At 42.0% G+C, this 234,179-nt stretch overlaps 6 protein-coding genes across 20 annotated transcripts in view; 3 read left to right on the top strand and 3 right to left on the bottom strand.

The window, feature by feature from the left end:
- The window catches only part of GPR139 (G protein-coupled receptor 139), an 18,281-nt gene extending 5,067 nt beyond the window's left edge, over window positions 1-13,214 (top strand). Inside the window, exon 2 of the mRNA XM_075436485.1 lies at window positions 8,834-13,214. Coding sequence (XP_075292600.1) covers window positions 8,834-9,768 — 935 coding nt within the window. The 3' untranslated portion in view covers window positions 9,769-13,214. The remainder of the gene's footprint in view (window positions 1-8,833) is intronic.
- A 66,857-nt stretch (window positions 13,215-80,071) lies between these two features.
- GPRC5B (G protein-coupled receptor class C group 5 member B) lies at window positions 80,072-96,882 on the top strand. Of its 3 annotated transcripts, none has more exons than XM_075436221.1 (4): window positions 80,072-80,225; window positions 86,095-87,108; window positions 91,770-91,882; window positions 93,289-96,882. In XM_075436221.1, the coding sequence occupies exons 2-4, from the start codon at window positions 86,103-86,105 to the stop codon at window positions 93,331-93,333; spliced, it is 1,164 nt and encodes a 387-aa protein (XP_075292336.1). In that variant the 5' UTR covers window positions 80,072-80,225; window positions 86,095-86,102; the 3' UTR covers window positions 93,334-96,882. The 3 variants fall into 3 exon arrangements, with proteins under 3 accessions (XP_075292336.1, XP_075292333.1, XP_075292335.1); XM_075436218.1 differs by having other exon boundaries at window positions 80,098-80,185; XM_075436220.1 differs by lacking the exon at window positions 80,072-80,225 and adding an exon at window positions 85,262-85,362.
- IQCK (IQ motif containing K) lies at window positions 96,806-143,782 on the bottom strand. 5 transcript variants are annotated; one of them, XM_075436222.1, is made up of 10 exons: window positions 143,699-143,782; window positions 142,438-142,493; window positions 140,080-140,224; window positions 138,606-138,703; window positions 130,719-130,771; window positions 130,524-130,601; window positions 119,763-119,847; window positions 113,705-113,816; window positions 106,728-106,851; window positions 96,806-98,273 (listed from the first exon to the last, which is right to left on the bottom strand). In XM_075436222.1, the coding sequence occupies exons 1-9, from the start codon at window positions 143,745-143,747 to the stop codon at window positions 106,736-106,738; spliced, it is 792 nt and encodes a 263-aa protein (XP_075292337.1). In that variant the 5' UTR covers window positions 143,748-143,782; the 3' UTR covers window positions 96,806-98,273; window positions 106,728-106,735. The 5 variants fall into 5 exon arrangements, with proteins under 5 accessions (XP_075292337.1, XP_075292339.1, XP_075292340.1 ...); XM_075436224.1 differs by having other exon boundaries at window positions 140,080-140,134; XM_075436225.1 differs by lacking the exon at window positions 143,699-143,782 and adding an exon at window positions 143,188-143,269.
- KNOP1 (lysine rich nucleolar protein 1) lies at window positions 143,746-154,064 on the top strand. Of its 2 annotated transcripts, none has more exons than XM_075436216.1 (5): window positions 143,746-143,852; window positions 144,841-146,248; window positions 149,950-150,018; window positions 150,488-150,565; window positions 153,658-154,064. In XM_075436216.1, exons 1-5 carry the CDS (start codon window positions 143,746-143,748, stop codon window positions 153,967-153,969), a joined length of 1,974 nt encoding a protein of 657 aa, XP_075292331.1. In that variant the 3' UTR covers window positions 153,970-154,064. The 2 variants fall into 2 exon arrangements, with proteins under 2 accessions (XP_075292331.1, XP_075292332.1); XM_075436217.1 differs by lacking the exon at window positions 143,746-143,852 and adding an exon at window positions 144,018-144,135.
- A 3,071-nt stretch (window positions 154,065-157,135) lies between these two features.
- Window positions 157,136-213,649, bottom strand: VPS35L (VPS35 endosomal protein sorting factor like). 3 transcript variants are annotated; one of them, XM_075436213.1, is made up of 31 exons: window positions 213,573-213,649; window positions 208,783-208,882; window positions 207,665-207,832; window positions 207,212-207,334; window positions 206,830-206,854; window positions 205,697-205,773; window positions 204,149-204,277; window positions 200,900-200,984; window positions 199,867-199,926; window positions 197,875-197,971; window positions 197,414-197,461; window positions 196,273-196,366; window positions 195,281-195,358; window positions 194,779-194,901; window positions 194,011-194,057; window positions 191,720-191,831; window positions 191,393-191,509; window positions 191,016-191,069; window positions 190,550-190,630; window positions 189,526-189,588; window positions 188,385-188,470; window positions 186,779-186,859; window positions 184,020-184,083; window positions 181,910-182,008; window positions 181,018-181,095; window positions 179,721-179,835; window positions 169,530-169,669; window positions 167,430-167,595; window positions 165,540-165,658; window positions 158,448-158,594; window positions 157,136-157,901 (listed from the first exon to the last, which is right to left on the bottom strand). In XM_075436213.1, exons 1-31 carry the CDS (start codon window positions 213,587-213,589, stop codon window positions 157,803-157,805), a joined length of 2,892 nt encoding a protein of 963 aa, XP_075292328.1. In that variant the 5' UTR covers window positions 213,590-213,649; the 3' UTR covers window positions 157,136-157,802. The 3 variants fall into 3 exon arrangements, with proteins under 3 accessions (XP_075292328.1, XP_075292329.1, XP_075292330.1); XM_075436214.1 differs by lacking the exon at window positions 181,018-181,095; XM_075436215.1 differs by lacking the exon at window positions 186,779-186,859.
- A 159-nt stretch (window positions 213,650-213,808) lies between these two features.
- Window positions 213,809-233,316, bottom strand: CCP110 (centriolar coiled-coil protein 110). 6 transcript variants are annotated; one of them, XM_075436206.1, is made up of 15 exons: window positions 233,216-233,316; window positions 232,067-232,311; window positions 230,575-230,703; window positions 227,509-229,153; window positions 226,482-226,606; window positions 226,154-226,337; window positions 224,862-225,001; window positions 224,377-224,493; window positions 224,023-224,124; window positions 223,626-223,742; window positions 223,023-223,102; window positions 222,354-222,416; window positions 221,334-221,393; window positions 220,676-220,758; window positions 213,809-216,085 (listed from the first exon to the last, which is right to left on the bottom strand). In XM_075436206.1, the coding sequence occupies exons 2-15, from the start codon at window positions 232,211-232,213 to the stop codon at window positions 216,033-216,035; spliced, it is 3,045 nt and encodes a 1,014-aa protein (XP_075292321.1). In that variant the 5' UTR covers window positions 232,214-232,311; window positions 233,216-233,316; the 3' UTR covers window positions 213,809-216,032. The 6 variants fall into 6 exon arrangements, with proteins under 6 accessions (XP_075292321.1, XP_075292326.1, XP_075292323.1 ...); XM_075436211.1 differs by having other exon boundaries at window positions 226,482-226,603; XM_075436208.1 differs by having other exon boundaries at window positions 232,067-232,223.
- Window positions 233,317-234,179: the final 863 nt, after the last annotated feature.

Below are 234,179 nucleotides of genomic sequence, written 5' to 3'. Positions count from 1 at the left end.
TCCGCTCCCCGGCGGGGCAGGGGGAACGAGATCTGAAGAGCGTTGCCATCTCTGTGCTTACAGCCACAACCTGGTTAGCACCACGAGTAGGAGGGGGGCCAGGTCAACGGTATTTGCTGATGACTCACATGGCAAGTAATAGCCAGTAAATACTAAAGCAGGCAGAAGGTAGGTGTACATACAGCACACAGCAGTACACACGTATCTGACCTGTTTTGGATTCCTGCCATCTACTGCCTAGTATATTCTTCTGCAATCACGGTACAGGCTTCTGATTAAAGAGAGCATTTCTAACACCTGAATAAATAGCCTCTCTCATAACAGCATACCTGAACAATAGAAGTGCTAAAGGAAGAGCTGAAAATACGAGTGGGAGAATTGTTACATGCAGAGTTATGACCTTGAAAAAACAGCCCTCTTCAGCTGTCACTCATTAGATAGAGTCCATACAATGAATAAGAACTGAACCCTCCTGAGGGCTGATTCAACTCCCCTTTTATTGAAAGACCATACTTTCTCTGACTTAAAATCTGAATTGGACAGCAAGCCAGTGCATTGCATCCTGCTTAAAGAAGGACAAATAAATTGGCAGAACTTTAGCTCAGCTATCAGAGCAACGGAAGGGCAATGCAGCATATTACAGTAGCACTAGTGGACAGAGGGGAACAAAACTGCTGCTAACATGCTTAAAATGAGTCACTTCCTATTGTAAAATGAATGCTTTTTCTTTAAGGAAAGAAGAACCAGTATGAAAAAGAATAGATTTATTACAGTGTTCCTGCACAGAAACGGTGACAGCAAGGCGTGCAGATGGGAGTGATTTTGTTTGGTCAGTATGTCTGGAGACTGTGGCCACAAAAGCCTTGCAGCCTCAAAGGCAGCATGTGGCTGAATCCATGCTAATGCAGAAAAGGACTTGATTGCACATCTCTGAATGCCTGAGTACAACTGCTAGCTTTGGTTTTCTTCTGCCACATCAGTAGGAAACAACACTGTCAGGGCTGTAATGATAACGAGGTGCAATATTTGGGAGGCTCAGCAGACTATGAAGTGCACAACCTTGCATAGTAGCTGCTGAAATGGGAAGGAAAAACTCCAAAGGAGATTTTTTCCTTGAAATGACAACGACACAAAAGAGAGAGCACAGCCAGTTTTCACGGTAGGTGGGTAATGCAGAGCCCCCAGTTGTTAAGAACTCAAGCCATTCAGAAGCACTAGGCAGTCTAGTATCCTGCTGTTCTTCATTCACCCCCTTACTTAGTTCTCTCCTCCTGCTCTTCTTTCTGCTCCCCTCCGTAAAATGAGGGTGAATCAGCAGACACGAGCCAGCAGGAGAAGGCCTTCATCCGCATATGTCAAAACAATTTGCTGTAGGCAGGCAGACAACATGGAGATGTCTTGACGTGGTGTGCTCTCTGCTTTCACACGCCAAGTGCAAAACAATCCTTGGCCACAAATGCTTTCTCCTTCTGTTTCAGGTGGTCTTTCGAGTCTTTAATCTCTTTTCCCATTAACTTTGAGACACCAGAAATAGAAACAAAGCCAAAATTAACCCCTTGAGCACAGGAGACTTTGCACACAATTCCGTTTTCATTCTGCAGAATAAAGATACATATGTATGTAAGGATCCTAAACCTCAATGTCTGGAGTGCTGTTGGTGCCATTTGGGGGGTGACCTGATGGGAGAAGATGGTGTTGGATTGTCCCCCAGAACACCAGTATAGTTGTGGAGAGGGAGCGAAGTAGAGGCAACCAAGTAGGACCAGAATTAGTGGTACAGAAGATGACCAAAAGGAGTTTTATCCCTTTATCCACGGGAGAGAAGCCTGCCTATTGAAACACTGAACACATTTTTTCCACCAAAATTGGCCTCTTCTACCACCTGAAATAGACAGTCACTGAAATGTACAGTCATTGAATTTCTCCATCTTTTCAATCATATGGTGCATTGACTGCACGGATAGGTGCACTAGAGGTTGCTTTTGGCTGCAAGACAAATTGCCTGTCAGTCAGTTACATCAGACTAGGATATTTCACAAACATTTGTTCGGTCCAGGTGTGTTTTATTCAATGTCCAGACTAGCATAGCAAAGAGTGATACATCTAGAGTGGATGCAGCATATTCTCTGTGGGGGAAATAAAGCCAAACTGTGATGGTTTTACATAGTCTGTAATTTCCTGCATATTGTGTAAAACTAGCGTAGTCTCTGAGAAAGCTTAGCCATGGGGTTTGCAAGCATGAGCTCCTATTGCATTAGCTAATGCTTTAGGAAGACATAAAGACTTGGGTTTTTGAGTGAAACCACAATCAAAGGTAAAATCTTCTTAATTATTTATGTTCAGTAAAGAATTCATGCCAGTACCCTTTTGAAATCACGTCCTCCCTCCATCCTAGTCAACCCATCAAATACCTTTGGCACCTGCCTCAGTGCTTTGGCATTTGATATCAACAGGGTAGAATAGTTTTGTCATCTCTGAGCCCAAGTTACTCAGCTTGAGACCACTTAAACTTCGCTGACAACCCACATTTAGAAGCCACAGACACCTGCCAAATGAGACACCCGAATTGCCTTGAAAATCTTTCTCTGTCCAGATACGTTGCATGAATAACCAAATTCCTTTTATGATTTCTGCATTATTTTGCAGATTGCTTTTTCTCCTCCCAGCACCGATTTCCATTAGAAAGCTTTACTGCTTTGGTAGCAGGATGCAAGGCTAGGTTTCGAGATGCGAGTTTTAGGCATTTTTATCCTTGTGTGGGTGCCTCGAAGAAGGGCTTCAGGGGGAATGCCTGAGACTCATTAGAGGCTTTCTTCACTGTAGGCACAGCTCAGGAAAGGTGGACAACGAGGGTGAAGATGGCAAGAGGAGAACCAGATCCCTGTTGCATTTACACACCTGTGTCACCAGTAAGCGTGTACTGGGCCTTCCCGCATCTCAGCCTAGAGTTCCTTCTGGGCCGTTCTCATGTTGCAGAAATAGCCCTGTTTTATAAAGAATAGGGAAAAAAGCCTACTCCAACATTCTAGGAAAGCCAAAAGCAATGCAATGAAATTACACGTCTGCCAGATAAGTTACTGCACTTAAGCTTGAGTGGTTGGCAGGGCTCAAAGCGAGTACCAGCCATTGGTGTCTCCATGCCATTTCCGTGTCTGTGCCCTTCAATGGTGAGGAAGTGCTTTTGGCTGGATAAAAATCCTTCTCTGGCCTCCATGCCCCACTGATGGCTAGTGCCAGCTGCAGAGCAGAGTACCCCATTCACAGTGTCCTTCTCCAGAGCTGCCTCAGATAGTAAATGCTGTCAGTGAGAAAAATGGCCCCAGAGGCCAGATTTCACCATCAGAATCTGGCCTCTGACACCAACTCATTATTTCACCTGTGACTTGTAAGCACGAGGCCATGGCGTGTTTTCTCTGGCAGTCACTAACCCAGTCTTCCATGTATGGAGGGGAGTTTGCGTTGCATTGGGCAGGAGTTTGATCATCCTCTACCTCCAGGTTCACTTTTGCCTTCAGAGTTGCCATGGTCTGTCCCTGCACATGGGATTTCTAAGCACAAACCACACGAGAGCCTTCCTACAAGGTGTGAAACCTCCTCCAGTGGCAGTCCTGCATCCATGCCTGCTGTAGCTTTTGTGATGCTCATTTTTTTGCTTAGATCTCTCTCCGGCCCCTGGGAGATGACGCACGCACTGGCAGAAGGGGCTGACGGCTCTCCCCCCCCGAGGGTGAGTGGGTGCATGCTGTTTGGCGCTGCTCAGACAACTGAACAACAAATAAATCAATTTACTTTAAAAATCAATCCTCACAGGAACTCTCAGTGAAGAAGAAACCTGTATTGCACTAATTATATTCTGTAAAGTATCTATGCTTCACAACAGTTTAAGGAAGGATCTCAGAATATGATAATACAAGAGAAGAACAAATTAGCCATGAGCAGGCACCATTCTTGGAGGCTGTCCCCATCTGCTGTAGTGTTGAGTTTGACCCATACTGGCTGTAAGAGGAAAACATGGAACTGCCCTATCTTCTTTAAGGGCAAACAGCATCCAGGGGTCATTTTAAAAGACCACATTACCAGCTATAGCCAACATCAGTAATGAACATGTTTACTTTGCCACAGGACTTTTTTTTCTTTTTTTAATAATTCCTGTTACGTAGCCTCCCTCAGAAATCACTCATTGTCATCATCTTCTCCAGTGAGCTCCCACATGAAGGGCTGAACGCCATCCGCATCGCTAATCTGGTAACTATTGGCAAATGACTGTTAGTAGTCGCAGTCAGGTGCGGCTGCTGGACACAGTACCTGTTTACACTTTCAAACCATCTATTCCCAGTAAGCCAAAACACCACTTTTTTCACCATGTCTTTTTAGCATATTGTACTGACAGCCTCGGAGTTTCTAAATCTAAGAAGGAGGTGTTACTAACATTTTTTAAAGCAATCTAAAATTTCCCATTCGTAAACCGTCTCTCTCTGTGCCAGTCAGGTGATTAATGCAAGGCCTGCAGAGTAGTTTCATACATTGCACAATAATTTGTAGGGATCCTAGCAACAACTGTATTCGGTAAAAAGTGTCCATTATATTAAGTGACCTAATGTTTATCACACTCGGTAAGCGACACTCATGGCTACTTCATTTAGGTAGTTTATGATGCTGAACTACTGAACCGCACAGCGGGCCTTATTCCCAGCGCAGCAGTGCTACCACTTGTGTTGTAAAGGCTATTTCGCTGCACAGGCTGCTGTGTACATGCAAAATGCTCTCAATAAAAAAAAAAAAAACCAAAGCCCCAAAACATGCCTGTTTCTTCTTTAGACAGATACAATTGCTCCTGCTTAAGCTCACACGCGGTGGTAATAGTCAGTGGAAGGAGCTCCGCGAATGCCCCGCAAAGGCCGTAGTTAGACACTATTGAGCTACGACTGTAATCCATGAAACAAGGAGCTGGGGAAAAGACTGTGCTCTGTGAAACAGGAAGCTGGGGAAAAAACTGTGCCTTTAGGTCACAGGCACTGTTCTGAGGAGGCACAGAAGACTGCCCAGGCTCTGCGGGCAAGGCAGCATGGCTTTGGTACAGAGAGCAAACCTAACTCCACGTGAGAACCAAGGTTACTCCTAAAGGATGATCCCTCTCAGATACAGAGGACCTCCAGTGGCATGAATTTCAGTGCTACAATTTGTACTCAGAAGCTGATAAAGTCCGAGGAGATGTCAAAGGAGAGAGGTAAGTGTCCCACGATGAAGCCTGGCTGAGTTAGAAGGTTGCCATATTTTGAGCAGCGTGGACCTATGGTGTTTGGGTGTCAGAGAACTTCAGATGCTATGTCTCAAAGGCACCCTCATGACTGAAGGAAAAGAGTTGAGACTGCCATTTCTTACAGTTGCTTCTCACCATCTGCTAGTGGCATCTCAAGGCTTCAGCCAGCTAGTCCCTAATCAAGCCCTTGTTCTCAACATTTATCAATTCAGAATACTGCAGTGCAGCAGGCGACGCCGGCATAAATTCCCATCTGTCATCCCCTAATCAAGTCCCAGCACAGCGATCAACCTCTTTCAAATTCAGATGATCTTAACTACTTAGTATCTAGAAAAATCACTGCAAGAAATGGGCAGTATACCATCCAGGACAATTTAGGGGCACTGACCTATCCAGCAGCTGTACCTCCACGTACATTAGACACAGATATTTTTGTATCTCCATCATTATCTCTGCCATAGGCCTCATCACTGACTACAATATTAGCACAAGAATTAGGGTAAACAAGGTCAAAATGCGGTCACAAATGCTCTTCCATCACCTTTCATCCACAGTAGGTAATTTTTGCCCACAGGAGAGCTTGCGGGGCACTGAGCAGGCACCCAGGAGTCACTGAAATGCTGGCACGAGGACATAGTTGTTCACCCATTTCCTATTTTACTGAGCTTAAATAGTGCTGGAGAACATGTCAAGAGCCAGCTTGACACTGGCTAGAAAATGGGTGAAGGACTGAGACTTATCCGTACCTCATCTTTGCATTCCCTGTGCAGCAGGAAAAGTACTCCCAAGCCCTGTGCTAAGACACTGTCATATACTGGCAACTTTCTGCTGCACCTAGTACATATCTGTTTTCACAAAGTAAATGATATTACTATATTTTATATCATCCAGACAGAAAAAGCCCTAATGTGATCCTAGGGAAAGCATTTCCAGTACAAGATACTGTAACCCTTGCAGAAAAATTGGATAGAGCGCTTGCATGTACTTTGTCAGATCAATTTTCTAATCCAGCTCACCAAGCAAAGCTTGCTGGTGTTAAGACGAATAACTTGCATTTCAGTACGTGTTGTTACTGCTATTGCTGGGAACCCTGAGAAAGGTGGGGGGAGAAGGTACAGAGGAAAGGACTGCTTATAAATCTGCTCCTGTAGGAACGTGGGAGCGGGATTAGAACCAAACAGCAGGACCCCCACAAGGGGCAGAAGGGGTAGGGAGCAGGGCTGCTGTGCCTGGACATGGCCTGGCTTCAGCATCCATTCAGGAGCTCCTCTGAAAGTCCGGCCAGAGTTACCAGCAGGGATCAGTGTCCTGAAGCATCCCCCTTGCTGCACGCTGGCTCCAGCTGCTGCCGCTGGAGTGAGGCAAATCCAGAGGATTTAAAGAGAAGATGAACCCCATGGATCACATCCGGTATCTATGAAGCCAAGCCACTCAACCTGACTGGCCAACAGTGGCTGCAGAATCATGACAAATACTCCAGCTCAAGGGTTTCCTTGACAGAACATCACTCACGGTACCTCTAGGGCTCATCAGCGGGCACAACAGAGGCATTTCATAAGGAAGCAAGTGAAAAATGACACAGCAGTTCTGACTATATCACCCCTCATCCTGCACACCTGCTCTGAGCTGAAATCAATGCAGTTGCATTTGGGTTAATGAAGGGCCGAAATGGGAAAATTCCCCTAAAGGTGATTTGAGACTGTACTGTTGGAAAGATTTTGATTTTTTTTTTATTATTATTATTTAGGGAAGGAGTCATTTGATTGTCATATTTGGTTTAGTTTTGCTCTAAGATACAAAATTAATATATTACATTAATACAAAAATAGGTGACAGTTATGAGGGCTATTACTCAAGATCGTTCACTCTGCTGCAGTTCATTTCCCTGGTGGCAGGAGTCTGCTCCCAGACAGCAGGCTTTGAAGGCATTTATGAAGGGGGAAGCTTTTTCCAGCGCCAAATGAAACAGTTAAAAAAAGATGAGCATTGTCAGTTGTAGGACATAGCTCCTAGGTCATCATTACCTTAATGTCAGCAACTTCCTTTCTCTCCGATTTAAAGGAATCCTTGCAATTACTGTTGATTTGTTTTGGAAAATCCATCAAAGCTGGCAGAAACATTTGAAGCACTGAGCGCACAGAAAAGGTGATTTATAGAACACTTACAAAAATGTCAAATACAAACATTTGGCAGTCTCTTGTAACAGTAAACCAGATCTCTGATTTTTAAGCACTACTTCAGGTATTCTCGCCAAGCAATATAAACTTCTGATAGAAGAACCTTGCCTGTCTCCTTCTAGCCACCCTGCTAGCAGGAACAATAGGATTATATTTTTTTTCCTAATTCAAGACTACACAGTAAGTTCTAGTAAACACAAGCAAGTAGTTAAAAGTTTGGCTACACCTCAGTGCTCCAGGAAAGCTCTCAAGGACTGTAAGGGCTGTTCATACCTACAGTGGAGAGCTCTGCCTGGCCAGTACACTAAAGTGTGTCTTTGAATCACAGCTTCAGCAGGCTGAAGCAAACCAGACAGTGAAACAGCAGACACAAGACAATTCAGCGCTTCACCACAATGTATTTAAGTGTCATGCGGTACATCTAGGCGTGGCTTAGGTGATGGGTCTGTATTGTGGCCAAGGAGCTGCAAGCAGATGCTTTTTCAGGAAACTCAGGGATATTGACACTTGGGCTCAGTCAGAACATCTGTAGCGTCTGATGTGACCAGCAGGGTTTCCTTAAAGGCTCAACTGTATCACTCCAGGGGAAAAATACCTTCCAGCTGAAGGACTTCTAAAGAGCAGCTCTGGATAAGCAAGCAAGTCCTTGTGGAGCAGATCATTCCAGCAGTGGGAAGGGACACTTCCCCAGAGCCCATCTGTAGGAGAGTGGGTCAGACAGGCAGGACTGCGTTGCAGGAGACTCATCCTGGGCAGTGTTGCAAAGCACCTCCAGCTCTTGGGAGGAGCTGAGTACACAAGTTTCCCTGAAGTCCTTCTCTCAGTTGGGACCCCACTCAGTCAAGAGAAAATTACCAGGTGCCTTTGATTTCAGTTCTTTTTAGACAGAGTTCAGAACTAAAATGGGCAGGCACTGTGAGCTGCGATGAGAAACAAAATGTCTCTCTCCAAAGCCCAGCCCACCCTAATTTTTCCTCCTGCTACGCCTGCCTCCCTGTGCGCAGGCACCCCCGGCTCAGGATGCTGCTGTGGTGCACACAGCAGCAGAGCCAGGGCCATAACTCTACGTCTGCTCCGATGAGATTGCAAAGGGCTGCTGGACACCACCTCACTCTGTGTCTGGAGTAAAGGTCCCAACTTGCTCTCTGTCCCTCATCGTGGTCTGCCAGGATGCTCAGTGTCAGGGTATCCCATAGCTGGGAGCAGGGCCACATGCTTCTCTCATTCCAACAGCTGCTCTGAGGGACTCAGCTGTAGCGTTTTCCTTTTGGTTTCTGGACTTTATTAAAGGTGGTCATATTGCCAAGTGCTTGAACAGAGCTAGTGCTCCAAGCAAGTGCTCAGAAAAGCTAGTATTACATCTTAATAGCCTAACTCTGTGTTTCTGTCTCCACAGCAAACATCTTGACAGTCATCATCCTTTCGCAGCTCGTGGCTCGCAGGCAGAAGTCCTCCTATAACTATCTTCTAGCACTAGCTGCTGCCGACATCCTGGTTCTCTTCTTCATCGTCTTTGTTGACTTCCTCATGGAAGACTTCATCTTAAATAAGCAGATGCCTCAGGTACTGGACAAAGTAATTGAAGTCTTGGAATTTTCTTCCATCCACACCTCCATTTGGATTACGGTTCCACTAACAATCGATAGGTATATAGCTGTGTGTCATCCGCTGAAGTATCACACAGTCTCCTACCCTGCTCGTACTCGAAAAGTCATTGTAAGTGTCTATATCACCTGCTTTTTGACCAGCATCCCCTACTACTGGTGGCCCAACATTTGGATCGAAGACTACATAAGCACATCAATGCATCACGTCCTCATCTGGATCCACTGCTTTACCGTTTACTTAGTGCCCTGCTCCATCTTCTTCATCCTGAATTCCATCATTGTGTACAAGCTGCGACGAAAGAGCAATTTCCGACTGCGAGGATACTCCACAGGGAAAACAACAGCCATTTTGTTTACTATAACTTCTATTTTTGCCATTCTTTGGGCACCAAGAATAATCATGATACTGTATCACCTCTACGTGTCGCCTATAAACAACAGCTGGGTGGTACATATTGTGTCGGACATCGCCAATATGCTAGCACTGCTGAACACTGCCATTAATTTCTTCCTCTACTGTTTTATTAGCAAAAGATTTCGTACAATGGCAGCTGCCATGCTGAAAGCCTTCTTTAAGTGTCAGAAGCAACCTGTGCAATTCTATACAAACCATAACTTTTCCATAACAAGCAGCCCTTGGATTTCCCCGGCCAACTCTCACTGCATCAAAATGCTGGTTTACCAGTATGATAAGAATGGAAAGCCTATAAAGATATCACCATGAAAAGGGCAATAGTTGGTGTTTCTGGGTGCAAGTTCTTTTCAAGTGGTTACATCTTCAGGATGTAATTTGCTGAAATGGCTGTTTTGAAGAGTGGTCGTTTGATTTCATTTCCCTGGGAGACCGAGGGCAGATCGGACTTAGGGGGGAACAGGAGCACTCGATTTTAGGAGCAAAAGTGAGAAGGCAAACACCTCCGTCTCTTACATAGCATTTTGAATATGCTTCAGAGTTCAAGTCTTAGTGTTCAGTCACACTCAAACATTTTGCATCCTAGCAGCAGTGCTTTCCAAAGTCATTGGAGGGGGAAAGCCATGACAGTGTTTCATTACAACCTTTTAAAAAAACAACAAAACCTTACTGATAGTTCGCTATCGACAGAGCAAACGGATGCTTTTACGTACTGTGGACAGTGCCATTTCTGGTGTGTGCACTTGCCAAAAATAACGTGTTGTTTCGGACATGAGATACTGCCACACAGGTTTCTGCTGTCAAGGCCTCACTGCCGGAGGCAGCCTGTGAGACACGAACGGTGACAAGCCCTTTTTGGCTCTTCTGAACAAGGCTCAAGGACCGCTATAGTACCTGTTGCAGCCTTGGCATGGAAAGCAATCCTGCAAGCTGCCAATATTTGTATGTTTTAAGTTGTTATTTAAGAATGTGACCGAGACAGGGGAGCTGGAGGGAGGGAGGTTTCTAGAGCCAAGAACAAAAGCAGCATCTTTTCCCAGCTATTTCAGCTTTGGTGTCTAAAGACTGTCGTGCGAGGCCAAGCTCTGCCTGATGCAGAGCTCCCACTGAAGCTGCTCCCATGAGGTGTGGAGTGATTACAGCCTTCAGATTCCTCCTTAATCAATAAAGATTCTCAGTTATCCCCCATGTTCAGGCCTTTAGGGATGAACATCTAAAACCTCAACCTAAGACGTTCTCCTGACAGATTATGCCATCCTATTGCAGATTTGCCATTTAATTGTTAAAAAAACCCCCTATTTGTGAAAGAAATCCATTAAATCCATTAAATTCCCAACAGCAGTCAAAAACGTACATCAGCTTGGACTGAGGCTTTTAAATATTTACCTTATTTAAAGTAGCTTAACTTCTCTTCCTTCACACTCAAAACCAGCATCCCAGCAATGCTAAGTGTAGAAAATGAGAAGAGATTTACAGGAAGGCTGCAAATGCATGTCTTTTAATTTGTCTCCTTCTCAGATTTTGGCACGTGGTCTCTTGGAGCCACGTACCACAATGTTTTTACTTCTATATTGGGCACTTAATGCAGCCTTACGGAATGTGAGAGCAGACTTCCTTGCATGGTGAAGACAAGCACAATGAGGTCAGTGGACACAGCAGCTTCTCAGTAACTGCAAATAAAAAGCAGCCCGGTGCTAGCACTGCGTTTGTGCCTGTGCCCATCTCCATTGCCAGCGGGGAGCTCGTGGTGACCTAAGATATCAAGGTCCTCAACAAGGGATCTCGGCAATCCCGCTTTGGTGGGATCCGAGGGCTGAAAGTATCTCTCAGACCCACGGATGGCTCAGTTTTGGTGCATTTCCCCTCAGAAACGCCAAGCCTGCGAAAGTCCTGCTGAGGACAACAGCCTGGTTTCCTTCTGCCACAAAGGCTGCATTTGCACACCGACATGTACTGGCACCCTGCAAGAGCAAAGCCCACGCCAAACCTGAGCATGCCTTTCCCAGGAGGGAGCAGCAGCAGAAACCATGAAGACCGAGACCCCAGGCGAAGACTGGCTCGTGCATGGAGGGGCTTTCTCAGGAAAGCGCGCGGCTACTCAGGTCGGTCCGGAGCATGGAGTCTGGATACCCAGCACCTTGGGGAGCATGCACCACCCGGTCCTCCCACTGGCAGAGCAGCGGGGAGAGCTGCTCAGCACTCCTCTGCGAGGTGCTGGAGCACCCCAGAGACCATGCTGGTTAGGGCAAGGAGAGGACACGTCTGGGGAAAGGGGGAGCTGAGCACAAAATCTGGACCCTTCCCAGCTTCACCCACCGAAGGGATGCTACCTGCCTGAGTCTCCCCAGAGTCAAAGGGCAGCGAGGAGACCCCTCATCCTGCAGGCTCTTTGTCCCTGTGATATCGACAAAAATTCACACTTACTTGCAATAATAAAGAGTAAAAGGGATGCTCAGCCTTGCTGTCTGTCATGGCGAGGTTAAAATTATTGCTCCCTTTACCAGTGTTTTACAGAAATTCATTTTTGTGGCCATGCTTTCTACCCTCCTCTCAGAAACCTCTCTCTGGTCTTTGTCAGTTGATAGTAACCAAAGTTACCTTATGAAAAAGGTACTGTATGTTTCATTTTGGGAAAATACTGTATTTATAACTTATTTTTATTCTAAATTTGTTATGAGGAATGCTTGTCTGAGTTACATGTGAATGAGTCTGAAGTGCAATATCTATATACATAAGTGGTTCATTTTTGAGAATGTATCTATTGAAAAAATTATTTATACAAGAAATTCACTATTTATTTAATATAATAGTAACCTTACAGAAAATAGTGAATGTTTAGGGCTTTTATTTATTAAAAAATTTCAATTAAGTGCATGGCGTATGCTGCCATTCACATGGTGTGTTTTATTAGATTTTGTAACATGTTTATCCCACAAACTAGCAGTGTCATATGATTTTTCCTGTCCTGATGATGTATTTTTGTAAATTACCATATTTAAAAACAAAATCTTTGTGTGAATTTTTTATTTCCCACTAAAAATAGCCCACTAATTTGTTGTAACTTCATCTGAAAAAACCTCACAACCCTTTTCCATATCATTTTAGAAATGACAAGGTGCAATTTTCATGTACAGTGAATGGATCATTTCATTTCTGATAATTTAGGGCTTTACGAGCTTACTTCCAAAGCTCCTTGAAGTCACAGGGAAGGTTGCTTGTGGGATTTCTTGTTGGTTTTTCCAATCCCCATTGATTTAGGAGGGCTTTGGATCAAGCCGTATCTTGTTAACAGACATGTGAAGCCTTCTTAGAGTCCAGTTTGGATAATAAAGCCTTGACTTATTAGTCTGCCGTATGGAAGCTGCTGTTGATAATACTTGCCTTATTTTTGGTTGTGTGAAGCATCTTGCAATGACTGTTGCTAACTAGCCAATGTCTTGCTGTATTATTTGTACCTCCTAATTTTCCAATAGTAAAAACTTAACCAAGCACATATAGTGTCATTATTTAGGGAAAAAGTATCCTGGAGACAAAACCATCTTTGTTGTGGAGATGGTCTTTTGTACTCTATTTAATTTATATTTCAAATATCTACAGTTAGAAACAATAAGCTGTGAATGGACAGTTTTACAATTACTTATAGGTGTATGTCCTTGAAGACCACAGCTAGGAACAAAATACTTTTTAGATGAGTTGCTAGTATATAAAATTATGGGACCTATCACATATTTAAATTGTGAATATTGATATTTTCATAAGTAGACAATATATTGTGTTTGACAAACTTGTTTGTACTGTAATAAATTACGAGATGGTGCATAACTTAGTACTGTGTTTGGAGCTATTGTTTGATTTATAGATTCTGATGATATACTTTTGATTTATAGGTACTTACCATGTACTACAAATAAGATTAGTCCTTGACAACCATTACTCAGTAAAACATGGCCTTGGATTATGGGTGTTCATTCATTTGTTGAAAAAAATCTGAAATATAAGATGTATCAATTATTACTGGCCCAATTCTTAATTTTGAACGAAAGTCTCAGCTGTTGTAAGTTAAGTTTAGCTGTTAAAGTCAGTGGATCCCTGTGCCTAATACCAGTAGAAAGTTGTACCTGTGATAATTTACACCTGTGCAAAGCGGGTGCAGTGCCAGGAAATGGGGCTGCTGCCCCTGGCCATTGCCAGTGATGAGACACCCAGACAGTCCGGTCCAGGAGAGCAAAACACGTAACCCTAATTCCCACCATTGATCAATGACACGACTAATGGCATAAGCTTCCCTGCAAATAGGCTCTACTCAGTCACAGGAGCCAGGGAAAATGGCAGTTTCATTAATATTTGAGAACAAAATGGGAAATCCTCCCAATCCACTCTCCCTGTGGATGCACAGGGTCTGCATATTTTACAGGCTGGTCTCCTTCTATCTTTGCAAGATCTCTGATTTTGCAAAGACAAAAGGGGATCAGAATTCTGACAGAATGCTTGCCTGGAGGTTAGCATCCAGAGCCCCTGCTCCATCAGGTGGTCCCAAACATTTTGGATTTCACATGTTACTCTAGGGTATTTCAGCCTTTTGCAGAGACGAGGATCCCTCATGAAACACCGCACTTACAGATCTATGTGCTATTAAATATCTGAACATGATAAATATATTATACCTATTGCCAGAAAGTGTAAAAAAAAAAAAATAACTACGATGAGAATACACAAAATACTAGAGATAGAAAGTGAATTCAGGACCTCAAGGGACTGCACGTGGAAGAAGCCAAACTTTTTTTTCAAATGAAAAATACTAATGCTATGACAAATTCATACCCCAGTCAAATGTAAAACTTTGTGGGATCAAGGTCGTAGCTTCTCTGGAGAACTATTAGGACATTAAAAGAATATTAAAGAATGCACCAGTACAGGCTTAGGGCTGACTTGCTGGAGAGCAGCTCTGTGGAGAGGGACTTCCGTGTCCTGGTAGATGACAAGTTGACCATGAGCCAGCAGTGTGCCCTGGTTGCCAAGAAGGCCAATGGGATCCTGGGGTGCATTAAGAGGAGTGTGGCCAGCAGGTCGAGGGAGGTTCTCCTCCTCCTCTGCTGTGCCCTAGAGAGGCCCCATCTGCAGTACTGTGTCCAATTCTGGGCTCCCCAGCTCAAGAAAGATGAAGAGCTACCGGAGAGAGTCTAACTGAGGGTTGCAAAGATGATGAGGGGACTGGAGCATCTCTCCTACGAGGAGAGGCTGAGGGAGCTGGGCTTGTTTAGCCTGGAGAAGAGAAGGCTGAGAGGGGACCTTAGAAATGCCTGTAAATATCTTAAGGGTGGGTGTCAGGAGGATGGGGCCAGACTCTTTTCAGTGGTGCCCAGTGACAGGACAAGGGGCAATGGGCACAAACTGAAGCAGAGGAAGTTCCAGCTGAACACGAGGAAGAACTTCTTCCCTCTGAGGGTGACGGAGCCCTGGAACAGCCTGCCCAGAGGGGTCGTGGAGTCTCCTTCTCTGCCTGTGCAGCCTGCTCTGGGTGACCCTGCTTTGGCAGAGGAGTTGGACTGGATGATCCCCAGAGGTCCCTTCCAAGCCCTACCATTCTGTGATTCTGTCTGTGGGTGTGAGAAGCAAGCAGAGTGTGGAGTAAAGAAGGAACTGATCACAAAAAGTCCAGTGTCTTAGAGATCAAGAAATGTAGGGTTAAATGCACAAGAGGAGAGTGCGATCCAGGTATTGCCAGACCTGCTCCTCGGATCTCCCTGGTTTGAAAGGCTTGGGAACACGTTTTAAAGGACAGCATCAGAAAGACACAAACGATGGGGAAAGGGGCACTGCTGAAAGAGCCAGTGTCAGATTTGATGGAGCTTATCAGAGTTTTCCTTATAGAGGGAGCCTCGGATCTGCCTGTCTTGGTACTTTCATTAATAGCTGCAGCATAAGAAGTACTGATGAAGTGTGCAGATTATTAAAAAAGGCATTGTACTGCCAGCAGAAGACTGAAGGAAAGGTATTTCATATAAGAATCAGATGACCTTGAAGATTCAAGTGATAAAAATGGGATGAATTCAATAGCAATAAACACAAGGCGCTCCACTTGTCTGCCTGTAACAATACATTTGCTATGAAACCTCAGCAGTCAGAAGCAACTGAGATCCCAGTTGTGCCAGCTGGGCTTGAATGATGAGTCATCAACAGAAGGCAGCTAAGAAAAATCCCAGAATTTAATCACAGACATTTCTAAAGATACAGCATAGTATTAATTGCGTTTTGCAAGATTTCATATGCCACATGCATATATATATATATATATATATATATAAAACTTAAGGGATAAATAGTGGTAGTTAGAGAAGAACTTGATAAAGAAACAGAGTTGGAACAAGAATAAGTGGTTACGAACCTTCCTCAGGTAAATTTGCCCTGGAAGTTAGAAGACGGTCTCTAATTACCAAAGCAGGGAGGCTCTGCAAAAGCCTTTCCAGCAGCCTAGATATCCCCACCGGTTTTAAACAGAGCTCAGGGGATTCATAAACAGGATTATGAGACGAGGCAGGCAGCAGGATGGACTGGGATGGCGCATCCTCAGAGCTGCCAGTCCCACAACCCTGACCTGCACCTCCCAGGCAGCTCGCCAGGTCCCCAGCTCACCTTGAAGGACAGCAGAGGTGACCCCCGAGTCTATTCACCCCACGGGGGCTGCTTCGAGGGCGATGGCCAGCATGAGAGCCATGAGAGCCACTAGCTGCTCATCAAAGCGATCCCTGCATGCAGCCACAATTAACTCACACCACTCGCTGAGCAGGCTACAGACAGAGGACCACAGCTAATGCATTCCCCATTGAACTCGCGCTGACTTCTGCCTCCGCTGCTCAGTTCTTTAAAAACCTCTTTAAACCCACCAAGCAGAGCAGAATAAAAAGCAGCCTCACAGTCTTGAACTGTTAAATAATAATCCCACTATTAGCAGGCTGGGGCTGGGTTTGTGAGATCTGCCGTTCTGACAGCATGCAATTAATCCCCAGGAGCTGCCAGACACAACAAGGGGTTTGAAAAGCTCCAGCCTTTTGTAATAAATAGGCATCACAAATAAATTTACTATTAGCTTGCTACAGTGGGCCAAAGACACATAAATATTTATTACAATTACACAATTGTGTCCAAAAAAATTAAAGGCTCACGTAAGGCAGGAGCCTTACGAACAGGCTAGAAACCCTGCTCCACCTATTTCTCACTCAGCACCTTCTTTTAGCAGACTAAACAGGCAAGACAAACCGCTGGCAAAAGTACAACACTGAATATTGTAGTCAGAAGATTAACACAGCAGTACCAAAGGCCTTTAGCTGAGCATGGCACCTCACGTTGGCTGGTGCCATACAGCAGCATAACGAAACAGCTCCTGACCCAAGGACTTTGCAGGGACACACGGTGACCTGGCAGACCACCTGCTGCTCCAGGAGCTCCATCAGGTGTAGGTTAGGCTTGGAAACGGGTCGTGGGAAAGGCAATAAAATGACATGGAAGGGACAGAGAAGCACCCTATAATGCTGTCCTCGCTGTGGCAAGGAGAGAGACCCCAGGACAGGTCCTGCCACTGGAGCCCAACTCACAGAATCACAGAATGGTAGGGGTTGGAAGGGACCTCTGGGGATCACCCAGTCCAACCCCCATGCCGAAGCAGGGTCACTTACAGCAGGCTGCACAGGACCTTGTCCAGACAGGTCTTGAATATCTCCAGAGGAGACTCCACAATCTCCCTGGGCAGCCTGTTCCAGTGCTCCGTCACCCTCAGAGGGAAGAAGTTCTTTCTCATGTTCTGCTGGAACTTCCTATGCTTCAGTTTGTGCCCATTGCCCCTTGTCCTGTCGATGGGCACCACTGAAAAGAGTCTGGCCCCATCCTCCTGACACCCACCCTTAAGATATTTACAGGCATTTCTAAGGTCCCCTCGCAGCCTTCTCTTCTCCAGGCTAAACAAGCTCAGCTCCCTCAGCCTTTCCTTGTAGGAGAGATGCTCCAGTCCCCTCAGAGTCCCCCTGCAGACTCCTAATGGGGAGGGTAGGGGCATGGCACTGCAGAGGAATGATGGCCTTCACTTCGCCATATAAAAAGAAAGAAAGGGTTAGAGGTTAGTGTCAGAATGGATCAGGTTTTGGTGCTTAAAACACCAATGACTTCCACCCTCGCAGTGTCACAGTACAGCAAGGTAGCCCAGTCACAGGTGAAGTGCCCAGTCCCCTCACCATCCCCACAGATCCGCCTCACAGCAGGGTTCACCTCGTCGGATGGAGATGCCTGTCACGGAGGCAGCTCCCCCACCAGCCACTCATCCCAACCAGCAGAGAGGAATTAATCTCAGCTGCTGGAGGTGCCCAAAGCACAGCAGAGGAGTGCCAAGTCGCTGCCTTAACTGCACAAGCAAGAGTGAACAAGCCCTGCCTCCACCAGCCATGCTGCCCAATTAGAAAACGGCTTAGAGAAAGGGCACAGAACTTAAATGAGTTCAGACTTTTCCTTGATGGATTTTATAACAGAGTTTTCAGCCCAGCCTGAGGACAGCCAGGCTTTCCAACAACAGGATTAGAAACATTCAACCTTGTGAATTAAATATCACTGCAAGCCTGGTGATGGGCGGTGGCTTCCAGCAGTACCTTCCTAGTCATCTCTCACAGTCATGTCTGTAAATGTAACTGACTGCTGGGCTGATCTCTCACATGGTTCTGTCCTGCAGGTACAGACCTTCAGGACTACTATGTTTCTGGGATAAAAAAAGTAAAATAAAAGTCCAGATCTGAGATGTTGTGTTCACGAGGAAATCCATCAAAGCCTCTGGCTGACTACCACACATCTCAGGTATTGGGGTAACTTGGGATCACACATGACAGTAAAATCACACAGGGATGCAGTCAAGCCAAATCATTCATTTTAGCAAACATTGCTTAAAATGGCCTTTAGCAGAGATCCCTGTCCCTGATTTTTTTCTATATGTTTTTAAGGGACCTTTTCTCCCCCAAATCCTTCCATGAAGGAAAAGAGCATATACTGTGGAGTTTTTCCTTTTTGCTTTCTTTTATCTACTTAGGAGTTCCACAAAAAGCTACCTAGTTGAACTGCAGGCAGTCTCAAGGAAGGGATAATTACGCCCAACGACACAGGAGCACTACCAGAGGGATTGTTCGTATTACCTCATCTTTTAGCTTCATCACTGGGGGGCTCAATTTACACAGAAACAACCCAACCCCCCGTGCGTCATGCTATGAATACTAAACAGGTCCTACAAAATGAGGGTGGAACAATGTTAGATAAATGTTTTGCTTGTGCTTAAGACAAGAAGTCCATATCGGTGGTGTTGAACCGTTACAGGCAAAATGCCCCGACTCCCCCAGCCCCTCCTGCTCTCTCTGAGCTACCAGCCCTGCTCCTGCCCCAGGCTGGCCCTTGGGCTCATCTACGGCCACCCACTCTCCACTACTCCTCCTCCTCCCTTTGCCTGCACAGCCCCAGCACCCTGCACTCACAGCCCTTTTCCCTTCTCACCCCGTCGCCCAACTCAGAGCCAGGCAAGGCTGCTCCATCAGTGCTGGGCTGCTGAGCTTGTATCCACCACATCCTCCCGTCCGGCCACTGCCCAGCGGGGACCCTGCGCGAGTTCCCTACAGCACACGATTTCATGTTGGGGGGAAATGGGGAAGCTTGAGGAGGTGTGCTATGAGCAATCCCTTGTCTCTAAACTGGAAAGCGCAGAGCACTATACAGAGCTCTGGTGTGCAGAAGCCAGGACCAGAAAATGTTACTATTTTTATTTTAAATTCTAGATGCTAGACGAGTCACATCTACATCTTTCTGATCAAACAGTCTCTTTAAAATAGCATTTCTTGTTATTTATCACAATAATAGAGGTTATGTGATCAAAAATTAGCTGAAAGCTGCTTTACAGATTATACCTGACTCAATTTAGAAAAATACAGACTAAGTAAAGAGAACCAAGGTCCATAGTTTTTGCTGCTGATATATCCAGACAGATAAAAATATTTGAAATGGGAGTTCTGTTCAGTGTCCAGCACAGTCCATGCACTCCAGCACTCAGACAAGTGAACCGGAGGTGGTTCCTCTCCTTCTGATGCTCCGCACACTGGCATGAATGACAAGCAGCCCTGCATGCACTGGTGAGAAGCACCGTGCCCGACTGCGATTAAAAGTACCACAAGTCCAACCGAGCCAACAAACAAGCTCAGCTACAAGTCATACAAACAGTGTTTAAAGCTGTGTGCATCCCAGAGGATCTCCAGCAGGCATCTGGCCACAGCTGGCTGCTTAATCAGCTGCCTGCAGGAAGAGCCACATGCATAATAAACCAATTTTCATTTAAACCAATATTGCACTGGTGTGACCTTTTGCAGGAGTGCGTGTGTGTAAACTCCAGCAATCAACAGCACTAAAGCTCAGCAGCTGCATGCGGGAAGGCTCATGCCTGACAATTCACCGCTCACAGCCAAACCCAACGTACAGCAAAGAGAACGGCGCTTTGTGTTTGCATCTGTGAGCACTGGGAGGGTAGCAGCACTCGTGGGGTGAAGATAAGGATACACATCTGCAGATTAGCTGAAGAAGAGACCTGCTTAACATGCAAACCCATCACACTCTGTGTGAACAACGGCACCACTGATTCAGAGAGAGGAATGAATAGGGAAGGGATGAAATTTGCAGTTTAATTCAACTACTAGGAATTATCAAAGTGGGGAAAACTGAGAAACTGCACAGAGGAATCTATGGGCAGAAGGCAGTGGCTATTTTGCTAAGCCATCGCCTAATACAGGAATACATTAGTATAAATAAAAGAAATCTAAATCTCAAAAGCATCAGAGAAATCTGGAAGACACAAAGGCAAGAATTAGGCCACCATGGTCCAAAGCAGCAGAAAGGCCAGCGTTCCTCCAGATCACCAACTCAGAGAGGTCCTACCAGACCCCCACGGAGACCGAGGGCGATGCAGACCGCACAGCAGGAGCTCTCCTTTGGGGCTGCCTCAACCCACCTCAGCCAGAGTGGGGCTTGGAAAGTCTTCTCTTAACCAGGGCCAGAGTAGGGAGAAAAGCATCACGAAGTGTCCACGCAGCACCCGGAGCCATCCAGCAGCTCCCCTCCCTCTGCAAGTCACTGGGATGTTCCAGTGCTCAGTGGGCCCTGCTTCTGCACCGAGGCAGCTACCTCAGGTCGGTAGCTATAGCAATGAATGAGTTGAAGAATCAATAGGTGTAATTATAATTATAAAACTGCTGAAGTTAACCAGACAGTCCTATGATTGGAGTCTGGTATTTGCTGCTGCTGTTACTTTTGCTGCTTAGCAAAGCAGGTTTCCTGTTCAATTCTTTATTTATTCATCTTTATTATGACTTTAGCATCATCTACTTCCCTTCTGTCTGAACCAGCCCACGCTCCCCAGACTCCAGGAATACACAGGCATAGCCAGTCTCTGGTTTGGACAACACTGGAAATGGACACATCACCAGTTATCAGATAAATATCCTTGCACAACAGAAGATTTCAGCCTCTTGCTTTACAGGACCTCCCAGGGCTCCTATGGGATTTATGCTCCATGTTCACCACTATGCTCTTTCCACTTTGCCAGTTCACCTCTGCCAGCTCTGCCCCTGTGAAGGGGCACCAAGGCTTGCTCAGCTCCCTGCATCCCACCTGGGACAAAGTCCTCTGGTCCATCCTGGGCTGGCAGGGGCTCAGCCCATTGAATGCTCTAGACCCAAAGGCCCAAGACAAACGTGGCAGAAAACAGACATCCTGGAGAAGAGCAGGTATGTTAAAACACCTCACCTGGAGCTCTGGAAAGTGGGCGCTATAGTCTGTACTCAACTCGCTTCAGTGCCTGACCAGCCCCTTCTCAGCACCCTCTACGGAGGAGCCTTGTCCAGACTGAAAGTCATTTGCAGCTTTTTCCTGGGAACAGCCCCACAACCACGAACAGTGTACGGCAGCTTCTAGCAACTGCCATGCGACTGGTCCTGTCCAGGAAAGGCTGTTCAACAGGCACTGGACAAGGCTATCAGTCAGGCATGCGTTTGGGTGCAGTCCCTGCTTGCACCATCGCTGCACAGCCCCAGCACCCAGCCAAAAAGGGAGAAAACAATTTATAACTCTCCTCAGCTCTGTTGTCCTGGCCTGGGACCTCCACGGCAATGCCAGGTGCTGCAGCCACTCCGCCAGCACAGGCAGCAGGAGCTTCGGGAAGGCATTGCAAGGCGTATCTCCCTCTGTCCAGCAAAACCTGACCCATTGCAGAGTAACCTGCAGCCAACAGCTCAAAGAAGCCCCTTCTTCCCTTGTATTATCAGTGTTTTGCTGTTCTATTTTATTAACCATAAAAAGAAAAATAATCTGAACTGAAACGTGTCAAAAGGAAAACGTTGGGGGTTACACCCGTAAGTCTCCCTGCAGTGACAGCCAGTGGGAGATGTGCCAGAAGAGACTTTGCTCTTCTCCAGGCCAGAAGAAACCTCGGGAAGGGACAGCAGTTTTGGAGACAAACAGAGCAATAAGGCGCACATGAGCATGCCTTGATTCCCAGACTCTGCACATTGCTGCTAGAGTACTCCATGCCCACAAACCTGGCCCTGAGCAAAGGCAGCCCCAGCCTGCACACCAGCAGCGCTACCCACATCTGCGGGGAGCGAGAGAGGAGGCACGAGCACGTCTCCTCCCTCCGCACCCACCGAGGCCCAGGGCCACCCGGCAGCACAGCCTCCCACCACCATGGCCGCTCCCCCTGCTCCTCTCCCAAAGCAGAGGGAGCTGCCCGCGTAGCTCACCACCTCCCGAGAGAAAAGCGCACCATCACATTAATGTAAGGCCCTGTGTATAATCACTGACATTAACTGCATCACTTAATAAAGAGAGAGAAACTAGCGCTCATCTGGTGACCACCCCATGTCTGCCCAACAGCACAATTACTGCATCGCGCCAAGCTGACACGCCACAAGGTATCTCCCCAGCACAGATTCAGCCACAATCTAGCATGTAAAGGCAACAGCAGAGGTGACAACTAATCAGTGCTGCTAACATACAGCAAACAAATAGAAACCATTCTCCACTCTGGCCTCTCTGCACTAGTTGTCCTCTTGAACTCCATAAAGCAGCAAAGAAGAAGTATCAAACAGAATCCTCCTTCCTCTTTTTTTTTTTTTTTTTTTACAGCTAAGTTTGCCATGAGTTTCACCTGTCTGTTAAAGTCTTGGGGAGATATATGAGGACAAGTTACTTTGCTCTGCAGCGAGTCACCCCTAGTCATGTCCACTTAGAGACTTCTTCAATGTATACCTGGGAGGGAAAGCCCCAGATGGTGGAAGATGCTGCCCACCAACACCCCCAGTGTGCCCCCCCTCAGCAATGCAGGACCTGCCTGCAGAGACCCAGGATCAGGCCTCTGAACACCAGAAACCACGGAGCTCTGCTCCCGTTGGAGCCTGTGGGTAAACCCCAGCGGAGCCGCTGGTGCTGTGCTCATAGCAGCAGCTTGTCACCCTGTGCAGGTGAGCACCACCGGGCACCAAAGCGCTGCACTTAACGCTCACCACAAAGGCAAGCCCAGCACAAGATGTGTTTGCTTTCCAACCCAACAGCAAATTGAAAACGCTTGGCATTTTCCCCCCAAGCAAGTCCTAGACTCAGGAACATCAGGGGAAGGTTTGATCTGCACCACGTGTCCAGGGCTTGTCAAGAAAAACCCCAAGACTGGACGAGATTGCCTCCTCTCGGATTCAGACAGGGTGGAAAAGCTGCTGACTCAGCAAAGATTTGCCACTGAGTCTGGGTATGATGGTGCTCCACTCTACCAAAAACATTCATAAACCTAATTGGGAAGGGAAATTGCTTCTCCAGCCCCATTCATGGTCGGGTGCCTCTAAGAGATCAGTCACATATAACGGCTAGACTGAGGGGCAGCTGGAGAATTTTAATGTTTCCTTCATGCCAAAAAGTATATAAAAACTTCACATAATGAATCGTCTCCCTTATTTGCCCTTTATAGGTTGCTCACCTCAGGTTTACAAGCTTGTGAAATCCATGCCCCTGTCCTAACAAACCAGCAATTTTTGTTTGTACAGCAGACTGCTAAGACCCCTCTTCTTTTCAAAATCAGCACATGCACCCACATAACCTACAAACTGGTGCGGGTCCAGAGCTGCTCTGAGCCTCTGACGTCCCCTTTGACAGGACCCTCAAGCACGAAGGTGCAGGGCCCACCCAGGGCATCGGCACTGTGAGGAGGTGATCACAGCCTTGATTTTGTAGCTGCCGCTGAACAATAGACAACAACACAAGACCTCACAGAAAAAAAATGTTTAGACAAACCATTCTTTTCTGTATACATCCCCTGTGACAGAGCTCAGTGTTTACACCAATTATTATTTTAATGTCTGCTATCATCTGGGCTTCCATGCCTACAAGGGAGCCAGGGCTGTACTGAATTATCACTAGCAAAAGATCTTTCTCTCTATGTTGAATACATTCAGGTGAATAACTCCTTTCCAAAGATGAAATTGGAAGTTGGGCTTGAAAATAAAGCAGTTTTCCTGCTTCTGGCCTAGCATTTACAGTGTCTGATACCAGGTTTTAGAGCTCTAAGCGTTCCAGGAGATTCAACTATTTAACTACTAAATGGATTCAGCAAAACTCATCTTCACATGCTCACAAGAGACCAAGTGTTTAAAACTTACATTGCACGCATTTTCTAGTAAATTTCTGGAAAACAAACTAATAAATTCTGAGTTAAAAGACTTTGCTATGCCTGCTTTTGTCTAACAGGCAAAGCTCAGTGTGTGGCTAGTTTCCACCACGTTTACCTCCCATGTCTGCGGCCATCGCTCGTCCTCCCCAGGCCATCAGCCATGCTTCTCGGTTGATGAGCCATGCACCTACCCAGAGCCGGGCTGGGACTGCAGCACGTTCCTTCCACGTCCATTTCTCTAAGGCATCACTGATTCACAAAGAGAAACACAAACCGCTTTCTTGTTAATCAATTGCTTATGGCAGTAGGGATTAGGTAAGGAAAATCCAGCCTCTCTATTCTTACAGAAGATATTCTGACCTTGTCCTTAAGAGCAGACTTGTACATCCAGCACTTCCATGAGCAGTTACCACCCCTAGCTGGAGCCACCCCAGCCTTTTGTAGCAAACTGCTCAACTGACTCAACACAAATCTCACAGGCCATGAGATTTGGCAGTCTGAAACACAGCCCTCTCATTAAGGGGAAAGCAGGTGGAGAAATGAACATTGCTGTGGGCTCTCAAACTAGCGTACCAGCCTCTTGCCGGTTATAAGTGCCACCACCCCGACCTTGCCTCCCAGCAAAGCCATTTCCTGCACCTGCAAAGCCCCATCTCCACAGTCAGCACTGGCGCATTCCCACCGGCCACACAATGTTCATTGATGAAGTCTGTGACGCAGCTCAAACACGCAGGAGCTCAGAAATGGGAGTTGCTAATGTCTGATGTGCTCCCAGCTAAGCAATGGATGATCAGAATATCTATCCATCAAAATGCAGAAGCAGCTCATCTGGATCAGCCTTTTAAATCACATTGTCGTCACCAAGACATCCCGAATTTACAACTCCTAAAACTAACCTTTCCTTCACGTAAATAAACAAGCAGGAGCTGAAGGCTGAGTTAGTACAGAGGCAGACAAAGGACACACCGATATCCGCAGGCACACTAACACTTTGTGAATAGAGCTTATAATGAGCTGTGCACACTATTCAGGCTGTGCTGGCCAGGCTGGCCTCTCAGCAGGTATGGAGATTTGCTTCAAGACCTGGGGTTAGGATAGACAGCTGCTTTCCAGGACTGTGGGGACACTCCCCACGAGCATTGCCTTGATTTTTTTTTTTTTTTAATAAATACTTTGCTTTGAGAATTTCAATGATGCAGAAACCTGCTGTAAGGATTACTGCAAATAGATGATCTGACATTGAACAACCACTTTGAAGCCAATGGATGATTTCCAGAAGCTCCCTGCCCTCCATCAGGAATCCATGATGTATGCCTCGTATGCAGGGACAGCTGTGCTAAAGCCAGTGTTATCTGACAAAGCTGTACCAAGTAGAACATGGCTCTGTCAATACCAAATGCTGCTAGCACCATGTCTGGTCACATGCAACAAGTTTCTGTGGCAAACACACTTGACTTCATAGCTTAACTGTAGAGGAAAAGCTGTTTTTTCTCAGTGGTTTAAAGATTCAGGAACAAGAAACCTGCATATTTCTAGGGAATGCGTACCAACATCCAGGTCAGCAATTTAGGTCACTGTTACACTACTGCCTTCTGCTCTGAAACAAGCATCCAGCTCCAGAGGACAGGGCCTTAATACGCACCAAACCAGGTCATTAACAGGGAGAGGCCAAGAACAGCACGCTAGGCTTTTTGCACTGAACACGTGTGAAACTTGACCATGACATGCTAAGAGAAGTTACAAATGGACAGAAGGCTACCAACTGTGAAAATGGAGCCAGGGCTGTAAAATCCAGGAGACCAGGACACGGTGTACTTCTCCACGATGGCTAGTAACACATTTTTAGCAGTTTCTACCATCCTGAAATCCTTGGGGGGGCTAGTGGGGGCAACAACCTTGGAGGTCCTGAACAAACATAACATTCAAGCACAAAAATAAGGTCTACAATTGCTTGCCATCTTAAAGCATCACTATGCTTGTAAAGAAAGCCAATGTCCTGGGTTCAGCTGGGATAGAGGTTTTGCCCGTTAGCTCTCCATTACTATCCTTATCTCGAATTCCTCAAGTCTCCTGGCTGGCTCACCAGAAGTTGTTTTGGTTTGGCCTGGATAAATGCCAGGTGCCCACCAAAATCGCTCTATCGCTCCCCCTGCTCAACTGGACAGGGGCGAGAAAACATGATGAAAGGCTCGAGGGTCAAGACAAGGAGAGACATCGCTCACCAATTACCATCACGGACAAAACAGACTGAACTCAGGGAGAAAAGGGAGTTTAATTCATCACCAATCAAATTAGAGTAGGATAGTGAGAAAATAAATCCAGATCTTAAAACACCTTCCCCCCACCCCTCCCTTCCTCCTGGGCTCAGCTTCACTCCCATTTCTCTCCCTCCACCCCCCCCCCCCCCCCCCCCGAACGGCGCAGGGGGGCGGGGAATGGGGGTTACGTTCATTGACGTTGTCTCTGCCACTCCTTGTCCCTCAGGAGGAAGACTTTTCACACTCTTCACCTGCTCCAGCATGAAGGTTCCTCTCACAGGAGACAGTTTTCCACAAACTTCTCCAACGTGAGTACTTCCCACAGGCTGCAGCTCTTCAGGAAGTGCCCCAGCGTGGGTCCTTCCCACGGGGTGCAGTCCTTCAGGAATAGGCTGCTCCAGCGTAGTTCCCCACAGGGTCATGAGCCATGCCACCAAACCTGCTCTGGCATGGGCTCCTCTCTCCATGGGTCCACGGGTCCCGGCAGAAGCCTGCTCCAGCACAGGCTCCCCACGGGGTCACAGCATCCTTCAGGCATCCACCTGCTCCGGCATGGGGTCCCTTCCATGGGTTACAGGTGGAGATCTGCTCCACCGTGGACCTGCACGGACTGCAGGGGAACAACCTGCCTCACCACGATCTTCATCACGAGCTGCAAGGGAAGGCTCTCTGCTCCGGCATTTGGGCACCTCCTCTCCCCCTCTTTCTTCACTGACCTTGGTGTCTGCAGAGTTGTTTCTTTCACATCGTCTCACTCCTCTCTCTTCACTGCCATTTCACCACAGAGTTTTTTTCTTCCCCTTCTTAAATATGTTATCACAGAGGCGCTACCACCATTGCTGATTGGCTTGGCCTTGGCCAGCGGCAGGTCCATCTTAGAGCCAGCTGGCACCGGCTTTATCAGACATGGCAGAAGCTTCTCGCATCTTCTCACAAGAGCCACCCCTATAGCCCCTCCGCTACCAAAACCTTGCCATGCAAACCCATGACAGCCAAGGAAATCAACTGTAGCTTTAAATGTTAATAGGGTAATTATAAATTCTCACCCATTAAAAAGGAGTGCTTGAGCTTTATTTCACATCAAGTAAGAGCTGTAGTTCCCCTCTGCTGCTGCACCCTGCCAGAAGCAATAGTAGTAAAAATGGCAGGTGAACAAGGAAGACTGATTGCCCTTAGCAGACCATCTACCATCAATAAACAGGCGACCAAGTATGCAATTCCCAGTTTTACTCTTGAAAAGTCCCCTGTTTCTGGGCTCAACATAAGTTTGTTCAAGAACCAATGCTTCACCTTAGTGTAGTTACACCATGTGAACAACTCACAAGCAAAAAAGCTGCTTTCTGCACTGAGTTTGGCAGGTGTCGGTAACTGTGGCAAATTCCATGTAGCATTGCTACATGTAAAATGATAAAGGAATACCAGCTTAAAGGTGCCAATGAGGATTTAAGTCTCCAGCCACAGTACCCAGCTCTGCCACTGACTTCTCGGATAACTTTGAACATGTTCCTCGAGCTCTTTCCCTCCACAGAAGCCTTTTAGGACACTACAGTTTTCTTCATACACTCAAGTATTTCACTTCTGAGAGATAAGTACCCTAGACATGAAAGAGAGGCAGGAAATTATGCTGAATTAAATCTCTCAGTCATCAGTGACTTCGCTTCCTGGCTTCTCAGGACCTTTAAGGCACTCCAGTATTGTTACTTATCACTGACATCCCTGACTGTTTTCTCAGCAGATTTCCCTATAAATTACACAGTTTTGATGACCTACCTATGAAGCAGGCTCTGCTTCCCAATATGGGAACCTCACTGATGGACTGCTCATGAGATACATTACAGATATTCAAAAATTGCTTCTACAGGGTTTCAACAAACACATGCTAGAAATTCTTCTTCTGGACAAATACAGTCTTATTTTTCATTACATTTCTGTTGCCTGTCTGAAACCATTATCAGGCTGTTATTTGGAAATACTTCCACATCTGCTGAAATGAACCTGATCATTCCCCCTACAAAAGCAGCCTAAAACCAAAGTGATGGACTTGCAGTTTAAGCACTCAGGAGTTATAGCAATAGGAGGAGCAGAAACATGGCAATGTCAGACCAGCTCAGAAACAGAGGACAGCACAGTGGTTCCCATCAGCACCTGGGACCAAGCACTCTGGGATCACTACTGGATGGCTCTTGTCCTCTTGATGACCCTTAGGGTGTCAGCTGGGATTTCTAAGCCTCCACCAAAACTTCTGCATGTCTCTCCACCACATTTCACATACAATTTTATCAAAAATCAATTTTCAGTCCCAAGAAGAGGCTCTGCTGGTGTGTGTTGCAGCCCAGCACAAGGTAGGAGATCCACAAGCAAGCATGGGACATCTCAGCCACCCAGCAGCAGAGCGGTGACACCGATGGCAGCTCCCAGCCTGGACTGTGTGCCAGACCCAGCACCTCACCCAGCTCTTGGGACACAGGCAGACGGATAATCTTGTAAGCACACATGACCAGGAGTTAGGATAACTCCACTGTCCTGGGAATAGCCACAGCTAGAGCAGATATTCCCCAATATCTGCATTTGCTAGCTCCCTGCCTGCAGCATGCTGCATGTGCAGAAGCTTACGGCTATGCTTTCCGTAAGTATATCTGCCTATATATGTATATGCTTGCATGTGTACATATACATTTGGAAAAGCTGTGTTGCCAAGTGGACTGTCCGTGACTGCTACAGTAATGAAGTCCAATAAGAGACAGTCACATTGTGGATCTGATCCTCCACACGGCTGCTGGAGCCAAGTGCTCCAGAGAGCCTCCAGATGGTACTTCTGGCACGGCTTTTTATTTACCAGGGCCACCCCAGAAAACTGTATGCAAGCATTGAGTTAATAAAACTAGCTGCTCGGCACAAAGGGTTAACAGTTCATCTAGAAAGATTAATTTATGCTCAAAACCCATTCTGTTGTCACTTACCAAGAGAAAAAAGTTAAGCACTGTAAAATGTGCAGCAATAATTGCATTTCCTTAAGGACGTGTCTGGCAGGAGGTCGCTATCTGTTCCATGAAGTACGTGACCATGATACTGTCATTTTGACAGCATAAATGTATGTAGCCATTAATCTTACAAGTTTAAAACCCATAAATCTCTGTTAAACCCACTGTCATTGATTAGGAATTACATTACCACAATACACAGAAGCCTTTTAATTTTGTTTTTCTTCCAAAATGAATAAACAGGTCTGTTCAGTTTATCTTCTCCCATGCTGGAGTGATAACGGGCAAAGCCATTTCATGGCTATGCATCATTGTTTTGAAACAAAATCATACCTAAGAAGCTTGGGAGAAGGGGGAATGAAGAAGAACAGGTTTCCAGGGATGTAATTCAGCTTAACTACTTACTATCACTTTTCAACAGGATCAAACACCAAGGCAGAATTTGTCAAACCTTGAATCTTGTAAATTTTGTTGATACAAACCCAGTGAACAATCCAGTAGTTCTCCTCATGAGAAGGATAAGCACATTTGTTGTGTTGGATCTTTATCTGGTTGCCTTTTTTATAATGCTCCTAGCTATTGGAAATAATCCAGATTGATCAGTTATCCAGTGAATCAACCTTCCAAGGCAACGTAGATAATTACCCTCATTAGAGTAATGACTCAGTAATTCACGCAAATGACTAGGAAATCCACTGCTTTCTACTGAATTTTGACATCTGGGTGCTGCTCTGAAATGTAAAAGCAGATGTGGACTTCAGCACACAGATAATTTCATGAGGGTCAGGAATTGACGGGCAGATAGTCTGGCACACAAACGCTCTACTAGACCAGCCTGACTCCATCTTCACTACAAAACCCCTGCAGCTTTGGTGTGATCAGGTCACCACTTCATCTTGAGCAAGTATTTGATGAGTGTGGGGGAAGAGAGGGAAGCAAAGCAAGGTCTTTTTGATAATTAACTATAAAATTGGGAACTACTGCTCAGATTTAACCATCTGCCAGTTTTATTGTTGGGAGGGTACACATAAAAGAAAACTGAGAATAAGGACTCATTGATAAGAGCTTTCTGGATTATGTTTTTGTGAAGAGCCAGTGGGTGCAAGAATGGGAGAGCAAACACCCATGAGTACACTACGAAAGCAAAACCAATGTCCCAGCTGCATTCTACTAGTTTCAGCAGAAAATAAAAAGGGCTAAAGGACTGAAACTTCATCAACTCTTCTGCCTTCTTCACTCACCTTTTCTCACAATGCCCATCTCCTTTAACTATGCATTGCTTCAAACAAGTGGAAAAGAAACTCAACCAGCTTGTCAGAGTTTGGATATGAGCACCTCAATGGAAGGTAATTAAATACAGCATATGTTCTCTTTTAGTAGTTGTTTACAGCTGGAAGATCAAATGGTTTTCTCAGACTTTGATCTTGATGCTTCTCCTTGAAAAAACACACAGACAAGATCAACGGACCCTAGTTGCAGCTTCTTAAGGATGATGTTGATTGGATGCGGTTTCCCTTAACAGAGCTGCACATCTTCAGGATGGAGAAACAAAGTCAGTTTTTCCAGCCTGTAAGGGGAACATACTACCAGTTAAACGAAATGGGAGTGGAAGTTTAGGGTATAAACCCCCAAAAGGCAGCTTAGGAGCGTAAGTCGAAGCAAGAGCCATTCAGTGTCTCATCCAAACCTCAGGGCTGTTCTCACTGGTGTGCCGAGAACTGCTTTGTCCCCTTCGTGCTCTGAAGTGCTGGCTGACCTCGAAAGGGACCAACCACACCATCATCACTACAACTGCCACTAAGTGCAGTAGCACTTATTTTTTTAATAGAAAACGACAGGTATTTTGCATAGGAAATCTTTTATTGGCACAAATGGGCCTTATGTAAGAATTTCTTAATGGATTTATATAGATACCATTAGGAAGTTTTCCTTGATTTTCTGGCTAAGCTCTTGCTCTAAGGACACAAGGCAGGTTGTGTAACTTAAATAGTCCCCAGGACCTGGTCTAGCCAAAGGAAACTACGGGAGACTGACAACAGTCAACAATTTAATTTGCCTGAGGGCTTGAAAGTCAGAGAGTAGTACAAGATCCTCTGAACACCAAGTGGCCTTAATAAATAGCCCCCTTCAGAATCATTACAGCTGAATCTTACTTTTCACTGTATTACGCAGACACCAGGAGTCACTTAGGAGCTTGTCAGCTCTCAAATTGGCCAGCAAACCAAAGTCAATCCAATTGGAATTGGAATAGAAGCATTTGCCAGAGTGAAGCGGACCACGCGAGATCAATAATATAGATCCTAGGACAAGGGAAAATTACTGTGTCTGAAGAAGGAAACAAATGAGAAAAAAAAAGTCCCAAATCAATTATTGCCAGGATCTGGAGAAAAATTAAATAGAACATGGAATAACAAAATAGTAGCTCTGTGTGTATGTGTGAAATGAGTAGACATGGGGGAAAAAACATAGTATTCTGCATGTAAACAGTAAATATAACTCCCACTCCACATTCACACAGCTCCTTCTATGGCTCTGTGTATGTGCAGAGAGGACATATGCATTGGATTCAAAGGGAAAATAGTAAAAACCATGATAAAAGATGGGACAGTTCATTCCTGCAAATCCACCCTTCCAAGCAGCACAGAATGAGTAACGCCTGAGCAATCACCACGGGACTTCGTAGAAACACTATCTCCATCTGCTGAGTCTACGTCAAATGCTAACTACAGGATCTGAAAACCTATTTCTTGCAAAAATATACAGATAACAGCTAACAAAAATGGCAGCTGATGACTCTTAACCACTTTCTAGCCAGTGACAGAAACAGGTTGCCAAAAGATGGACCTTTGCTATAGTTCAATACAATAACTCCTACAAAAATAGGATATGAGGAAAAATTGCAAGTCCATGAGGCCAGACAGATTTTCAGGGATATACACACACACATTCAAGATAACCCCTTAATCACGCAGCTATGATTTATAGTGCTTAAGGCGGTATCTACTGGATTTGAGTCTACAGAATCAAATGTCAATAGCTTGCATTTCAAACCACCTAATGATGATGTCTCAGATGCCAGAGGAGAAAAGGGGAGAGAAATCCCATTTTGAACACTGTCCAGTTTAGACCATAAAAGAACTGTGCATTTTATGGCTTATTGCAATGGGTTCAGCAATTTTTTTTATGTATCACCTCAGAAAGACTTGCCCTTCCAGTCATAACAAAAAACAAAAGTTTTCATTTGCTCTCTCTGTGTGCTGGAGTTAAGCCTGCTGAAGCAATGGGGTGTCTTATCAAAGATTGCAATGCAGCTTGGAAGGCGCCCTGGCAAACTAATATTTTGCCAGTGTCTAAAAGCAGAGTTTCTTTCTGTGTTTGGATTAGTCAGCTGTTATGAAGGTTAGATTGTCAAGAACCCCATCATTTGTAAGTCACCAGAGTAATCTTGCTGTCTTTCTATAGCCAGATTTCTAATGATTGCAACTTCGAGAAATCCTGTGAACAATCTCCTCCCTATTCAGACAATTCCCAGATCACCCCCGTGCCTAAGTCGAGTCTTTGCAGTCTTGTTCACATCGGAGTACAGATTACAAGCCAACAGCTATCAGCTGGCACAGCCTGCACTGCATGCGGTGCCCTCGTATTTACTTGTACATGTGCACTGAGGCAACAGGATTGATGGATCCTTTCCCCACACCAAATACGATTTCCATGCACAAGGCGCGTGTTTAGCAAGCATTCTGGTAATGCCTGTTCATCATCGGTAGTGTTAGTGCAGAGACAAGCATCCTTCTTCAAACATGCTCACTGAAACCATGCTGACACCAGCAAAACTGCATGGTTTTGTCCATAGACATTTGGTGAGTTCCTAATTTCATTTACATAAAGTTCAAATATTTCAACACGTTTTATATAACAGGATTTATTAGAGTATAAAGTAGCTGCTAAAAAAACCCCAAGGCAGAAGAAATCGGAACTAATGGCTGCCTTTGAAATAAGGGCACCAACTCATAAGTTAGCCTGTCTACACTGTCAATTAGCAACAGAGATGGGTCTGTGACATGACATATCAGACCATTTGCTGACACAAATCACAGCAACTCTATGGAAGAAACTCTAAGGCAGCGGACTAAAGCCAGCTGAGCATTTGAACAAAACTTGTGTCTAGAGACAGCTTTCAAAAAAGTGGAGAAAGACTCCTGGTGGGATTAAGAGCTTATGGTATTTTAGAATGACAGAAGAAAAATTTTTCTAGAGCAGTGGCCCATGTAAAAAGCTGTACTGCGTTGCTATGTGTCTATTAGTTCTGAGGTGATGTTAATCTAGTTATCTGGACAAATAAGGACTAATTCAGGTCCCTGAAAACAGAATGGAATAAGGCTGAAGCCTTAGACAACAGGCATGAAACTAGTACAAGCTACCTGGACTGGAGACCCTGCCCTGGAGAAGGTGCAGTGCACCTGAGAGGTGATTTAGTACCTGAGAGGTGATTTAGCAGTGTCACTAGCTGCCTCCCATGCTCTCAGCAGAGCAAACAAGCTGCCTCCAGAGCTGAGCCCTTCCAGGCAGGGCAGCCTCAGCCTCTCTCCTGTCCTGGGAGAGGATTTCTCTGCCAGGCCAGTGCAAGGAAACAAAAAAAGACATCTCCTCTAACTTGCACCACTGCTCCCCAGCATTGTCTGGGGTCACATCCACCTCGCCAACCTTGCAACCACCCCATGCTCTCCCCAGCGGTGCAGGCAGCCAGGCACGGTTCTGCCCCAGGGCTCCTCTGACAGCAGGAACACCCCGGGGACACACTGAGGATTTCAGCACTCGCCCCGTTCCGTCTCAGAAATAACATGGAAAGGAGATGGGGAGCCAGACAGCCTGGCTAGTGGAGGGAGAGGTGGTACAGGGCAGCTTCAGGGAAGGTAGGAGGCCAGTGTCCAAACCAAGACTCCTGAACCAGAGTCAGAGCTCTGCCTTCAACCCACCCCATATCAAAGGGGTAGAGGGATGCAGGGACAAGCTTGCAAGTTTACTGCATCATCTTTGGTGACATGAATTTAATTTTAAGGAAAACCTTCCTGTGCGTCTTAAACCTCCCTCTCCAAATACCGAACCTGAAAACCCTCAGTCCCTCTCTCTCCCTCAGGGCTCCTCTCGCCCTGCAGATCCACACCCCATCTTGGGAGTCCCTTGGCCAGCACAGTCTGCAGCGCATATTTTACCATGACATGCTCCTGCTCTAATGCTAACTTATGTTAATGATGTTCTGGGATTGATTATTAGGACAAAATACTTATTGGTGTCTCTCCAAATCAATATTTCACTGCCTTCAAACCACTCAGTTGTCCTTCCCCAGAGCAAAAGCCCATGTGGAGTGCCCAGTAACTTTAGCCAGATTTCAGTAAAGGCCAGCAGTGCAGATCCTGCAACACAGTCAGTCAATCAGTCTTTATGGATTTCAGTGAAGTTGCATTGATTTGCACTAGCTGAAGATTTGGACCAGCATCTTTCCCCAGCAGGAGCCTAAAGAAGCTTTTATATTATTTTCACGCCACCTATAAAGTGAGAGCTGGTGACATCTGCAGTGGTTCATTTTGAGTAGTTAACAGCCCACACAGCAGCAAATCACCACTAATGTCTGGTTCTCACACCACACAGGACTGTAAAATGAAACCGCCTCTTGATTAAGAGAGTTGCATTTAGAAGTGCTGCAGCTGGCACTTCAGCCAAGTCCACAGATTTCCACTTCATATTGCCTCCAAATCCTTCCCGGCCTCCCCTTCAAGGGTCTCCTTTGGAGCAGCAGTAGGTGCCCCTTCTTAGCACAGGGGCTGTGCTGGTGGTGGTAGGCATGCAGGCAGGACAGGAGAGTATTTCCCACCTCCGTGTGCGGGGTAGAAAGCCGGTGGCTTTATAGGTATTTCCACTCATATCTGTGCCTGGGACGGGCAGGAGGGACTGAGCAGTTCTGGGTCTTCTGCATCCCTGTGCCATCACGTGGAGCTGGAAAAATAACTCAGCCTTTACTACTCTTGTTTAAAATGTGTGTAAAAGAGAATCTCTTGTCTACTCAAAACAGACATTTGTGGCATTGAAAAAAGTTTAAACGATGACCTAAAAATAATTTTGGCAGAAAAATTTTTTTGCTTTTTTTTCTTTGCTCTGGCAAGTCTTGTCGTCCAGTGGTTACCCTGGCAGACAGCACATAAGACCTCCGTCATGGCCAGATAATTTCCAGCAGATTGGACCTTGGCATTTCGGGCTTTAAGCTGGGAATATGTATTTCATTTCTCCACTGCAGTTCTCCATGGATTTTATAGCCCTGTGGAGGCTGGTTGAGACAGCCTAAGGATTTGTGAGCTTCTGCTAGCAGGTTTCAGGAATTCCATTCCTTTTTCTCAGGCTGTCAAACTGAACTAAGTGAGCATTTTGGGAAACGGGCAGTTATCACTTCCTATCCAAAAGAAAACAGGTACACGAAAGCCAAGCATCCCTGCCAGAGCTGGTAATGGGTGGCCAGGAGAGCCGGCCTGTGCAAGTCCCAGGCTGCAGCCACTGGTGTCACCCCCTCCATGCACCACCAGCTTCCACCTACGACTACACCATGTGGTCAGACCATGGGACACCTTCCCTGCACACCACGTCACCTCCCTGCTGATCTCCAGCAGCTCTGCCAGGTCTATCGTCAAAGGAGACCATCCATCCCATTGCCCACCAAGGGGTTTAAAGACAGACTAAGGCACCTCACAGAAGGGGACAGCTATCAAAGGCAGGGAGACCTTCTACAATTAAACAGCCATTACACTCTTCTGCATCACCTGAAGGTTTTTGCAGCCACTCTGACCCTCTGCAAAAGGGCTGTCTTGCCCTGAGATACAAACATTTCACAGGCTTTTTCATCGACAAAGCAATAGCATACCTACAGGCGGCCCCTTCTGGCCAACATCTCCACCCCAAGGAGTGGGGACAGCCAGCCCTGCTAGGCCAGTTTAATGTATAGAAGTACTGTAAGTCAAAACTTCCATAGGCCATCATGCCCCTGTCTGACTGAAGCATTATTCTAGTCTGAGCGTTCGTCATGGCAAAAAACAAATCTCTCCCTAACAGAACTGCAGAAGGAGCTGTCTTCTCCAGTGGACGTTTGCAACCAGGCAGATTTTTAATTAAGTGGAAAGGGCAGAATCCACAAAATGATTAAACATCTGCCAGGTGCTCACCCACTTGCCTGCGACTCCCTGCAGATGGCCAGCTTTTAACCACGACTCACTCTGAAGGTGGGGGACCAGCTTTGTCTCTTCCGCTGACACCTAAAAGACACCACTGAAACACATCCAAGCTTGTTTTCTCTTCTACTATGCATCATTAGATGTCCTTGTGAGTATTCACACGTTTTAAAAAGTTAATTGCAAAACAGACAAGCACAGTGGAAGATGACAGCGGTACCAAGCTGCAGCACCAGCCCTGACTGGCTTTGCTGGGGATGCCCATGGATGGAGGTCCTGGATCACACCCTCAGATCTGTAGCGTCATCCAGCTGCACCCAAATACCAAAGTTGTCCCTAGCCTCATTAAAAAAAACACCAACTCATTTTAGGCCAACAAACCTCGCCATGTGCTGAACACCAGTGTATGAACACCAGTGTATGCTGAACACCAGTGTGCTGAACGCTCAGCGCCAGGGCCCCAACTCAGCTCACTGGCAGCCATGGATGAAGCAGCAGGAGATCCCGAGTGGCAGGTCTGGCCATGGTACAGCCAGAAACACAACCAGGACAAACCTTTCTCCCTGACATGAGCATCAGCGAAGCAAGTAAAGGGTTCAAGCTGCATCCCCTTTGTGCTTGCCTGGTGTCCCAGCCAAATCCACACAGCACTGGGCAGCAGTGATTCATTACATCAGGGATCTCCGAGGATTACCCAATGCTTTTGAACATAATAAATACTCAGGACATATCCACCTCAGGGCAGCATGCCAATAGGTTTGTTCTTCTCTGTTTGTCCAAGTCACTTGTCTGCCCTCTCTCCAGAATACCAGGAGGCATTGCAGAACTCTGCAGTCACTGACCGTACCAGAGCACACCCCACACTGCATTAGTGCTCTTCGCAGTGTTTGCCTTTAGCACCCTCGCCTGTCTTAAAGCACGCTGGCTGCGCCTCCGTCTGTCTAGCCGTCTCGTTACACATTATTCTGTTTACACACAAGCTGTTGTGGATAGTTAGGGCTTGGCGGTCAGAAGATGTTGCGCTGTACAGAAAGGTAGGCCCCCCCTCCTCGCCTGATAGCCAGTAGCGTCTAGCCCATGATGTAAGCAGACGGAAGTGACACTGTAAACCTAAGCTATATAATACTGTGCTACTCATCAATAAACGCCATTTGTTGTCCACCACGTTGGTGTCTGCGAGCTGATGGCCCGAGCGGCCAGGGGGTAGGTCGCCATGCCGTTCCTGAACCAGGTCGCCACGCCAACAAAGGCAACAGCTGTTAGTTCTTTTTGCTGCTCAGTGCTGCCTTTGTAGAGCCTCCTCCCTGGGGACGGAGGCATACCACACAAACTGCTTGTGGTTTGTATCACCTCTCCTTTCTGTATTCGGTATCCTGCACTGCCCTATCATCTGCCAAGAAAGGACTTACTCAGACCAAGATGCTCTCCTTGCACCAACTGTACACCAACATAGCAGCATTTACCACTCCTCACTTGCACCAGATCCAAGGTTTTAATTTCAAAGCCACCACAGCAGGAACTCAGAAAAACGGTCCGGAACAATAATCCTGGAGTGACCCAACTGCATCGACAGATGAGGGCTGACCGCTGGAGATTTGGGAATAGCCTGGTTCTCCCATCTTTGTCAAGGCTGGCACAAGCTTCACAGCTAGTTAAGTTTGCTATTTAGATGACTGCCACACCTCGCCCCAGAAATGGGCATCACCAGTGACTATAAACCAAAACCCTGTTTCCTCCCAATACCGTGTTCCTCATATCAGAGCTTTTCAAGGAGTTGAGAATTTAGTTACAAATACTTGTTTAAACATAAAGCCTTTTAAATGTACAAGAGCTCCTCTGTACTTCACTTTTTAATCCTAATTTCTCACATTCTGCAGCTGACAAAAGCAATGTGATTTGCTGCCCAAGCACACTGACACATCACCATTTACCCAAAGGGTCTGAACAAAGGATGGTGAAGGAGGAAAGCAGCATTTCTGGGTGTAGCTGTGGTTAGTTTTTTCCCCTCCCTCCATTCCCAAAACACAAAAAAGCCCTGACTTCTGTCCCTCTGCATGGCGGCCAGCCTGGGCAAAGGACAGCAACTTCTCCCTAGTTTTTGTGCTCCAAGCCTGAACGTTTACTGTCCGTAAACAAGACTGATTCTTTCGTTCTTCCCCTTCACCAAGCAGTGAGAGTGCACTGGCCAGTGTCAAGTGCTCCTGAATAACAAATGAAGTTGGCATTGGGATTGCTAAGGCTGGTAAAGAAGGGTTTGTTCACTCGGCAAATGTATTATCAACCAGCAAAAGTCAAGCATCGGAAAACATATTTCTAAAGGGGGATGCTTTCACTGTTCAAGCCTTATTATTTCTTCACACAGAGATAGCCAGAGGATCCCATCAAAAGTCTTCAAAAAGCATACAAGAGGCTCTTAAGCAGTGTTTTTTGCTATTTGCTTTAGAAGGGAAAGCGATAATTAAAGCTTCTCCCAGACCCTCCGAGCCTCAGAAGGTGAGCTGTAACACATACCCTGTCAGAGACAGCGGGTCTGCCGAGCACCCTATTGCCCTCATCAGCAGCCCTGTGAGGGGCTGTGCAGCAGGAGCTCACCCCACCCACTGCTGGGCTCACACCGGGGACCAGCAACCACCGCACGGTCACACACCGAACAGCTGTGTCCCACCGAAGACCTGGGTGCTCTCGCATCGCTGTCAGCCTGACATGAAGGTTTGGAGAGATGGGAAGTGAGAAAGAGCCAGGTTCTGAGCAGTTCCAGGAATCCCTTTGCCAGGCCACGCTGGCTCAAGTCCACACACACAGCTAAAGCATTTGAAGGAAGTCTGCTGGGCAGCTGAACAGCTCTGGAAACAACCACATTTTACATATTCTTCTCAGACAGGAAAATATTCTAGGGAAAGTAAATATTGTTGTGAGTCCCATGTGACGTCCACAGTGCCCACAGATTTAAGGGATACGTGTATTTCCCCACTCAGCATAAGACACGACCCTTCTCCTTCGTGAGGGACTTTGGTTGGAAGTTGCATCCTAAAACTGCTGCTGGAGAAAGAGGACAGAGCTTATGCATTGCAGAGAAGGGCTTCTGCTGCTGCTTTTATTGGCTTTAATTCAGTTAAGTCAGCTCTATTCAGTAAAGTAATACACCTAAATGCTTTTCCATTTTAGGTCATTATGAAGAATGTGATTCACAGACCTGAATGTGAGTGCATTGTGTTCGAGGATCTGTCCTAACCAACCTATGTAGAAGGTGCTAAGGTGTGGGTCCTACATCAAGCTTGTTTCTCCCCCACACAGTGTCTGGTCCTGAAGCCAACTACTTTAGTGTATTTATCATGCTAATATTTAGGTAGAAGAAATCAAATTAAACAAATTAAAACTCCATTCGAATTTTTAGTCTTTGTTGTGGTTGTATATTTGCCTTAAAAGAAGTTCTTAGTAAGTCCCAGACACCTAGTCAATAAATTGGGGCACTTATAGTCTCAAGCCAGGTACCCAAAAAAAATGAGAAGGAAGCCATGAGCACTGCTGCTGAGCGGAGTTCTGGTAAAAGAACAAACGCATCCCAGCTCCCAAACTGTAGAGAATTTGGGTACAGTTCCTTATTTTGTAAAAGTTAATTTATTTTAATTAAAATAATTTTGCATTATCTGAGCTATGCAAAGCATTCATGATATACGCCCTGCTTAATTTATTTTGGCCAAACTAGTAAATCTGATATTTCAGGACTGGATATAACCAATTGGATTTACTGTATGATATACCAAAAAACTGATCAAGCAGTCTCAACGGATTTGACTGGTTAGCATTTCAAAAGCATAGGAGGTTTTTGAATAACTTATTACATTTCTTTCAAGTTCATATTTGTTAATTCATTATGTAAAGATAAGGCAGATGTTTTGCAGAGACTTGTGCCGTATTTATTTTAACTTGTATTCTTCTGTTTCCAAAGACCCCCGCCTTTGACAGACAGCTCAGCTGAAAGTAACAGGTACTGAAAAAGCTTTCAAAATTCAGATCCAGAGATATGGGAATTTCCCCCCCGACCCTCCACTTTCTGGGAAAGTTCTTCTCATTTCCTTCTCCGGTTTCCCGTCTCTAGCCTCTCTGTCTCGCCGAAGTTTAGATTTAACACATCCACTCATGCTTCTGCTAGAAGCTACAACATTTCTTGCATCAAAATCTCTGGAAACAGAAACATCAGCTGGGTTAAACAAATCCACACAACTGCAGTTCAGGCTGATAGAGGCATTTTTCACCCTGCCCACTAACACGATTTGTGAGCCGGCATTTGCTCGCCCTCTGAAATACCAGGCCACACAACCTCCATCGCTACAACAGCAGTTGTTTCCAGGGAGGTGGCTTGCTCCCTCGCCTGTGTCCCAGGAGGACATCTTCCACAGGTTATTTTTGCTTTGTTCCTGTTCCACCCAGGAATGAGTTATTCACCAGAGGTTTGAATTCCTGTGAACAAACTTTACTGAATTCATTTGGAAAATGGCACACATCCGTTACTTGACCTCTTTTCTGGGAGCTCAAGGCAGAAGGATTACCCCCGAGGGATGCAAAACCACATCTCACAGCACAGCTCCCTCTTCTTCCACTCGGAACTGAGAGATGGCAAGAGTTGCCCTGTGCCCAAAGGCACCATCTTACAGGCATGGGAAATTGAAGCATAACCTTCTCTTCTTCACCCAGCAAGGATGCTAACTTTCACAACCCACACAAATCTGACCACTCACTGTATAACATTTTTACCTGGATTCCTTTTGCAGCTTAAGCCAGACTCAAAGTGTATTTTTGACTCCCTGAACTGTTTTTAAGCAGTCTTAACCCAAATGTAACTGCATGTTCAGTAATAGGTTATTTCTTTTGACAATGACACTTCTTCAGAAGAATGTGCCCATAGTATCAACCTTCACATACATCTGCATTATAACTCCCCATATATTATTATTTATATATGCTGCTATGGCAGTTTTACTCCAGAGAACCAGCTACCTTTAGTAGTAGTACAGCTGGGTGCTGCACACACTGACTGTAAAGTAGGTCTTGGCACAGAAGAGGAGGTCAGCATCAGGAACCACCCCAACGCAACTCACAGCACACGCCTCAGTGAGAGGCACTGTGCCCCATGTGGCCAAGTGAAATTACCTGGTGCATGAAAGGAGGATTTAGAGTCAAACATATTCATATCAGGAAATACATGTAAGCATCCTTCTGAAACACCTGTTCGACCTGAAGAAAAGCTACTCTTCAAATAGCAAATTCAGAAGCATTTCTCATGCCAGGAGCCCACTTCAGCCTTAGGGATTTCCTGATGAGCTAAGCTGACAATTGCCGAAATAAATGTGAGGAGTCACTCTCAAAATACAGAGCTCTGATTGTCAAGACCAACTCAAGAACAACCAGTCTCCTTTCAAGGACAATGTTTGAAGAGTCCTATCTAGAGTGCTTCTCGGTGTTTTCTTACTGCCAGTGTTAGAAGAGACATGATATTCCTCAGCTGCACCAAGAGAGGATTTGTCTCCCAGTAACAAGCACTTCACGACAAACACTCAAATCTCCTAACAGCAGGTTTCCTCACCTTTGTTGGCTGGCACAGAGTAACAGTGAACAAACAGCCCATAACACAGGATTTCTGTTCCCATCCCTGTACCCCCGCAAAGAAACGCATCATTTGGTTCCGATATAAACCCAAAGCTCACCACTGTGGTATATCAACCAAAACAGAGTGAAGTTAATATCTATGTTTAGATACCAACTAGTCACCAATCGGGGTCACCTGGAAATCTAGGGTGAGATTCATCTCACCTAACTACAAGTAGCAAATAATTATCACAGCCTAAGCAAGCAGCTGCAATTCAGACACTTCTCTTTGGATATGATGGATCTGGAATTGTTTCTCTCTGCCGACTACAGAAGGAGTGTAGACAACTATACTTAGCTTATCAGATGTCTAAACTACTGGTCATACAAAACCCACTGTTCTTCAGTCAGAACGGTGACTAAATTCTGCACATCTAGACTGCAAATAGCACTATGATGTATGCAAGACAAGATTGCAGTCTTGCCCACAGGGCCAAAAAGGGAAAGAAGAAATTACTTGGAGATTTCCTAGAAGACAGAGCACTTCTGCTGCAAAAGACATCCAAGTATGCCAGGTCAAGAGATTTAGACACAACTTGAAGAGATGTTTGCTGGAACTGAAGGCTACTTGAAGGCAAAATTGTAATAGCAAAAGCTACGGACAAGTAAATGAGAACACTGTGACCCAGCACGCATACTTCATGAATAAGCATTACTTCTTTAAGTGAGGGTTGGGCCCATCTGAGGAAGTTCCTGCTGTTTCCAGTTCAATACTGTGCTATCCAACAACCCTTCATGGGAAAACAGCTATTTAAGCATCCTTTGAACCAAGGCTGATGGCACTTTCTATTACAGGTCGCGTCAAATATCTTCTCCATTATAAGTCATTGGTAACTTTTGAGGGTCAGCAGTTAAAGCTTTGCAAGACTACATGATGAGCATCAGCACCAAGGAGAAAAATTTTTGTATGCAGGCACATAGTAAGATGGCATTATAATGCATACCCATGGCAGTACTCATGTACAATATTGATCTAAAGAAATCCAGTGACTAAACTGGAATGATCCCAACATTTAATACTATTCCTTAGTAATCTAGAATAATTTTTTTGAAACAAGAATAAGCTTTGAATTAACTCATTAAGTAGAAAGCAAATTCTGATCCAGGAAGTTGTATTTTATCTTGATTCCGTTTTCAAAACCATCTGGACATAAATCACACAGATAAACTAGTGTCAAAAATATGTGGCTATTACTGATTATGGTATGCTGTGCCATTTCTCCCACCACCTGCTAGTGATGACAAAACATTACTCAGGAAAAAAGCTTGATAAGCTTGATGAATAATTTTTAGACTATTTTCTTCAGCTTGCAACTGATCTCTGAGCAGATTGTTCTTCCCCTCATACCTAACTTGTTATTTAATATTAGTCACAATGGTTTTGGTGACTAATTCCTGATCTGTAACTTGTTTATGAACAGTGTGTTGCAAGTGTTTAAGATTTGAAATTCAAATCTTTGGTGCACAGTTTAGATTTGACACGTAACTCCATAGCGGTTTACTCCCTGACTAGATAACAATACAATCACTGCATCAGGATTAGTATTTGTAGACTCAAAGGTCGCTTTCTACCAACTTGTAATGCTTACTTACAGTTTGCTGTACCTTCACAGACCAGTCAAAGAACACAAAAACAGTGTAAACATTAAGGAAGCTTGTGGTTGCAGTTCAGAGGAATCACAGAATGGTAGGGGTTGGAAGGGACATATGGGGATCATCCAGTCCAACCCCCATGCCGAAGCAGGGTCACCTACAGCAAGCTGCACAGGACTGCATCCAGGCGGGTCTTGAACATCTCCAGAGAAGGAGACTCCACAATCTCCCTGGGCAGCCTGTTCCAGTGCTCCATCACCCTCAGAGGGAAGAAGTTCTTCCTCATGTTCAGACGGAACTTCCTCTGCTTCAGTTTGTGCCCATTGCCCCTTGTCCTGTCGCTGGGCACCACTGAAAAGAGTCTGGCCCCATCTTCCTGACACCCACCCTTAAGATATTTATAGGCATTTATAAGGTCCCCTCTCAGCCTTCTCTTCTTCAGGCTGAACAAGCCCAGCTCCCTCAGCCTTTCCTCGTAGGAGAGATGTGCCAATCCCCTCATCATCCTCGCAACCCTCTGCTGGACTGTCTCCAGTAGCTCCTCATCTTTCTTGAAGTGGGAAGTCCAGAACTGGACACAGCACTCCAGACAGGGCCTCACTAGGGCAGTGTAGAGGGGAAGGAGAACCTCCCTTGACCTGCTGGCCACACTCCTCTTAATGCACCCCAGGATCCCATTGGCCTTCTTGGAAACCAGGGCACACTGCTGGCTCATGGTTAACCTGTCATCTACCAGGACACCCAGGTCCCTCTCCGCAGAGCTGCTCTCCAGCAGGTCCACCCCAAGCCTGTATTGATGCATGGGGTTGTTCCTCCCCAGGTGCAGGACCCTGCACTTGCCCTTGTTGAACTTCATCAGGTTCCTTCCTGCCCAACTCTCCAGCCTGTCCAGGTCTCATTGAATGGCAGCACAGCCTTCTGGTGTATCCACCACTCCTCCCAGTTTTGTGTCATCAGCAAACTTGCTGAGGGTACCCTCTGTCCCTTCATCCAGGTCACTGATGAAGAAGTTGAACAAGACTGGGCCCAGTACTGACCCCTGAGGGACACCACTAGTTACAGGCCTCCAACGACACTCAGCACCGCTGCTGACAACCCTCTGAGTTCTGCCATTCAGCCAGTTCTCAATCCACCTCACTGACCACTCATCCAGCCCACACTTCCTGAGCTTCCCTAGGAGAATGTTATGGGAGACAGTGTCAAAAGCCTTGCTGAAGTCAAGGTAGACAACATCCACTGCTCTCAGCTTATCTACCCAGCCAGTCATGCCATTGTAGAAAGCTATCAGATTGGTCAAGCATGACTTCCCCTTGGTGAATCCATGTTGATTACTCCTGAAAGCCTTCTTTTCCTCCACTTGCTTAATGATGACATCCAGAATGAGCTCCTCCATCATCTTTCCCAGGATGGAGGTGAGGCTGACCAGCCTGTAGTTTCCTGGGTCCTCCTTCTTGCCCTTTTTGACAGGGTGGAAGAGGTAAGGAATTGCCTGAGGTTACTGCTAGTTTTGAAGACACTCCTGTAAAGCCAGAACCAGTCAGCTATTCCTAGCAATCCTTCCAAACAATATGTTCCCCTCTAGATCAACATAGGTGCTTGTGAAGGCTTATATTAAGTCAGACGCCTTCAAAAACAACTGTTGTCAGTGCTATTCATCTCTGCCATCTTCTTGCATAGATAAGAATGGCCTTGTTAAGAGCACTAACGCTGTAAGTAATCACACACTTGCGGAAGTTTTGTCATGTTCACTGGATGAGGGCTTCAGCTTCCCCACAGCTCCCATCTTTTAATCTCCATGACATGCACCAGTTTCATTTTGAAGGTGGACATATTTGAAAGCACAACATACATATGCGAGGAATGTTCTAGATCGGAGACAGCCTGCTGATGGCAGAGTATTTATGCAATCTCCACAGCTGTTTAGACCCAGGCTTCCATTCTTGGAGAGGGGTTATCACACTGTGGGTCAAAAGAGACAAACACATCCCCCCTCCTCTGTAAGCCCCTTCCAGTGCAGCATTGGGTGTCTCCTAGTTTCCATCCCCCTCTCAGTTCCTTCCAGTGCTGTGCAACCAGAACTACAGCCCTCACCTCCTGAGTTTCTAGACATCCTAAGATTGGCCTTTTTCCCCTTGGATTATCTTTTTTTTAAGACGACATTCGCTTCCTCTCGGTCAGGCTCCCATGGAAGAATTTCGAATCAGCGTTGCCAGGAGAGCAAAGAAAGACCACTACAGCTTCTGCAGTTTCAGAAACATCACTTTCTAGCTGGCCAACTGCCTAACCTATATTTTCAGGATAGTGTGGTCCTTGCCAAGGAGCAGTCAGCACAGGGCTGCTCCCCAAGGGAAGGATGAGCTGCGAGACAGGGGTGCCCTGAGGGCAGCAGTGCCCTCACCCACCATTGTGCAGTCCCATGGGCTCCAAACACAGTGGATGGAACCAGGTGCTGGTGTCAGCATCCATCAGCAGTTCCAGACAGTTAGTGGCTATCAAACACACTTCACTGTCTGATATCAGTCAGTCCAACTATGCATCATCAAAGCTTTGGAGTAGAGGCCTTAGAAATAAAAGTTGCCATCTTCCAAATGCTTTTCCCTGCCAGGCCATCAGCTTTGCCCATGGGCTTCCCAACCATCCTCAGACTGTTTTGTGTAACTTGGTCATTACAAGACCCAGTGCTACAGACCTGCTTGTAACTTCTGGGCACCCGTCAGCTTTGGGTACATCTTCACATACTCCTCCTGTTTCCCAAGTACATTATGAAGGAAGCTTAAACACAAGACAGGCACTCCCAGGAGAAGGACTTTCAACCTATCCACATGGAGAAGAAAGCTGGGAGAAATAAGCACTCCGCCTGGGATTGGTGAGCTGAGCCTTGAGAAGAAACATAGCTATCGCAAACCATGCAGGATCCCACCTGCTCCCAGCCGGCCTCCGCAGGCAGTGACACCATCTCCACAGCAGTGAGACTATCTCCACGTGCAATCAAGTATTTCTGGAAACTAGCCTGTAGCTCAAGGTGGATTAAAATAAAAATCACCAAAGAGCATTCTCTGGCCTACGTTTTGCAGGAGGTCTGCAGTGCTCTAAAGGGATGATACGTGATACCTCTGAGACAGAGCTTGCACTGAACAGTAGAAGAAATAGGCTGTGAAGCAGCTGTAGCATCTGCCTCATAAGACTGCTAACTACACCTTGTGTAACCACACACTGTACCCAAATGCTCCAGGCACATCTCTGTCCACTGTTCTTATAGCACTGGTTATTTATACAGGATGGCACAAGCTGATCATAACAGTCCCTCCAGCCTAAAGTTTATGAATGTGTCCTTGTAGAAGTTTCTACTGACTACTTCTACTGTTCTCCTGACTGCCCTGTCAGTTACTCCAGAGCGTGCAAAGATGTGCCATAACCAATATTAAACTTAATTATTAATTAAAACACCAGAGAAGAGTTAAAGTTCAGTTTTAATTTTGTCCCATTAATTATAATTAAAGTACTTTTCACAATTTGCTAGTAGCATTTTCTTCATTAATGCAGTAATTTCACTCATTAGTTTTCATGTGAAAGTCAGCCTCACTTACACCAGCGCTTTGGCTTGCCTTGTAAAAATAAATGAATAAAAAAGAGCAACCAAAGCTGCCCTTTCTGATGAAAAGTTATCCCGTGATTCTACTCAAGAGGTTAATTCAGCCATATCCTCCCAATATGCAGTTCTGTTCTAGGGAGATGAAATGCATGGTCAAATTTCTTGCAAGCTTAATTGAATAAGACTGGACTACTTTGATGAAAGCATTGACTGATAAAGAGCGGGGAAAATCCTAAAATATAGCTTAACTCTCCAGTGGTTGCTTCAGACTCACTGATGTGTTCTGCCTGTTTCTCAACTACGGTGAATAGTTGCATGCTCACAAGTTGCTTGGGAAAAAAAAAAAATCCAGAAAGTCTTTTGTCCTGGGGTGAAGCACCCAGGTTTCCCACTTCATGGTGATGTTTCCCAGCAGTGCATTAGATCTTTAGCTGTCTGGCTGAGTGACTGACATATCTGGAGTTCTGGAGCCCATCTCATTGCCCAGGGAAGCTTTCAGAATGGCAAGTCCAGGGCAACATTGAGCAGGTTAACAGATGGGATGGACAAAGGACCTGGCAGAGACAGCTGAGCGCAGCAGGGAGAATACAGCTCTCCCTAAAACAGTACAGGCTAGGAGTCCTCCAGGCGCACCTCACTGAACCCAGAGGTTACAGTGGGGGAAACACCCGAGATAAACGAAAACTAGCTCAAGAGAAGACATGTTGATCTAACGTCTAGGCAAGAGAACAGGGTAACATGGGACTGACTGAGACTGACTGCTAGTCCCGCAATGGCACAGCAGGAGTACAGAGAGCACTGGGCTAGCTGCTGTTTGATGTTACTCACCAGGAAACTCCAAGCTTCTGCCTTCCTTTGTAAGACCTCTTTATTCCCAGATCACAATTAATTGAGTCCTCCTTACCAAGGAAAATTTTCATTAATGGAGAATAAAACAAACTATGTTTTAAAATCACTTTGGAAATAAAATGCTACATCTGGCATAATTAGACACTGACAGCACACATTTTACTGGCAGCAGCAAATGGCTAAAGCAAGGACAAATGGGAAATGATAAAACCCAAAAGGTGGAAGAAGGACCTCAGGACTAGGACCATGGGCTGTAAATTTGTTTTCTTTTGCTGTGTTTAACCCCAAGAGTTAAAGTGAAAATGAAGAACTGGGGCTTGGGTGATCCTGTGGGACTGAGAACAGGGCACAAACTGTTGCCTCCAGATAAAGGCTTGCCCTGCAACACCAGGGCAGCGATCACAGGTTTTACTCCATGCAGTGCTGAGGGAACAGAAGTCAGGGGGCATTTCTGGTCCCAGCTCAGTTTCTTGCTTACATACCTGTCACTAAGACTGCTGCTGTTAGGGGATACTGGGACCTGCTCTGTACCTTCCCAGACAGCCCTCACCCCCCACTGCCTGTCCCAGGGCAATGAGGACTCAGACCATTAATTGCTTTAAATAAACACTGCAATGTTTTAAATCATTCGGGAGGGGCTGGATTGCAATTGCTTTTTGATTTCCTGTCCTAGTTGTCCCTGCCATCTTTTTTTTTTTCTTCTCCATTTCGCTCTCTCTATGCTGGTATGAAACATGCTTTATCGTCTCATTTGCTAGTTTCCACTTCTCTGGGAAAACCGAATGCTGTGCTGGAATATCTCCTCATTCTCATGGTGTGTTTCATACCATAAAACCAGCCAGATGACAAAGCGCACAGGGTACCATACATCTTGGGCAAAGACGTCCTCACGACGCACAAGGTAGAAGGCTCTGTTCTTCACTATAAATTGCAAACTACTGTAAAAGGGCTTGAGGGGGGAAGGAAAGAGGAGATATTCTTCTAATTTGTTAGACCTCTGCCACAGCTGCCTAACTATTATTGGCTTGGGAAATTACTGTCAATGCACCCAGCTCTCCAGCCAACCCATTCAGTGATGCTACTCCTACTCACAGTGTTTCTCACAGAGCTCAGGAAGAAAGTCTGTGCTCAGACCACTGAGCCACATATCTACCACCAGCATCTGGCCTGCAAGAAAGACTGGTTACTTCAGCGAGCTAAAGGCAAAGCAGAGTATCACTAACTATCAGCACAGAAAAATTAACAGGAGACTGGCTGAAGAAGAAATCCTTCATGACCATCCAGAGCCAGTAGCTCAACAGTAACAACAACCTAAAGTAGATGCTGCAGTTCCAGCACGGGCTAGGCAAGAGCAGCACAGGGCACGTTAGTGCAGGTGGTCAGACAAGGTGCCCCTTCTGTTCTCAGCAGAGCAAGGATGCACCAAGAGACAGAACTGGACCCAATCTTTGTGTGATACCATCTTCAGCTCCATAAATCCCTCCTTTTGTGCTGGCCATGTGAAGCACACAAGTCCCCTGCAGCTCATCCTCTGCCCTCAGACCCTACCACCAGTTAGTCTTAACCTGCAGAGCCACTGAAACTGATGGGAAGACAGTCCCACACAGGAGCTGTGGCAAGCCTGGGACAAAAAAAAAAAAACAAAACACCCAGTTCTTAAAGTACTTTGTCTCCAGTTGCCAGCACAAGTAAAGCCCACCTCTTCACAAAGTAGCTTAGGGAATTCAAAGCCAGGAGAAAAGGGAAAGTAAAAAGCTGCAGAGAAGGGGCAGTTGAGTTTAGAAGAGTCAGATGAGAAAGCACGTGTTTGGCAAAAGAACTCTCAGCTTATCTCTGCATGAGCCAGTTGCTGCTGCTGGCCTAAAAAACATATACTGGGGAGAGGAGGCCGCAGATCAGGCAAGAGAGAGCCTTAGCGAGGCCAGAAGTCTTGATGATGACCCCAGCTTCAAGGGCAACTAACCCACAGGACAGGAAACATTGCAAAGAGATACCTGCAGATCCACCCACCAACATCCACCCTCTGCTTATCCCCTCCTATTCCTTGTCTGTCTCCAAGCTGAAAATGGCCATTTCAAACAAGGTGACGCACATCAACAAGATTGAATATATACGATGTTTTACATATGATGGTGAACTAGTAATCGCGTACAAGATGCATGGTCTTAGGTTGCACAGGGAGCATACACAATAGACCACAAATAAAATTACATTTTACCTGCACATCACATATTTTAAAGTGTATGAAAACTGTCCTGTGCCAGAGACACCAACTGTGATCATTTGCATGTCAAGGCTATGGAAACAGGGTCTCTCCCTCAAAAGCGCACATGCTCAGAAACAACCTAAGTGTCTCATTTTCAAAGTAGTTGTGTTCACAAACACACCTTTAAATATGAACCTGGACTTCTCTGGGTCTTTATACATAGAGGGCTTCTGAAGAGCCAGAAAGTCATCAGAAGGATTTGTTCTTGGGGAGAACAGTCCTGATGCTGTAAAAGCACCCAGATTTCATTAGCACAGCTCCCACTCGGTTAAGAGCACCGCTGACCACCAATCTATAGACCACACATTCATGCTCTAAAGACAGTAACAAAGCTTGTGGTGCTTACAAGTCACAAACATTAAATTGCATGTATTGTTTATTTAAAAGCATCAAAAAGGTTCTCATTAGTGTGATTAACTACCTGCTCAGTGCTATAATCAAATGAAAAGCCCGGATCTCTGCTGACCCCAAAACACTTAAAAGAATCAGTACCAGCTAAATAAGAACTGTCCTCCATTTTACTTTCCCGTTTTACCTTTCCATATAGCTTTCTCCCCTACACAGCCCCCAGTGCCCCAGTAAGATGACATAAGTCATTCCAGGTCCTTAAAAGCATTTTCACAGACCTATTTTTAAGTCTACCAAAGTCACCTTGTTAATTGTGTCTTCTTGGCTTCCTCATATGACCACTGCCGAGAATGACTTCCCTTCGGAGAGGGACTTGACTGTTTTTGTGGGTATTCATACAGCACAAAAAAGATCAGCAGAACAAACATCCCGAACTGCGTCCTGATGCTTTATTACACAGGATGTTAACACCAGCAAGGATGTATTCTGGGGTTCAGGACTCAGTGAGCACCTGTGGTGACAAGGAAGGCTAAATAAACAGCACATGCTCAAGGTGATACTGCAAACATGGTATCTTAACCTCTTTACCTCTTCCCTAACAGCCAGGGAAATGCTATGGATGGTTCAGCTATAAGAGTCAAGCATTGTACCTGAGCTAATTTTAACCCACCTAGATCTAGAATTAATACAAGCAAGCCAGAGCAGGAGGGAGCCTGGCTGGCAAAGCCCACCTGGGGAGCAGGGTCTGTACCTGACAAGTTACCTTATGCTGGTCTCTGCTGCTGCAGCCATGCTGCTGGCAATCAATTAGATGGCCCCGACAGAGCCCACTCGGGAAGGACAGCAGAAGCCGCACTTGCTCCTCAGCAGGTCCCGCGATGCCCCATTTCTTATTTGCCCTCAGACCTACCATCCTGATTCATTGTGTCAGCACTCCATTCATCAAGACAGCAGTACAGGAGGCTGTTAGCTCTGTTCGCTTTCTCTCATCTTACCTACTCCTCTGGGAAAGTTTTGAGCCTCCTAACTCTTGCCATCAGCTGTGAAGATAATCAGAGTTATAGTTTATTGCAGCAAAGCACTTTGACATCCCTGTAAGAGTGCAGAGCAAGTGTTCTGTGGCAGAACCGGAGAAAAGTAGAGTGCTATTAGTTTTGAGGCAGGTAGAGAAGAGCAGGGATGTTATTCCTCCTTTGGCTTCTCCTTTACAGTTCTTATTTAACAGATGCCAATGCGTTTTCTTGAGTTTAGCTTTATCTTAAGTGGGTCAGGCAGTCACCGACAGCTGTTTCCAATACAATGTTACATCCAGCGAGTGAAGAACAGCGCCAGGCAAAGCTTGGTAGGAAGATGCATTTAGCACACCTTTACAAAGGGCCCCAGCACCAGTTTTGGGAAATGTCACCAGAGCTTTTCTGACTCCAGCCTCAGGAGTTTTGCTAGGTCATTGCTTCTCAGTCATACATATTACAAAGCAAGAACAGACAAGAATGGTTTAAAAATACCTTTCCATAGGTCAACATTACTCCTTCCCCTGGGTTATATCTGAGCTTTCCTGTTCTTTATCTGCATGAATCTACTCCCAAACTAGTGTTTTGCTATGACACAAAACCCCCAAGAATCAAATAAGAACAAGTCTGCAGTAATGAGGACAAACCTGCTTACCTAAGAAAATGCAAGAGAACAAAACTTGCCTTTTCAGCTAAGAAAATAACATTCTGAAAGACTACATTTGGAACCAAAATTGTAGTATCTGCTACAGTTTAAAGAATGCTTAAGGTGATGTGAGATACCATCAGGCAGTTGTGTTCATCCAGGACAGGCAGAGTTTTACTTTAATCTCAGTTCTTTCTCCTCCATGCAGAAAATTAATACCTTTCCCAAAATGCAGAGGTGACATGGAAGGTTTCACCTGAAATGGCTCAGCTCTTATAAAATTGCAATGAGCCCAAACCCTACCCAATAAAGCAGCAAGCGTTTGGTAACCCCCCAGGAGTCCTGTTTTTCAATAGATGTCATGGCATGCAACGTGACACCCCTGAGCCGAGGATCAGGTTCTGACAAAGATACCCATCCTGAAAAAGGCACAGCCCTGCTCTGCTCTATATTTCCAGTATACATTAACAGAAAAACAATGCACAGCCTTTGACCTCTCCAGATAAATTATTCTAATTTGAATGCACTATAAATCTCCAGCTTGGATGCATTCAGCCTAAAGGCTTGTCTCAGCTGCTCTTCCACCACCTTTTCTCCCACTCACTTAGTATAAGGCTGATGGAAGTGCATCTCCTAAGTATTAGCAAGATATGGAGGAAAAAAGATGGATCTCATTTTAAGAGGTATCCTCATCAGCAACAAAAAGATCTATGTTCAATAGATATTTACTGTTTACAAAGAAAAAAAATAATTGGCTGGTCTGCGCTGTGCAGATTAGGTATTTTTCAAAGGTTTAAAACTGAAGCTGGCACAAGTCCAAAGACACTATAGTTAGTTAAAAGGCAAGATGTAGAAGAATTATAATAATGGAGGCACTCTAGTCTGTTCCTAATTAACAACATGACGGGGTTCACACTACAGCAGGGTGACTTTGGGTAGGGAAAACACAGTAGTAAATAAGAATTTATATTTCATTTGTATGTACACTTGGGCTTAGCATAGTAAAGCACTCCCAGAAAATACAGAGGAGACAGAGACCATTAATGCTCCAGCAATTTTCGCACTCCCCATATTCTCCTGTTCCTCTGCACAGTAACCCAAACCTCTAATGTGGCACCATCAGCCATAAGCTCGACACCTCCCCAGGGTTTCAGAAGGACCATCAGGACGTGGAGCTGAACTTCTGCCCGGTAGCTCTGTGAGTGTCCTGCTTCCCCATCGCAGCGCCAGGAGCATCCAAGCCTTTCTCTACATTTGCACTGAACTCTTCCTATAACAAAAATAAAGTAAGCCACATTACAACTGGCAACAGCCAAAGCTCCTCCAGCACTTTTTGCTAAGCAAGGAGAATAGGGATGCAGAAACCTTCTGCTTAATCGCATCTCCGTGCTGTAGTGACCTGCCATGCCTTGCCCATGTTGAAGGCAGTGGGGTGGCTTGATCCCTTGAAAGATATTGGCTCTCAGTGCCAGATGAGCATCTGCAATTAGCAGCACACATCGGTTTCATCTGTCTCCAGTGCCCAGGGGAGCCGACTGTCAGAATAGCTCCAGCTGCTTTAATAAAGCTCAAACCTGCTGTCTAAAGGTTAGTCCCTCTCTAAACCACACTTCAACACTCCAGGTGGCCTGGCTTTGTGGGCCACTTGCACAAAGGACTCAGCTTCCCTTGTCCCTTTGTGATTTGATGGCACAAAGTGAATAGCGAAAGAGGCAGAGCTAGTGGAGGCAGTCCCACAGCCCTTGGAGGGGAGAGCAAGGGGACCACTGCCGAAAGCCCTCCAGCAGCCTGGGAACATACGTGGTAAGGGCTCAGACCCAGGATACAGGGAGCAGGACTGATATCACACTAAAGAGAAGCTTACAGACTGCAGAGCGAGGTGGAGACATGAAGGAGGTGACCTGCACGTGACAGCAAGAGCTGCTGAACACCTCCACGCACCTCCAGCAGCACGGAGATCGGCTCTGCAGGCCACCTCCCCTCTGCCTTCCTCCTGCACCAGCCAACCCCAGCTCCCACATCCTGCTTGGTCCTCCGGCTCCGTGGTGCAATGCCCATGGACCTGGGCAGAGCGATTTGCCTCAGGACCAGCAGTTGCATTACCCCATGTCTGTCCACCCACTCAGCACCAGCTCTCCATTTGGCTCTTCCATTTGTGACCGAGCAGAGAAGCAGACATCAGTAGGGTTACACAGCTGCATAGCTATGCTAAACCTGGCCTGGAGAGCCCCGAGCGAGAGACTCAGACTCCATCCCTAGAGCTGTCACCCACTGTCCTTGACAAATCTGTCTGCAGCAGGTCAGTGCAGGGCAGCGCAGGCAGGAGTAGTCCTGCCCTTTCCAGCAGGCAGCAGTTTTTTGTTCTATCACAGAATGTTAGGTGTTGGAAGGGACCTCTGTGGGTCACCCAGTCCAACCCCCCTGCCAAAGCAGGGTCACCCAGAGCAGGCTGCACAGGACCACATCCAGGCAGGTCTTGCATATCTCCAGAGAAGGAGAGTCTATCAAGAAACTTCGTTAGCATAACATTGTGTCACTTTACCACTGTATGATTCAATGCCATCAAAACAAGCCTCTAATGAATTCTGCCAGCAACTGCCCTCTAGCACACAATCTCTTCAACAGGATCCTTTGCCATCCTCCCTCCAGACATTTCCTCACCACTCTTCTAGTCATTGTCATCTTTAAACCATGTAAGTTTATGGTTTGTTGCTAGCCCTGAATAAAATACCCACCTGAACGAAGCTTGAAGAAAACACCCTTGCTAGGTACTGTAAGGGAAGGCCCATCAGTCTGCCATGACCCCACCGTTCATTCTCTGGAAGCATTTCCTGGCAGCGCAGGGTAACCCCTGAAGCACCACGCTTGGCCCCAGATTTGTAGAACCAGGGCAGGTTAACACAGCTACAGGGAAGGTTGAGCTGGGAAGCTCGTTTGCACTTGGTAATTATTGACCCAGCATCACAGCAGGAAGAGTACAGACACCTGAAGCTGACACTCTCTGTACTGGGACCAAACCCAGCAGTATCGAAAACTGCTCTCATTCAGACTTTTTCTTGCATATATACAATGGCTTGGGGCAACAAAGCTTCCACTGACTTCTGAATAGAGGGTCAGGGCTGAATTTTAAAAAGCACAATCAAATCACTTGCACTGTACCATCCTGTAAAGAAATCTCAGTGGATTAAAAAAAAAATAATAATCAGAAAACAATACTGCAGGCAATACTAATCTAATGATGGATTGTACAACACAGAACAATACTCCGCAAATTGTTGCACACCATAACAACGGAAAGTCTAATCAAGTCAGATTAGAATGGGGGGATACCAATAAGACAACAACTGAACTAGGTGCAGCTGCTCAGTGAAGTACCATCCCCCCAAAACGGGCAGTCCATCTCACATGTAAGCACGGAGCATTCGTCCTAGTTCAGACAAACCAACAGGCCCTTAGTGCAGCTTTTACACTTCTCAAGGTCTTTTCATCCATTTCCCATCTTTCTCATCTGAAAACCAGCACTATTCAAAAGGAAAAGAGGTAAAAGTAGGACAGCATCTTAATGCAGAGAATGGGGAACATTTGCATAAAATGAGACTGGAGAAGCTCTCAGCAGCACAGGCTGTTTCTGGGCAGATCAGGGTCGCTGCCGAACTATCAATTCCAGTCCACCAGAGCCTAATAGGAGCAAGACTGGCTGTTTCTGAGAGAGGGGCCTTGACAAGACCATTATTTCTTTTTCCTTTACCCTGAAACACACATGCTGTGCAGCACCCTGCTGAGGCTAATGCAGCTGCCAGACACCAACACCAGCACTCCATGGGGAAGCCGAGCCATTTGTGCTCTCCTTGGAGCCCTCTTGCCACCCTGGGACAAGCGCCTGGTGCTTTGCATGGTTTCAGTAAAGTACCACCTGCTGTCAAACCTGCCACCTTCAAGCAAGCCCCCAGGGACCTCAGGATCATCTCATTTAACTCCAGCCTCTTTTGTACAGATCGCTGCAGTGCCCCTCTCCAGCAACATAAACCACAGTGTCCACCGCCATACGCTGGCTTCCTAAGCGCAACATTCAAGAAAGGTATCTTTCACACGCTCCATGCCTCACCACGCTAAAAGATCACCTTCCACTCCTTGATGAAGGCTGAGATGGGGAGATGCGTTTCCTTGGTCTATAGAACTGGCAGAAGGCATTCCATCCAAGGGGATCCAAGGAGTCAGGGTTTTCCCTGGCTTTGCCTCTGCTAATAAAGGATTATACATTACAAACTAACAGCAGCTTACCATTGCAAGATACTCACTGCCCATGCTTATCCCGAGGAGCAGATAAAGGGAAACTGGCCCACGACTGATTGTGATCCTGGAAGGCTCAGGAACTAAAGACCTGCATGCACACAGCATGGGTGCCTGTGTGGAAGAGGACGGGTTACAGGACCATCTTCCGGTAAGCTCACCCTGCTTCTCAGAAAACACAGCAACACAGAAGTATTCCCAAGTTTTTCCCCTGGGGTCTCATTTGAACACTACTTTCCCTAAAGCTAAGGTTCATACCCAGCAATGCATTTGTAAAGAGAGGAACGGGACAGCAGACAGGAGAGCTCAGGCGAGCTTGGACAAGTAGGCAACACCCAGCAAGCCACAATTCCCTTGGAAAGCAGCAGCTACAGAAAGCAGCGTTGTGATCACAGACTCTCCAGCCAGTCTCAGCGACAGCAGGCAGCACTAGGTACTGTCACTGGCACACACAGTTGAACAGAGTCTCTTCAGCACTTTTCAGATGAAATAACCCTTTGGTATATGGATGGGTGAGTCTATCTAATCAATTAGGGGTTAGGCAAAGATCAAAATGGGAAGAAAGGATGAACAAACAGCGCCAATTATTTTTACAGCTCATTTCAGACTCTCTCCATCCCCACCCGAGTCTCTAGCTCTAGCCCTTGCAGCTTCTAGCTTTTTCCCCCACCACCATGCATCACGTTTTATCACTCCTGCCACTCGTTTTCTCAAGTCCTCCTTGTCTAATCAGTGAAAACTTTATCTGTCTCTCCCTGAAACAGTCTCAGTGAACTATTTCGGAAGAGATGCCAGGAGCATATCTTCCTGCTGACGGGTGAAGTCTGAGAAACTGCCAAATCATGGTCCCAATACCCTATATGACAGTCTATTCACTGCATTAACTGATACTTTATGGCATTAAAGAGGTAACAAAGTTTTTAAAAAAGCTCCTGATGCCAAATCTCAGGCGACATCTTTAACTCCAACTGCCAAACATTGTGCTTACTCATCCATTGTTACTCCCTGTTGCATATTTTCTGAATGGCAAGTCAAAAAGCTGAACACATTTTAACCCAAATAATCATGCACTGATATCAACAGCAGCAACTGCTCTAAATCACTGACATGTTTCATATTTTAGGGGGAATGAGGGGGTTTTTTGCACCATATTTCAACTGGTGCCCTTCCCAGGGAGAGGAACCAGGATGGAGTCAGGCAAGGCTGGGGCTGGTGCTGGGCAGGCAGGAGCAGACAGTAGGCAGACCAGGAGGGAAGAGCTCAGAGAGATTTTCCAGAGAGGGACGAACTTGAATCAGAGGTAGAAAAACTTACCTAAGTATATAATGACATATTATTAGTATGTACTCACAATATTATAATGGGTAATAGGATAATGTATTTATATAATAAATATAATAACCACCTAAGCTTTGAGTAATACACTAGCAGTAAGTATAGGGCTTTCACATTGCATTCTCCAAGTCAGCCCAAGGCCCTCCCTGGGCAGCTCTGGGGCTGGTCCAGCTCAGGCTGCAGCCACCAGCACAGGAGGGGAAGACGTATGGAGTCTCCCTTCAGGTCACCTTGAAGACTGCTCAGCCTGCTGCAGAGAGTATCTATGGGCACAGCTAGGCACAAACACAGCTTTCCAGATCCATCAGGGAATTACGCCATCCTGCCATCACTGCGTTCCTGTCTGCCACATGGTCCCAGTGGATCCTCTTTGCCAGAGCCCCTCCTGCCACCAGGACGCTGAGAGCAGCTGGCACACTCCCCAGGGTTTAGAAACCCCGAATATCCACCACCAGGAAACTATTCCCAGCTGAGACAGCCTACCGGGTCCTGAGACACCAGCGCTTCATATCGGACACCACGCTCTGCCAGGTGGAGCACACCATACAGATCAACAGCAACACTTGCTGAAGCATAGCTGCGTGCGTGAAGATTTGGTTCTCACTGAAACCAGAACAACAACATTGACAAACCCAGACACTGGAAAAAGCTCAGCCCTGAACTTTGCAGCTCACTTCCACCTGGGCTGTCAGTGTAGGGCCCCTCTGCGCCCCAGGGGCACTCATGTACTCGTTAGCTCAGAGGCCACCGCTTACCTTCGAGTCAGTCCACGAGCATGCCCAAGCTTGAGTGCAAACAGCACTGGAGCGAGACAGGCTCACCGGCTGTTAGCCCCTGCACAAGCTGCCTGCTCTCCCACCCTTCTCAGGCTGGGATTACATCCAGGCCTAGAAAGTTATTCTTAACTTCCACCAGTACAAATCAGAGGACACTGAGCCCCACCACCTGACAGGACCTCATCAGCGCAAGCTTTGATGAGCCAGCACTGAAGAGCAGGATTTTTAAGATGCATACAGCAACAAAAGCCGCAGCTGACTCCCAGGTAAGGATGTTCATCAACGTGCAGAGCTGCAAGGCCACACAGCCCCACACGCTGCCCCAGGACTCACCGCAGGCTGTGTGCACTTGCCGAAGGAGCCGCAACTAACCCTACCCCTTGCACTAGCATCCTCCAGAAACACGAGCCTGTTCCCCTCCAGCAGCACACCAGCACAGCCCCACACCACTGGGTTTGCTCCTGACCATCACAGCGTTAGCAAGAGGGAACAAGTGGGCAACAATAATTTTTCCTGCAACAAAAGAACATTTTACGTATGTTTGTTCTTGAAATACAAGAGCAAATTTTAATTAATCACTATTCAGTTATAGCAACTTCTTATTTTAATTAGTTTTGATAATTAGTCTCAAATTTCCTGTAGTCTGTTAGCCTTCCCACTCCCAGCATTATTTTTCCATTACTTTACACTTGGGTTCTACAGCACAAATGTGACCTTAAATATTTACAACCAAAATACACCCAGAAAATATTGGTTTTCAATTTCAAAAACTCGATGTTCCAGTGAATGCTTTGATTAAAATTATATTTTAATAAAAGTCTTGTAGGAAAAATTCTTTTTGGAGTAACTCTTGCTGCAGTTAGTGCTTGTATCACCGTCAGTATGCCCACAGCACCTTCTCAGCACAGGTTGGCTTTGAGCAAAGCACTAGTTTATAGCCAAGACCCCGTAATGCTGGACAAGAACAAGATAAGAGGCCAGAAATGGAAAGACAATGAAGTAAAACAGGTAAAAGGAAAAACCTCTCCTTCTCACCGCCACAAGCTGCTGACAGAAGAGCTAAGCACCCAGCAAGACCGTAGGGGTGCTGGTGAGGGATAAAGCAGCAGCAGCGATACTCAGCAGTCGTGTTGTACTCCTGCTCAGATGAACCTACAGCTCCTCCAGCCATGCTGGGACCTGTCCCCACATAGCTTGACAGGAAAGAGGGGAGAAGACCCAAGGGCCAGCAGCACAGGGAGGCCGGGGTGAAAGGCAGCTCTGGTGGTCAATTGTTCTGAGGATGAGGGGTGCGCATACCCTCAGTGCTAGGAAAAGACACACAGGCTAACGCTGTGGCAGACCATGACACCCCTGAGCAGCTCCCTGGCTCCCGAGTCCTGTGTATCCCACCTCCTCGCTCCTAATTCAATGGTGCCACCTAGTGCCATCAGCCCTGACAGGGGACAGCCTAGGTCACACCGCAAAGTGACACTTCATGGCATCCTCTTGGACAAGTGGCTTCTCCCTGGGGTCCAGCCTAGGCCAGTTGTGAGCCTGATTCCACAGACAGCCCGCGGTGGGATGGGGTGTATCACCCATTGTCGCGCTGGCGAAGGTGGTGCTCAAGGGAGCCATCCGGAGCAAATCTCCTGAGCTTTGGGGCCCAGGATCTCAGGGAAATGCTCTAGAGAGGGCAGCTGTGGAGGTGCTCCTGCTCACTGCAACCTGCCTTCACAGTGCTTTTCCCCGGGAGCAAAAAGGGATCACGTCCCATCACTACAACCCAGCCAAGCTTCCTCCCCGCAGACCCCTGTGCTCCCAGGAGGGCCAGCCACCACTCACAGCCCTCCAGGAGGATCGCAACTCGGGAGGAGCCAGAAATCGGATCAAACACAAGCAACAGGCTAAAATCCTACCTTACAGGCCTGAAAACCTGCAGAATGCAATTTAGCTGTCAGACCTCCCCGAATCAGAGGTTTAACATCTCTAACAGGGGCTCCAGGGCTGGAATTTCAGGGCCAGTACAGACATGCTGGGCCAAAAGGAGAGGAGTTCATGGTGACACCAGCAGAGCTGAGACGCTCCAAGGGGCCCATACATGTGAGGTCCATGTGTGACAGAGTCATCTGCTCAGATGACTGCGGTGGTGGAACCACATGAGTAATGACACAGTTGCTCCAGGATTGCAAACAACATCACTCCTGGATGCGTTAGCCAAGATCCCAACCACCGAAGCCTGCACAGAGCACCGGGTGTGCGAGCGAGCCCCAGAGCTTTGGTGCTTTGCATGAGCAAGACCTTGTGCACAGAGCTGCCAGATTTCAGCATTTCCCTGTGCAGACAGGGGCCAAATCCTGAAAACCAGGAGGCAGAGTGAAACCTTGGCCCCAGCGAAACCAGAGCCATGGCCCACCAATGCTGCTGTAAAGGCAGGATGCAAGAAGCTAGTTAAGATGAGGCAGCTTTCTTCTCCTGAAAGCTGTGGTATGTGACACAGGCTGGCTGAGGCATAAGTTCCTGCTCTACACCCCGCAGAGCAGATATTTTCCTCTGGTCTCGTGCTGCAAGCTGGAGCCCAAAGGCCAAAGGCAGAAGAACAGAGGAAAGGAGACTGGCTGCCTCGCTGAGCTTTTGACCTGCCACACAAAAGTACCATAAAACCATCATCACTACCAGGGCTCTCCCTCCAGGACGGTACTTCAGCCGAGGAAGTTAAGGATAATTTTAACAGACATTTGTTTAAAGGGATACAGTATCCAAAAGTCTTTTCTTCTGAATGCAATGAAACTGCATCCGCTGGGAAAACACTGACATGAGAACACAGCCAAAATGAGATCATGCATACATCCAGGTAATTTCACCCAAATTAGGGTGAATTGATCTCGGTATAATTTCCTCTACACAGAGGTGGGGATCAAGTTTTGCTGTCGGCATTAATTAGGGGAACCAGTCACTTGATCGTGCGTTTATTCAAGGGTTCCCCATTGGTTTCTGGAAAATCCACCCAGTCTCTGCTTTTCAGGGATGCACACGACCTGAAACGGAGCCCCCTCGTTTCCCAGCGCTGAGGTACAAAGGGGCAATTCCCGTTTCTGCCGCCGGAATGAAGCCGAGTCTGAACGATGGGGAATCTGCCAGATTACAGTCCTGGCCAGCCCGCACCGGGCTGTCAGCTCACAGACCCGTGCCCAGGCTGCTTTTTGGATCTCGTCACAACCGGGTTTGACCGCAACCCGCAGGATTTGCCGCCGTCACCCGGCACCGCACCGGGCGGGACCCCGCGGCGCTCCCGACGCGTGGCTGGGGGTACAGAGCGAGGCCAGAGCTGCCAGCCGCACCCGCGCACGGACCGGCAGCGCTTCGAGGGACGCGTGCGTACCACGGCCCTAGCCCTGTCCCGCATCACAGCAGCGAGGCTGCGGCGGGCCCCCCGCGCAGACACCGGCGCCTGCCGCGCCGCGCAGGGCCGCACCGAGCCGGTGCGCGGGAAGAAGCGGCCCCTTCGCCCCGGGCCCGCACCCCGCTGCCGCCAGCCGGGACGGGGGCTCCGCGCCGCGCCCCGCACCGCCAACCCGGCCGCACGGTGACCGTGCACCGCCCGGGGGGACGCGGGGCCGCCCGCCGGCACCCGCCGCTCTCTCGGCCCCGGCCCCGCAGCGGAACCGCCCTTGGTGCTCAAAGTTCTCCGGCTCCCGGCGGTACATCCCAGCCTGCCAGCTCCCGCCCGAGGGCCGCTGGCTGCCCCCCGCGCGAGGGCCGGGCGGGGTCCCGGCGGGTGCGGGGTCCCGGCTGGGTCCCGCCCGCCGGCGCTGGAGCCGCAGCGCAGCCGCAGGGCCGGCCCCCGCCCGCCGGAGCCGCGGGAGTGCGAGCTGGCAGCGGTACGGCGCTGCGGGCGGGACCCGTGCAGCCGCCGAGAGCGGGACAAGAGGCAGGGTCTCCGGCCCTTGCCAGAAACAGCTCAGTTTCAGTTCAGTTTCCCAGGACCGTTCTTTGGCAGTCCCTAGAGATCACCCGGTTCGTTTGCGAAGTGCTGTGAAAGCATCAAATCTTCCAGAGGCACGGGAATGGAAGAACAACCCCAGCTTTACAAGAAGCCAACTTACACACGCTGACCCCAAGTCTTTCACAATTGTGAACAGCTGCTGTTGCACCAAAGCGCTCACACGGGGCCCCAGCAACCGCCTGGTGCACCGCTGGGTGCTTGCACCCCCAAGCAACCCTCCCGCTTCAAGGGGGAAGCTCTCCACCACTTACAAATCCTTTCTGAGCTTTGCTCCCTGGCACAAGTTTGTCAGATCCCATCAGAGGGAAGCTGAGTTTCTGAAGTCATGCAGCAACAGGAGCAATCAGAGAGGGGCAGCAGACGGGCACCCTGCGCCCCCAGCAAGGCCAACAGCCAGGAGACACTAAGCCGCAGTTCCAACAGCACGTGCGTGGATGTAGTTTTTTCCCCTTCCCCAAGTACTGATAGAATCAAACCACCTCCTCCCCACATAAAGAGCTCCTTCTCTTGCCTGAAGCGTTTGCAGCACCTCTTGGGTTCAGAGGAGAGCACCAGCAGGGCACGCGAGGGCCAGCTGCACCCCCCAGCCCAGGCGCAGTAAGAGCCGGCAGGGCAGGTCCACCAACCCATCGTACCTGAGCACGGTGAGCAGGGCAGGCGCAGAGACCACAGCCAGGCTCTGGAACAGCTGAGATCACCAGGCAAGTTCATAATGGTGAAGCAGCTCCTTGGCCAGGCAGGGCAGGGCACGACTGTGGCTGAGCTGGAGACTACCACCCTTACAACATAGCTCAGGAAGGGGCAAAACCCCCTGGGCTGAGCTCAAATAGAGCTCCTAGCCTGCAGCTGGGAGAAGGGGAGGCCCCAGGTGAGGCCAGTCAGGGCCACTTCAGACCCACTTCAGACCCATTAGTGTGCTCAGGCCCGGACAAGCAGCTGGCAGGAAAGGCAGCCTTGCCCCAGGCTGCAGGTGGTACATGACCCTCATCGTTCCCCAGCTGCTGCAGAGCTAGAGCAATGTCTCCTGCAGAAGGTCCGTGTATCAGGATCTTACCACCCCTCCAGTATGAGCAGGTGGGCAGAAGATGGAGAGGAGTCAGGAAAGAGAAGCTAGGACACAAGAAACACGCCTCCATGAGCCAAACCATCCACGAAGGATGGCTCCCTTGCCAACATAACTGCTCATCACAGCTTGACACGAAGACCCCACTGCTTCCAATCCTAAAACCCATGAGTGTTCAAAGCCCCTGGACATCAAAAGCCCTGCCACTATCTCGAGAAAGAAAAGACTCAACAACATAAATAATATATAGACAGAAGAAGGGGTGGCAATGCCAAAACACAGCCATGCAGTGTGGCAAGGGGCTGGCTGAAGCCCCCATGCTGACGCATATGGCATAGCTGCTCCCACATCACTGGCTGTGGACTGCTGGGTGATGTCCACATCAAGCTCACCGTAAGTCTGTGGTGGGTCCCAGCTCATCTGCAAATGGAGGTGGATTAAACGGAGTGACCACAAAGGTGGAGGATCTGCAGGCTGGCTCCTGCTCGGCAGCATCCTTCTAGGCTGCTAGGGATAAACACTGAAGCCAGGGAAAGTCTGTGCAGATTGTTGTGGGGGAAGCAAAACCACTGCAATTCAACTGGGAAACCATGGGGGAAAGCATGGGGTGTCAGGACCTGTCTCTAAAACCTCTCCTCCATGCGTGCGTTCAGCTTTGGGTGGCATTGCAGCACCATCTGTTGGAAATGCATTAAAATTGGCGAGCCCACGCTTCACGTTCTCAGCTGATGCCGAGACAGACACCGACCGCACCATGCTTACACACAAAAGCAGGCAGCTTGGGGACAGAAGCCCCTATCCCCAGTTCACCCCAGTATTTACCAACCAAAAGCTGGTAAACGTGCGTTTTCCCGGGGAAGGCAGCCTCCTGAAGCCCCCCCAAACCTAACGTCGACCCCACACCTGGGTGCTTCTTCCTACTGCTGAACCTGCATCAGTGTGAAGACATAAATCTGGTCATCTGCAGTGAACTGTGAAACCAAGGAGTCTCATGACGAAGACCTGTGTCGCAGAGAGGCCGCTACACCCTGAGCCCATGCAGCAAGCTGCACAGACAGCATGGCTCGGTGGAAACTGCACAGCAGCCAATGATATGTTTGCTGTAGGGACAAAATTTAGCCCTTTGTGGCCCTTTGGTCGGTCATAGTGCTGGACTTTACACCTGGAAAGGGTGTCATAGCTTAAAACACATGCAGTGTATATGCATTATGGGTGTCTTGTGGGAGATGTCTGATTTCTTGCCTGCAATGCAGTAGGACAGGCCGAGTGGCACAAACTCCCATCCTCTAACCCTTCCTGCCAGCAGGCACAGTGCCATTACACCAGTGAGGCAGCAGCGATGCCAGAGCAAGAGTGTTGCCTACAGACAAAAGTGAGCATGCTTTGGTGGTGAAGCCCTCCTTGTATGCTGAGAAGAGTCGAAGTCTGGATTTTGGATTTGGGCTGATCGCCTACTGCCTGCCCAGACAAGTCTGCACTTTATTTTCACTGAGAAAAACCTTTTTCCAACCCATGTGCCAGCTTCAGGGATTTCAGAGCTGCGGATCCCACCCTGGGGGCTCAGCTCCCGCAGCCGGAGCATATGCTTCACTGGGCATTCCTGCATATGTCCTCTCCAGGCTCTGCACATGCTACATCATTAAACATGCACTTGCACTTCTCCCCGCTCCTGCCACCACCGTGGCAGAACTGGCCATGCCATGTGTCCTGCAGCTTGATGAGGACCCTTCTGTTAAAAATGTAACAAAAGAAACAGATTTCCAAAGATTGCATCTTATCAACTGGGATACTTCATGGCCTCATTCCTCCCTAGTGCTTGCAGAGGCGTTACCATATGGTTGCCGATGGCCATCTAACACAGGGGCTGCAGCAGGAGGATTCCCGCTTCGCTTGCTGAAAGTCAGCAGCACCTGGGGATTACTGGACAGGCCTAACCACACTGAACCTGGTGACCCTTCTTCTGCTTCATTGCCATCACCTGTGGTGACACAGGCTCCATTGCTAAGAACAGATTCCCTCCCTGCACTCACTTACCGCCTTCCTTTCCAGTATTATCATTTTACGTAATTGGCCGTGTCAAAAGAGCCCTTATATAACCATAGCCACCCCAGGCACATGTCTTGAAACACATGCATGCCTCCCCTCTCTGTCAATTGCAATATTTTGCACATGGATGGATTCAACCCTTCTTCAGGAAATACTAAAAATAAAGAAAACACACTTGCAAGCATCACGGACTCACTAAGCTGGGCATAACAGTTTTTCGTGTCTCTCTCAGACAGTGTTTGTACATTACAGCTCAAAGAAACATGGAAACAACACATGCCAGTGGGAAAATAATAACTTGCTTTTCTCATAGTCACCTTCTCTGCATTCAAGCAGAGCAAGGTCTCTTAATGAAAAAGTATTTTTCTAATTTTCACCAAGTGCACAGATCTGTGTACAAGCCATCCATACAGATCAAGGACCTGTACAAAGGCTAGAAACACCTTGGACAAAGTAATTTTAATCATCTAAGTGATTCCATTTATTTTCCTGGGCTAGTTGCTTATCTAAATGAATCAAAACATTTGCATGCATTGGCACAACAACTTCCCATGAGATCAGCTTTACCATTGGCACAGGGAACCATGTTGACTTGCTCACCATTCTGCTCACACAGATCATTTACAAGAGCCAGAGTATCACTCACGGACAAAACAGGCTGGAGCCTGTTGCACGATGGTGAAGTCAAGGGGCACTTTGGCACTGACTTCAGGGAAAGCAAGATCAGGGCCTAGATAGCTAAGGCTTGTTTGCAAAGCAAAGAGACATTTATTCCACCTGATTAGTCATTGTAATCTTACTTCACTCTGACAGAAAGACTTTGTAGTTTCTTTTTCTCTTCACCTCCTTACTCTGCTACCACTTCCCACGTATCCTAGGCAGGTGTCTCTTCTTGCCCTACCATCGGTAACTGCAAAGCTACTAACTCCAGGTACGTGCTAAAAAAGTTGGGATCTGGTCGCATCTGTTAAGCTGATTTTGGCCTCATACTTTTTCCCATATGCTGAAGGCAACGAGTTGTTTCCTCCTTTTTATAGTCAGCATTTTATTTTACAAGGCTCATTGTGACAGCACTTCAATGCCCACATAGACTGCTAAAGTGTTGCCCGGCCTGAAAATCTTCCTAATTTATGAGATGGTGTCAAAGCCTTGGAGCTGTGAGGCTGTGCTGACATCAGTCCAGCTAATGATGGTCTTTTTGGAAGGAAATTGCTTCACTTTTCTTGTGGGCTATGATCACAGATTGTGTTAGAGTTATTGATGGTGACCATGGAGTCTCCAGGTAGAGGCCAATCGTTTACTAATCATTGACTTACAGGAATGACTTTTCCAGCCCAGCAAATTCAGCTGGCACAAAAATGACAGCGGCTTTCTCCTGCCTGGATGTGGGTAGAGCTGGACTTTGGCCAGGCCTGGACATCAGCTCAGCGTCAGCCCCTGGGCACGGCTCCCTCCCGGCCAGCAGCGAGGCTGCAGAGCCCAGCAGGTCATTCCGTCCAGGCCAGGCGAGCTCCCCAGCACCAACACCAGCAGAAAGGCCAGGAGAGCAGGGAATTTGGAGACAGGAGATGCACTGTTCTGCGCAGAGATGTTTTGTTTTGTTATTTTTACTTTTTAAACGAAAAGGATGTGATTTGAGCAGAACTAAGTAAAAATATTTAATTTAGATAATCCACGCTAGAAAAGTCACCATATTTGGGCGAAACTGTTCTGTTCCTGGTAGAAACATTCAGTCAACCATGTGTTGAACACCCTACCTCAGACACACGGACACCCGCCTTGTCACCTGTGGCTGATCCCTGGCTCCTGACCACGCGGACACAACAATAATCCACTTCTTTGGGCTACTAAATGACCGAGAGGAGGAATGCCTAACCCCAGCCCTGGCTCTGAAAGAAACTGCACCAGTCAGCATTTTGACAGAAAGTTTTCAGTCATAAATCCCCATGAGCTGCCCTTGGCTGTCATCTCCCCAACTCTCACAGCTTTTTTTCTCAGGAGAGCTCACTGTCTTACAAGCATTAGCTAATTAAGCTTCTCACACACTTCAGGTGCTTGCTGTGAGGTAAGAAAGAGATTTCTGGATCACCCACTGATGGCTGAAGCGCAGCCGTCCGTCTGGAGAGGAGTGCGTGGCCACAAACCAGCCGCAGAGCTGCTCTGGGCAGGAGATGGCTGCCGGGCACTGTCTGCTCCGGCTGCAGCCACCCAAAACACCTCACTGACACCACGACAAGCCACACCTGCAGGAATGACGGGAAAATGCAGGTATGTGCTGGGGAACTGGGAGACAGGTGATGCAGCCACTAGGGTTTGCACAAGTCCAGTACCTTCCTCCCGTTGAGAAAATTGGATAGGATTTTTCTAAACTAGCTGAGATTCCCAGCACGTATTTCATCTGGACATCTCTGCAACATGTAAGGTGGTTTGAGATGAGACAACTGCTGGAAGCTTTAGAAGCTCATTGCTCAGGCCCAGCAGTAAGTTTGTCTGACAATGTAATTCTGACAAAGTTATTTTACTTTAAAAGTTAAACTCTCTGGAGTAAGAGAACCGCATTCTGAAGGACCAGCAGGCTAAGCACTCATCTAAGCACTCTCTTCTACTGTTAACATTGAGAGAAGACGCGCCATACAATTTTCTTCTGCATTTTTGCAAAGATATAATTTGCTCATGCTAGGTCTCAGTTAGAGCAAAGCAAATGTTGCGCAGGGGTAGGGAAGAACAGCACGGTGCATACAAAGCAAAATTCAACACAAACTAAACCCCACTTCTCTCCTGAAAGTCTCCTGACTTCCCACAGGTCTTCTACATCTCTGCTCCGGGATGCACAGGACTGTCATAGGAGTAAATGTCTGAAGAGTGCATGTGGTGGTCAGTCGGACCATACAAGCAGAGCAAATGCCTTGCCATATTTATGGAAAAAAGTGCAGAGAATTGCTCATATGAGAGAAACCTGGGCTCTTTTATTTTCAAATAGCATGAAAGTGAGCTGATCTCCCACTTCTCCCTGAGGCACAACGACCTTGCCTACCGAGCATGAGCTTACCTCTGAGGCACGCCCCTACATCCCCAGATGTCAAAGCCAGGAGTCAGGATCAGGCAGCTGTGGTCCGACACGGTGTCTGTTACGCTCTGCAGTATCTCTCTGTGCAAACGTGCAGAGAGGGCAGTGCATCAGACATTAATATAAATGTGCCCCCAATGTCGGGGTGACGCTGGGTGAACCCAGCAGAACCAGGGAGAAGCGCTGAAGGTGGGCTGGGTGGGAGACAGCCCACTGATTTCGGTACTGGTGCTTAGCTCCTCAGTGTACGCACACCACCTGCTCCTCGTGCTCTCGGCTGTATTACCAAGCGATCTCCAAACAAGTAACTTAGAAAGCAAACTGCGTGGTTTGCAGAAGGCCCAAAGTATCAAATTTTGCCAAAATTTAAGAAATTGTGACCAAGAAAAAGATTATTTTAATATTTTGCTTTCATGGGTCCAGAAAGACAATTTCTCTGTCGAGTTTCAATGTCCCACTTTTGAATTGAGGAACATGTAACTTCTTAGGCAGTTAAAAAGTCTAAAAAGGAACTGAGCTTTTTGGTTAGGTTGTTTAATTCACACCAATTTTGTGTGTGTGTTTCAGTATAAAAAAGTCTTTTCAGGTGGAACAAAAAAAAACGTTTTAGCAAACTAATCATCTTCCACGGTCAGTCACCAGCCTCCCTGTTTACCCCACATCGCACCTGCTTATTCAGTCCTGCTCTTAAATTTTGCTGTGGGATCTTTAAATCTGCACTTGGGCATTTTATCTTAACATCGTTATTTCCCACCTTCCTTTCCTTTCTCTGTAATCGATACCATTAGATCAAAGCACTACGCTGCTTTGTGGAGCTGTTGTGAAGTCAAAAGCTGGCTGGTTTAGGAGTCTTCCCCAGCAAGCTTTGTCAGCTTCCCCAGTTCTGGGAAAGTAAAGCTGCAGCGAGTGAACAGCACAGCTTGTTACTGCACAAAGCGTCCGCCTCTGAGGATAAACAAGTTATTTGCATGCTTTTTCACTCTTGCAGCATCATGCTCTGCAAATAGTAAAACAAAGCAACGCTTCATCCTGCTGGCTACAGACCTTTATCTTCTGAGGTTACAATGACAAACACCAGGCAAATGAAAATACTCTCCCAAACATAAACAAAATAATGGTTAAACCCAGATGTTGTTTTTTTCCATATGGGTATACAAATCCACCTGCCAGATTAGAAGAGTATAAATATTATGCCTGTGCATAGCTGCGCGCAGCACCTGGAGCTGTGTTTGTAGCACGGGTCCAGCTGGAGACCCCTTGCTCAAAACCAGGAGCGGGGCTCTTCAGTTTGCTGGAATGTAAAGTCAGAGTTGATGACACCTAAGGGGCTCGCTAACTAAACACAATGCTACTTGTACAAATATTTGCCAAATCAAGATATCTTAAGCTCACTTAAAGATTCTGATCTACCGGATTGTGGCTGCCCAACCCCTGCCTGCCAGCTAGAAGCAGCCTGAGTCTGGGGTACGTGGGCCACCAAATGCCTCCTCTCCAGGGATGCTACAGAGACAGTCTGCGTGCACACATCCGATTCAAACCAGAGACTTTCTGCATGTGCAGCACCTACTTGGATATCATTCTTAAGGCCAAGAATTTATGACACTCAAACATTAATATTTCTAAAACTAAGTTTACCATTTTCTTCCTGTTCAGTTCCTTCATTTCAGATCCTAAGGATGGAAAGGGCCTATTATTCCTCCCTACTGCAATATAAAACCCATGGGAGACCAGAAACAAAAAGGAGCCTGGAGGAATGTGGCTCTCAATGGCCAGGACTCTCAGCAGCATCAGATGTTCTCCAAAGCCCCTCTGAATATCAGCCAGATTTGCAGCCTGAGCCTGAACCTTAATAAAATAGAATTCCTCTGTACCATGTAGGAGGAACACCAGCTGGCCAAATGGAGGGGAAGGAGAAGAAAAAGGCTGCATTTCCACAGCTGTACTTGATAGGTAACTTTAAACAGGTAATCATTTAATATACAGCCTCACCAGTCTGGCTGTGTCTGGCAGTACTGAGTGACCCTTCAGAAGCTGCTGTCTCCTTGCAGGCCTCAGACTCTTCGCTTTCCGCCCTGGCTGCAGCAGAGGACAACCTGGCCTGCCTTAGCTCCAGGGAGGCAGAGGAAGGACAGCGAGGTCCTGCGCAGGCGGCAGGAGGGAGCACTCGTGGGCCATCTCTTGTCAGCGGGGTGGCTCCTGTAAAGACATCCTGCCAAACGAATGTCTCCGGTCTGTCACTGCCTCGAGAGCGTGGCAGCAGCAGCATACTGCACCAAAAGAAGTGGGTGGAAGGTCCACAGCTTTGAATTAGGTAAGCCTAAACCTTTCCCTCCTGGTGCACTTCCCAAAGAAGATCAAAAAGCTTCTGATCTTGAACAGCCAGGCCTTACCTGAAAAGAAAAAAAAAGTAACTTTTTAAACAAATTCAAAGTCAAACTGTCAGTGACTGAACATGCAGCTCTCTGCCTACCCTATTTCAAGACTTGGCTGCAAGTCAGTGACTTTTTGAGCTGCAGCCAGCTGTGCCTGTCCAAGTGATCCCTGGGGAGCCCCGAGCCCGGCTGCCTTCTGCCCGCTCCGCTGCAGTTTCTTGATCTCTGTGTCCGAGCTGTTCCTGCTCCTGGGCTGTGCTCCCTGTCTTCAGTCCCCTGCCCAGGTCTCAGATCTTCCCTCTGAATGTGGTCAGCAGCAGCCCAGAAAAAGGGCAGCCTACCCCTGCTTCCAAGAGGTGACACCAGATCCACACCCTTCCTTCAGGAACACAAACGTAACCAGGGTAAAAAACAGGAAAAAAAGATACTGTTTGTGACAAAGGGCATGAAGGGTCCTCCTTTGAAGCTCCTGACTTCTGCACTGCACTGCAGTCCAGTCCCGCTCATGAGGTGAGACAGAGGTGGCTCCTAACGACAGGGTGGATGCTCTGCTGCATGTTCCTAGGCACGGCTGACTTCGCCCAGCAGAGAGCACCTTCTTCCAAGCTGCACAGCTCAGCTTGCATGGTTCCCCCTCTTCCTCTGCAGCCCAAGGCCACACTCCTAAGGGCATCTGCAAAGGCACCATCCTGCCTCCCACAGAGGTGCTGCCACAACACAAGAGCTTCTCTCTCCTTCCTCCACAACCTCAGTCAAAAATGCTTTCCCTTGACCAAGTCCCAACAACAACTGTGTCAGCCCCAAGCAGTGAGTAAATGTTCATCATCATAACACCAAAATATGACACTCAAGAGGGAGCCCTGTTAACTCCAGGACTGTTTTTTGAAGGGAGGCACAAGAGCAGGATCTGCTTTTCTCCCTGTAATGGCCCTGTCACTAGAAATATCACTGAGTCCAGACGAGCTTCAGGTGATGAAAAATCTAACACAGCACAGAGAATTTCTTCTTGACCTTCGATTCTCCCTTTTGCTGAGATACATCATTGCGTTTTCACAGCTTGAGCACTCTCTTTTTGCTGGATCCACTTGAGACACACAATGTTTTTGCCCAAACTCCATTTCCTTCCTTCCAAAGCAGTAAGATCTGCTTATGACTCACCCTTCAATAAAACACACAGCAAGGCCCATTAAAATGAATGCACAGTGCAGGGATAATATTCATAGGCTGCATATTCTTAGGCTAGAATCTTCATTGCCCTTTATTTACCCTCAAAAACATTATTAACTCATGTTATATCTCAGTGCAAAGTAAACCTACCAGCAAAAGAGCAGTTTTAAAGAGAATCTTTCTCCAGTGTTGACAGAACATCTCCATGCGATAAATAAAGTGATAGACAAGACTGAAGAGGCTGTGTGATGGTCCCGGAGAGCCCACGCTCCCAAGCCTCCACAGTACTTACAGAGACAACACCCTGCAACCATCTTCTGCCTGAAGAAGGATCCCGCCAGCTCCAAGGAAATGACTTGCTGACAAGTGTGGGCAGATAGCAGAGAAGGAAGCCAAGGGGATTTCTTCTAGTTTTGCATTCACAAATTTGAAAAGAGAACATTTCAGGCAAAGACTCGTATTCTCAATGAAGTTGGAAAGGCTTTGGGTTTTCCCCATTGATGTTTGTGAGAGCTGGCCTCAAGGTCTACCTGGCTGTGAGCCAGAGGTTTCCAAGTCTTCTTGACACCAAATGGTTTTGAAGTGTTCTTCTCGTTTAAAACAGTGCACAAGAGGTGAGTAGTGAGGTAGCCTATAGGGAAGGTAAATAGCGTTATCCTTCCTCTACAGTGGGGGGGACTGAGATTCGGCATCCGATATTAATCTACCAGTCCGAAGCCTCTCATGAAATGCATTTGAAATCTGATCCTAAATTCTTTGAAATGACCCTTTTCACTGAATTTAGTGGGATTTCACGCAGACTCTCATCTCCAGTCTTCTTTTTAACCAGCCACTTGCTTTCATAAGAGAGACATCCAGGCACCCAGTGTTCTCTGACAACAATTAAAGCTTGTAAGTGTCCAAGCACAGGAATGAAGGGAAATAAAGGGAAATAACATACTCATTTCACAAAAAAAATCTAATAAGAAATAAAAATATAGCCAATTTCCATAAATTCAGTGCTAGGGATTGACTCCAGACAAGGTCAAAAAGTATTGCTAAAGTACACAAAATCTATTTTTCGCAGATGTGAACTAAGAGGCATATGAAAAACATCCATTGAAAAAAAATCTGTTTAAAATTTCAGTATAACATACAGCAGTGAGCTTGAGGGTTGCTTTAGAAGTGCTTTCAGGCAGCAATACCCTTGTGTAACACCAAGCAAGCTGAGGATACTTGTCATGAAACAGCCTCTATGGCACTAGCTCTCCTTTCCTGCCAGCAGTCCCGCAGAACACCAGTAATACAGCTCAATGACATATACGAAAAACCCACAGATTTTAGGAAGAGCTACAGAGAATGATGCTCCATTGGAACAACCAGTAAAGATGCGGTTTTGCAGTTCGGCGCCTGTTGTCCAGCTCAGCAACTCCTTTCTGTGTCTTACACAGAAAAAATCCTAGCTGACCAGTGCATTCCAGGCCACACATTAAGCTGCTCTCAAGTCTGGGGAGGAACACTCCTCGAAAAGGAGACAATAAACCAGCCTGCAGTCCCGTATCCTAGCTGTGAATTCAGACTCTCTTGTTTACACCAGTTGAAGTTCTGGCACAAAAACTGGCAGAAAATGAGCTAGCAGAGGCAACAGGACAAGGACAAGGCTAAACGAGCTTTTTAGAGCATTTCTTCTCCTGTGCTGTAAAAGCTGATCTTCAGTAAAGATCCTTTGATTCATGTCCAGCTCTGCTGGTCAGTGCTAAGGTGTGGCCCTTTCTTAAGGTTGTCTTGTATCCATGGTTTAACACAATGAAAATCCACCAGAGGCAGAACAGCTGGTCTTTTCTTTTTTGTTTTTTCTTTCCGCTTTCTCTCGAGCATGGAACTAGCATTTTACCCCACATCTCCACTGTGATGAGATCCTGGTTCCCTTTGCATTAAAACTCTGGGCATTTTATAAATGAAGAAGCTTTCTAGATTCTTGATCTAGCTCCATTTACAGAATTACCACCCTGTTTGCAGTTAAATAAAACAGGAACATCTCAGTGGTTCAATTTCTAAAGACAACGCTGAATGTTTAGTTTCTCAGCCCCTGACTTTGTTCCTGAGACCCTGATGAGCAGCTCCGTGGCCAGCAGGTGACAGTCTCAGCAGCAGAAAAACCTGGGCAGCTCACGAAGAGGGGATTTGTTCAATATTCTGCCAGGATGTAAATGTTATTTATTTGTTTGTAGACATGTAGACAGTCCACACTACAGGGGGCAATATTTTTCACCAAACATGGCAATAAAGAGGAAGGCCAGAGAAGCTCCTGAGCATGGTTCCTACCTCCCCAGGGAGATATTACAGATGAGGGCATTTATGATACTGCGCTCAAGAGGTACCAGCAGGATTCCTAGTAGCATTCAGAAAAAAACCTTTACATCTCTGCGTAGGTGCGAAACTAGCAGATACAAACAAAAGCAGGCACAGATCAAGCCCATTTGAAACGTAAGCACGTTCAAGTGCGGCACAGTGACACTGGCTGACACCTTCAACATTTCGGGGGTGGAGTGGGGGGAGCAGGATGCAGAAAATCTCTGTGTGCATTTGAGGTGATTGCAACGTTGCCTTGCAGCAGCCCTAGACAGGGCTGTACACAGCTTGGAGCACAGTCGCGGCCTCTGAACGCATGCGTGTGCGTACAGCACGCCTGCTTGTGATGACCAAGCCAACCTCTGCAGCGAAAGCTAAACCATTTCCCCTGTTCATTTAGACACATGCATGTTACTTACTGAAGTGGCTGCAGCTCGTTTAAAATCTAAAGGAATACAAGAACTGCTGGAGTGGATCGGTCAGAAGCAGGATGTGTGATTTAAGCAAAAAATGAGAACCCGTAGTGGGTAGAGGGAGGTTTTCTACTCCACGACTGTTTCGTGCGATTCCCTACTGTGGAACTGTCGCTCTGGGGAACCTCACTGCATCCACCGTCATCCACAGCGACTCGCTAGAAAGCAGCTCTGGGTTCCCAGGCAGAAGCTGCCAGTCTTGGCCAGGGCCGCTAGCTCCCCAACACAGGTCGTTCTAAGGAAATGTTCTCATGCCAGGAACAGAAAGCCACAAATCATTTGCCTGATCAAATTTATTGTAACCCAACTGGGACTTTGCCTGAGCACAGGTCAAGTATGAACTTCTTAAATCAAAATGGTTTGGCCAGTTTGCGAGGTACCTAGCTAGAGCCTCAGACAGTGCGTAACAATAACTCAGTAAACCAGAGATATGCTGACTGAAATATCTGTCTCTGGTGGTCTTCCTTGTGAAATGAGAATTTGAGGTGTGCAAATTCCCAGTCAGAAGAATTTTAATCACATGTGGCTGGTGTTAGAGACTATCTTGATCCAAATTTTGTTTTAATTGAATCCTACCAGCTGCATTAGATCTTAAAACTTGTTCATGTTTCTCTGCAGTTTAAAGTAAGCATGTACGCATTACTAGTGTGATAAAGAAATGTGTTGGGAAAACAAATGAATATCACATTGACTGCATTGTAAATTTTACTTGCATTGCTTCTCTCTTGTCCTGGTGTTGAGAGCTGGGACAGATAAGTGGAGGAGACTCACTGCTTTTCCATACGGCGTATGTCAAAACAAGTGATGGGGTGAACCACAGGACAGGTTGTATTTATTACTAACCAGTCAAAGAGTTATTAGTAGGTGCAATGCTATAAAAGGTGTGTTCTTACCTTGGTTTGTCTAACCCAAGTTGAAAAACAGGCATAATTTGGATCTGAACACAGATGTGACATCCAACACTATGGCTGTTTACCCACACTATCCATCCTGATTCAATAATGTTTCAATAATTCTTTCTTTCTTTCTCTCTCCTCCATGTGCCCGTCTCCTTCTTGCCATCCATCTTTTGCTTCATAATGATTTCAAGACTCTTTCCTCCTTTCATTTCCCCTTCTCCCCACTAACCACATCTGGCCACTCAGACCCATTTAACAGAGTGCTCTGGAGAGCGGACTCTGCCTTTGGCAGTGCAAGGAGCAACGTGTGAAACCCTCTGCAGTGACAGCGAAATCGTCTTGCAGTGGTCACACAAATCTCGATGCCTCCTTCATGCTGCCAACCAATGGCAGCACCGGGATTTGTATCCTGCCCTGAGAAAAAGCAGGGCAAGTATTAGGCAAACTAATCACGCTGCAGGGATTTGTGTAATGAAAAGTACCTCTGCTCGGGGGTCAGAAATGGTGTAAATCAACCGCACACCGTTGGTTCGGGCAAGTTCATCCAGTATCTCCTTATTCTCTTCTCTCATGTTTGTTATCGGGGCATCTGAACATCTCGGAAGCGATACCACAGCCTGGTCACCCTGTGATGAAGGCACTCAGTTTGTCTCGGGGTGTTCATTCAGAGGCCGCTGGAAAGCTGGCTCACAGACTGCCCTGCACGCAGGAGGGCTGGCTGCGTCTCGCACCGCGCAGCCCTGCCGCTGCCCGGGGCCTCTATGCGCTCCCTAATGCAAACAATAGTAATGCAGACTTAACGATCGCTGTCATTTCCATGTGCCTACCGCTGATCTCTTAATGAAATATTCTATTTAAATGGCACTGGCACAAGCACAGTTCCGTGCTGGCAGGAGCTGCAGAATCAGTCTACCAAGTGAAAAGGTTCCGCAGGAATGGGAAAGCTGTCGGTGAAACACTGTTTGACAGCTTTTCTGCCTACTGCGGCGGTAAGCGTGACACCTTCCTGGCTTCCTGAAGAGAAAGAAGAGAACAGAGAAGGGAAACTGTCTTTATCTCAGGTTAGGACACAGAAAAAATTCTGAAATGAGGATGGCAGTCCGTGGCAATATGGGTTTGGCACTCACCGACGGGTGAGTGCTGTCCACTTAGCGCTGCTGTAACACGCTCGCTCTCTGCTGTCAAATCCTGCTAGGAGCGCTGCTGCAGAAGAGAAAAAATTTGGGCCGTGCAGCATCACACAGACTCTTTATTTGCCTACTGCCTTAAGCAGAAATCCAAATACTCAAAAAAAGCGCTAAAAATCTGTTCAATGATCGAATGTGTGCTGTAAGAAATAGGAAAAGTAAAATTACTGAAAAGTGGAGGGTTTTTTAAGTTGAGCATGCTATATGCCCAGTCTAAACCAAAGACAACTAGGTAACGTGTATCCATCACCACTTCAGAGACGAACAAGAGCATTGATCTTACATTGTTTCAAGTCATTGGCTAACGGGAAGTATTGCACGGCATAAGCAGAGTTCTCTGAATTTCGCCTTTACTCTGGCCTCGCACAGCTCGCCCCTTCCCCAGAGCCCTCCGAGCAGTGCTCATGTGCAGGCAGCCGCTGGCTGCAGCCACTGCGGCGTCGCAGGAAAGGTTGGAGGAGCTGGAAGCACCGTGTAAAATCAGGGAATCCACACAGTCCACCTGGGTCACAGCACCTACTCCATCCTTCTATCAGCTCTCTTGAGGCAAGCAAATGCTGAAATTGCTGGTGAGTTAGCAGCTGATTGGTGGAAATATTTTTTCCCTTAATAAAAGCATATTTTCAGATAATATTTTCAAAGTTAACTGCTAAGAAAATTAATGCAATGGGAAGTGTAATTTAGTCCAGCTACTCTACAAAGCCCTCCTATAATTTTCTTGATCTGTGCTCGGTCCTACACGTTTTCATGGTAGCTAACACTAAAAACTGCTTCAGCAGGACAGAAATCAGCCTTATTTGGTAATGATCCACTAGTAATGGTTGAGAGGGGTATTATCTTCCCTGTTTTATCAGGAATAGGCCAACGGGGGAGGCCATTTCCTTTACTCCAACCACAGGCTGTGTTGGAGACAGGCAGAAAGACAGGAACAATGGCCAAGATTTGCATTTGCTGAAGGGCTCGGCACATTGCTCCGCTGTAAGCGGGCCAAGACCTTCAGCACATGAATTCTTGTGATTCATCCTTCCCGCTGGTCTACCTCTCTCCATCCAGCACAGTACAGAGAACTCTGTGTGTTTATTCACACACAAAAAGGTCTTTGCTCATTACTGTAGTATCTGGGGGCTTGGCTCAGGCTCCTGAGCCAGAGGGGGGGGGTACAGACTGATCTGGTGAATCAGTATTTTTGAGTCTCCTGCCAGACTGCTGAGTGACCTTGGGCAGTTTACAGCTGCTTCACCTCTCGCCACCTCAGTTTCTGTAAAATTGTCCTGTTTTACTTTGAATAGCACGTAGATATCGACTGATGCAAGGGCAGGGCATTATTGCTTACGTGTGACTCAAATAAAGCCAATGCCTGAAATCGAGAATCAGCAAGGCAGAGAGACTGAGAAAAGAGCAGAAATGTGAAACGGTTCCTCTGCCTCAGCTGTTCTCCCCCCACTGCCCTGCCCCAACACAGGCACCTGCAGCCCAGCCACACCACCCGACCCACTCCGTGCCAGCCACGCCAAGAAGCTCGGGTAACCCCCAAGGCGCAGCACGGGACATCCAAAGGAGCCCACACAGGTTAGGATGGCTCTGTCCAGAGGTTGCGGTTCCCCTGCGCTGAGGAACGTGCGTTCCAGAGCGGATGGTTGGTTCCCTTTGGAAGGCTCTGGACACAGGAACCAGGCAAGAAGGGCGGCGAGCTGCCCGCGCTCAGGAGGGACGGGCGTCAGGCGCTGCCCGTCGACAAGGGCACGTCAGCCGTGGTGCCCAGCTGCTCATTCGCGGTGAAGTGAAAGCACAAACCCACGGACGCCAGGTCCGGCGTGGCTGCCGCCGCAGGCCCGGGTGAGGAGGCAGAGAGGTCTCTGCCGCTCACGCACGCCACGCGCTGCAGCGCAGCGTCCCCCCCGTCCCGTGAAGGGGAGGCGGAGCGGCCGGGCAGCGGGGGCCGGCGGGGCCGGCACCCCGCGGGTCCCGGCGTGGTCTTGCAGGGCCCGAGGAGCTCGCGGGGCTGCGGGGCGTCCCCTGTGCCACAGCGAGGCCCGCGGCTCTTCCCCCGCGTGCCAGCCGCCGGCCCAGGCGGCAGCGGGGCGGGCGCGCGCGCCCAGCCCGTTGCGACACCCCCACCCCCGAGACCCCCACCCCGGCCGCGGGCGCGCGGGAGCCCCCTCCCGCCCCCCCGGCCCCCCGCACTCCTCGGAGCACGCGGGTGGGTCCCCGCGGGGCGGCTCGCGCCCCCTCACCGCGTGCCGCCGCGGCCAAGCGCGGGTCGGGCGGCGGGAGGCTCGCTCAGGGAGGCGAGTACGTGCCACGCCGCACACGCAGCTCTGCGGGGAGGGGGGGGTGCGTGCGTGTGTGTGTGCGCCCGCCCGGCGCACCCCGCGCTACCGGGACGCCCCGGTGCCGCGCCGAGCCCGGCCCCGCCGCGCCCGTGCCGGGGCGGGGCGGTGGGAGGGGGCCGGCCGCCGGGCTGTCGCGCAGCGGGGCGGCGGGCGCAGAGCGCGACGGGCAGGGCAGGGAGCGCACAGCACCGCGCCGCGCCGGCCGCTCCATGACCCGCCACGGGGGGGCCGGGCGCTGCGCTCCCTCCCCGCCACGGAGCCGCCGCGCCGCCGGTGCCGGGATGTGAGTTGCGGCGGGCGGGCAGGCGGACGGCAGCCGGCGGGTGAGCGGGGCGGGGCGGCGCGGCGCGGGGCCGGGGCCGCTGTGCTCGGGGCGCTGCCCGCGGGAGGAGCCCGGCTGCGGGCCGGGGGTGGCAGCCCGGGAGGGGGATTAGGCGGGATGTAGGGCGGGACGGGGGGGCCGGGGGCCGCGGGCAGGGCGGAGGAGTTCGGAGACGGGATGGGGACGGAGAGCGGGGGCAGGCGGGGGTGGGAGAGACTGGAGAGAGAAACCGGAGAGAGAAACGAGCGAGGGGACAAAAGAGAGGAGGCTGGAGCGGGACAGACTTCTTGCGGGAGGAGGAGAGGGAGGCTGCAGGCGGGTTAAGGGGAGAGCGGAGCGGGGTCGGCTGCGTACCGGGCTGCGGGGAGGGGGCCGCCCGGCTTCCCCCCGGCTCCGGTGCCTGCAGCAGCACCCGCTGCCCGGCGGGGGGGCTGGGGGCAGCGGGGGGGTCCGGCCGGGGGGCACAGCCGCTCCTTGGTCCCCCCTGCTGTGGGGGGGGCGCCGGGCGCAGTGCAGCGCCGCGGCAGCGTTCTCTCTGGCGAGTGAGAAGCCCCGTCCGTCGCTGCGGTACCCCTCCCCGAAGCCCGGCAGCGAGAGGGTTTAGCACTCCGGTGAAGCCTTTGTTTGCACCTGAGCCGAGGTTTATCCCCGCGCTAACAGGATTGCCCGCGGGCTGGGCCGAAACCCCGCGGCTGGTCATCACGGCGGCGGTGCGGGGTGCCGGTGCCGCGCCTGCCGCTAGACCGGCAGTGAGTGACGGTGCCGAGGTGTTCTCTCGCTGCATCGGAAGAAATCGGGTGAAGGAAGCCCGTCTGTCGCGAGGCTGTGACATGAGTAGAAACAGTCTGAGAATTAGCAAAGAACAGAAAAACATTGATTGCTACCATTGATTGCTGTCAGTAGTGTAATGGACGTCAGGCGTTACAGCCAGAAGTACCCAGGCACAGGCGATACACAGAATCTGAATTCTGAAGGGAATTGCGAGCGCCTAGAACACCAGGAAGGTCCTACCATGCTATGTTCAGCATTGCAAAGTATTTCTAAATGAAAGCAGTACTTTTTCTATGTGTCATTTGTGGAGTGGTGTCTTGATTTCTGTGGCCATCAGGCGTCAGGTAGCACAATGTGTATTCTGACGCAGGGGATGTCTAAATCACTGCTGTATTTTTGCATACAAAGCACAATTGCACTATTAATTATTATTCTGGAACCACATCTTTTCAGTGGTCTGATCTCGGCTTGGCTGCTGTGCTCTGTTATCAGTCCTGAAGCTCATTCTTCAGGTCTGATCAGAAGGAGCTGGCAGAGATCCCGTGTTGTGATTAATTCCTCGCTCACTAGCATCTCTCCACAACACTTCGTGGTGGGGACAGCTTTCTTTCAGAAATTGTACAGTGAGCCCATCTTCTGCCTGTGTATGGCAGAGCAGGTTACTATTTGTGCCACTATTTCTTTTATTTACTAGATTGCATCCAATCACAGAGAAGAAAAACATCTTCCTGTACCAGCTGGTGAACATTAGGGCTCTGAAAAGGGGAACAGATAATACATCTAACCATGAATAGCCTAACCTTAAGTCTTTGCACGGTTACAGATTTGTTCTTTATGTATATTCTCTAGCAGCATACAGCAGTATCTTTTTGACCAGATAAGAGATATTTGCAGTCTTGTGTAGGAAGAGTGTAGCTATTGAAAGCCTCAATGTTTTTTAACCATGACAACTTTTTGATGACAATTGAAATTTTTCTGTTTCTGCTTAGTTGCTTGTAATTGTACTTCATACCGGCTGGGGCAGCTTTGTGCCTGCCATTTCTGTAGCGATTCTACACCAGATAACGTAGGGGACTTAACTCTGTTGAAAGTGGAATTATGACTGTTATCATTTAGAGCAGATTTTGGACAAAAAATTGAGGACTGGACTTGCAAACAGTCCTGCCAATTATTTGCTGCTTTTGCCTGAAATGTCTAAGGCTTACTGATTCATTTTAAATGCTTGTGATTGCTCTGGGCTCAGGTATGTTGGCTTAAGTACTTGTAATGAAATATGATTTTGGAGGGGAATCTGAGGACAAAAAAACTAAGTCTCAAGTTGATTTCCTTCTGTATGAATGGTTCCATTCAGCTGTGCAGGGGATATATCGGCGCCACTTAGTGTATCTGTGCTGGAATGTTTCTGTGACGTTTCTGTATTACTGTTGTTGTAGCTCTCTGGTAATAGCAGAAATGAAGTGCCAGTCAAGCAGCGTTATTGTTACTACTGTGAGGTTGCATAACTTTGCTAAGAGCTAATCTAGGCATAAAGAGGTAAAAATATTATTCCTCTGCAGTTACTGATTTAGGTAACTACTGGGGATAATGTGCAGACAGAAGATTTTACTACAGAATCTCGAGAGACACAGGACTCTGTCATTCCACCCACAGCACAGGCTTGAGGAAGACACTATTCTGATAAAAAAATCCCATATTGATATACTTCTCTTTGCCAAAACAACTTTTCTGAGAAAAAGACTTTCTAGTTTTCCCTTAAATTTATTGAATCTATGGTTTCGTCTAAAGCTGTGGTATTCCCTCGCCAACCCTGTATGTTGTAATGCAGTATTTTCTCGTGTCTGTACAGTTGTCTGAGTTCAGTGCTGAGTACCGGTGCTGGAAAGATGATTTGGGCTGGTATCGTCATGGGGGCTGATTATTAACGTTGCCGGTTTTTACCTAGTCAGGCAGAAATACATAGTAAATAGGTTGTAAACATGGCTATATTGATAGCAGTAGTGAGGAAACGATTCCTCGTTTGGAGGTTTCGAGCCCTGCTTGCAAGCTTTGACGTGGACAGGGTCTGCTGTTTAGCGAGACTTACTGACATTTGTCAGGAATATGATTTTGCACCAAGAATATCTGTCAGCAGTCCTAGAGATTTCTTGGTCAATCCTATAGCTCTCTAGGAGCTAAGAGAACCACAGTTTATCTCCATCAGCTCTTCCAAAGGTCGTTTCACAAATGGAAGTAAGTTGGGAAAACTCTTGAGTTGAACATCTCTGAATTTTTGAACATATATTTCGGCTGAATTCTCAAAATATATTTTGTCACAGCTTAATTCCCCCTGCCAGAAGAAGTTTCCAAAAGAAACCACTTCTTTGTGGAGGGGGAAATGCTCAAAATTCATTAACCCTCCCTTCCCCCCTCCAAAACACTTCCAAATAGGAAGAGGAAACAAATGATGGGCTGACAATATGACTGCTTACCCATGCAGCACAATCTCCATGGTAACAGACTGTCCTAGAATAGCTCAATCACATGAGGGTTACATGACATGAATAAAGTAACCAGAAAACTGGAAAAAAATCTTAGAACTGGAGATACTTGCACTTAATTCATTACCCCCCAGGTCTTTGGAGAGTAGCTAATAAACAAAGCTAGTATTGAAACCAGCTTAGTACATGCCTATCATAATTTGTAAGTGATAGGATAGTGGAAAATTAACATGATCCTCACTTCAGGGCTCTTTATTGTCTCCAGTTTCGGAGACATTTAGAATGAATTTTGAATAATTTTCCACATGACCTCCTGCTTCTTGAAATTGGTACCAGTGGTTTGCAGTATTGCCTTAGTAGATCCTAGTGGGTTTCCTCCCTTTGTATCAGCAGGCACTGGCCATTTCACACTTTTTAGGACATTTCGGATATTCTAAAGAGTAAATGCCCTAGTTGAAGTAGGGACTGCCTATGCACAGAAGGAATTGCAAAATTACCTTCAGAATGTTTCCTTCTAGTTAATTATGTACTCATAGGGCAAGGAGATTTATTGAGCGTAACCATATTCAATACAAATATGAATATATTTCACTGATGATTAGTTTTCCGTCTGTGAAGTCAGTGTTTTTAGCAGAAGTGTTGTGACAGTCATTGAGAAACCTGTTCTACAATCAGATATAAACAAGTAAATATTCTACCAATTCGCCATAAAGTAAATTACAGCTAGGTAGAAAAAAATCGTTAGTCATTAGCTGCAGGTCATTGCATCATTAGAACAGTGTAGCCCTTTCAATAGTGCAAGGATACTGTAATTTCTATGGGCAGGCAACGATCATCGATTACCCTTTTCCTGTTTGTCCAGTTCCAGATCCCATTATTTGTCACAGTTTCCACCTCTGAGATGACGTTTTGTAATAAGCCTTTGTGTCTGTTGTGTGAATGAAGACCATAAAGTCATTACGCATTTATATTAGCACATTTGTTGTCCTGGTGCCTCTAATAGGAAACACCATAATTTCCATCATCTGTCTCCTGGCAGAGGCTGAAAATGGGCATTGGTCATTACTCAGTGAAAAGGGAATGAACATTAGTTTGAAGAGCAAGATCCTCGAGATTTAACTTTGGTCGTTATGTGACTGTCATGCAGAGGAAGAAACCCTGTAGTTCTCAGCTGTAAGAGACGCTGTGCAGTTCCGGACAGTCTGTGTAAAAAGTTTTTGTATTGGTTATGGCTGATCATGTTCAATACAACAACATTGCACCGTTACTTTAAACCATTTTCAACTCTTATTAAGCTTTTTGATGTTTTCATTACATGTATTTCTGATTTATGAAATGTCTTTAGATGGGTAGTCATTCAGGGCTGTTTGTCTACCTTGCAAAAACTACCGGTAGTTTGTCTGCTTCTCGCTTTATGCCTGAAACGTCACGTGAGCGAGATGGCTAACCTTATTGCCTCTTTAGATGGTGCTTTTCTATGGTCGCACCACACCAAGGGGAGCCTTACTCTGAACGTTTTCATGCAAGTGAAGGTTAAGAGCGTCAGGTTTCATAGCTGGTGCCTGGGTGTTTGCTGCAGACTGCCCTTACAGGGCAGCTGTCGCTGGGGCAGACTGTTCGTTTAAAGGTTACATTTTTAACAATCTCCTTTGTCCTGCTTTGCTTAATAAAAGCAAATGCCATAACATGTATCTTTTTAAAGCCTGTAACCCTGTTCTTCCTAAAGCTGAAGCTGGGATTCGTCCAGGCTTTTTTTTGGTCCCGCAGGTGGAGCGGGACGTGTTGTGTTCCTGGCGCATTTACCCTTGTTCACTCCGGAGCGGGGAAAGTGATGCTCTGTTTTTTTTTGTTTGTTTCCTCTGAATGGCTTTGGACTCGCTAAGAAGCACAGTGAGTCATTCATTTTTGATTAGTTGATTGATGACACTGCATGTGTGCACCATTGTTACAGAATATGGGCTTGCTCTGGCCAACTATTCCGATTTGCAAATGCAGTCTGATACCTGGGTTTTGGAAGAGGGTGGAAGGAGTGAATGTTATAACTGCCTATTGATCGACTATGAAAACAAGATTTTCCTTTTAAAAAAAAGTACAATGTTTATTTTCCTGGGACTGCTCTATCATAAAAAAAAAAAAAAAAAAAAGTGGTTTTGACTCTGCCTTTATTCCAGTAAAAGGAGCAAGACTGTGAAACAGTCAAGTCCTGATACAACTTACACTTGCATCAGGCCCAGTGCAATTTACAGATACTTTAAGCACCTGAATTTGAATAATAAGGTATTGTAGATAACGTATTATTTTGCAACAGGATACGTAATTTCTTCTGGTTGTTTAGGATAAACAACCAGATCCTAAAATTCTTTAGGATATTTGCTGGTTCAGTGTTTGGAAATGTTTTCAATCTGTGCAAACACAGAAATGAGTCAGTTTGCATGCGGAGTACAACAGGCAAAAGCAGCTTTCTGGGAGGGCTGCAGAGGGGACTGGGGTGGGCTATGCCAGCTGCAAATCCAGCGCAAAAACCCAGTAAACATAGGCTGCTGAAACAAGCTGCGCTTCCAATTGCTGTGAAATCCTCCAAAGTGAACTGTAGCTAAACAATTCAATATTTTGTTGTTTCAGACAGAAAAATGAAAACCTACCCAGCCATTGGTTTCTTCCTCCTCTTCGTGATCAGCTATGGCTCTTCTGAAAACTCAAGTACGTCTAGAGGGTGCGGACTGGATCTCCTCCCTCAGTACGTGTACCTGTGTGACCTGGATGCCATTTGGGGAATAGTCGTGGAGGCAGTGGCAGGGGCAGGTGTGCTGACCACGTTGCTGCTGATGCTGATCTTGCTGGTGAGGCTGCCCTTCATCAAGGACAAGGAGAAGAAGAGTCCCCTGGGAATGCATTTCCTCTTTCTTTTTGGGACTCTCGGACTGTTTGGGCTGACGTTTGCTTTCATCATACAAGAAGATGAAACGGTGTGCTCCACCCGAAGATTTCTGTGGGGAGTTATCTTTGCTTTGTGCTTCTCATGCTTGCTAGCTCAAGCCTGGAGACTTCGCAGACTAGTTCAGCATGGGAAGAGTCCACCTGGCTGGCATCTAGCTGGTGTGGCAATCTGCCTCATGCTCGTTCAGGTCATCATTGCAACCGAGTGGTTAATACTGACAATTGTCAGAGATAACAAGTTGGCCTGCAGCTACGAACCAATGGATTTTGCTATGGCTTTGATTTATGTTATGTTCCTGATGGTATTTACCATGGGATTTTCTCTTTTCACTCTCTGTGGGAAGTTTAAGAAATGGAAGAAAAATGGAGTATGCCTCATCATAACACTTTTTTTTTCCGTTCTGATTTGGGTAGCCTGGATGACTATGTACCTCTTTGGTAATGCTGAGCTAAAGAGAAGAGACAAATGGAGTGATCCCACTCTTGCTATTGCACTGGTGTCCAGTGGTTGGGTGTTTGTTATTTTTCATGCCATCCCAGAGGTCCACTGTACCATCCTTCCATCGCAGCAGGAAAACACTCCCAATTATTTTGATACTTCGCAGCCCAGGATGCGTGAAACTGCTTTTGAGGAAGATATACAGCTTCCTCGGAGCTACATGGAAAATAAAGCCTTTTCAATGGATGAGCATAATGCAGGTAAGAATTTACTGTAGAGGACTATATTTTTCTGTAGTTGCCAAGAAAATAATCTGTATGAGACATTTTTCAGGTGTTCAAAATGAGTTATTACAAATGCCGTATTTTTGACACTACATATTTTTCCCTTTTACAGTTTTTATTAAGATATCACCTATTGGGTGGAAAAATGGAAAAAATGCAATACAGAAAAAACATCTTTGGTTAAAATGATTCTTCTGCATGTTGTCTTTTCACTGAAAAATGGAACAATTTCAAATGCAAAGCCAACACTGAAAGCCAAAAAAAATTCACTGTGGCAAAATAGCCTTTACTCTAAAATAGTTTAAATGATATTTTTTGTCATTATTAGTTAACAACATTTAATATGAAGTATTTTCAAAAAACCCAAGAAAATAATCAAGTGCTCTGTGTTACAAAATGCTCAGCCTCTTGAGCAGCAAAATAATTAATATTAATTATATTCCTATTAAAATGGGCTTCATGTCACTTTGTGACACTGGGGGGGGGAAGAATGCAAAGTGGCACGTAGCCAAGTTCAAAGATGGTCTTTGTTCTGACAGCTTTATCGTCTGAACAGAGTGTGCGTAGATCGAGGTTGCCAGGTAATGGTTGCTTTCCTTGTCATAGCAGCTTGGTGCCATAGCACAATGTGTGAGGACTCGTCATTAAAATCTGCAGTGAAAATGTTCTTGAGCGATTACTGAAAGGGCCAGCCACAGCTGTTCGCTGGAGAGATCCAGACCATTGCCGAGCGTCTAACCCGTACCGGGAAACGCACAGGGATCCTGTGCGGCCAGCGACCGCGAGCACCAGCCCGCTGGTGCTCTGTAGGGCCGGTCGCGGTCTGGTGCTGTCCCACAGCTGGAGTGAGGGTTTCAGCACTGGGCCAACTGCGGTTTAGTCGCTGTAATTGAGAAGAGGGCTTTGGTATCCCAGCCAATTGCTGCCACATTGCTTTGGCAGCCCCCAAAAGAAGGCTTGGGGCGTGTTGTCCAGGCACTTCGCCTTCCCGCTCATCTTCATGTAACTTTGATTTCCTCTGGGTTTGATGTTTCCTCTGGACACAGCCCAGATGTGAGGAAGATACCACTCTTGTTTGTCACAGTGTTGGGTCAGGAAGGCCTTTTCCTCCGTAAGTGTTTTAGCAGGAACTTGAAAGGTCTCCTAGTATGAAAGCTTTGAACAGAAAGGAGTTAAGATCCTGTGAGTGTATACCAAACGCAGAGGTAAAAAACTCAAAAAATCACAGGGATAGAAGAATGGTTGTTTATTACTAACATTACAGAGCAGCAGAGGCAACTTCACGATGGACTGTAAAAGCGCTCATCTTTTTTTTTTTTTTAAATTATTTTTTACTGTCCTCCATCTCCAAAAAATTAGTTTCATAGTAAGATAACTGCAGTGACTTTGGTGGAGCTATTTCTGTCTGAGGCAGATCTAAGAACAAAATTGGATCTTTCACTCTGTATTGTTCCCGTTCATGCATACATTTTAAAAAAGAACTGTAAGCTCCCTTTTGATCTAATCATTCAGTGATAAAGTTTTTTAGTGAAATGGATAGATATATGATAGCTATAAAATCATTATAGTGTCTGTTACAGTGCAGTTTATGTTCTTCTGTTTTAATCTGAATCTTACGCAGTACAATACAAAATAGATTTCCTTATCTGATGCTCTTATTAATATTTATCATAATAAATGCATGTCATTCCTATTCCTACGGCATGTGGGAGAAGGACACATACATTTTTAATAAATCAAAACAGATTCATTATTCCTTTGCAGTGGTTCTTTAAGTAAGGGCTTAGGACAACAGGCTTTGGAGACAAAACTGACTAGTATGGTGGAGATTAAAGCAAGTACAGGCAATAATATTCAAGTCACATACTATGGCTGCTGAAGCGTTAATTGAAGTCAGATCACTGTACTGACGGTTGGCAGTGGCTAAGCACCTGGAGTCTATTAGCAATTGGCTCTCTGCAGGTATGCAGAGAATGTTCTCTTTTATTCATCTAATTAACCTCAATTCAAGAATTCATCATTAAGAGTTCAGAAATTAAAGGAAGGGTACTTTCTTCAATTATAAGTAAGAATGATGTTTAAGAATTTAAGATCTACTAGTTGAAAAATTTTGGAAGACATGATAGCCAGAAAAAATCTCATAGTTCCCTGACTGTATTATTTGTTTCAGTTAGTTAGCTTTAAACAGAAAACATGCTTGGATAAACATATTTTTCCATTAATTCTTGTTATTTCCATTACTTGTATAAAGGAATTTAGTAATTTTGCCTTTCTTTATTTTTTTTTAAGATTTTAAGCAGGATTTGAAGAATCTGAACAACTCTTAAGCTACAGGTTCAAACAAACATGTGTTCTCCTAGTTTCTCTCCTTAGCAAAACGTCACCCCAAGTTATACATACCAACAAGAGCTGCTCTGTTCCAGGAATACCATTAAGCATTAGTAAAGCAAAACTATTTTAAAGGCAGTTATTTAAATATCATTTAAGCACCTTACTAATCTGGGATTTTAATATTCATATAAGTTGAAATAGCTACTTAAAAGAGTTATTTTCAATATTTAGTTATTTAGAAACCCTGGAAAGAGGCAACTTGAATGAGTCCTCAGTGTTCTCTGGAAGTGCAATGGGCGCTAGTAGGGCAGCTCCTGTGAGGCAAAGAGAATTTGCCTTATACATGAAAAATCTGGATATGAAATGTAGAGTGCTACATCTGTCAAGAAGCGCAAGCCTCAGCAGCGTTGGTACTCACTGAGTTTCATTTGATAACTTTTGGTGCTACAGGTCGCCCTCAGAGCCAATGCCTAAAAACAGTTAACAAAATGTAAATTTTGTGTGAAAAGGAGACTTTGACACGATGTTTGCTCAAGCCTTCTTGGCACTGTTTTATTTTTTTACCTATACATCCTCTACACAAGTAGATGTACTTAATAGTAATAGAAAAAGTACAAGGAAAAATGCTAAGACTGGTATGAGAAAAAATTCCAAAGTGAGTATTTTGTCCACAAGCTTTGTCTCTGATTCTCACATTAAAAGATTTTTAGACTTCTTGCAATAATAGGGAAGGAAAATTTAGCCACATGAAATTGAATTTACTGGCTCTTTAAGATAACTCTAAAATCACCATGGAAATCTTGTGTAAATATTTTGTGTAAATGTGTAAATATTTTAATGATAGTATGCATTAGAAAGAGATTTGTTTTTTTCTTTATGTGTACTAGCAAATACCAGTGCAATCATTTGTGTTTAACACACAATAAGAAGCCAGTCTACAAAGAAAGAATACTACTGACCCTGAGGTAGTTAAATATAAAATAAAAATTACATAATTCTAGTATAGGCATTTTCATCTTTTGTTCTTCCAGTGTTCTGCAAAAATACCTAATTTTTAAATATAGAACAAGTGAGCGTCTCTGTATCTGAAATCAGCAGCTGAGCATTTGCAGGGCTGGATTTCTAAGTATCTGTGCTAAATCAATACTGTTCTTCATGGGTGTGCACAACTCCCAAAGAGAGGAGTAGCAGTGGACAGAGGACAGCATATGGCAGGAGGATCCATTTAACTCTTGTTCCACACAGTGCAACTGTATTAAATCCTGGCTTCGTTAAAGTCCCTGCTGAAATTCGTGTGAACTTTAGCTCATTCACAATTTCAGCCAGAGGGTGTAGAATTGTAATTTGAATTAAACATAAGAGAAATTCTTGCCCCAGGTGCCCGAACTAGGCATGTTTCTGTTTACCAGCTCGCAGATGAGCATTGCCTGTTGTAACCACCCAAGTCGTGTGGATAAAAGAGCTCTGTTCCCTGGCCGCATCTGAAGTCAGGGAAGCTGTTATTTACCCCCGAAGTAAAAAGAGAGTTTGTGTGTGCCAGTCCCCTGGACTGGTTTGGAGAGAAAGAAGTGTATCCCTAACTGTGCATATCTCTCATTCAGAACATACATCTTGAATCCAAACTTGTGCTAAAATTAGTGGAGAGACTGATGTATTTCTGGTGTAAACATTGAGAAGGACAATCAGTGTCTTCTCTTTTGCTTCAGTTAATTGCCATGTTTAAGCTATTCAAAAGCAATATTTACTTCATATTTCTAGTTTCTCAGAGTAAATGTAATCTGAAACATCTGGAAAATCCTTATACGCTAGTCACGCTGAAGTAATGCTCAGGGGGGTTGTGAGCATGCTTACTGGCTCGAGCAATGTTTTGGATCCCTGTCCTCTGAATTTGATAGAAAGCAAAACATAATATCATTTGACTTAACCCCACAGTATCCAGACCAATACAGTAAGCACTTTGCAAAATACATTGTGCAAGATAAATCAAAAATTCAGTGACTGAAGACATTTAACTCCTACTGAAATGAGACTAAGCAAACTTAAAAAATTTTGTTCCAATAAATTTTTTCCCATTCCACAGCAAACTGTTAATTTTATGTAAAACTGATTCTTCTGAGATCCATCCCCAACTAGGTAAGAAAAACTGCTTCAAATGCAATGTGAAAACTGGTATGGCAGCAGAAAAGTTAAAAATCAATGGCACAGTTACCAATAGCTAAACTGGAAGTAAGGTATTGTTATGATTTCAAAGGAGGTGCACAGCATTACTTGTGTCCCTAAGAACGATCTCTCTGTTCTAAACACAGCACTAAGAACGGCAGGATTTCGAAACGGCAGTTTGGGAAGCCGACCTAGCGCTCCTTTTAGAAGCAATGTTTATCAGCCAACTGAGATGGCAGTTGTGCTAAATGGTGGGACTGTAAGTATCAAAATGTGATGTTTTAAGAAATCTTTGATATGCACTGATATATACAACCACTACTAACTGAAAAGCCTGCTTTTAGCTTACTCACAGCAGGGGGGGGAAGCTATAAATGAAAATTCGGGCAGCAAGTATGCATGTAATGCTTCCCTTCCCTCTAGAAAAGATGTTGTTACAAAGTATTTTGCATTTCTTTACTTGGCCATTCACATTTTGCAGGCAGCTTCTGTGAACCAAGTTATTTGGTGACACCACATATTCAATGGCCCTTTCAAATTAAATTTGTATTAAGGTATTTAACATAAGTATTAAGAGACACAATTTCTAACCCGATTTTTTTTCAAGATGCTGTGAGTCACGCAAATGTTTACAGGCCAGTACATTACTTCAATGAATCATTGTTGCAGATAGCGGTGGTCTCTCACCTGTCTTCCATTTTCTTGTAAAATGTATGCAATTCTTTGTAAGTTGCAGATGTGTACGTCTCTGGGAAGGGGAATCATAAAGAGGAATATAGAATATTTTAATGTTAATAGCATTGATTTTTCTTTGTGAGACAATAGTTTGGCATGCCATTCTTTGATAGACCTGTTTTTCTGCAGCCTGTATTTTATAAGAGTGGCGTAGTGATGCCAAACAGACTTTCTAAATGTTTTTCACATAATGTGTAATTTGCACTTGAAGACATTTCATATAGCAGGCATACTGTTGAAAAAGGATTTCCATCCCCATATTTTTCATGCATACTTACATGCTTCTTAAAAATCTACCCATGAGCCAGTTTATACCCATGTGAGTTGGGTTTTCTTTATTTTGAATCATGAGCTGATTCCATAACTCAACCTTGACATTTGAAACCAAATAATGCTATGTGATTGCTGGTCTCTTTTTGGTTTTAAAGAAGGAACGTTTTGGTCGATTTTAGTGAACGAGAGGGGCTAGATACACAGGAGAATCCTTGTGGGTAAAACAGCGGGAAACACATCAACGGGAATAAAATGGCAAGGCTTGTGCCTCACTGTAGTAATGAATAGCATCCTTTTGATGCTTGGATTCATCTATGCCTACGTCTTCTGATACCAGATGATGCTGCTCGGGCAAAAGGCAGTTAAGGATGAGAAGCTGGAGAATTTGTTTGGAGGGGTTTTTTTTGTTTGCTTTGTTTTGAGGTGGATACAAGCTTACTGGAGAACATCAGATAGTGAAATGAGAGATTAATGTGTATATATTGTCATGGTTTTTACAGAGAGTGCAATGTGCTGTATGGGTGGAAGATGAGTTTCCTTGTATCACTTTGCTCCGGAAATACTGTCTGGAAAGCTGTCGTGTACAAGTAGCATGATAACACTGATTTTTGAACAGACTAGTTCTCTCAGTTATGGGTTTACTATCCTTATTTCCAGATACCAACTGCTCCGCCAAGTTACACTGGACGACACCTCTGGTGAAAGGCTGTAGGCTGTAGAGAATAAGAATCCTTGTTGCAGATGTTGTTCCCTGGCAGTGTGTCTTTGAGGGAGGAATCCAGAACAGCACCAGAACAAAGCACCAAAACATCCAGGAGCTTTCGAAATCCTGCAGAGGATTTTGTCTAAGTGTGAACACCATTGAACTGATAATTGCAAAAACAAAATTGTAAAACTGAAGCTGAATCTAATTTAAAATAGAAGTAGGCACACCTTAAATTGGTAGAGGGGAATATTGTATCCTGAAATGTAAGATATTCTCGTCTGTAACTAGTGTGTGAGGCAAGCCTTTTTTTGTCGGTTGCCAGCTGCTTGCAAAACACCCTCCTCTCACCTAAACTTCATTCATGTTGCCACAAGAGATTGCCACTAGCGTGAAAACATGCAGGGCTTCTTTCTGTTTTTCTGCTTTCCCCTTCATTTCAAACGTCATGAAAAGCACCTTGTTTGCTCCATTATCTAGCTGTACTGTGCAGTCATGCCAGCATCGTGTGTAGTTAAGCACTGTCACTCTGTGGCAACGACATTACCATTACACTGTGGGCTGGTACTCTTCTCTTTAAAAAGCTGGTGTAGGAGATGCGGTTCTGGAGGGGTGAAAGGTCTATGCGTGTTTCATGTGAGTTACAGAGCTTCTTGAGGCAGAGGGGAAAAGCGTAGGTCCGGCACAGCGGCAGATCTCCTGGGCTGCATGGGATCGATTCCCCGGTGCTCCAGGCACGAGCCGAGAGCTGCCTGCTCTCACGTCTCCTGCAGACGAAGCCATTGAGCGACGCTTTGGAGGGATACACTTTTGCCTAGACTTAGCTGGGGAGAGAACGTGACTCGAGTTTGTCAGGAGTTGGTTCATTGTGACGGTGGATTGAAGGCAAGCCCCGGTACTGCCCAGCCAGCCGGTTCTGCTGGGCTGAGGCGGGCAAGCCGGGGAGCGGTGGCAGCGGGGAGGGCCGAGCACCTTGCAGGAGGAACGCAGCAGCAGATGGTGTCCATGCCTCCCCTGCTAAGCCCTCGTCGTAGGAGTAGTTCCCTTGACGGCAGTTGTTTGTGCATTTAAATGTGGTTGTGCATTTTGGTGTCTAGCTAGTAGAATCTCCGTGCTGGAGGTGGTTTGTTGTTGTTTTAGGTTTTTCGAGGTGGTTTCTTCCCTACTCGTTCCCCTCCCCTCTGCTTTTTTGGGTTGATATAAGGCAGACTTTCTCAAAGCTTCGTGTCTTTGTTTTCTCCAGGTTATTTAAAAGGTTCCCATTGCCCATCGTTTGTGCCATGGTTTTTCATTAACTTTAAGCAATCATTCCTTGATTTAACATTTAATACATATCGGACATTGAAAACATCATTGTATCCTCACTGTTTGGCCAATGTTAATCTTAGCTTTCCTTGATACTAAAAGCTAATTGTTTTTACTTGAGGGCATAGGAAATGTATAACAATTAAACTTTGCATATGCTGTAATAAAAAAATATATTTTCAAACTAAAAAAATATAATGTACAAATAACAGAATAGCTTAGTAGCTTCACAGAAAGAAGTTACTTGCTGTATACTGCAGAAGAAAGACAAGCTTTTTATTTTTCAAGAGTCTTCCTGATTCTTCATGTACCTCCATTTCTACTGAATTAGGAACCTAGTCCTGCAGACCTGTACTCCCACGAGTAGTCCCATCAACATCAGTAGGTCTACATACAGGTACAGAGGCTGCAAGACCAGTCCCTAAGTATTGCACACAGATATATACGTATATATATATGGAATAAAATATATATTGCCGTTCTTGCCATGATCATCTTATAGGGTTTTATTTCAAAGCCCTTCTCTTTTCTGTTATGCATGAGTAAAGGAGCATGTTCGGTCCCCCCTGCCCTTCCCTCCTCAAGGCAAAGGAAGCATGTGCTTGTTTTACGGATTGCTTGTTTTATTTTGTAAGTAACTAGATGGCCTTAGTAACCAAGTAGGGTAGGGGTGGATATTGCATGCTATCCAGTGACTTAGGTATACATTTTGCTTGTTTTAAGAAAAGCTTTGATCAAGTAAGATAGTATTTAAGGTAATGATAGTTACCCAGAAGATGCATCATTTGGAATAATAAGCAACCTATTACCATCACTTGCCTGCAGAATTTTGCTTTTAAAAACAAATTAAAAAACCACAAATTCATAAAACTCTATTGTAAAAACATATAAGATGACCATGGCATAAATGGTAGGACAGCTTTCTTTTATAAATTTTATCATGCTACAACCAAGATTTATGAATTATAATACACATTTTACAGACCTTGGACAAAATCTGTACAAGATATAGTTATCTTAAGAAACATTTTTTCTTTTTCTAGATGTGATTGAATTGATAAATAGTTCCCAATCCTGCTCCTGATTAAGTTGTTTGGAATTTGAGGCCTTATGCAAAGATATGGCCAGATCCTACAAGTTCATGTGACTAATCTCACTGGGTTAGTTATGTGGGATATTCACGAAACTAAAAATCAGCAGGATTGGGTTTAATTTGTGGTGGTGAAGGTGTGGCAATAGATTAGGAGGGTCTTTATTTTCCAACTTTATACAATTAGTAATAAGCAACTTTTTTTTCTTTTTGTAAGTCACTAGTCTGTGATGAAAAATGCCCCAAATAAAACTGTAATCAAAGAAAGGCACCTTTATGTTAACTTATACTTTTGTTACAGGAAACAAGTTGTTTACTTTTGCATTTTATGAAAGTTATCTAGAATGTAGAGCATCTGTGAACAACGTAATAAGTAAGTAAGCACAAGCCTTTCGCAGCTGATTTAATTATAATTCGCTTTTATGCTATAAAAGCTACTGTGCTGTCCCTTGATGGTTATGTGCTCATGGCATTTCGATGCAGAAAAATCAAATCGTAAAGTATCTGAAAAAAACTGTTACTGAAACAAGATTTATAATAACTGGCTTTTGATCAATGGCTAGAAAAAACTTCAGAGCCATAGAGAGCCTGTCCTGCTTTCAGATGAGTAGAGAGCGTTTGACACTTGCCAGAAAATATGTAGCATCTCCAGAAGAACACTCTGAATACATACAGTTGTTTCTATAAAGGGCACATGAAATACTATAGAACTAGATGTTTCTCTTTTTAGTCTAAACATGGGCATCTTGGTTGGCTTTGTTTGAGCTTGATGCCTTGGGTCTAACCAAAGGCCATGCAAAAGGGAGCATTGTTAGCTTTTATAATGAAACAATTGGACTATTCTACTAACTTACAGGATTTTAAAGCAGGTGCTTTTTATTAACTGATGAGAGCTAAAGCTCACTTTTGATAGATAATATATATTTATTAAATGTATTAATGTGTGTTTTATAACGTACCCTTTTTTCCCGCTGATTGTTGCATACTGGTATCTTATTAAGTACATCTTTAAAGGATTTTCAAGACAATCAATGTGTACCATGATAACTGTACATAAATATACAAAACTACAAAGGTTGTAAAGCATGGGCAAATGTTTTATTTTCAAAATGCTGTTCTTAACGAGAATAAAGGCTTTACTATTTACTTACAATGTTTGTGTTAACTTGCTGTTAAAATCCACCTAAAATTTTTCCATTACAGTAAGCTAATGGTGCTACGGACCGCCTTGTCCTGTGGTGATACCATGGGTGCAATTCTGCAATGTAAGCTAAGTTAAACTAAGGGAAACTGGCTGCTAGAGGCTAGGGCCACATTCCCACATCTACCCTTAGCTCTGGCACCTATCAGACCTGTGATGAGCCTGTCAAGAAGCTGAGCAGCCAAACTCTTAACACTACAAGTGATATTTTTTTTGCCAGTTGGCTCAGCAGTTTCCTGTACTGGCTCAGTTGGTAGTGCTTGTGAAAAGGAGGGGATAGGGTCAGACAGCTGGGGTTGCAGGATGCAGGTTGAGAGTTTTTTCTTCAAAGGGTTTGATTTTCTGGATCTGGTGCAACAACCAGCACCACCAACCAGGAAAAAAACAAGCGTGGGTACTGGTATAACAGGGGAGGCAGTCTGTATAAGTGATGGAAGAAATCCACATTGAACCACAGCAAGAGCTACAGGGTGGCCGTGTTTTATCACGCTTTCATTCAAAACGACTAGACCTTTGTTTGATGTGTATGGAATTAGTAGCAGAACTGTGAATGTCTTCTAACTGTGAAATTATAAAGGCCTAAATAGGACTATGCTTGACAAGACTGAGGTTAAAAAAATAACGAGGGCTGCTCAGCAGGGGGCCCAGTCTGATTTTTATTCTGCTCACACCCTATGTAAGTACACATGCACAAGATCGCTGAAATGCTATCACAGTGATCTTAATTTTACACTTTCTCAGCACATGTGCTAAGTAGTGACAAAAGGGCCTTTGACTTTCTCCCAGTGCAGAAATGCAGAGCAACCCTAGCTCTCACTGCCTTCAGTTGGAATTGCAGAGACACAGAGTTTCTGAAAATTAGACCATTTATGAACAGAGGACTCTGTGTATCACAGCTCTGCAGAAGCCAGTGAAGTTACTCCAGTTTAGACTAAATAAAGATTTTTGCCTTAGTTTTGACACTTGCTTACGTGTGAGTGTAACCCTATTTATTTCATCCAGTCTTGGCCCTGTCAGAAAAGCTTGCAAGTGAGCATTCAGGAACACAAGATAAACATGGACTCAAAATTTTTGGCTAAATGTGCACAATTTCATCTGTTCTAACAGAATTGTGCTCACTTACACTAGGACTGAATTTTGACTTGGCATGCTGGGTCTGGAGAAAATCTCCCTTTGATTCACAACACCTCACATGTAAAACTGTAATGCTAAGAGTGTTTCTAAATCAATGCCACGAAGTTTAGGCCATGAGCTCTGTGTTTTGTGATATCGGTGAGAAAACTAAAATTGAGATGTTGAACGATTTGGTGTATGTTCTTCTGAGTCTTCCAATTTGCTTCCCACTGGAACGATACAAAATAAAACATTAAATACTTGTGAAAACATCCACAGAAACAAAAAAACATCCATACTTCCACAGCAAATACTCTGTTGTTCAATAAATAAAAATTCCCCCACCCAACCCAAAAGACCTGTTTTTTCTATACATGGCATTTTCTTGTTTTGACACAGCTTCAGCACTCAGCTACTTGCACACAGTTCTCAGTGCCATCTGTGGGAGCTGTGCTGTGTAGCTGAGGGCAGAGTTGTTAGCTAGTAAGAACTTACTGCATTGTTCAAAAACAATGAAAGCAGCTCTTTGAGGTTTTTTGCTTTGAAGAATTCTCAATTAAAAAGTCAGTGATGAAATCATACTGTTCACCTAGTATATAAATATATTTTTGTTATTTAGGACAACAAGCAAGGTCAATAAAGAATAGTTTTTCTATGTCTCAGTGGAAAGAAGAATGTTATCCATGTGATTGCAAAGGGTCTGCCAAATGGGAAAAATTAGTCAAACAAAGAGCACAGGGTTGCTTGCTGGAGTAAACAATTCTAAATGAACAAAAGCGCTACATAAAAGTAAAATGTCCCACCCCCTAGTGAAAGCTGTTTTCAAAGCTCTGTATTCTTTCAGAGCGCTGTAATACAGATTAACCTAATGTTTTTCTTCTGCTGATACAACAGTCCAGTTCCTCAGTCTACTTCTCTGATTTCAGCGGTCATATTCTGTTCTTAGTATTTTCATATTTTACAAACTGTCTTTTAACTTATAAAGCTAAAAATCTGTTTTTCTACTCCCTGCACTTCAGACAATGCACCTGTACTGTACACCTCTCACATCAAGCAAGTTTGTTGGGAGATTTATGTATAAAAGTTATGCTAGAGGCAAAGAAGGCCAAATAAGACCAAAAAATCTCTTTTTACATGAACAATTTCGGGAGAGCTTAGTTACCCTTCCGAGGCATGCAACTGAAAACCAGCAACCAAAATCCTCTTGGTACACACCCGGAATACTGGGGTGCAACAGGCCCATGTGCTAATTTAAGGTGCTCAATGTGCTACCAACCTGGAAGATCTCGGCTCACAGAAAACATACACGAAAAGTGATGTATGAGGAGGAGGAGCACAGACAACACCTTAGAAACCCAACACATGACTGCAGTGGCAGGATACGCCCTGTGTTCTACACTGGTCAAGGCAATATGTGCCCAGTGCCTTGCTGGCACAAGACCCTTCTGCATTTTATGGTCTGTTTGTACAGCTGGTAAGGAGAAAAATCAGACTGGATTAAATATCCCAAGTGACTATGAATGTCCCACATAGAAAACACTAAATATTGTGTTGAATTTTATCTGTTACTCTGTCATGTGATAAGGCTGGCTCTTACAAATACTTCATATAAATTGCAACAAGTTCAAAACCCCCAGGGCTCACACACACTGTTTGACATTAAAATGACCAGGTGTTTTAGGTAGCTGCTAGCAGTACTTTTAGTCAGGAGCGACCATGTCTTATCATAACCTGTGTTACTTAAGCATAACAATTTCAAATCACATCACGCTAACCAGGAAGCACAGGCTGTCAGCATGAATCTTGATTTCAGGCAGTAATTTAAATAGTTTTCGACATATACTTGCTTCCTATGCAGACAGAAAAGTAAGATGTCCTCAAGATTCAGATAAGCTGGAAAGAAGGGGAAAGAAGCTGCCTGGCTAAGTCTCTTCACTAGAAATTTCCATTGGAAAAATGTATTTTTCAGGCTGTGACACCTCAAACTGAACTAACTTGCTTAAAATATTTTGAAATGCCGAAAGTAGATGTTCACTTTGTATATTAGCATAGCTCCCATGAAGTGTTGAACAGCTTCTACCAGCTGATAATCCAGCCCATTTCTTTCAGATAACACATATCTAAAAGCAGTGAATAGTTTAAATGTCAATATGAACAACTAACTTACAATCATGCTGTTCATATGCTGAATTTTAATCACTTTAGTCTTAGGAGTCCTATCATTCATTCAACAGAGCAAGAGAAAGTTGCATTTAAAAAAAAAAATAATAGAAGTTGAACCTTTAACAGCACAGTTCCCATTTTATCCCTTTATGTCCCTAGTCACTGTGTGCAGTTATGCTGGCAGGTTCCTACTGTTGCAGAACTGCGATTCTACTGCAGTGGAGACCGTCTCTTTTTCTTTACAGAGATTTCCTGCATGCTAGGGAAAGGTGTATGAACATAACTGGGCAGAACAAAATGCCCGAGGATGCCCGTTATGCAGCGGCGATGGCGACTGCAGCTGTGCACTGCTGCCAGTCCCGTGGCAGCACCAAGAAAACCATTCTCACAGGAGGCTGGATTCAGCTCCCGTGAATATTACAAACACCTTAACTCCCAAGATGTTTGTGTAACAGAATGTGTGAAAATTGTCTACAGAGAATGCATAATCACTAATTTAAGGAGGTGCAACATAAGATTTAAATAGAAGTAACACAATCATAATCACCGGTAGCAGCATCACAGTATTTCACATAGTTTTAAAACATCAGCTCTGTTTTATGTCCTACAACATAGAGCAACTGAGGCCCTTCAATGCTATGACAGTGGACAGTGCTAAGTTTAAAAAAGAAAATTACATCTCATTTATTTCCAGTATTACAGCTTCTATCTATACAGGTCATATGCTTTCTACTGTCAGGACAGTTGAATTTGTTAGCAGCATGTTTCAGTCTCATTACTTTTATTTTTTAATACACAGTGAACCTGATTAAACTCTGCTTTAGTCACCTGCATGCTCTAAATCATAGGACACTGTAACCATCACTGCGATAATAAGCACTAGTGGAGACTGTGATTCATTTCCTTGGAAGTGAGGTGAGGGTTGCTCTGAAGAGGTTAGCACAACTGTTAATGGTTATTTTTGACTTGCTACTCCTACTGTAATAAAGTTAGCTATTAGTTTGTCTGCCACATTCCTTGCAAATGCAGCTCGTTTCACATAGTTAATCATGTAGGTGTTGCAGTGTTGAGGCACAGATGATGGCTAAAGGAAGCACTGGCTTTGAATGTATTTGGATTTACTGTTTTTGGTCAGCTCCTGGGAGTGGAATATTCAAAAATCTGCAAAACTCCTATTAGACATGTGAGCACTGGGCTTTGTCCTATTTATATATACATTAAGTTCAAATATCTTTACCATCTATTTTGTATAACAGAGGCAATTTTCCCTCATCTGAATGCACTAAAACAGAATCAGGACTGACATTCTGGTTTGAGACTTGGTTGTTTCAGCATAACAGTGAACAACCTATGACCTACTTTATACACTACTGTATAATACAACTGGTTTGTGACAGTAGGTTATGAAAGGTTTATACACCCATGCTTTTTATGTTGTTTAAATCATAAGAACTATGAGAATTACATTTAGTAATTTAAACAGTTGAAAACAGTAATGAAAAATACCATAGACTCTGACTATAAGATGAAAATCCATTAAAGAAAATCTATTTGCAGGGGCTTAGAGTAAAATATATATATAGAAAGGAGCTTCACCCTAGCCTCCCAATGAAATGCCAAAGAAGCCTGAATGTGAAATTGGAGCCCTAGCCTCCCAATGAAATGCCAAAGAAGCCTGAATGTGAAATTGGAGCCACCAGCAATCTGTCTGAAATAAGACCTGACTTTTAAAGAGACAGGTCTTTATAAAGTGTGTATAAGTTTAGCCTCTTACTATTGGAAGTCAACATGTACACAGTTATCAGTGAAACCTTTCACTTCAGGAAATCTTCAGTCACTAGTGACAGGAAAATGATGCATTGAAAAAAGACACATTAAAAAAACTAACAAACAAAAAAGAAACCTGAAATTATGCCCACAGACATGCCTGCTACTCAGGAATCTGAAATGGAACTGTCAGAGGATCACTCATGAGAAGAGGCTTCTGCAAAATGGACACATAAAAGTGACGGGACAAACCTAATTCTCCAAATCAGCAAGAGAGTTTGTAAAATGCTAAGTCTTGCCTCCATGGCTTTAGAGAACAAATAATTTCAGGGCATTTTTCAGTTCATTTAGGATCAGATTAGGGAAGCAAGAGCTGACATACAGGAGACTCCCAAACACCAATATCCAGTAACGAAGATGGGAGAAAAGGGCTGAAAGATCTTTAGCAGAATTTGTTTGTGCAATGCATCATACTTTCCTAATATTTTGACAGAAAGATTAAGAATTCATTTGGATATATCTGGTTGGCGTTTTCACAATTCAAGGTGGACACAGAGAAGAGAAATACTGGAAGATACAAGCATTAGATTAGATGAACAACTGCCACGAACACCTGAGTTTAGGAGGGAACAAACTACACAGAATTAGATACACTGCAAACTGTATTGCTACTGATTATCCAAGTGTCCTCCCAATCATTCAGTGACCTGAGATTCACGAAGACAGAATCACAGAAACACAACAGTTTAGGGAAGAAGACCCTGAACTGAGAGAAAAATCCAGAATGAAGGCAACCCGTGCATCTTCAGTGCATCTGATTAAGACAGTTTTTTCCATGTAAATAGTCAAGATAGCCAAAGACAATGGTGAAAATAGAAATAAGTGACCAGAAACTGAGAGAAACCATTCCAGAGTGACAGGTCCCCAAAACAAAAAGGGATTTGGGATTTATAGGCAGAAGCCAGCATGGGCAGAAAACCGGAATGCCAGATTTGCTGGGCAGCTTCACGAAAACTGCATTGACACCCATTAGCCCCTCTTATTTCTGAAATGTTTCCAACTTGCAAAATATGATAGGTTTTGTAAAGTCACCAAATTTAAACTCTTACACAGACTAAAACAAATGATCAGGTAAAAAAAAAAAAAAGACAGTTACATCAAAAAAGACGTCCAAGTGACTAATATGGCAGCCTGGGTTTAAAGGCAAGAAGCTTGTACGTTCTGCAATCTGTCACCCACTTCTTTGCTAATCTCTGAATCGTATTTTCAGACTCCACTAACAGTTCATGGTCTTTCTCTCCGTGCCTTCCCCACCCCCCACCCCCTTTTTTTTTTTAACTGAAAGAGTCTGAAGTCTACTTTTGCTGCAGGACTGTTTGGAGGTTTTACTTTTTAACTGGTGACAGCCTTTGCTCCAGGCTTTTAACACATCTCATAGTTATAAATAGAAATTTTGGGTTTGTGTATCTAAATGACTAACAAAAAACAGCAACAGAATTTTCAATAAAAATCCTCCCATTTTTTCACTATTATCTTGAAAAAGGTTAAAAGAAGAAGAAAAAAGAAGACTGCAAAACCCATGAAGAATTTTTCCTCTCCTTTAAAACAGAAAAAACAAAAGAAAAATGTTCATATAACCACAGAAAAATCACCAAACTGCAATTGTTTTTTTTCCATTACAAATCAATATTAACAACTGCAGAGCGATGGGTAAAAATACAGCTTTGGTACTGGAGGATTAGTTCAGACTTGTGCTAGCAGCTACTGCTGTGCCTGTGTAAGCACAGTGCAGAAGATCACGTATTTTGTAGCTTATCTAAATGATCATATTTCCTTTTTTTTTTCTTCAAACATCCCCAATGTAGTTTCAGAAATTAAATGTTACTGTAATCTTTATAACTTTTCAAAGACGTCTGAGGCTGGGGCGTGGACCAATAAAGCAGAATCTGCATCATGAGTCTTATGACTTTTATCACTACATTCTCAGCTGTTAGTGCCAAGATTAAACTTTCAGAAACATCTCAAGCATCTTGAATTAGGCTTGATGAAAACCACCACATACTCAGCTATCGGCACTGCTTTGTTCTTGGATTTTCTTTTTTTTTAAAAAAAATGAAATTTTAAAGTCTTTTGTGCAAATGAAACCTTATACGTGCGCTTTTAAATGAAAAGGAATCACATATATGAACCCATTTTAAACCATGTTGACTGCAGCACTTCTGTTTTCAGATAGCAGCAACCGAATACCTGTAAATACAGTAATGTTTAAAAACAAAAGCAGAGTCAAAATCTTTTAATTGCAGCGTCCTACTGACAGCAAGTAGCCTTCCACTTTAAACCTGTTTATATGGCTCAGTTTGAAACAAAGTAATTGAAGCAAATACCTTGAACAGGTCAGATCTTAACATATATGTGTGTATATATATATATGTTATAGAACAGATACATTAAAAGTGTAAAACCATGTAATATGGGGAGGTTACCACTTACAAGAGCTCCATAATGAGATTAATTAAAGAACTACAGCTACAGTAGAAGGAGGGCAGATGAAATTAGAAACATTTTGTTTAAGATCTTCCTAAAACATGACTACATTTCAACCACCCTTGGTGAAAGCTGAGGGAAAAAAAAAAAAAAGAAATAAACTCTCACATAAAACTGATGAATTCCTTACATTTTACTGAGCTGAAGTTTCCTAAATAAACCACAGAGGTGCAGCCTTTAAGAAATCCATTAGCTATTCAGACTACATCTTTTCCTAATCCAGCATTATTACTTACAGTACATTTTAAATATTTTTATTAGGCCTCGTGTAAGATGTCCCATTTATATATATACCCTTTTCAGTATTTTCCTTGGGAAACTACACAGTCCTGCAAACATGCATGTGATTGTAACTTCATTTATGGCCCAGTAATAAGGATCCATTAGAGCACATGACTATACTCATATGTTTATTTTTTTATGGAATGAATTCCAAGAAGTTTCACAGTGAAGCCATTTTTTTCTAGGTACTGAATTTAACATTTTTCCCTTCCTCAATTCATTCTGCTTTGATGTGACATGATTATTTACTTTGCAGACTACACTGCCCTGGTTCAACTGAACCTGGTAAGCATATTTAGCTTTGGAGTCCTTCCTCATAACACAGGTGGAGACGCATCACAGCTGCGTTAGGAGTGACTGACCGCACTTCCCTGCTTCGTGACAGTATGCATCTGTTCCTGCTCCAGCGCTCCTAAAATATGCAACCTGGTCTCCCCTTTATCTGCAACCTCATTCATATTTTCAAGGATTTTCCAGTGACAGAACACCTACATTTTGAGTTCTTCAGCACGTTGCTGGTTGCATCTTCCCAAGGGAAAAGATTCTTTCTATGAAAGAAGTACTTTTTAAATTTCTCAATATAGGTGAGTACTAACTTCTACTGCCAAAGGAGAAATACAGCTTGAAAATCGAACAGAATGTAAAGGAATATTCCCTCCTGTATCTAAAAATCAACCTCCCACCTGCTGTGAAGATTACTTTCTGTCTCAGTTTGCTTTAACTGGATTTTCCACACACTGTGTACATTCACCACCACAGGCGTACCTTGCAAAGCCGAGGCTACGGCTGATCTGTAAGAACTGCTAGCTAATAGGGCCACAATTGTTTTTGCCATAAAACTAGGAATAGTTATTTCTTTTATTATTTTCCCTAAGAACAATGCTTTTTAAAAATAAAATTTTACAAATTTTACGCAGGTAAGAAGAAGAAAAGAAAGCCCTTAGGAAATAAAATAGCTGAAAGCACTAGCCACCAACAGAGAAATTATCATTGTAACAGACAGTGTTAGTGGAGTATTTTTTTCATGTAAGTGATGAACGCAGATTCAGTATTTTCATTAAAAAGGTCAAATATTTTCAAGTTCCGTTCATTGTAGGACAGATAAGTTTTCATTTCCAGTGATGTCTTATCAGTACTGCATCTGCATAACGCACTGCTCAGAATCAAAACTAGACAGAGTTTGTCCACTGCGTGGAGGCAAAAATCAAATTAACCAGGTCATTAACCAAAAAGCAAAGGCCTATTTCTTCTTGGAAACATTAAAGCAAAAATACGACTGGAGCCATGTGGGATACCAGCTAGAAAACAAGAAGATCCAGCAAATTATGTCCAGTCTCAAATGGATGGTTTAGGCTGCAGATATTAGCAAAAATTATATGGACAGCCCTAGATGAGTGCACGCCAGGAAAAGTAGTTCTCCTAAACAGACAATCTCATGGTAAAACATCAGCCTTGTGAAACCGAAAGTTTTGCTATGTGTGTGCCGCTGTGTCACATCCTGTCAAACATGATCTCAAATAACGTGCAGGAGAATAAATCATCTATTTAAACACATTTACATTAACTTCAGAAAATTCTGGAATAATAAAATCAGAAAGGACATCATCTTCCAAAAAAAAAAAAAAAAGCCCCCATTTATCTGCCCTGAATAAATAAATACAAAGAAAGAAAAAAAAAAAAAAAAAGAGAGATGCTTTAAACATGCTGTGAAGCAGGGGGAGAATCAGTGGTTTATATGAGACTACGTTACACCCGGGCCTACCAACCCAAGCAGACACACCATGCAGGGTATAGTTTCACATGACACAGCAGGCACAAGAGCGATTAGCTGGTCTAAAGCCAGTGGCCATCACAAACGGGCACTTTTCCTTCCCTCTGTTACTGTTGCACCATTTCCCGTATATTGGATGTAAGGATTGTGTCGTTACCGGGCAAGTCAGTGTATCTGGCTGATCCAGCAGAAAACTAAGCCGAGGGGCAGCAGAATGGAGCTGAAGAGCAGTTCTTTGTCAGATCTGCCAGCTGAACCAACTCCCCATGAAGCCATGATTGCTAAAGCCAAGGAAACAAAAGGATTGCAGAAACCACAGCTGAGGAAGGACAGGACTGCCTTTTTAATGGGGAGGTTGTTGGATCACCGTAGCTGCCCCACAAAAATCATACCTTTGGTCCCTACTTGAAAAAAAACCCACAAGTGTTTCATTCTCTCTATGTTCTAATGAAAATGAAAAGCTCACTATTTGTTTCAATAATAATGAGCATGGTTTAATATATTCTCTGAAACCAGAAAAATAAATTAAGAATGTCTCTGGATTTGTTAATTACCATCAGTTTACATTTCTAGCTTCCTCTTAATATCCTTTTTAAATACCACACTGATGAAGATTATACAAACATACTTTCATAAAATGACATATCTTTGCCTAAAACATACCCATGGAAATAATATATAGCATTGCGCTGAAAGCCACAACAAAGCAGAATCTGACTGTTAGCTCACATTAACGGAGTCTTTGGCTGATATTTTCAGGGAAGGTATGCTGATCTTTCTAGTAGTGTCAATAGAATCACATTACTGCTCGAGTCAGCGTTTTCTAAAAGCTATCTGGCAGCTCACCATTCATCCCCTACAGTTAGATTTAACACTGTTTACAGCATCTAATAAACAGGGTTAGAGTCATGTACAAATTTAAGCGATACCTCATTGTTATTCTTAATGTAGTTAACTTTGTAATAAATTGCTATAATTATTTAAAAATGTTTTTCTTCTTTTTCTTTTGATCATGAATCTTAATGCTTTAGTTGTGACATCTGAGTTTTTAGTAACAATAAATGCTTTGTCCTGCTTGACGTGAAGAGCTCAGTGTTTTCATGAAAGGGAATTAATTAACTGAATTAATTAATTCCATTAAACGAAATGCACAGAAAGACAAAATTAAGAAGTAGTTGCATTATGCTATTCGTTATCGTGTGAGTGCTCACAATCCACTTCAGGACAAAGTCAGCTGGGTTAGATTGAATCACTGGTAAAAGCAGTTAAACTAACCTTGCTGACTTTACAGTGAAACAGGGTTTAATGACATTAATAAACAGCAGAAATAAGAGCAGCTGGAGCACTAACAAAATTAATTATGGCCTCACAGCTGAGATTGATAATGAAAAAAAAAAAGAAAAAACAGTAACTTCTCAAACTAGTACAGCTGTTTCCAAACAGCCATCTGTCTGGGCCCCAAGGCTATTTTATGTATGGATACTCTCAAATTAACTTCACAGAGCTCAGTTCAGGAATTACAAAAACAATGTGATAATACTGAAAGCTAATGTGACATAAGCAATACGAACTTGCACTGGTTTAAGAAAAAAATTGAAAAGGGGCAATTTTACAACTTTCTTTGAAGTGGTGAAACAGCTGTGTGTCCTATAGTCCTAAAATAATTGATTTGATGACAGGAAAGCTCTATGAGACTGATTAAAAGGAAATTTGGTTTTCCTTTTGAAACAATTGGCAAAGAAGGCAAAGGATATCTTATCACCACATTACTCTCCAAAACCACATAAATATAGTTTATGGAAAGATTAAGGTTCATCAGAGACAGGAGTTTTTTTAATCAATTCAACTGCCAAATGACACAGTCCACCCTTAGCCCCTACTTTTCTTAGTTGCAACATTTTGAAAATGGTTTCATCTTGTCTTCTGAAAATGCATTTGTAATTTTCACTTTTAAATTTTACATGCATGAAGACTGTAAACTATGGTTGTTTAATGATCTAGTATCATATACATCCTTTTTCACAGTGGTATGTTGTAAATATATAGGCTTTTTTCTTAGAAATAAGTGGGAAACGTACGCATTTGTAATTCTTACTGGTATCATGGGCAGTGAAACGTGAAAAAATATGCCTTGATGAGATGATGTAAATGCTAACAAATTGAAAACAGAGAGTCCAAACACAAACATTTAAACTGCAATCATTTAAAATAAATTAGCAAGCCTGCTACGTCAACTTCTATCATGACCTTCAGGAATGCAATTTTTCAGAATTAAACATATATTATATAGAGAAGAATTTGGCTTTTATTTTTTAAATTTATAATGAGATGAATTTTATCATAGTAAATTTGAATCCACTGTTTTTAGATCCTCAAAACCAGATCTATTTATATCTTCTTTAAAAAAAAACAAACCTACTTTGTGGGTTTTTTTCAAAGTAAACTCTTAATAAACCATAGTAAATAAATAGTAAATAAGCTATGAAATCCCACAAAGACTTGAAGAAAACCTTGGTTGCATTGCCAAAGGTTTCTTTACCTATCAGTCAGGTCTGCTGGCAGACAACTTATGTCCCATGGATTTTATTTTTCATCAGTTTTGTACACTGGTATTAGTTACTACTTTGTTTAATCTTCCAGCTCTAAACTACTAAATCCAAGAATTCTACTTCACTTATTGCATAAGAACACCCCATATATATACACACATATAAATGCAGGTTTTCCCTGTTGTGATGTATGATTTTGCTCCTCAGAATGAATTCTTTTCAGCTATAAAATATCCCTTAGGCAACTGCATGGGTTGGTAAATGAAATCTGACTTTCTGTGGATTAAAACTGCAATGAAAATATGAATAAATGTTTGGAAAATCTATGCAGCCCTTGTAACAAACTGCTATCCCCCCAAAAAACTGACAGTCTTTTAGTTTTGGTATTTGTACTACAATGTATACTGCTCTGAAGAACATTCTTTTTGTTCTGAACATTTCATAATTAAGTGAAGCAGTGATCAAAAGGTCCTGCACATAGCACAGTACTGACACAGGAAAGCATGTCAGCTCGTAACACCTTGCAATACGTAATACTGTAACAGCATGGTAACGGAGGAGACCATGCTACATAAAGGAAGGTCTTGAAAACAATGTCTTTTGAAAAATTACTCTTTTAGACAGCTTTGATATCAGCTGATACTTAATTGTCTTCATGTTTTAAAAAATTCTACCCTGAGAATTCTGCAGACTGAATTCACAGTTAAGCCTTCACAGCTGAAATACAATGTGCAGAGACAGCTTTCATTGTGGTCCTGCTCTTGATGTAGACATGCAGAACCGCTTCTGAGGTTGGCATTCCTTACTGTCTGTCTTAACTATAACCCTGCCTCTCAATGTATCTAAATATCTACTCAAAGAAATCTATTGCTATTTGTACTGGTGTCAGTACTGGTATCAATGCAGCCTCCTTCTTATGACAAGAACTCCTAACGCTGGGAAGGAATGTTGGAAGAATGCCAAGCATTTTAAAGCATATGCAGAACGCCAACTAATTCTGCAATCAGAACTGGAAAAGTAGATTTCTCCACTCGGTATTTTCTAATGAAATCAGGGTGCGATACATATAGTATAAATCTTGGAATACCACAATGGAAGCAGATTTTATTGGACACATTCTGTTAAATAGCATGATGCAGCTGAAGCTAGCCAGCAGAAGCTTCAATCCAGCTCACATGTTTTCCCTGGAGATCGTGAAGAATGGGGCTGTTTGGGCAGGAAAAGTACCTCCAACAGGAAAAGGCTTTTCCTTGCACTTGCAAACCACAGAACTATCCAGTAGCTGCTGCTGCAGTCACCATCCCTCATCACAGGGAAAGCAGCAAAACTGGAAATAGACCTCCCTCAGAGCAAGAGTTTTGTCTGGCATAGGTAAGCCAGGAGGAGTTGTTGACATCCAGGCCCTGGGAAACATGGTGGATGCAGTACTTTTGAACATGTTCCTCTAAACTGAAAACATTAAATCACCCTGTGGTGCCAGCTTGTGCGTGTGACTGGCAGGTGAGCACTGCAGAGGATTAAAGGAGGCAGCATGTAGGGGCAGCTTTTCAACAGTGCATCCTGTCCAAGAGGATGAGAGTTGCCACTGATTCACTTCATGTTATGTGACAAAATGTGCATTACTTCAGAAATCCACAGCAACAATTTGAAGTGTTTGCTCCCAGTACTGCCTGGAGTTTGCTACACAGCTCTTGTGTGAAAGTGGGTTTAAATACTGTCCCACTTCACACAATAGAGGAGAAATTGTGTTACAATAGCACCATGTATTAAGATATGTATCGAAAAGATTTATACTGTAACTACTGAACATCGTTCTGTAAAAAATACCCAGTGGAAATATCTACTTATCCAGTTCCGATTGTAGAATCAGTCGGTGTTCTACATACACTGCAGAAGGCTTAACAGCAAACTTAACACAGTTAACTGCAACATTACCCTGACTAGATGTCCTCAAAACTATCTAACAGATATGCAAGTACAGATGGGAAATAATAGAAAAGCAGTTTAGGGAATCAAAGGTTTAACAGCATGGGAGCTTTAAAACATGGAGAACTTAACCAATTTGTAACTTTGTATTTGCTCGTATTATAAAAAGTAGCCCATCTGGAAGGGCTGGGATTTCACACAAGAAAGAGTCCACCATTTGTTTAAAATGTTATTATTAGCGCCAAGTGCCTAATACATTTATTCTGCGTGAAGGAAAAAACACCAAAATAAGGAAAACTGAAAACAAGGGGCTATTTTGTAATCCCAGTTGTTATAACGATCGTTACTAGTGACGGATTTCCTCCTTTCACGTATGTGAAAGGAGAAACGCCTTTCACCTTTGGGCAAAATTTCAAAAGAAGGTTGCAAGCAGAAAGGGAAATGTGTGGAATTTTCATGTCAACCTTTTAGCCTGATCTGCTTGTAACTAATGATAGATAGAATGGATGCACAATAAAAAGTGAAAGAGCAATTGCAGTGCATCAGGTTAATGTCCTGACTGCTGTTAATTCCTTTGACATTTACAAAGCATGGGCTATTTTATAGTTAAAATGATTCACAGGGAAGTTTTAGTTGTATCATCTATTAAAAGTAGGGCAGTTTTGAAATGAACAATAGCCACAGAAGATTTGATGACCAGAGTTACTGAAGAATTGCAAGGCTCTAGTCACTTACAGCATGCTCTGATTGCTACAGCAGGGATGTTAGTAAGTACTGTTTATGTATGGACATTCTTACTGTAGTTTCTAAAATAAAGCATACCGTGAGGATGTCAAACACTTAATTCCAGAATACCCTATTTAATCTGTGCATGAGCACAATAACTCCATTTAATTAAAAAGAACAGTTAAGTTGCATAGGGAATAAGGAAAGAAAAAAACATTTGAGTGAAGACCCAGCACAACATATTCAATGTCTCCACTTGGACTTTAAATGTGTAGAAACTGGGCACCTAAAGGTGAATCAACAAAACAATGGCATGGTCTAACAGAGGCAGCAAAAAGAAAGAGCTCCAAATGGTGACCCACAAATATTCAATGCCAAGTAAAAAGCTGCCTAGGTCATTAGGCAACACAGAGGACAGAGGCCTCCCATTAAGCTGCCTAATTCTGGATTGCACATCAGCAATTTTCTGTCACTTGAAATCCAGAGCTGTAAATTTTTCTGGATAGTAGGTATCTAACTGACCAGGACTCAGCATTTTAAAACCTTTCACAGAAACCTGATTCTAAACTGTCCTGTCCCACAGGGATTCAAATGTAAGTCTTTCCTTTCCCAGTGAAGTCCCACAAAAAACAGGCTCAGAATGAGGGCACTGACAGATGTGCCTTTGTGCACTTAGCTGAAGAGGTCTAAGCTATGACTTGCCCCTGGCTTTTAACTCCTGCCAGTCACCTGGAGACTGGCACGTCCTCAGCCATGAACAGTAACCAGGTATGAGAATACCATCTCATATTCTGCTCAGTTTCACCAAGCTGTGGGCTGCTGAAAGTCATTATCCCTCTCTCTCTCCAGTTCATTTCTCCTTTGTGTTAGATACAGCAATCACGTGGCAACAACACTGTGGAAAACGAACCTGCCCCATACCAAAACCCCTCACTGATCCAAACCCACAGTGCAGTTTCGCTAAAACTGGTGCAGGAGCTACAGGGTGGGATCAACGCTTTTGGCAGCTCCCAGTTTGATCCACTTGACTGCGTGAAATTGCACCCTGCATGCTCTTACGTAGTTCAGGGCAAAGATCGGCCATATGAGAACACATCTGTGACAGTGCCATCAGATTGAAAGACCACACAATGGTGACTGGTACAACATCGTTTTCCCTCTCTTCAACACATGAACAACATGGCTGAACAACCTCACCTCCATCTCTTGGTGTGTAGTTCACATCCCTACGTGTACCATGTCCGAGTCCAGCCCACAGAGGCTGATAAAATGTAGTCTGGTTGAGGAGCTACTGAATCCTCCTGCATTAGCAAACAGGCTGGGCGAATAATCATAATTACACCACTGCGCCTGAGTAAGTGAATGATAACTCTGGCCCTGTCAGTAAAGCCTTGTCCACAGCCAGGGCAGAAAGGAAACGTTACAGTGTTGGTTCTTAAAGCAATCTGGCCTCATTTCCCTTGGCAATTATATTTGATTGTTTCAGTTTGTTTTCTTTTTTTAGAACTGTACAGGCCAATTTCTGCTATAAATAACTACAGGAAAATGCCAGTAAAACATCTACCAAATAGAAATTCCACAGTTCAGAAAAACTGTACAACCACCTGTCCGGTAAAAACCAGTACTTACATGTTGTATAGCTGGCAGAGGTCTGATCCTAGGAAATACTGTGCCAGCACATTATCATAGTTCTCTGAAATTATTTAGCTTTGGCCCTGCACTGTATTTTTAATTGCCACTTTCAGCTATACAGGCAACTAAGAGTAAGTAGTGACTGTAAAGAAACACCCAGGCATTTCCAACAGACATTGCCTTCTCTTCTCACTTGTGATTCGTGTCTGTGTGTCCTATTTCTTAATGTAACTTGAAATATAAAAATTAAAACTTCATGTAAAAAGAAAAATCATTAAAATATACAATTTAATTCACCTACCTTTGGCTTCCTGCTTAGTCCAGAATTCTTTCACTCTCTTAATAATATTTTTGTCCTCTCGCAACTGCTTTTGCCACTGACGTAGCTCTTGTATTTCACTATCACAGCGGACCTGGGAAAGGTAAAACAGAAAATCCAACTAAAATTACATACATTCAAGGCACCCAAGACAATGAGACAATTATTTTCATGGGCTGTGCTTGGCAAATACGTGACATCCATCCTTTTTGCCAGGCGTGACATAAAAGCACAATCCCAGAGGTTTACATTTTTCAATTTATACAGAAGTGAAAACCACAGAATTGACAAACCCCACTGAAAACATAAATATGCCAATTAGGGGATCATTTTGATTACCAAGGACTCCTGAGAATGTGATTGCAGTGACATGCTTATTCTTTGAGTTAATTAAAATTTAAAGCATTATGCTGAAGGGTATTAGTGCCTTTAGAAAACCACAACACTATAAAACCAACCCATCGACCAACATAATAGAGCAGAAGAGGAGCAGGAAGGGTCATACAGCAGGAAATTTATTCCAGCAAACTGATTCACACCTGCTACCAGCTGCAAATAGGCTTACTGACAATCCCAGCCACACAATTTTCACAAACAGGAGAGTAATTAATCTGTTATTTAAAGTAATTGGAATGCATTACATGATATCCATTCTTTGTCAGTCAATCACCCCTGTGAAGGAAGGGAGTAATTCTGCTTCCATGTAAGATGACAATAGTCACAGGCCTTGACTCCATTTAAGATTTAAGTTGAATTCTTCTATTATTGCTTTTGTGCTAGTGTAGATCCTACTAATATAAAAAAGAGCTAGCTTTTACCACGCTGCTACTTAAACCTGTTCTAAGCAGGATTGGATTAATTAGCAGTATGTTGCCAATTGTCTGCCATGGCATTCACACAATTACTACGTCCAGTGCTAGAGAAAAAATCCAGAATAGATACCGTCCTTCTGACAATAGTGGGAAGGGGACACGCCAGTATTAGCTTAGACATCGGTGATTATTCTCTTAGAGTCATATTGAAATTATAATGGAATTATTACAAGTGCAGTTTCTGTTTTTTCTAAATGTTACGTATATAAAAAGCCATTACGTTTTAGGACTTCATGTCCTAGTAATTCAGGCTGAATTTGAATAGCATGGTAGAAACAAGCAGCAATAAGCTTGGTTTCTTCCGGCATATTTTTTCTTTCAGGAAGCTAACTACTTAGTTTTCTAGAAAATTTCTTGTATTTGTTTTATTCTTACATGATATGGTAATGAGTTCACTCTGTGGTTTGTACTCTACTACTCTACTCCATTACACTCCGGTTTTCCCCCACTTTCCTGAGATACATATAGAGCAAAAGAGCAGGACTTAGTTTTCCACTAGTTAAAAAAAAAAAAACCAAACAGCTTAAAGAAAACAATATAAATTATTTATCAAAAGCATTCTTTCCACCCAGAATCTCTCCTTTGTGGTGCAGCTAAGAATGCAACAGACAGCAGCTGAACTCCCACAGGACTTTTCAATCCACTTAGAAGAAGATAACTTGCTATATTTCAGATAATGCACTGGCAGAGCAGAAATACAATACAAGGTTACATGATCAGTAAAGACAGGCAAGACTTTTACTCAGTGACTTGACATCAGATACCTCTTAGGCCTCTAATAACACTCCATTATACTAATATAGTTATGTATTATCTTCTATAAAATTTACATGACGTTCTTACAATGTTGATATGAAATTTTAAAAAATAATTAAAAACTTAAGTTACCATTACTGGTGATCTTCTTTTCAGCTATACAAAAAAAATCAAAACCATTTTCTATTAAATCCATCAGATACAATTTCCAAAAAATACAGTATAATCCCAAACACAGGATAGTTTCTTTAGGCTTGTAAGAGACATTTTTTCTTTTACACTGTCATGTATGCTTTTGTAGAATCCATAATTCCCCATGACATGGAGTTAGTTTATCTGCTCAGGAAAGGGTTAAGGGAATGCTTATAGGACATATAAATGACAATAGCAGAAAAGAGGCAGAAACATAGAGAAATTAACTACCTCTATTTTTAAAAGTAAATTTTTTTAAAAACATGAAGTGTCCATTTATAACTGCAGCTAATTAAGACCTGTATTTTGGCCTGTGACAGGGTCACAGTGGTCTCTGTATACTGAAAATGAAGACAATAACACTTAAGAGTTAAAAGATAAAAGGCGAGTATAGCAGACTGTATATTCTCCCTAGATATATAAAACAGTGAAAGTGTAGTGAAATACATAGCAAAATACAGGGGTCTGAGACAAAAGCATAGTCAGATAGACTCAAATACTCCAACATTAAATCCAAGCAGTGAACACGAGCTCGCAGAACAAAGTGATTGTTTAGAAAAGTGAAAGAAAAGAAAAAGGAACACAGATACACCCCCTGCAGTAAAACAGCTAACAGGAACTTAACACAATACTATCAACAAGTTCCAAATATGCTTAATAGATTATAAATTAGCATAGTCGTGATGATTTCTCAGAAAGCAGTCTGTATTTTGTAATCAGCGTGCAATTCTACCACGTTTAAAAAGCCATGACTCAGCAGCAAAATCTCCAGGCAAATAATCAAAGGGTCAAGAGTTCTGTCCAAACCCCTGAAGTGTATCTCCTGCAGAGCAGCGATGCATGAAGCACTGAAGGAGTCTAACTTTGAAGTGAGAGTTCCCTCTTACACAAGTCACTTAGCTGAATCTACACTTGCTGTAAAGAACAGTGAATATTTGTGTGGAATAAATAGTGACTATTTTGTGGAATAATACTTGCTGGAAAGGAATACAAACGGCGACAGCAAAAGCACAGCACCACTTTGTAATATATAAAGATAAATCTGCTTCAACTGTGATTTAACTTCTGCTCAAACAATACTTATGTATAAAATAGCACTGAACATTTACATAATGCTGTCCAATTTAAACTCCACGATATCACAAGATTTAGTCACAATAAACTACTTTCAATGCTACGTGGGAAAATGTTGCACAACAGTGGAAGAATAACACTAAAGCTTTGACCAGAGACATCAGAGGAAGTTGTATGAATGAAAAATCCCTTCAGTCTAGAATAGTTATGCAAAGATTAAAGTTGTAAAGATTAAAAAAAACCATAACAGAAATGGCACTAAGCACAGATTCTACAGTAGAGGGGTGACGGAATATATGTTCTTTGACTGGAAAACTGCCTGGAAAATTGATATCTACAAATCAAGGGTTTTCATCAGATACTGAATACTGCCTTGGCTCATGACAGATGAAGGAACCTCAATAAACGAGGATGGTGAAAAGTGAAGGGAAAGTATTCTGATGACAGAGCTGTCTCAAGCCTTATTTCAGTGCTCCCCCTTGCCTTCAAAGAGACCCCTCAAGATGACATCTTCCCTTCTGGGCTCCTTAGAGTATTCAGCAGTTGTAGCTTCCACTGCTGTTTGTTCTGGAATTTAATTCTTGATTAAACCTGAAATAATTTTCAGAGTACTCATCAATGTCTTTGTATGAAAGACTGTAGCAAGGATTTTCTTGATGGCAGCCATTAATAATTACTACCAAAACAAGTATCTTTCTGAAATTTACTTCAGAAAAGGATAAATGTACTGCTTTGATCATGTTTTATTATCAAAAAGTTCTCAATATTCTGTACCTGTCGCTTTTTTCTCCCTTTATGTAGAAAAATCTTTACTGCCTGACCCACTTTTTGCCGAGCACAGAGTGTTTTTGACACTGGCACACTCAGGTGTGGCAGAAACAAGTGAAGTACCATGGTAAGATGCAATGCTCAGTCAGTTATGGAACTAGATAAACTCTGCTGCCTAGATCAATATGGTTAACAAAATACCTCAAAAATGGTCTGAGTCCATGGAAGATGTGTCCAAGAAAGATAACTTGCTGTGGTTCTCACACTTTGTATGACATTGTTTAAGAATAAAAAACTTACGAGGTTCACGTTTGGGATAGCATTGTTAAAGACACAACTATCCTGCCCAGATGTCTGAGTCTTTTACTTTTTCTGAAATCCAACAGTGTGTCCAGAATCCTTCTCCACCCATCTTCCAAACAAGTACCTATGGCATGCAATTTTACATCCTTTAAGGTGTATCTTGAGAAGATCAATGATGAAGTATACTGTTCTTTTATCACAGTGCCGTGTAAAATAGTATGTGTGCTTGTGTTTCATTATTCAATGTTAACACTATGTGTAAATTTTTATTTCAATAACAGTGTTTAAAAGTTCCAAATTCTGTGAATTATAGAACAAGGTTTAATGAAAAACATCAGGAAAGAGTTTAAAATACTGACACAATAATATCCTTAGAATGCAAAAGGGCATTATTTGTACATGTTTAGTTACTACCACAATAAATCAGTGTTAGCTGACAGAGCTATTTATTTTAAAAGCAAATTGTCTGAATTTTTTGGTAAATTTTCATAATACACTATCATTAATGTGATGAAATCCCATTTATATTTCATGTTCTCTTAACTTACAAGCCCAAGGATAACACATTGCCCTATGTAGTAACTTGTTAGCAATGATTTTTATTTTATATTCTGATTTTAATTTAAAATTTAATTTTTAAAAACCCAAGTTCTTTCAGGTCCAATAAGCTAAAACACATAACTGCTAATTTTACAGTCTGAATTATTTTTTATGTCTCCTACTTTTTATAGCTACAGTTTCTCTCTCATTTCTGGGAACTGGTTTAGAAGGATAAATACTACTGTGAAAATAATTAATACGTATAGTGAGGAAGGATAGTGCCCTTCAGAAGCTTTAGTAGAAGTACAAGGTATCCGAGCAACCTTGCACTGCTCAGCAAACATAACTGTTATTGGATAACGGTTGCCTTTGCGATACTTCACTGCGAGGATGCCTGCAGTGATATTGTCAGTGCTAATTCATGTTAGTGTCAATGCCATCTCTGTTTAAAAGAAGAAACATAAAGGAAAACGAACAAGCAGAAAGTGTCACAAAAATCTATCAGTCAAGAAGATCATTTCAAGGTATTTCATCATCTTTGGCTGCACGGCACATTACAGTAGCCACTCATATATTCATGCTTGTTTAAAGTAGTAAAGAAGAACTTAACAGAGAGTGTTTTATACTGATTGTTACTTAAAGAACACCTGATGTACAGAGATGTCTCACTGTCCATCACAACGAAATTACTGCTATATCTGGAGGCTATTTACAAGCTTAAATTTTGATAAAGGCAGTCAAAGACATTTCTTTGTCACCAAAGTCACCTGAATTTCAAGTCCATTTCTTTCCAAGGCATGAAGGTGTTAGAACCTTTCAAAGAAATATTTGACAGAATCTGTTCAGGATTTTCAAAATAATTAATTGCATATCCTAGGGTTAGCATGGCTGTTACCCTCCAAAATAATAATAATAATAATATTAAGGATTATCCAATTCTCTTTCTGTTTATTTTATGCACCTTGCTTTTCCCCCTTAAACTGGGGACTGCGTCAGTGTTGTATTACCAGTATGGGTTGCAATATCTGCTCGCCATTCTGTTTTCTCTTTCCTTGAATAACAGCCTTCATGTCTCTCCTACATCTCCTGTCTCATTCTTGGTCTCAATTTTTTGTCCTTTGTTTCTGTATACTTTTATTTCTTAACAGACCTCAGAAATTGTCCTTGTGCATCTCCACACTCACTCACATACCCCTGCATGAAGAAAAATAACACTTTATCCTTTAGCAACTAACCAACGGTCAACTAAAAAGAAAAAAGAAAATTGTCCAGTGTTAATTGTACTTTTGAAAATCAAATTTGTGTGGATTTTCTGTTGTTGAGGAGAACAGGGAGATTATATCAGCGTAAATGCCTGCGAAAAAATTGTAGTCACTAGGCATAAGGCAGAGCAACATCGAAAGCCAATGAACCATGGGGATCTCAGCAGCTATTTATAGTATCCCCTACTTAAAATTTATGTAAGGATTTTCCCTGGGGCCTTCACAGTCCTACAGTTTTCAACATGAAGCAAAATAATTATAGATTACTCTTACCCGATAACCTCTCCAGAAGGACTGAATTACTATGCTTGCTTCTTCTTCTGACAGAAGGAGAGATAGAGGAATTGGTGGCCTAGGACTTAAAAAAAAATAATGTTTTGTAAACAGACAGCCTATAAATGGAAAATACTTTCTTCCCTAACAGTATATTTTATAAAAAAAGAGAAAGGTTGTTCAGCAGTTTGAAAGATACAATTTCTCATTGCTCCAAAGATAAAATGTGCAAAGAGTATCTTCTTTCAAAATATATTCTGTGTTCCACAATCATTTCTTCTTTAGAACAACAATATACAAATGGCACACCAAGCGTAGTAATCTATCTTATTCTACAAGGATTTCAAATTCCTACTATTACGGCACGGTTTAAGGTGGTGGTGGGAGAGGGGCAAGAGAAGTATGCATGCCATTTGTAAAGCAAAGGAGGTTTTAGTGTGCATGCAACAACAGATAGACTTATGACATAAATTTTTATAACTATTATTAAATACACAAAACAAATATATTTTAGTACATTAATTTACACTGTGATTTCACTTAACATCAAATGTAGTGAAAAATGTAATGATTATCATATCTGCATAAGCTTGGATCCATGTTTAGAAATGTCTAAACAAGTGCTTAAAATGCTGAAATTTTACTTTTGATAGTATATACACATTTTTTGGTGATAAAAGAAAGTAATACATATGCAAAGTCAACAATTTTCAGCCAAAATATACAGTAATTTGAAAGCATGTTTGGTGATGCTGTTGCTACCAATTTTAATGGGAAACACGCTAAACTGTAATTCCAATTCAGCCACCACTAACAAAAACTCAAATCACTATATCAAATGTTGCTTCCCAAAAGCCATTTTCTATGGAGATTTATTTCTCACACACAATGATCAGAAAGCATCCATTGAAAAGGACAAGACAAAATTCAGTTATATATTTTCTATTATAATAAATGTAATTTAAAGCTAATGAACGACAGGTCCATGACGTTGCAACTCAAGAAAATACCAGTTACAAGCAGTAGATCTGGCACAGTATCAGAATGGCTGCTAAGAGCCACTCTCCCTGCGTGGGAAACAGATTGAACACAGCTTTATCTTGGAAGACGACAACATTATGAATTTGGATGTAGCAATCATCGACAGACACATGCAACGCATGCAGGAACTTTATTTATAGTATTTATGCTATAAAGACACATATACTGCAAAAAGCACCAATTAACAAGCTATTCCTGCAGTCTTACATTTTCTGGCTAAAACATTACTTCTGCCATTTGTAATTGATGGCCTTGCTGGACTTGGCAAATGCAAGACCAAAGACAAACTTGGACTGAGGCGTCTCTCGACTGAGGTGTCAAGAGCCCAAGAGCTAACAAAGGAATTAATTAACTGGTGCTTATCTTATCAGACAACAGTAAAGGGGGATAGCCCATCACTGTAAACCAAGTGATCTGTGGGGCGAAGCGGAGGCTGCCCAGCCAGAGATTGCTTCAGAGATTGCTTTGGATAAAGCACAGATGGCCCCCGAATCCACATACCAAGATGCCCGCTCCGAAGGCGTGTCACACTGCTGAGTCCTGCTTCTGAGGACACGACATTCCATGCCAAGAGCCAATCGATACACAATAATTGACTTAGTCCCACCTCACAAAAATATTTCCAAACATATAAAAATTGGCACTTGAAAACTCTCTTTGGGAGGAGGAGCCAAGCGAGAACTTCACCTGACGGACAGGTCGACGGGCCTGAACCTCTCTTCCCCCCCCAAGAAGGGACGCCTTTTTGGTAAGAGTCGTGCCTCTGACTTTGTCAGACATATCCCTGGGAACACATTGTTAACTAAAGCGCTAAACTATTACTTTGAGCTCAGCTTTTGTAGACAGTGCATTTATCAATGGCAATTCCGAACCTGTGATACCTGTCGCTTGAATAAATTACCTATTGCTTCAACTTTGTGAAACTGTTTCAGTGAAAGCCCTTGGAAGGGCTCTGACAGGCAAGTTGAATCTGAGAGGTGGCTACACACTTCACCCTTTAGACATAAACTGTTGACCAAGTCTGGGACTAGGAGTAGATCCAGCCGCACCTAGACTCTCCTCTGAGAGAGAGTTTAGAACACAAGAGGGTCTTCTCTGAACCTCGTGGCTCAACGGGAGGGCTCTCCTTTTGCCGCTTATCAGACTCCCCTTATCCTCCCTTTAACGCGACACCATTTCTTTTGGAAATTTCTTTTATGGTATATTATAGCCCAGGCTAGGAGGCTTGACAGCTTACATTTTCCTTTCACTTGATTTCATTCATATTAGTCTCTGCCCTAGTAAGCTTCCTATGCTCTCTGACGTCTTTCTCTTAGGGTTTGTGTTCACTGAAGGAGCATTTCAACTTGGAGCACAATCTTAACCATTATCTAACGCTAAAGTGACTACACCATTTTAGTCTGTGTACTCGGCTAAATTGCTCTCATCATCATGTCAGCTGGGTTTTGCCCTACATTTATTTTAATGTGAAAGAAAACCTCAGTCTTTTCAGAAGAGTAGAAATAAGACAGAAATAAAAAGAAGCGTGTCCAGTAAGCTAAACAGTTTTAGCTCTGTGAACATTAATTAGCATTTCTACCGCTCAGGGGAAATCATAAGTGCTGGACAAGCAAGGCTTCCTGAGCTAACAGCTTCTTATAATCAGACTTAAAAATATGAAGTTGGACTGTGCTGGTTTGGCTGTTAGGCTTTCATCCTCTGTTCTATTTTTGATCTTTTTGAAAATCAAAACTTGGAGTGGGAAAATCACAGAAAGACCTACATATTTTACAGCAGTTATATCAAAGACATTGAACTTTCTCTAAGCATGAGTACATCTCCAAAGAACAAATTGAGATTTCTCCTAGGCTGCAAGGCTGACTCTAGCATTCATTGCCTTTCATTTTCAAATTATAAAAATGTCTAGTTTATATTCCAACACTAAATTTGAGAAACCAATATAAAAATCAAGCAAGAACAGGACTTAGTTTTCAGTATGACAGTCACTGGCAAATATCAATCATTTCAACAGGGCAGCTTTAAAGAAGAGAAGTCATGCCAGGTCCAGTTTTGTCTGAGAGAATATACGCAACTGGCTTCGGGTCAAATAAAAATAGAACTGAGCAGAGGCAATCACCTCTCAGCAGTGAACTAGGAAAAGAGGGAATATGTCATCTGTGGCAGAAGACAGCTGTGTGCCTCCAAGAAGATTAAAACTGACAGTAAACTGTACACTAACTGTATTCTGCTTAGTCTTTGATTATGCACAATCTTAAAAGCCCACACATTAAACATACTGATATCTATTTTAATATATTGTTAAACATAAGTTGCACTTGTAAAAGAGCGTAAGTAAAATGATTTTTCTTAAGTATTGTATTTTACCAAATCTGAATAAAGCAAACACTGACCAGAGGAAAGTTAAATTCCAGAAACACATTTCTTGTTTTCTGAGTACACTTGAACAGATCCTGATTATGTGAGTTGCTTACTAATCATATTATTACATTTAGCAGGTGGAATTTGGCACCCAGAAGACATAAAACAGACTTGCATTAAATAAATGTATGAGGTATCGAAAAGGTTCTTATTGAAGACGTGTCTCTGATTTCCTCATGGACAGAAGCTGGGTTTCTCAATGAACTCTCAAGAAGGGGGGGGGGGGTGAGGAACAGGGGGGCCAGAAAGCCCTCCATTATCTTGTCGCCAGAATAGACAAGCTAACCTATGGGGGTTCACAGTCATACTGATGGACACTGTATACAGTCAGTATTTTTACACAGTAATGTCTAGAAACCCCAATTGTCATTACGTTCCTAATCTGTCCTACAAATATGTCTGATTCTTTCTTGAAAATGAAATGTAAGAAAAAACTAATCAAGTAAAATTTTCACTATGTATAATTCAGGATTTTGTAATTGCTCTTTTTATTCAAATGTGTCCCCTAACAGTGCCAGACAACCACAAAACTGAACTGCCAGCCTTACAGCTCTGCTAGCTACGGAGAGCGTGAGTGCCTGGGCGGGGGGTGTGCAGGCGACAGCAGAATACCCAGGTGCAGTCGGCAAATGATCAGGGTTTCTCTCTGGCTTTAGAAAGCTTGTCTCTAGAAAAATTGGAGCAACCCTAGTAACAAGAATCAGGCCTTCTGGAGGCCTGTAAGTTTTAATACGACAGCCACTGCCATATTAAACAGCCACAACCATTTCACCTTTAATTTGTCTGTGATGATTATTGTTCTTGAATATTTATACCACGTACGAACACAGGCAACGACAGATTCATTGCAAAATTCATAACCTAAAAGCCAAAAGAACAGACCAAAGACTAGGGATAAACATAAGACATGCAAGTACATGACAATGGTGATCTGCGTAACTCTTAAAAAAAAGATCCTGAGAAAGTGTTTGGTCCAGAAAGTACTCAAAAAATTCAGATGCTGGTGTGAACAACCAAAAAAATGTTCTGGAATTTTTTTCAAAGTAGTTTTCTTTTATATTGTCAGTATTTCTTATTCCTACTCAGGGAATCTAGAAATACTACAGCAGCACCTGCCTTCATTCAGCCTTTCTGCCCACATGCCTATCCAGAGCTGCAAAAGTGTGAAACAATGAAAAAGTTTTGGTTCAGAAGAAATGTCTCAAAAATCTCTGCTTATAGATACTGTTAAGATCATTTACCCAAAAAGCAGGAAGAAGATTGTTCATAAACAATCAGACACTGAAGTACTGATTTATCTGACCTAGTATTTAAAACAAATTAGATATATTAATCACATACTACACCATCACTGTGTGAGTCTCATGGGTTTACAGGGAAATATTCCACAGACACTTGACAAAAACACCCTGGAAAATTTTCACAGGTCAAACTGAGTGCGAACTGAGATCTTTCTTTGTAACATTTTGAGTATTAATACAACTATTCAACAATCAGAAAGAAATTACTAACTACTGTTTTTCTTTTGCAGTAATCTAAATGCACAAGAATAAGAGAAAAGTATTTGGAGAAAAAAAAATCCTTACAATATATTAAAAAACATTTTTGTGCATTATATGGAGGGTACATTTTTGAAGGATTATGCATGCAGCAATAACCAAATGTAATCTTCTGAAGAAAGGAAGTGCAAACAGCAGACATTTGAAGTGTGACTCCTTGTAACTTTCTTGAACTCTTCTTCTCTATCACCTCCTCCAAATAAAAGCTCCTTGGTACTGTCAATAGCTAAATGAAGAATAAAAAAAACAGATTTTGATCCCTTTTGCCCCCCTCCATTCTCTGCATCTTCCGCTGCTTTGCCCTGCTGTATCTCTTGAATACACTTTAGTATTTTGAGTATCCTCAAATACAAAGGCTATAGGTTGTGAATAAACAAAACATTTCACTCTTAAATTTCCTGTTTCATTTCTCAGTCACAGTTCTGAAAAAAAGAAAAAGCCAAATGCACACACAAAAACGATGCAAAATATTACAGTACAATAAACTATGAAAATACACGCAGAAGTTTTATCAAAGTGCTCATACTGATAACATGCATACAACTGTTAACACATACATAGTATTTATATATTTATTTGCCTATTTATAATGAAGAAAAGACATGGTAAAAAGAAAAGTTAGTATGGAACTAACATGAGAAAGTAGTTAGGTGAGGAGGCAGAGTCATGTAACAGACAGGAGAATGAGGCAGAACAGGTGAATGGTCACAAGAATGTGAGAGGAATTAGAAGCAGCACAGCAAGAACATGCCAAAACAATAGCAGCACTAGAATCTTTTGTCTTAAGTTCTGTGTAAAAATTATAGCGGATTTCTTGCCTCATAATATGGTCTCTACTTGGAGAGGACTTCTCCATTTTAACGTTAAAACTCAGTCCTCCATCTGTGCTCACACACTTGCTATATATTTGGCAAGTCACAGAGTGTTGCCTCAGTTTTCTCTTTTGTAGGACCTATATTTATGCAGTCTGTAAGAGTGTTTGTGGTCCTGGACTGAAGGAAACCAAACATGGACCTATTCCAGAGCCCACTCAGGACAAGGGAAATTTTTATCTATTTGTGTACTTTAGATCAGACCTCGGACCCTGTACACATGGATAAATAACAGCAGCAAATATAATCTCCAATTAGTGCTCTAACAGCAACACTAGGAAGATGTCACAAACCACTAACATGTTTTCAATTTTCTCATTGCCATTTTGATAATCTTTACATAAATTAAGGCAAGTTTCATTACTGCATCAGGATTTGAAGCCATAAAACTTCAATCTCATAAAACACCTTCATGGTGATACTTTTGACACCTTATAAATATTTTATACAGAAACTTTGCACAATTTTGAACAACAGTTGTAGTTTTTAAGTAAAAAAATTCTCCTGTGTTAACTTGAATTCTGCCACATTACTGGAATGGCAATTCTTTACTTGGATCCACATAGAATAACATCTGCACAGACATATTTGTTGACTTTTCTGTTATTACAATTAAATATGTTGCTCATAATACCTCCCTCCCCTCTCAAAAAAATTTAAAGCTCAAATTATTAAAGAAAATGAAAGAAAAAACAGAATGCAAATCAAATATACTCTAAACATAGCTGGTTTAGAGACAAACCAGTGAAATATAGCAGTGTGCAGAAAGCAAAGCCTGTAGAAACTGGGCACATTATGGAAAGAAAGAAATCAGTCACCCGTGCAAAATTACCCCTATAGGCCATCTGAGAACTGACAATGAAGTCAACTGTAAAGGCAGCTGAGAGCAGCAGACTTCACCTAATTAAAATATTGGGCGGGGGGGGGGGGAATCAATGTGTATATATATGCATATACAGATACTTGGCAAAAAGCCACTACTTCAGATTTAGTAATAATTTATAGAAATATGTGTATATATTTATCTTAGCTGTCCACTTCATTAAATCCATGATAAATTTATTTTCTCTGTATATGCACATTTGTTTTGGTACAGACAGACAGATTAAACAAGGAAACGTGTCCTTCTGAACTGAGTATCAAGTAAATACCTCTATACAGAAAATGAGAGAGTGCGGATAAATAAATTCTTGTGAATTAATGTTTGTTTATAAAATACACTTTCAGTTCTTGTAACTGCTGTAAAATATGCATAAAAAGACTGATCTTGAACAGCCAGGAAAATACTTATTCCTAACCTAGATCCATATACCATTCTCTTTCACTGAATGTAAGGGCTGAAGGTGAACTTAAACAATACTGTTATATTATTAAATTCACGTGACAGTAGACTTTTATGATATCAGCATTTTTCAGAGCAGTGGGAATTTTTTCATTGTTTTCTTCATATTTCTCATGAAGAAAGATTTTGTTATTAATATGCTAAATAATAATAATTCTTATTAATATGCTACAGAAGGTTGGGTAATGATGCTGCCATGATACTCAGTACAAAGACTCAGCCTGTCTGTGCCAGAAAAGTAAAATTTAAGGGGGATCAGGGCATAAACACAGATCAGTCTTTCCCTGTCCCTGATTGAGTACATGGAGCTTGGTTACTTGCAACTGAGCTTCACTGCTATTCAACCAGAAACACCAGTGGAAAACGCTGACAAAAGGCAACTGTGTTGCTCATTAGCATATTTATAGGAGTACAAAACATTCAAGGCTCTAATTCTATTTACATAACCTGGCTATATCAGCAGTCTTGAATGTAGGAATAGGGACATTAGTATGTATCTCCGCAAGTTTCCAAAAACTTTTGCTAGCTTCTCATTAGAACTCCCGTTTCCTGCCCTCTGAAAGGTACAGCTGTCCTTTAAGACAACAGAAATGTTCTGTGTTCTCCTGGACTGGAAACGTAGATTACCAGTCAGCATCCCTTCTACTGCTTCTGAAATCTGCTTCGGAAATCAAGGATTCCCAAGGGATACAATATCTTGTCAGTGTTACTGGTAATATACAGAACCCAGTGGAAGACAAGGTAACTATACCGAGGCTTTTACTTACTGATGTCATAACAATTACTACAAATACTAAAGCTGGAAACAAATTTAAATTTTACAAGCTGCTTCACCTACAGTAACCAGCTTTCGAAGGTATGATGTTTGCATTTATAATTCTGGAAACCGATGCAGCATTTGTGTCTCCTTAAAAAGGAAAAGTAGGCTGCAAGATCTCATTTAGAAACACATCACACAGAGAGTGAGGCTCATAAGGCTGGTTTTGACTATTCTTAAAAAACAATGGAGCTTCAAAGAAAAAAGTTGCAGCACTGGAGGAGAGCCATAAAAGTCATACTCAGGTAGGGAATACATTAAAAAAAAGCTGGATCTCTGATAGAACAAAAAAAATTATCTGACTGAGGTTTTTTGGTTTTGTTTTTTATTTTTTAAGCATGAAGACCGCTTTGCACTGATAAACCCTACTTTAACACAGTATAGAAATGTACTCCTATTTAACAGACCTTTCAGACTGCTTTTCAAATTTAGACAAGTAGCTGAAAAAGCAACACAAGAGTTTACCCCTTAACTTTGCAGCAACACTTTTTACTTCTTTTTCTTTATTATACCATCCAAACAGTTGGGATAAGGATGTTTCCCACCAAAGTTTGACCAGCACTTTTTTGCATATTGTCTCTTCGTGCACTTTTTAGCATATTGCCTCTTACATATTCACAAAGCCTGTTAAAAAATGAAAACTCCTTTACAATTAAAAATGGAAATAACAAAAGCAAACATGGAATCAAGGAAGGATACAATAATAAACTATTTATGACATATCCAGAAGGATACAATAATAAATTATCTCATTTTTACTCTTCTTTAACATTGCAATCTTTCACTTTGCTCTAATAATGCCTACTTCATAAGCAATATTTGTTAAGAAATCAGTAATTTTAAGATAAGTTCACAAAAAGTTGGGGTTTATTAACAGTTTTAATAATTATTATTTTTAAAGGCTTACTTGTTTATAGGATTTAAGATCAAGTGTGTATCCATTTAAGCAGGACTTTGACACTTCAGTGTCCTTGTGGAGCTGCCACTACATTATTTAGGAGCACAAGTACTAACAGAAGCTATGAGTCATTCAGGCTGTGATTCCGCTGTGTATTTCTCTTGTTGGCAAAGCTGAGTCAAGCAGTTCCTGCCACCACCTCTATATCTTAGCAGCTCATTTGTTTACTTCACCTTGCACTGAGCCCTTCATTTCAATCCTTGGTTTGTGCCAATACAAAGGTTTGTCAGGCTCCCAGGTGAAGCAGAATGGAGAAATTATCCCCATTTCAAATAGCTATACAAACCTTCCTCACACATTTTGGCAGAGAGATTTCTAAGACAGAGCAGGTCGCTGATCAGAATAATCAAGCATCCTACCACACAGACGGGGTGATACTAGGTTGCCTGCAAGCAAGCTGGGCTGAAGAACGGGAGAGAACAGGAAACTGTTTAGGTCAGCTTTACCTCCAAAAGCAATGTTTGTAAAACTGTGATCTTAGATACTTATCTTAGGTACAAATATCCATCCTCCCTATTCAGTGGTATCAAAACTGCCCTGCTAACCAATGGCTCTTCAGTAATGCTTAAGAAATGAGTATGACAACCTCACTGCTGTTCTTAATCAACTTCCAAACTACAAAATTCACTGCCTTAAACAGGAATCGTGTTGACCAGACCTAGTGATTTACAGAATGAAACTGTCAGAAGTGGCCCACCAGTGGCAGGTCTGAACAACAGCAGCTGGGCAGTGTGATGCAGTAGCAGGTACCTGAAGGTATCAGAGTTGAGATGAAATGGGTCACTCACCAGCGATGGCCACCTCTTATCACAGAAACTTCCTACACAACTTTGACCACATGATTACCTTTAAGATAGTCAAAGTTAACTACTCATGCCACAATCACCAGCTTTTCTCCAAAGGCCTGTGAATGTCAAGGAGCTTTCCTCTTGCTGGATCAGTGACTCAAGATTCTAAGTTTCACATGACAAGAGTTCAAAAAAGCTCAACTTCCACTTACCTAGTGTAATGAAGTAAATGTATCTACAAAGATATTAATCCCTAAGTTTTCACTGACCACCCACCTAGCCTCCAATTAAGTCTTCAACTTGAAAATTTTCTTTAAAATCTGGCATCTGTAATTCTCTTATTCTTTCACTGTGGACTACTACTTTACTTTTTTCTTTTGTCATACAACAGCTACATTTTGAAACGAAACGCAGTCTCAAGGACAGTAACATTTCTTTCAAAACCACTATATAGCTTGGTGCTACAGGAATAATGAGGAATATAAGATTGAGGCTGCCAAAACGGGTTCATTTCTCAGAGGCAAAGTCATAAATGTCTGCAGAAACGCATCCTGATGCCAAGGATTATTACAGGTACTTTTAAAACAGCTGCTTACAGTTAGAGGAAGAATTTCTAGACTGTATATCCTCAAAGATTTCCATAGTAGGAAACAGCACTGAAAATACTGCTTTGCTCCTTAGTACAAAGATATTCATAATACTACCAGACTATCTGAATGTCCTGCACTCTACAACTAAAATGTTTAAGAATTCTAAATTAATTTCTTTGGGAACAATTCCAGTACAAAACACCTTGTAACTAATACACTACCAAGTTAGAAAGCATCAAATAGTTCTTTGTTGCACGCAGTAAAGGGCATTTACAGGGCACAAGTGCAACGCATTGAAGCTCTATTACTCTTTTGGAATAGCAGGGGAAAAAGAACACAAGGAGAAAAGGTTACTCTGCATACTGCAGTAACTTACTGGTTCTTTAGCCAGTCGTTAACAAAGGGAATCGAAAAGAATTCTGTGAATGACTCATCTTTCCTCTTTGGGTTCTTGCTGATAACCAAAAAAACAGAAAACAACTCATTAATTTAAACTGTAGCTATTCTATTTGCAAATTAATACATCTGAATCATTGAGCATAATTAATAGTAAAAGCCACAATTAACTTACTTGTATAACCACTCAGTTAGGAAATCACAGGCAATAAATTTGGTCCTTTTTCTCTAAAGATAGAAGATAGTTTCAAATTATTTATTATCTTTGGATTGGTCACATGTTTTTACTACTGGAGAAGAACAGAAGCTATATCGACTTCATTTATTAAATAAAATATATAGGACATTACTCTGTCTATATTAATATTGCTACTGCCAACAGTAAGTGCCCCAGCCAAAAGTTTAGAAATTTTGTGGGATGATTTCAAGTAAAAAACGAGTGAGAAAATTTTACATATACTACCTGGATATTTACTGCAGTATAGCTATAACAAATATCTCAGAAAGGTGTTCTTTCTAAGTGGCAATCTCACTGCAAAGAAATTAACAGAATTCATATATGAAAATATGTCGTAAATTACTTGCCACTTTGTTCAAAGTTCTTTATCATACTTCAAATACTTCACTGCTTTCAAAGCACAGAAAGAACATTGATGGAATATTGCTTCCTCCTGCATGGAACCAGCTTGAAGGCGTTGTGAATACCTGAGACACACACACCCCAGAGTACTGCATAGCTGCTCAGACAATATCATCTGTTGGGTAGTCCAGAAAGGAAGGCAGAAACAAGGCATATGTATATCCACAACCACAGATACCATGGACATTACTGAGAATCAGGTAAAAAAGTCCAAAACCTGGAGCTCTGGAGCAAAACACTTGTGCCCTTTTCTCCCAGTTCTAAGACTTCTTCACCACCAAAGAGAATTTTGCAAAATGCTTTGCAGCTGGTTATCCTTAGTGACTCATGCAGTCAGTACCTGTTTAGCTGGACAACACTGCATTGCTGTAAAATACTTCCTGAGTTAAACATTCAAAGCATGAATTTTGATCAATACAGAATTAATTGGTGCCTTCCTTTTCTTATATATTTCCTCTCCACATTCCATCCTTACAGATTGAATGTATAAATGAGTACAGGTGCTTATTCTGCTTGTCACAAACCAGCATAACCACAATGCAGAGAATATAATGTAGACTTCTGATCGGAGTAACAGAAGAGATTGACCAGTATCTTCTGAATCCCTCCTACATGAGATGTGTTATGGATGTGCATGGTCAGAGAGTGAGCGCTAAAAGACATTAAGCCCCTGTGGAACAAAGGCACTGAGTGCTTTATCAAAATAGCAGCCATTTACCTAAGAGCAAGCCTAGCTCCCATCCAGAAGGTAATACTTACCCTGTCAAATGGGAGATTTAACTGCAACTATTATATTTTGGAAAACAATTCACACTGGTCAAACACATTTGTGAAACTGCTAGATGTCATGAAAGAGGCTGAAGTCTGGATTAAAATGTAAGAAATTAAGGTACTCCTACCTCTTTCTAAGAAAAATACAATAAATGTATTTGGAAATTTAATGCACGATGAACTACTTTACTGTATGGATTATCCTCACCATCTGTGTTTCTCCCTGTGCTACAAGAATACAACGCAAAAAGGACTGGAGGATGTGAACAGAGAGGCAGGAAAAAAGTGCGCTACATGGCATAACTTTTTTTTACTTTTCTAAGTAAATCTTATCCTTGGTGGACATACAGTGTGACTCTCACAGAAAAGAAAGAGAACTTACTTAAAAAAGAGCAGAAGAACAGAAAAAGAGAACATTGCAAAACAATTATCAAATGCCTTTATGATCAGTTTCATGCAACAGCAGCTTTGGGGTTCATGCAGCACTCCGTTACAGTACTTGGCTGTGAAGAAACACACCTCCTTAGGGAATTTTCACACTTGTCATGCTAATACTAGATGCTGTTCCGAGAAGCCAAAGACCTAAGCTTTAAGAGACCAACACCTTCACTGGAGAGCTTTCTACAGGTCATTCTAGAAGTTAAATGGACAAATTTTGGCTTGAACAGAATCTGAAAACAAACTGCAGAGTCTGATCGTCTTTGTACAGCTGTTTGCAATCACAGTATGAAACTGGGTCCTATTACTTAGTGAATTGTTTCAGAGAATAAATTCTGTACTTTGACAACAAAATTCAATTTAATCTAGCAGTTGTAATTTAATCTGTTTTAAGTAAATTGCTTTTCATTTGCAATGGGAAAAAATGATCAGAACAGTGTTGTCAAAATATTCATCACCAAAGGAATCAAATTCATCTCGCTTTGTCCTTGTTAGATCGAGTGAACTTATCAGGGAGGAATTCTGTCAAGCTGCATATTTTTTTATTTTGTTACTTTTTTGCCAGGAAATAGTTCAATTTGCTAGTGAATTAAATCATTAGTTGCACAGCAGTCAACATTTATAGAAGGGGAAAAATGACATAAATTGACCTGTCTTTGACACATTCTTCCTATGCTACATGAATCAGGATAAACAGAGGAAACATCTGCACAATGTGCATTGTTAACCTGCAGATGTGATTATAAATTATTTATACTCAGCATTCATTTTCCATTTTTCAGTTTAAGTGTGATGTGCTTGGTAATAACCATGCAAAAATACTGGTGATCAGGAGATGGCAAAGTCATTAGGAAACCTTCCATTCACTTTCCTGATCTATCATACTTCTAAATATGATCTATTCCATCACAGAGTCTGATACAGTATGCTCTTTCTGTGATTGCTAACCAGAAAGAAAAATCAGAGTTATTCTAATAAAAACATTTAAACATTGTTCAGTTCTAATGCTGAAAAATGAATGCATTAGTCAGTTCTCATGAGAGAAAAGATTTAAGAAAACAGTCTTTCCCCAGAGACATTTGACAGCAGATAGGATAAAGCACAGCAGAACTTCTTGTAGGGAAAAAAATCAGCAAGGGAATACACTGAGCAATCTAATAGTTTTCTTTCATCTCTAATTTAAAAATGAAGCTTCTGCAGACTGTTCTCATATTTATGTAAGTTTGAAGTCTGCAAATATATCCAGCAGCTGGTGTTTTTTCTAGGTTTTTGCTTTTCAGATTTTTCACACACGCTACATAATGCAAGAGAGCCTATTTTAAATGAAATGTTTAAGTTGTTATGTTTCTATATTACCTTCCAAATAAAATCTTGCAGATTTCTTTCCTACAAAAATGACTACTTTCAGCATAACCGTCTCCCTTTCCTCACTTTCCCATCTGATGCTACAGTTCTTCCTTTCCAGACATGGATGCGTCTTTCCTGATCTTTTCCTTGAATTCTTCTGTTGGTCCCATGATCTGCTCTCCCTTACCACAATTTCAATTGCTAAACAACTCTCCTACTTAATTTTTCATTCTCTTCTCACTCATTTTCATTCCACTTCAAAACATGAAAACCTTTAGTCTCTCTCATCAAAAACCCACTCTTCATTCTCCCTCACAATCTCCTCTCTCTTCTCCCAGGCTCAGTCAATGTTGACTGCAGTCATTTCGATTATTTCTCCCTTTCTTCCAGTGCTGCTTCCATTTTTCTTCCACTGGTTTATTCTATACAGCTGCCCTTTACAGGCTTTAGTGACTCATGTCTAGCCAAAATTCAGACCCAGTATTCTGTTCTCATCCTTCATGATTTCAGTTAGCCTAATCACAATTAATCATGCTCCTCTTCTGTTCTCTCATGAATTCCAGGAATCTTTCTACTCCTTGTTCTCCTCCTATTTTTTTAAGCTACCTTCTGGTGTGTTCAGCACAAGATCCTTTCTTCCTGTCCCTAACTTCTTCTGGGCTTCTAAGGGTTCTGTTTTCAATCCTAAAAATCAGTTCCAGTTATTGCACTAACCATTTTAATACAAATTATAGCCTGTTTTTTTTCTCCAAATCCATATGGAACAACACATTTCTTATGAAACAAAAGTATAATTATGAATTACGTATTTAAGTCAGATACGGAAACAGAATGTCCAAGTACAAGCACCTGAACAGTAATGGAAAAGAACACAAATATTCAGTCACATAGCAAGCATAAAGAGCTATTGTTTTACTAGTTTTTGTTCAAAAGCAGGAAGAAATGATGTCACAGTGGAAAATGACCACCTGACATCAGCTTGCTTTCCTAAGCTTGGTTCCCCAATAGCAAGACATCTCTTCCTATAACAACAAAAGTCACTTGGTGTCTTTTTGATAGGATATTTTTATGAGGCTTCTATACATTAGAAAATAATTGTTTTTATTAGTTTACTATAAAGCAACACACAGACCCATACAAAATCCATTTTCAGAACAGGTACTTTCTAATCTATGTACCACTGAAGCTCTGTAAAAAGATTCTCACGTTAAAAATAGACAAAGTACTCTTAGATTTGTCCTGAGCTTGAAATTGACATATTTCTAAGATTTCTCATATTTTTGTATTAAGTGCTGTTTTATTGCCTTCAGAAATATGCAACACCTATCAAGGACTGTATTTTAAGTGAGCTGTAAGACATGCCTTTTTCCTGTTAAAGGATATGTGCTTCCTTTAAAAACAAAACAAATCAATATAGATTTCATTAAAAGTGAGATGAATAATATATATGTTCAATCTGTTCTTGGCTAGGTAATGTAAATGTGATGGCAGGAATGATGTACAGAGATGTCATGCTACAACGACATGTAAATGAACCATTTTCCTATTTCACTTGCACTAATCACAGACTATAAATACATATCACAGAATCACAAAATCACAGAATAGTAGGGGTTGGAAGGGACCTCTGTGGGTCATCTAGTCCAACCCTCCTGCCGAAGCAGGGTCACCTACAGTAGGCTGCACAGGACTGCGTCCAGGCGGGTCTTGAATATCTCCAGAGAAGGAGACTCCACAACCTCCCTGGGCAGCCTGTTCCAGTGCTCCGTCACCCTCAGAGGGAAGAAGTTCTTCCTCATGTTCAGACGGAACTTCCTGTGCCTCAGTTTGTGCCCATTGCCCCTTGTCCTGTCACTGGGCACCACTGAAAAGAGCTTGGCCCCATCCTCCTGACACCCACCCTTCAGATATTTATAAGCATTTATTAGGTCCCCTCGCAGCCTTCTCTTCTTCAGGCTGAACAAGCCCAGTTCCCTCAACCTCTCCTCGTAGGGGAGATGTTCCAGTCCCCTCACCATCCTCGTAGCCCTCTGCTGGACTCTCTCCAGTAGCTCTTCATCTTTCTTGAACTGGGGAGCCCAGAACTGGACACAGTACTCCAGATGAGGCCTCACCAGGGCAGTGTAGAGGGGAAGGAGAACCTCCCTCGTCCTGCTGGCCACACTCTTCTTGATGCACCCCAGGATCCCATTGGCTTTCTTGGCAGCCAGGGCACACTGCTGGCTCATGGTTAACCTGTCGTCCACCAGGACACCCAGGTCCCTCTCCGCAGAGCTGCTCTCCAGCAGGTCCACCCCAAGCCTGTACTGGTGCATGAGGTTGTTCCTCCCCAGGTGCAGGACCCTGCATTTGGCTTTGTTGAACCTCATCAGGTTCCTCTCTGCCCAACTTTCCAGCCTATCCAGGTCATGCTGAATGGCAGCACAGCCTTCTGGTGTATGTACCACACCTCCCAGTTTGGTGTCATCAGCAAACTTGCTGAGGGTACATTCTAACTCTTCATCCAGGTCGTTGATGAAGAAGTTAAACAAGACTGGGCCCAGTACTGACCCCTGGGGGACACCACTTGTTACCAGCCTCCAACTAGACTCAGCGCCACTGATGACAACCCTCTGAGTTCTGCCATTCAGCCAGTTCTCTATGCACTTCACCGACCACTCATCCAGCCCACACTTCCTCAGCTTCCCTAGGAGGATATCATGGGAGACTGTGTCGAAAGCCTTGCTGAAGTCAAGGTAGACAACATCCACGGCTCTCCCTTCGTCTACCCAGCCAGTCATGTCGTCGTAGAAAGCTATCAGATTGGTCAGGCATGATTTCCCCTTGGTGAATCCATGCTGACTACTCCTGATAACCTTCTTTTTTTCCACTTGCTTCATGATGGCCTCCAGGATAAGCTGCTCCATCACCTTTCCCGGGATGGAGGTGAGGCTGACCGGCCTGTAGTTCCCTGGGTCCTCCTTCTTGCCCTTTTTGAAGATTGGAGTGACACTGGCCTTTCTCCAGTCCTCGGGCACCTCTCCTGTCCTCCAGGACCTCTCAAAGATGATGGAGAGTGGCTCAGCAATGACATCCGCCAGCTCCCTCAGCACTCGTGGGTGCATTCCATCGGGGCCCATGGATTTGTGGACATCCAGATCACCTAAGCGATCCCTCACACAGTCCTCCTCGACCAAGGGAAAGTCGTCCTCTTTGTAGGCTTCTTCTCTTACCTCCCAGCCTGGGATTCCTGAGGGCCAGTCTTAGCACTGAAGACTGAAGCAAAGAAGGCATTCAGTAGCTCTGCCTTCTCCGCATCCTCCGTCACCAGGACACCCGCCTCATTCAGCAGCGGCCCCACGTTGTCCCTAGCCTTTCTTTTGCTGCTGATGTAGTTGAAGAAGCCCTTCTTGTTGTTTTTGACATCCCTTGCCAGCTTCAATTCCAGGTGAGCCTTGGCCTTCCTCGTCGCATCCCTGCATGCTCTCACCACGTTTCTGTACTCTTCCCAAGTGGCCTGTCCCTCTTTCCACATTCCATGGACCTTTCTCTTCTGCCTGATCTCCGCTAGAAGCTCCTTATATACACACATCTATAAATCAGTCAGTTTACAGGCACACACAAATCTTGTGAAGACTGAGCAAAAATCGAAATAACTTACTGTTAATAAATGTACAGATTTGGATTTGAAATGCAAGTTTGGGGTGCTCATTCAAGCACGTTAAACTTTGTGTATTTTTGGATGTGCCAGGTCAGTGCCAAACACCACACATACAATTTTTACAAATCGTTCCACAATGTCTGATAGCATATATACACAGGCCTACAACAGGAAGTCAATGTCAGTAGCTGGAGAGGAAGTAGATCAAGACCCAAGATGATCAATAACCCACTAGTAACACAAAGTCCTCCTCGCTTTGCTATCATTTTAATCTACAACCCCTAAAGCACAGACTGTATTCCTCACATGTGTATCATGTAGAAAAAGGGAGATATTTTCATTGTCATTTATATTAATTACTCTTTATATTATGAAGCTGCATTTAAGAGGAGGCTCAGCTGCAGGCATAAAACTATAGAGGAGTTTTACATTGAAAAGTGTGGATGACAGGCAGAAAGTAGAAAAGAAACCAAAAAAAAAAATTGCTTCCATGATTGGAGAAAACAGCAGAAATGATAGAAGACCTCACAACTCCCAGTACCTAATCCATTGCTGGGGGTCTGTGAGTTAGGCTATGGTGATACAATAAGATTCATTTTGCACCACTTCTACTGTTTTTTTAAGTACTGCCTATATAAATTGAGGAATGTCTCTCTAGATAAGTTTATGCACATGTACACTGAAAACAAATTTATAAATTTATAAAAATACATGTAGCAAATAATGATTTTTAAAATATACCATTTTGATAAGCTCATTAATGTTGAATACCCTGCTATCCAATTAAATGAAATTTATACAGAATGTTAAAAAGCTAAAATACAAAATGTACCTCTATTAGGGTGCCATATCAGCAAAAATAAGCGAGTAACAAAGTAAAATTCAAGTTCTTTACATCATCCTCAAATGAGTGATGCGTATCAATCTGAAAGAAAGTCTGTTTCTCTAGAATACAGCACTATTTAGGCTAGATACAACTAGATATTTAAGGAGGATTTGTTCTGAGTTAGAGATTGTCATAACGATCAAGTGTGTGTAGTATGCAATCTGTTCTGAATTACTGGAGAAAACAACATTCAAGACCAGATCCAAAACAACTCATGATACATTATTTCATATAATTGTGGTTGGTTTTCTTGCAAAAGACCAAATAAATACTGGCTGTGAAATAAAAGGCTGGGCTGTAACTTCCTGCCAATGGTTTGAACTGAAATCTAAAAACTAACCTCAAAACACTTTTCCTTCTTTGCTTGATGCAGAAGTTCAGCCATTCCGGGTAAGAGTACTGGAAATATGTAATACTCTAAGTATTCTTCAGGAGAACCTGAGCAAAACAGTGCAGCCTTCACTTACAGGTAAGCACTCAGATTTCACAAAAAGACAAACATTGGATATCATAAACTAAGTATCAGTCATTTTATCAACACCATCACCACTTGAACAGATTCATTCAGTTCAAATACAGCTACAGATCCGTCTTCTCTTCAGCCAAGACAACATGAACTTGAGTAAATTTCAGACTAAAGGTGCAGCAACACTGTAAACTACAGCGTGACTCAGATATGTCACACTTCGTTTTAAATAAGTAAACTCAGACACTGGCAGCAGTTTAGCCACGGAAATGAAAAGCAATGTGTACTAAATTACCCTGACAGAAAGATAAGTAAATTAGCCTGCGCTGAACTTGGTGCTGTTACAGCTAGACCACTTTTGGTACCTATCCTCACACCATTTACAACCTGCAGTAACAGAGTTGGTCATAAAACCAAATTTCTCGACAGAGGGAAAAACAAAGGTTATATTTCAGTGGTGCTGTGATTTCTTTCTCATAATTACTTCCTACTTGCCAGATTCTTCAGAAATTTGAACATGACTTCATATACTGAATTTTTCCACCTTGAGAAGCTGTCTGGGTTGGCATCTCTCTTTTATGTTTAACTGCACTGCCTTTGCGTGAAGTCGCACAAGTATTCAGGTTTTGGTGTGGTCAGTAAAGATTACGTCACAGAAGTGTCCTCTTATGGCAACACAGGTGACACCCTGAATTTATTCTCTGCTTTATACCTTTAATTGTTTCGTATACTGCCAGAAATTGTTTTATATATAAAAGCCAAGGGTGACACTGCTTCTGACTAGCAACAGGAATTCCTAATGAGCAAGAATGAATGGAAGAGAAGAAAAGACAAAAAGGAGCGCTAACATGCATAATATAAATACATTGCTATTTGGTAAATTTTATAAAGTACAGAAATAGATTAAAATGGAAGAACAAACCTTTTAGCGCTGTTTCCATTCTAATTTGTAATCAGACCGGCAAAGATTATATTTTGAAAGCAGTTTTCAAACTCCATTGTCTATTTAGTCTATTGATCCTAGTTTTGCATTATTAAATTAGAGGAAGAAATGCTTGTCTTTCTCTGATTTAAGTGGCTAAATAAAAAGTCACTTATTCAGAAAAGAACAGAACTACTGTAACAGCTAGACAATGCTCCTGATTTGTAATGCACCATTTGAGCTTTCCTCCACTGGCCAAGAGGCCAAGCTGGTTCCCTGTTTACAGACCAGGGGACTAATCATCCAAATTCCACTTAAGAAAAGGTGTTGTAGCTGTTAACACTTTGAATTCAACAAATGACAAACCCTTGCCAAATGCAAGAAAAATACTCACAGCAGGGTTCAAGATAGTATACTCCTACTTACATGTTTTTGGATCAGGTGGTTCTGCAAATGGGGCTGCCTCAGCTATGGGAAGCAACTGTTGGAAAACAGTATCAGATGCAGGGGCTGAATAAAATTGTTCCATACCCATACGAAATGGCTGCAATATTCCTGCTTCCAAAGACACCTGTTCAAGATAAATGTAACCTACACAAATACGCAAATCAGACTGTAAAAAAAAATAGAAGCCAATTCAACAGGAAAAATTATAAGGTCAGCTAAATAAATATGGAATTATAATTTCTAATTCAAATTTTATATTATTTCCATATTTTCTGAGTACTTTAAAAGAAAGAATTACACTTTAAAAAATTCTGCAGTTTCCAGCACAATAAAAACATCCAAACCTAACAGAAGGTGTATGACTGCTTTTAAGAGACTATGGTGAGCTATCACAATTTAAAAAATATTGTAGCCATTGTAAGAAATAGTAATTGTTTGAAAATTGAAATTTGTAACATTTTCTGAATAAGCATTTTTCCACTCAGATGTTTATATATTTGCTTCTGTATTGTTCAGAAGTCCTGACACTCACCTTTTCAAGAAGAGAAACTTTCTGTCCAAAAAAAGCACAAACAGGCAAATTCAGAGCAGACGCAAATCCAAATCTTAAGTTTCCCCGAGCAGAAACAATCATGGATATAATGAAAAAAAATAGTCCACAATTTTATGTATAGTTTTTACAAGTGCAGGAACTGTTACAGTGAGCCCGCAGATTAGTCCTAACAGACACTGAGCTACACCTGTCACAGAAAGGCAGATACCTCCGTTATCCTCAAGAATGCACCACCATTACGGTGTGCTATGAAAATACGTTATGAAAACTATGTCATCTGAACAATTTCACTTTAAAATTCAGTTGGATTTATGAGCTACTGAAAAGCAGGTGGTGGGATCAGGCCACTACACTTCTAATCAACTGCATGTCTCCTCAGTTCAAGAAAGATGAGGAGCCACTGGAGAGAGTCCAGTGGAGGGCTACAAGGATGATGAGGGGACTGGAGCATCTCTCCTATGAGGAAAGGATGAGGGAGCTGGGCTTGTTTAGCCTGAAGAAGACAAGGCTGAGAGGGGACCTTATAAATGCCTATAAATATCTGAAGGGTGGGTGTCAGGAGGATGGGGCCAGACTCTTTTTAGTGGTGCCCAGCGACAGGACAAGGGGCAACGGGCACAAACTGAAGCACAGGAAGTTCAGTCTGAACATGAGGAAGAACTTAGTCCCTCTGATGGTGACGGAGCACTGAAACAGGCTGCCCTGAGGGATTGTGGAGTCTCCTTCTCTGGAGATATTCAAGACCCGCCTGGACAAGGTCCTGTGCAGCCTGCTGTAGGTGACCCTGCTTCGGCAGGGGGCTTGGACTAGCTGACCCACAGAGGTCCCTTCCAACCCTGAACATTCTGTGGTTCTGTGACTCCTTTTTAATATATGCAAGACTCAAAAAATGATGCTTTTGGAAATTAAAAAAAAAAGGTGCATCAACATAAAAAGGTATATCATTTCATTTTGATGCTCAAATATATTATGCCCAGACTAATGCCCCAAGCAGAGTTCACTATTCAATTTTAATAAAAGCCTGTAATAAAGCCATTTTCATTTGGGAAAACAGGATAGGTCTAAACAGACCAACTGTCAGACAACTTAAACTGCAACATCTTAAAACAGTTATAAAATAACAAAGTAACCTAAATACAGAATAATAAAACATCTACAAAAATGCCTAATCTAAATGAAAGTTAACTCTGTATGTGATGCCCAGAAGAACTAATTTTGCTGCTCCTAGAACTGCCTGGGACAAAGATTTAAAGTGGTCTGTCCTTCTTGAGTTTTTAAGTCTGCCAAACAAGTCTTCCCAGACTGACTTTATTTGGTCAAAATAAGATTTCAAACAACTTTGATTAAGTTTAATTCCACCGATTTCAGTGGCCACATGGAAGGGACCTATCACCTATGTGAAACTGGGGCACAACCCCTTTGCCGCAGCTGCTCGCCTCCCCCGTGTTCCAGTGCTCAGCCTGCTCGCACCACCACGCGAAGGAGATCCTCGCACGCTTGGAGTCTTGCCTACGAAGCAGACACTCACAGAAAAAAGACAGCAAGATGTACAAGCCAAACACAGCTGGTGGTCTAATTTTAGGATAGCGCTACCCAACTTGCTTTAAATAAAAGCAAATATTTGCAATGTTACATTTGTTGATTTACAGAACTTGTTTGCAGAACGCAGTTTTGTTTTCATTTTATGAAAGAGTCTACTCTGCGGGTACCTAATTTTCCCATTTAGTTATTCAAAATCTTTTAAAACCAGCCCTATGCAGATTTTTTACTTGAACAATACTCACAGATCCATGTTTTGATTCAGGGACATCTGGAAATTGAGGCTGTTCTGCTTCATACTCTAAAAGTAAAAAGAAGTATAACAGTTATCCAGAAGAATTCAAAAACATATTTATTTATCTCCTAAACAAATATTAATTTCTGAAGGTACTTATTATGGTTTAAAGCAATAAAAAATAGTATACAACAAATATTTGTTCAACATGAAATCTAATGTTTTTAAACAAGTGAGAACTTGAGAGCCTTGTGTCTTAGCTCGAAGTCAAGTTCAAGGTTCTTGGTGGCAAAAGAACCCTTTGCTGGGACAAAAGATTTTTAACCAAAGTAATAGTTTAAAATACACTCATGTAAGTAAAATGCAGATGCTTGGATGGAATTAGCCATTGTTTTTACTGGTGTGTAATAGTGCTTTTCAACTTCAGTTTCTCAGCAAGCAATTAAATCCCCAGGACACCACTAAGTATTACTATCTCTGCTTTTAAAAAAGTAAAAAAAAAAAGCAAATGCAGGACCTGACCCTCACAGATCACTGAGTGGATCAGGTAAAGGAGGAGGAGGACCACGGGACAATGATATGAAAACCAAGCAATTACACAATACAGAAAGTTCTTACGGACAAACCCAGCAGGTTTACCGCTCTACCATCACAGTTAGGAGACTTACTGACACTGCTACTTCCATATGTGCCACACAGAATAAGTCAGAGGAAGCAACTTTATTCCTACATTAAAAATGGCCATTTCACTGCAAAATACCTATTTTAAGGCATTACAGAGTACTACGCGACGAGGAGCCCATTCGGGCACCCGGTTTCTCCGCTTCCCCAGCAGCCTCCGTGCTCTCAGACCTCAGGGCCAGACCAGGGCTTTGCTGTCAGGGCCGGACTCGGGCAAGGGCAGCTCTGCGTCCACCGAGCTGGCGCGGGGCACTAACGCGGCCACCCCGCTGCTCTCCCGAGGCAGCAGCCGCACCCCAGCGCCGGGCAGCCCGCGCCGCGGGGCCCAGATCGCGAGCCGGGAACCCCGGGGCCTCGGCACAGCAGGCGCTGGGACGATCCGGCCGGGAGACAGACCGCGACGCGGTGCGCGGGGGCGGAGGGCTCCGGCGCTGACGCATCAACGGGCGCCCAACGCCGCCTCGGCCCGGGCAGCAGCGCGGAGCGGCCTGAGGAGCCCCGCGCGCCCGAGGGGTGCGGTGCCGGGCCAGGGCCGCCCCATCCCCCAAGGCCGGCAGCCCCCGCAGCCCCCGCAGCCGCGGCGCTCCCACCTGCGCACACACGCTCCCAGAGGCTCGGCGCGCGCCCGCCCGCCGCCATGCCGCCCCGCGTTACCGCGGCAACCGCTCGCCAGCCCCCGCGGCGGGGCGGGCGCGGCCACGTTCCCCTTCCGGGTCGGCGGACGCTGCACGTGGGCGGCGGCAGGTAAGCGGCGGCGGGCGGCCTGAGGAGACGGGCGGTCTCGGGCTGCCGCCTGCCCGGCGGAGGCGGCTCTGGAGCTTCCGCCCGGCGTGCTCCGTGCGGGGCGGCCACGGGGCGCAGCTGCTGCACCCCTTCCATCTAACGGGGGAAGAACCGGAGCGTGATGGGGGGTGACCCCCCCCGCCTGATGGAGCCCTGCCGTTGGGCCCGGCCCCGCCGCAGGGGTTGCCCGCGGGCAGGCCTGGGCGGGCGTGCGCACCTGCGGGCCCCGTCCGAGGGCCCCGGGGTGCGTGTACAGCGCGGGCACGGAGAGTGTTCTAAAGGGCTGGACAGGGAGCCTCCGAGAGGGAGGAATCCGGTGGGTCAGCTGCCGACTGAATGGTGGGGAGCAGCGTAGGAAGCGAGGGGGTCGGCAGGGGGGACCGCGGGCTTCTCCGCTGGCACCCGCTCAGAGGCGTTAGCGGCGTGAGAGGGAAGCGGGCGGCGAGGAGGAGAACTGCGTGCGGAAGCAAATGCCAGGTAACAGCTGAGGTGCCTGAAGAGGATCTTGGAATGCTAAGTGGGCAATAAAGTGATGCGAAGTTCAGTGTTAAATAAGTGAAAAGTCACACATGTGGAGAAAACCACCTTAACTATACTTACCGATTTATATGTATATGTGTTGTCATTTAGGAAAGATTTTTAGAGGGTAGATACTTCTGTGAAACTCATGCCCAGCAGTTATCATAAAGACAAATAGTTATAAACTAACTAGGACAGCACTAAAAGACAAGACAAAAAATCACCCCTTGGCCACCCCAGTAGACCGTATCTTCAGAGCTGTGTGCAGTTCTGGTTCCCTCCATCATGGAAAGCAGATTGTGGAATTGGAAAAAGAGTGCCAGGGACAATGAGATATGGAATGGTTTCAGGATAAAGGGAGACGAGATAGACTAGGACTTGTGTCATCTTGTTCAAGCAGTGCACTAACATCTTCATTTCATTTTTTTAGAATGATAATAAAGAAAAAGAGAAAAGAAGTTTATGAGGAACCTATAAAGAAAAAGGTGAAAAGTAGTAGGAGCCATACTATTATTCAAGTTGAGAAAAGTGTTCAGACTGTCATTAAAACTGAGGATGATGATCAGCTTGAGACAAAAACAAAGGTGAGGAAAAAGGAAAATTTAAAAGAAGATGAATGTTTAGACCAATTAGAACTGAAGAAGAAGAAAAACAAGAAAAAGAAAGTTGACTCTGAGTTGCTGAGAGAAGCACATTCAGAAAGCTTTGTGAATCTAGGCAGCCATCTGGATTCAGAAGCTCAAGAAGAATCAGAGGAACAAATTAAAATTCTCAAAAAGAAGAAAAAAAAAGTGCAATGTCATTCCTCCTTGTCATTGGAGAATAATCAGAGTAGTGATGTGGGGCTTTCAAATCGTCATACAGATGGTCCTAAGGAAAATGAATTTGCTTTTAAAAAAAGCAGAAAGAATACTGCTTTGAATTTGGAATTGGATGGTGAAGTAACTAAGAAAAAAAAGAAGAAAGGCATTTTTTCTTTTCCGTTAGAGGACATCCAGGACAGTGAACATAAAGAGTCTGAAAAAGTTCATAAAAAAGCACACAAATACATTTCACAAGAAAAAACTTTTACTGGTGAAAACCATGGAACAGATACTATCCTGAATGATGGGGAGAGTTATGTGAGAAGAAAGAAGAGAAAGAAGAAGAAAGATAAGTCTGACTGCTCCCTACCACTGGCAGAGAATCAGGATAATGTCTGTGGAGTTCCTGATAGCCCCATTGCATTAAGTGACTTCAGAAAAAGGCAAAGAAAAAATTCCCAGGAAATTACATTCACAAATAGAGAGGAAGAGGACACTGAGGACACTGCTAACTCTGGCAGGATCAGAGAGACCAAGAGGAAGAAGAAAAGCAAAGCTGTTTCTTCCTTAATATGTGAGGATGATCAAGGCTACAGTCACAGAGTTCCTGGTAAGCATCTCCCCGCAGAGCAAGAAGCTGAGTCTGGGGAAAAAGAGCTTTCTAGAAAAACAGGCAGGAAGAATATTAAGGATAATAATGAAGTACTCAAGAATAAAAAGAAAAAGAAGATTCAGAAAGAGGAGGAGGAAGCAACATACTCAAAAGTTTTAAGCAATGACAGTGTATCTAAAAGCCAAAAAATAACGCTACTAGAAAGCAATAAAAAGAAGAAAGAGTGTGAAATGCAGCAAGCTGAATGTGTCACAGGGGACGCTGTAGATAGGGTATTATTCAACAGTAATCACACGCTCTGTGACAGAAAAAGGAAAAAAAGAAAAACAGAAGTACCACAGAACGTTGCTGAAGAACCAGGTTCAAAAGCAAATACAAAAAAGAAAAAGATTAAGAGAGAAGACATGGGAAATGAGGCACTGGTAAGTTGTAAAGCGGGCAGGTATCTTTGCACCCTCCTGCTAAGGAAAGGAAAGTTTTTTTAGGTAGGTAGTTCCTATGTTGCAGGCTGTTTGCCTGCTCAGACCCTTCCCTTACCTTTAGGGCAGTAGGGGCCTCCACTGGGTTCTGAGCAGCAGGATCAGCTGATCTGTTGCTTTCAGCACGTAATAGTTGTGAAACACGGGAAAGTATTTTTTTAATGCCTGCAGCTGTAGTCATCTAGTGTTTCAACTGTGAAAATATTACAACTAACAGCAAGTATTGGCACAAAATGAAAACTAGTACGTGCAGTCAGAAGTGTTCTTCTGTCCCTCCTTCAGTTGCTCTTAGCAAAGTGGCAACACTCCTGTAAGGTAGGATTTTAATTGCATGCCATTTAACCTGAGCAGCTTGGTAACACTGGCAGCATGAGTGCATCTAATGGTGTTTGTTAGATTTTTCCTCAAGCTTTTGCTGCTGGAATAGCGTCGTGTTAGACACAAGGGGGAAATTTAGCCAAACCCTGTTGTCCAACGTGGACAAAACTTTAGCGAAAATCTGAAGAATCCTAAGTGTTGACTAGGCCTAGAGTACTGATGTGTAAATTCTGGTAGAAAAATACTAAAGAACAACCTAAACACAAATTCTTAGTTAAAAAAAAAAATCTATGCAAGAAAATAAATATATATCAGAGCTGTGTAAATTATAACTGAAGGTAAATTGTATCCAGACTGGCTGTTAAAGGAAATCCCATCCCAGAGTCTTGCAGTACTGCCATTTCTGAGGTGAAACAAACATCAGGAACTGATGAAAGGTTTGAAATGCAGAGGTTTCTTCCCTTTTTTCCCCCCCCCCCCGGAAAAGTAGACTATAAGATCTGGTTTTATTGCTTTAACTTTTTAACTTCCTTTTTTTTTTTTTTATCTGATTAGGGTCATGTTTTAAAGCTATTTAAGTACCTAAAGTTAGTACCTACATGCCTAACCTCTGTTGTTATCATAGGGAATTAAGCTGTGGGATGCTCAGAAATTCAATAGTTATCTGTCTGTATTTTTAGATGCTTAAACAACTTTGAAAATAGCTCATTGCAAGTCATTAGGCGCTTGTTTTTATTTTCGTAGGTAGTGGGAAACTGCAGTCCAGTTATTTTTTATGAAGAACTTTGAATGCTTGGCTTGTTTAAAAGTCAAGCACTAGTTAATAAAATCATTGAAGACTTGTAAATTAGGGATAGGGCGGGCCATAGCGCTATCTGCCTCTCAAGCAGACTTCGTCTTGTGCTTTGCTTTGTTATGCATTTGTATATGCAGTTTCTCATACTCTGTGGAAACCTGGCAGCTTTCTGGGGTCTCATGCTAATAATTAAATATAGATTTATATAAGCAGGTTCTTCAGCCTTCATGGAGACTCAGATACAGGCTTTTTCCACAAAGGTTTGTGCTGGGCATGTGTATACTTATCAGTCATTAGGTGAGCAGATGTTTGGGGCTTTTTTAATTAGGTTTCTCCTTTTGACCTTTCAAAGGACAAGGTGGTTTTATTGCTGGGATATATGTTCTAATTAAATTGACATTGCCTTTTTGAGACTGTTAGATGTTTCTTGCAGCTGCTCCCATCCTGTGGAGGCAAGATAAGCCTAACAATAACAAGTGAACTTGCATGACCAATTACAATGGAAAACACAGCAAATACCTTGCGAGGAATTGAGGAGAGGGCTGTAGGATGATGCATGTTTTGTTTCTCTTTCCCATATTCAGCTCTGTCCTTTAATAACAAAAAGTACTTCAGAGAAATTCTTCTGAAGATTGAGAAGTGTGGGTAAATCAGCTCTGGAGAAATCTAATTCCTGCCAGGCCAAAAGACACTGCTGTAATAAATGGTTAATAACATCGGTCTTGCATTTAACTGTGCCATAGTCCTGAACCATTTTCTAGTCCACAGTGTCACACACACTGCTGCATGCCCTGAAAAATCCGCTGTTGTGCTTGTGCAGCAAGCAAAAGAGTTTTTAAAGACAGTGTGGAGTGATAACCACATAATGATTCCTATTTTTCCCATTGGATGCCATTATAGTGGGCTTGGGCAGAGCGAGGAGCAGTAAGGACTCGGTTTACTACTTTGAAATTGTTTGCCTCCAGATAGCGTAATCCTACCACATGTGCTCCCCTTCCCTGAAGCTGGGAAGACTGGCACACCTCCAGAGGCAGTAATTTTTGCCATGCAGTAGCCTTCAGCCTGTGAATGAGCAGGGAGGGGGGTGCACCCTTCCTCCCTCCTTGTCTGCCACTCAACCTTCCAGCTAAAACAAAAATACTTTGCAGCTGTTTGCAGAATCCTGTCACAGCAGGTTTCCTGCTTGTTTTAATAGATCTGAAAAGACACTACCAGGCCATCTTGAAGTAAATTGGGGTGTTTTTTTGTTTTTTGCTTTTTTCTTCTCATCCAAGAGAATGAGCTCTGCTTATTGCAGACAGTGTTCCCGCATTTTTAATGGTGCATGTACTTGCATATGTGTGAAATCAATGTATAAAAGGTAGCTTTGGAAAACTATGTAAATAATTCATGGCTTTAAATTAAACTGTAAACCCTCAAAAAAGCAACAGCAGCTTCTGCTGACAGAAGGATGTTACAAATCTTTTCCTTAGTGTTCCCTGGCTATTTCATGCTTGGATTATTATGTTAGCTGCATCGATAGGTCTTCCCTTTGGCCACCTTTTCCAGGCTGGTCTAAAGCTTATGGCTCTAATTTACCACTATACTGGACTTATTACTTATCCTGTTATACTGGATGGCCAAAAATCTTGGCCTTATTAGAAATCTGGAAAAGAAGGGCTGAGGGCAGTGATCTAGAAATGCCAGTCAATGGGAGCAAAAGCTGCTGAAGGGCTGTGCTCTGTGGAAGAGTCATCAGTATCTGGGTGCTTGTGTGCTCTGTCGCTGATGGACCTCCTCCCACCCTGCCCCTTCCTGCTGTGGCTGCTCTGCCTCTTCACATCAGCTCCCTGTTCCTCACTCTCAAATGTGGAACTAACGTGCTGTTTGCTGCCACTGTAGGATACGCTTTATGTGTGTCATGTCTCTTCTCGTGCTCTTTCAAGACTGGAAGCTCCTTGCAGACCATCATCTAGTCTACATTTGTACAAGACGGAGTACAGTGCAGCTGCTTCTTGATTTTTTTTGTTTGTTTGTTTGTGTTGGTGGGTTTTTTAAGTGGCTAATGGGATCAACATGCTTCAGGCTTGTCCTGTGCATTCAGAGGAGCCATTATCTTACCACCATTTTTTAAATTTCTCCTTTTTACTTTCACTCTTGCCTGTCCCTCATTTCAAGTATAAATTTCAACTTTTATGAAACTATTTAGTTTGAAATAACCCTGCCTGGAAACGTTAGTGTAATACCAGTGATGTTAGCAGGTCCATTTTAATGTGTGAATTTAAAAAAAAAAATCCCTTACTCTCTTTGTTAAAAAATTATAGCGTCTCCTCAAATTTCTGTTGTGCAAGCGCCTTGAGGAGAAAGTCTCTCCAAAGAAATGCACAGGTTTAATTGGCATTTCCAGCTTAGATCGGACTATCTCTTCTTGCCCCAAAGTACTACTGCTGTATTGCTTAGTGGTTTTACTACTTTTGTGATAAGAGCTGTGTAAATTCTAATGAACCAAAATGGATAAAAGTATTCATACAAGCTTTTTCCTGTTTTACAGGAACATGGGGATGATGTAACTATTGTGCAGGAAAAAAAAGGAAACTGTGATGAAGTTAACATAGACAAGGTATGCATTGTCTTAACCGTGTAAGATTTAAAGCAAGTCAGCATTTAAGGTATGTGTAGAATTTGTAACAAAAAACATGCTTGATTGCTCATCTGCGCCAAAATTTCTCTAAATAGAGCTCTGCTTAAAATGTGCTTTACCTTTCATTGGTTAAATCCAAAATATATATAGCCTCAGTCAATGTCAGAAGCTTCTACGTAGCTTATTAGGTTTCTTTGCCTCTCATAAATGTTGGCAGTTTCAGTGTCGCTGTTACCTGCAGTTAGAAGATTAAACATACCTGACACAACAAAATGTTCATTTAAAATACTCCTACAAAAAGCATAGTTTTCAAGTTGAGTGTGTAAAAGGATCACATGCAACTTTTTAATTATCCTTGCAAAATTCTGAAAATTACTATATTATTCTTCCGTTTTCACTGTGAATGAAATTAACTATTATGTCTTGTGCTGTTTTTTCTGCATGCTAGGTGAGGCGACAGGCTCTGCAAGAAGAAATCGATAGAGAATCTGGCAAAACTAAGGTTTTCAGTCCCAAAATGGAACTGGTATGTATGAATTTAGACCTTGATGTGATGGAAATACTGTGTCCCAGAGCAAGTTCCTGAAAAAAAGCACTGCACTCTCTTGTGTATGTGGCTCAGGTACATGGCTTGGCACAACAGTCTTTGTTCTGACTGTAAATTTAAAGGTCATGCTATAGAACAAGTTAGTACAATCCTAAGAGACTCTGGAAGCTGACCAGTGATCTCCCAACAGCAGCTGGCACTGTACAGAGCTCTGATTTCCATCATCAGTCCTCAAAAGCAGCATTTTCTCTGGTTCCTCTGGAGAATGAGCCACGACAAATTGCTACAGAAGCATTTTCTGCTTACTGTGAAATGTAAATAATGTTAGGCTATGGATATAGCAGTCACTGAATTAGTATCTGAATTGCTGTCTGGAAGCAGACATTCAGAAACGGGTGTACATGGAAAGAAAGGTAAAAGGGATGACAACGTGTAACGCTCATGTCACTCGTGATATTTACAGTCAGTCTTCTCCTAACTTCTACGTCTTTCCTCCACCTCTTTGAGATGATTCTTTATTCTTTGCTTTTGCATCCTACTCAGCCTGCCTCCTGGCAGGTTTACAGTAGGGTAGTGGAAACTGTTGCAGTAGTGTGTAGCAGGGGTACAGGGAGGAAAGGAGGGAAAACTTTGCTAGTAATTCAGGATTCTTCATTGTTTCGCAAGACTGCCAGTATGCCTAGAAAGTTGGAATATACCTCAAACAAATGCCAGAAGGACCAACTGTAGGTTTTTACGTAGTGGGAGGCAGACTGCAATAGCTCTGGAACTGCAACTATCTAATAGGCTCTGAAGTCATTGAGAAAAATTACATCCTTGGCAGGGGATCTCAGTTCTTCGGTGCTGATCTGTCTCTGTTTAGCAGTATGCAGAAGAATAGAAGCTATGAAAACTAACTCATCAGCTTCAGGAAGAGTCAGCTGGAAATGCTGCAGCAAAAGCTATGTGTAGTGCCTGCCAGCAAGTCACTTAAAAAAAAATTACAGGGTTTGACAAGCCATAATTATTTTTGCATCTGTGCAGATGTCTCCCATTCCAAAGGGAAGGCATATATTTCCGTGTGCATGTCCATGCGTCTGTGTCACAGACCTGAGCTTATACAGCAGCTCGTCTTTGAGCAAGGTAAAAATACTGAAGTATTACAGATAGCTTTCTTTTAATAGCAGGTATTCTGGCCTGTGATAGCAAATGATACTCCAGCCTTTTTTTTTAACTTAAAAAAACCTGCTACAGCTTGCCTGCAATATTGTGTAGCATGCTGTGTGTTGTGTTGGCTGTCTAGTGGAGAATGACTGTTTCATGCAAGCTACAACTGTTCAGTTGGAAGGATTTCAGGCTTACATAAACACACTGCTACATTCACATATTTTCCTCTGATGTAGCCAGCTCAGTCTACTTAATAACGATCAAACATTCCTGCATTTAATCATAGAATGTTTTGGGTTGGAAGGGACCTTTAGAGGCCATCTAGCCCAATCCCCCTGCAGTGAGCAGGGACATCTTCAACAGACCAGGCTGCTCAGAGCCCCATCCAAACTGGCCGTAAATGCTTCCGGGCATGGGGCCTCCACTACCTCCCTGGGCAGCCTGTGCCAGTGTTTCACCACCCTCATGGTAAAATATTTCTTCCTTATATCTAGTCTAAATCTGCCCTCCCTTAGTTCAAAGCCATTGCTCCTTGTCCTGTCGCAACAAGCCCTGCTGAAAGTATTTTCCCCATCTTTCCTATAGGCCCCTTCAGGTACTGGCAGGCTGCTGTAAGGTCTCCCCACAGCCTTCTCTTTTCCAGGCTGAACAGCCCCAACTCTCTCAGCCTTTTCTCACAGGAGACGTGCTCCAGCCCTCTGATTATCTTCGTGGCCTCCTCTGGCCCCGCTCCAACAGCTCCATGTCGTTCTTGTGCTGGGGGCTCCAGAGCTGGACACAGGACTCCCAGCTGAGGTCTTACTAGAGTGGAGCAGAGGGGCAGAATCCCCTCCCTTGACCTGCTGGCCACGCTGCTGGGGATGCAGCCCAGGATACAGTTGGCCTTCAGGGCTGTGAGTGCACATTGTCAGCTCATGTCAAGCTTTTCATCCACCAGTACCCTCAAGTCCTTCTTGGCAGGGCTGCTCGCAATCTCCTCATCCCCCAGCCTGTACTGATGGTGGGGGTTGAAGCTGGGAGCAGCAGTCCTGCCAAAAATAGTTATAAATGACTGCATAGTTCCTAGCTATAGCTCAGGAGTCAAATAAGATCCTTAGATAATGAAGGCTGTTCTTAGGTAAGGCAAAAGTTCATGAACTTTGTAAATCATGTGATGTTATCTTGTGTTATCCACAAACACCTGAATTCTGATTTTACTTGGACATTACTTATATTCTCAGAAAGCAGCCAGTATCTGCAGACAAAAGAAAAATCCTGGAGGAGTGAACACAGTGAAAGGCAGAGTTGAGCGGCACACTGCGAGGGAGGGGAGGCTTTACAAGCACTGTATTTAGTCCTGTTGGATAAGGGTATGCCCTCAGTTTTTGCACCCTTGCAATATTAGTGGTAATTAGTGGGATGAGAATGCAAGTATTACTTGAAGCGTATGAGCCAGAATGAACACCGTCTCCAAAACTAACATAACAAAACACTGCTGAAAGCAACAGCTACCTAACCTAACTAGGCAGTGGGAAAATGAAAAGATAGCTGTACAAAGTGCCAGAGTGAAAGAGGATGAAGTCTGACAGTTGTCTTATTCTAAGACAAGTGATGAGCAATGTCTGGCTCTTTGAGCTAGGTGAATATTACCCAGAGAGCACAAAAGTCAAGATTCCTAAAGACAGAGGGAAAAGGGATTCTGAAAGTGCATTAAACCCTGTCTCCAGGTTGAATGAACTGCAGTGCCAATGAAGATGCACTCATGCAGGGTTGTGCTGTTCTTTTATCCCATCCTTCAAGAGCTACTACCTGTGGAATGACTGCTTCCCAGCTTTGTCAGCCCTGGCAGCATTTTGTAGCTGGTTCTGTTCTCATGGTACGCAGTCAGAAATTTTCTTGGTCTTGGAATTATTTAATTTTAGTGTTAACCTTCTTTTGCTTCACAGGATACAAAGTTCGGCCAGTGGAGTACAGCTGCTTTTCAAAGTTCTGAGAAAGAAATGAAGTTTTTTAGATTGATGGGTGGCTTTAAAAAGGGCTCTGTGCCTATCCAGAATCTGTCAGCAGCTACAAACAAACCGAACATGGCTCTGAACAGGGAGGGGGAGGAGAAGTTACAGCAGGCTCTGAAGATGGAATTCGATAAGGCAATGGACTTCAAGCAGCACAGAGGAATTGGTCTTGGATATCAACCTGCTGCCAACAAAAAAGTATACATAGACAAATACACATCTAGATCTATAAAATTTGAAGATTAACACTCTGAAGTAATAAAGGGAATAAAAATTCAACAGGCAAATTTCACTTTCCACATCTTTTTACTTGAAATAAAATACAAAATGTTTAAAGAAAATTGATTTATGAGGCACTTTCAGTACAAGTTTTCAACTGCATACACCAGATTATGTGGAGCTGGGTCCTCACTTCTGCTAAAAAGTACGTTTTCGAAACCTTTACACTATTTTCTACAAGGCAAGAAACAGCCTCCTTCAAAGACTGAAGATATGTGGCCAATGCCTGCAACAAGCTGGAACTTAGTAATTTTTTTTTTTAAATGCTGATTTCAGAAACTTATTTTTAGCTACATCTTAGTGATTCAAAAGGATTTTAGTATTCTATAAAATCTTCACATTTTACACTCAGTGAGTGGTACAAAGTGATGGCGTTTTACTTTGAAGAAACACTGCTGGTATGCCTACAAATTTGATGAGGGGAGACTCAACTCAGAAAGTAGTTTCTTAAATATTAGCATTTTCATTATAATAATGAATAGCATTGAACATCCTGTGTATTTTAACTGTGCTCTGGCAGTTGGATTTTCAGGCAGCAGCTGTTACCTGTAAATGAAGGTAAACACTTTCTGGATAGCGGCACCAAATACATGGATCTAGACTTCCTAAATTACAGAGAGCAAGGTAATTTTAATAATACACTTGTTGGGTTCACTGTACATCAGTCTGAATGAGATTTCTAACCTTTAGATTTTCAGACAACCTGCATTTTCACTGGCTTTTTAATAAGAGTACAAAATACAAGACTGCATTTGTGTAGGTCATGTTCAGAATTCAGGGGTCCAAAGCAGTCTGTCAGGATCTTGCCTGAAGTTCTGAAAAGACTGAAGAACTGTCGTGTATTTTATTACTGGCTGTGCCATTGGTTACGAGAGACAGTGGCGCTAAGTTTTACCGTAGCTCTGGCTCTTAAGCAGGACAGGGTGACCATCTGCTATGTCCGTGCCTGCTGCAGCGTAACAGCAGACGACTTGCAGGGGAACCCCAGCCCCCCAGAATTCGGTTATTATCTCTGCTTACCCAGATAACTGTTTTTCTGCCAGATTACCTATCCTTTTTGGTAGAATGTACTGAATGTACTAAATGTAACTGATGTACTAAATTTCTTGCTCTTTTGAAGCAACCTCACTTTCCACAATAGTCTTTTTCTAGTGGACCACTTTACCTGAAAGCGGGTGCCTCCAGCAAAAAACACTTAACAGAACAGCAGTTGGTTCCAGTGCATTGTGGGCAGCTCCTGAGGGGAAGTTAGGCAGAGGCTCCAGCTAAGGGGTTGCCATGAATCCATTCTCACACCTAGGAAGAGGGAGATGCTTAACCACTTCCTGCAGGGAACTTGCCTTTGAGGAAACCTCTCCTTTAAAAAGTGTCATTTAAAACCACCACTACCTCATGGTGAGTCTGTTTTGCACCAGTGCTCTCAAAGCTCAGCAGCTGGCTTCAGCTGGCTCTTCAAGGCCTCTGCTGCTGCTTTGCTTAAATTCAGGTAGTGGAGGTTCTGTTTTCTCTTCTGATTTAAGACAAATGCTGAATTCAGGCCCTTAGCTACTTGCCTGGCCAAAAAAATGAGTTAAAGGAACAGGGAGCGAAATGTCAACTAGTGACTTCATTTAGGAGGAGAGGGACAGCACATACAGCTTTCTGCTGCAGAGCCAGTCTTGGATGGGTAGTGACTGGTCTTGCACTCCCACTGATGAAGATGCTGCACGTGGTACTAGTCCTAGCCTTGCCTTTGCATAAGGACTCTCCCATCTAGAACTGCATTACGTGTGCCGGTGTGCTGCTCAGCTGTAGGCCTGGTATCTTGCTTTTGATAATCCTGTCACAGGAAAATGTCATAGTTTGAAAAATAAGACACACCTAGGGAAAAAACTGTCAGAATTTTTCACTCAGTCAAACTATACTGGCCTGTATAGGTGCTATATAGAGGAGAAAGAGGAGGTCCACAGTAAGTAGAGTGCTTTAAAATTAATTTTGCTGTAACATGGAAGTAAGCCAAAAGCAGTTTATTAGAGTGGTTGTGTTATCTCCTAAGCTAGACGTTTAAAGTTTGCTCTTGGTAACTAACCAGAGGTTTCTGCCTGTCATTGAGCTATTTTTGCACTCATAAAAATAGCAGTAAACCACTTGAAGCATTTCTTGTGGCAGTCTTGCATCAATAAAGAAACTAAAGTTACACTGTGCTCAGAAGACAACAGCCAAAACTTGGTGCCTGCATGGGCAAGAGGAATGGCTGGGACACTGGTAAGCCTGCTGTAAGAGTATCCATTTTACAGAATCTGTAACTCCTCCACGCTGGCTTTAGAGCAGTACATTTGCTCCCGGAGAGCGATTTCTGCCATGCCACAGCTGCTTGGTGTGACCCACTTGGCGGTTTAGAAAGCTCAGAATTTAATCCCACTTGCCCAGTTTGTGGTTTGTGTTTCCAAGCCCAACAGGAAGAATCATCTACGTGCTGTTAAGAGTTGTTCTGCGCAGCTGCAGCAAGAAGTAAAGCTAAATTAAAGTGGGACACAATAACATATGCAGTTTTATCATTTCATTATCTTTGTGTGCTTTCTACAGAATTATTTAAGGAAAGTAAGTATAATTAAAATCGCTATGTACTAAAGGTTGGAAAGGTTCTGTATCAAGTTGATACCACTTCATAATGATTGTGTATTGCTGCAATTTTACTCAGCTTATATATATATACATATAGACTGTACCAGGATCAAAGGGTCCTAGTTCAGTTCTTTACAACCTTAACACAAAATATGTATTTCAGATGTACCCTGCTTCAATAACCACTGAGAAGATGAAAAACATGCAACAAGAATGGTTTAATAATCTGGGTGGTAGTTATTATCAGCTTGCTAACTCCTTAAATACATGGTTCTAACAAAACTGATTACTTGTTTAGCCTTAACAAAATAAAACATTTTTGTGCAAAAATCTTCATGTAAGGATTTAGTTCGCTAAAATACTTACCACTAAGCAAAAGCAGCAATAGATGCAAGGTCTCAGCATGGTTCCTTACCATGGGACAGAAGTGGCAAGAGTGAAATTTTATTCAGTGTAATAGCAGTGCGCGTAACTAAATTCCACAAGGGTAAGGTGATAAGTTTGTATACGCAAAGAAACTCCCAGAACAAACGAACTGCAAATTGTTTTATTCAGTGATACGGTGTACTTTGTGAATACAGAGAACTTTGCACACATTTCCATTTTCCTTTGCAGACAGCACTTAAAAGATTCCTTCTGTTTTACAAAACACCATTGAGCTAAAATGAAAGCATAAACATGTCTGTGAAAATGTACTGTAGACATTAGAACGGTAACACCTTGGCCATTTTTCTCTTTTACTGGAACTGACCAAATAAATGTTGGCAGCATCCCAAAGCAGAAAGATGACTTAGTAGGATTATTGTATTGAAATACAGCTTTCTACACAGGAGAAAGACTATGCTGCAAGTACGATGAAGTTTGGAGGCTGCTAATTGATCCGTGCAGATTATCTTCTTCCTTTGTTGCTAAAATAACAACAGATTAGATTTGGAAAAGCTTTTGCAACTACAGAGGTTCAAAATACCCTTTACTGAATCTCAACCAACATCTGAAATAAGAATATAGCGGTAAAACTGGAAACAAATTTAGGTTAAATTATTGCACAGAACAGTTTTACCTGTCTCCAAGTAAATCTGTCACACTAAGTAAAATAAAAATACAGTGAACTCTTCCAGTCAAAACCTAGATTGGTGATTTTTGGCCTCGGCTACATACTCTCTTATACAGATGACTCCTTGGAAAAGAGGCATTCATCAGGTCCTGGACTGCAGAGGAAGCCGATGGGCCAGCTCTGTGAAGTGACTCATTTCAGGTTGTTTGCTTTGCCTCTTGATGTATTCTAGCGTTTTCACCTGGGTATGAAAAGAAAGATATTTTGAGATTTTTAGTGTCTTATTTCATAGGCTATCATTTAATCTATGTGAAGGTGTTTTAATAGATACTCTCAAGATTTTCCCTAAAAGGTACTGGCTACGTGAGCACTTGCATTTCTTTCTCCAGGGCTTGTTATCATGTATATCTTTCTTGAAGGCTCTGGAATATCTGCTTTCCAAGATTACACTATGCAGTTCCTCCACAAAACAAAAATGCTGTATTTCACTTAAAGATAGTTTTCTGTACTGGAAAAAAGTAATAGCACCCGATTTCCAGGTTCTTTAGTATGTGAAATACATTTAAAAGTGCTAGAAAGATACAGACCACCCGAGATTATTCATTAAGAAGCATTTTAAAAAAATAAGGTGTGTTTTTTAAAGCTTTTTTTTTTTTAATTTTTTTTTTAAGAGAGCAACTTGTAAAGAGATTAGGTTTATTTGTATCAAGAAAAAGTTACTTTTTCCCAAATGAGTTGAAAAAGATCTTAAGAACTAAAATTTGTCCGCATTATCTGTTTTCCTTACCATAGTCTTGGTGTCAGCAAAGCCATGTTTCTGAGCAAGATTCCAGAGATTGACTGAAAGCTGGTTTAGTTTGTTGTTTCGCAGATCCCCATGAGCTAAAATAGTGTTAAAGAAACAGAGTGCCAACTGGCTCTGTCGCTTTAGGGTCTGTAATGAAAAAAATTCCTCTGTTACCATGTAGTCATCCCAAAATATCCAGCATAACCTCTCTGAGTTCTCTGAACTCTTAGAAGTACAAGGGGCAGATACTTGTTCTGTAATACGGAACAAACAATAATTACAGACACAAGAATATGGGCATAGTTTCCATGTTCTGATCAAAATGCAACAACAGTGATAATCATGAATCAGCCTAAGCTGCTGTAAATACAGTAATTACACAAGATTCCTACAGCTCATGCCACTTTGGCACAGCACAGTATGTAGCTCTGACACATTTTTAAGTCAAGACTCCCTATAATTGCATAGAAATCACCCTCCCACCAACCAGCCTTGCACTTACATCACCATGGCTATGTAATTTTTAGAGACCATGATCATCAATCTAGATTAACACAACTTCAGGCTTTTTCCAGCATTCTATTCTACTTTTATTTATTTAACCAAAGACTTTTTTCCCCCTGCTATTCTTTCACTGAAACTTTGGTGATACCAGCATATTTGTACCATATTTGCAGCTACTTCCCCTATACTTGTTGAGGAAGGACCTTGAAGAGGAACCCTGCTCCATGGTGTGCCCTTTGGCCTCTGTGGAAGAGTCAGTCCTCCACAGGCACAGGCAATCCCGCACGAGGCTTACAAAGTGTTACTACCCTGATTTGGGGTGAGTGGAAAACAGAAGTAATTCAAATGCTATTTTAGATTCTGCCTATTCCTACAAAATAAGTTTTAAAAAGCTAAAAGGCCAAATTATTATCGGATCCATGTGAGACGCAGTAGTTGTTTGTACTGCCTTGCTGCAGCTGTCCTTTGGCTTTTGCTCAAGAAAGACCACTGATAAAAGCATAGCTCCGTCCTACACAGAAACCACAGCAGCAGAGCAGCAGTTAAAACCAAACTGTCAGCTGAGCACCTCGATTAATGAACTGAATACTTCAGGTCTCTCAGTTCAATACACGTTAGAGTAGCTAATATACAGCGTTCAGATAAGGAAGTTACAGGAAGAATGAGGCAGAGTCTGGAGTAAAAGGAGTGCAGCGATCTCTATGACTTATGCCTTCCTGACATGATACCAGTGCAGCCACGCAGCCTCTGCCCTTTCCCTAAGGGACTGAAAGTAAATTAATTTCCCTTCTCACTGCCAGCAGAAGAGAGGTCGGATGCTATTAATCAAAGAAATGGCAACACACTGAGCTATCAGTCCTCCAGACAAATACGGAAAAGGAGAAAACCATGCCATTAAAGAATTGGCTAACTAGAAAAGAGGACACAGCATGCCCCAAACTAGAAGCATCAGACTGTTACTGTGCAGATGTGACACGCAGAGTAGGTTTCTACATGCAGAACAAATCTGACACATCAGAAACTGTGTACACACAGACACACGCATGCATATGAAATACCCAGAGCTGCTCAAGGCCCTAGGAGAAGTTCCCTAAGCACTGAATTAATTACATGAAACTACCAACCAGACAGCTCTTCCTGTAACAGTTACCTACATTAGCAATTTCCATCCCAGCAGCTCCAAAACCTGTTTGTAGGCTAGCACTAGAATCATTGCTTCTGAACACTGAACTGTACTCCCTACCAGATAGAGAAATACAATTGATCAGTCCAGTCCAGTAGTAGTAACACAAAGAGCAGAAATACAACTGAAAAAGACGATAAAAAGGAAAGTAGTTATGCTTAAATGCTTAAACAATACTGTAGTATTTCTTTGTAGGACTAACATCCTTCAGGGAAAACCAGGTACAGGATACAGCCAGCTAGTCCGTGTTTTGCCACGTTATTCACAAGGCATACAGCCTTCCACCTGCCACATCACCATGGATCCTGGATTAGCGAAGAAAAGTGTTACCTATAATTTTTTTTCCTATTGACCATCTAATGCCTGTGTGTCTTGTGCTGAATACAAGCTTCAAAGAGGTTCCTGGGAATTGCTTGGACGTTTCCTCACAAAAAGTGGGACAGTTAAATTACTGGGCAGAATGCAAAAGCAGCAGTACTCCAGTCTGAGTATCAACTAGCAAGGTTTTCCAGGCAGGTTTTCAATGCAATTACAAAATCCATTCTTTAAAATAAGGATGACATTTTGACTAATTTGAAACACATGTACTTCCAAAAGGGTCACACTTCAGAAAGGATCTAGAAACACATTTAAAAGCTGGAAGAATGAGATGCACACTGACTCTCATTGTATTGGGGTAGGTATAACAGACAGGATTTTGGCATGTACTCATCAGTTACACAATGCAAAGTGAAGAGAGAGGCAGGCTCAGGTATGCAGTAAATCCCACCACGTCTGCAAACGCACAAGAAGAGTCAGACAAGGCTTCACATGATGACAAACAGGAATGTCTGTGTAACATGGCACCTGCCCCCTACCCCAGGGAGCCATCTACGCCAGCACGCTGCCAAGCCTGCCGACATAGCTGAGGTTGAGTTGTGGGTGGCACTCCAACTCACAGGATGTATTCACAGGCAGCAAGGAGAAAGCAACAGCTCAGCTATTTGGCAACTACATACATCACGGGACTAGCAATTCCCACACCAGAAAGAATTGCCAGACAGCTAGGCAGCACGTTTCCCATAATCTTTGGAATAACGCTGATGACAGTGAAAGAAGGAACAAACTACATCCCCCCAGAACGTGACTCCTTTGTGTCCTAGCCCCTCCACCAAAGTGCAGAGCAAATTTTGTACAGCGTAACAGAAAAAAATAGGATCTTTCATATAATGGACCATGTAACTTTGTATTTCATAAAATTCTGGCTAGCATTCCTGTCTTTCAGTGACTTTTGCCAGACATCTCTGTCATAAGGGTCCCTTGAGCCTTCTGTTAGAAAAGCATTTGTGCATTCAGATAACGTTGCTCCTCTGTGAAGCTGCGTCTAGCCTGCTGCCGCTCCCATGTACAGCTTTAAAATAACTGGCTCTGATACTTGTTAACAGTCCATCTGTGGCAGCACAGAGCTCAGCATGGGCTGCAAGGCTCCTCCAAGGTACTAAATATGTCAGTCTAGGTCGAGTCTCCATGCTGATATAGCATTCGTTTGTGAGTATTACCTGAACTATCTAGCTCAAAATTAATTCAGGCACTACTGTGATGCTGGTGGTTACATCCTTGTGATCCAGCTCCAGATAGTCCCAAAGAAAGCCACGACAGGCAGCCCTGCCTTTCCTTAAAACCTCTCACATGCAGCCCTTTGGGCACTTTTTAACATCTGTTAGTTCACTGGGAAAGATCACGAGCTGCATGGGATAGACTAGGCTCTCAACTCTCTTGTTACACAACTGTCCTAACATGGGATAAATGAAGCACCTAGCACCAATGGCAGCTAATACGAGTTCATTTATAATAAAAGGAAATAATGATTTGAGAAAACATTAAGAACCAAGCTGCAGCTGGGAGTTCGTATACCACACAAGAGGATGCATATGCCCTATTTCACCACTCCTCTAGCACGCCGAGATGGTCAGAAGAGAAAGTGCTTTCTTTTGGATACAATCCTTGAAAGACCAGTCCAGAACCTACCTCTAGAGTACTCAGACTCTCAGTGACAGCTTCTGCTGCCTCAGGGTGCAGTAACACACCTCTTAGTTAAGGCAGGCTGAAACATTTTACTCCTAGCTCTATACTGGCACCACGGTAGGTTCATCTCTATTTCAGAGTCCTTAATCTATTTTTAAAGCTTTCGATATTTATAATGCAGCTCACATCAGTTTGATTTCCCTCTAAAATTAATGCAACAAAGATGCACTCCATGTGGAACTTGTGGTTCATGGAGGACCAGACCATATTTTCCAAAACCATACCCAGTAATCCTGCTATAGGCCATTAGCAGAATCCTTATTTACTTTGGTTTCCACCATTTACCAACTATCTTACAAACATACAGAAACAATGTTCCCATTCAAACTATTTCTAGTCTTTAAACTCTACCAGCATGCCAGAGATAATGGTGTAATAAAAGGATTAATCTAGGAGTTAGGACTCTCCAACTCTGCGACAAAGAAGTGGAGTTGGTATGAGCTTACCAGCCACAGTTCCTCACTACAGTGTCCCCATCCTCTTGCCTAGCCATCAGCAGGCAAGCTGCAACGTGCCAGAACAGGCACCTCCACCACCTGCAATGTCTTCTGGAAACTGCAGCAGGTAAACTCCTCCCAAAGAGGAATGAAATGGTTAACCACCTTTAGAAAATCTTGGCCAGTGACACAGTCCTTTAGGGTGAGCAATCTCTTCTCAATTGAAAAGACTCCCACACACAAACAGAGAACTATGTCCAGCTCTGCTTCTAGTTCAGTATTCACACATGTGAAATCAACTGAAGTTTTTATAAGTTTATATAAAATTAAAAATCAGTTGTGTTGAAAGTAGAAGCCTCAAGAGTATATACAGGAATTGCTTTCTACTGCTCCATTTTTGATACTTACTATAAAAAGTCCAGTATTTATCACATGGTACATGGCAAGACTGCCATCCTAATGTGGCACTGCCAAGGACACAACAACCTGCTCTTAATGTTTTGGATCAAAAGTGGTGCTTGAATAAAACACACTCCATCTGGACATCTATTGCTGAGTAGCAAGAGGCAAGGTGTTTACATTTCTAAGAAACCTGGAGCATAACATTAGTCTTCCACCCACACAAAGGCAGAGACTGATACATGGTCTCATGACCAGAAACAGCTTGAATTTACAGAACTGAAAATTTCCATTCAAACACTGTAACAGAAAGGAAGCATTGTCTAATATTGCGAAAAGACTACGCTGTGTTAACATAAGATGCGTTGTTCTCTTCCAGACTGCCATTTTGGTGAAAGCATTTTATTGTGAGAAAAATTTATTTTCCTTTATAGCTTTTAAACGAAATGAACCAATAAAAACCTCAGTATTATCGGAGGCTTGTTCATTTAAATGAGTGGCCAAGCAGATGAATAATAAAAGGTCACCAGCACTGAAGCAATCCAAATACCACAGTGATTTTATGATTAGTTCTACTTTAGCATAAATGGAGGTCTCTGACAATATTCTCGTCGCCTCTTTCCTCAGCAACTACAGCTTCCTCAAAAAAACTATTCATTCTTACATAACAATTTTTATCTAAATCTCTCAAGGACTTTTACTCGACAAAGCAAAATAAATGCTCCCCCCCTTTGTAAATAAGGATGGACAGAGGAGTAAATCCAAGGCTGCAGAGGCAAAGGCAGGGCAAGGACCTATATCCATGCTGCTTAGCTCTAAATCCAGTTTTCCATGCAACAACTGCTTCAGTGAAATAACACAGGATCTCATTACTCAAAGTATTAAGCTTGAAAGCAGAAAAAAAAAAAAAGCCTTTCACAAACCACAGATTTCAAGCCCTACAAACATTCCCACCCACATACTCCATATAGGAGTCAGATGCAAAAAATCCTCAATATACAACCCATAGTCCTGAAAACTGTTAAAAATCTCCTTCCAGTACCCAGCTGGCCATTCTTTGCTGTGCAAGAATGGTTGTTTTCTGCTAGTATCATTTTGAAAAAGAACTGTTATTCACTGTAGTGATGCAGAGGCATTTGAGCAAAGGATTTATCTTGCATCTCTACAATTGCTCAAGGAAGGATAAACAGAACAGCAAAAACACAGAAAATGCTAAACTTAGCATAGTGTCCTCCAAATATGTATCACTTAACACATTCTCTATTGGCAAACACTACGGGCTACTGTGCAAACACACTATCTAACAAATTCCATCAAATTAATCATCCCCTGCCCTCCCATTTCAGCCTACAAGCCACAAGATTTCTATTCGTATACAGCAGTTCAGTAAGAGGTGATTAGGAAGCTGTGGAGGGGTTTAATCTCAGAAACAGGTACATTAGCAGAACAGTAAGTTATCATTATTTCAGTAATACTGAAAACATTAGTCACCTGCCTTTCATATACAATCCATGAAGCTGTATTTGATCTGTCAGAGCCTCTGAATTCTAATCAAGAAATCCAGTAAGAGGGGGTTTTTTATTTTATATGGAACAAATATAATCCTTTACTAAACCCAAGGTAAAGCCAAAACACCTTTACCCTCGCTCTGCACGGATCTCCTGACTTCATCCTAGCGTCTCGGACGCAAAACTTTTACAAATTAAAGGTGGTTTCCACTGTATTTCACCCTGTAGCAGATTAACTGTGAATTCTCACTTTGCCCATTACAGAATTGGACATTTCAGGCTACTGTTAAGTTCTCTGGCAAGAAAATACAATTTATTTACAGAGACAGAAAGGTGACAGCCAGGAGGAAACCACAGGAAGGATGGACATGGAGCACATTTTAGGTATAACTATACTGCAGTCAACGGACTGACTGTGGCACTGTCTCCAATTCTCTAGCTTAGGCCAGTAATTGCAATACCAGCATCATGGAGCTCATTATAGGCAGGAAGACTCTCATAAGGAAAAAAAAGTTATCCCACACTGAGCATCGTATTTCCATAACCAGACTACACCAGGACTCCAGTCATTCAATTTAAAGCTAACTCTAACGTCACTATGCTGCTCTGCAATCATCATTCCATACTGCAGCAGAATCACATCCTTTGGTGCACTGCCACAATCGATACCACAGAGTATATCAGAGCAGCTTCTACTGCTTGTTGGTTCTATCAGACTATCCACGTACAGCATACAGCTAAGCAGGTAACTTTAGCCTGCATCTTAGAAATGTATTATAATTGCTACATGATCCCTTTCACATCATTAGGTCTTTCCACCACAAGTCTGTCTATGTGATTGATTCACTTTTTTAACAAGTAAAATTACCTAATTTCCTCTCGTTGTAAGGTTCCCGGAGCTTTCTAAAAGACCAATGCCTGGCCAAGAAGATGGTCCATTTATTCAATTCCAAAGTAATTTTGGTCTTGTATTGAATCAAGCTGAGTAAGAACGTACCTCCTCTTTTCCAAGGGTTTTCAGATGATCCAGGATCTGTGCTATCACTGTTTCACACAGTTTATTGATTTCAGCCAGGAATTTGGAGTCTCCTCCATAAAGGGTATCATTGGAATCAACTGCAGAGATGAATTCAAGCTTAGGTCTGGCTAAAGAGCTATGCATTTGTTTGCTACTGAAAACACCAGCTATTTATAGAAAACCAGATTTGGAAGTTATAAAGCGACTCTCCACCTTGAAACACAAACCGAACAATCTTAAGTGCCTACCACTTGGTTGCCTCCTACTATGTCCTCTTGATTTTAGGAACAAAACACTGAAAAGGATTTTCTAGCTTAAAGCCAGTCCTGCATTCCTGGATAGAGCCAGGTTCAAAAGTATCTGCTAGACTTACATGCAAAACAAGGTATAGTGTCAATTTTCACTTTTTCCACAGAGATAGACTCCCTGCTCCCATTAGTTTAGGAGAGTATGGCCATCATGTTCGATGGCAGCAGGACTGGGCCAAACAGTTTATGTTTTACTTAGTGAAAACAACAAGACTTTCAAAGGAAACTGTGTTTTGATTTTTTTTTTTCTAAAATAAAACCTTAACTACCTCAAAATCATAGAGAGAAATTCAGAAAGTATTTTCAATTTCAAAGCCCTTGAAAGATTTTTTTTGAGGGAGAGAGCTCATATAATTGTGATTTTAAATGTGTTTTGGCCTCATTCATTTACAACGTTTTACTAAGTAAAGGAATTTCTATGTTTAAGTGTATTCTGGATAAATCGGAAAGTACATAAGACAGAAGGTGATCCCCTGTTCCCAAATAAACTTCATTTTAAGAAGCTAAGGTACATGGTCCACTTTGAATAAAAACATCATCCAACCACAGGGGAAAAATGATTAATTTATATTTCCACACTTCTCTCTATTGAAATCTAATTCATTTAAATTTCTCATCTTGGGATTATGCAGTTATTTTGGTCACATAAAAAATGGAATGAAAGAAAAAGCAGCTAAACCACATTTCCTTCCAGAGTCTGAACAGCAGATTTACTATAGAGTAGTTGTTCAACTGACAACTGTTTTCTGTGCTGCTAACTGCAAGAGATATTCTTGTTATGGCTAGTAACTCTGACAAACTATTCGCCAGAAGAACTGCAGAATATATTCCAGCCTGACTCTTTGTGAAAGCCCTGTGCAACTAAAAGTCAAACTAGCTTGGCATCTCGGACTAACTATTCTTGCCAGCATGCTTTAAAAGATTGGATTAATACCCTACCTTCATTTAGTAACCTCTCTATGATCAGAAGGCAAACACTCTTAATTCAACAGCAATCAAAATATTATTACAAAAATGACTACAGCCATTTTATAAAATGCAAAATATTTAGAATTCTTTTCCTAGCTATTCTGAGGATTTCTGTAAGTTACCACCACTATTTCCAGAACTGAAAGCCTGCCTTCAAAGCAGCAAATACATCATTTAAATAACGAAGACTAGGCATTACATTCTGAAAACTGGAGTTGTCAATAGATGGGAATGAAACACCAACAATAAGTTTAAATCAAGTTGATACTTAAGACTAAAAGAAAACACTCCATACGTATCAAGTTCTACTATTTACTTGAAAAGTTTACAGTTTTAAGTATTTGCATCAACACCACCAGAAACAAACTAAGTAAACCAGTCTGCACAGATTCACTTTAAAGAACAGACTGTACATCTGTTCGGCAGCCACCTCCTGTGATTATTTTAAGTTACGCTATCTGGACCTGTATCAGAAAAGAATCCGTCCTGTAAGATTACTACCATTGATCTTCATTAACTAGGCACAGCGCTAATACAATGCTACAAATTGCGTGGTGGAACACAAGGATTCAGAGCCACCCTTCTGTATTACCTTTATCTACATGGTAGATATATGCTTCTTGAGTCATTGCAGACAGCAGATGCAAAACATTAGTATAAATCCTGACTTTGTCATCGCTGTTATCCTCCCACGTATAATCCTGGATCACATTTAGTAATCCTCGCACAAGAAACAACACTCCTTGTTCTGGATGGTCCTACAGCAAAGAAAAGAGGTAAGTCAAAAACACCACCACAACCACCCCAAAACAAAAATGCAATTATTTGTGGTCATTCGGGGGTTTAGAGTCACAATATTAGCTCTGCAAAAGCAAAAACTACAATGTAATTAAAGCTGACAACTACTCTTCTGAAGTGTGCTTCCCGAAAATCCTTTTAAAAATTTGTTCCAGTTTCCTTCTAAAATGCCCATTTGACCCATAATCATAAACTTGATCTAGGCAGCCTCCACAAACTTTGAAATGCTTTGTTTTCTAGTCACAGGGGAGTCGTACAAAATTAATTGCCAGCTTCTTAACTGCTAAACCTCTAAAATTAAACACCTTGGGTAGGATTTTTTTTTTATTAAACTAATGTCAGTAAGCTACAGAAACAAGTATATTACTCATATAATTATGAGCTTCAGAAGAACACCTACACTGGGAAGTCAAAGTTACACACAATCAACAATCTTTTCATATGAAAGGAATATAATTATAAAGACATTTGCTTTAGATAAGCTATGAGTTTTCGCAAGCAGTTTTAATACTGCACCCAGCTTATTTCAAGCTGGCAGTTGGTGCAATGATACCGATGTATGTAAGATAAATCACAGTCCACTGGGGACATTTCCTTCTGATCATGTATCCTGCACTGTAAATAGGAGAAAAAATTATGGAGGCTAATATCTGCATCCTGGTTATTTCATTGCAAGTTCTTCTTCACTGCTGAATCCGAGAGGCTGGATCTCCCTCAATCATCTGTTAATGATCCGAGTCGTTTCTCTGAGGAGCATCCAGTTCTGACATAGCCTTCCTTCAAAGTCTTACTTCTGCAGTCAGTGGACAGCAACGAGACGCCACAGTGGCAACTAGCCTTGCCCTTACAACAACACAGCACCTGCACATTGCTGAACATGCACACCTGGGAGACTCCTTCCATTGGAACAAGGAGAATACACTGCTCTTATTACGAGAATTTGGACAGCAATACAGTCTGCCGCTTCACCGAACGTAGTCAGAGAAAAAAGGAAGGAGGAAATGGTAAGAAATGTTTCAGTGAGGAGGAACAACCTACTTTCTCCAAGAACAAATGAAGAAACCTCAAAATTTTTCTTTTTCTTTTTTTTTTTTTTTTTTTAAACATGCCATGATACTAATCCAACCCTTGCTGGGAAAGAAGAATCTTTTCAGACAGGGCCAGGCTTGTTAAAAGAGGGAGGTAAAAATCTGCAGTGAAATCTTGCAAGTCAGAGGCCTGTCTTCCTTCTAAGGTCAACAAAATACCTTGGTTATATAAGTTTTATCTCAGGTCTTCCAGATTAGTTTACAATTTTTCCCCATCTTTTAGCTTCAGCTGAAAATATAGGAAGGAAAATTACATATATATTGCTATTTAAACTTGGCAATTGGTTAAAAATTGGAAGGATGTAGAATGATAGTATTTTTTAAATACTCATCAGAAGAGGAAAGTTATGCCAAAATACATATTCTAATTATTTTTACTCTAAATACGTATATAACAAAGAAACTAACTGAAACTAATAGAAGCTAGAGCTCTATATTTTTCCCCTCCTCAGATATTAGATTTTATGAGTGCTCAGCTAAAATATCACTTTTCTGCAAGGATCTATTAAAACAGTAACTGATGTTTACACAGTTAAATGATGGTGAGATTTCACTCTACCCCAAATCCTGTTAAGTGCAAGGTGCTACTGAGAGAGGCAATGCTGTACCTCCACCACTTGTTCTGCCTCCCCATTTTGCATTGGGGTGAGTGATTTTGCAGCCAATAAGCAAATCGGTTCAGCTTGCTCATGGAAAACTAACCACTGCATCTCCCACTCCCAAAAGCCCAGTCTACTCTAAATTTTTGAACAGGAAAGTCAAAATAGTCTAGTAGCCTATGTGCTATTCATACACACACAACTTACCGGAACCACTAATAATGTGGAAAAAAAGTTACAAAGGAATTCCAGGAGGAAGGCATCAGAAGGTCGCATCTTTCCATCTACACTGATCATTTTTGGCACTTCAGGAACAAGGCTCACTGCAGCTTTGAAAAAAGCATCAGCTACGAGATAAAAATACAGGTGCTGTATTACCACTCCAGCTGCAACGGCAGTCGTGCCTATGATCCAGTGATTGTTAGAGTTTGTTTCCAACAGACTACAGAAAATTAACATATGCTTAGCTGCAAAGAAACTTGAGACTCATCAGTCAAAACCTGTGGTAATTCAAGTGATGCTATTTTTTCAAAAGAAGTTCCCACATCACTTGAGATTTCTGAAATTGACAACATTGTTTCAAATATATTGCATATATAATAAATTAGCACACAATTCAAAATCGACCTATCTAAAGAAATGCTTATGCCAGGAGAATTCAAAGGGGGGAAAAAAGCATTTTAGATCATGTTAACGTGTTCACAAATTCATTCACAAAAGGTGGAAGTTATAAGGAAATACAGACAACTTCATTTCTCTAAGTATTTACAGTCATTAAAAGTAAAATACTAATATAGTACCAGAACCTGAGGTATTGCTGGTTACCTAGATAAAATGATTCTTTCCAAGAATCACAATACAGGAATTACAGAAACCATCCACATTATGGCCTTGGCAAAATAGCTATTAGAGGTTTTTTACAACTCTTTAATATGTCTCTAATCCTACAAAAAAACACCCAACACTAGAACATCTATTCCTCAGTTTATTAAGTTACTATTCACAAATTAAAACCAACAATATTTTCCCTCTTACACTAGAAGACCTCCTATATATGCAAAGAGTTCACAAAAAATTTTCCTGACAGCAACGTTCTTCTGCACTTTCTTGGCTACATTTCAAGATTTGCAAGTATTCAAATCTCATTCAAGTTGTTTAGCCGTATACTTCAAAGCGTCCTTCAGAATTAATACTTATTTTTATTTTGCAGAAACAGAAACTGAGGCCATGAGATCAAATTTTAGCAAAGAGAAAAAGAGAGTTCTTGGTGAAAGCCAAGAGGTGTTACATGGCTGGGATGGAGATACCACTGACAGGCATGCATGGGCAATTCCCGGAGTGCCGCTTGCTCTGGAAAAATTCATTTGAGCACATGAGACTGCAAGCAAATTTGCTAAATATAGTACCAATTGATATCTAATTTAAGCTTATGAGGAATACCAAGGAAACATGTGCTTTGGAAAAACTGTAGTTCTGACTCTTACTTCTTTTCAGCCCATGAGTGCTCAAGCCCTTCTGAACTTTTCAGTGCTTGGAACGCAAAACCCTTCAGTCAAACGTCATACTTTCATTTGCTCTGCACATCTGAGGTGAAAGAATGTTTTTTATTTATTTCAAACAACATCTAAGTTTACACAGCCAACCCAAAGGAAGGTAAGTAATCCTTCTCTGAGCTTTATTAGAGGAAGCAAAACAGCAGCAGATGTTCATTCTGGCACAAGTAAATGAATCGCTGTCACTTCCACAGTTGTTTCAGCGGAAAAAAAAAAGAGTGTGCCCCACATCACCATATTATCAAAACATGTGACCAGACAAATGAAAAAGAGTCTCAGAAAATAGTCTGCATACCAAAACACCCATGTCTGTGCAGAGAATACTCCTGCCTTCTGAAGTTGTTTCATAACGGGACAGGAATGATATCCGCAGTGGGAGGGAAGAGCTGCAAAGTACCTCACCTTCATTTACTGCCTACTCCCCCAGCAACCACAGTCCTAGCCATTCTCCTCTAAACTCTCGCCTTAGCACAAAATCAAAACTTCTTCTCTTTGCTATGAACAACTGCAATTTGATTCGATTTACTCTTCTTGACCTCCTGCCATTGCTGAGTGCCTCCAAAGACACGAGCTCCCTCATCAGAGCCGCATGCCCGGCTCCTCTTCGGGCGGCTGCTGCTGGGAATGAGCAGAGACCCCTCCACAGCACCAACGCCTCGCCAGGCCCTGCCTTGCTGCGACCGGCTCCTCTGCCCTTCCATCTCTGTCCTCCCCAGCCACGACCACCATGCCGCTGCTGTCCCCTCGCCACTGCCCCAGGGTTCTGTTTGCCAGCCACCTGCCCCGCTCCACGCTGTCTCAGCGCAGTGGGGAGACTGCGGGGCTCTTGCCCCCACACTTTTAATTCTTCTTCCTTGTCTCATTCCCCCTGCTGCCCACAATGCAGCAAGGCAAACCAAAAAAGCAACAAAGCGTAAAAGTCGTTAGTGGCATTTTCTATTAGGGAGATAGTATTTTACTTTGGTACATCCAGAAGTACTGGCAAAGGAGAGTATGTTCACTTTGCTATGAGTTCAGCCAAACTGTGCTAACCACAAAATGGTTCTTATGCTGGAACACTAAAAGCACATTCATCTGAGGTATACATGCTTCGTCAGAAGCAAAAACAAAGTAAATTCACATTAATGCAAAGGTTTTATTAGAGACTTTGCAGTAAACTAACTGTCCTCCCAACACTACCACCCTATTCACTTGTAGAGGGTGTCAGAGTATGCATCACATGCTCTGAGATTGGAGAAAAAGTTCACTAAGTAAGAAAATAGTCAGCACTTCCATGACAGCCTAAGTATGAAATAAGCATCGGTATTTAATTCTGAATTACACTAATTATGAGGTTATGCAACAGTGCTTTCTCTATATCTTCTAAAAGGCAATTTATAAAGCTATTACTGTAGAGATGTTTCAAGACAAAACCATACACCTGCTTTTCCTGGCTCCCCAAAAGTAGAAGAAATGACATAAACAGCACTGAAAACTACAACCATGCTGTGTTCTTGATTAAAAGATAAAAAAATACTTCTTCCAGTGAAGGATGCTCTTTTCTTATCTGCCCAAAGTACGATACTGCTTCTAAAGTGAGCCACTGTTAAGATGGATAAGGGGAGAGCAGCCTGCACATTACAACAAATCATCATGATAAAGTCTTCCCAGACTGCTGTTAATATCTTGTGCAGTGCTCTGAACATGACATACTTCGTGTTTCGCTAAATTTATCCTTTCACGGCAGCTCCTTCATTTTGGTTGACCATAGTCCTATAAATCCTTCCCCCAAGCATGCATGCTGACCCTCAGGCTACGAAAACTAACAGTCTTGGATACCCAAGTCAGCGCTTCCAGTAACACTCTCCTACAGAAAAACTAAGTGAAATTGGTGTTGAATGTTTGGCTATGGTCAATATTCATGAAGGTACGCACACATACACATTTAATTATACATACACACAAATATATGTACCTCCATATCTTTCTACATATAAATCAATCTCTCTACTTATAAACATTTAGCTTACATTGTATTTGCTGCATCTGTGATAGTCACTTAAACTGTACTAATTTATCAGACAGGCAAAAAAACAAGGATGAACAAAGCCATTAGAGACAGGAAAACATTTAAGCTCCTTAAGTCCACCTTCAAAGAGCAAAAGGGAGTGAGTTTGACACACCTACACAAACTATTTTTAGTCACAGATACAATTACACAAGGCTAAGTCCACCCAAAGGACAAAACCAGGGACCATACGCAGTCTTCTGCATTCCACATCACCTTCGTGTGCTACAGCACTGTCAAGCATATTTTAATACTCCAAAGATTTTACTTCCACATCCGACAGATGTTGGAAATTTAATGAAGCATTGTACTCCAGTGCAAAAAAATTAATGGGAAGCAAGCACGGGTTTTTTTGTTGCCTTTTTTTTTTCCTGGTAAATAAATTAACACAGTACTGTTCTGACGACCAAACATTGCAAACATTTGGAACTCCTTCTCCTCACATTGGTGAGGTCACTGTGAGAGTTTTGCCACGTTGCTGAAATGTGTTTTTTCCCTTGAGCTGTTGAACATTCTCCATTTTAAAACCCTCTACACATCACTTCCAATCCAGAAACTACAAAGAATTATTTGAAGTAACAAAGATGAAATAAGAAAATGAATACTCTGCTGCTTGATGAACTGGAATGTACTATGTTAATTCATATTATTTCATACTAATTCATAGTATTAATTAGCTGCAGATAAAAAGGTGGATGAAGCTTGCTAGTGCTAGTTTTAGGGATAGCTTGATTATAGATTGTTACCAAGGCCTTAGTACTTCCGAAGGCATGCAGAGGCCTAAGTGGAAGGGAAGATTTGTACAAGGAGATCACACAGTATGAGCACGAACACTGGATATGAGACATTTTATTCTTAAGTTGTAATTAGTAAATGCAACACACACCACCACCCCCCCCCAAAAAAAAAAAAACACCACAAATTTCAGCCTGTCTCTCTAAATTCCACGTAATCCCTAAAGACTGCAAGGTAAAGTATTGTCAGTAGTCTTCAAAGAGAGCTCCATTAGTAATACTGGAAACTCTGAAATAATAAATGCTATAGTTAATACTGTAGTGTCTCCTGGTTATCATGAGGTGAAAAAGAATAAACATCAAATGAGCAGACACATGGAAAAACATGATACACCACTGAAAAGTCAGTATGTTTTTTGCAGAGAGATATCATTCCTCAGAAATCTCTCAGGTTTTCGAGAGAATCAGCAAGTTTGTGTTTAAAAGTGACCCAGCCAATGCAAATACTTACAGTATTAAAAAACACTTAACAATGCCCCTCATACAAAAGTCTCTTAAAATAACTAAGGTGACAACAGGAGGAAAGTCCTCCTGAGGATTCATAACTTAATAAAGGATGAAGTGGAAGGGGAAAGGAGAGGGAACAAAAAGTTTTCACAGCAGAGTGAAACGACTACTGCTTTCCTTGAGGTTCTGCAGAGGGACATGTCCTTCTGCTGAGCTGGGAGGTGACAGTGTTTGCAGACTAGTCTGGAACACAACTGCTAAGCATCACAGATGGACCTCATGATTCTGAGCAATAAAGCAGCAGATGAAATCTAGTATTAGTAAGGCATGCAGGGAAAGAAACTGCCCTTGCTGTAACTACAGAAAGATAAGCTCTAAACAGGCTATTTACACTCATGAAAGATTTTGGAGTTGTCATAGATGGTTTCGTGAAAACTACATCCTAAACAGCTGTTGAAAAGGCAAGGCAATTACAAGAATCATTAGGACAGTAATGGAAAACTGAGGTGTCATTGTACCACTTATACAGCTGTTGTGCATTTACACCAGGAATACAGTCCTGATCTTCCCACTTCCAACAGGATAAAAAGAAGATTAAAAACGTGCTAAGTCATGGAACTGTTCCCTTATTTGAAAAGACTATACTGACACAAAATCTTCAGGAACTTATCAACTCCATCACCTCATAGGTAGCATGAAGAAAATGAACCAAGAATGACTGAATTCTTAACAGTATCACTAGCAGATCAGCTGCATTCACTAATACGCTCAACTAACATCTAAAAACCATCAAGAAATAACTCCCTAAGTAGTAGATTATCAAGTAGCATGTAACTGTGGAACTCGCTGTCACACAAAGTTGCAAAGACCAGAAGCTAAAAATGGATTAAAAAATAAAATTCCTAAGGATTGGTCCGTGTATTTTACGAAATACTTGGTCCAGATGCAACCTTTGTTGAAGGATGTATTTAAACCACCTGCAGCTGAAAACTAGGAAGCATCGTTCTACATTATTGTTTCCTGTATGTTCCCTCAGATGCTACCAGACACTTTCAAAAACTGGTCATGGGCTAGACAGACTTGAAGAACTGACAAATTGATATGAAATACCAGTCTGAAAAGCTTACAGGGACAGAGATGTCATCTCTCCCAAATCATATGGAAAAGCTATTGGCTGGGTTAAAGAGAGGAACAAGAAAAAGCTCAGTAAATAGAAGTAGTTTCCAGCTGTGGAAATCCCAGGTAACTGTACAAGTCATAATTTTATTCAAATAAAGCAACACTTAGTAATACTAGTAAGGAAACCAGTATCTCAACAGTTTCTCCCAAAGCTATTTTGTTGCCTTCAAGGAAAACAGTATTTAAAAAGATAACAGAGACAGCATGTACCGATCTCGCCAGAGAAGCGTAAGCCAAGAACTCCCAAAATCTGTAACTGAGAAAACCTCATCAGGTTCTTATTTCTCTAAATTCTTTACCTCAAATTCTCTCTATTTATATCTTATTTATATTCTTCAGATCTATAAAGAGTTTAGGAGATTAGGAAGGAATACTAAAAATTGTTATCTAAAGCTACCAAGAAAATACACTAAAACATTATTAGACTATGATTAAAAATTACTTACGGAATACCATATTTTCTATTAAGCGTGGCTGAAGCCTGTCATATTTAGAGAACGTTCATGGAAAAGTACATTTTCTCAAGTAGAAAAAGAAATTCCTTTTGCAATCTACTAGGTAAACTGTGTTTCAGCTACATTTGCAGAACAGAAAAAACATCTAGAAGTACAGTGAACACTGTATGCTTCAGAACTAAATCTGCATTTGCTCAACAAAATAAAGATCTGCATCAGTTGACTTGGGCGACAAAGACTCTCCATTTTTATAAAGTTTTATGTTTGACAATATCCCAGTGAAATCAGTCACACAGAATCAGTTGAATTACTTTATTCACTCAGCATGTTACTTTGGAAGTGAGGCAGGGATTTCACAGCCTTTAAAATAAAAGTGCCGCTCAACACACATTCCCAGAAAGCTGTGTCATCTCTTCCCACCTGCTGAATGCTGTGACCAACAATTAAAAAAGTCATGCTGTCTGTTCTCTGACAGGCAAAAGCAGCATTTCCACAGGGAGGAAATACGTGCAATTAAAATAATACCTATATCTCAAAAATCCAGTAGAGTGACACAACAGAGCATGCATTTAATCTCAATTTAGTCCAAGGACTCCCTACGATAGAAAGCACGACCGATGAAAATTTATTATTCTGTGTTGGCAGCATGCAGCATTCTGTGGCTCAGTTAAAAAAAAAAAAAAGAAAAGAAAAAAAAAGCACATGTCTAACACCTAGCATCTTCCTGTCTTAGGTGGGGTCGTAACAGTTCTCCAAAGATACAAACTATGCATCCAGGAAAAAACCACCTAAAACATTATGAACATAACTACAGCTTCATTTTATTTAAAGCAACTCTTGGGAGCTGGAGACAAAAAGAGACAATAGTCATGATTAATACATGTTGAACAGCATACCTGGACAGACATCTTTCAGTGTATTAGTACTGGACTTTTCCTGAGCCTATAAATTCAAGTTTCTGACCCAATTTCATTGCATTGAAGAAAATCTAGTTGTATTTGGGTGAGTTCAAACAAGCGCCACACAGTTGCTTTGATTAACAGCATGGCAAATCCCAGTAGGCAAGGCTCTGATCTGGCGGGGGAAGTCAGAACAACGAGACACTAGGACTGACGGGCTGCGACCGCTGCCCCTTGAGATCCGGAATGAGGCAAAACCCAAACTCCTCCAGTTATAAAGAGATGAGCTGTGGCTCTCCAGTTGTTGGTAGTTTATCAGGGTGATCCTCAGACTGGCAAACTTTACTTACTGTTATGACCTGCACACCCTCTCTATACAAAAGCAATCTTTTAAATTCCCCTTACCTACCTCAATAGGTAATTTTAATCCTTTTTCAGGTTAGATACATTGGCAATTTAGAGAAATATTCCTATTGCCAACAGAAGTCTATCCTGTGAAACTCAATTTTGTGACATTTTTAAGTGAGAACTCCACTCACTGAAATAGCTAGACTCTCTGTAGGAACTTAAAAAAAAAATCCAAGAATGTAACTTGCTAAAAAGAGCTGGAATCTTTGAAGAGAAACTGCATGCACATGCACACGTGCATGCCCCACTACTGACTGAGCTATCAGATCAGGTACATTACCTTTCAGTTTTATTCCTCTTCCCAATTTTAAACTGATTAAGCTAATTCCAATCAGCATGAAATAAAGGTTACGCATAAGGCACAATTTCACTTCCTAGCCTAATGTTGTCATTAAGTGCACACTCTTAAAACTTCACTTCATGCTGCATTGGTTTTAGTAGATCAGTGTCTAACCAGCATCAGTTAACTCAGTTAACTGATTGGATTTAAATTTGCTGTTATGAATTAATCAGTACTTCTTATATGCATGAAATGCATACAGTTGAGATACAGATTAAACCATGTTAAAAGTAACTTTCAAGGACATGTTATCTGATGTCAGTACATCAGAATACGCAAAGCTAGTTCACAAAAAATGTCCCAAGATTAGTGTCACTGTTGCCTAACTGCTTAACACATGCTAAATTACTCATGCAAGTGACACATCTCCGAATACAAATTATGCCCAAAATAGCTTTTCTAAGGAAGCAAAAAAGCGTGTAACAATAAAATCTTGGTAAACAAAGTGAGTTACTGAACACCAGAATTTTGCACGTGCTTCATTTCAACAAAAGCTAAGACAGACCAAATGCTCCTCTCTCTAGCTTGTGGGTCTAAAATTCAGGAAAGAGTGGTTAACAAATACACATTTTGGAGACTGAGTTCATAATACTTTGCATATACCTGCTCCCTTAAAAGATTCCAGACTGGGGATCCTATTCATTGTTTAGTGAGTGCACTGTGTTCCCGTGCCAAACAGCAGCTGTGCACATTTATAAACTCTCACACTGAAAAATCTGGACAACTGTTGGGGCCCAGGAGTCTCACTCAGAGAAGACCTGGATCACAAAAAATAGTGGAAAAGCAGTTTACAAATTGAAAGATTATTCAACCACAGAGCTGGTCCCAACATAGGCAGCGCATAGTCCTCAAAGACCAAATATTACAGAAAACTGCTTTGGATTTGCTTCCAACAAGATGCACTGCAACACAGCAAAAATAACAAAAAATGATACACAGGATAAGGTAAGCTGGTCAGTTAAACAAAACACCATAGGAAGAAAAAGCGAGTCCATTTTTGGTAAACTTGTCTACAAAGAAACTGCACAATACTAACTGCACAACAACAGACTTTGCAGATCTTTTATTTGCACAACATACTCGGACACAACAGCCAGCTTTACTCTAAATCCCCCTGCTTTGCTATTTGGGCAGCATCAGATTCAAAACAAAGAAATGCAACAGTCACTCTCTACTAAAAAGTCTTAATCAGCATCCTAAATCAGCTTGCTTGTGCAGCTGGAACTTACTGGTAAATGCAGAGCTTAGAAAACAAGCTCTCGTGAAGAAGCACAGAGCTAAAACAAAGAATTAATAGACACAACAAAAGATTGCAAAGTAATCCAATTTATTAGTCTCACAGCTCCACTGAAAACATGTAAAGGAAAAGCATATACCCTTGGAAAACAGATATTTTTAAGTCAGTATTAAAAGTGAATGACATCACTTTAAAAAGGAAAAGAAAGAGACTACACACAGTTAAAAATATGAGAAGACTTTCAGAATAGGTAACTATCTTCCACTTGCGAAATGAACAGCAACAAGACCATATTAAATGGTGATACAGGCTTAATCCTCGCCCTGCATTAGGAGGGTGCATGCTCACCCTGCATTAGGGGCGAGCAGAGTAGCTCAAATTTTCTCTCCTCAAATCACTTTTTGTCAGAATTTCTGATTACTTAAGATTGAGCTAACAAGATGGCTAAAAACTGTACTGAGGCCATGTTTGAATCAATAAAGAGGATAAAAAAATTTGTATTTTTCATTCTTCATATTATCTAGTATTACTCCATTGTTTCACTGTGATATTGTGTCATATTCTCTTAGCTAAGCGTTTATCACACATGTGCTTTGATAGCAAGTTTCTGGTGTCATTGACGTAAGCTTTAATTCTTTTCCAGCTCGCTGGAGGATTTTGTCAGCCTGTGAACTACTATACAGATGAACTAGTTTCTTTTTCAACAGTTACAATAAAGCATATCATTTGTGATTAGAGTGCTTGCATAATTATGCAAGAGAAAAACATATCATGCTTTCCAGAATTTGTAAGTAATTTAGGACAACCTCCCTCATAGCCATTACTATGTCAGCTACAGTCAGCTGTCCTGGTTATTTAGATCACAGTGATTAGTGTTAGAGTTGAAGAGTTGCTTTAATACGACAGGTTATCACTGTAACAGAGCTGTATTTTAATTACATCATAAATATATGACTTATGATTTCAACCAAGATATTATTCACAGCTATAAATATTTCTTAAATAAGAGAAACTTTAAGTAGTTAAATTTGTGCCTTACCTTGTGAAAGGCACTGATTTGCCAGAGCAACCTGTCCAGAGTGTAGATACAGATTAAGACGTGTGAAGATACTGCTCAGAGATGGAATTGTAATGAAACAGAAGGCAACACAAGCCTAAAGCAAAAAAAAATGAAAAAAGAAAGGAAACTGAAGAAAATTCCTAACTCAGAGTTACAGCAATCATTACTGATTTTATACATGATTAGGAATCAAAATCTGTAAATCTGTTTTGGGGAAAGACTTTCAGTAAAAAGGAAATACTATGTGAAGTCCAAAATCAGCAACTTCAAATTTCTCCTTATTATTTCAATAATTATAACAATATTTATTACTATTAATTATTGTTATTATGAGTAGCTTAACTCAAAACTTACACTATGACTCTAGCTCAAAGAGTTTCTCTCTCCTTAAGTAACCAGCTTGCAGCTCAAGACCAAAATTTAACCAGCAAAGCAGACCACTGCTCCTGAGGGACAATCCAGCTGTCAGACTGCTCAAAGCCGGTGCACTGTGTATAGTTAGGAGGAAGCAGATCTAGTGCAGCATGCTGCAGCTTGAGACCTACTGGAACAGCCCAAACATCTAGATGGAGAGAGTGGCTCCCAGGCATACAGAACCTGGCCAGTGTCACCTTAGCTATCCTTTGTCCAAGACACCATGCACAGGCGCCATGAACAAAAATCCATTAATTAATGGCAGCATAAGCAAACACCTTCACCACACTTGAAGACATCTTGGTTGCTACATTTCAGGTGAGAAGAGGGGAGCACAAGCAACTTGCATAGCCTGAGCATAGTTCAAAGCTGATTTGACCATATCTATATAGACCCAGAGGCACTAAAGCCAAAAGGAGCACTTTATTTGAAATTCAAATACTGATTTCAGCATATCAACACTGACATTATGAGACAGAAGTTTAAACATATTCTTTTCCCCCTATCTCCCTTCCTCTCTGTGATTGAGTTACATAGAAACTAAGTATTTTATTTCAAATATAATTTGAAAAGCTGAGCTTTCTAGAATTCACACAAACACCTCACCAACAAAGCCTCCTTTAGAGAGGGAGTTGATCTTGCCACTCTTTTTTAAGACAAAGCTGCTTTGGGTCTTCTTTTTTGCTTAAATGTCAGTATTTGACTTTAGAGAGTAAAGATCAATGGTAACAAGAGAAAATGAGATTACAGACAATGTCAAAAAATATGAACGTATTGTTTTTGCAAAAATTAAACTTGGGTGGCAGCAGATAGTAGTATCTGCTAAGAAGGAAGCCTCAAAGTTTATTAGAGTCAGACCTACCCTAACAAACGCAGCAGTTTTTCTGGAATGATTTCCTTTCATCACCTTTCTTGTTTCCATTGCTAGCTGGTTCACCGACTACACGCAAAAACCAAAAACCAATGATTAAGAAAAATGCACAGATTTGTTAGGTCAGCAGCAAATAACGAACTGCATGTTTTACTGCATGCATTCAGAGAACAGAAACTGTCAAAAGGGACCCCGATATGGTGTGCTCTGACTGTACTATTTAGTTTTTAGTTGGAGAATTTTAGTGACTGTTCCTTAAAGCAAATACAATTCTGAAGGTTTGTAAAGGTAGACTTGCTGATTTATTCAAGACTTTAGGTCATCCCTTGCTTCCCTGCCATAGTGCTGTCATCATCTCCTTCCTGGCATAAAAATCATTGTTTCTAGTTAACACACTTATCAAAAAAACAAAAACAAAATACTAAAAGGATTTAAGAGAAGATACAATGCTGCAAAGGAATCGGATGCAGCCAATGCTCACCTGACATGTGACCCAACAGAGAATAGAGATTAACCTCCCCAGTCACAGCAGGGCTGGCTATATCTGCAGCGAGACACAGTCTAATCTCTCCTAGATGGAGGATTATAAAAGAGAGAGCCCAAATTCTGAATGCACAGAAGTGCCGTTTATTTTATTAGACATGAAATCTTTTGCAATATAGCCAGTGTTCTTTGTTGCAATGATACCATGCATGCCTGTCAAGCAAGAACTTCAGAGAGTCTGGGGTGATAAAATGAGAGAGGAGATCAAAGGCTATTTTAAAAACACCTGATAAAAAGACTTCAGACTTCTTTTGACAAAGGCCAATAATCTGGGTAGGGAATGGGAGAACTGCAAATATATCCCCACTTATTAACATAATGTAGATAAACTGTAGCTTACATGAATCAACTGGACTAGAACAGGCTCCAGGTTGCAAAACATTGACCTGGCTTCAACATAGAAACTCAGCTGTTGTTCAAAGTCACGACCAAATGAAACCTATAAAAGACAAAAAAACCCCTAGATTTTACCATTGTAGGCCATTAACTTTAAGAAACATAAAACTGCATGCAAGTAAACCACAGAGACTCAAAAGTCAAAATTCCCATATACTGGTAACAAAACCCCCCACCATTAACAACAAAATGGCATGTAGAAAATCTCTGTCTTGACTCTCTTACTTTTCAACACTTAACCTTCAGGGAAACTTGAAAGCTTTGCTGGGGGGGGTTTGTCCATACTCCACATGATCTTCTGCTTTACAGATCAAGTATTTACCAAGAAAACAAAGTTTAAAACCTAGATTTATGAAGTGTTTTCAAAACTAGCAGAACTCTTGATTCTTTACGGAACAGGGATAAAGACTTGGTATAATTCGTACTTAATAAAGCAAAACAAAAAACCCCAGAAAAATAGAAAGAGATCAGTGAATCTGTATTCAGATTCCTGTAATTTCTAGTTGCTAAAGGGCTTCCAAGAGAAATTAGCATTTTCCTAACTAGATACACCAGTTGAGAAAAGCAGATTTCCCTCAAGCTTGGTTAATAAATATATGCTTATATAGTATGGCAAGCGCCTGCAACCTTGCATGATGGCAGGAAAGAATTCAAAAACAACCCTTGTGTGAGAACACCCTACTTACAACCCTCCAGATTTTAAAAAACCAAGTGCTGTCAGCTGGAGTGTCTCAGCTGTCAATTAAAAGCCTAGCAAGAGAAACAGTCTCCAGGCAGTCTACGTTTATGTATTCAAATGGATTTTTTTTTCTAATAGAAGCTTGCATTATTCATTATTTCTCAAGCCACATGCGAAAGAAGTTTTTACAGAATTAAAATAAAAATTATACTTCATCCAGACAGTGAAAGATCAAAGGAACTGCACCAGAAAACAAAGGATTGCTTCCTACAGTACAGACACCTGTCTTTGCCTTTCCTCTATTTGTGCAATTGCTGATTCTTGAGTCCTAGTCTCAAGAAAGCTTCTCTAAAAATATAAAATGTTCCACAAAAAAGCCTGACTAAGGATGAGTGCTACAACTGCTTTTCTCTCCACATCTTGATGTGTGCTATTTTGAAATCTAGAACTAGCCATTTCTATGTTATGGGATTTTTTTTCGCCACCTAAACCAAGAGTACAAAGCCACATCAAATATTATTTGATGTGGGAAATACTCCTAAAGGAAATTATACAATATTATACTGCATATAAAGTTTAACAAAGCAAAATTATATTAAAAACATATTAAATAGCAAATTATTATCACTGAAGAGAAAGCAACCATCTAGAGACAAATTCATAGAATTGCAACAAAGAACAAAGAGGACAAGTAGAGACAAAGCCTATCAGCTCTGACTATGTGAAAGAAAAGCCAAGCTTTGAGGGTACCTGGTTAGAGAATAAAAAAAGCTTGAGAACATCTCCAACAAAACAGACAAGAACAAAAGATTTTACTGGGGTAAGAGGGTGGGTGGGGAAGGGTTAAAAAATAATTTCAAGACAAAACAACTGGAGTTTTTGTGGGACTGCTAGTTTGATGATAGAAATTATCTTACTTGTAAATGAAGATAAACAGAGATAAGAAAAACATACAAGTTATATTTATTTTGTGTTTTTTAAAGTTAGTTACATTTAGAGCTGGGTAGTTGCACTTCATTCACATAAATTAGTGACCTCTGGTGCTCTAATAGGCAACACTAACTGCTGTTTAACTTTTAAATACTTACCATGTTTTACACAAAATTTAAAAAACTAGTAGAAAATATGATTAAATAAACAACATGTACACTTTAAACTCTCATACTGCACCAGGTCAGCTTCAACACTATGATATTTCTTTCAACACATGCACACTTATTTCACTAAAATACACCAGTTGGGGGTTTCAGTGGTCTTAAGTAAGTCAGCCACCCAGTCTCCGATTCAGCTACATAGGCACCTGTTTCTCACAGGGATCTCGTGAAAATTGGAGCTCTGAGGTACACCCCAACAGTTGCACACAATTGTCACTCACCATTTTTATGAATCCATTTATCAAAGCTGCTAGCATTCTTTTCTCATCCTCAAGTGTTAGTGCACTACAGGAGAAAATTTATACAGTAAATTTTAGAATGTTGCTTACCTTATTTATCAGTAAAGTTCAAATGACACATACTAATTTATATATTATGTCCATATAAAATATATATTGCACATTAAGACCACTAAGCTTGTAATTTTAGTTATAAAGCAATAAAACTAATTGTAATGCGAGTACCACTAAGTCAACCATGCACCAAACTAAATTCCAAATTTAAAAAAAAAAATTAATAATTGCTAAGAGTGTCTACAGATTTTACAGAAACTCAGATTTTGGTGTAAGCAGAAGGAAGCTAAGCTAACGTTCTCTACTGCAGCAAGCAAATGGCTTCAGTCTTGTGTTACAACATGAGAACTTGAGTAGCAACTGATTATAACAACCTAAAGAAATAAGTAAATCTGTTCTTAGAAGAAAGTTATCCTATTTAACGGGAAAAGCTTTTAAAATACACTTTAAACAGTATATGTAATAGTTCATATATTTATTTTAGAAACTACATTAGTTTATTGTTTGGTTTGGTGGGCATTGGGTTTGTTGTTTTTGGTTTCTTACTAACCCTGCCATGTAATTTAAAAAATAATTACCATCTCCTTGCTACAGTGCTGTCTTTTTGATGTTTTAGTAAGAACTGAACTAAATTGATATGTGAAGAGCTTCTTTTTGAGATTATTACAGATACTTATTCTATAGCAAGAGTCCAAATCTGATTTGAAACAAATTTACATCACATGAAAATCCAGCAAGTCAAACCTGTTTCACTGAAAATGGATGAACAAAAAGTTAAATTACAAATAACTAATACAATTTAATCCTTTTACTATTATGTACTTGGCTCCAGCTTTGACCTTTAGTATATCAGTTACTAATTTCCTAGCTCAGACACCAGATGGAAAGAGAACAATAGCTTTATTATACAAATTCAGTAAAGGAGGAAAGAAAACCTCAGCATGATTAGCTCATTAGTGCATTGCCAATCAAAAGAGTCAACTGATGGGCTCTGAAAGGCTCAGAAGACTTGTAATGGGATCTCTGGGTCAGTTACAGGTTTCCAGTTCTATTCTGACTCGGACCCCTACCAGTCTAAAGGCTGTCATCCTCCAACAGCTGCTACGGGGGTCAGCGAGCCCTGCACAATGGGTTGAGAGTTTCCTGAACCAGGATGTAAAAACAGATGCAGGAGTTACTTTAAGATAGTTAGAATTCATGATGATTTGTCAATAAGAGATGACACAACAGCACTAGGCTAACAATGTACACCATCTTATCTGAGCTAAAAGAGCTGCTAGTTTAAGGGATTTTAAAGATCTCTGCAAACTATCAAAATTGTTTTGGCAAAATGTCAGAGGAAGTACTAAATATGGATCACCATAAATGGCTTAGTTTTTTTTAATAAGCTGTTTTAGCTCCAATATATTGTTCTATTTAAAGGTTGAAGTGGCTTTCAGTGCAACATACAGCCAAGTAAGGTGCTCTAATCCAAAATAAAGATCCCTAGCTGGTATAAATTAGAATTACATGCCAAATCTGATTTCTTTATTGGCAATAAATCTTGCATTCATGGCATATCAAGGCTGAGAATGTTACAAGTTCCTTTACAGTGTCTGCCATACTAAGAGGCTCTGGGCTCAGAGTGCCAAAAGAAACTGTGCCCTTACAATTCTACTCAACCTAAACCAGAAGAAAAAAAGGAGATTTTTGCTCTTAAGGTCTCAAATTTACAGCATTGTGATTCTGGCTCTATTTTCAATCAGATGCAGATTTCTGGGTCATTTTTTTCAAGCCACCTACAAACCACAACTGTTTTCCACATTGGACAACTGAATGTGATGGAGGCTTGATTTGCAAGTATCTGGCCAGTACTCTAAGACACTGTACTTCAAAGTACTACAAAAATCGAAAGAAAACTGTCATAGTCCAAGTTTGGCATACAAAAATCCCTTTTTTCCTATTTATAAATGTTTAAAATAAATGCTAACAGAAATTACAGGTATACTGTCTTAACTGCTGAGAACTTGGCATATCAGAAGATATTTGGCAAAGAAAAGAAAAAAAAATGTCCTGACCCATACACAACTACTATTCAAACAGTGAGGGTGCAACAGGGCACCCAGGATCCCTAACAACCCCAGCACTCAAAGTCAAGGGGAAAAGAGAAGAGGAGGATTTACAGGAAAGACACAAATGGTTCAAGAGCTTCTCCTCTGTTGTAGCTTCCCCTATTAAAGTTCCTAGAGATCTTCCAGGTGTCCTTTTAAAGATTTCACACCCCTTTGTAATGGCTGTAAAAAGTGGCCCAAAAAAAAGATATAGGTATGGCAATCTGTGCTTTAATGGCTACATACTCACTTAAATCTCAAAAATAGTTTATTATTCATTATAACTTAGAGATTACACTGGTTTCACTCTCAAAAACATTTTCAAAAGATTGGATTGTTTAGTATCTCTGCTTCACTAGAAAACTGAACAAATCATTGCTACTTTCCTTTTAAAATCCTGCTTCAGTATTCACAATAAAGGAGCAATTAAAGAGCAAATGGTACGTGCTGCCACTTCACGGCACAGCTCTTCCCTCACCACTAATTGGATTCATGTCTTAATCCACCATGAAACAAACAGCCTCAGAAGTGTGAAACTGTACATCAAGCAGCTGAACTCTGCATAAACGAGTTATTAGTATGTAAAGTTCACCTTACTTCACAGAATCATGCATTGTCTTGCAGATATGCAGAAGAGCATTGAGTATAACAGGATCCTTTGTAGATTCCTGCTGATGCCTATAAAATGTTTTACAAAAAGTGATGAAAAATCCTGCTCTGTCAAAATGAAAACCAATTAATAGTATAACACCAATTCAATGCGCAATTCCAATCATCAGCATTGCATGACACTACAGAAGTTTTAGACCCATTTTTTAACCAACAGAACTCCAAAGATCACATGGTTAACAGACGTACAATTCCAACAAATGCCAGTCTAGAAATCTATCTTAATAGCAGAGCTCTACGTCAAGCCACAGAATCTGACTCCTTAAGGGACACAAGAAGCTAAACGTGACATATTGAGGCAATCAAAGAATGTCAAATCAAAGAAATCCTAGATCTACCAAGAAGTAATATAGTTTCTCAGCTACTGATGGACTGACAGGAAGGATAAATGTCACATTTAGGTACAGAGACACACATGCATTGGAGCACCTCTAAGATGATTAAGGGGCTGCAGCATCTCTCATATGAGCAAAGGCCACGAGAGCTGAGACTGCTTAGCCTAGAGAAGGCTTGGGAAAGGGGGTGGGAGGGGTGGGAGGCTTAGCAGTGTATATAAATACCTGAAGGGAAGGTGAAAAAGAAAAAAAATATTTCAAGAAACCTGTTAATTATTTGGAAAAAAAAGGACTGGATTGACTTTTACAATATTTGAAGATGAAGCCTCTTCTTCTCAGTTCATTTTCAACTCAGGAAATATCTACTTTTCTACATAATGGAGGTTGTAAAAAGAGACTCTCTCTTATTCCATTATACCAAGGTAACAGCTCTGTGCTGTCACACCAGTTGGAATACAAAATAAATTTCATAAATCAACTAAGGCAACATAAATTTAAAAAAGCTCGGAGAACAACTACTCTGATAATCCACAGCAAGTCAGCATCAGTACTGGATGTATTGTCCAATTTGGGACTGGAACATCTCTCCTACAAGGGGAGGCTGAGGGAGCTGGGCTTGTTCAGCCTGAAGAAGAGAAGGCTGCGAGGGGACCTAATATATACTTACAAATATCTGAAGGGTGGGTGTCAGGAGGATGGGGCCAGCTCTTTTCAGTAGTGCCCAGCGACAGGACAAGGGGCAATGGGCACAAACTGAGGCAGAGGAAGTTCCAGCTGAACATGAGGAAGAACTTCTTCCCTCTGAGGGTGACGGAGCCCTGGAACAGGCTGCCCAGGGAGGTTGTGGAGCCTCCTTCTCTGGAGATATTCAAGACTCACCTGGACAAGGTCCTCTACAGCCTACTGTAGGTAACCCTGCTTCGGCAGGAGGGTTGGACTGGATGACCCACAGAGGTCCCTTCCAACCCCTACTATTCTGTGATTCTGTGATCAACATGATTACTTCCATTCTTTGTGAACAGTTAAATAGTCAATCAATGGATTAACAAAATTGACACATTTTCTTTTTTTTTCCCCCCATAGTCTGGAACGCGTTCACAAGCTAAGTGGCCTATATACTGACACATCTTCCCTAGCAATCTCTGAATACATTCCCCAGATCCTCCAGCGTTTATTTAATCCAAATATTCTCCACTTACTTAATAAAAGATTCCATAATGCACTTGCAAACCTCTACTCTCACACTTTCCTTCTGGAACATATCCAGACATGGCAAGAATTTCTCCTGAAAGTACAAATACATAAACAAGTAAAATTAGGTATTTTACAAACAACACACCAAAACAATAAATATTTTTGGATAAGTTTAATAAGCATAGCTGTTTTAGTTAAAATTATTTTAATTGTTTTAGAAGACTAATTCATCTTGAAGGATGAAAGAATGGAACGAACGGAAAAGCACTGATGGCTGAAAGATGTATCAATTTATTGATTGCAGAGATCCAGGATAAAACACAAAACACAGAACTGTTTGAATCAGATGTTGCAAATTTTTTAAAAGCAACATACACTTGAAACAGCTTAAGATCATGACAAATCCAGACATCTATGGGAACAAATGGTAGGATATTAAAAACAATGAAAACAGGCCACATGCCAGCAACCATTTTGCATGCATCCAGGGCAACTTATGAAGGTCCAAGACATTTCAAATTTTGTTCAAAGAGCAGGGTTTAAGTTGTTAAGATACTGAAAGACTTAGTTTCTCTGTCATCTCAAGACTATAGCACGGGTAACTTTTTCAGAATTATCTGAGCAATTTGCGAACAAAATATGACTCCAAATCCACAGGGTCAGTCTTGAATTTTACTCAACTGGTACTTTGACACCTGCTGTCTTTGTTCCTCTTTCTCTACCTCATATACAGTCTCTGACCTCTAAGGTTCACTTTGTTTCAGTGCTAAACTTAAGCCCTATGATAGAGCATGTTAAGTACACATCATAACGCAGAAGCGGCTATCAGCAATTACACAAACACACACACAAATAAATGGTATGGTATTTTCCATTGATTGTCACTTATGCCATCATAACAAACAAACTTAGAGAATCTAACAGCCTAAGGAAAAAAAGTATAGAAAATTGGGATTAGAATAACAAATACTTAAGTAGTAAGAAGCAGAGAGCTTCCAAAACGTTTCTGCACTTCCCTACTTGATAAAAAGTCCTCTCACTATGTGAGCTTACAAACAATCTAAATATCCGAGTCCGGTAAATTCTCTTGCAGAAACAGTGCAAAACAATTCTTTCTAAAAATTTATTAAACAAAGTATCACTTACCACTGAAAAAAGCAGAGAGAAGTCATAGATATAGGTAATAACTTTCTGAATAATTGACTGCAGCTAAAGGAAAAAAAAGAAAAAAAGGGGGGGAAATGATTGTAATACAAGTTAAATTAAGACTATTCACACCATAGATTACGCTTCTCTAGTTATTTACAGAAAACTGAGTTGGAAGACACTTCAAGCACTCATCGATGTAGTTTCTTTCCCCAAGGCAGGATCAACTACAGATATGCTGTTCACAGAATCACAGAATGTTCGGGGTTGGAAGGGACCTCTGTGGGTCATCTAGTCCAACGCCCCTGCCAAAGCAGGGTTGCCTACAGCAGGCTGCACAGGACCTTGTCCTAACAGATGTTTTTCCAACATGCCCTTCAGAACACCTATGAACAGAAAATGACCAGCCTATCCAGGCTTTGTATGTTTTTTATTTTTTTACTTAGGCAGATTTTTCTGATTTGTAGTCTGCATGTCCTCCAGCTCTTTACACTAAAAAAAAAACAACTAAACAAACAAAAAAACCCAAACCAGTTTGTTAAGCCTTCTTTTGTAGGCACCTTATCTACCCTCCAAGTAACCACAGAAACCTTATTCTAGAACCTCTTCAACTAATCCATATCTCACCTGGCATGCAGTCTCAAGAACCGGACATGAGAATTCCCTGAAGCCTTAAGAATGTTAAGTAGACATGAATTATTTTACGGTTTAATTCTTTTTAAACAGCCTGCCATGATGCCTAATTTTCTTCAGCAGAATACCACTGTTGACGTAGGAGTTACCTATTGCTACTTCTAAATACATAAATCATTCTGGTTTAGCCTTTCTCTGAACTGAAAGATGTGCAGGGAAAAAAGGAGGAACAAATCACAGCATTACACTGTTCCAAAAGGCTTCCCAAATTATAGCCAGTGTTTAAAAATAATTATTTTGTGGTACGAGACATCAGCAATGTTTAAGAATTAATTTAATCTAAGAAAATGCACATCAGATTTTTTTAGATTTCACAAAATAAGTTCTTTACCTGTGGGTAAGCATCTTCAAATGCTCGATCAGGAGTCATGTGTTTGATGACATCAGCCAAAACTGTATTGACCTCTCGCTTCTGTGTAGTGAAAAATGAGGTTACAAACTACAGTAATGAAATCAGCACATAAATCAAGACACTGAAAACCAGTCGGATAATTTATTTCCATTTGCCAAAGCATCAGCTTTCCACAGAGCTCTAGTTAAGCCAGGAACTTAAGCCATAGCTCCAGTAAATCCCTCCTTCAATTGGTCCATCTGCCAGTGGTGAAGACTCCTTCAAAGCTGCTTTTGTCCCTATTCATCTTCCATGAAAGGAAATACATTTTTTTCATTCACTACTGAAGTCCTACACACTTACACAGAATAGTCATAGCTTTTCCATTTTTAATACCAAACTGCTAATATAGCCACTTAGTCTGTATCAGAAAACCTTCAAAGGAAACAAAGTGATTTTCACGTACCGTAAAATGTCTGCATGTATACTCCACCCACACTTCAGCACAGTTGATATAATCCTAGAAATACATGTGTCTTATGATTATCAGTATTTACAGGAGGTTATGAGAAACACACATGCAAAAAACACACTTCAAAGAATAACTCCTGAGGGATGATTCATGCAGACTAATGACAAACCTCAGAAGTTGCTTATGTATGTAAGTAGAGCTCAAAACAACAGTGATCATAGAAGGTATTACCAGGTATCATATTTTTTGACAACTGTGGGTATCTCGAAAAGGTAAAGCATGTCATGCCAAGCATATGCTCACTGAACAACTGGCTACAGTTTTGCCCTAAACACAGAATAAGTAGTGAAACAGAACGGACAATAGCTCACCTGTGGGTTCTTCAGCTTCGTTATAACCTTCCAGGCTTCATTTAATATTTGAAGGCGATCATTTTCAGGAGGATCAGCCAATGCCAAGTTTAATCCCAAGGAGCGAAAGAGGAGATGCTGAAAGTTAGTGAGAAATTTTAAATTAAAAGCAGAAGATGCATGTCCATCCAACACTGCCCTAGCAGGCACACTGTGCAGAAAGATTTTTTTTTTTTATCAAACCACCTTTTATTTAAATGATGTGCAAGTTATGTAGGCAACTAAGAGTATAAAGAACTCTGTCAGATAAGAAACAAGAATTGTCACAAATTACATATAGAAAGTTACCTTTGGGAATCCAGATTCATCACACTCTTTAATCATGCCAATGAAGTCCATGGATCTCGCAGCAATAAACTCTGCTCTGAATGCTGACATTACTGAATTCAACAGCAAAGCACTACAATGAAGATAACAAATCAATACAGCTCATCACCAACTAAAATTTTGTTGTCCCTTCATTTACATGAATCTGAACTTCTTAGACTAACAACTGTCCAGCATCTATTCTACATTTAAAATAAAGTGGAGAAGCAAGAAAAAACCCTCACAAATGCAGCTTGCGTTGATGAGGAGTAATAACGCATAAGCAAAACAAGAAAACATTAAGCCATCAGATAAGGAAAAAGTAACCCAACCTGTAGAATACTTGTTCCACACAGGTTTTTTGAAGCCATCATTTTACCAGAAGTTTGCTAGAAAGATCAAGTAAACCAGCAGTAGCTGACGTGTAGAAACTTATTCCCTCTTTTTAACTACAGTTCAGAAGTATACTTTGGTAGTGCAAATCTCTGTTGAAGTTTTTCTCACTGAATTAAAATTTGTACGTGTTATAAAAATCAGATTTCTATCGGCTATGTTCTTAGGATTAAAATAAATTCAAACAGTCATTACCATATGATAACTGTCAATGACATATTTAGACATTTATGATTGATCATTTAGACCTGTATTTGTATTACTATCAAGCCAAAGTTACTGATGGAAGAGTGAACTTATTGTGTGAATGGAAAAACCAGTTCATTAATATTATTATGCAAACATAACAAAGTCTAGTATCATTCAAAAGGCAATTCCTTTGGGCAAACACAGCCATGAGTTAGCAGAGAATCTGCCTCGTAAAACAGTGTCCTTCACTAGTCTGAAACAGACAGTCTAAATATGGGGCATTTTACCTTGAGGGAAATTCTATGGAGCACCTAAAATAGTACAGCATCCCCTGTGGTTCTGACTGAGCATTAGTGGTCCCATCACAATTTGACTGGAATTTGCATTTTGTCATTAGACAAGTACTTCCAGTTCACTAGCTATATGCTTTGCAATACAGAGAAGCAGGCTGCCACTTTTCACTTAGATGGCTGCAATGTAGTTTATGGAACATACTGAGATTATTTAAAGACTTATATACCGCTGCCTCTTGCTTTGCAATATTTTGACAGTCATGAGAAGACATAAAAACACAGAACTCCACTTTAAAAGAAAATTACTGTGCTTGTTAGATCATCTAAACTGGATTATTCAACTTCCCAATAAAAAAAGACAAGTCCCAAGAACATTTCTTTAAAACAACCCCTCATTATATTCAACATTTTGTCCTTCCTTCAGAGAGCAAAGAGGCACACAGAGGAGGCACCTAGCCCATCTTTACAACGAGAAATGCTAAAAGGTGATTTAAAAATAAGTTCCACAAAACAAACCTACACCTATACAAAATAATTAATACAGCAGGGTACGCGGATTATTTTTACCTGTATTATAGACTTTGATACAATAGCATCTTCACATCACATTTTTAAAAATCCCACTTTCCGTGCACTCCTTAGCTCAGTCACAGAATGCTAAAGCTGGGATTCCTCATCTAAGTGTTTAACATATTTTAGTTCCTCAGCCACTACAGAATTGGATAGTGCAAAGCACATCAGAAAAAACTAGGCAGCTGAAAACTTGCACAGAACTCAGCCTACCTACCCACCCACCCAAGAAAATGAACTGAGATTAGCTCATTAGCAGGCCAAATTACATTCACACAGCTCAGAAAGTACATCCAAAACTTTCAGACCATCTTCCTGAACTACACACTGAAGGTTGATTAGCCTGCACACAGACTTCTAGGAGACATTTGGGATACTAATTCTAATGTTGGCAAAAGCAGTTGCCTAAATCTTCCAGAGGTGTCAGCTGCTTTACAACTTCCCTTGCAAAATGCATGTATGGGCTGACTACAACCAGTGGAGGCTAGGGGAATGGAAGGGAAGGAAAACAGAGGAAAAACGAAGCAGAACCAGGAATCAGAGACATGGCTGACGGAGAACACATTACATGTCAAACTTTGGCTTAGGAGCCAAAATGCAGCAATCAAGTTAGTTAATTTAACTTTTGCTCTACAAGTACTCTACCATATTTTAGAACTGATTTCTGGAAAACATATGTTCATCATCATGATTTAGTAAGCTACTGGGAGAAGAAAAGCTATACTATGCATCCAAAAAGTGTTTTCAAAAGGGAGAGACAGAATTTTACTACAGGGACTCACGGGTACTCATTACAGATTTGTGTCTTCTACATCGTGCAGTACTTACTTGTTTCCCAATTTTTTGCATCTCTCCATCATCTCAGTAAGCAGAACCTGGAAGAATTACTTGTTAAAATTAGTGAGTAAAGACTCTGCAAATAAATTCAGCTGTAATTGCTTTAATGAAGTCTACTAAAAGCTGGCTTTATTACCTACCCAACACATTCCAATAACCCTATCGTATCCTGTATTTACAACACAAGAACACAATGGTGTAGTACAACATAAAACACACCTACTGGAATAGGTACAGTGACATTTTAACCCAAACCACCATTTTATGGAAGTCAAATTTGCGATCCTTCAGCCATGGCATTTCTCAAAACAATTACTATTTGCCAGCCAGGTCAATTACCTCTGGCAGGAGACGTGAAGATTACCAACTCTGCCACAGAATGCAAAACAGACTGACTGAGATTAAAATAGCCTGTTGACTATGCTAAGCAATTACAAAGTTACAGTTACTCAAATTATTTATATATATGCAATGACAGAGGAAACTAATGAATTCAGGAAATAAAGATTAAACTAGCTAAAGGACAGCAAGAAACAAACAGTAACATCGCATATGAATTTAAAGTAGTCTAATTTGAGCTTTGTGGAAATAAACATTCTTCCTGTACAGAAGACAGAAATAGACAGTTGTGTGTAGGCTCTTTATACTCACTGTCACACTCATGTAAGTACTGACTGAGGGGTTTTTTTAATACACAAAATTAACTCTTCACCCCAGCACTTACTTACTTTAGTATCAAGCATTGCCATGCTTACTTACTTCAGGAGCACGATATGCGATACACTGTAAAATCCAGTCTATAGCAGGAGAATAGAGAGTCAAATACAAAGGAATCTCCACACCTTGTACTACCAGCTGATTCTGAACCGTATCCCCATGAATCTGTTGAAATAAAAGACAAAAACATATTTCTGTGAAAAGGTACTTCACAGGTACTATGATAAACTGGACAAAGTTTGTGTACGAATGGAAACAACAACAGACAAGCTCACAAAGATACACAGATACTCTGAAACATCCCTTGCATGCTGGGGAAAAAAAAAAGTCAATCTCATAGCATATATCATTAAAGCATGGAAACATGCTGAATAGAGCAGTTTCAACTTATCAGAATGTATGTAAAATTTCCCATACTGTACCTGGGTACAGGAACATCCATAAATTTAGAGTTAAGACCTTCAAAGATTTTTAAAAAGTATGCGGTAGTTTGGTTAAGTAGTGTATTTATGTGATTTTGCAAATAAAATCCCTGTTTGCTTACTTGTTTAAATGTTAGAAGAAAGTCAAAGAAATTTTTGTTAAGGCTTTCTTTGAGTTGTGGTGCCACTTCCATCCCAACCTGTATTAAAAGAAAGAGAAAAAATTTATCAGCATCTATCACCTATGATTCTCCTTCAACTGTAAGACAAAAATGCATTTTCTGGAGGAGTACACTTCTCATCCACTTCTGCATCCTTCTCCTTTCTTTAGAATATGCTACATTTTTATTTTTTGATATTTTTTTATCTGTGTTATTGAAAACAGTCCTGTATAGATTAATTTCCTTTGCAGTTCCAGCTTTACCACATAGGCCTTGTGTTTCTGTATCACCTTGCATTATTTATCAATACTTTATTTCTATGTGTGTATTCATATTTTCCTTTGGTATCCTTGCTTCATTCTGTCCATGGAATAAATACACATGATTTTAAGCAATTTCTGAACTTTGACTGACTTTTCAATGTTCTTCATCGTAGACTCTCTGTGTACAATGAATCTAGCTTGTTGCAGTGCAGGCACTGGGGTAGACATTGATTTCTTCACTGCTCACAGGTACTTGAGTTGATGTGAGGAGAACCATCTTTAAACACAGCCCTCTGCCTGCCACATACACTCTAGCAGTAAAAGGAGGAAGATAAGCATAGGGAAAGTGCATATATTAACTGTGAAAAGTAGCACCTAGCAATCAAACAGCATGTAGTCTCAAAGTCCAAACTCTCCTTCCACTTAGGTGCCTAACATTTTGCCCTATCTGAAGATGAAAAACTGGCGTAAGGAGCACAAAAAAATATTTTTACTTATTATAAACCCTTCAAGAAAATTTCCCCATTATTAGAACAAAAGAGAAATTTTATTTTTTGGTTTGTTAGAAGGAAGAGACAAGCTGCTGACTACTTCAGATAAAAACAGCAGTTAAAAGAAATTTTCCTTTAGTGGCAGAGCTAGCTGCAGTAAATCTTTGATACAGATCTGAAGTGTTAAATGATAGCCTACCCTGCAAAGATATGCTCTTGCATAGACTGCAACCAGTGGATCTCCAGTTCCTCTAATCATAGACGTCAAGCGCGGGAGGCATTCTGAAATCCCCCTGTTAAGAATTTTCAGAAATGAAAATGAGATTTAACAATCAATAACAGAATTATATCACCTACAGGTAACTTCAGTAGCTGCCTTGTAGATTGACAAATGAGCATGAGTTATATAGAAACACCTACCAAACAAGAAGCATATTAGCACATAATTTTGTTTCAGAAGTAAAATTTTATGTGTATAGTAACACATATCCTATAGTCAAATTGCAGTATCTGCCATCAGGAGAAGTGCAGATAGCCAGGTTGGACACTTGGCTTGTAAAAGACCAGCACAACTGAAAAATTCCTCCTCTAGTCTGGAGGAACAGCAGAGTTCTAGGGGGGCTGTAGTTCAGTGTGAAGAAAGCATTCACTTGAAGCGGAACTGGCAGAACTCCTTGTATGTCTCATTTTCCCACAGGTCCTTTTTGACAGAGCTGTACTAGTGCCTGGAGATGAGGCCCATCAATTCCAGTAAAAGAACTACTTTTTAGGGATAATGAAGTTGTCACTATAGTAGCAATTTGGCTTACAACACTCATTTCAAAACATAACTGAAAAGGCACGATTACATGTGAAGGAACATTTTCAGCTCAGCAACTGACACTGTTTGGCAACATAAGAAGCTTATACCAAGATTTCCAATAGATAATGGTTCATTGCTCCTAAATTGTTTCTCCAACTCCCTCTCTAGCAATACAACACATCAATATTTTCCTTTCAGTTTTCTATCCTGTCTTTTTGCCAGACTCCTCATCTCAACAATCCTGCTACCCCCTCCACCACCTGAAGCTGGCAGTTTTTAATTTGCAAACTCCTGATGTCACAATAGCACATATATTCCAAAACTGCAAGCACTATCACATTCCAAATTGTATTACAGTTCACCTTGAATGTATTCCGTGGCATTCTCATCAGAAACTCCAGAACCCCGTGGTACTGCTTTTCCGCAGAGCTATTAAGACCCTAGCCACCATTAATCAGGGAACTTGCACCCTAACTCCTTAAATTAGCTCACACGCCTGCCCACTCACTTCTTTCCCACACTTAACATTTACTCTTACGTTTTGGATAGGAACTTATTGCACTTCAGTATTGCTGCTTCCACGTAACTAAAATGAAGTCAAGTTAAGGAACAAAACTACAATGCATGGCATTTAAAACCACAAAACAAAACTTATACACCAAATACATGTTGAACAAACTATTTCAAGGCCTTCTGTAATTAATCTCACTACACTTTGTTAATTTTTATGACTTATCTATAAAATTTTTAGTGTTTCCCAAGTTTTCACACATCAACTCTATCACTGCCATGCTGCTCACAGCCAGTAATTCAACATTCAGTTGACTATGAAACATGACTCAAAATTAAATGTAAAACATACAGCCTGAAACGAACAAAACAAAGTCAGTACAAACATCAGATTGCTGTGGGTTTTATTGAAAGAAACGTGTTCATTTTTTTGAAAAGTCGGTGAAAAACCTGCAGACACACTGCAAGAGTCTCATTTGACAAGGATACAATCTGGGAATGAGTTCTCTGATTGAAGCAATCTTGAAAAACCAGTTTAAGCAAGTTTCTTTAGCCGTATCGTTAACACTCTCTGGAGAAAAATTATCTGGGGAAAAAAACAACCCAGAAATAGTTACATATTTTCTAGGAACAAGTTACTTTTCATTCTAGGTTTAAAACTATATTCCTTTCCTTTCAAAAAGAAATTAGGTGCACCATAGTAAAACCAGGCAATACGTTTCTCAGCTCTCTCTTGCAGCAGGAAAAGCTGAGTACACAGAGAGCAAGATGAGGTAGCTAGAGCCTCCGTCTTGCACTAAGTAACATTTCAGAAGCTGAAGTCAAGCACTCAAAGTTAATCTCAGATCTGCTACTTGGAAATCTAGCCTCTGCCTCCCCCCAAAAGGCAGAAATGGTAAAAAAATATAGGGAATCTATAACAAATACATGTACATAAATCTGTAACAGATGCATATGTATAAAAGATTTAAGCACTCAAATTCTTTACTTTAAAAGGCTAATATAATTTTAAAACAATATTATTTAGAACTCTATTGCAAGAAGTAGGAAGTATTAAATACTGACAGAACACTTTTTTTGTACGCTAAACATCTAACACTGCAGCGCAGTCCTCTGCTCACGAGCTTTGGGACTATTTGTGTTAGCTGCCAGCAGGAAAAAGCTGCCACCTCGGGGTGGAACAGATGGGTTATGAGGACAGCACTCTGGTCAGGCGGGCAAGCACTTACATGGATAACTGCCTCCCCTTCCTCTAGATTGCCTGGAATGGAAGGCAAAAATAGGCTTCTTGGGATCTACCCAGGTCTGAGGCAAGATGGCTGGGAAGAATGAGTCCCTCTTTTCTCAGCGATAAAGCTGCACAAGGAGCTTCTGCTCTGAATGCCTGCTTACAAACTCCTTGTGACAGTTTTACAACACCAGTGCTCTGCCATCCCTGCCCCTAGAAGGAGAGAAACTCCTGTTCCACAGTTTCCCACTTCCAAGACTAGAGAAGCCACACGCTAGATGCTGAGTACGGGAAGACGTTCTTTCCGAGCCGGGACCACAGGAGTTCTTGTCCAGCTGTGTTTCGCTTGGTTCCCACAAGACAAGCATGGAGATTTGGCCTGAAGTCCCCGGGGGTTCCCACCGCCATGCACACAGCAAGCACAACACAGATTTTCCTTCTCTCTCTCACTTTTATAGCTGATTGGAAGTTCCCACCAGCAATGCCCGCGGCAGCTGTATAGCTGCAGCATGACCTCAGCTCTCCAGAATGGAGGTAACTGAGGTAACTGGGCCCAGTAATCGTGACATGCTCTGGAACTGTATGCCTTCATTAATGTTTATAAGAACAGTTTATCAGAGCTACAACAACCAAATTTAAGTATTTTCTGTAAGTTTATTTCAAATTTACATATTTGCTGGTTTCAGGCTTCCGGTTCAAATCCTATGGATTTAACTGTAACCTAACGGTACTGTTGCATGGCCAACTACAGAGCAAGAATGTTTCATATTTCAAGGACATGCACTTAATACACTCCAAATTGCAAGGAAAAGCCCATACTAGAACGGAATGTTTCGGTGCCTTCCTAAAGAAGTACTTCCATATATATTTGTATTGTCAATGTCAAATTAAACTGAGGTGAGCCCAAGTTATAAAGATCATACTGACAGCCTGCTCCTTCCAAAATTCTTCCCTAATGAAAGCAAAACTATCAACAGTTTCCAATGTAGCAACAAAAGCATCTGTTTACCAAAAACTGAGACTCTCAGCTTTGTCTGTATATTCTTCAGTTAAAACGTAACCTTGCATAAACACTGTGAATAGTGAAAGCTATAAGCAATGGATTTTACTCAGTTAAAAACTAAAAATTACTAGATTTAAATCAGAACTTTTTTCATAGGAAATAAAGTCGCATGGATCCTATTTAACCTTTCTCAAATTAGTTCAGACATGATTTTTTCCCAGGAGCCCAGCAGAAACGAACACACAGTTACCTGGCAAAGAGACACGATTGTCCACGCACATTGACAGAATTCTTTCATACACCAGTTTCCCTTTTTGGAGGAAAAAAAAAAAAAAAACTTTAATAATGAGCTAACAAACTGTAAAATACAGAATGTTGATACAAAGGTTCCCCCTCCAACACACCTTAAAACCGTCTGGAAAAAGCTTCCTAGAACACTAACATTATGCTGCCCTCTAGTGAGCCGAAACATTAAGCCTGAATTTAGCACTTCAAACACGATAAAAAATTTATCTGGCTCCCTCCAGTGCAGAGGTAGCACACAGGTCAGCTTTCTCCCAGGCCAGGAAAAGATAGCTGGTGTCCTGTCTTTGCTGAGTTTGGGTATTATGTTATCTTCAGCAACTTCCAGTAAGTAGGAAAGAACAGAAAGAGGAAGCAAGACCTGAAAAAACAACTGGATCTATGTCACAGCATATCCTGCTAAACATCAAGTACCTTTCACCTTTAAATACTTTTGTAAATCTTTTCCGTAACATGGCAGAAAAGTAAGAGAATCACGTGAAATGGATGACAATTTCACTTAAAGGATCATTTAAAGATGATAAAAATAGATTAAAAACTTCAGTACTACATTCTGATCACTTCATAGTCCCTATTCAGCTAAAGAAAACTTTCTGACTTTAATTCTTCAAATAGAAATAGAATGAAATATTGAGTCAAGAGGCTGCCATTTTCATAACAACAACAGTATGTTTTAAATTTCAAAATGCAGAGATCACAATTTTTGCCAAGGTTTTGTTCGAGATATTTACTGTATCAACTATATACAACTATATAACGAAATATTTTTATTTTAAAGACTTCACTTATAAGAGTTTTTTAACAATTACATACCACTTTTACACCACTGGTGTCCCAATGCTTATGTTTGAAATGTTCTGTGTTAAAACTGACAGTCATTTCAGCACTTTTCAGATAACTTTGATGTTTTCTAACATTACAAAAAATTAATTTCATCTTCTTAACAATTATGTAGTAAATCTGGCACATTAGGTACTTACCAAAAGTATCAAGGATATCTGTAATTAAAACAAATTTGCTTGGATAAAACTGGATTACTGTTGTATCTGAAAGAAGCTTAGAACACTAAAAGGGAAGAAAAAAAAAAAAAGAAACATTTTCAGAGGAAATGCAAGTTCCTGTTTTTACTCCAGACAGGCTGGAACAGATGACTATCTACAGATGGAAAGAACCAACAGGAACAACTATCCAGCCAAAAGCACAAGCACCTCTAACACATCATGGTACTCTGTATTTTTCAGGTTGTTCTTCATTTCCATCAGAGCTAGTCGCAGATCTGTTTTTCCTTTATTCAAGTTAATCTACAATGCAGAATTTCAGCTGACCATGCAGATCTGTGCATTTGTTCAGACAAGACAAATTCTCTCCCAGAGCACAAAAAGGCACTTCCTTTCTAAACCAACTTTTTTTAGGGCATTTTTTCAGTTTCTCACCATCTCTCTAAACACCCATATCAAACACAAACGTTGATATAGACTAAATCAACAAACTATTTTAAAAGTTTAGCTAATGAGCTTATCACCACATCTTTGCGGTTCATACAACCAGTTCAAACGTTTTGGCAACAGGCCAGCTGGTCCGCAGTCAGCTCCAGGGAGGAATCTGTAATCAATCACCACCCACCGGCACCCAGCATGATCGTGGCAGTTGGACTGTAATGATGGCTGGTGCAAAGTCACACCTGAAAACGTTAGCCAACTTAATTCTAGTATCCTTGAATGCAAGTCCAGGTAGAAACCATTTATGACATGGATTTGCAATACACAGTGAGGAATGAAGGTATTTTAAAGATATTTAATTAAGTTACATTTTGTTTTTCAAAATGGTACAAAAACTGCAGACTGAACAGCAGTCAAAAACTTTGGCATAAATGTCAAGAAAATAGACAAACGACTGACTGGGGAGAGAAATCCAGGTCGTCCCTATGTGAGCCAAACACAGCCTTTGACCACAAATCTCCCCTGGTCTCCATTTAAGAATGACAAGTACAGTATTCTCTGTGACCTCTGTCGCTTCTCCCTCCATCACGAGACAATTCTCCAGTCTCAACAGAATAACACGTTTTCATTACATTCCAAAAATCCAGGAAGCAATCCGATACCCAACAAGACTGCTTTGTTTAAACAAGAAAATCGTAACATTTGAACATGCTTAAACAAGGGGCACACTTGGTCTTTTTGCTTTATTCTTCAGGGAGGAACTTCAGAGTGCCCCAAAAAGACAGGTGAGAACATTCACGTCTTGCAACTAAAGCAGAATCTTCCCTACCGCATGGCAAGTCAGTCACCTTCACAGAAAGGTAATTCAGTAGCTGTTTAGGACCTACACACACCACAAACACTTACTTACCACTTTTCTTAGAGCTCACATACATAATCAACTTACTTCAGCTTACTCTAAGTAGCTTAGCTTATTCCATCTTGACAAGCAAGGTATCTTGTAAAAAGGCACTTGAGGAATTCAAGTTACAAATTCAGACTCTGCTTTAATAACCAGAACTCTTCCTGCACTTCAAGCTCTGTAAAACCCTCGTACAGAGTTTGAAGGTTCCATCCCCAACGTCCAAATGAAAGATCTTGTGTAATTTCATCATTAGTTCTTAAATCAAGACAATGCTGGCATTCAAATTAAAATTTCTTTTTTCAGCTTGGCATACATTTTGAAAATAACAACTAAAACAAAGGCCAAACTTACTCCTCCTATTGCACACTAATCAATATGTGATACTAATAATGATAGACTACATATATACTTACAGCCTGATGTCAAGAAAACTGCTTAGCTCTTTAAGAGGATACAACATTCTTAATATTATATTATTTACTAGGAAGAACCACAAGAAGGAAAGTTCAGTCAGGTTTCTAACTCATCCTGCTTTTTAAGTATAAAATTATTATCAGTTACTTATAGTCTCCTCTATGAAAGATCTTTGTATTCATGTTAATTACTCAAACAGCTATTTAAGTCTTACCCAGTCTTTCAATTAATGGTGAGCATCTGCAGCACAAAGTTCAAGTGCAAAGTGAACAATACAGAGGCAACACTGAGATAAACATATGCAATTTTGATACCACTCTCCTAGAAGGAAGCACTGAAACCCATCTTAGAAATTACATTATTTCAAAATCATTTGTGAAACCATTTTTAAAAGAATATACAAAAGTATTAATGCATAGATTGTCACTGCATATCAGACACTGTATATATACGTATTGGTGCACTGTCAATACAGTACGTCCATTTCCTTTTTCTCCTCCTCCAGACTTTTAATATTGCATTCTCTTTCACTTTCATACTTCACAATGCTATATAAGGATTTTTTTTTTAAAGAATAATAGTGTTGATTTCATAGTATTACAATAGAACATTAGTCACCCCAGGTCACATATAATTTTCTGATCTCCCTTTATTTATGTTTCATTTCCTTTATTGTCTTTACCACAATTTAAGCTGAGCTACTGCAAACCATTTTCACAAGAGTATCCAGCATGAGAAAAAAAAAAATTCCTGACTTTATATAACCCTGCTTGATGACTATTAGCATTACATCAGTTTCACAGCTTTTAAGGATGTCATTATCTCCTCTGTCCTCTAATGCACTCTGCCTCTGGCCTTTTTTAAAGGCCAAGCCAAGCAACAGAGCATTTAATTGTCCCAGTCCCTTCTGCCCCCCTCACAGCCCATCACCCCAAATGAGCTAGAGGAAGACTGTGGAGAAGTTTAAACAAAACCACACAAAAAACCCCTAACACTTCAAAAATCTGGAGTTGATTTCTGTACTTTGCTAGGGTCCTAAATCATTTAGTTGCCTTACTAAGTCTAGCTGGGGAAAACAGATGTTCAAATGCCGTTCTGGTATTATTTGGGGTGGGAGGGCAAAGGGGTAGAGGGGGAAGAGGAGAGGAAAGGAAATGACACGATTTGATATCACTGCATGTTATTTTTTCTAATTATCCCTAACCAGGTAAAATTTCCACATCTGTCATTTGCCCAGTCTCTTTAATGAGAATTCCATCCCACGTGCCCTAGTCAAAATCAATATGTAACAACAAAGTTGAAAATCCAACTGTTGTCAGAAGCCACAAAACTCTGAAAGAAATGGGTTTCGATGAAGAACAGAAGAAAATAGTAGAAAAATAACAGAAACCCTTCTTTCCCCAAGAAAGAAATCGAACAAGCCACACCACCAAACTCACCAGTTCTGTACCGAGCAAAAATGTAAAACTGACCTGGATGACTATTTTCAGAGCTTTTACTTTCTGATCAGAGGACCAGGCATCCTTTAAAGACTGGTTCAGTTCTTCAATTCTATTCATGTAGTCCTGCTGAGTCAAATTCAACAGCTCTTTCTGTGACCCCTGGCAAGAAAACACAAGTCTACTTAGTAAGAGAGGGAGGGAAGGAAGAAAAGTGTTATTACAGTCAAATCACTGGGGGAGAACCTACAAAATCTGTTACAGAATTACTTCATTTTCCCTTCTTACCTCTGCAGCATCAATATTGCAGGTGTTTGGCATAGGAGTGTACCACAACTGCTTTGGTTTTCAAGAGACATACACGCTGGTACCTAAAGTTGTCCATGAGGTCAGAAATGCTGGACTACTTCAGTGGTATTCTACTCATTGTATAATTACTGCACTAACACTATACATAAGCATACTAGCACCAGAGAGAAACAAAAGGTTTTGACAGCAAAGTCCTAAGAAATTTGTTGACAGCAAGAAAAATCTGTGCTTCACCCTCAGTAAGACAATAAAACTATCTTTGTTTCATGCTCAGTACTGGAGCATTCTTGTGACCTTTTTTCCAGAAGATGTTACAGACCTTATAAGAAGATTACATACCAAAATTAACTAGTGAAACAATGGAAGCAGGAACAATTGTTTAAGCTTCAGAACCAAACTGACACAGGAACAAAATTACTACAAATGCATTTAGAAAAACCAGAAAATTAGTGCTTCTGGAACAGTCTTCAGTAGGAGTATGAGCAACATTAAAAACTACCTTCAGGACTAGTTTTGAGGAGTTTATTAAGCTGCATTACAGAACAGATTTCATGATATTTGAGAGTCTAGAAACAACCACCAGTAAAAACAATCACAGTTGGAGAGATAACAATTAGAGTTTCACAAAAGGTACTTAATTTTTCCACTAAAAGAATCTAATCCTTTATTTGTGGTAGGCAACTGATAGAACTGTGCTGGCTCAGGCAACCTGAAGTTAGGTAAAAGCTGGAGGTTTCAAAACAACATTACGCAAAACAATTCTAGATGTACCTCACAGACTCAGGTTTTAGGAAAGTAAGTTATGGAACACTTCATCTTTGCAAAGTAAAATACTGCAGTTTGAGAATTATTTTGAGTACTCAGTATTTCTATCAAGCACATAAATGTAACTTTAATCTAGCTCAGGTAGACAGTATGCAGTTTCTGCAAAAGCAGCAACTAAACTTATCCAATGTTAAGACCATTAGGCTCCATGAAGTTTTATAGCAGCTGCAGACTGCACACAGTACTAACGTAAATCAACATCAGTATATCAGGTGAATTTTTGAATCGCAATTTCCAGTGGTATAAAAATATGATTCTGCCTGAATCCTATAACAATAAGGATTGAAGTTACTAGAGAAGTCCCATGGAAAGTACATATTTATCTAAACACTGCATTAGCACACACAGAATCAGGACCTTTTTGAAAAGTTTCATAAAATATTTTTACTTCACAAATTTATTTCACTTTTAAAATGATGATGCAATTGGATCAGAAAACTTTCTCACCTCTTCCAGATCATCCAGTTCTTCTAACCTTGTCCTCACTTTTTCAGAAACTGCTGAGCCAGTAGTTGTAGGTTTTGCTGTAAAGAATTATATGCTTGGATTTCTTTAACATTTAAACACTTGGGACTTCTAAAGGGAAACAAACCTGAAGGAGCTTGACAGACTCAGACAACTAGTCAGCTTCCATGACAGAAGATAAGTGGTTTGATTCATTTGATGGCTATTCCAGCAGACACACATTTAAATGTACCTACAGTTCATTCACTTTGAACAGCAAATGACAACTAAGCAAAACTGAATATAAATGTATTTTCCAGCAAGTTTTGCTGGTAAGGAAAGAACCACTGGATAGAACCATAGGATAATTTAGGTTAGAAAAGCCCTATGGAGGTCTGTGGCCAACTCTCCCCCTCACAGCAGGTCCAGTTTTGAAGTTGTAAGAGGTTGCACAGGGTTATATCTACTCAATTTAATGCTATCTAAGGATGGAGATGCCACACTCTCCCTGAACATCCTGTTTCAGTGTTTGATGATTTCCATTCCAGAAAAGTATTTCATTTTCTTGCAGAAGCTAAAATGCTGCATGTTTACTCATATATAAAAATTCTGAGTTACTATGCAATCAACTATGACTACTTAGCCCAGATTTGCTTCACTAGGAAACACCATAAAATATTTAACATTTGGTTCTTTTTTGAACACTCAGCATACAGTTAAAATCATTTCACTTTCATGTAAAGAGAATAACTGAACAAGTTCCAAAGAGACTTGTTTGCTTTCCCTTCCAGCAAGGAGAAGAGCTGATGAACGTGATCCTCAAAACATCATTGTTCGCTTTAAATGCAAGAAAGCTTTAAGCTACAGTGGAAGGCAGTGAATTCCATTTCCTTCCACAACACAATCACAAATTCATTAGCCTACAGGAATACAAGATAAGGTGGTTGAGTGGTTTGTGTTCAATAATTATTATAAGTAAAAATCCAGCAGAAGTCTTATTAAAAAAAACACCATAGATCCAACTATATGTCAGACTGGGGGAGGGCAGGGTAACACATTCCAACTATTCTTGACCACAAGCCTGTCACTGTACCCTATAACAAGCAAAATCTGTTACTGTTAAAGAAACTGCTTACCTTTTTCAGATCCCATATACAGATTCTGTGAAAAAACAGAAAAAGCAGACTTTTAGAAAACATGTACTTGCTACAATTCCAGGAATGCATAGGATAATTACACTGCTAATTAAGCCTCTGATCATTTAGAAATAGACATAAGGCCAGAAATTATTTGTATTGTTACAAAAAGACAAAGTGATGGCTTTTAAGTATCAACACTCTTTTAAACTTGGCTCCAAAACAATCATTAAAAGTGAAAGCCTGTGGTACAGCTTTCTACAACGCTCAAAGTGAAATTTAGAGAACCAGTATTTACTCATGGAATAATTACAAAACAACAACATCCAAAATCCTTTAAAGGTCTAGTACAATAAATAAAACTGGAGAAGCTGCCGCTTACAATAGAGAGTTTCTCTGTTGTTGTGTATCTAGCAAGGATTTCACCACGTTTGCTTGACCATGGTTCAAAGTCACTTCCTACTGCCGAGCTGTCATCTTTATCCCGTTTCTTTCGTGTACTATCCTACGAGGAGAGTACGAGTGTAAATGTTAAACACAAATCTGGAAAAAAAAGAGAAGGCTGATAAAGGTCAACTTAATGGTTCACGTGCTAGCTGATCCTTCCAAAAGTTACAATATTAAAAAAAAAAAATCCATATTTAAATAAATGTCAACACAAGCCTGATAAATATATGCAAATAAAAAAGAACACACTATTCTACTAATACAGGATGTCTCCCATTTGCATTAAACTCCTAGTTGGTAAGACAAATACATTTTATCCCGGGTTGGCTTTGTAGTTTTCTTTTTTTTTAAATTTTATTTAGTTAAGATAAATCCCCTCCAGTGTTACCATGGCAGCAGTAGGAGTCACAGGATCTGCAGCTGCTGCAAATAATGACAAGGGATCGGTACCATCCAATACACTGCTCAATGGATCCATCACAGAGCTAGAAGAGGAGGAGGAGGTAGAAGAAGTACTTCCTTTCCGGTTCATTTTCTTGGTCTTGGATTCAGTAACCTAAATGAAAAGTTCAAAACTATTAAACAAAAAGGCTTCCTCTTTCCTCTATTTTCTTAATCATCATTTAATCATCAAAATACATGCTACATAAATTGTGCTGTCGCAATAAAAGCAAGGACCAACCAAAGGAACTCTTTAGAATGAGCATCAACATTTAAATCAAAGCACCTCCTTTTCCCCTTAATCTGGAGGCACTCTTCAATAGCATTTCCATCACTTTTTATTTTCCTTCCAATTCTAGGTCTAGAGAACTATAAGAATAACCACTTTAAATCTCTTTCTAGTACCCCTCCTCTATTTTATTGTTTTTCTCCCTCTCCTCCAACCTCTTTCTTTCTATTTGATTTCCTCTGTCAGTCTCACCTTTACTCTTCTCATACAAGCCTAGAACATCAAGCCAATTCTTAAGGCCTCTGTCTTATCTCCCTACTGACCTTTCTGAGTGGAAGCTGCTGTCCATTTATCATTCATTAGCGTACGAGACTATAATCTCTTTGAAGCTGGATTTTTTTTTGTACATCCACATTTTTAAAAGCCTCTCAGACATTATAGAAATGATAAATGTTTTAAAGCATACAACTGAGTGGAAGTTAACCCAAAAACAAATCTTACATCAAGCAATTATGCAGGTTATTTGCAATGCAACAATTTGGTTTTAAACTTCTCCGTTATTCAGCACTTAATGCAACCAATAAAACCCACAAGTTGGAATGCTGTATTTGTCAGAAGGAGACTGTTTTTGACACATAACAGCACCAGCAAATTTCTGTAAAGGACAGAATAAACCTTGATGCCTTTAAAATAACAGGCCACCAACATAGAAAGCAACTTCACTAGTACCACTACCAACTTTCAAGCTTCATAATTTTGAAGGAACGGAAGCAAAAAGAGGAACGTGATCAGTTTTAATTCACATTAATTTTCCAAAAGCACAAAAAGAAACTCACTGTAATGGGTTTTAGTGGATGGTAATCGCCAAAATCCAAGGGTACAGATTCCAGTTTGCACACTTCAGATTCTGAAACATAGTTTCTTGATCTCGCATGCCTTAAAAAGCAAGAGTAAAGGGAAAGATCATATGCATATAAATAATCACTTACAGAGAAACACATCCTATGTCTATACAGATGCCGGCATATTTACAAAAAGAAATACATGTTGAAAAATAAGTCAATGTAAAGACCAAAATTTCTCTCTGTAGGGAGATACATAAAAGTAAAAACGAAGACATTTTACTTGCGGCCATTCAACTGTATTCTGCCTCTAAACCTGGATTCTCTTCCATTCCACAGGACATCAAAAGGGCAATTTAACCAAGCATTTGTAGGTGTGACAGGCAGGAGATTATTAAACAGCTCTTTTAAACTGAATAGTTAAGAGTGAAGGAAAAAGGCATGTATGAAAACACAAGGGAAGAAATCAAAGTGATCATGCACAGATATCATCAGGGACTGCGCAGATTAACTTGTGTAGCTGCAAAAGCTCTTCCCTGGGAAATCTATTTCTATCTGTTCACTGTACTCGTAATAAAAGTTGCAAAAGTCAAATCATAAGAAAAAACTATCAGTACTCATATGCTTGCACTGTAGATAAGTCCTTGTATAAAAGCCTTGCCTATGAAAATGAAGTATGTCATTAAATGAAATAAATCACAAAAATATATGTATTTCAGGTTTTATTTTGAATCTGATATTAACTGAGAACTGTGAGAACTATGGCCTCCATCTCTAACTAAAACAGACTTGATTTCAGAAAAGAAGATAAATAAAAGTATTTGAATAAAACAACATTGCCACTAGGAACTAACAGTAACATACAGTAATTTATCAATCACAGTTGAACGACGCTGCTGTTTTATAAAACAGATCATTCATCATGGCTTTAATTGTTCAAATATAAATATAAATTTATATTCTAAAAAGCTTTCAAAGTACATTTGACAATGCAGGAAGGCAAAAAAGGGGGATAAAAACTTCCCTGACTAGCACCACATGACAATTTCAAAAGAGACTTAAGAGTTATAAATGCTTTCTAGTATCTCTGACAACACATCACTATATGAAATTAATACCTTTTAATTGTATGGAGTAGTAGTAATGGTTAAACAGGGAAATGAAAATAGGAACTCACAAAAATACACAGGACAGCTGCTCCCTAAATCAACTGCCCTCACAGCTACCACAAGGTACCTTCCTTTAGCACTGGCAATAGTTAAGTACCAAGGCAGAAAGAGATCCAAGTAAAATCTAGAAAAATCTATCTGAAAAGGTTTTCTCTGCATTCTACGCTCCACAACTTCTTGATTTCTTTTTTAGTCTTTGAAACGTGCACATCAGCTAATTATTCTTTCCTGTTTCATCCAGGATCCTGAGAATGTTTGCAGCACACACTAAGGCCTTAGCTGAATGAGTAAGCCAGGGGATCCACACAGGTTTCTTTAATGAGACTCCTAATGAAAACAAACAGCATTCCCCTCATATAATACACATTTTTCCCCACAAAAACTACTCCAAACTTTCAAAGAATTCCATTCCTACTCAGAGACCTAACTCATTAGTAAGAATTCGGCAGTGCCAAGCAGCCAGCTCTTCTATAGAACATACAGACACTATGTACCCCCAAAAAACCCAGATTCATTTAAAAAATATATTAACAATGAGTTTAATTAATGGTTGAGCTACTCCAAGGAGAAGCTTTGACATCTAATAAGATACAGCACAGCAAAAGAAAGAGGCCAGTGAAATCCATGTGCTTATTCCTAGTGTTTTCTTTATCTCCAGCTCTTTTTCTTTATACATGAATAGTCTCTTTAATTTACTATTGTCCCATGATTCAACGATTCTCCTTGCTCACTTGCTTCATGGGTTAATTAGCAACTGGGTGAAAAATCTTTCAGATGAACTTTGGCTGCCTAATTACAACATTTCGATTATTCTGATACAGTTCTGTCAGTATTTCCATGCCTCTCCTTCACAGATATTTCCAAACCAGCAGTTAAGAAAGATGTCACTGACAGCTCACACTTGGCATACCACTCCCAGGCCAAAAATCAGTTGCACTCTAATTATAATGTAAGGCACCACTGGGCAAGCCTACATGTCTGATACACACATGGGAACGAAGAAGAGCTGCCCACCCTGCAAGTAAATCTTTCAAGAGCACATTTACGATGTGGCTCTTCAAGTGATAACACAGCTTGTAACACAGCTAACACGGGGGACAAGTTCCAGCTTGCTCTGACATTATGTTCCCCTTATTCTCCAGGGAAAGGAAATTAAGCATTCCTTTCTCATTCACAGCAGCATAGCCAACTTCTGAGAGACTCGTGCCAAGCCAGGGTTTCATCCCCAGTGCATGCTGCAAGATACACCCCTGCTTGCAGGTGCTGTTTTAACCGCAGGTTTTAACTTTTTTTCACACATGAGCATCACTGCAATTGCCACCACTCTACACCTTCGACACTTGCCAAACTGCCAACCTTCTTTTCTCCTCCTGGTAAACAATCTTTTTTCCTGGGACTGCCGTACTTCCTCTGTACCCCCACACTACTAAAGCTCTCCCCTTGCCCAGCCCACCTTAGGAACCCAGGTGCCTCCCTCGCGCTCCATTTTCAGCACAGAGACAGCCCCTGTGCACCAGAAGAACAAGCCTTCCATATTACAGAAAAACAGGCATTAAAATATTTCACTCTGGTTCATTATTTCTCCACGGCCACTTCTGCATCAGTAGTACCAGACCTACTTACCAGCCTGCTCATTGCTGTGTTATGTAAAAATCAGTTTGCCATCATCCCTACTGCTTTGCTCTGCGGCTGCGTTTCTTAGTTTTTCATTATATTTTGGTACTGCTAGAAATTCAGAAGTTGTAGCCACACTTATTCCTTCCCGTTTCTGCAAGGTCACTGACCACTCTGTGAGATTCTACTGAAATTACTGCACTCCAAGTAAATATCAACAGTTCCAACAGCCAACTAACATGTTAAGGGCCATTTCACACACTCAAATCTCCTTCGCTACATAAATTCAAGTTTTAAAGTATTTCATACCCCAGTGATTTTATTTTAAAAAGCATAGCTCTGATATTTTTATAAAACCTCAACTGGTTTCATTAACAATAAAACTTCTAAATCCACAAATTATTCCCACATTTTATTACACATAAAAGTTTGCTCACACATTAGTAACATGGAAGATGAGACAGATGATTTTCAGTGTGACAATGCATATATGGGGAAAATTTTTTGGCAACCTAACGCTCTAATTGGCTCTAATTGCTGCACATTACTTTTCTTGACTCCACATTAGGCTTGATTTCTAGTTTGGTGGGACTATAACCCACCCACCAACCACATCCAAACCTGGAAGTTAGATACATTCAACGTGTTAAAAGAACATCAGTCTCAGGAAAGCAAGCCTTCCAGAAACAGAAAATCAGCTCATTTCTACACAAGGACAAGTCTGGAGAAGAATGAATGATGTCTTGAGAAGAGGAGGCTGAAGGGAGACCTTATTGCTCTCTACAGCTACCTGAAAGGAGGTTGTAGTGAGGCGGGTGTTGGTCTCTTCTCCCAAGTAACTAGCGATAGGATGAGAGGCAATTGCCTCAAGTTGCATCAGGGGAAGTTTAGATTGGATATTAGGAAAAATTTCTTTACTGAAAGAGTGGTCAGGCATTGGAACAGGCTGCCCAGGGCAGGGGTGGAGTCACCATACCCGGAGATGTTCAAAAAACGTGTAGATGTGGCACTTCGGGACATGGTTTAGTAGTCATGGTGGTGTTGGGATGACAGTTGCACTCAATGATCTTAGTGGTCTTTTCCAACCTTAAAGATTCCATGATTCTATTAACATCTTTTCCTTTCCCCTGCCAGAGAAAGAGCGCCTATCTTATCCTTGCTGTCCAAAACAAACCCCAGACTGCAAGTTGCTGCACGTCCCACACGGTGCAGCTTCCTCAGCTGTACACCAAGTTTTCCTGCAGAAATCTGTCACGTCGCTAGCAGCTGGCCCTGCCTCTTCGGTCTGCAGCCTGCGAACACCTTGTCTGCCTCTGGAGAGCCTGCGGAAGGCGGCTAACAGAGGCGAAGCCGTGCAGTGAAGGTAAGCCCCTCGCACGAAAGCCCCCTCCCCGCGGGGGGCCCGCAGTGGCCCGGCCGGGCGGGCGGATCGCGCCCTGCCCCGCGGCCACCGCCCTGCCCAGCCGCCTCCCTGCGCCGGGGAGCACAGGCCCGCGGCCGCGCCCTCCCGCCCGGGCTCCCACAGCGGCGGCTCCGTCCCTCAGCCGCCTCCCGCACGAGCTCCCCGCCACGCACGGACCTCGAGGGCTCGCTCCCGCGTGGGAGCCCCGCGCAGCGCCGTGCTGAGCCATCCCGCCGCGCCGGCACCCCCCGCAGCGAAACCAGCCTGTCGGAGACCCGACCCCTGCCCCCCCGCTCCTCGACAGCCGCCAAGGGGACGGCTGGGCTGCGCCTAGCGCCCCGGCTCCCTCACGCCACTCGCGGGGGGTCCGGCCCCAAGCCCCGCACGCAGCAGCCCCGGTAGCGGCCAGCGCTTTCGCTCCTGAGGGCCGGGCTTCCCCCGCCCCGCAGCCCCCGCTCGGCAGGGCGGCATCCCCCGAGCCGAGCCGCCCCGCCGCGGCCCCCGCCCGTGGGAGGTGCCCAGGATGGCGGCTACCCGCACGCAGCCGCGGGAACCCGCAGCCCGGCCTTGCCCTCCGCCCGGCAGCCCCGCAGCCTCACCACGGGAAGGCAGCCATCTTGCCGGCCGGTCACGTGACGCGGCGGCGGGGCAGCGCCTTCCGCCGCCATTTCCCGCCCCGCAGCCGGTGGCGGGGCGGAGCGGCGCAGGCGGCAGCGCGCGGCCGGGCTCCAGCGCTCTCACGGCGCAGCGGGGTGAGGTGTGAGGCCTGGCGCTACCCGGTCCTACGGCCGGGGGTTTTTCAGCCCAAAAGAAAGAGAAATGCAGTTCTTCTGAGAGATTGTTTATTGTGCAGTACGTTTTAAGTAAAAACCAAGACTGGTGAAAATGAAATAAAGTACAAAAATAAATACACTTTTGTAATGATATTACAATTCCACACGAAATAAAAAGATAAATATGTATAAATACAAACCATCAAGTACAAAACCAAATTCTGGCACTTGTCAAGAGAAAGGCCTCATGAAAGTTAAAAAAAAACGTGCTACAATGTTTTATTACACATACTGGAAGCATGCTTAAAGGTTTGGGTGTGAAACGGGAACAGAAGGTCAGCCTCCCCTTTTACTAACACTTAACATTGACATAAACACATTGCCTATGCTAGTAATAAATCGAGCACACAAAACATCTTTACAAACGTCAGTCATCACCCAGTTTGTCTGCTGCAACACAGGTGAGTCCTATCCCTGGACATTTCCCCCCTCCAGCTGCTTTCCAGTCCTCGGAACCGGCGCGGAGCGCTGACGCCCGCTGGGCGAGCAGGAAGCTCGCCTCGGGCATCTTCTGTATCATGCCTGGGATTCTAAAGATCCCTAGCATTTGTATGAAGGAGGCAGGTCCTCCACTGGTGTAAACTCTTTAAATTTACACCATTCGGGTAGGCCCTCCCTACCCCCCCCTTCAAATAATCGCCTCAGTGAAGAGCCATTGAGCAGTGTCATTCTTCAAAGTGTTTAGGTAGCATTTTTCCCATTTTCCAAGTATGCAGTTTGCGTAACTCCCTGCATGGGATAACACACCTGTTCTGAACAATGCCACTGGCTGCAGAGGACAGACTGGTGGCAGATAAAAGCCACAACTAGAGCCACTAGCAAGCCAGTTCACTGCCCATGAAGATACTCTCCTCATCTCACCATTAACTTCCTCCTGCATGCTATTCAGCACATTTAAATTTTTGGTCAATCTTTTTTCTCTTACAGCCGTGTTAACATGTTACAAAGCCTCCAAAGTCAGGGCGCTGCACTGTATTGATACTGGGAAAGCAACAAACTATAACCTGTTCCACACTCCGGCAGTCAGCTCTCTCCCAGTCCCGTTCCAGGGCAGAACAGTCAGCGCTGCAGAGACTCACACAGCCAAGCTTTCCTCTCTTGGACTTCGAATGTTAACATCATGTCTCAAGTTCATTAGAAGACAGAAGTTACAGAATTCCACTCCCCTCAAGTTGGAGCATAATATCCATCAGTAGGAAGACAAGGCAAAATATGAACATTAGCTTTTAATGTTAGATTTTCATAAATATGAGAGTGTGTTTGTTGGGCTTAGGTAGCAATTTCCCCGCCCCCCCAAATAACAATTTCACTACAAGGGCCTGTCAGATCATGGTGGAAGACAAACTGCTCAGAAAAATTGCAACTGTCATCAACAAAATGTAAGATATCTGAATTATTATTATGGACAGTCATTTGTAAGTCTGAAATGATAAAACAATTAAACTCTTGCCTTCTGAAATTTTTGTAGAACATACACTTCATCTTGGCCAAAAGTTGTTTCCATAAGAAAATCCACTAGACAGCAAGGAAAAAAAAAATCCTAGGACTATTGCAGCACAGTGGTTTGATCTACCACATGTATAAATGCGCAATTTCGGTATAATCATCGAAAGTATGTCTGTCTGTCCAGCAGTTAATCTGGATCCATGTCTGTCCAACTTGGCAGAAATGCAAAACATTTAGGCTATTAGTATTTAAACTGAGGTAATCTCACTCGTACAGAAAGTACATTCAAAAAGGCTGCTGATAAATTCACTGATGTGATAGCTCACTTTTGTATGAATTAAGTTAATTTTCTTATTATTTAACTGCTTTAATTTTATGGTATGAAACTAAAAATGTCTACACAACTTGTTTATGGTGGCAATCACACATAGAAGTTTCAATTTTACGTAATGCAAAAAGCGTATGTCAGACACAAGAATTAGAGTGTGAAAAAGCCACAGATTAACTTAATGTTGCCCTGTGGTGGTGTCCAAATAAACAAGATTATGAATCTTATGTGTATACAGTAGTATGAATAAGTTTAAACATGCAATTTTTCCACAAATATTAGAGCTCCACAGCCCTTTACTTCAATGTGATTGCATTAATGTGTCATCATCTGGAAATGACAAAGTATGTTTATAATTTCTAAATATACATATAGAAGATATTATATTTGAATCAGTGCCGAGAATGCCATCACTAACAAATACTCATTTTATCCCAGTGAGTGCTGTCTTCTTATATTGTCACAACATTTGGCTTCTTTCTTTGGGTTCTTCCTGCATATGCTCCTAAAAATTAAATAGAAACATTAGCATTTTACAATTAGTAGTACTGTTTTTTGTAACACGATTAGCCAACAAAATTAGCTGAAAATCTGTAGGACGATTTTTTTTCAAAGCAGTATTATATATTCAGTGGTTACTTTTAAAATTAGAGTTTTCAGAATGTTACACCCAAAATCCCTTACAAAAACTACATGCAGGCTTGAAAGTAACGACATTTTATAGTATTTCCTTCCTCAGTAACTATTCCATCTTCTTTTCTGCTACTCTAAAACATCTACAATTCCCAAGTTTTTAAACGGTAAGTCTGTCACATCACCAAGATTAAATGACTGAGTTTAAATATGCAACGTACTACTTTTAAACAAACTATCCATTAAAAAAGTATTACACAAGTCAAATATTTAAGATAACTCTTTCCCGTTCCCCAGCTGTCACATTAATAAACCAAGAGACAGTTGTAAGTTTCCTTATGTCAATATACACAACCAGAACTAAGAGTGCAGTACGCATAGTCATCAGGCAGAGAGCCCTTATGAAAGGAAAGCTGCTCAAGTATAGAAACAACAATAAACAAATAAATAAATCCCTCCACATGGAACAAATATATACATATATATTTAGAAAGCCATATTATCCTATGCACAGCACAAGGATCTTCCAGTAATAAGGGTTTAGCTCCGCAGGCTGCTAAAAAGTAGCACAACTCAGCATTTGTTAGGTTCAGGCAGTTATTGAGAGTGTCCAGCAATGTGAGCAAACATTTACACCAAGCAGTGAAAATCATACCACGTGGCGCAGAGCAGTGGAAATGGAAGACAGCCATGGAAGAGAACTAATTACCAGGCAATCAAATGAATGTGACAAAGGAAGTGCCAGTCTTTTTCAGGATCTTCAGCTACTCTGACAGAGTTGCAGTGGTTACTTATAGGTGTCCAAGGGCGACATTCAGCACAGTGCAAAGCACCTTTGGAAATTCTGTGGAGGCCTTAGCACAGCAGGATCCCTCACATCCGAACACCATTTCCCACTATACAAAAAGGCATTCTGGCTGGCCCAGCACTCTCCAGTGCTGTAGTCTTCAGCTCACCTGTGATCTCGTAGGACAAGCAACCGGGCTGACAGGCGTGATGCTTTATTAGTGATTTAACACTGCCTCCTAACTCTCCTCAAGTGCCTCCAAGTTATATAAAAGTCTCACAGTCAGAATAGGACAGCATAGGGAAGTGTAAAAAACCCCAGCAATCTAGACTAAGCAATTGGAGAAGCCAAATTTTAGTAGAGTCACAGTCCTCCTGAATACAATTATTGCCCCACCTTTTCCAGTGGCAAGGGGAGCAATTACATATACAGCTGACTCGCACACAGCAAGTCCGACGCCTTCCTCAAGCACTGGCCTGAACGCTAACACACCTCACAGCACACACCATCGCACATGGGCAGTCTGCTCCCTGCTCACGCTGGACAGGCACGCAGGAGAGACCATGCCTGGTCACGTGCCGCTGCCACCAAAATGCTCTATGTGCCTCATGCCCCATATTTCTCTTCCAAAAAACATACTGAGACTGGGAAGGAACAAAGGAGATGAATAGATCTAGGCGCAGCAGCTGCCTGATCTCAACCACCTTCCTTCTAACATAATCACATCACATGAAATGCCCTGCCTGGCACAGCTTGGAGGCTATTGACTGAGCACCTCTGTCCTATTTAAAATAATAAAAAAAGCATCAACAAATAAGACTCTCTACAAATTTATTAGTTTGTACTTTTCTCTTTAACACAGAACTCTGGATTGAAGGAGTACAAAACAACAAAAACTAAATTTAGGATCACCAGCTGATTCCTAAAAGAAATGCCTTCTTGCCAGAAAAAGACAAGAATCAATCGGAGTGGTATTAAAGCTACAAGGCACTTTGTGGACAGAATTTAAAACAATAATCAGAAGAATGGGAGGAAAAAAAAAAAGAAGTTGGATGAGTACGTTATTGTTTTCTTCTGAGGGTTTGTCTCATGCCTAATTTGAATGTATTTATAATAGCTGCATTCTACTAACACTTCTTCTCTTTTGTCCCTTTAATAAGCACAATTTAATTGTGAGACGGGGATGAATGAAGACAAGAAATTAAAGTATTATGGGTTAGGAGTACTGGTATAGTTGGAGATACAAATAAATCTCTGTATTGCCTAGAAAGCAATAGCCACTGCTACAAGTCTTTGTTTTCTGATGTGCACAATTTCCACTAAAATAAGGGAAGCATATGCATTTGTTTGGTTTTTTACATTTTCTTTCCAAATGCACTTGAGATTTTATTTTCTCTGTCTATGATCTTTCCCAGACAGCACTTGTTGCCTCACTACAGATGACTTTCAAGGATCTCTCTTGAAAAGACACTTTATTACTTAAAAAAAATATATTTTAAAAAAATTACTTACAAAAAAACCCTATTCAACACACTGCCAAGCCTTTCACTATTCACATTCTATCCTTATTTAAAGAAAACCATGTTCTATTTAAATATATTCAGCTTAAGTTTTTTAATTATTGCAAAATTATGCAGATTATTTCTTTTATGCCAAGTGTTCCCATCTAATAAGTTCAGAATGCATTTCTATTCACTTAGTGGAAGTAGTCTAACCTACTCATAAAGGAGCATACAGAAGTACTGGTATGACGCCATGGGAACGCGTGATGTTTGAACGCTAAATGAGGTTATGTTGTGCAATCAGGACTAGGCAGCATACAACTGGTTAGACACGTCTGCTTTCAGTTCCGAGAAGGCCACTACAGAAGGCATTAAATAACTTTCCAGATATTCAACAAATAGCAAGAAAGAAAAACAAAGAGAAATTTAGAGATATATCCCAAAGGATTCCTTCCATTGCCAAGTATCAACTGTCATGACTTAGGTAGTTATGACTGAGATAAACTCAGGGACTTACTTAGCAGAGCAGCATACACTGCCAACGCAGAGCAATGAGAAAGAATGCTGTAACTGGATGTCTGATGCCAGATGCCAGTGTAAAAAACACTGTAGATCATTACAAGGTGAGCATGAATTATACGAGATTCAGGATAGCATCCAAATCTCAGATCAGTGCTAAACTTGGCACTGACATCACCCTACTACTACTCTTTTTACAACCTCTGTAATACTGTAACCGGTAGAGGTCTTGATTGTTTTGTTGTCCCTCTTATTCAGCCCTCTCATTTACTAGTTAAAACCAGACACGTTTTTGCAAACTTGCAGACGAAAACTTGCCTTAATGGCTCCCTCTGGTTGCTAAAATTGTATTGCTTGCTTTTCTTCTTTATATTTCAGAGAGATTATTTACTGCCTTTGCTAATTTTTCTGTAGTGTCACTGAGTGCAATTGAACAACTGCCTTGCTCCACTTTAGTGGTGATAGTGCTGCCAGGAGAACTGGCACCAGAAAAATAAACGAACAAACCTTGGTTGTAATCTCATCATTTACTTTTTACTTTGTCCTTTTTTTTTTTCTCCTTCTTCAAACTGAAATGCTACAGATGTGTATGCGTAATTTCTTACTATACATCCTTCTACAGCCCCTTCTCTTGGCTTCACAAAGTACTACGAAAAGACCAAACACTCTTGCAAAACATCACATTTAAACAGTGTATACACTGCAGTAAAACTCACAGATACTCCCTGACAGCATTGCTCCAGGGCAGTAATAAATGGAGAATTTCCCTTACAGGAAAGGTCTGATACTTAATACATAAAGATAATTCAGATCACTATGGAAAACACCTGAAATCCTACTATATTATAATTTGCCTTATTGAGCCCAAAAATTCCCTGTTTTTATACTTGTAGAACTCTCCTTGGAGAGCGAAGTGTAATTAAGATCTTAAACAGTTTTAAAACATATAAATCAGTTTACTTTTTGACAAATTAAGATTTGTCATTTAAGAAATTTAAGATCCTCTTAAAAAAATTGAAATTGTATAAGATGGTTCATAGTGTTTCATTGCCTTCATGTCTGAACGGGCTGAAAACTGAGAGGTATGGCACCATTATCTAACTTTTTTGTTAAAACAGGTAACCAAGCAATAATCTCTGTATGCAAGTACAGAAATACTCCACTTTTAAAATTGGGCCATTAAGACTTGAACACTCTGTAAGATGCTACAGTAATATATACAATTTTAGGACTGTATGATGGCTGAACGCTGACTGGTAAGTCCTTCCTGTCCTTTCAATAGGCTTCATGCAGAAGACAAGTTACACGTGTACAGAGCTAGGAATCAAATGACATTATGATTCTAATCCAAGTCTAGTTTGACTACTATTAGCTTCTCAAACAGTTACAGTGAATGTATCTGGCAAACTTTTTTATGATGCAGCATCTGGTGAGTGAAAGCAAATGAGCTGTGCAGCACATTCTATATACTAAGTTTATAGAATTTGAAAGTGGATGGTTAAATTACCAGCACGTTTGTTTAAAGAGACAGGTTAGATCTAAGACATAGCAAAGCAGGTGCACAGGAAAAGAAAAACAATATATCCCCCATTTAGTTTTTCTAGATACTAGTACCTTATTTACTATAAGATGCAAGCACCAATTTTCTACACACCTGAAACAGCCTTGTTAGACACTCTGCTCTCTGAGGCCTTCTTTCTATTTTGCTCAACCCCCTTCATTGAGGTCTTAGGGGTTCTAATTAAATATAAAAGAGTTAATAAGTCACTTGCATCAAAGTTGAAAGGCTGTATCTAAAAATATAAAGACACTATCAAACTGTGTGTGGCATGAAAACATTTTTTACAGTGTCCTACAGAGCCTCCTCCTGTGTCCGTGTACAATTCCTATTGACGTTATTAGGGCTTAAGTAGATACATTAAAGAGGAGAACATCTCCCCATGAACAGATTTTTAAAACTATTCAAGAAACTGATTCAGTTCAGATACTCTGGCATGACAGTCTACATTTAAAAACATACATATTTCATTAAGTGGAAGCAAAGCTTCATGGAATGAATGTTACAAATACAAATGTTGGAACACAGTGTAAATGGAGACAATACACAAGAGGATGAGAACACTAAATATTTTCTTGCGGTACAAGGTAAAACAAAGCTTCATCACTCTCTCACAATACTGTGAGGAGTAATTTATTTTCTTTACTTTGAACAAGAGTTGCACCACTATGTGTAAATATTATTCAGCAATCACTGTGCTCTTGCATTTTGCATTTACTTTCATCTTTAGGGTATAAACATGCTGTGCCCTTACCCTTGTCTGCAAAGCAGTCTATGAACTGGGGCATTCTGTCCTTGATTTGGTTGAAGTACGCTGTTAAAACACAAACTTTTATTAGTGTTTTATCCCGTCTTTAAAAGAAACCCATCTCATAAGGAATACTGCATTCTGCATCATGCTTCTCATAACAAATTTCAGAAAGGCTAACAGGTTCTGCAATACAGATGACACATAGGCAAAAGCGGCAGGATTGAAAATTCCAAAATAAGATTACTAATTCTGCTATTTACAACAACAACAACAAAAAAAACCCGAAAAAGCACACAGATAAAACTCCCTCAACAGTGCCTTGGGCTCCTAGTCATTGATAAGAACATACAGGAAAAAAGACTGCCTCGCTTAAGCTAGTCACTGAAGACTAAACTGTATTACTCAACAGCATGTCTTCAGAGCTGCTGGGTAAGCATGGGATACGTATTGTTTTAAGGGATGACAAGTGTCTGACTTTTTATACTAGAAAAAGATGCAGATAGGCCTCCTAAGAGAACGGCTGCTGTCTTGCTGAACAGCAAGTACTGAACACTGTAGTTTCTGTGTTCTAAGCAAACAATCACCCAATATAGAAGCACGAACTTTTCCTCACAACATAAATCCACTTCTTTTCTGCCAGCTTTCTAAAGATAAGGGTATCGATGATCACATTGCAAAGTAAAGGGCATTAAGAAAAGTAGTAGTGTCAAACTGAAGCTTAAGAGATACTAACAGCGTATCTCAGAGAAAAACCTCGAACCTGAGCACAGAGATTTCAAGCCATAAATAATTTCTAAAGATAAAATGTCAGAACTGACTCTGAAGAAAATAAGTATGTTCTAACTTTTAATGAGCTAATAAACCCCTTTCTCAGACCTTGCTAAATCAGATTTCATTACTGTCTGTCTTATAAGAGTGGCAGGAATTGAGCTGATTGATGGCAAACCAGCAACGCAGATCAACGATTCTATCATTATAAGACAGTTCTTTAAAAGCATCGTAATGCAAGTAATCTTCACTCACCGGCTTTCAGGAGTTTTTTGTTTTATGATTATTTTTTTACTTGGCATTCCCATCTCTGAAGCCCTGAAGAAATAGAAGTATTGAAACATATTTAAATTATAAAATCATCCTCTAGGTCTTAAACAGAAACAGTAAGAGAAAACCTACTACAGGATCTACATCTACGTGTAATGCTGCCAGAGCAGTACTACAGACTATCAAATTTTACTCATGAGCAAGTGTAACACAACTGTTCAGTCCACTGTGTTGCAGGATAATGCCTGCTACCATCCCCTCAAAAAACTTTGCCAGCGATACTCTACCAAGTATCTGTGTTGCTAGGCTCTTTAGAAAGACTGATAAAATAACTTGGAGCACTTTCTACAATTTACAAAACCAACCATAAACTAAGTGCACAAGGATCATTTTGCTCACCACTAAAATACAGCATAAACGCACAACTTAGAACAAATATTCTTCTTCCATACAAACCAGAAGTCTCTTAAAAGTAAATGCGAACTACTACTAGTAAGTCACCGCAGACCTGCAGACTTTTTTTATTCATTCTTATTAGGGCAGATGTTAGTTTGCAAAGAAACCGTTACTCAAAAAACTGGTTTTTACTATTTCCAATGCCTCCTACCCATCCTCTTGCACCACCCATCCCCGCAAACGGAGAACAGCACGTACTTCATGTACTTTTTCCTGTCCAGAGATTTCTGCGTAGCTGTTGAAAGTGTTGCTCTCTCCCTTGGGCTCTTTATTTTATCCTAAAAATGCAAAAGAACCAACAATAACACTAATGACTGCTCTTATTGAGCTTAACCCCATCTGACCTGCCCCAACTTAAAAAACAACCAAAACAAACCCAACCCAAAAACAACCTCCAAAAAAACCAAACAAAACCAACAGTGTTTTCATTCCTAAGTTCACATTCAGGCTAAAGTCAAGCTTTTTTTTCTTTTTAAAATTAAAGCATCTTCCTTATATCAGATTAAAAATATTTGTGCGTCATAATGAATTCTTATTGAAAGTATAAAGTTTTTGTTATTACTTTCACCATGTTTTTCATTCTACTTTTTATACATCTACACACTAAAACTTTCAACATATTAATCTCTTACTGCAGTGACCTCTTTTTTTTTGTTTGAGGAAAGTTACCTACAGGAGCACAATTAAACAACAATTTAGATTTAAAAAATATTTTAGTGGACGAGGAAGAATCTCTTAAAAGCACAATGATTCAGTACTTAAAGCCTTTAAACAGTTTACATTTTCTTGACTATAACACACCATTTGCCTGAGCATCTTCTCTTTACGAACTTCACGATCATGACACAGAATATTCATTCTTTCCGATGCCTCCATCGTAAAAAAGATGTCATGGATGTCATACAGAGCAGCTCGCAGCTGGAAAGAATAATTAAAATTTTAATAAAATATTCAGTCAAGTTAAAATTCCCATGGTTTTGATCATCAAGCTCTTCTCACTTTCAATCTAAACAAAACACTTGAAAAGATAATTTTGAAATCTCTTCATGTGTCAGCACAAAATGGAATCTTCTCTTCACATCCATTGTTTAAACCTTTTACTTTACACAAAGTCACTGTGAAGGTTTTGGGTATTCATATTACAAAAGCAGAATACCTAGGAAACAAGAAAAAAAAAAAAAGCTTTAAATTGTGTCACCTGAGCCATTACTCTTTCATGAAGGGATGCATCTTGTGCTGAAACACTTCCTCTTTTTAATGGTGCTTCAGACTGAAAATTTTTTATGAACTCCATAGTATCCTGGGGAAGACAGAAAAAATAAGACTAATCACCAAGCATAATCCTTCACAACAAAGGAATCATTACAAACTGTACACGTAGGACGTACAGTCTTTGTTTGACTTGGACTTTATGACACTAAGCAATGCAACACTCAACGATGTTCACGTGACAGACATTCCCAAAGTCTTCTGAAAGCAGAAAATGCAGATAGGAACAAAAAAAAAAAAAAACAGGCAGAGAAGCTTCATGATTTAAAAATGCTGATCTTACTTTTACAGTTTGTTTAAGATGTTTCAGTTTTTCTGTCTGCAGGAGTCTACGAGTGAGAAACCCCTTTGCCACAGCAGTGATCTTATCAAACTTGATTTGTATCTCTGGACTGAAAACCTTAAAAGAAAAGAAGCGTTTTCTAAACATTCAGTGAAAAAGCAAGAATTCTGAATTATTTCCCAATGAACATCAATTGTGACATCAGTTTTCAAGTAAGAAACAAGCTGTTGATAAGGCTTTGGCTGGGCCCAAAGCACTCACCGTAATATTAACTTCGCAGAAGCAATATATTGTTATATGATTATTTTGCACATATGAACAAGAAAAATATCCAGTATAGTTCTCTTGTGTAGTCTAAGTCGATATAGGAAGGGATACTAAACTTTTCTGTGAGATTTATTACTGCACAGCTATTATAAAGTTACGACTGTCTCACAAAAACTAGAGGGCTTTTTAAGCTGTAAATAAACCTTATTTTTCCTTACCTGAGTCCACCTAGTTTTGATCCTGTTACTCGGTCTAGATAGTGAGGTTTTTATAACTCCACCACCTGATGGTCCCCAGAGAAAGAATGAAGTTTCACTTGTTGAAGCAAAGGTGTTAGGTGTCGTAGTATGAGCAAAACCTGCATGCAAAGCAGAATGTACAGATCAACACACAGACTTTGTCCATAAAGTAATGACTATGTGTGCGTATACACATATATACACATATATACAAACAAATACACAAGTGCAGCACTCCATAAAAAACAACAAATGCAGATAAAAGTCAAGCACATACATAAACTTTAACTCTGGTTGTAGTCAGGAAGGCTTTTTGGGCTTAAGAACACGGAAGCTCCCAGTGCTGTTAGCTAATCTTATTCAAACTGCAAATTATCGTACTTGTATATTGGGAGGAAAAATGTCCTTATGGTACAGCATGAAAAATCACTTGTCTAAAATTGCTACAGAAAAGCTTATTCACAAAGCATCTCAAAGAAAACGGTTTTAAAGTGTTTAATGTTCCTATCACGGATCCTAAAGATGAATAAGGAATAATCATGTAGTTCAGCAATTTTACTCTCAAACGAAAGTTTCTTTGCTGATTACCTGTTAGAATACCCAATTTCCAACTGTGTTTGGTAAGTGTATGTTAATGCAGTCAGGAAACAGAACTCAGTTCAGGGGTAGCAGCTTTGTTTACAAGGTCAGTTATAGGCAAGAAGTAATCTGAACATTTCTGATTAATTTCCTAGCAACATTTGCTACACAGAAGACAAAACAAAACATGTCATAAGGTTCTGTAACAGGTGAGAGGTGTTCCCTCAGCTATAGCTGTGCTTCCCTGCAGTCAAGACCCCCTGGCAGAGCCCTTCCAGTCCTCCTACACAAATGAGAACACCTGGCCTGGTGTTCTGTGGCTACATGGAGTGAGGATGAACCTTCTGCAACACGATGCAAATCCACCTCCTCATCCTCAACCAAATCAGTTTACTTTTAGCTTGTTTTCCTCAAATATGCCCTATAACAACTACACACAAATGCAATAGATGGAACAGTAAAAGGATGGCTGAAACTGTGCTAAATGCCAGCCAGACAAAGATGCAACACAGAATTTGTTTTACGTGTGCTGTCAGCAGCTGCAGGAAGCAGCTGTCTGCGGGTCCTGACCAACAAGTGCCCTAGGGCAGAGCACTGCATTTATCAGTACAGTGAGGCAGCTGGTCCAGTCAAGCACTGCAGAGCAAAACACATCACCACATTTAATCTATATTCTACCATCTCAGTTTTACCAATGCCGGCAGCATTTGCATTATGGACTGTCTCCAGCTGAGACTGCACACTTTCCAGCAAGCCGCTTTCACTTTTTTTCCTCCACTCCAACTCCATCCTACTGTTAATATTCACTTTGGAAATTTCTATTTCCGTTGTAGCAACCTTCTTTCCTTTCAGCTTTCTCTCCTGCTCTTCCAGTTCCTGCAAAAGAGAGAATCAAACATAAGACTATTTTTCTAACTCTGCAAAGCAATAGAAAATACATTTTAAAACCAATTGCTTCCTGACAAACTGCAGTACAACACATATGACCTTAGCTTAGATTTTTTCCTCTTTTTACCTTACCTTCTGCAATTTCTCCTGTTCTCTCTCTTGTTCAGCTATCAGAATAGACAGTTGCTGTGCATGTTGTTCTTCAAGCCTCTTCCTCATTTCTTCAAAGGCCAACATTTTCGTTTTTAGAATATCTTCTGAGAAGATACATTACAAAGCATCAAGCATCATGTATTTTCTGTATGATCTCTGCCACAGACATACATGCTTTAAACAGCAATAATCTGCATCATCAGTAAAAGAGTACATCGTATCTCTGATGTCAAGTTTCCATTACGTATTGCAGAGAACCTCATCAGTTATTACAATTCTTCAAAATATTTGCATGTTCATATTTGTGGGTAAGCATGTGAATGGAACAGTAGTAACACCATTTGAGCCTACATTAAAATAAGGACACAAAATATCTAGCTCTGAGAATAGTCTACCTACACTTGCTTGAGTGAGCTGAAATTACTTATGCCACCTTCAGCTTGATTCAGTAGAGACACGTACAGATGTAACAGTCTCGAACTGGAAGAAAATCCCTATATGATGATTTGCAACCCATTTAAAGGTATTTTCACTTACATACAGTATCTGCTCTTTTAGTAGTCTTATTTTCTTAGTAAAACTAAATTCAAATGGGAAATTAGTATTTGTGGTGTCAAATGATACCCTCGAGAATAAATACAGAATTCACAAACAATGTTTTAGCTGATGCTTCCTCATAAATTATTTAATCAAGTATTTGTTACAAATAGCTGTTTTAAGACTTTTGACTCCAAGGAACTCCTAAGACAGCAATTACGCTGTTCTGTAGCAGTTAAAACCAGATCAAGTACCGAGCTGAATTTCAAAATTTTTCATTAACAAAAAATTAGAGAAATAATGAGGTAACTGAAAAAAAGGTAATTTACACTCAATAAAATTTTAGCCTTTTCATATATATACATACTTAGAACCACCAATGACTAATGACCATTGGGGTTTTTCCTATAAGATTTATAAACTGAGAAGTAAGTTTAAGAAAAACTCTCAACTACAGGAAATCTTTTACCTTTTGCCATACTATCAGGGGCTGTATTCTTGGTCACATAAACTGATCCCACAGGATATTTCTGTTCTTGCAACCACTTCTTCTCTTGTTCTTCCACTCCAACTGTTAGAACACAGAGACTGTTTTCTTTTTGGCAGTTGTCGGTATCCAAATCAAGTCTACGTTTTACCTTTTCAAAACTATTATCTAGAAACTGCTCATTTGCTGGGGAAACACTTGGAGTGTCCATCTGCTGTCGCATAGTCTTGCTCTGGAGTAGTAGTGGGGATGGGTTTTCTACGTCGTAAGATTTGTTGAGTTCTACTGGAGAATTACATTTAGTATTTTCTAGCAAACTAGATGGTTTGGTTTCACTCACAGCTAGAAGCTTCTGTGTTACTGTAGACTGACTGATGGCAAATGGCTCATTCAATTTTGGAGCTACAATATTAGTACTGGTCTCTACTTTATAGGGCCCTCTGCAGTCCATCACTACCTGTCCTTCCACTGTAGCTGACAACGTTCCTTTGCCTTCCAAGTGCCCAAAGGAATGGCGATTTGGTTTGCCAACCCCCAAACCATCACAAGGGCCTGAAGAATTCCTGCTGACACCAGGAACTCTGCTAGGGCAAACCATAGCGAAGTCCACCATGAACTTTGGCACAGATTCAGACACATTATTTTTATCAGCAATATCTTGCATGATTAAATCCATCGCTCTACCCTTGCCTTTAGGACTTAACTCGTAAGCATTCACAGGGTTATTTATAACAATGTGTCCCATTGATAAAGGTCTTGGGCGCCTTCGGTGCGTTTTAGGGCTCATGCTTGGCTCTGGGCTCGGCAATTTGGCGTAAGAGCCTGTGAGGCTCCTGACAATGCTACTGTCATGATCAAACATGGAAGTCTTTTTAAGTTCTTCATCCGCATCTGAATTCACCAGTGGGGGTGTTCCAACTCTCATAGGTATGTCCACTTTAGAAAAACTGGATAAAGTTGACATACTCGTGTTATTTGCATGAGTAGAGGCACCTTGGAGAAGGGTATTTGATTTATTAAGACTGGGTTTATCAAGTGTCAGAGCAGAGCAACTTTTGCCTGTAAGCTTTACTCTTTCTTTCACAGAGTCACTTGTTTTAACGCCATCATTTTCTTTATCTGAATGACTTTCATTCATATTTCTCTTTGAATTACTTTTAGAGCTACGCTTGGTTTGCTCTTTCTCTATGTACTCCCTAGATTTCTTCATCAGGTTCTGAAGACTCATCACGTATGGATCTTGGACTTCCTCATCCAACAGTGGCACTCCTAGTCCCTCTTGCTTTTGCAAAGCATGTGATGCTAGCTTACTATGCACGTTGCCAGGAGATGCAGCCCTTGGACAAGGTACGTCCTTTGAGAAGTGATTCTCACTTTGCTTTGAAAAAACATTTTCTTCTGCTGCTTTCACTGTTTCTGTCACATTTGATGTCACCTGCCCAGTTGTGTCTAATGGTGTAAGTTCTGGTGTCTTTTCAAGCTCTGTGGGACCATGCCTTTCGGGAGAACGTGCCAAACTGACATCTGCTACAGCTGCAAAGTCAGTGAAAGCTTTCGAATCTGAATCAGGGCAAGTGTTCTCAGCCTCCTGTGCGTTCACGTCACTCATGCTAGGTCGTTGCCTGATCTGCAAAGAAAAATTGAAAAAAAATCACTTATTTTTCACAAAATCTCCTCAGATTCCTGCAAGCTTCACCTGAATTTAAAAAAAAAAAAAAATGCTACCACCTTAAAACCAATAAAAATTTTCAGTTTGACTGTGACTGATTTCCTACACATTACTTATAATGCAGAGCTCTTTGCAATGAGAAAGAAGTTATTGGAATTAAAATATAAATTTGAATAATGGTCCACTCAGCATTTTTACTGATACCAAGTATCTCACTGCAAAGATGCTCTTCTCTTCATAAGGTAATTTGGATACATTAAAATAATTTTATGGCTTCAAATTATCTTGTAAGATTCCTCCTAGAATATGAAAGCATGTTTATATGAAATAAGAAATGTAACTGAAAAATTTCAGCATGAAATATAGACTACCCTGTAGACAACTAAGAACAAATCCACAAAAATCCTAATAAAAATAGTGGAATTATAAAATAATTTGTTCATTTCTTTACTAATCCAGAGACAATTAAATACAAGTTTTCATTCGTCAAGTACTTGGAAAACCAGCTTTATTCCAGTGAGAATTCAATGTTACTTCTAGCCAGCATTTGTTTAAAAGGATTTTCACACTAAAATTATCCTGTAGGTTATCCTATGTGTTGCAACTCAATTATCAAGGGGACACCTTTGGGGAAAAAGAAAAAGCTAACTGTTCCTGGTCTGCTCTTCAAATCCCAAGCCAGGTGACTGTTGCCATGTACACTCCAGTAAAAAACGCAAACTAGTCGGCTTTGTTTGCCACCTTAGCAACTCAACAAATCCAGTGTTAACTGGGCTTGTTTAAGCAACAGATTAATTTAAAGACTGTATTACAACTGTTTCAAAGACAAACAATACCACTTGATTCGATGTACTTAATACTCTTTTGCGTTTAAACCTCTACTAAATTCATCACTGAAGCAGCAAAGAAAACAAAATAGTTGTAGTAAAATTATAAAGCACACAACAGAATTACAAGTTGTTGCAAAGGTAATTTTGATTCTGTAATTGTAAGGTTGACTAAAGATTATTTTCTGATTAAACTAAAAGCTTGCAAACAAAGCAAGTCGGTTGCTCTAACAGCAGGGGGATTGTTCATTTGTTTTTATAATCCACTTGTTTCAAACACAGTTAAAAAAGCAACAGTCAGTCATCTGGTGTGGTCTGTCTTGTATATAGCAACACAAGCAGTGAAAAGCAAGTCCCATGCATTACAAAGACCGTAAGTATTATCACTAAAGGTCACACAGCATGAAATACTAGCAAACACCGGTTCTGGTGAGTTAACTGCTATTAATTTCATCTTTATACTAGTGAATACTTAAACTCCAGCATTTTCTCAAAATGTCTATAAGCAGAGGTTTTCTGTAAATCTGTAAGGTGGCTTTGGACTAACGCTACCTGAACATTTTCTAGAATCTCCTGAACACGATTCAGTAAAGCTCTTTTCCGAGAGTTCTGTCTCCAGGTCTCTAGGTCTAGTGCTTTCTGTTTATATTGCTGTATTTCCTTTTTCTTTTCAATGCTAAGCTGCAAAACAGAGTATAAGAAACATGGTTAATATCACTAAATGCAAATTTCAATACAGAATTACAGAAATAAACTAAAAAGAAAACCAACAGAACAAAACAATAGAAGGACAGCAATCACCTAAGTTGAGAGTCTGCACACACTCTAAATGCCAGCTTCTTTTTAACGAATTACACTTTTTTTAAAAGGAAGATGCACAAAATGCCTTCTTGGCACACATGCAAATGCACATGAATTTAAAAGATCATTTACAAAAAATTTGCATGAATATTACACGCTACAGTACCAGCTTCAAACGACACAGGGCTCAGACTGCAGGACAGGTCCTTCCCAGTCCTCCACGGAGGTGGGAGGTTTTGGCATCCTGTAGAGCCCTCTGTGACCTATCTTCCTACCCGCACTCAGACTATTAACCTCTATGAAGGACCAACTCGCACTCGCCTTCTTGAACCAGAGCTGAATTTTACAAGACAGAAATGTATGCAAGCAGTGTTCTGGATCCTTTCAACAATCAGAATCTGAAAATCTTCCGAGTTACTGCTTTCAAATATGTAGCTTGGATAAAAGTCAAAACTACCTCTACAGAACTATGTCTGCAAGAACTGGTCTCACAAAGCTCTACAAAATTTAGTAGTCTCAAGTCAAATTATGCATTTCTTCTAGGAAAACTTAAAATATACACCCATTCATAAATTAAAAATATTACACTGTATCATTTAGTCTCCAATGTATATCTGTATCATGATTTTTCAGATCATTGTTAGAGAGTCTCTCCCTTCATACCTCCCATTACTGAAACAAGGAAGTTAGCTGCATTATCGCTCAAACTACCAACAGTCTTCTACTTGGCTCCATCTGCATGAAGCACAGAATGACAACGTAATTGATGAGTCTGTGAAATACATTAGAGGAAGCTGCAAACACATGCGAAAAATAAATTTACTTCAAAGTTTTTCAACTATTTCAGTAATTCCTATTTGCACTTTTTTTTTAGACCCTTTAAAACAAACTCACATATTCAATATCTGCAATGTTAATATGATTTTACATAAATTTAAGCCCAGCAATAACACTTATCTATTTAATACTACAAACACTTTTACTCCCTTTGTGAAGATAACAAATCCTAAGAAATGGAAGCAAATGTAGTCAATATGATAAAAAGTACATTTTACTCCTTGACTCTGTAAAACTAAGGCTAGGAATGCTTAGAATACCCTAAGCAGATGGTACCTCAGACAGAGCTGTACCTTCAGCAGAATCATTACATGTGGACATCAAAGCTAGAGCCAACAGCACAGTTAGCACACCACAGAAGGAGGAAAAAAAAAAATAAATAAAAAAATAAATAAAGCAGCCCTACCAGAGGGGAAAGCACAGGAACTCCGTGGAACCGAATGAGGGAGATATTCTTGTGTTGAGCAGTGAAACAGTTTTCTTTTTTTATTGCCTCTTCTTGGATTCTGGAAAGATGCTTCCTACAGAATATTTCATAGTCCTCCATCTTCATGTTAACTCAGCTGCAAAGAGTAGCAACATTACTCTTCCATGTCCTTCCAAGACCATGACAGGAAAACACCACTACAACTAATTTTCTATCACCCTATTCTGGGAAACAAATTATACAAATACAAATTATACAAAAAACTCCAGTTTCTCTTCTTCCTACCACCACCAAAAGCCACAAAGCTGTTCTTTTTTTTTCCCCCATATAAAAACAGAATCTGCACAGATGAGCAAAAAAAGATGATCACAGGTAGACTGACAAGGCAAGTGCTGAGGTCATCAAGGCTTACAAAACTACACGTGCTACAGATAACCTTAACGATTTCCATCAACGACTAAACAGAATCACATACTGGTAGGGGTTGGAAGGGACCTCTGTGGGTCATCCAGTCCAACCCCTGCCGAAGCAGGGTCACCTACAGCAGGCTGCACAGGACCGCGTCCAGGTGGGTGCCTGATCTTAAAGGATCTTTACTTTTAAGATCTGCCACAACTATCAGACAGATCCTATCAGCTGTAAAAAAAATAAATAAATAAATAAAATTGCAGCCAAATTTTAAAGAACAAAAAAGAATTAAGCTGGTATTAAAGCTAGACCAGCCTTTATATTTAGGGGGCTGAGAGGAATTCGTGTTTCGCTCTCACGAGCCTCCTCCCCCATACATCCCCGTACGAACAGACGCCAATATTTCCACCAAAACCTCACTACAGCCCACCTTCCTGAGCAGAGCCGGCATTCCTCGCACCGCCCATCCCCGCCGGGGCAGAAATCCGGAGCCAAGCACAGCCGCCGAGCCCGGCCGACGCTCGGGCTTCCCTCGCACACCCCTCCGGCCGCCCGCTGCCCAGCCCGCCCGGCAGGCCCCGCTCCCGGGCCCGGGCCGCAGCCCGGCCTCCCCCACCGCTCCTCGGCCCGGCAGACGGGCGGCCCCGGCCTGGGCCCCGCGGCCCTCCCCGCCCGGCGGCAGCGCGCCCACCGCAGCCCTCCCGGCGAACCGCTCGGTACCTGCGCGGGGCTCGGAGCCGCTGCCCGGCAACCGGGCCGCCGCAGCGGGTAGCCGCAGCACTGCAGACCCCGGCGCGCACCGCGGCCCGCTCCTCCCTCCGCGGGGCGGGCCGCGGGGGCACGGCTGAGGCGCTGCCTCCTCCCCGGCCGAGGACGAGCAGGCCCGTCCTGACGCGGCCTAGGAGCGGGCGGCAGCTCCGCGTCCAAACCCCTCCGCGTCTGGCCCCGCGGGACGGTCTGTGGTTCCCAGGCCCGCTCCCCGGCCAGGCAGCGCCAGCTCCCCGAGGTTCGAGGTGGACTTGAGGGGCTCCGGGACTCGGGTCTCCAGGGTCCTCACCACGCACTCCGAGCGAAGCCTGTCCTGCTCTACCTCGTGAAGCACCGCACGGCCGCGGTGCGGGCCGCAGGTGTGCCGCCAGCTGGTATCCGTGTCACCGGAGACAACAAACACGAGAGCTCGGCAACAGGCGCTCTGCGGCCGGCGTAACAGAGCCATCGCCGTCGCCCCAGCCCTCCCGCCAGCCTGGGAGCGGGCGACCCTCACCCGCGAGGCAGCCCGGCGGAAAACACACGCCGGTCTGCCAGCACTCGGCCCAGGGAACATGAATTTAAATTTTCAGAAACATCTGGTTCCCAGGGAGCGTTTGGAGATGTCACAACTGGTCATTCTTATTCCACAAAGCAACACCTTCATCTGTTACCTCTTCAGTATGTTAAATATTATTGAGGGTTTTTTTCAAATCTTCACCTTTAATCTTAACAAATGCTGTTGTTTATCAAAATATTTTTAAATATTCAAGACATTTAATTAGACATTACATTACTTGTTGTGTGTCTGTATATACATGTCTGATTTTTCTTCAGATACACCTGGCAGAAGCACAAAACCATAGATAGCAAAGAATATCTGAGATGCGCAGACCCAGCTAGGACAATATGCGATAAATACTTATCTCAAATATTA

This window comes from Opisthocomus hoazin, chromosome 15 (assembly GCF_030867145.1).
Source record: "Opisthocomus hoazin isolate bOpiHoa1 chromosome 15, bOpiHoa1.hap1, whole genome shotgun sequence".
NCBI classification, from domain to species: Eukaryota; Metazoa; Chordata; class Aves; order Opisthocomiformes; family Opisthocomidae; genus Opisthocomus; species Opisthocomus hoazin.
Note: the sequence above shows the minus strand (reverse complement) of the source record. Positions and strands in the feature narration are given on the sequence as shown.

What these genes read in the sequence shown, in the direction of transcription:
- GPRC5B (XM_075436221.1), top strand. Translation starts at nt 86,103, where the DNA reads ATGAAAACCTACCCAGCCATTGGTTTCTTCCTCCTCTTCGTGATCAGC. An exon ending in AATGGATGAGCATAATGCAG is followed by an intron (nt 87,109 to 91,769) that starts GTAAGAATTTAC and finishes TTCTAAACACAG; the next exon opens with CACTAAGAACGGCAGGATTT. An exon ending in TTGTGCTAAATGGTGGGACT is followed by an intron (nt 91,883 to 93,288) that starts GTAAGTATCAAA and finishes CCTTATTTCCAG; the next exon opens with ATACCAACTGCTCCGCCAAG.
- KNOP1 (XM_075436216.1), top strand. Translation starts at nt 143,746, where the DNA reads ATGCCGCCCCGCGTTACCGCGGCAACCGCTCGCCAGCCCCCGCGGCGG. An exon ending in CTGCACGTGGGCGGCGGCAG is followed by an intron (nt 143,853 to 144,840) that starts GTAAGCGGCGGC and finishes TCATTTTTTTAG; the next exon opens with AATGATAATAAAGAAAAAGA. An exon ending in TCAGTCCCAAAATGGAACTG is followed by an intron (nt 150,566 to 153,657) that starts GTATGTATGAAT and finishes TTTGCTTCACAG; the next exon opens with GATACAAAGTTCGGCCAGTG.
- IQCK (XM_075436222.1), bottom strand. Translation starts at nt 143,747, where the DNA reads ATGGCGGCGGGCGGGCGCGCGCCGAGCCTCTGGGAGCGTGTGTGCGCA. An exon ending in CTGGGAGCGTGTGTGCGCAG is followed by an intron (nt 142,494 to 143,698) that starts GTGGGAGCGCCG and finishes TTTTACTTTTAG; the next exon opens with AGTATGAAGCAGAACAGCCT. An exon ending in CTAACTGAGTGGTTATACAA is followed by an intron (nt 130,602 to 130,718) that starts GTAAGTTAATTG and finishes TTTGGTTATCAG; the next exon opens with CAAGAACCCAAAGAGGAAAG.
- VPS35L (XM_075436213.1), bottom strand. An exon ending in AAACTGCTGCGTTTGTTAGG is followed by an intron (nt 179,836 to 181,017) that starts GTAGGTCTGACT and finishes TTTTTGCTTTAG; the next exon opens with GCTTGTGTTGCCTTCTGTTT. An exon ending in TTGCTGACACCAAGACTATG is followed by an intron (nt 157,902 to 158,447) that starts GTAAGGAAAACA and finishes TTTCATACCCAG; the next exon opens with GTGAAAACGCTAGAATACAT.
- CCP110 (XM_075436206.1), bottom strand. Translation starts at nt 232,213, where the DNA reads ATGAAGATGGAGGACTATGAAATATTCTGTAGGAAGCATCTTTCCAGA. An exon ending in ATGAAAGAGTAATGGCTCAG is followed by an intron (nt 223,743 to 224,022) that starts GTGACACAATTT and finishes TATTCTTTCCAG; the next exon opens with CTGCGAGCTGCTCTGTATGA. An exon ending in GTCTAACAAGGCTGTTTCAG is followed by an intron (nt 216,086 to 220,675) that starts GTGTGTAGAAAA and finishes TTTAATTTTTAG; the next exon opens with GAGCATATGCAGGAAGAACC.